Source organism: Trachypithecus francoisi, unplaced genomic scaffold, assembly GCF_009764315.1.
Source record: "Trachypithecus francoisi isolate TF-2019V2 unplaced genomic scaffold, Tfra_2.0 Lachesis_group9, whole genome shotgun sequence".
Lineage (NCBI taxonomy): Eukaryota > Metazoa > Chordata > Mammalia > Primates > Cercopithecidae > Trachypithecus > Trachypithecus francoisi.
In genome coordinates, this window is record NW_022681474.1 from 44,346,712 (window position 1) to 44,633,329 (window position 286,618).

At 46.4% G+C, this 286,618-nt stretch overlaps 3 protein-coding genes across 13 annotated transcripts in view; all 3 read left to right on the forward strand.

Annotated features, from left to right (window-relative positions):
* Positions 1–524, forward strand: part of PRXL2A (peroxiredoxin like 2A) — a 339,130-nt gene extending 338,606 nt beyond the window's left edge. For all 5 annotated transcript variants that reach the window (XM_033208940.1, XM_033208939.1, XM_033208941.1 and 2 more), the window contains exon 6: positions 1–524. This exon is cut by the window's left edge and continues 4,631 nt beyond it. The gene's annotated coding sequence lies outside the window, so the exon portion shown is untranslated.
* Positions 525–19,939: 19,415 nt separating this feature from the next.
* Positions 19,940–87,087, forward strand: TSPAN14 (tetraspanin 14). 4 transcript variants are annotated; one of them, XM_033209291.1, is made up of 10 exons: positions 19,969–20,062; positions 38,339–38,378; positions 53,896–53,993; positions 69,296–69,346; positions 71,787–71,933; positions 73,549–73,719; positions 76,771–76,896; positions 78,491–78,535; positions 80,667–80,786; positions 82,427–87,087. In XM_033209291.1, exons 2-10 carry the CDS (start codon positions 38,339–38,341, stop codon positions 82,496–82,498), a joined length of 870 nt encoding a protein of 289 aa, XP_033065182.1. In that variant the 5' UTR covers positions 19,969–20,062; the 3' UTR covers positions 82,499–87,087. The 4 variants fall into 4 exon arrangements, with proteins under 4 accessions (XP_033065183.1, XP_033065186.1, XP_033065182.1 ...); XM_033209292.1 differs by lacking the exon at positions 38,339–38,378 and having other exon boundaries at positions 19,940–20,062; XM_033209293.1 differs by lacking the exons at positions 19,969–20,062; positions 38,339–38,378 and adding an exon at positions 25,066–25,183.
* Positions 87,088–99,011: 11,924 nt separating this feature from the next.
* SH2D4B (SH2 domain containing 4B) lies at positions 99,012–215,365 on the forward strand. 4 transcript variants are annotated; one of them, XM_033209287.1, is made up of 8 exons: positions 107,546–108,446; positions 134,535–134,697; positions 135,812–135,959; positions 152,012–152,159; positions 169,933–170,149; positions 176,461–176,588; positions 202,728–202,948; positions 212,798–215,359. In XM_033209287.1, the coding sequence occupies exons 1-8, from the start codon at positions 108,386–108,388 to the stop codon at positions 212,888–212,890; spliced, it is 1,179 nt and encodes a 392-aa protein (XP_033065178.1). In that variant the 5' UTR covers positions 107,546–108,385; the 3' UTR covers positions 212,891–215,359. The 4 variants fall into 4 exon arrangements, with proteins under 4 accessions (XP_033065181.1, XP_033065178.1, XP_033065180.1 ...); XM_033209289.1 differs by having other exon boundaries at positions 134,538–134,697; XM_033209288.1 differs by having other exon boundaries at positions 107,548–108,446; positions 176,464–176,588.
* The last annotated feature ends 71,253 nt before the right edge of the window (positions 215,366–286,618 follow it).

Consider the following 286,618-nt stretch of genomic DNA (forward strand, 5'->3'; position numbering starts at 1 on the left):
AGAAGCAGCCCCAGAAGCAAAAGTTTCTCTCTGACCTTCTCCTGCCCTCTTGTTTCTGGCCTCTCATTCTCCCCCAAGGCTACTCATAGAAACTAGAATCCCTGTTCCCTAAGGCAGGTCAGCAGAAACCAGAACTGGTTTTACCCAAAGCCAGTCATAAAACCTAAAAACGGTCCTCTCACTCCCCACTCCCCTTTCTGTGTAAAAACTGGTCAGAAAGAAATGATCTGACCTACTTTGTTTGACTCTCATACCCATTCCAGAGAGGGTCCCATCCCACGTCCAGAAGGAAGGAATGCTGCGCAGAGAGGCCAAGAAGAATCTAGACAGGCCTTGCTGGGTTTCCCCTCTCAGTCTATTACTATTAGATCCTACCCTTCTTGTCCAATCGTATTTCTACACAGTCCATAATCTGTTGAACCTAAACATAGAAACGAACAATTCCCCTGTATCTTGGGGTCTTCATTCTGAAGGCTCACATACAATTATGATCGAATAAATTTGTTTGCGTTTTCTCCTGTTAATTTGCCTCTTGTCAGTGATTTTTTCAGCAAGTCTTCAGAGGGTGAAGGGCGAGTTTTTCATTGGCCCTGGCAGTGGCAAAGGTCACAGATGGTGTAGACATGGGTGCATAGGGAATCCCCAGCTGGAGGAATTTTCAAGGCAGAGATTTGGATAGTAAAGCATGACTAGGGGAGTACAGGGAGGGGTCTAGTCTGTTTTGTTTACCTGGTTCTATGTCCTCTCCCCCAATATGCAGATTTCTCAAAAGCAATGCCTGTTCTCTCTTTCCCAGAGCAAGGCATACCATTGCAGTGTAGGGGAGTGGAGGGCAGGGAAGGTGAGCAATGGGGAAGAGGCTGTAGGGGTTGTGAGAATAGAGGGTGGATGCAGTCAGGGCAGACTGAAGTTTCTCCCCAGTGCTGGCTGCCCTCCCTCCATTCTGGATTGCCAGTGCCCCATGGGGCAAGCAAGAAGGTGTGTATTGGCTGGGCGCGGTGGCTCAAGCCTGTAATCCCAGCACTTTGGGAGGCCGAGACGGGCGGATCAAGAGGTCAGGAGATCGAGACCATCCTGGCTAATACGGTGAAACCCTGTCTCTACTTAAAAATACAAAAAACTAGCCGGGCGACGAGGCGGGCGCCTGTAGTCCCAGCTACTCGGGAGGCTGAGGCAGGAGAATGGCGTAAACCCAGGAGGCGGAGCTTGCAGTGAGCTGAGATCCGGCCACTGCACTCCAGCCTGGGTGGCAGAGCAAGACTCCGTCTCAAAAAAAAAAAAAAAAAAAAAAAAAAAAAAAAAGAAGGTGTGTATTTGTCAGTTTATGTTTGGGAGGGGAGGGGAAAGAAAGTTGACTTGTTCTCATTTAACCCTTCACATCCTTTCTACACTTAAAGGAGAACTTATTTGTCATTTTGTTTTGAAGACAGTTACAATTGAGGATGATAGTGGATTAGATCCCTGGATTAGGGAGGTGTGGGGAGGTCCTTTCAAGGACATGCTTCTTCCAGCTGTACCTGGTCACCTTTCTGTATTATATAATGATGGTCAAGGTCAGCCCACACACTAGTTAGCAATAGAGGATAGAGACAATTCTAAATTTTACTGGGAGTGATGGGAATTCATTTAGAGGGTTTTTAGAAGAGTGACATGTTCTGATTTGTATTATTCTGGCTGCTTCAAGATAATAGATTTTAGAGGATCAAAGGTGGCAGCAGGGAGCCCATTTGGGAGGCTGTTGCAATGATCCAGGCAAGAGATAACGGTGGTGGCAACCAGGTGGGAGCACAGAAGATAGAAGTGTCATGATGGGTATATTTGAAGGCAGAGCTAAGAGGATTCTTGAACTATTGGATGTAGGATGTGACAGAAAGAGGAGCTAAGAAGATTCTTGAACTATTTGGATATAGGATGTAAGAAAAAGAGGAGTCAAGGTTACCGTCCCGATTTTTCTCCTGGACAACTAACTGCTCATGAATTTTTGATCATTTTACAGCAGAAAATGATGGGGTAGTGGAAGGTTTTACTGTGCTATAATAGTTACAATGGACCGGGCACAGTGGCTCACACCTGTAATCCCAGCACTTTGGGAGGCCGAGGTGGGTGGATCACAAGGTCAGGAGATTGAGACCATCCTGGCTAACAGTGAAACCCCGTCTCTACTAAAAATACAAAAAATTAGCCAGGCATGGTGGCGGGCGCCTGTAGTCCCAGCTACTCGGGAGGCTGAGGCAGGAAAATGGCATGAACCCAGGAGGCGGAGCTTGCAGTGAGCCCAGATGGCGCCACTACACTCTAGCCTGGGCGACAGAGCTAGACTCCATCTCAAAAAAAAAAAAAAAAAAAAAAAAGTTACAATGAACGAACTAGAAGTATAAGTATCAACTTGGATGCACTGAAACAATGCTAAGGAAAAAAGCTTCAGAATGTACATACAGTAGGATACAATTTACATAAATGTGTAAGGCTTGCAAAGAGTATTGTGTAAGCTCCATATATAGATGGTAAAAGTGTAAAGACAAATACAGAATAATTACAGTCAGGGTTGAGCCCCATCTGCGAGGTTCACACTAAAACAAAACAAAACACAAACCAAAAAAACCACGCCATTGCTCAGTCCAGATCCTAGTCCGGTTAAACCAGAATCTCTGGGGATGGATCCAGGCATCAGTATTTTGTAGAGCTCCCTAGGGGATTGTAGTATGTAGGCAAGGTGGAAGACCACTGCCTTACATTGACAAACAATTGTGAAATCTTTAAGAAGCAGAGGAATTTTCCCCTTTCATGCCGAGTCTTGGTCTGTGTCTGTTCTGAAGTTAGTTAAGAGACACCCGTGCCCTAATTTCCATGATGTTCAGCCAGGAAACATGAATAAAGTCTCTCAAGAGGCAGCTGAGCCCAGAACATGGTCTTCCAGTATCAGTTCCTGCTAAAGGGAACTCCTTGGGAAAATGGTTGATTGCAGGGTTGGGGCAGAAAATGTACAAGATGAGCCTGTAACATCTTGTACCAGATACCAGGCAAGCTCTCAATCACTACTAAGGGCTTGTATAAAGGACAGACTCAGGAGACAACTCTCACTTGTCAAAGATGGGACTCTTTGAGCATCAGTAAGAATAATGGCAATGAATTAAAACACATCAGATGTTTAAATCAATGAGTTCATAATGATCCTTTAAAAAAAAGAAAATCTCTGGATGATGCTAAAAAAGCAACTCATTTTGAAACCTGGTAAAGACAAACATTTTTCCTGCCTTTGTTACTTGAAAGTAACCAAAGAGTTGATGACAGGAGTTTCTCATTGCAGAAGCACTCGTTAAGGCCCAGGTCCAGCCATAATTAGAGTGAGAGTTGCTAAGGGGTGGCCAATGGGAGATACCTGAGTCCCCGAAAATGCCTCTCTGAGTCTGTCCACAGGGCAGCTCCTTGCAGAGCTTTGTTCCAGCAGAAGATGCCTCTAATTGCACTCTTCATATAACAGGATGTGCTGGTCCCACTTGTTACACTAAATGCTTCCCAGCACAGTCTGAGTCAGTCAAAAATCTTGATCTTGGGGCTGGGCGTGGTGGCTCATGCCTGTAATACCATCACTCTGGGAGGCCGAGGCAGGAGGATCACTTGAGGCCAAGAGTCCGAGACCAGCCTGGCCAACATGATGAAACCTTGTCTCTACTAAAAATACAAAAATTAGCCGGGCGTGGTGGTGCGCACCTATAGTCCCAGCTACTCAGGAGGCTGAGGTAGGAGAATCGCTTGAATCCAGGAGGTGGAGGTTGCAGTGAGCTGGGATCGTGCCACTGCACTCTAGCCTGGCCAACAGAGCGAGACTCTATCTCAAGACAAAAACAAACACAAAAGAAACAAATATTGGAAAGGATGTGGAGAAAAGGGAACCTTTACGCACTGTTGGCAGGAATGTAAATTAGTACAGCCATTATGGAAAGCAGTATAGAGTTCTTTAATGTAGAGTTCTTACATGATCCAGCAATCCCACTACTGGGTATTTATCCAAAGGAACTGAAACCAGTATGTTGAAGAGATACCTGCATGCTCACGTTCTTTGCAGCGCATTATTCACAATAGCCAAGATGTGGAATCAAGATAAGTATACATCAGTGGATGAACGGATAAAGAAAATGTGTTATATGTACACAATGGAGTACTTCTCAGCACATGTAGTTCCAGCTACCCAGGAGGCTGAGATGGGAGGACTGCTGGAGCCCAAGAGTTTGAGACCAGCTTGGGCAACATAGCCACACCCCATCTTTAAAAAATAATAAAATAAGGAAATTCTGTTATTTGTGACAACATGGATGAACCTGGAGGCCATACGTTGAGATCGTGCAGTATGTGTCTTTCTGTGCCTGGCTGGCTTCACTTATTTGTGGATTTTTTCTTTTCTTTTCTTTTCTTTTCAAAAATTGAACCTGTAGGCCAGGTGTGGTGGCCCACGCCTGTAATCCCAGCACTTTGGGAGGCTGAGGCGGGGGGATCACTTGAGGTCAGGAGTTCGAGACCAGCCTGACCAACATGGTGAAACCCCATCTCTTTTGTATTTTTGTACTAAAAATGCAAATATTAGCCAGGCTTGGTGGTGGGCACCTGTAATCCCAGCTACTTGGGAGGTTGAGGTGGGAGAATTGCTTGAACCTGGGAGGTAGAAGTTGCAGTGAGCCAAGACCGCACCATTGCACTCCAGCCTGGGTGACAGAGTGAGGCTCCATCTCAAACAAACAAACAAACACCCATAAAAGCAGAAAGCAGAATGCTAATGGATGGTGAAATCCTGCACATTGGATGGGCTGGGGGTGCCACTGGATATCACCCTTGGGAATGAGATGCACCATTGGGCCAGCAGCCTAAAACTGTACACCAGGCTGACTAGGGAGCCTGCCAGGAGGTGCAACTGACTCTGGGTTTATGTTCTTTATGAGCTCTTTGGTATCTACCTAGGAGTCAGTGCTCATAAAAGAATGATAAGAAATCTGTCCCTGACCGTGGCAGATACTGCCTCCTTCACTGCCACTGTCTTGGCAGCCCTGCAGACATCCCTCATTTCCCTTGGGAAGATTGTTTTACATACCAATATTGCTCTAGACTTTCTTTGGGAGGAGTGTGTGCAATTGTTAACACCTCCTGCCCTACCTGGATAAGCACATCAGGTTTCATAGAAACACAAGTAGGCCGGGTGCGGTGTGTGGGGAAAAGAAAGAGCGTGCTGACGCTCTCCCCACCATTACCCTATAGTCCTGCCACATCCCCCTCTCCGAGATGGTAGAGATAGTGATCAATAAATACTGAGGGAACCCAAAGACCAGTGCTGGGTGCGGGTCCTCCAGATGCTGAGCGCCGGTCCCCTGGGCCCACTGTTCTTTCTCTATACTTTGTCTCTGTGTCTTATTTCTTTTTTGTTGTTGTTGTTGTTTTTGAGATGGAGTCTTGCTCAGTGGCCCAGGCTGGAGTGCAGTGGCTGGATCTCAGCTCACTGCAAGTTCCGCCTCCTGGGTTTACGCCATTCTCCTGCCTCAGCCTCCCAAGTAGCTGGGACTACAGGCGCCCACCACCTCGCCCGGCTAGTTTTTTGTATTTTTTAGTAGAGCCGGGGTTTCACCGTGTTAGCCAGGATGGTCTCAATCTCCTGACCTTGTGATCCACCCTTCTCGGCCTCCCAAAGTGCTGGGATTACAGGCTTGAGCCACTGCGCCCAGCCTGTGTCTTATTTCTTTTCTCAGTCTCTCGTCTCACCTGACGAGAAACACTCGCAGGTGTGGAGGGGCTGGCCCCCTTCAGCATTGGCTCACACCTGTAATCCTAGCACTTTGGGAGGCCGAGGTGGGTGGATTACCCTAGGTCAGGAGGTTGAGACCAACCTGGCCAACATGGTGAAACCCCATCTCTACTAGAAATACAAAAATTAGCCAGGCATGGTGGCAGGTGCCTGTAATCCCAGCTATTCAGGAGGCTGAGGCAGGAGAATTGCTTGAACCCCGGGAGGTGGAGGTTACAGTGAGCAGTGAGCCAAGATCGCGCCATTGCACTCCAGCCTGGGCGACAAGAGTGAAACTCCATCTCAAAAAGAAAAGAAAAGAAAAGAAAAGAAACACAAGTAGAAGAAATTTAGAAGCAGACCCACACAAGCAGAAGAAATTTAGGAGCAGGCCCACTGGCTGCAGACAGTGGGGCCACCTGAAGGATCCTTCTTTGACTTCCTTAGCAACTTCTTAACTAGATCACTGGGTCTTAACTGGGTCCAAGGCTAGGTCATGCTGTAGGCAGCCCTGGTTATTCTGCAGTGGTGGGGGTCCTCCTGGGCCTCGTGAAATGGATTCTGGCTATGGCTCGATGTTGCACTGAAATTGTGTCAGTTAAGGTGTTGACATCGAACTAATGAGACAAACTTCAGACTCCAAATCCAGGGAGGTTGGTGGGATATGTAATTGACCAGCTTTGCTAAGGGGGATATCTGGGTTTTGGATGGACTACAGGGCAGTTCTCCAGATGGCCTTGGACTGACCCAGTTCTCCCAGCTTTCTCACTGTAGTTCTCAAGAATAATTATAGAATGTGCTGGGAATGCAATAGCCTGAGGTTAGGAGGAACTGGCCAGAGCAGCCTGGGCTCATTCCTGTCCCCGTTCCTATCCCCGCTATAAAAGAATACCCTTCAGGCTGGGCGAGGGGGCTCACACCTGTAATCCCAGCACTTTGGGAGGCCAAGGGGCAGATCACCTGAGGTCAAGAATTCAAGACTAGCTGGCCAACATGGCAAAACCCTGTCTCTACTAAAAATACAAAAATTAGCCAAGTGTGGTGGCACACACCTGTAATCCCAGCTACTTGGGAAGCTGAGGCAGGATAATCACTTTAACCCAGGTGGTAGAAGCTGCAGTGAACTAAGATTGTGCCACTGTGCTCCAGCCTGGGCGACAAAGAAAGACTCCTCAAAAAACAAAACAAAACAAAACAAAAGATGACGACGAAGAAGAAAGAATGGATTTGGGGGAAAAAAAAACAAAAACCAACAGTGTCTGCCATAATATATTTATGAGAAAATACATGAAAACTTGTAATAGTATTTGCTCTAGGAACAGGATATTGGTGATTGGGGACATAAAGGAGAATGTCCCTTTTAATACCCTTTTGAACTTTTATAATCTGTTCCATATGAATATATTAACTAATCACACACTTTTTTTTTTTTTTAAGACAGAGTCTCGCTCTGTCATCCAGGCTGGAGTGCAGTGGCCAGATCTCAGCTCACTGCAAGCTCCGCCTCCCGGGTTTACGCCATTCTCCTTCCTCAGCCTCCCGAGTAGTTGGGACTACAGGCGCCTGCCACCTCGCCCAGCTAGTTTTTTGTATTTTTTAGTAGAGACGGGGTTTCACTGTGTTAGCCAGGATGGTCTCGATCTTCTGACCTCGTGATCTGCCTGTCTTGGCTTCCCAAAGTGCTGGGATTACAGGCTTGAGCCACCGCACCCAGCCAATCACACACTTTTTTTTTTTTTTTTTTTGAGACGGAGTCTCGCTCTGTCGCCCAGGCTGGAGTGCAGTGGCCGGATCTCAGCTCACTGCAAGCTCCGCCTCCCGGGTTCACGCCATTCTCCTGCCTCAGCCTCCCGAGTAGCTGGGACTACAGGCGCCCACCACCTCGCCCGGCTAGTTTTTTTGTATTTTTTAGTAGAGACGGGGTTTCACCGTGTTAGTCAGGATGGTCTCGATCTCCTGACCTCGTGATCCGCCCGTCTCGGCCTCCCAAAGTGCTGGGATTACAGGCTTGAGCCACCGCGCCCGGCCCAATCACACACTTTTAACAGAGTAATAAAAATGCACCATACCGTGTGCTTGGTAAACCTCCCTAGCTAGTTCACTGACAAGAAGTTTTTGTGCCCTCACCCTTAGCCCCTCAGGGTTATTTGTGTTGTGAAACTCAGGCCATATAGAACTGTAAGAAATCCATTTGATTCAAGGAGCACAGGAAGTATCATGGACCTGCATGTGCAGGAGCCTGGAAAGGGACACAAATCCGGCTAAGTGTCCTGGGGGGTGCCAATCTTCCTGAGCCAGTGAACCCAGCTGGTACTGGCCCTCCCTTGTGCCCTTCATGACTGTGCTAGGCTTCCTCAGGGGGAGAGAAGCCCAGTTCTGCTGCTAGGTTATCACCCAGAACTGCTTATACACAGAGGCAGGAGGAGGGTAGATGCCTCTGGCCAGGAGGGGCTGGGGTGTGGATCCTGGGGGCCAAAGCACAGCCAGCTTCTGGGAAAGCAGGTGCTGCTTGAAGCAGGAAGTCTAAAGTCTCTGCAATGCAGAGCTCTGGGCTTCCCTTATCGGACTCTCATCTTTCCCCAGCCTTCATGACTCAAGAGAGCCAAATTTATGAACCTCGTCATTCTTCCGTTGACGATAATTTTTAGAAAGTAGATTTTTCTTGAACATTTAAACATTAAATGTAATCAGTTACACTCTTCCCAACTGTAATGACTCAGTCTCATAAATGTTTCAAACGCCTTTAAAAATTGACAAATAATAACATAATCATTACAAAACTGGATCTGTATATGCATACTAAAACCAGTTACAAATGCTAATATGTGGCTCTAAATTTGCTTATTATTTGCAGTCAGCAGCCTTAGCAACAAGTGGCAAGACATTATGTGGCCAGATGTTGCTGTCCCATCCTGGGGACCTCAGAGTTGGCCATGCCACACCTTCCATTGGAGGCACCCAGACTTTCCATGGTCTGCACCACAAACTCCGATCCTGGGCACATCGACTGGACCAGGGGTGGACCCTGGATCCTAACTCAGGCCTCTGTGAACTAGCCAGGGACCTGTAAAACCTGTACAGAGTTTTTCCCCAGAAGGGGCGCAGATGGTGACAGCTGACCAGCAGAAGGCAGGGAGGAGCCCTGAGGGGAAGCTGGCCAGAAGTTGCTGGCACAATGGAGATAAATGAGATACCAATGTCTCAGCAAGAATGAAGAGTGGGTGACGTGGAGGCAGTACTAGATCCTGACCTCTGCTGGCCAATTCTCCTAAGGGCCCGGCTGCGAGGTTGTGCTGGGTGGCTTCTACTTCCTGCGCTCAGACAGGCAAAGGAAAAGAAGAACTCAAAAGCTGTTCTGAGCCAAAGTGATGGCATATGCCAAGTGCACAGGAAATGGAAGCTGGTCCAGAAATGTGTATGCAAGAAGTGAGGGGAGCAGGACTGAGTGGAGGGCGACATTGAGCTGTGAGGCCTCAACTGATCCCACAGGAGCTCTGAGTTGGGATCACCCAGCAGTTGCCCCGAAATGAGACAAGGGAGTTTTGTAACTCCCACCCATCACTCATTTAGTGGGCACAGGCTGCACCCTGCACCAGGGATGGGGGTGGGGCAGAGCCCTGGGCAGGGCAGCTTCCTTCTGCCAGGGGCAATTCCAAGTGAATGATCTAATCTAACACAGTGGGTCCTGAAGTGTGGTCTAGGTGGTCACAAACCAGAGGTGACAGGCTAGGTCACTGTGTGTGAGGCAGGCTTGTGATCAGAATATGGTTGGAGCAGCCCACTCAGAGGCCAGACCTGGTTAATCCCTGTAGAACATGGGAAGGAGCTGGTGTTCATGAAATGAACCTCTAAGGTTTGCAGGAGGAGGACTGATGGGATCAGATTTTCTTTCTAGTGTGAGGGAGGGGGAACTGGAGCTCAGGAGAGGGATCTGGCCATAAAGATGGGTGGGGCCAGTGCACAGAGGATTCTAAAGACACAGGAGTGGCACAGAGGGCAGAGAGCCTGTGGGGATGAGAGGGGGAAGAAAGAGGTGTTAGATGTTCCCAGCATCTGGGAAAAGTAGCATTTGCCGGGAATGGGGAGCAGGATCTGCAGATACTGAGGAGGAGCTGGGGGCAGGACATGTGGTTGTGAAGGAGAGCCAAGGGCTCCAGGAAAGAGAGAATCAGCAGTGCCAGACAAGGACTGAAAAGCCCTCCCTTCCTGCCCCAGCACACACACACACACACACACACACACACACCACCCACCCACCCACACCCGCCTGCGCGCGCGCACACACACGTGGTTTAATAAACTTGGAGTTTCCTCAGACTGCCTCTAGGTGGCAGTGTGTGCACGCAGCATCAGCTGCTGGGCAGCCCTCCCCAGGGACTACCAGATTGTCCCATGGAACCAACTAAAAGTCCCCAGAGCTGTGACAGGGACAGGGAAAGGTACCTGTGATGTTTGCAGCATCCATCTGTGCTCTACTCTGTGTCAGATGAGTCTAGGTATGCCTCTCTCCTCTACTTTATAGTGGTAGGGGGAACTTTCAGTGGCTCTCCTACCAGGGTCTGTGTCTAGAGGTCCCAGGACCTTAGCAGACCCTCAAATCTCTGGGTGTGAGATTGAGACAGACTGGGGACTCAGGTGTGATCATAAAGCTGACAGTCCTGCTTCTACCACTTATCAGCTAGGTGATTCCCTCTGAGCCCCCTTTCCACATTTATGTTACTAAGTCAGAGCTTTGTGAAGGTCAATTTGCATGAGATTATTCCAGAAGTAACACTCTGTGCTGTCAAGTGGCTTTGACATCTGCATAGATCCCATAGTTCCCTGGGCAGACATGAGCAGCTCTCTGCCCTGAGTGGACCTAGCTTTCAGGGGCAGAGTTGGGACTTAGCTCAGGCAGTCCGATTCCTGGTATTATACTTGCTCTTAACATCTAGGATCTGCTCCCTCCCTTGATGCCTTATTTGGTCACATCTGGGGTTTTCTTCTTTGGCAAAACTTTCTTCTCCCATGTGGAGTCATTACAGTGTGGTTGACACACAGGGCTGAAAGGCCCATGGGATATCACCTATTAAACAACCTTTCTTTCTCTGCCACCTTCAGTTTATGACATGGGCAACTGAGGGCAGAGAGACGATGGGACTCCTTGTCATCACCATCTGCTTAGACAGTCTTAGATGCCATCATTAAAGGGTGTTCCACTGTGTCTTGTCCTCACACATGGGCTCCTATCACAAATCTTAGTCCTAACTGTTTGTAGGGGACACCACTGGCAGGCAGACATCCCATGGCTGAGGCTATAGATGCAAATAAGAGTAGGAGCCTCCTAGAAGTTTGCAGGTTCCTTAAGATAGATTGTTCTGGAATAAAAAGGCCAAGTATTGAATGACAGGCCAAGAAATAAATTTCCTTTCTGTTCTCTTTTCCCCAAGGCTCCTTGACCTCTTTCGTCAAGAAAGGCAACACCAGTGCAAAACTGAGCTTGAAGTAGAAGTTCTACCAAATTGTTGGCGCTTAGCTCATTGCCATTGCCTACACTTCAAGTCCTGCCATATACTGATGGAGTGACCCATCTTCCCACTATCCTCTTGGTCCTGACCTCCTCACCCTCAGGGCCATTGGCTTCTCCATTTCTTCCATCTCGATCACCTGGTCCCATGAATACACACCTTTGTCTGACCACAGTCTTGTGCACCATATCTCCCTTCTTCACGTGCTGAGGGCTCTCCAGCCCCAGCCTCATCTTCTTTCCCCCTATCTACTAGCCCCTCCAGCTGTCACTTCTCTCCCCTAGTAGCCAAGACTAAGGATACAACACCTCAACTGCTTTATCTCCAACCTTCTTGAATCCTTTGCACCATTGTTTTTCTATCATGCTCTCCTGGCAAACCTCAAATTTTGATCAATCCTGCTGCTGTCTGTGCTCTCTGCACTTGCACTTACCCCAGCTGCTGAGTACTGATGAAAAAGGTCATGTAATCTGAGATGTGTGTCACTCTCACTCTGGGTCTCCATTTGCAGCTGGGCTTGCAACCCTTCCCTAAACATTCCTGCTTGCCCATGCTCAGAGGTGTTTCTCGTTCTCTCCTAGGTTTCTCTGAAATCCTTGGATCCCACCCAACACCCACTTACCTTCAGCAGGTGCCCATTCTGTCTACTTCCAGAGAAAGCGGACCTCTTCCCTCAGGAAGCCCCACCAAACCCACAAACATCTGAATCCTCACCCAGCTTGTCTTCCTGCCTCCTGTCTCTGTGAAGGTCCTGCTGTCCTCCAGTTTGGTTCTCTCCTCTTGTTCTGAACACCAATCCTTCCCACCTTCTCTAGCAAGCATTTTCTCTCTTCCTTCAGACTTTCCTATCTCCCCTCTTCTCTTGCCTTCTCCCTTCATCATTTAAACATATTTGAGTCTCTCCTTTTTCTTGTTATTTTCTTTTTTTTTTTTTTTTTTTTTTTTTGAGGCGGAGTCTCGCTCTGTCGCCCGACTGGAGTGCAGTGGCCGGATCTCAGCTCACTGCAAGCTCCGCCTCCCGGGTTCCCGCCATTCTCCTGCCTCAGCCTCCCGAGTAGCTGGGACTACAGGCGCCCGCCACCTCGCCCGGCTAGTTTTTGTATTTTTAGTAGAGACGGGGTTTCACCGTGTTAGCCAGGATGGTCTCAATCTCCTGACCTCGTGATCCGCCTGTTTCGGCCTCCCAAAGTGCTGGGATTACAGGCTTGAGCCACCGCGCCCGGCCGTTATTTTCTTTTAATAGAAACAGGGTTTCACTGTGTTGCCCAGGCTCACCTGGAACTCCTGGGCTGAAGCGATTCTCCCACCTGGGCCTCCCAAAGTGCTGGTATTACAAGCATGAGCCATTGTGCCTGGCCCAAGTCTCTCCTTTCTTAAACAAACACCCTCCTGCAACTGCTTATCCTCATCGTCTTCCAGCTAACAACCTCTAATTTTCCATTTGCTGTTCAGCCCACTATTAACTGTCTTTGACCCAATTCTCCACTGAAACAGTTCTCTGAAGCTATCAACCCCATGGTTGCTCTTCAGCCTTGTTTCACTGGCCCTCTGCAGCCCTGGAAACTGGGACCACTCCCCTCTTCTTGAAACACTTGTTGCCCCTGGGCTTCCCTCCATTTCACCCTCTTGGTTTTCCTCCTACCTCACTGGACAGTCTCCCTCAGTCTCTTTGGTCCCTCTGCTCTCTGATTTTCCAAAGATTCTGTCCTTGGTCCTTTTCTCATCTCCCCATCCCAAAGTAATCTTCTCTACTGTGATGGTTTCAATTATCACATGCTGCTTCCTCAATATCGATTCTCCCTTCTTTCTTTAAAGCAGGAGTTAATTTTTTAGACATTTCCCAGCCTCCTTTGGAGTTAGGGTTTGTCATGTGACTGCACTCAGCGAGTGAGGCATAAGCAGTAGTCTGGGGATTTCTGGGTAAGTTATAGGTGTTGCTCCTTCATTCTTTTTGCTCTTTCTTCTGTCTGGAATGTGGGTGGGAAGCTGGAGCTGGGGCAGCCATTGTATGACCACAAGCCAACTCTGCTCTGTTTGAAGAGAGCCAGACACACCAACATAGAGGAGCTGGGACCTGATGACATTGTAGGGCTGCTGACCAGCCTTGCTCTGCTTAGCTTTAGATTTCTTGTTGTGTCAGTTTTTTCCTACAACTACAGCAAGAAAGCCGAATGTAGTTAAGGCAATATAGTTGTGTTGCTGTTTTCTTTCTCTCCCCTCCCTCCCTCCCTCCCTCTTTTCCCTCCTTTCCCTCTTTCTTTTTCCCTTCTCTCTCTGTTTTCTTTCTTTCTTTTTTCCTAAAGAGACGGGGTCTTACTATGTTGCACAGATTGGTCTCAAACTCCTGGGCTCAAGTGATCCTCCTGCCTCAGCCTTTCAAAGTGTTGGGATTACAGATGTGAGCCACTGCACCTGGCCTTGGGTTATTGTTAGAAAAGCTAAACACAATTTCAAATGGATACAACTCCCAAATTGATAACTTCTGCTTAGCTGTCTCTCTTAACTCCATACAGCAAATTGCACCTCTCCACTCTACCCGGGAACACTTCAAATGGAAGAGGTCTAAGTCATCACCTCTCACCAAACATATTATACATCCACACAGGGTCTCTTGTGTTCCTTCTCAGTGAATAGCGCCACTGCCCATGCAGCCAGAATATGACGTCTCTTTATTCCTTATTCTCCCATGCAATTAGTCACTTCTCAGTTCTAGCTCTTAAATATATCTTGATTATATTTCCTCATCATTTCCTTCCTAACCATTTTTTATTCCAATCTTGCTCCCTCCCACCTTCCCTTCCCACTGCAGCCTTAGGGATCTTTCTAAAGCACAGATGTAACAATGTCACTATTCTGCCTAGGGCCTAAGGAATACTTAGTATACAAGACTGCTAAAAATGATGATGTTGGCCTTGCACACACCACTCCCCCTTCTTCTGCATAGGGCCTTGTCCTACTGATCGCAGTCATGGGCATCTGACCCAGACCTAGTCCAATTATGGTCTCTCATCTCCCTCACCATACTAGTTGTGTAAGAGTTTGTTTGGCTCTCTCAAGCCACTCCATGTTGCTGTAAGAATGGGTCCAGGAGTGAATATGAGACCAGAGCTGACCCAGTTAGGATCCTTTTCTTTTTCTTTTTTTTTTTTTGAGATGGAGTCTTCCTCTGTCGCCCAGGCTGGAGTGCAATGGCACAATCTCAGCTCACTGCAACCTCCATCTCCCTGTCCAAGTGCTATTCTCTCACCTCTGCCGCCTGAGTAGCTGGGACTACAGGCATGCACCACCACACCCAGCTAATTTTCCTACTTTTAGTAGAGATGGGGTTTCACCATGTTGGCCACGCTGGTCTCAAACTCCTGACCTCAAGTGATCCACCCGCTTTGGCCTCCCAAAGTGCTGGGATTATAGCGTGAGCCACCATGCCCGGCTGATCCTTTCCTGAGATTTGCTCATACCGACTTAGAGTGTAGACTTACTCAGTCACATACTTGACATGGCAAACTCTGACAACTATGAGAAACGGAGGGTGGGGGGCCCTGGTCTGGGATGCTGTCAGGATCAGCCCCCAGTTTTCAGTGTCACTCTGGTTTCAAGTTCTTCTTTCAATTCTATGAGAGATCTGAGGCTCCTTCCAGTATCTCCCCTTTGATGACCTAAGCTAGTCTGAGTGGGGTTCTCATTTCTAACCAAAATGTCCCAACTAATCCTTGGTAGTCTGGTCCTAATAAGACATCTTTCCCTGGTAACAGAGTTCTTTACAGCTTACCCGGTATTTTTCGAAGTTTTACAAACTTTATCTCTTTGGATTTTTATTACAAGCTTGTGAGGTGGGTTTTAGTATTACCTTGACTTTACAGATAAGAACAGCAGGGCTCAGGGATGTAGAGTGGTTTGCTCAAGATCAAGATGCTGAGAACTAGGAGAGCTTGGACACCAACTCCCTCTTCTGTTCAATCTCACCCTGACCTGCCCACTGCCCTGTAAACACACACAGAAGCTGCAGAGTGCAGCACTGGGGACCGACACAAGAGGGCTATGGAAGAAGTCAGGGGAAGACAAAGGGCAAGCTCTTCCACTTAAAATTTTATCTGTGCCAGCTTCAGGTCCGGAAAAAGAAGCAAAACTTGCAGCTTCTTTCTTTTCCTCCTTCCTGTACTGTTTTTTGTTCCCACAATCCGTACGTTAGGCTTGCAGTCTGCACTACAATTCAGTTATATGCTTGGCAATTATGGTTCTAGGTGCTAGCCAGGAAAGTAAACCACTGGTTACAATACAACCCTTTTATGAGTTGGGGCTGTCTATATTGACTTCTTTTTATTTTTTAATAAAGGAGAATGCAATAGACCTGTTTTGCAGTTTGACTCTCTGAGGCTCTCTCAAGTCACTCCATGTTGCTGTAAGAATGGGTCAGATAGGCTGGGCGTGGTGGCTCACGCCTGTAATCCCAACACTTTGGGAGGCCAACGTGGGCAGATCACGAGGTCAGGAGTTCAAGACCAGCCTGGCCAACACAGTGAAACCCCATCTCTAGTAAAAATACAAAAATTAGCTGGGTGTGGTGGCACGTGCCCATAGTCCCATGAATCCAGGAGGCAGAGGTTGCAGTGAGCCCACGCCATTGCACTCCAGCCTGGGTGACAGAGTGAGACTCCATCTCAAAAGAAAAAAAAAAAACAGAATGGGTGAGATAAAGCTTTCTGGGTCTCTGCTGCAGCTGGGAATGGCAGGTGAGTGTCAGATGTGACTGGGGCATGGTGGGGATGGCCATGCTGGCTTTGTGGGTACTCCCACCACACTTTTCATAGCCTGCAGCAGTGTGGCCAACTGTTCCAGAAAGGACACATCTCCCAGACGCTGCTCGGGCCAGCAAGATCTCCAAAACCACTCAGTCCATGGCTTGCAAAGCTGGCTTCCCCATCTCCTTCCTCCTTGTTCTAGCTCATGACCTCCTGCACATCCAGGATTAAGCAGAAATCACCAGGTGTGAGTAATCATCTTCCCAATCCCAGCCTTTACTAGAAACCTCCTCTTGGCCTCCACACTACTCTCCTTAAAAATGGTGGAGGTGTCCCTCTGTAGGAGGTGACCCTCATTAGTGCCCATATCCTATCTCCTTTCATCTGCTCTTCCTATCATGGCCCCTGCCTTCTTCTTAGATCATTCCTATCACTGTGCAAGCCTGCTTCAGTGACTCCCATATTTTAACGAACCCCTTTATGCTAACAAATGTTAGAAATAGATATGGCTACATGTGCCATAAAATAGAGGATTAAACAAGACAGAAATGTCCTTCTCCCATAAAGTCAAGAGGTAGGTAGTCCAAATGTGTGCTGGCTCCCTACACATTAGGATCCACATTTATTCTCACTTCTACTAACATCCTCAACACTTTGGCTTCCACTTAAGATCCAATATGGACGCTTGAGCTCCAGCTATCAATATATCCTACCAGGCAGGAAAGAGTAAAGCACATGACTTCCCTTTAAAGCCAGTTTTATGGCCGGGCGCGGTGGCTCAAGCCTGTAATCCCAGCACTTTGGGAGGCCGAGACGGGCGGATCACGAGGTCAGGAGATCGAGACCATCCTGGCTAACACGGTGAAACCCCATCTCTACTAAAAAATACAAAAAACTAGCCGGGCGAGGTGGCGGGCGCCTGTAGTCCCACCTACTCGGGAGGCTGAGGCAGGAGAATGGCGTAAACCCGGGAGGCGGAGCTTGCAGTGAGCTGAGGTCCGGCCACTGCACTCCAGCCTGGGTGACAGAGCGAGACTCCGTCTCAAAAAAAAAAAAAAAAATTAAAAAAAAAAAAATAAAGCCAGTTTTGAATTTGCACATGGACTCCTACACTTACTTCCTATTAGGTGGAATGAAGTGTAGCTGCAAGTGAGGCTGAGAAACTTGCCTTTATTCTGGGAAGCCATGTGGCCAGACAGAATTGGAAATTCTATCACGAAGGGAAGAGAGAATTACTACTAGGGGCATCTAGCAATCTCTACCAAAGCATCCTATGCTTCCATATCCTTTCTAGATCCCTCCCAGTTCTCCATTCCCTGTTACACAAGTTGTGCAAACATGGTAGTTCTACCACAGCCTGGCTTCTACTACTCCAGGAACACTGCCCTTATCATGTTCACCAACTGCCTTCATGTTGCCAGAGCCAACAGGCGTCAGTCCTCATCTTATCTGATCTCTAAGCTGTATCTAAGAAAGCTGACAACTGCTTTCTGGAAACATTTTCTCAGTCTCTAGGATACAGCGCTCTCCTGATTCTCCTTCTGCCCCCCCAGCCTCTTTTTCAGTCTTCTTGCCTGCTTTGGTTCCCCTGGGTCCCTCCTGAACTCTCTTCTCTTCTGCATCTACCGCCTCACCCTGTGTGTCCTTCTCAGATCCCATGACCTTGAGCATCTTTATGCTGATGCATCCCAAAGCCCCTTTCCAGCCCTGGCCTCTCTTCTGAGCTCCTAGTGATGAGATAACTCCATTGGATCTCTAACAGGCATCTTAAGCTCCATGTGGCTTGAACAGAATTCCTGATGTAACTCCCTGAGATGTGGTTGCTGCTTTTTGATCCAATAAATGAAGCACTTTTCTTCCTTTATTGTAATAAATAAGTAAGTAAGTAAGTTCACCCACTTACTCCAGCCAGAAACTTGAGTTATCTTTGGTTTCTCCATTTCCTGCCCCCATGTCCTTCCTATCAATGTGTCCTGTTAAGTCCAAAATAGCAACTCTCAACTACTCATCTTAGCATGACCACCACTTTGGTTCAAACCACCATCATCTTTGGCCTGGATTGTGGCAAGCCTAATTGGCTCCCTGCTTTTATTTTTGCCTGACACCCACACACAGCCTTAAATCAGAACATGTTAGTCTTCTGCATAAAATCCTTTCAAGGCTCAACAAAGTCTCCATTCTTTGACACAGCCCACAGGCCCTGCATGCTCTGGCCCCCGCCCACCTTCCCACTCCATCCTGGGCCTCTTCCCCTAGGCTTGAAACTTCAGCTACACTGATTTTCTTTCAGCTCCTTGACCCATGCAGAACTTACCCTGAAAAGGCACCTACTGCTCTCAGCGAGGAATGTCTCTGCCCAACTTTTCCCAAGGCTAACTCCTCACTCTTGACTTCAAATTCAGCATCACCTCCTCACTTTTCCTGACTGCTTCATCTTAGGTAGTTTTTATTCTCTATTCTAGCCCCTTGTTTTTGTCCCAGCCTTTTACTTCAACTTGTGATTATGTATTTGTCTTCTCCACTAAAAATTAACTTTATCCGGCAAAAGGCCTCGGCTGTGTTGTTCACTGACGTATTCCACCATGCACACAGGGCCTGGCATATATCAGGCACTCAATCAAGCGTTCACTATCTGCTGAATGAATGGACAGGTTCCCAGGGAGGTTCCTGAGCTGCCTGGGGTGTCACAGACAGGTTGCATCCCCCTTAATTAAACAAACAAAATTAGCCAGGCACAGTGGCTCATGACTGTAATTCCAGCACTCTGGGAGGCAGAGGTGGAAGGATTGCTTGAGCCCAGGAATTTGAGACCATCACTGGCAACATAGCAAGATCTCATGTCTACAAAAAAATAAAAGTATTAGCTAGGCGTGGTGGCCTGCACCTGTGCTCCCAGCTACTTGGGAAGCTGAGGCGGGAGGTGGAGGCTGCAGTGAGCCACGGCCATGCCACTGCACTCCAACCTGGGTGATAAAACGATACCTTTGCTCAAAAAACAAAAAACCCAAACAAACCTGGGAATGGACTGAACAGTCTCCATTTCAAGATTTCCTCCTTCTATTGGAAATGCTTGTACTGGCATGTGGCAACCAGTCTTAGCCCAGTTTTAATAGATCCCTGTTTGGTGTTACCCAACAGAGCAGACCACTCGGCCCTCAGCCACCGAATAAGTTTAAGAAATAGAGTGTGGCATGCTTCATTCTACAGGTAGGGAGGCTGAGGCTGGGGAGCCACCCCTAGCTGTCCCTGGAAATCCCTCTACCCTACAAGAATCGTCCCAGCCATCTCTTTAGCGTAAAGGTGAGGAACAAATCTCAGCCACGATCCAAAGAAAGCTTGGTATTTTTAGCACCAAGGCCAGAAGGAGCGTGTCCTTACTTCTCGGTTTACAAAGAAATAAAAACCATTTCCCCTTCCATCTTTTGAAGACTACCCCCGCCCCCAGGCTCCAAAGCCGGGCAGGAACGCCTCTTATCTCCACCACAGCCATTTGCCTAATCCTTCGCCCGCTCTCCACGGTCATCCCGTGTATCCCTCGAGACGCCGCCTCCCACAGCTCGTGCTTCTCCCAGGTTCGGCTCTGACAAGGCCAGAGCCGCGTCTGCGCAGCGCAACGGCTCAGAGAGCTCCCGGCGGCCACGGGCCAGGCCCGGCCTGCGCCGCACATCCACAGGGAGGGCGCGGAACCTGGCCGCCCCGAGCCTCCGGCACCGCCCAGAGCGGGACAAAGGGGCGGGCCGGCGACCCGGCCTCGCGGTCCCCGGTGCCGCGCGGGCCGGGAGGCGGGGCGTGGTGGGGGAGGGGCGAGCCGGCGGGGGCGGGGCGGGGCAAAGGCGGGCCCAGGCGCGCGGGGCCGCACCGGGCGGCGCAGGGAAGCGGCGCCCCTTCCTCGGCAGCCGGCAGGCGCCGCGCCTCCGGCCCCGCCCCTCTGCGCCCCGCCCCCGCCGCTCGGACGGCCCGAGTCGCGCCCTCCCGCCCCGCGCCGCCGAACTTGCTCTAACTTCCTCGGCCGAGCCGGGCCGCGCCGCCGCTGCCGCCGCCGCGCGCGGGTGAGTAGAGCGCGGAGACTCGGCTGGGGCGTCGGGGCCTGCCCCCTTCTTTGTCTGAGGCCGACTTCCCCGAGCGTCCTTCGGAGGCGAAGGCTGCTCCCCAGGTCCCTGCTTGGCCCCTCAGCCTCCCTCCCCGCCTGCCCGGGAGCGGCCCCACGGGCGGTGCTGGCTTTGTCTGCCAGGATCGCTCGCTAGAGGTTGGAGGCCTCGACCGGGACCCGGCTGAGCCGAACTCCGGCGCCCGGCGGACGGGAGCCGCGGCGGTCCCGGGGCCGGCACTCCCGGTTCGGTACCCCTCGCCCCATCCGCGCACCCCGGCGAGTGCGCGCCCGGGCCGGGCGGGGTGAGGGCGACGGGAAGTCTGGACGGCCGCTGCCGCTCGGAGCTCTGCTTCTCATCCCCAGCAGCGAGCTCTGGGATGGGCGCCCCTTTCGGCTCAGCCACCCACCCTCGGTCCCCCGGAGCTCGGGTCCGGGGTGGGGGTGGGCGTAGGCCGGGGCGGGCCACCCTTTTCCCCTGCCCCGCCGTGGTCGTGGTCAGTGTCCCACGCCGCCGTGGGTCCCACTCTGCCCGGCTTGGGTTTGGGGCGGCCGGAGTTTGAGTAGGCGGTGACCCAGCTTCTCCGCGTTAGTCGTGTGGAGTTGTGTTTGGGAGCAAAGCCTGACCCCTTGACCTAGCCGGAGTTCTGGTAGAGTGAGGTTTGTGGCTGCGGAGTGTGCTGGTCTCCGGCCGCTGCTGCTTCTCCTCCACCCCCAGGGGTGGGGTGCTGGTGGGTAGGAAGTGCCTGTGTGAGGGTGTGTGGAGAGACTTTGGCCCTCGGACCGCTGCAACACTTGTGTTGGGGACTTAAGGTTGATCTCCGGCGAGAAGCGGTCTGTGCTAGGGGGAGTCGGGGGAAATTGTGGGCCCGGGTACTGTCCTGGTGCTGGGCGCGGAGCGGTGGTGAGTGCGGCGGTGTCACACACACTCCTTGGGTGTCCTGGCGCGGCTATCCAGGAGGTCAGGCGGTCTTGAGCGGCAGTGCAGAGCATAGTATTGGAACCTCTGCAGGTATGCTCCTGGCAGTGGTCTGCTCTCCAGGGGATCTTCCTCCCTTCCGAGAGGGGGTTGTTCTTGGGCTACTGAGAGAGTGGCCTGCCAAATCCTCAAAAGTAGCCTTCCCCTCGCCCCTTGACCTTGAAGTCTAGAAGCAGTTAGTGCCTGCTGAGTGCTCTGGCTACCCTTCTGAATTTGTGAAGGGAAACCTGGGGACAGGCTATCGGAGCAGCCCTATGTCCTTGCCACATGTAAGCCAGCCAAGTGGTTGATGGGGTCGGCCTTCCAGGGATCTTCCTGAGCCCTGACACCCCCAAAATGAAGCCCAGACTCCACCATCATAGCCCTGTATGCCTTTCTATCCCCTTAGCTGCCGGTGTGATCGTAGCCTCAAATTGTTGGGCTCAAGAGATCCCCCCACCTCAGCCTCCCAAAGCACAGGGATTACAGGTGTGAGCCACCACATGCAGTGTGATCCCATCCCACCCCGATCCCTAACGTTATAGTGACAGGCCCTGGAAACCCAGGGCCACCAGATGTGTTTTCCCTTTCCTTCTCATTGTGTTGCACCCCAACTTCAGTTGGAGACTTTCTGGGTATGTCCATCCCCGCATCTCTGAACTCCACTGCTTGGACCACCTAATGTCATCCTCAGTTTACTTAACAAAGCATGGTTGAGATTTCTGTGGGGTTCGAGGCATTGTTGCAGGCACTATTCCAAGTCTGGAAAGTCCCTCACCAGCTGTAAACTTGGTGTGGTCTTAGAACCCAGGCTGGCCATGGCATAGGTGCTCAGTAGTGTTTATTGATCTAAGCTTGATCTCAGCACAGCAGGATCATTCAGGGAGATGGGGGTTTGAGTCCATGGGTGCTTCTGAAGGTTTGTGGCTGCCCCAGGAAGAAAGGGCATGGAGCTGCAGAATGGTTGGCTGCCCAGGGAAGTGTCCCCCTTCACCAGCTGGGCAGCTGTGCTAGTCTCTGAGGACTGGTGAGGGTCCTTCCCATGTGGGAAGTGACAGGATGAAGTGGGAGAGGAGATGGCCCTGCCCTGAAGGTTGTGGTGGCAGTGAAGTTCCCTGGGTTCTGGAACTATTTCCTGAGGCCACACTCTAGGCCACCATGTGCTCAGGAATTTGACCCATTTAAGTTCAACTGAGGTAGAATTCCTTTTGGCAGTGCCTGTAAAGTGGCATTGTGCCAGGCCTGGGAAAACTTTGCTGGTTTAAAATCTAGTGAAGGACAAGATTATAGCAGTTATGTGGAAGGTTTCATAGTGATATTAATAGTGAGTTTATTGAGACTTACACCCTAGAAGCTTGACTTGTAATAACTCATTTAATCCTTGAAAACAACTGTGATGGCCGGGTGCAATGACTCGTGCCTGTAATCCCAGCACTTTGGCAGGCCTCGGTGGGTGGATCACCTGAGATGAGGAGTTCGAGACCAGCCTGACCAACATGGTGAAACCCTGTCTCTACGAAAAATACAAAATTAGCTGGGCGTGGTGGCACATGCCTGTAATCCCAGCTACTTGGGAGGCTGAGGCAGCAGAATTGCTTGAATCTGGGAGGTGGAGGTTGCAGTGAGCCAAGATTGCGCCATTGCACTCCAGTCTGGGCAATAAGAGCGAAACTCCATCTCAAAAAAAAAAAAAAAAAAGAAAGAAAGAAAAAACAAAACAACCATGATGTCAACAGCTCCATTTTACAGATGAGGAAACTGTGGTCCCGAGAGGTCACAGAGTAACTTGCTTGAGGTCTCAATATGAGCTGGCTTTTCTCATTTATTTCTTTTTTTTTGATATGGAGTCTCACTCTATCGGCCAGGCTGGAGTGCAGTTGTGTGATCTTGGCTCACTGCAACCTCCGCCTTCTGGGTTCAAGTGATTCTCCTGCCTCAGCCTCCCACGTAGCTGGGACTACAGGTGTGTGCCACCACACCCAGCTAATTTTTGTATTTTTAGTAGAGATGGGGTTTCACCATGTTGGCCAGGCTGATCTCGAACTCCTGACCTCAAGTAATCCGCCTCCCTCGGCCTCCCAAAGTGCTGGGATTACAGGCGTGAGCCACCATGCCTGGCCAGGTTTTCTCATTTCTAATTTAGACAATACGTTTCTCTCAGAGGTGATTAAAATAGATTCATATACTGAACAAGCCTGGCCCACAGTGGAACTAATGAGTGTTTTCCGTGAAGGTGCCCTTGTGTCCTCGCCTCTGAACACATCTCATCTGTCAGCACAGCCTGGGCACATAGCAGGTACCCCGGAACCCCTGCTGATTGGTGATGTAGCTTCTGTCTCCCTCAGGCCAGGGAATGGGAAGACCAACACTGCCACATGCAGAAGATTGGTGAGTCACTGCCTGTGTCTGTCTGGATAGATCACGGTTTGCTGTGGTAACAGCAATCCCCAAGTCTCAAAGGCTTAAAGCAACAGAAGTTTATTTCTTGTTCACACTGCATATTCATTTATCTTCTTTATGTTGTCCTCACTGGGGGGACCCATAGTGATTAGTGGGAACACTCCTGATGGCGTGGACAGAGGGACAGAGAGCGTGATGATCCCTGTTTCCTGCCACTGAGTCCTGGTGGCCTTTAAGATGCCTATGGGAAGGGGATTAGGCTCCTGCTGCCTGTCCCGGTCCTGCCTTGTCAGTCCTTGGACATTTTGCATGTTCCATCCCCTACCTGGATGTGGCCTGTAGGGGCAGCCACCTTTCCTAGAAGCAGAAGCAGGTAGTGCTACCCAGGCAGGCCTGGTCCTCCGCACGTTTGTGGGACTCAGGGATTGAGCTTGCAGCCGTAGGGGTATGGAAAGCAGTGGTGGTGAGGTGACTGAAGGTGGACTCCCATTGGGGATGGGATTGAGTGTGGGGCTAGATCCCTGGTCTGTAGAAGGGAGTAGCAACCCTCTATTCGTTGCGTTTTCCCCCTCAGGCCACCTTAGCAGGATTTTAAGGAGTCATTCACACTGTGGCCCTTGATTTTGTGCCTGGTCACCTGCTTGGTCTCTGGTGATTTCCCTCGGGGCTAGCAGACACTGTTGGAGGTGGTAAGGCCTCAGGTTCTTCCGCCTCATGATTAACTCACTCTCCTTAGTGAGGCATATTTCCACCTCTTCCAGGGCCTCCGTTTTTCTGCTAGTGGAGTGAGAGGTGGTGGTGGTCTCCAGCAGTGGTCCCACTCTTGGCCGGCCATCAGAGTACCCAGGTTGCTGCGTAGAATGAAGTTTTGATAGCCCTTGGTCTAGGTGAATGCCTGGGTTTCAGTTTGCTTATCTTCCATTATAGCAGTGTCCTCTCTTAACTGTGAATCAGGGAGGTTATTCATAGCATCTTCACATCCATTTTCTCCCTTAACTGCGTATGCTTTTGGTTTAGACAGGGCAAGTGAAAGCGCAGGCCCTGGCGGGGAGGCAGTGTCCAGTGCCTCTGCGGATTAAACGTGGAGATGTGAAGTTGAATAACCCTGTCCAGCTTGCAGAGTGAACAGTGGTGAGGCAAGCTTTCAAGTTGCATCTACTTTCTAGTTGAGTGACCTACACAAGTCTTTTTTTTTTTTCTTCCTGGAAAAAAAAAAGTTGTCTAATTTTCTCATCTGTAAAGTGAGAAGAATCAAGGCTGCCTTTCCTGTCTCACCGGGTTGCGGTGAAGCATGAGTACACTGAGAAACAAGATCCAAAGCCCCTGAGTTAGGCCTGACACTGGTGTGAGACAGCTGCCATCTCTGGTGGCACTCGGCAAGTGCTCACCAGCAGCTGATTCTGGAAGCCCCACTTCCTCCACTCTTGGGCTTGGTGGGGTTGGGTAGGGTTGGGTGGGGCTGTGGTTTTCTTTTAGGAGGCAGCAGGCCAGGCCTGGCGACCAGAGCTTAAGTGGGCCTGGGCAGGCTGGGATTGAAACTCTTCACCCCTTGCGGTCTGTTCTGCCTCCCAACTGAGCAGTCAGGGAGAAGGCCTAGAGCCTGTGCCTTTCAGCTAGATAGCTGGAGGAACTGGCTCCTCCCTCCTTAGGCTGTGCTGGCCTGAGCTGGGAGCCTGAGAGCTGGGGCAGTTGTCTCTAAAGTGGCTTCTGGGATTCTGGTAAGAGGTGAGCTCCTGGTGCTGCCTCAGAGTCTTTGTGGTTTCCTGGCATTAGGGAGAGCTGGAGTTGGGCTGTCCTGCATGGATAAGGTTTGGGGAGGGGCCGGAACAAGGGGCTAGTGAATCTTCTCTGGGTTTTTCCTGCCTGACTATGCGTCCCAGCTGTTGGGGCTTGTGCTCCTATACACTCCACGGCCTTGAGAGGAGTTCGTAGCCGTAACATCCAGGAGAGAGGCCCCAGAGCAGTGGAAGGAAATGTGTCTCTCCCGAATCTCTTTTGTTTGTACCCCGAGGTCTGAGTGGTGATCCTGGGGATGCTGTGGGACTCTCAGCAGTAGGAATGTGTCTGTCCCCAATCTAGGTGTCTGCCAGCTGTGCTCAGGGTCCTCTCCTGTGTCCCTGGGCCAGGCAGACAGGGTCTTTTTCTGGGGCTTGGTAGGGGAGGTCAGCCACAGCCCCAGACCAAGTAGTTTACACACCCTGAGTGAGGGGTGGGAGCAGTGGGTCCAGGAAGACTTAGGGAGCTGGTTAAAGAAAAACTTATTCTGACGCTTGTTAAACTGGTAAGGTAGTCTGTATTTACGACTTGCAGTAGGTGTAAGGATTATGGCAATGGGATTTTGCAGTAGGGGAGAGAGAGTGGGCCAACTTCAAATACAACAAAGAAAAGTGGGAACTTACAGCCAAGGAGCGGAGCGTGGGGCCTCCTGAACATTTCTAAGAGGGTAGGGAAATTTTTACTAAACTTAGCTAACTGAATTCTTGTTGCAGGCAGGCCAGGGTGATCAGGTTTTACCTGGGAGATAGCAGAAGATGAGAAATACGATCAGATATACAGGGTGATTAGATATTGAGGGTGGGGGATTCTGGTTAACAGGATTTTTGCTAAAACTAGGCTCTGAGAGAATGGAGCTAGGAGCCCTAGGTCAGGACCAGGTGAGCAGAGGGCTCAGAGAAATGAGGTTTGGTCAGGGACAGAATCTCTGTCAGTATCCCGTGGCTGGCAGTGTCCTGTCCATTCTTCTTGCACTGGCCTGTCCCTCAGGAGACAGGTGTGAGTGGTCCTGAGCTGGGGCCAGTGCAAGAATAGGGGACAGATTTCTCTCCTTGTAGGTGTTCCTTCTTGTGTCACTCTCTTTTTTTCCAGAAACCTTGGTCCTTTTCAGCATCTGCTGGCCCCTTGCCCCTTGGCTCCCTTACTCTTGGCCTGCTGGATTTCCCCTCTGCACCCAGGAAATCGCATGGACCTGGGTCCTCATTTCCCTACAACCCACCAATTTTGCTGCTTGTAACAGCTATCCCCCGCTAGTCTTCTGTTGCCAAATCTGTTGGCTGTCAGACCACAGCCATTTTATTCTGGACTACTCCTTTTTTTTTTTTGCCCCTAAAACTGAGCTCTTGCTGCAATTTGTGTTTCCTGTTCTCCCTGTCCTGGACAAACCAGTCTGACAACTTTGTGGTTCTCTCTCCCGCCTCCATCAGCCTGGGGATTGACTGTCCCATTTGTTTGAGCTGGGCAGAGGGAGGTGCTGTGGGGGATCTCTTCCTCTTGCCTGGACTGCACACTTCCTGGGGCCTTCTAGCCAGAGCTCCTGGGAGCTTCACCAGCTTCCTTCTGTCTGAGGCCTTCAGGTCCCTGCATCCAGCCTACCTTGTTCCTCCTTCATGAGTGAGGCTCCTCCTTTTCTCTCTGGCCCTCCTCTCTGCTTGATCAGACTCTGCCTCTCTTGAGGGCCGGCTCCCTCCAGCCTCCCCTGCACAGGTGACCCTGTTTGGCCTGCCTCCTTTTCTTGAGGCTGATCTTGTCTCAACAGTCAGCTTTTCAGGAACCAGGCTCTTGCTGTAATAAGGAAAACCTGTCAGCTGTGGATGGGGCCTTCCCTCCTTCGCAGAGGCTCTGTGGCCAGCTTCCACCCTTGCAGCGGAACAGTAGTGGTGACTGAACCCTGCTCTCTGCAGCCATCCTGCCTGCCACAGTCATTGTGTTTTGTTACTCTAGTAGCTTCCTGTAAAATACAAGTGATAAACGCGGATAGGTTTTTGAGGGGGGCATGCCAAAATCAGAGTTGGTGGTAGTGGTGGGGGATTCATTCCCAAGGGCTCTGGGATGCTAAGTGTGTAAGCAAAGAGGAGCAAGTGGCATGTGCCCAGGATGGGGTGGGGTGGGCAGGTTTAGTTGAGGGCTCCTCTGGCGTAGGGTAGCCCTGACACTCCCCTCCATGGCATGATCGATGAGGTGGCAAAGGCAGGTGCCAGGATTTGGTGTGTTGAGGATTAGTGCCTGGGGTGGGCTCTGCTCACTCCTGCAGAAAGACAGAGAGGAGCTGGTCTTGGTTTCACAGAGGATTGTACGATTACAGGCAAGACCTGCTGAGGGCTTACACTGAGCCACAGAGAGGAGCAGAATGAGATATGAGGGCTTCAAGTGCCAGTGTGATTCTCACTGTTGTGAGATCTCATTTGTGCCTTTTTTTTTTTTCTTGAGACAGGGTCTCACTCTGTTGCCCAGGCTGGAGTGCAGTGCCCTATCACAACTGCAGCTTCCACCTTCCTGGCTCAAGTGATCCTCCTGCCTCCGCCTCCTGAGTAACAGGGACCACAGGCTTGCAATACCACACCCAGCTAATTTTAAAAATTTTTTTGTAGAGATTGGATCTTGCTATGTTGCCTAGGCTGGTGTCAAACTCCTGGGCACTTCATTTGTGCTTCTTAATTCAGGGGCTACTTGTTGAACATATTTAGCAGTCTTCAGAAAGCATCTTATTCTGTAAGGGGAACCAAATATACCCATTCCCCTTCTCTGGCCTTCTTTCCCTGTGGTCTGGGCAGTCTTTGAGCTTGAGGTCATTAGGAGGTGTTGATTTCTGTCTGCTCTGGTGGCCTCTAGGGGGTGGCAGTGGGGTGGGATGGGATGTGATGGGATGGGATGTGATGGGGTGGGGTGAGGTGGGGGAGTTATTCTATATAGATAGAGTTCTGTTTGTGAACCACTCCCTGCCATCCACATCTCTCACTCAAATGGTCTGGCCGGTCCAGGTTCTAATGGTCATTGTGTCATTCCCCTCAGCAGCAGGAAAGGCTGGAATGGTTTTTGTATTGTTCCTTAGGGGGAAAAATCACTTGGAGGAAGTATATCAGTGCTTCTGAGTGCAGAGTATTTATTGACACGTCAGTTAAAGGAAGCTTTTAAACAACATATATGTATCCCTTTAGTGAGGAATAAATCTACAAGTGCATCTCACAGCTCCATTTTGCAGCTTCCGTTTCCTGGAAGGTACATGGAGTTTAGTGGTTAGGGAATGGGGTTTTGAGCTGGGATTTTGGAGAAACTGTTTTTAGCCTATCCTTGGAGTTGGGCCAGGCCTAGAAATCTGTTGAAATAGCTTTCTTTAGTTGCTGAAACTGGGATGTTGTTCGTAGCACTAGGACCTCGAGCTCCACTGATGAGTGGGGAGGGCTCAGAGAAGGGTCTCTGTGGAGGCCTGGGATGCCTGGGTTTCAGCCCCCTCTCCTGCATCGCGTACATTGCCTGGACCTTAGGGTCTTACAGTTTTATCACGAAGTGGGCTTGGCAGCAGATGGTCCGGTTTCTTTTGTGCCTTTGTCAGAATCTGCTCTTGCTCTTCTTAGGAAAACTTTCTATTTCGGGACTTGAGGTGGAGTCTTAAGTGAGTTGGTGAGTCTTTATTCCTCAGGCTGCTACTGCCTGACCCCCTCCTTCCCCTTGATTCCTTTCCCCTCCCTGTTAACTCTGCCTTGGTCTAGGGAAACACCAGAAGCTGCCTGCAGACAGCTACAGGTAAAATTGTGTGTCTAGCCACAAACTTTAGATGTTTTAAATATTAATTTAGGTTTAACATTTTTATTTACAAAAATGTATACATGATGAAAAACACATAACAAAGATACACAGTGAAAACTCCTATTTCTATCCCTGATCCCTTCAGTTCTACTCCTCTGAGGCCCCTGTCACCAGATGTTCAGTGCCTAGTCAAGCGTGTCTGTATTCCTCTCTTGTTTATTACCCCAGTGGTAAACTAATTATGCTGTTTTGCACTTCCTGATTTTTACTCTAAAAATTTATCCCAGGATTGTTCCATTTTAGCACACATAGTTTAGTCCATTCTTTTTAACAGCAGTGCATGATTCTGCTGTACAGTGAATGATGACTCACTTTACCAGCCCCCTATTGATGGATTTTGAGGTTTCTTTCAGTATTTTGTTTCTATAGGCTAAGCTGCAGGAGTGTCTCATGCATGCTCTAGGTCTGTAGTGGAAATGACTAGATGCGGAGTTACTGCATTAGGTGTGTAAAAGGAAAAGAAACATGCGGCTTTGCTTCCGAAAGGGGGAATGAAAGTTTACGAAGTTTTATTTTGGAGGGATCTTGGCCTTCTACAGAGACAAGAACTGGAGAAACTACTGGAAAGGCATGAGGGGTGCCAGCGTGTTGGTTCCCACCCAGGTCCGTCTTTGGTTCAGTTCAGGCCAGCCTGTCTCCATGAGCTCCATATTTACAGCCCTTGGCTGGCCCTGTGGGTCATGCTGCCTGTACCCCCAAAAGTGTGAGGAGTCAGCCAGAGCGAGCTGGGGTGTAGTGGGGGAGCAGGCTTCTCATAGTGGGTTCCAGTGGCCTCAGGACTTTGCAGGACCTGTGTAGGGTGCGAAGGGGGAGCCTTGGTTGCAACAAGCTGGAGCTGGCGTCAGCTTTTAGAGGAACAGATTTTCCCGCAGTGTCAGGGGTTGGTGTGAGGATCGGCCCCCTGCTCTGGTCTCCCTTGGCCTTTCGTTGCTCTGCAGACCTCCCTGTTCAGGCCGCGTTGGGCCTGATTGCCACCCTGTGATTTTAAAAGCCTGTGTAAAGGGCACCTGGTGAAAATAATAGATGGGTTTTGTGTTTTGAGCAGGCGCTTCCTTTCAGAACAGAAACGGGGTATGGTTCTTCCTGGGATGAGTGGGGAGGAGGAACAGTCGTGAGGGCATGTTGGAGGCGCCCACTCTGTGTTGGGAGCTCCCTGGTTGTTTCCCTGTGTGGCTCTCACTGCCCCATGCCAGGGCAGGGTGGGAAGCAGGGCGATTTTAGGGCTGGCTGGCAGATAGTCCTCCTAAGTAGACCCTGACCTGGTGGGTTTGAGATCTGTGTCCCTGCCATGGCTCTCCCACCCTTCTAGTCAGAGAACTTCTCACCATTGCAGTTACATGTAGTCCCTGTGAGAACGCCAGAGCTTCCCACGTGCAGCTGGTTGTCTGGGCCTGGGTCCTTGGTAGCACAGAGGTTTCTATTGTGGCCTGGTGGCAGTGCGGGCTGACCTGTGGGGTTGAGGAGGCGGGACCTGGGGCCTCACAGTGGAGCTATTCAGGGGCTCTGCCCTGGTTCCTGCTGCTTCCCATTGTAGGTTTTTTTTGGAGGGTGGGGTGGGAGGGGACTAGAAAAGGAGGCGAGGGGGAGAGGGAGTGGTCAGTGCAGCTATTGTTGCTGGTAGCAGGAGCCCATTATGCTTAATAGAGGTCTATTTGCAGAGAGCCTTGAGCCACTCCAAGGCCCATGAAGTGTTCTCAGATTCTAGTTTCTGCCTCTGTCAAGATCCCCCTTCGCCCTTCTCAGGTCACTGTGCTTGCCTGGAACACCTCTAGGTAAGAGTTCTGAGCAGCTGGGCAAGGAGCAGGAGTGGCCGGTGCCAGGCTTGTCGGCCACCTGCCCACTGCTTTGGGGAGTGAGTTCTGCCCAGTCTTCCTGGCCCAGCTGTGCCCTTGGGTGGGGGCCAGGCACGTGCCTGGGTTGCTGTTAGTCTCCCAGGCCCCCCACTTTCTTTGTGCCTCAGTGCTCAGCCCAGTGTCCCCTGTTCCTCACGCGAGCACTCAGCTGCTGAAAAGCCTGTGTGCTGGCAGCTCAGTCTGCAGCCGCCCCCGCTGCAGGAGCCACAGCCATTTTCCTTTGTTCTGCCATCTCCGGGCTCTTGAATCTCAGGCTGGCAGCGGGCAGCAGACAGCCAGCACTCAGCGCCGGCGGAGTGGGAACCCTTGTGACATGAATCTGCCCACTGAGCCAAAGGCATGGCAGCCCCCTGACTGCACCCCTGATTCCTCTGGCTGTACCTCTATCTCCCGGCCATGCTGAGAGAAGCACAGAGTCTCCCCTCTTACTGGATCACAAAGATAGTGACACCTACAGTGGGAACAGAGAGAGGTCTCACCTGTTTTGGGCCACCGAGGGTGCACACTAAAGAGAGAGCGAGTTAGCCTCCAGGTCTTCGGCAGAAAAAGCCACTCCGAGACACAAAGGATGCTCGTTCTTAATCTCCTGGTCCTTGTTGAAAATAGAGGCAGGATTGGTTGAGAATATTTTTTATTTTGTTCTCTATGGTTGTGAGGACTTTTCTCTAACTGAGGGGAACTGTCCCCTGCTCCTTCATATCTGAATCTCTCCTTTCTCTCCCTGACCACTTTTTGGTGGGCACAATGAGCATTCTCTCTGAGGGTACAATTTTAGCTCTGTGTGGGGTTGCAGGCGGGGTGAAGGCCACTGTCACCCACTGTCTGACTTCTCTATCTGAGGTGTGCCCGCCCCAACCCATACTGTCTCCTTTCTAAACCACAGCCAGAATCTGTAAGGCACCTGCCTTTGAAATAGAGTTGTTTTGTATAGAACTCATAACTCCCACTAGTTTTCATGTGTTTAGCGTTTTATCTCACCCTTTCAAAACCCATCCTGGGTCTTATTTGATTCTCTTATCAGCCAAGTCTTACAAATCAGGAAGCAAGCCTCAGCCCCAGATAGGGTTGCACCTTGGAGTGTCCTCATTTTATTTTATTTTTTGACATGGAATCTTGCTCTGTTGCCCAGGCTGGAGTGCAGTGGCATGAGTATGGTTTAGTGTATCCCTGGCCTCCCAGGCTCAAGTGATTTTCCTGCCTCAACTTTCCCAGTAGCTGAGACCACAGGCACGTACCACCATGCGCGGCTAATTTTTAAAAATTTTTCGTAGAGACAGGCTCTTGCTATGTTGCCTTGGCTGTTCTCGAACTCTTCATCTGGGTTCAAGCTGTCCACCTCAGACTCCTGAAGCACTAGGATTATAGGTGTGAGTCACAGCACCCAGCCCTTATTTTAGCAAATGTTGTAGCACCTACAGGACTCAAAGCAAAAAGTGCTGGTGCTCACCGTGAAAGGCGTTGAGACACAGATGCCACTTAGAGGGGGTGGCGTATGTTAACAGAAAAACCAAAGTCTCTAAAATATTTTGAAGAGGTTTATTCCAATCCAGTGAGTGTCTGTGGCCCGGGAAAAGCACAGTAGTCTCAAGAGGTCCAGGGAAAGGGTGCCTGAGGCTGTCGGATTACAGTTTTGTTTTATACATTTTAAGGAGGCAAAAGTTACAGGCAAAGGCATAAGTCAGTATATGGAAGATATGCATTGGTTAAGCCCAGAAAGGTGGGATATCGTGAAACGGGCTTACAGGTCATAGGTGCGTTCAGAGATTTTTTTTTTTTTTTTTTTTTTTTTTTGTAGACGGAGTCTCGCTCTGTCGCCCAGGCTGGAGTGTAGTGGCCAAATCTTCAGCTCACTGCAATCTCTGCCTCCCGGGTTCATGCCATTCTCCTGCCTCAGCCTCCCCAGCAGCTGGGACTACAGATGCCCGCCACCTCGCTTGGCTAGTTTTTTGTATTTTTAGTAGAGACGGGGTTTCACCATGTTAGCCAGGATGGCCTCGATCTCCTGACCTTGTGATCCGCCCACCTCGGCCTCCCAAAGTGCTGGGATTACAGGCTTGAGCCACTGCGCCCGGCGGAGATTCTTTAGTTTGCAATTAGTTAAAGGAGTAAAGCTTTGTCCAAAAACTTAGAGTCAGCAGAAAGGACTGGTAAATAAGGAAGTCCATTAACCAATACACTGGGTTACAGCAGTGGGGTGAGTGACTCAACCCTTGTCTGGCATGGCCTTTGATCCTCTTTATATTTCGATATCTTATTGTCACAAAGAGTCTTGTTTCTTAGTCTTAATGATCTCTATTTTAATATTAATGATGGTCAGTTGTTGTGTCTAAATCCCAAAATGGAGGAGGTATGTAATGAGGCCTTTCCAACCTCCCTTCTCGTTGTGGCCAAGAGCCGTTTTTCAGGTTTCTCTGGGGTCCTCGTGGCCAAGAGGGTCTGTTTAGTTGGTTATGGGGCTTAGAATTTTATTTTTAGTTTACAGGTTGTTGGACCCAAACAAGACTGGGAAAGTCACGATTGAGGCAGCTCAGTATATTCTTTCTGGGAAAAACACATGACTGTAGAAGCTGGGGTTTGAATTTTGGCTTACTGGGTGACCTTGGCGGGTCACTTCCTGGGGTGCAGATTCTGACTGGAAAATGGACGTGTTGCTTAGAGGAACTCCGGGAACATTTTAGCTGTAACCCTTGGAGTTCTGTGAATCTAACTCCAAAATGGTTGGTCACAACCTGGAATCTCTCTTGCCAACTCAGGATCCTTTGGAAGAAAATGTCATCAGATGGAATGAACAAAGGGCCCCTCTTTTCCTGGGCGTTTCTTCCTCAGGTTCTTGATCGGTGGTGATGATCACCTCAAAAGATGCCCGTAGTTTTCAAATGGAAACCGATCCACCCGGAGCCCAAACACACACTCCCAGTTCTCAGGTGCTGAGTGTGGCCCCTGGAGCTCACTGATGAGTAGTCTTACCTTGGACCTTGCCTTGGCTTTTCTTGGAAATGGCACATTACTTTTGTTTCTTAGTGTAGCCCCTCTCTTGTGAAGTGGAATCCAGGGAGAGGGAAGTAAAGCTTTTAATTTTACCTCTTGCCAAAGTGAGGCCAAGCTCTTAAATGTAAAAACAAACTTGTTAAAAGTAAAAACGAAAACAATATCCCCATGCCTCTTTGGGGGTGGAGACTCGGTTTAAATTTTGCCTCTATTTTGTTAACAGGTTCTAGGAGACAAAATGTTCTTTTCCTGGTAACCTTTCAGGCTGTGTTTCTGGCCCTTTATCTGCCTTTCCTGGCCCAGCCTCCATCCTCTGGGCCCGCCAGCCCTAATGAGCACTGCGTGCCAGGCCCCCCTGTGCCTGCTGCCCGTCTGACTTCCTCCCATTGTCTTCAGGGTACAGCCTGTGTCACTACTGCTGTAGGCTGTGTTTCTGCTGGGCACGACATAGGAGGGCGGTAGTCTTGGAAGAGGCAGGTCTCTATCATTTGGTTAGAGTAGCTTTTACAGCTGAGAAATGGGAATAAAAATAATCTGTGAGAATCCAGTGGGATGCACCAAAATCCCGAGCAAATCCCAAAATTAAAGCATTCCTCCAGGGAAGCTGATTGCATCCTCGCAAATCAAGCACAATAAAGATGGGTAGGCTTTCTTCCCATGACTTGCTTGAATGGTTGTTTTCCTTCTGTGTGTCAGTGTTACATCCTTACTATTCAAAGTGCCATCCACAGACCTGCTGATAGGCAGGGTGGGCATCACCTGGGAGCTTACTGAGCTATAGAACCTTGGGGGCCTCCATCCAGATCAGCTGAATCAGAATTTGCATTGTTAACAAGGTGACCCAAGTAATTCGAATGCTTTTTAAATTTTTATTTTTTATTTTTTGTGAGATAGGGTCTGACTCTGCACTCAGTGGTACAATTAAGGCTCGCTACAACCTTGACCTCCTGGATTCAAGCAGTCCGCCAAAGTGCTGGGATTACAGGCCCAAGCCACCGTGCCTGGCCTGAATGCACTTTCATGTTTGAGAAGCATAGCTTCAGCCAGCCGCACTGTCATGCTTGCGCCTTTGCTTTGTTGGTCTGTTTCGTGGTTTTGCAGTCTTTACCCGCTTGCTTTCCTGAAAGTTGCCGACTTTAAACAGGTTCACCAACCTTGGCTCTGCAGTCCTTCCCCTCTGGGTGTGCAGTGTACAGCAGTTATTCCTCGGTGCTGGCGATGTCTTGGGAATGGAGCTAGATCGAGAAAGCCCCCGTGGCCCACAGCCCTGCTGTCGAGGTTATCTTTGGGGCGTGGGGGTGGGGGTGGGGGATAACTGGAGCCCTCCTGGGTGAAAGGGCAGCCCTAAGCCACCCTGGCCATCTGGTGCCACTTGCCCCGCCCGGTTCCAGCTGGAGAACAGGATCAGAATCAGGTCGTAAATGTTTGCTTTTGGAAGAAACACAAAGCATTTTCTATAAAGATGTTTTGGTGTATGTTGAAGATAAATAAATAGCCCAGAAGAGGGACTGTAAATTTGTATTTTATAGTAGTTTTGCAGCAGAAAACAGTTTGAGGTGGCTCTCCTGATTTCACTGTACTGCCTGCACAACCCCTGCATTCTGGCGAAGGTTGGGGCTTTGTGGGGAAGAGCTTGCGTCCCTGGGAATGAGACCCTGACTCCTGCTCAGCTACCCAAGGGGCCCCCTGCCTTTCTAGCTCTGTTTTAGGGGATGATCTGCTTTCTCCTGACTCTTGATTTCCTCTCAGCCTTTTCCAGTAGTTTCTCACCATTGATTTGCAGTTTAAAAAATTCTGCCCCCGCTTCCTCCTCTCTTTTGACATTCACAAGGCACACTTAGTTTTATTTTTCCCCACTTGGCTTCACTTTTCATCGCTTCTTTGGAAAGGATTTTTGTTTGTTTGTTTTGTTTTAGCTCTGTAAATCTTTTTCCCCCGGGCTGGGGGAGGCAGGCCTGGGGTGGGCTGGAAAGTGTCCCATCCTGGACTCAGAAATTTACCAGTTTGCCATCCTTTGAGGTGGGGTTTTTGTCTTAAAACACAGTACGGTTGTCCCTTGGTGTCCTGTCTCCAAGGGAGATTGGTTTTAGCCCCCGCACTTAGTAGTATTTGCATATAACCTATGTACTTCCTCCCATATACTTTAAATCATCTCTAGATTACTTATAATAACTCATACAGTGTAAATGCAATGTAAGTATTATATAATTTAAAGCATTTGTACTTTTTCTTTTTTTCTTTTTGAGACAGAGTCTTGCTCTGTTGCCCAGGCTGGTGAGCAATGGCGCATTCTCAGCTCACTGCAACCTCTGCCTTCCAGATTCAAGCAATTCTCTTGTCTCAGCTTCCTGAGTAGCTGAGACTATAGGCGTGCGCCACCAGGCCCAGCTAATTTTTCTGTTTTTATTAGAGACGGGGTTTCACTTAGGTGATGTTGAACATTAGGTTGGTGTTGAACTTCTGACCTCAGGTGATCCACTCACCTCGGCCTCCCAAAGTGTTGGGATTACAGGTATGAACCGCTGTGCCCAGCCTTTCCTGAATATTTTTGATCCTGGTTACTTGAATCTGTGGATGTGGAACCTGTGGATATATGGAAGACTGACAGTATATTCTAGCTGACTGTGCAATTTTGTATACAAAGATTTTTAAGCATCTTACAGCCATCATCTTTATGCCTTTCAGGCATGGAAACATAGAGAACGAGGAATAAATATAATTCTAAACTCTCTTATGTAGTGTCTTTGTGACCTGTACAAAGAGAACACTTCAAATCTACATTAGGCATGTAGGTCAAATCCCTGCAGCCTACTGGAACAGCTCCTGTAACAGCTTTTAAAGACCCAGTTATTGGAGCAAAGTTTATTTCTCCCCAGGAACGGGCCACTCATCATTTGGAAAATGTGGTGTTCAGGAGTGGTTCCCTCCCTGACGGTGTCAGCCCTGCAAGGATGACCAGGCTGGTTTTGTCTTGGTATCATCATGCAGGTCCCAGCCTGGAGCTGGGGATACACTGAAGGCTCTGTTAATCATCTTCATTGGAGGGTCAGTCTCAGGGTGAGAGAGTTGCCTGCTGCCAGGTTGGGTTGTAGTGTGTTCCTCCCTATCTTCAGGCACAGCTCTCGATCCCAAACTGGGGAGCTTCTAAATGTGCTGCCCTCAACTAGTACACATTTAAAACAGCTGCTCTAGGGAGCATTTCCTGACCAGCTTGTCACCACCACCACCACCACCACCACCACCTCCTCCTCCTCCTCCTCTCTGCCCTCCAGCACCTATTTGACTGCATTTAGTGAAGGGAGTCATATTCTGAGTCCCCTGAGTCAGGCACAGGTCCCACTCTGAGTTGGAGTTGGTCTCCACGGCCTCATTCTGGGTGTCTTGCATGCAGCAGTGCCCTGAACATGTAGAAACAAGTCTTCAGGTGCTTGTCTCCCACAGCAAAAGCCTTTTCACCCCATGGGCTTGGCAAGCGAGCCTGTGCACTGATGGATTGCTGGGTGGGTTGCTTCAACCTTGCTGATCTAGGGAGGCCACAGGGCCCAGCCCAGTCCTCCTGAAGTCTGGAGGCACAGCACCTTGGCATGGGTTCTTGTTCACGTTGGGAATACTAGTGTAGATTGGGCCCAGACTCCACATTTGTTTGCAACTGGGTGAGGAAGAGGCTCTGATGTGCTCTTACCAGGGGCATGTAAAAGGATGCTGTGTATAGACATTTCTTGTAGACTTAGATTTTCAGAAACAGGCCTGTCATGATGATCAGGGTATGGGGCACGTGCACCAAGCTTGCCTTGGCCTGGCATCCTCCCGTGAGTGGGCAGCTTCACCTTCAATGGCAGAGGGAAGTAGGTGGTGGGGACATCAACTTGGAAGCCAAGGTGCCAGGCCTCCTTTTGCCCAGCCATTTGAGAAGTGGGGGTAGGGTGGTTGGCAGGTGTGGGTGACCAGGCCCTGCCTCACCTGGGTGGGCAGGTGTTGCCCTGAGGCTGCTGGTGCAGTTGAATGAGCTGCCTGATGAATCATTCTGAAAATCTCTAATGGGTGCTGGGTGTGGTTGCTCATGCCTGTGGTCCCAGCACTTTGAGAGCCCGAGGCAGTAGGATGGCTTAAGCAGGAGTTTGAGACCAGCCTGGGCAACATAGGGAGACCCCATCTCCCTATGTAGCTGGGACTGCAGGTGTGCAATGAGGAGGGAAGATCACTTGAACCCAGAAGGTCAAGGCTGCAGTGAGCCGTGACGGTGCCACTGCACTCCAGCCTGGGTCACAGAGTGAAACTCTGTCTCAAAAACGTAAAAGTGAAAATCTCCAGTGGGGCCCAAGGCCTGAATGTGTTTTTTGCTTTTTTTTTTTTTTTTTTTTAAAGAAGGACCACAAACTCTGTGTTTGAGTTACTTGATGCCAGTTATTTTGTAGAATCTCCCTTAATTTAAGTTTGTTTGTTGTTTCCTCATGGTTAGATGCAAGATTTGCAGTTTTGTCAGAAATACTGGAGAAATGGTGAGTCCTGGGTACACCCCCTTGGGAGGCACATGATGTGGGTCTGAGTCATTACCGGTGATACTAACAATGATCACTTGCTTATGGTGATGTCTGCTGGGTTTCTCTCCTCTAGCTTACTGTTTTGTTCTTTTGTGAGTGTCCTGTGGGGAGATACTTTGAGACTATGCAAATACAGTATGCTATTTCACATCAAACTCATCACTGGTTTTAGGACCCGTTGCAGATTCTTGGCATAGTCGGTTGTTTCTGTCATGGGTGTTGAATGCGATGATTTAATTCCATGATTCCTCCTACATTTCTCATTTAACTATACGGAACTGCTGTAGCTATGTATCATTGTGCTACACAGAACTTTTCCTTCTCTCCTGTTTGTTTATCTCTGTGTGTGTATTAGAATGGGCTCATGAATTCTTATTTTATTCAATGAGTTAAAATCCATTGTTATTATTGTTTATTTTGCCACTCAGATTGTTCCAGATTTGGCCAGTGGGGGCTTTTTCAAGCTGCTGTGAATGACAGCTCTTCAAAACATGCATTTCCAGGCCTATTACAGTTCTGTTGAACTAGTCGCCATAGGATTCTGGAGGCAGCTGCTTGAGCCATTCTGCTGCCCTGTGGAGCGTGGCATCAGCTGCACCAGGCCCGTGGTTTTTAGTGTGCACCTTGTGAAGTCTCCCTTTCCCCAGCCACCTGAAGATAAAAGTGTCCTGCTCTGCCTGCCTCTATGTTGGGTTTCTGGGTCAGAGTTTCTTTGAACAAAGCCTCCTGTAGCTTAAAAAATAATAAAAATAGTAAGCTTGGAAGTCACTGGACTAGGTGACCTCCATTCCAGGCCCAGTGCTTTTCCTGCTGAGGCCTCCCCTGACCCACATCCACCCACTCTGCTGCTTTCCTGGTGACAGCACTGAGGTAGACAGAGGCCTCCTCTCACCAGGTTAATGAGGAGGCCCCTCGGTGTCCTGAAACTCAGCAGGTTTTGGGTTGTGGGGTTTTGGTGGTGGAAATTCATAGTGCTTCAGTCGCTAATATCAGGGATTTTACAGGATGCCAGGCACTGAGATCCTCAGGCCCATTGGAGAGCCCAGTGGAGCTCAGGGCTGGGGCCCAGCCTCTCCTGCGCCTCCGCGTGGAGGCCGTCCAGAGCTGGCGGTCAGGGGCTTGATGACCTTGGAAGCCGGAGGCCCACCTTCACCACACTGTGCCAGGGTAGTGTTTGTCACCCTGTGATAAAGTAGGGGATCCAGCCCCCCCGACATTGTGCAGCTGTGTAGTGACTTCCCACAGTAAAGAGTCAAACTTCTTCACCCCAGTGAGTGGTTGCTGCCACCATGGTGGTTTTTTTTTTAATTACTTTTTTTTTCTCTTTTGATATAATCCATAGGTTCACATGCCACGGTGTCTGATTTTGCAGTGTTTCTGGTGGCCCCTGGGTGTGGTGTTTGGGTTAATGAGGGAATGGATCAGGGATGTACATGGACAGTTCTGGCTCTAAGGGGTGAGTCAGAGAGAGCCGAGCCCCTCCTTCCACCCTCAGAGGGTGAGATTCCTGTGGGCAGCTGAGCAGCCTGTCCTGGCCTGCCTTAGTGATTCTCTTTCCTACTGGGGCCCATTCCCTTTCATATTCGCCTGCCTCCTCCTAGGCTTCTCTCCCTGGGCCTGCCTGTTCCTTTGGCCTGTGAATGTTCCCCAGCACCTAGTGGGCTCTAGAGACCCCCTTCTCAGATGGTAGGAATGTCCAGGCCCCAGGTGCTACTGGAGGTGCAGCAGGAACTCCACCTTCCTTGGGGGATGTGGCTGCCCTTCCCTGGGATGGGCCTGTGATCAGGTCAGAGGCCAGTTCTGGGAGCCTCAAAGGCCAAGTGGTGTTGAAGGATTGGCTTCAGAGAATGAGAGGGAAGGGGATAGCAAGGATAATTTGGGGGCATGGGGTATAGCTCAGGATATGGGTGGTGGGTGTTGTCATTGTCAGTTGGGTCCTTAGGAAAAAGAGGGGCCAGAGGAGGGGTGGGGTTAGAGGTAGAGAGCTGGGTAAGAGACCTTCAGACCTTCCCTGTGAGGTCATGAGGAACGACCTGTGCCCTCAGGAGGGGAAGGGAGAGGAGTGAAGGGGAGGGGAGGGGAGGTATTGGAGCGGGAGGAGTTTAGGAAAGCTCCTGAGTGTCTGGGTGGGTGAAGGCTTAGGGATTCCAGGTGGGGCCCCTTGGTCCATGCTCTGTCTGGTATTTGTGCCTGGTGCTTGTGTGGAAAGATGCAGATCTCTGGAACCGTCAGCAGAGTAGTGTTGGAGGGTTGTGAGGCATGTGATTATCCCATAGGAGGGGCAGACACTCCAGGGACGTCACTCCAGGGAAGCCTGGGGAACTCGCAGTGCCTCTGTGCAGGGTCAGGCCACATGGTTTGGGCCTGGCTTTCCCAACACTCAGTTCACTTTTCTCCACTGTCGTGTCATCCGGCTTCCTTCCTTTGGGGCTTCTCTCCCCTCTTCCTCCCTCATGACCTTTTATTTATATATAAAAAATGAGCCTATTGTCTCAGAGCTTCTCAAATTTTCATCTTATTCAGGATCTTAGTGAAATGCAGATTGAAGGGAATTGAGATTTCACATTTTCAGCAAGCTCCTGAAATGGGCATCATCCAAAGAGGGCAAGGCAGAATCAGGGGATGCTAAAGAACTGGAGGTAGAAGGAGACCCTGTTGGAGGGATGCAGGCGGCCATCCTCCCCGTCTGAAGGTCCCTGTGGGAGGAGCCAGGGGCCTGACTCCTTTGGGTATGGGGCTGCCAAGCACTGGCCGGAGTTTAATCTGGATCCAAGGCTCACAAACAGCTGGTTCTTGAGGGAGTTGTGTTGCAGTGATGTTTGATAGAGCTAATCTGGCAATAGGAGAGATAATGAGCTTTTCTGTAAATCTAAAAGTTTTGGGCTGAGCATGATGGCTCATGCTTATAATCCCAGCACTTTGGGAGACTGCAGAGGGAGGATCTCTTGAGCCAGGGGTTTGAGACTAGCCTGGGCAACATAGTGAAACCCTATTTCTACAAAAAAATTAAAAATTAACTTGGTGTGGTGGTATACACCTGTGGTCCCAGCTACTTGGGAGGCTGACGTGGGAGGACCATGCGAAGCTGGGAATTAAAGACCCTGTCTCTAAAAAGAGAAAAAAAGTTTTAAGTTAAAGGTCCACTCTGTTCCGAGTTGATGTTCTTTTTCTGCCCCCTTTCCCCATCCTTTTTTTTGTTGTTGTTGTTGAGACAGTGTCTCGCTCTGTCACCCAGGCTGGAGTGCAGTGGCGCGATTTCAGCTCACTGCAACTTCTGCCTCCTAGGTTCGAGCAGTTCTCTGCCTCAGCCTCCCAAGTAGCTGAGATTACAGGCGCCTGCCAGCACACCCGGCTAATTTTTGTATTTTCATAGAGACAGGGTTTCACCATCTTGGCCAGGCCGGTCTTGGACTCCTGACCTTGTGATTCACCTGCCTCGGCCTCCCAAAGTGCTGGGATTACAGGCGTGAGCCATGGTGCCCGACCTCCCCATCCTTTTTATACAGTCATCCCTCCATTGTCCAAGGGTGTTTGGTTCCAGGCCACACCTCCTCCACGATGCCAAAATCCATAGATGCTCAAGTTCTTAATATGAAATGGTGTAGTATTTGCATATAACCTTCACACATTCTTTCCTAAACTTTAAACCATCTCCAGATTACTTGAAAATATCTAATACAGTGTGAAAGCTGGCTGGGTGTGGGGGCTCACGCTTATAATACAAGCATGTTGGGAGGCTGAGACAGGTGGATTGCTTGAGCCCGGGGGTTCGAGTCCAGCCTGGGCAACATAGTGAGACCCCGTCTCTTCAAAAAATGTAAAAATCAGCTGGGCATGGTAACACACTCCTATAGTCCCAGCTGCTTGAGAGGCTGAGACAGGATTGCTTGAGCCTGGGAGGTCTAGGCTGCAGTGAGCCAAGTTTGTACCATTGCACTCGAGCCTAGGCGACAGAGCAAGACCCTGTCTCAAAAACAAAAGTAAATGCTGTGGAAATAGTTGTTTACGGTATTTTTTTTTTTTTTTGAGACGGAGTCTCAGTCTGTTGCCCAGGCTATAGTGCAGTGGCGTGATACCGGCTCACTGCAAGCTCTGCCTCCCAGATTCACGCCATTCTCCTGCCTCAGCCTCCCGAGTGGCTGGGACTACAGGCACCTGCCACCACACCTGGCTAATTTTTTGTGCTTTTAGTAGAGACGGGGTTTCACCATGTTAGCCAGGATGGTCTCCATCTCCTGAGCCCGTGATCCACCTGCTTTGGCCTCCCAAAGTGCTGGGATTGCAGGCGGTTTTACTCTATTTTTTACTTGTATCTTTTTTTTTTCCCCCAAATATTTTTCATTCCCAGTTGGCTGAATCCATGGATACAGAACTGTGGTTGCAGAAGGCTGCCTGTATTAAATCTCACAATTTCTGTAGGTCAGAGGTCCAAGCCCAGCATAGCTCAACTTATTCCCTCCTTAGGGTCTCACAAAGCCCAAATCAAATTGTTGGCAGGGCTGTGCTCCTCTCTGGAGGCTCTAGGAAGAATCCACTTCCAGGCTCATTCAGGCTTTCAGCAGAGTGCAGTTTCTTGCTACAGTAGGACTGAGTCCTTGCTGACTATCAGCCAAGGCTACTCTTAGCCTTTAGAGCCCCTCACTGGTCCTTGCATGTGGCCCCTCTACTCAGATCCAGCAACAGTGCATCAAATCCTGTTGCTGCTTCTCTGCTTTCCTCTTCTGCCCTCAGCTGGGAGGAAGCTGTGCTTTTAAGGGCTCATGTAATTACATTGGATTGCTCAGATGATGCCCCTATGTTAAGATCAGTTGATTAGTAACCTTAATTACATGTGCCAAGTCTCTTTTGCCCTTTCTTTTGTGTAATAATAGACTATACTTCCTGATTTTTTCACTTTGCTAAATAAAAAGGTGGCAATTAAAAATACTTTGAAATCTTCCTAGAGGTCTTCTGAGTACAAAATAGTGGTCTGAGTAGACACATCTGATTTTGCTTTCTCCTAAAACCCCACATAAGATAAAGGGAGTTGTAAAAAAGAAATCAATGCATGAGGACAGGGAGAATGAGAAATGAAACAACAGCAAGAAAAATTTTGCAAGCAAAGAGTACATGAATGATTCGGTTTATAATGTAGGAGTGGAAGGCATGAGACTTTTTGGTGGGGGGAGGGGAACATGGGCATCAGAGTTTGCTGAGTACAAGAATAGTTTGAAAGCAGCTGATGCAGTTATATCCTTCGATCCCTTTCCTTCCACCATGATGCTGGGTGTTGGCCTCTCCGACTTTAGCTGCCTGTTGCACATTTCTGCAGAAGGAAAAACCAAGGGCCTAGGAGCCTCCAGGTATTCTTGGGAGTTAATATAGAGACCACCTCCATTCTCTAGCCTTCTAACCCCTTTTAGCTTCTAGAACATTGACAGCCAGGCCCTTACAGATGAAAAGGGTCCTCACTGTGGAATCTAACCAGCCCAAGATGGGAAAACAATACAAATGATGCTCACAGCAAGGATTTCCCAGCAAATGACCCAACCAGATCATCCTAGACAGAAACTTAGCTGCCCAGGGACTCAGAGCTTCCAGTTAGTTCCTGAGTCATTCACTCTTAGTCATGAGGACTGCCAGGGATTACTAGATGGCTAAAGAAAGTGCCTAATGGAGGAAAGCAAAACAAATGAGAAAAAGCAATTTGAAAGGAAGTCTATTTAGAGGAAAGAACATTTTGAAAAAAATTTTTATATCCATGAAATAAGAACAGGATACAATAAAAAGGAACAGTTAGAAAACAAAGTTATCTGAAAATTAAAAAAAAATAAGGGCAGAGTAAAAATATCAGTAGTAGTATTAGAAAATAAAGTTCAGGGAGTCTTTCAGAAAATAGAGCAAACAGATGAGGAGATGAATAATAAGTAAGGCAGAAAAGTTAAGAAAATTAAAGCATCATCCAGGCTTCCCACATCAATTGATGGGAGCTAACCGAAAGGGAAAACAGAAGAATGCAAGTGGCAAAATCATTGAGGAAGATATTGCCTGAAATAGGTTATTAGCTTCTCTATGGAGGGGCCTATGGAATGTTGAGCCAAGTAGATGAAGGCAGACCCAAACTAGTACCTTCAAATGTCAATATGCTTGGGAGAAAGGGGTGATACACAAGTTACACAGAGAAAGAAACAGATCATGTAAGGAGATTAGAAATCTGAGTGGTTTGGGGCTTCTCGATACATCTGAATATAGGAGGTGGGAGAGTGATGCCTTCATCATGCTCAATGAAATTGATCCCCAGCCTGGAACTCTGCACACAGCCAAACTCATTCAAGAGTGAAGGTATCCTGTAATCCCAGCACTTTGGGAGGCCGAGGCAGTCGGATCACTTGAGACCAGGAGAGTTCGAGACCAGCCTGGCCACCGTGGCAAAACCCTGTCTCCATTAAGAATGTAAAAATTGGCCGGGCGCGGTGGCTCAAGCCTGTAACCCAGCACTTTGGGAGGCCGAGACGGGCGGATCACGAGGTCAGGAGATCGAGACCATCCTGGCGAACACTGTGAAACCCCGTCTCTACTAAAAAATACAAAAAAAACTAGCCGGGCGAGGTGGCGGGCGTCTGTAGTCCCAGCTACTCCGGAGGCTGAGGCAGGAGAATGGCGTGAACCCGGGAGTCGGAGCTTGCAGTGAGCTGAGATCCGGCCACTGCACTCCAGCCCCGGCGACAGAGCAAGACTCCGTCTCAAAAAAAAAAAAAAAAAGAATGTAAAAATTAACTGGGCGTGGTGGTGCATGCCTGTATCCCAGCTACTCCAGAGGCTGAGGCAGGAGAATCTCTGGAACCCAGAGGGCAGAGGTTTCAGTGAGCTGAGGTTGCACCAGGGCACTCTAGGCAGGGTGAAGGAGTAAGACTCTGTCTCAAAAAAAAAAAAAAAAAAAAAAAATGAAGGTAGAATAAAAATGTTTCAGACATACTGGATGTGAAAAACTTGGCTTTCGCATTGAAGGATTTCTCCATGAAGGTGAACAAAGACCGATCTTCTTTAGGGTGTATCCCAAAAGATGTAAAGGGAATTCTGTGCATTGGTCCAGATGGAAGGACCTCCGAAGGCCCCAGGAGGATTTCTTTTTGAAGAAGAAATACGAATAAAACATCAGATGTGAAAAAACTCACTGAGAGTAGATTTAGACAACTGATATCAAATTTTCAGTTAAATATTGATAAATTCATAGAAAATTAAGCAAAACAAGAAGTTGTACGGGAAAAGAAATGAAATCATGTGTTATCTTGCTCACTCTGATAGCTCACATGGTCATAATAAGATCAGCTATGAAAATTACTCCAGCCAGCACTGCAGTTTAATCAGTGGAGAGATTGGAAAGGACAAGTGTGAGGGGTAGCTTGCAGGGAGAGGGATTTGTGGGGAGTAAAGGGTTAAGTCTTCCTCTTCCAAGGTAGAAAGTGGAATGCTAAAACTGAAAAGTTGGGGAATAATACAAAATGGCGCGATCTCGGCTCACTGCAACCTCCGTCTCCCGGGTTCAAGCGATTCTCCTGCCTCAGCCTCCCAATTAGCTGGGATTACAGGTATGGGCCACCACGCCTGGCTAATTTTTTTTTTGACACGGAGTCTCGCTGTGTCGCCCAAACTGGAGTGCAGTGGCACAATATTGACTCACTGCAAACTCCGCCTCTTGGGTTCACGTCATTCTCCTGCCTCAGTCTCCCGAGTAACTGGGACTACAGGCACCCGCCACCATGCCCGGATAATTTTTTGTATTTTTAGTAGAGATGGGGTTTCACCATGTTAGCCAGGATGGCCTCAATCTCCTGACCTCGTGATCTGCCTGCCTCGACCTCCCAAAGTGCTGGGATTACAGGCATGAGCCACTGTGCCCAGCCGGCTAATTTTGTATTTTTAGTAGAGACAGGGTTTCTCCATGTTGGTCAGGATGATCTTGAACTCCTGACCTTAGGTGATCCGCCCGCCTCAGCCTCCCAAAGTGCTGGGATTACAGGCATGAGCCACCGCGCCCAGCCTATATGCAGACATTTCTAAGAGATATTTGGGTGTAAACATCAAGAGTCAGCTAGAAGTTGGAAGTGTCACCTAGAAAGGGAAAACCTGACCTAAGGGCTGGGATCTGCTATTTTCTCAACACGGTTTTTACAGTAGTTGATTCTTAGATTATGTGCAGTTATGATTTTGAAAAATGAAAAGAAAACTACAATGCACAGCATGTGATGGAGGACATATTTCACAAAACTCATTTTAATTTTTTTGAGGTGGAGTCTCGCTCTGTGGCTTAGGCTAGAGTGCACTGGCACAATCTTGGCTCACTGCAACCTCTGCTTCCCAAGTTCAAGCAATTCTCCTGCCTCAGCCTCCCGAGTAGCTGGGATTACAGGCGCCCATCCCCACACCCAGCTAATTTTCTGTATTCTTAGTAGAAACAGGGTTTCGTTATGTTGGCTAGGCTGGTCTCAAACTCCTGACCTCCAGTGATCCGCCTGCCTCAGCCTCCCAGAGTGCTGGGATTATAGGCGTGAGCCACTGCGCCCGGCCTCCACAGAACTCATTTTAGTTGTGCATGTGAGTGTGTGTGTGCACTGGATTGACTTTTGTTAAATGTATTTCTTTGTGTGGGTCATGATAAGATTTGAAAACTCTTGTTTAGTGGTTTCTCATTGTCAGTTCACTTTTCTTTTCCTTTTTTTTTTTGAGATGGAGTTTTCGCTCTTGTTGCCCAGACTGGAGTGCAATGGCACGATCTTGGCTTACTGCAATCCCCGCCTCTCTGGTTCAAGTGATTCTCCTGCCCAGCTTCCTGAGTAGCTGGTATTACAGGCGTGAGCCACCACGCCTGGCTAATTTTGTATTTTTAGTAGAGATGGGGTTTCACCATGTTGGTCAGGCTGGTCTCGAACTCCTGACCTCAGGTGATCCATCTGCCTCAGCGTCCCAAAATGCTGGGATTAATAGGCGTGAGCCACTGCTCCCAGCCAACCGGTTCACTTTTCATAATTCTGAATTGTTGAGATATTTTACAGTTGAGAATGTGCTACTTTTTTAATTTAAAGAAGGGCAGGAGGTAGGAATGTTACAGGTGAGTACAACACTGAAGCCGAGCCCTGTTTATAATGACTGCCAGCCTTATCACATTGTAGCCAGCATTCTCCTCCCCAGCAGGGGCACCCCCCAATCAGCAGTGACCCCATTTTCATTTATAATACAAAAGTAGTAATGGTAAGTGTGACGCTGGAAACCTTTTTGGAAAATCACTTGTAAGTCCACCACCACTCCATGCAGCCATTTTCATGCTCTTAACGTTCCACTGTGGCCTTTAAGCACATGCTTACAAATTGTCCCATAATTGCAAACCATCAGGTTCATGTTTCACTTAATGCATATTCTTTTTCTGGACGCAAATTCTTAGTCATGATTAAGGGTGTGACCTTTTTTTTTTTGGTGGTAAATGTTACCATGTTGCTACCAAATGGTAGTAACACCGTTTCGTCTGCTACTAGCAAGGAATAAATGTTTTGCCACAATAGTAGTGGCAATTTTGTTAAATTAAAAAGTGTAAAGTAGGCCGGGTGTGGTGGCTCACGCCTATAATCCCAGCACTTTGGGAGGCTGAGATGGGCAGATCACCCAAGGTCAGGAGTTCGAGATCAGCCTGGCCAACATGGCGAAACCCCTGTCTCTACTAAAAATACAAAAGTTAGTTGGACACGGTGGCGGTCACCTGTAATCTCAGCTACTCAGTGGGCTGAGGCAGGAGAATCACTTGAACCCGGGAGGCGGAGGTTGCAGTGAGCCGAGATCGCGCCATTGCACTCCAGCCTGGGAAACGAGCGAAACTCCATCTCAAAAAATAAAAAAAAAGTATAAAATAGGCCAGGCATGGTGACTCACGCCTGTAATCTCAGCACTTTGGAAGGCCGAGGTGGGTGGATCGCTTTGAGCTCAAGAGTTCAGGAACAGCCGGGCAATATGACGAAACCCCTACGAAAAATAAAAAAATTAGCCGGGCCTGGTGGCATGCGCCTGTGGTCCCAGCTACTCCAGAGGCTGAGGCTGGAGAACCACTTGAACCAGGGAGGTGGAGGTTGCAGTGAGCTGTGATTGCGCCATTGCACTCCAGCTTGGGCAACAGAGCAGGACTCGTTTCAAAAAAAAAAAAAAAAGTGTGAAACAGTATGTCTGGATTGTCTTTAAGTTTTATTTCTCGTGATATTGAATATTTTTCCTTTTTTTTTTTTTTATTTTTATTTTAAAAAGACTGGGTCTTGCTCCGTCATCCAGACTGGAGTGCAGTGGTGTGATCACTGTTCATCACAGCCTTGACCTCCTGGGCTCAAGCTATCCTACCTCAGCCTCCCAAGTAGCTGGGACTTCAGACACCACACCCAGCTAATTTTTGTACTTTTTGTAGAGATGGTGTTTGGCCATGTTGCGCAGGCTTATTTTTCCATTGGTTATATTATTCTTCCCTTTGTTATGTTATTCTTTCCTTTGTGTATGATGTTCATATCCTTTGTTCATTTGTATACAACGGGAGTCTTTTTGAAGTATGAGTCTCTCTATAGGTTGCAGATATTTACTCTGTCGTAATTTTTTCAGCTGCAGATACCATTTGTGTTTCCGTTTTTATTGTTACTTTTAATCATGGGGATTTTTTAGACTTGTTATCTGTTCAGGCTTGGTAGTGTTGTGCTTTAAATTGTTTTTTCCTGTTGCCTCAAAGTTGAAGGAGGGTAAAATAGAATTGAAAACCCTGTTCTCTGGGTGTGGTGTTTGCGTGCATGTGCGTATGCCCTTTAAATCTGTAAATTGTTATTTGCTTATTATTTAACTCCCCTCAAGTTGCTAACCAGTTATCTCACCACTGTTAAACAATTCTCCCTCTGCCCCATTTTGAAAAGTTGGTATTTTAATAAACACGTGGCTCCTTCCTGCCACACTGATGCTTTATTTTCTATCACGTTCTTAGAGTTGAGACAGTTTGAGATCTTAATTTTTTTTTCTATGCACACAAAATAGCTTTTGGAGATTCTTCCTCTGCTGGAATGGTACTTCACATTTGTGAAAAGTTTACCCATCTCTACTTTTAGGAAGATTCTTAGTCGTGCGTGTGTGTCTGTGTGTGTGTGTGTGTGGTGTGTGTGTGTGTGTGTAAGATAAATGGTGTTAGTGTTCATTGTGGATGCGTCTGCTCATAGAGGGCTAACTTCTGCCTTCCTTCAGTATGATGTGGTTTAGCAAATGAGGTGAGATGCTAGGGACCATGGTCATTTCGGGAATCATTTCGGGTCAGATCTGGGTTCTAGTTTCAGCACTACTGCCTTATCAGCCTTCCTGCATTTTTGCGTAAATGCACTAGTAGCTCCTTTGGTGGCTCAGGAATGCTCAGTCCTTTTTTCCTCCCTTGGGGTTCTGAAGCCTCCGAGCCACACCTGTTGTGCAGCTCCATCATTACCCCTCCACAGACAGAAGGCCACCATAGGAGTGTAGGAGGATGTGGCTTAGGCTGGAGTCCAAATGAGTCTCCCATTTACCTCCCTCAGCTTAAACTGTGTGGAGACCAGGATCTGCCAGCCCCATGGAGGGTCAGGACCTGCTTTTCAACCTGCTGACCAACAGAGCAGAGAGGGACAGAGTGAGAGGTGCCTTCCCTCCCTCTCCCGAGGTTAGGTGGGTGGCAGGGGTGGGGGAGGGGGGTGAAGGAAAACTGAAATGTTTCCTTGCAACAGTTCTTGCCATAGTTTCCTCTTCTGTGGGCTGAGGATGGGGGAAAAAGTGTCACTGGGACAGCCCCACCTCTAGACCTCATGGGGTTATCCTGGGTTGTACAAAAATGGCCAAAAGGGGTATAATGCTGGTGGTGCATGTGCTCTGGGTTGTAAGTGGCACGTGTATCAGGATACGTTGTCTGAGTGTGGCACGCCTCTTCTTGGATGAGAGGGGGTTTCTTCCTAGTTATTCCGCAGTGTGGCCCTGGCTAGTGTAGTTCCGAGTGTTGATGTTACCAGGGAGGGAGTGAGGGCTTGGAGTTTAGGGTGTGGCTATGAGAGTCTCTGACGGGTGTAGGTGTGGACCCCAGCATCTGAAAGCAGAATTGTTTCCTGGTTGGTCATGAGTGTTGGGTAGAAGATGAAGCAGCAGATGGTCAGGGAAGCCAGGCACTCCATGGAGAATCCTTGCTCCAAAGTACTGGCCTCCCTGCCAGCTGCATCCCCTTGAAATGTTCCCTGTAGCCTTTCCATATTCTATGCACTTAATGGTTGCGAGCTACAGGAGACCAGGGACCATCAGGTTGAGATTCCCAGTGTTGCCACAGGACAGTCATTTTGCGAAGGCCCCGGGCAGGGGAGCAGAGGTGAGCCACCAACACAGACACGTTTGCTAATGAACTGGTTTCTTTGTGGAGCTTTCATCAAGAAGGAAGGGGGAAGTTTGGCTTTTCTTTTTTTTTTTTTTTTTTGAGACGGAGTCTGGCTCTGTCACCCAAGCTGGAGTGCACTGGCCAGATCTCAGCTCACTGCAAGCTCCGCCTCCTGGGTTCACACCATTCTCCTGCCTCAGCCTCCCGAGTAGCTGGGACTACAGGCGCCTGCCACCTCGCCCGGCTAGTTTTTTGTATTTTTTAGTAGAGACGGGGTTTCACCGTGTTAGCCAGGATGGTCTCGATCTCCTGACCTTGTGATCCACCCGCCTCGGCCTCCCAAAGTGCTGGGATTACAGGCTTGAGCCACCGCGCCCGGCCGAAGTTTGGCTTTTCTTACTGCTTCCGGAGAGTTCTTTACAGGGTTGGGTTAAATGAGGTCAAAGGAGCACTCTCTAGGATCCCAAGGCATTCGATTCCATGCCTGACCAGCCCTCCTCAGTTCCTGAGGCCCAGCTCCCTGGAGGGCACAGCCTTCTACTTTCCAGGCTCCTCTGGGAATCACGAGAAAGAGGGGGGGCAGGATTGTCTTGTCCATAAAAAGGAACAGAGTTTCTACTGCTTAGAACATTTTTCTGCCTCATAGGGTGTTTCCAGCTGAATTGACAGTTCTCTGTGATAAATATACTTGAGTTTTAGGTTAAAAGTTTTTTTTCATTCTATATGCATTAATCCAGTCATGGATTTATAGTTGAGTAGCCCAACCCTCCCCTGAAGGGGGAAAAAAGAACGATTAAAAAAGCCAAACCATTGACTGGGTGTGGTGGCTCGTGTAGGTAATCTCAGCAATTTGGGAGGCCCTGGAGGGAGGATTGCTTGAGGCCAGGAGTTTGAGACTAGCCTGGGCAACATAGCATAGTGAGACTGCTATCTCCACCTACACAAAACATTAGCAAACCAACCCAGTGCTGTGGGGCCCTGTAATCTGAAACAAACTGGTGAATGTTAGCTATAGCTACCATTAAGTTAGTTGCCTACAAGGAGCCCCTCTCTGTGAATCCGTGTGCTGCATCATAGCTCACAGGCCCATCTACCTTTGTAAGATCCCCAAGGGGACTGCTGCAGCCCTCGGTGCCTAAGCTGATACCTGATCTGCTGGGCATGGGTCTGCTGGCATGTCAGTATCGCGGTGGGGGCGGGGGTGGGGGACTTGTCAGAAATGCAGATTCAGGGCTCCAACGCAGACTTCCTTACCAGAACCTTGTGTTGGGGGCTGGGATCTGTATTTAGAATAAGTGATTCCGATGCTGCCAGCCAGGCCCCTCATGCCAGTGACATTAGGGGTAGGTCACTAAGAGCCCCACTTTAGTTGAGGATCCTGAGGTCCCGAGAGAGCAGGGACTTGGATGGGCTGAGGTCATGTTGCTGAAGGAAGGTGCCTGTGTCTCTACCTGAGAGCTCCTTTTCTCCCTGCAGCCACTCTGTGTGGCCCAGACAGTGTTTAGGCCTCGTGTGTGGCCTTGTGTCCTGTAGAGTCCTTGGGCAGCAGGTGGTTGTGTTCACACACTCATTCTTGGAGGCACGTTTTGTGGACATGCTATTCTGCTGGTGGGGCGGTGGTAGGGTGGGAGGTGGGGATGGGGCAGCTGGGTAGTGGTCTGCCTGTTGTTCTTCCCTGCTGGTTCCTGAGGTCATACAGAAGGAGGGGCCGGTGGATGAGTGGTGGTGTCTAGGCTGTGCCTGTCGATTCCACACCGTGGGAGAGGTGGAGCGGTCACAGGTTCCGTTTCCAGAGGAGTGTGGTTTCATGTCCCTTCTTGGCACTTCTTTCTGAGAACATTGCAGAGCAGCAGCCAGCCGGCCGTGGCAGCCTCACAGGAAGGGGTTTTGCAAGTAGCCACCACGTGGAAGCTGGTTTCTCACTGGCGGATGTGGGTGGGTCTCCTCCTCACCTCTAGGGTGGCCTTGTCTGCTTTCGCCTTGTGCTGTGTTACTCTCCTCACCTGGGAAGCTGAGGGTTGAGCAGGGGGCTGGCATGGGACCACTGCCCTGCGGGCCTCTGATCCTGTTCCTACCTGTCCACTTGAGGCACTCCCTCCTTTCCCACTGTTCAGCCATTGCACTGGGGGGAGGGGACCGTGGAGGACTTAGGGGTCCACCTGGATTGCCACTGGGGTTCAAAAAGGAAAGCAGTAAAGGTAGCCCAGGCCCTCAGCAAAGTCCCTCAGAAATAGAACCCTACTGCGGTAGATCTCTGAGGTTGCTTTGGGGGTTAGATACAGATAAAAATCAGTGGCCCCACCCTTCACTCTGTAGTTCACAGGGTCTTCCCACGTAGGCTGTGTAGTCCAAGTTTCATGACAGCCCTGGAGGACAAAACTATGGCTATGGTCTGGGTTGAGGTGGGGGGGCAGGGTGCGGGTGACAGGGGAGGGAGGGAGCAGGGGGATGGCTGCTGGCTCCAGTGGCCTTCCTCACCTCTGAGGGCTGAGCTTCAGAGGTTCTCAGAAGATGCTGCATGAATGAATATGGAGCCCTCATCTTGGCTTTTCTTCACTGGGCACAGTTGGATCATGTCCAGACCTGCCTGCACGTTCATCTCCCAAATGTGGCTCTTTGTGGTCAAGCCCCTGTTTCTTCTGTTGGCTCTGGTGGGTGGAAAGAACGTGGACTGTGAAGTCCCCTGTCCTTGGTTCCAATCCTGGGCTGTCACTGCTCTCTTGTCCTTGGGCAAGTCATGTGATCTTTCTGAATGGTTTCCTAAACCATGAAGTGAAAAAAAATCAATTCCCAGTCAAGAGGTGATGAGATCAATATTTGGGAAGACTCCAAGCAGAATTCTTGGTACTTAAAAGACACTTAAAAAGCATCTTTCTTCCTTCTTTCAAAAATGTCCCTTATCCTTTCGTTTGTGTTTTGGAGAGCTGATTCAGCCTGAGTTTTGCATTACCTATACCTGGCCTTGGTAGTAGGCCTCTGCTTGGACCGGTAAAGGGTCGTGAGGGAAATGATCGGGAGCTTTCTGGAATCTGCCTGTGAGCAGGTTTTGGGGAGAGGTTTTAAACGCTGAGCCTGTCATCTCACTAGTCACACATCTCTCCGCAGATTCTGCTTCTCAGAAGATGCACTATTATAGATACTCTAACGCCAAGGTCAGCTGCTGGTACAAGTACCTCCTTTTCAGCTACAACATCATCTTCTGGGTAAGTGGATGAGAGTGACCACATTCCCTTGGTTAGTCCTTTATTCAGTAAATTATGGTTTTCCACACTCTTAATATGCGAGACACTATGTAAAGCTCTGGGATAAGGTGGTGGGCAGGGTCAATGACCCCTACCCTCATAGAACCAGTTGCAACTGTGGGGATGGGGGAAGGCCAAAGGCCGAGGTGATTGAAAGCCAGAGTAAGGCCAACCCAGCCTTGGGGGTTCAGGAAGCCTTGGGACTCTGACCCAGATGCCTGTCTGTCTCTCTCACCTCCCCCTGTTCCAATCCTGGGAGTGCCCCAATGAGACATCAGCAGCAATGTACTTTGTGTGCATCTGACTATGAGCCAGACCCTGTTTTAGGTTCTGGGAGGTGATAGCAGACAAGGGCAATAAAGTGCTATTCTTGTAGTGCTTATGTGTAACCAAGAGCCATGTTAGCCTCCTGAACAGCAGGACAGTGAGGGAGATGCTCCTTAGCTAGGGTGGCCAGGGAAAGGCATTCTGTGGAGGTGACTTGTGGGCTGAAAACTGAGTACTAATGAAGAGGTGGCCAGGCAGGGATCTGGGGAAGAATGCTCCAGACAGACAGAATGGCAGCTGCAAAAGGCCTGAGGCAGGAATGAGCTTTGTGTGTGCAAAGGACAAACAGAAGGCCATGTGGCTGGAGCTGAGTAAGTGGGAGAAGGGACACAGGTAGGGACAGAGGCATGCAGGAGCCGGGTCACAAAGGATCACACGGGTCTCAATAAATAGTTGGAATTATTTTTTACTGCTTTAAATAATTATTGGAAGCCTTGTAAGTTGGGTGGTGTGATCTGATTTTGGAGTGACAGGAGAGTCACTCTGCAGAATGACCAGGTTCTGAGATGGGATTTGGGATAGAAGGGGGGTACATTTAAATTATCTCTTAGCCAGCCTCAGGGAGATACCATTTCCTTTGTTGTTGACTGTCCTGGAGATGGAAGTCTTGGCCAGCCACCATCAGAGGAAGGGCTGGACCAGATGAGAGCGTGGAAAATGAGTGTGTTGACTGAGAAGAGGAGAGGTCTGAATATTGAGCCCTACGATGCTAGAGGTTGGGTCGAGGAAGCTAACCCACTCCCAAGTTAGCTGAGAGCGAGTAGTCCGAGGTAAAGGGAAGACCAGGAGATTGTGTGTTGTAGAAGCCTTTAAAGTAGAAAGGCACAGTCAACCATGGTGCAGGGAGGCGAAGAAGGATGAGGACATAACATTGGTAATGGCTTAGACAAAGTGAAGGTTGTTGATGAACTTGATGAGACCACTGTGTGCTCTGGGTAGCGGATCGGGGTGGGTGGATAGAAACCCAGCTGGAGTTGGCTGAGGAGCCAATGGGAAGTAAAGAAGTGAAGGGAATGACTCTTGACAGTTCTTCCAAGGATGCTTGCCTTAAAGAGGAGAAGAAAAGTTGGACACTGGCTGGAGATGGTCAGGGGGTTAAGGGAGTTATAGCATGTGTTTATTGCCAGTGAGATTGGTCCAGGGAGAGGCAGACATTGATTCTGTGCAGGAGGGCCTGTGGACATGATCATGCACAGAGGCTTTTAAAACCATTAAACATAGTTTATGAATATCTGTGTGGGTGTAGGTGGAGAAAGGAGGACAGAATGAGTGGCCATGATGTCATATTTTGCTTCTACTGCAGATTTGGCATCTTCTATTGGGACTGGAACTCTTGAAAACAAGGCAGGCTTACTAAGTCTTCTCAGCTTTGCAAGCTTGATTTTACAGCCTCATCTCCTGGTGATTTATCTTAGTGTGTTTGGGGATTTTCTGTCCTAGAGAAATAAGGTGGGATTCAATGGCTTGGTCTTTTAGCCCACATCTTTTCCTGTGTTCTGATAACTTTGCACCAGCAACCACATCATTGTTCCTGAAATAGGGCATTGCTGGATATTTGATGTGGTGCCTCTGGGTCCCTCTTAATGTGGGAGTCCATGCTCCATCCTTATGATGTGTGGCTTCTCAGAGCAGCATTGTTCCCTGTCTGGAGAGCCCCTTGGCCTTAACTGGTGTTCCCCCTCCACCATCCTGCACCCCCAGCCAAGTATATGGTGGAGGGTCACTGGGCTAGGCAGGCGGTCTGACACTTGGACACTTGGACGCCCAGTTGTTCCCCTCTGTGGGTGTGCTGCTTGGCTTTGTGCCTCAACCTCCGACTCTCATCTTAATTTCTGCAGCTAGAGCAACACTCTCCCACTACTGCTGTAGCTGAGGGCCCTGGTGTCTTCATTTCTTCAGAGGGTTTCAGGAGAGAGTTTTTGACACCAGGGAGCTCTACTAACTTGCCTGGTAACACATTTGCCGCACTATATTCCAGTAGTGGAGCGCATGAATCCAGCATGGTAGTAAGTCTGCTTGGTGGTTGAAGGGTGCTGCGGTGTTTTCCGCCTTTTGCAGATTTGGCAATGTGTGTGTTGAAAGTTAATAATTTTTCAGTTAGTGTGTGTTGGGGCAGAACAGGAAGGAACAAACAGGAACAGCCAGGAAGACCAAGCATGAGAGAGCTTGGTTGGGAAATAAGAATGGGAGGCCAAGTGCCTTGCTTAGGGGGAAGCTGCTGGACCCTCCCCACTGGGTTCCTGGTAGTGATGTGTAGTCTTCATTTGCACTGGAGCTGGCAGTGTGGGGTGAGGCCTGACACTGGGGCGCACGGCCCTCTGGGAAGCTCATGGTGTAGCAGGAGTGTGCCGGGCTGGCTCTGGGCACCAGGGTCTCCCTGAGCTGAGTGACCTGGCTAAGCTTCAGTGTTTTCCTTGTGACGTAGCACTCTCAGCTGCTTAGTGTCTGCCTCAGGTTGCTGAAAATGTATAAAGTGGAATGCCCAAGCCTTTACCTCTTCAGATAAGTTTTCTTTTTTTAAAATGGAGAAAATATAGAAGTAGAATAATAAAATGAGCTCAATGTTCCCACCATCTAGCTTATTTGGTTTGTATCTCCCTGCCCAACCCTTTGGATTATTTTGAAGCAAAGCCCAGGTAGATGATTTTGCACAGTGTTTTTATTTGTATTTTGTTTAATGAATTAACAGTGAGCAGTGGTGCGGAAGGATTGCACATGCTGATGGTGGACACTGGGCTCAGCAGGCAAGTTTCAACGTGCAGAAGGCAGCTTGTGGCTTCTGTGACCAATTCTAGGCGTTGGAACAAATATGATGTTTTATTTAGTAGTTTGCCCTCACTTAGAATTATTTTCATAGGCTGGGCGCGATGGCTCACGCCTGTAATCCCAGCGCTTTGGGAGGCTGAGGCGGGCGGACTATGAGGTCAGGAGATCGAGACCATCCTGGCTACGGTGAAATCCCGTCTCTACTAAAAATACAAAAAATTAGCCGGACGTGGTGGCGGGCTCCTGTAGTCCCAGCTACTCAGGAGGCTGAGGCAGGAGAATCGCGTGAACCCAGGAGGCAGAGCTTGCAGTGAGCCAAGATCATGCCACTGCACTCCAGCCTGGGCGACAGAGTGAGACTCTGTCTCAAAAAAAAAAAAAATTTTTTTTCACAATAGCATTCTTTATAGATAAATACCCTTTGGTCGCTAATAGATTTTTTTTTTTAAGCTCTCTGACTTCGGGGCCAAGATTTCCCAGGGATTGTTAAAACCTGCTTGGGGTAAGAAATGTGGTTGCCACTGAAGTTTGCGTGTCTGTTCTGAACCTCTTGGTTTACAGGATGAGAATGGAATGGGCTTCATGAGGTTCTTATCACAAGGATGTTAGGGAAAATATGCTTCTATGCAACATAGCTTTTTGAGAGCGCTAGTGCTTTTTACTTATTAAAAAAATCATTCTTTGGTTGTGCTAGACCTGTTTTTAGTGCAAAATCTCACTTTGACTTAGGAAATGCAAATCAAAACCACAATGAGATACCACTTCACACCCATTGGGATGGCTATTATTTTAAAAAATGGAAAATGACAGATGTTGAGGATGTGGAGAAATTGAAAGCTTTGTGCATTGTTAGTGAAAATGTAAAATGGTGCAATTGCTATGGTAAACAGTATGGTAGTTCCACAAAAGTTAAAAATAAAGTTACCGTATGATCCAACAATTCCACTTCTGGGTATAACAAATAGAGCTGAAAGCAGGATCTCGAAGAGATATTTGTACACCCATGTGCACATTCATAGCAGCATTATTTACAGTTGCCAGAAGGTCGAAACAACCCAAGTATCCATCGATGATTGAGTGAATAAACAAAATGTGATATTATACAGATGTGAAAGAGCTTTAAAAGGAAGGCCGTTCTGTCACATGCTACAGCATGGGTAAACCTTGAGGACATTGTGCTGAGTGAGATAAGCTAGACGCAAAAAGACAAATACTGTATGATTCCACTTATATGAGGTGCCCACAGTAGTCAGAATCATAGAGACAGGAAGTAGAATGTTGGTTGCTAGGAGCCTGGGAAGGGAAGATTGGGGAGTTGTTGGTTAATGGGTACAGAAGATCTCACTTTGACGTGCAGAGGAAGGGAAGCTGGGAGAGGCGTACACTGGAGGAGTGGCATCTGGCCCTTTGTCTTTGCTCATTTGTACCCCCCCACTGGTTCCACAAAGCATTTGGGGTTTTCTAAGTTTGCCGAGTGAATCCTCTAGAGGGATGATTCGGATGATGTCTGCAACTCCAGGGCTGGTTTCCAACACAAGCATTGCTTTAATCTGCATGCTGAGGTTGGATGAAGTCCTTGCCTGGATCTGCTTCAGAGATGGATTAAAAGTGAAGAACTGAAACCCCTTCTAAGCAGACTGTAGGCCTTTGTTACACAGGAGAGTCCTTTGCTTATCTGTAGTTTAAAAAATTTTTTTTTAAATGACATTCTGCCATTGGCTTTCTCAGTGACTTGGGTCTATTTGAGCTTACCCTTTTAAAAATGTGTGAATTCGCCTCTGTGCAGCCTGTTTCTGAGTGAGATGAGATCCATGGACATCTGTGCTCTATGACCAGCATGGCTTGAGGCCTCTTCCTTCAGAGTCACAGATGCCTCCTGTGAGTAGGGCGAACATGTAATCTATGGTTCAACTTTTGAGAGTAAGAGAGAGTTTGTTGAGAATGTTCCTGGAACAACAGGTGTACGCCAGGCCTGTCCTGTGCAAATCTGGGCATGTGGCCACCCTGCACAAGAAAGAGAAGACAAGCCCAAGGTGGAAAGATCAGCTCTCTTTCCTTACCCTTGTGTAGGGCATCTTTGCAGGCAGGGTCTTATTCTCTTCATCCGACCTTTATTATGCTCCTCTTTATAGAGGACTTGCCAATTCACAGGATAGTCTGCTGTTCTGGGCTCTTCTGACTGATGGAGAATTGCCCTTATTTGAGCTGAACTCTGTGCCTTTGATATCAGACACCAAGGCCTGTTCCCTAGATCTTCAGGCAGATGATTTCTTCATTTCCATCTCAGTGATGCAGTCAAAAGGGAAAAGTCTAGTGTTTTAATAATGTATATAGTGTATTTTTGTTTTCACTGCTGAGAAGATGTCCTTTTTTCTCTTCAAGTAGTATTTAATCAACTTTTGTAATTGCATGGAAATTCATAAATGCTAAACAAGGCATCCCAGGTTTACTGCATTTCTTCTTCCATGCCCCAGTGTCCTGTCTGCAGGCACACAGTTTCATATCCTGTGAGTAGAGTAGTATCCTTGCAATCTTGAGATATGCATTTTCACAGCACCATCTACTAATATAAAACATTCCAGGTTGCAACATTATCTTTCCAACCATATTTTTAGAAATTCCCATATTGGACATTTAGGTTGTTTCCAATTTTTTTGCTATCCCAGATAAGGATGCAATGATTAGTTTATGTAATACACATTCTTTCCTTTAGGGAAGGGAGGGAAATTATTCGCTGAGATAGATCCCCAGGAGTGAGATTAAATGGGTCACAAGGTGTGTACATTGTTTTAACCTGCCTGACATACAGTCAGAATCACATCCCCAGAACGACTGCCCCAATTCATAGGAAATTGACCGTCTTTTGGCACAGGGTGTGTGTGTGTGTGTGTGTGTGTGTGTGTGTGGTGTGTGTGTGTGTGTGTTTCTGCATTTAGGCTTGCCAAGGCAGAGGACGGGGATTGCTTAATCAGAAACTCCACTAGAACTTAAAGAATGGCCAGTGGTGCTGATGCCTGCATGGATGGCCTCAGCCCCCAATTTTCCCAACTTAGGCAAGTGTGAGGCTGGGACCACCAGTTGGGATTACTGAGGAAGGGATGTTCAAGGTGCTCTGAGATTATTGTCTGGCACACAGGACTGTTAAATGCTTACACATACTTTCAAGTCTTAAGTACCTTGGTGTACTTGTATAACTCTGCCTCCTTGGCTGGTAAATAATCAGCGTGGCACAGTCTACAGGAGTGATTTTTCTTGTTTGTACTTTTTTTCTTTAATGGAAATCCTTTTTATAATGATCACTTCTATTGATGTCTGATTTAGATGGAATAACATTTATTCATTTTAACTGTACAGTTCAATCTCAACTGTACATGCCACATAATCACCATCATCACAATGAAGATATAAAACATTCCCATCACCCCAGAAACTTTCCTTGTGCCCCTACAGTCATGCCCACCCCACCCCACCCCTTTCCTGGGTGATGGTTGTTCTGCCTCCTGTTACTATAAATTAAACTCTTCGGTATCTGACTTTTTTTAGTTAGGTGGTAGTATCTCTATTGGTTTTCTCTTTTTAATTACTTTAAAAAAATCTTTTGAAATTATTTTTTATTTTTTAATTGTTCAGCATACATAACAGAAAATTTGTCATTGAAACTATTTTAAGTGTATAGTTCGTTAGCATTAAGTACATTCACATTCACCTTAATTGCTGTTCTTATTTTGATTATTTCTTCCTTTCTACTTTGGGATCATTTTGCTTTTCCTTAGCTACTTAAACTGGAAGAGTAGATCACTGATTTTTAGATCTTTTTTTCCTAATATAAATACTTGAAGTTGTACATTTTCTGCATCCCACACATTTTGATATGTTTTCACTTGATTTGGTAAAAATACTTTGTGTCTCCTCCCACCTCCAGGCTGACTTCTGGAGTTTCTCCTTTTATTCTGGATCGTAGCAATTTTATACGTGCTGGTATAGTTGTCTTTGTGTTTATTCTGTTTGGGGTTCATTGGCCTTTGAGATTTGTGGGTTTATAGTTTTCATCAGATTTGGAATATTTTAGCCATTATGTTTTCAAATGTGCACCCTTTTTCTCCCCTTCCCTATCCCATTTCCCTAGGACATTGTTTAGGTCACAGAGGCTCGGTTTACTTTTTTATTTTGTTGAGCATTTTACCCCTCCCCTTTAGTTTCTGTGGCTTTGTCTTCGGCTTTATTGATCTTTTCTTCTGTAGTGTCTCACTGGCTGTTAAACCCATCTAGTGAAGTCTTCATTTCTAGTATTATAGTTTCTATTTTTAGTAGTTACATTTAGGTCTTTTTTATGTCTCCAATTTCTTTCCTTATCATATTTATATTTTCCTTTAAATCCCTGAACATATTTGCAATACTTGTTTTGAAGTTGTTGCAATTTCATATTCTCTGTTATACTTGTGTCTTCTATTTACTGAATTTTTTCTCTTGTAGCTCACTTGTTTCCTTTTCTTGCCTGTCTAGTAACTTTTGATTGGATGTTAGTTACAGTTTTTCCACTAAGTATTCTTCCCTAGCAGTATGAGGTTTTTTGTGTCTGACATCTCTCATTTAATACCATATGTGAGATTCATTTATGCAGTTGTACATAGTTGTAGATCATTTATTCTTGTTGTGTAATATTCTGTTGTGGGGATATATCATTTGTGTTATTTACAGTTTTAGGCTATTAAGACCTATTACAGTGATATAAAAACATACCAGTGTTGGAGACCTGAGTATAGGGTATCCCAGGCTTTGTGTGGCTGAGCAGGAGGAAATCCCGTCTTTCCTCTCCAGGTCCAGATGGTTTTAGTGTGATAGTTTAGAGCTGAGCTTTGCAGACTATGGCTTGCAGGCCAAACCTGGCCTTCCGCCTGTTTTTACACATACAATTTTATTGGAACACAGCCACACCCATTCATTTACGTATTATCTATGGCTGCTTTCCCATTATAACAGCAGAGTTGAGTAATTGCTACGGGGATCATCCAGCACACAAAGCTGAAAATATTTACTATTTGGCCCTTTACAAAAATGCTGACCACTGCTTTAGTATCTTGGTTTTCTACCCACTGTTAATCACTGTGAACTGTACCAAAGTTAGGGTGGGGGTTTCTTCTCTCCTGGGGGTACTGCCTGTCACCTCCCTTGAATGACTGTGTTCCCTCCGCCTTCCTTCCTTTCAAGGGCCTTGACACAGGTTCCTGGGCGGGGCTCAGTGGGGGTCAACTCCCTGTTATCTGGCAACACAGAGACAGCTGTGGAAGCTGCCCCTGGAGCCCTCTGCGCAGTCCTTCCCCACAATGGGGCCCTCGCATGGGTTCTCTGGCTCTGCTGGGAGGGCACATGTTGTTGCCTTTTCTCAGAACCACCCTTCTGGCAGGAGGAAAAGTTGGGGTGTGATAGCTGTGTGACCCCGTGCAAGGTACCTCCTGCTCTGGGCTTTGTTTCCCTGTGTCGTAAGGAAGCCAAATCCTAGCATCCCTTCTGGCTCCCAGACCTTCTGAACTCCCACTGACAAGTGGCTTGGTTCAGACTTTCAACACAGGACGATTAACTGCAACTCCTCCCTTGGCCCACTGGGCTCTCAGGGCCAGGTTGGGTCTGGGGTCTGCACCCTCTGGTCCTTTTTGGCCTCAAGTTCAATTGAATCATCAGCATTTCAAGTGGCCACAAGTATTGCTGTTGTTTCCTGAATGCCTCAGGCCTGGATTTGGGATTTCCTATTCTGGAGAGTGCCAGGACCCTGGGGTTTCCATCTGGTGTAATTTATAATGGCAAAGCTTAGCCAGTGGGAGTGCATGTGCATGGGTCCTTGGAGGTCATCCGTCTCCTGCTGCTGCTTATTTTGCTGATCGGTAGACTGAGACCCAGGAGAGGGATGGCTTCCTCGAGGCCCTGACTCTGTAAGTTAGGAACAAAGCTGAGACTCAGTCCTGGCTTCCTCCGCTCCCTGGTGTTTTCTTTCCATCATCCTTTCCTACCTCACTCGAAAAGCCTGCAGAAGGCCCTGTTTCCCTAAGCTGTGCTTCACTTTTGTCTCCAGAAGCCCAGTTATACAGGTGCCCTTGGAAAGGAGGACTTTGTCTTAGGACGGAGGCTGGTGCTGGAAGTAATTGGGGAGTGGGGTACAGAACACCAGCGTCACAAGAAGGAGACGCGGTATCTTCAGGACAGCAGATGCTTGTGTCATATCCTCGAACGCCCCCCACGTCTCTGCTCTGCCTGCCCTGCAGGAGGGCATGGCCACCTTGAGACTGGCTCTGTGCCTGGAGTAAGCATGTCACGTAGGATCTTCTTTTAATCTTTACAACCTTCCTGTGACCTAGGAAAGATCATTCCTGTTTTGTAGAGAGCATAGGCTCAGAAAAGGTATCGGACTCGCATGAGGCCCTGTCACTAGGCAGCTGTAAACAGAGACTGGACCTAGGGCCGGCTTTGTTCAGGGGAAGAGGCTCTGTGAATGTCAGCCTGAGTCAGCGCATGGATTGTGCAAGACCCAGAGGCCAGCAGGGCAGAGCCAGAGAGCATCGCCTGCTGCTGGTGGTTCGCCTTGATCTTGCTGAAGAAAGGCCTCTGGGGCCTGCAGGAGTTGCCAAGTACTTTAATACATGCTTAAATCTTGCAAGGAGCCAAGGCCATTAAATCATGGGTGAGAGGCTGCCTTTGACCTGCTTGGAGCTGCATCTTTCTCCTCCAGTTCAGCAGGGCCTGGCTGGGTGTCACTTCCTTTGTGACTTGATTGTGCTTGGGTAAAGTACCATGTGCTTGCTCATGTGGTAAGTGGATTTCTTGTGTCTGGACTCTGGCTGGACCAGCCCAGAGTGCCCCAGGAGGACCTCCTGCCTTTGGCAGGGGCATTTTCCTAAGGTGAAAGGTCAATATTTAATCTTTGCAGTGACCCACAAAGAGGCCCTGCTGCCTTGTCCACCTGCCCTGGTTGGGACACAAGTGGTCTCACCACCTGACAGTGTGGATCATTTGGCTTTAGAGCTGCACAACCCCAAAGCCCCCCTATGGAATTACTACATCCCCGGGCCCTTGTGTGAGTGCCCCTGTGTGGAAGGCAGCTGCTCTGTGGGTGGTAAGATAATGTGTTGCTAGGGTCAGAGGCATCCAGGTTTGGTTCTTAAGTCTGCCACCAGCTAGCCATGTGACCTTGGGCAAAGGACCAAATTGCTCTACATTTGAGCTTTCCCATCTGAAAAATGAGGGTAATTGAGCCAGTGTTATGGGATGTGGAGGGATAGCCTTAGGTCCATTAAGTGTTTAATGCAGTGCACAGCTCCCAGGAAAGGGCAGCTATTCACAGTGACCATAGCAGTCTAGGAGCTCGCTGGTCCAGCAAACAGAAGGCTGGCCTCCCCTCAAGCTGGGCCAGAGCTGGGCTCCGTTCTTCAGTAGGTAATTCAGTTAGGTCATAGGAGGGAGACAAAGAAGGTCACTTGAGGCTAGAGGATACTCAGCTGAACCCTCACTCCCAGAAGATTGGCAGCCAGGGCTCATAGCGGTCAGGGCTCACCCAGCCTGGCCCCACAGACCATCTGCTGCAGAGTTCCAGGGAAGGGTACCATGGGGTGAAGCGGGCCAGTGACCCGGTTCATTCATGGGACTGTTATGTGAGCTCTCAGGCAGGTCACTTCCCCTGTCTGGTCCTCCCTCAATCTCCTAGTCTCTGAAACCAGATTTGTTGGTACTCAGAGTTCCTGCCCTGGGTCACTGTTTGTTGAACCCATGATCTGACATGTGATCCCCAAGTTCCTGTCTTTCCGGTGTGAGTTAACTTTAGTTCTTCCTTTAAGACAGAATGGAAAACAACACGAAGCCTTACTCTTTTTTTTTTTTTTTTTTGAGACGGAGTTTTGCTCTTGTTGCCCAGGCTGGAGTGCAATGGCGCCATCTTGGCTCACCGCAACCTCCACCTCCTGGGTTCAAGTGATTCTCATGCCTCAGCCTCCCGAGTAGCTGGGATTACAGGCATGCATCACTACGCTCAACTAATTTTGTATTTTTAGTAGAGATAGGGTTTCTCCATGTTGGTGAGGCCGGTCTCAAACTCCTGACCTTAGGTGATCCACCCACCTCAGCCTCCCAAAGTGCTGGGATTACGGGTGTGAGCCACCATGCCTGGCCAAGCCCTTATTCTTAGAGCTGAGAGAAAGAGAACTGCACGCAGTGGTAGGGAGCTGGCTTCCCCAGCAAACAGAGTCAGCCAGGGCTTTCCCTGGGGGCCTTGAGAAGATCAGCAAGTGAAGGAGGGTATGGTCTCTGGGCCATATGCAGAGCGGTAAGTGGCCCTGTGTTTGGGGAAGGGGCAATTGCAGCAGAGGTGAGCAGGAGTGGGCCTACCTTTGCATGGGCACTGTGCCCCTGAGGGTGGGGATATGAACAGCTCTTGAGGTCATGGGTCTTTTTTGAGAACTTGTGCAGAACAAAATTCCTTTTGTGAAACCAGTCACCTTTTCCTATTGTATCTATTTAGTCACCTGGGAGAGCAATTAATGTAGCACTTCAGCATGAATTCACAGAAACCTGTTAATATAGATGGAACTGAGGCCCCCTTTTTTTTGTCTTTTTTTTTTGGGAGACCTGGTCTTACTCTGTCACCACCCAGGCTGGGGTGCAGTGGTGCAATCTCAGCTTACTGCAGCCTTGACCTCCCAAGTTCAAGCAGTCCTCCCACCTTGGTCTCCCTGGTAACTGGGAATACAGGCATGTGACACCACACCCAACTAGTTTTTAAAAAACTTTCTGTTTGTTTGTTTTAAGAGATGGGGTCTTGCCGTGTTGCCCAGGCTGGTCTTGAACTCCTGGGCTCAAGCAATCCTCCTGCCTCAGCCTCCCAAATTGCTATGAGCTACTGTTCTCAGCCTGAGGCTGGTATTAATGTGGGAAACGATACACTTAGAAGTCAGACTTAGTAGTCAAGGTGAGAGAAGGGGTGAGCTGTGAAGTGCAGTGGGGAGGAGAGAGGGGAGCTCCAGCAGTGGTTTTGTTGAGTGTCTTTAAGGCAGACTTTTCTCACCTGTCCCATGTGGCACCAGGGGATGAGTGGACTGTCTTGGAAAGTGGTTAGGCAGGGGCTGGAATGTCTGTTGGGAATGCTGGATGGGGCATCGGCCTCTGGGCTTGTTCTACTCTGACCGTAGGCGAATGCCCCTATATAGAGCTTGGCCCATGGAACTGGGCCAGGCTGAGTTTTTCTTAGCCCACATTTGCTCAAAATGCTTTTGGATCGAATCACACCCAAAAGTGCGCCTAGGGGTAACTAGAAGGACCCAGGCAAGCACTGTCCTGGTCTTGGGTCCTGGGGAGTCACTGATGCCTACTCTGCGCCTACTGTGGGCCAAGCCCTCCTCGTTGTTGGGCTGCAACTCTGAACAAAACAGATAATATCTCTGGCCTTAGAAGGGCTTAGCTGGGGAGACACAATAGAGAGACAGGCCCTGTGGTCTGGGATCAGTGCCACAAAGAAAATCAACAGAGGAGGTCACACGTGGGAAATGGGAAGCAGTTCCACGAAGGGTGGTAAAAGGAGGCCTTGAACGCAGCGAGGGAGGAGTCAGGAATGGATATGGAGGAAGAGCATTCCAGGCTGAGGGAAGAATGTCCAGGCTCTGAGGCAGGGGTGATTTTGATGACTTCAAGAAACAGAAGGAATGTCAGGGTGGCCCGGGGAGTGGGTTGGAGGTGGGAAGGAGATGCCTTGGGAGGTATACGCAAAGCCTGGCTGCAGAGGCCCTTGGGGGCCATGGGAGAGAGCGTGCATTTTCTTCTAGGTCTGCGTGGGAAGTCACTGCAGAGTTTCGAGGAGGGGAGTTCCCAGCTCTGTATTTTTTTGAAGGACCGGTCTCGTTGCTTGGACCAGTGAGGACTGGGATCCAGACCCGAATGGGTTGAGCCGGGGCAGGTGGGAGCAGAGACTCTGGAGAAAAGCTGGTTGAATGCACCGTGTATTTGGAGGCAGAACCAGCAGAGGGTCCTCTGGGTTGAGTGTGGAGCAAAAGAGGAAGAAGGCACCAAGCCTAGGGTCTGGGTTTTCTCTCTTGCACTTGCTGGTTGGGAAGGTGGTGCTACTGAATGAGACGGAGAAGAGTTGCATGAGTTGGGTTGGGGTCGGGGGACCAAGGCTGCGTAGTGGGGCAGAATAAGAGTGAAATATCATTAGCTGTCTTTGGAGGACAAGTAAACTAGACATTAGGGTATTTGACCGGGGGCATGGCCAGGACTGGACATCTGGGTATGTCGGTCAGCAGTGTTTAGATGGTATTTAAGCCTTGTGAATTATGAGATCATTGAGAGGGCTCAGGGCAGGGTGAAGGAGCTAGGACTGTGAGTGACGCCCACCAGTGTCTAGAGGGGTCTGAAGGAGAAGGAGGAGTAGCAGGGAGGAAGGCAGTCGGCATATGCTTGGGGTCCCCGAAGCAGAGTGTGTCAGTGGAGTGCTCGGAGGAGGAGAGAATGACCAGCTGTGACCACTGAGGTCAGATACCACAAGGAAAAGTCTTGGCCTCCAGCTTTGGCAAGAGGGAGGCAGGTGACTGGGGGCCTTGAATAAGATGGGTGGGGATGGAGCTTGCAGAATTCGGCAGGTGGTGACCAGTCGCCTGCAGGCTCGCTCGGCATGCCAGTGTAAGACACCTGGGGAGGGAAACGAAGCGGTCATGCATTCCATCAGGAAAACCCTTCCTAGCTAGTCAGTTCATGGGGAGGACCGAGGGCTAGGGATGAGCCCAGGGAGCTCTGCCCCCTTGGCTTGGTGCTGTATCTAGTACTTGAGATAGTATCTGGCACTCGGGATGTACTCCGTGAATATTTGTTGAATGAATGAGTGAGGAGTGAATGAATGAACTGAGACTTGTGATTCAGCCCTTCTCCCCACTGCCTGGCACTTTGGTTTTGGCCCTCCCTGGGCCTCAATGCCTCTGCTTTTGTAAAGTGGAGGGATTAGTTCTTGGTGGGGCTTCTTCACTTAGCGTTCACAGACCACTGTGGGAGCCAGCAGTGGGAAGCTGTGAACCCTCTAAAATTTCATACAAAATACTGGGCATTTGTGCATTTTCTGAAAGTGATCTGTGATCCAGAAGAGGTTGGATCACAGATTACTTTCAGGGTTGGGTAAGACTTCCTGGGGTTTTCCTTGAGCCCTTTCTTTCCATTCTAGCCCCTGGGGCTAGTTATTGAGTAAAATAGGCAGAAGTGGCTCAAGGCTTGAGATCACTGGTAGTCATAGAGAAGCGTGGTCCTGTTATTTATCGTGAGATGGTGATAAATGGCAGTGAAATGGCAGTGTGGTGTAAAGTAGTCACAGAAAAATAGGAGGCAGCTTTATTAGCAGAGCCCATGTTGTGTTTTGTTCTATGTGGAAAAGCCCTCCCTGGTTTAGGAACCTGTGTCATGTATTTGGGAGGGCCCCTTTTTGTTGTGGTGCACATATAGGGTCCTGCAGGTGGGAAGTTAGGCTTGGGGGTGCTTCTCCTCTGGGGTGAGCTTATTGCTTAGAGCAGGCCTATTTTCTCTAGCTAAAAACCCAGGCTTTCCTGAGCACCGGTGCACCCCCCTGCTTGGTGTAGATACAGTGGGGAGGAGGATCAGCCCTGGCCTGGGCGTCTGGATAGCTGCTTATCTGTGCCTGGAGTCTTGTCTCCAGGGCTAGAGAGCTGGGGTGTGTGGCAGAGATCCTGGGCTCTGTTTCCCCCCCATCCTTACCGTGTAGTGGTGCCCGGTCCTATGCAGCCTCATCGTGCATTGGGAACCTCTGAGGGGACCTGGGCTAGCCCTCCCAAGGGGTGATGTCTTCGTATATACCAGATAGTGCACTGAAATGAGTTCAGGGTTGCAAAAAGAGGAAGAAACGGCACAGCCTGGTATCTGTGACCCATAGTCTCTCCAGGGTGGAGTCTGCTGTGAGATCTTTTCCTCTTCCCTCCCTGGGGCATAGGGTCATCTGAGGTTGAAGGAGTTTGTCCAGACATTCAGGAAGGTAGGTTCAGGTTATCTGTCATCTGCAGGGCCTGAGGGGCTATGTGGGATGTGAGCTAGGAGCATGCCCTGCCTGGCAGTGTGGACTTTGCTCTGTGAAGCATGTTCGCAGTGTTGGTTTCCATCCTAACTTCCTTCCCTCTCTCTCTTTCCTCTGCCCCACTTAGTTGGCTGGAGTTGTCTTCCTTGGAGTCGGGCTGTGGGCATGGAGCGAAAAGGTAGGTGTAACTATCACAGGCCACTGAGCTTCAGGCAGCCAAAACCAGATTCGTTGGACTTCATTTTCCCTCCTCCAATCTGTTCCCTGACAACAAGCATTTCTTGTGTAGTGTCAAGATGTGTAGTTGCTAATCTTTACACGCACAAACTCTTGCTACTCTGCCCACATGATAATGTTAGCTGCTGGAGGCATGGGCTGGGCTGGGCTGACTGGGTTTTGAGCCCTGTGGATGTGGAGAGCTCAGCTCTTGTCTGCAGCTGTGCCCAGAGCAGGCTTGGGGCAACCCAACTTCCTGACCCTGTCTGTGCCTCAGGGAGCAAGCGAGCAGGTCCCTGAACACAGGCATGCTTATTGTTGAAGCCCTTGTCCTCCAGGATGAGAAAGAGCAGGGAGCAGGGCTGGGTGGCGTGCCCCCAGGGTGCCCTGTGGGACAGGGGTGGGCCTTTAAGCACCTCTGGGCCTCCTTGCCCAACCTCAGGAGGAGAGGGGAGGAGTGGAGACCTGGCATCTACTGTCTGGAAGGACATGGGGCAGTTGCAGCTCCAGGAAGGGGATGAGACTGGATATGGGCAGGGTGGGGCTGTGCTGCTGCTTATTGCCCCGTGGCAGGGGTGCTATGGAGGCGGTGAGGGCTGAAAAGGGCCAGGGAGGGAAGGGGGAAAGGGAGGGAAGCAGTAAGGTGGAGCAGGCCTGGCCGGAAATAGCCAGGACTGAAGTTTCCTCTAGCATCTTGGGCCCAGGCCTTTTTCCTTCAGTGGAACATCGCTTTGCTTCCAGCAGGAGGAGGCAGAAGAACGTAGGTCTGCAGGCTTTTCCTGCCATGGTCTTACGAACAGGATAAGGCCCACCTTCCGGTTTGGGCAACTTCCAAGTGGCCTGTGAACCCCCGAAAGGGCAAGAGCTGGGGTGCGATGTCCTTGTGCCCCTGTGACCCAGAAGGAGGTTCAATCTGTGCCTCACAGCACCATCGTGTGGCTGCCCCTGGGACTGCAGCCACCTAACCGGGTGTGGCCCTGAGTGTGGAGCAAATCTGTCGATTTAAAATAATTAAAAAGGCCAGAACCTAGTTTAGAGAGAGTTTATTCAAGCACACATGTTGAGGACAGGGCTACCCAGGAAGCACAAATTCCAAAGAATGGAAGTCAGCCTTCCTGTTTGAAGTGTAGGAGCTTGGGATCATTTATGTAGACAAAGCCAGACAGAGGCTCTGTTGCCCAGACCGATTCAGCACAGTGACTGAATCTTGGCTCACTGCAACCTCCGCCTCCCGGGTTCAAGAGATTCTTGTGCCTCACCCTCCCGAATAGCTGAGATTACAGGCATGTGCCACCATGCCTGGCTAATTTTTGTATCTTTTAGTAGAGATCGGGTTTTGCCATGTTGGCCAGGCAGGTCTTGAACTCCTGGCCTCAAGTGATCTGCCCTCGTTGGCCTCCCAGAGTGCTGAGATTACAGACGTGAGCCGCCATGCCCAGACACCTATGTATGTCTTGATGCTTAGTCACAATGTTCTGATTAGTTGAGGCGGTCTTTTTCTTTCAGGAAAGGTATGTTTAACATTCCACACTGAAGATGTAATTGTCCCTGGGTCTTAGATGATATCTGATCTGAGTTAGTAAAGAACAATGAAAGAGGCAGTTAAACTGTAACAGAGATCAGTGACTGGAAGGGGGGCTGTGGTCTCTCCAGTCCCTTAGTTCAACCATCATCTAAGAAACAGAATTGCAAACACGCTACATGACTCAATCTCCAGGGCTCAGCTTTCCCCTTGGCATTTTACAAACCCTACGGAACTGCTCTGCCCATTATGTGACTGTGTTTATATTTATATTTAAATTGAAATTGAATATAAATGAAAATTCCGTCCTTCTGTCTCATTAGCCACATTTCAAGTGCTCCGTAACGCCTGTGGCCAGAGAGTGGGGGTGTAGTCTAAAACACCTCCATTGGTGTAGAAACTTCTATGGACAGCACTGCTTTGGCCTGCCCTTGGGCGTGTTTTTCACAAGAGTGTTCATATTGAGGCTGTTTTCATCTCAGAAGAGTAGTGTTCCTCATTAATTAGGTGCCAAATTAGGGGACTAACAAGGTTAGCCACCAGGGTGACCAGTTTGACCACAGGCCACAGAGCCCCATTTCCCTCCAGGCCTGGAATAGACACCCCACAGGCTGCAAAAGAAGCCTGGTGGCCGCCTAGGAGGAACTCACAGCATAGGTGGAGGCCAGGAACACTTTCTGGGACCTGAGGTGGGCAAGGATCTGCTGGTCAGAGGGGCCCCTAAGGGCATGGATGGGGCCGGACTCTGGCCTGGCTGTTAACAAGAGAACTGAGCCTGGGGAGACAAGTCCCTGTTTTCAGTACCACCTGCACCCCCCAGGGCGGCATCCTTGACTCCCCTTCCGGGCCGATGCTGCCCTGCTTTCTCTGTCTCTTTCAGGGTGTGCTGTCCGACCTCACCAAAGTGACCCGGATGCATGGAATCGACCCCGTGGTGCTGGTCCTGATGGTGGGCGTGGTGATGTTCACCCTGGGGTTCGCCGGCTGTGTGGGGGCTCTGCGGGAGAATATCTGCCTGCTCAACTTTGTGAGTGGCCACAGAGACAAGAGTGGGATAGGATGGAATGGGGTGCAGGCTCTGCTGGGCAGGATCATATGTTACCTGGTCAGAGCAGGTGGCAGCTCTTAGGAGCTTCCCCCAGGCCCCTGCCTGGGGGCAGGAGGCAGCCCTTTGCACCCTACTGTCTAGAGAAGCTGGTTCCTCTCGACAGGAGAATTAGGTGCCCTCTGGTTTTTAGCCCTTGGTGGGAGGAGCCAGCTGCCTGTAGGCCAGCTCTACTCCCTGCTCCTTTGCCTTTTATCTTCTTTCAGAAGTTTTAAAAGAATTGTTTGTCTGCTACTGTCCTTTGCCCTTCCTGGCTAAGATCAAAAGATGTTGCAAGTAACCTTAAATCATTTCCCTTCTCCAAGGATGTGTGAGTGTATTGGATATACAAGTCAGAATCCCAAATTTCCTGGCAGAACTGCAGATTACTAAGAGTTTAGTTTTATATTTAGATACCAATTCATTTTTAGATATATTCAGTTAAATAATACCTGGTGGGGAAAACACATTATCATATTTTGCATTGTATTGTTTGTTGACTTGATTAAATCAAGCTTTCTCTTTCCTGGACATAATTTTAAAAGCAAAGCTATGGGCTTTTTTTTTTTTTCCCCTAACTTTTTCTCTGGAAAACAACAACAACAACAACAACTGTGTTTAGCATCTTGCTTTTATGTGAACAGAGATTACGTTTTGGCAGGCCTCATGTGCGTGTGTGTTTCCTTTTTCTTACTTTGAAAGATTACTCCAAATTTGCTGGTTGTGGCAAGCTGCTTAGTGTCTTGTATGGCCAGTGATAATGTCTGTGAGAGCACAGACTGCAGGCTGGGAGTCTGCCCTGATGGGATATGGACTTGTGGCTGCACTGGCCCCTTGCAGAATGCCACCACTCCTTGTGGCCAGGGGCAGCCGAGAGCTTCTGGAGGGGTCTTTATGCAGCTGATGATCATATACTTTCATGCAGAGTTGGTACAGATAACATTGGCACTTCCAGAATTGTAAAGAGCCCTGCGGGGAACTCACATGTCCTGCATGAACTATGTGACCTCAGGCAAGCTATGTACCTAGTGACATAGCCATAGTTTTCTCATCCATAAAGTGAGGTGACAGATATGTAGGCACTCAATGGGTTTGTGTGTGTAGGGGGAGTCGTCAGATAGTGTCTTGGGCACAGTGTCTGTCCTAAAGGAGCCGATACCCCAGGATGCTGCCCTGGAGGGTCCAGGTGGAACTGCTGGGGTAGGGCAGCCATTCGTTCGTGTGATAGGGTTTCCTCCTTGTCCAGGGAGGAGGGCTGCTTCATAGCAAATGATTGACACATTGGCTTGGAGTTTTCTCACACTTTTTTACCATGTGACTGTTAACAGCAATGCAGTGACATGGGTAGGGATAAATAACCCCTTTTTACGGATGAAGCGAAGTTGCCCAGAGTCACCCAGCTAACCAAGTGTGGGATTCTCGGGGCCCCGGTGTGGGACTCTCAGGTGCACAGTCCACGTTCTGCCAAGGATGGTGGTTCCGGGTCAGGTGGGGTTATGTGTGTGGGGGTGCAGGCTGGTGGGGTGGTGACTCCTGCTCCCGTCCCCTTCCCCTGCAGTTCTGTGGCACCATCGTGCTCATCTTCTTCCTGGAGCTGGCTGTGGCGGTGCTGGCCTTCCTGTTCCAGGACTGGGTGAGGGACCGATTCCGGGAGTTCTTCGAGAGCAACATCAAGTCCTACCGGGACGATATCGACCTGCAGAACCTCATCGACTCCCTTCAGAAAGCTGTAAGCACCTCCCCATCGGGCCCCTGATAGAGCATGCACCCCCCTGTGGCCTGCTGTGCTACCCGGAGCTGCGGCTAGCAGGGGCACCAGGCCTTCTCTCTGTGGGTTTTCTGCCTGCAGCTTGGCAGACAGCAGGGAGGCCGTGGAACAGGCCACCCTGCCTCTGGTCTGTTCCACTTTGCCAACTTGTGGTTGCCTGGTGGGCCAGCGCTTTCCCGTTGGGACTGGACAGGCAAATCCAGCTGCACCCAAGAACACCCACCCCCATATGCCTGGCCCTCCTCTTTCGGCCCCAGCTCTTTCCAGTCCTGCCCAATAGCCACACCAGCTGCAATCCTCCTTAGGCGCTGCATACTGTAAGGCATAGCTTCTTCCCTACAGCTCATGACTCACCGTCTGAGGCTGTTCCTATCCCCTTCCTCCCCGGGACCTTTTCCCCTTCCTTTTTAAGAAGCCAGGGCTGCCTGGAGGAAGCTTTGTCAGATCTAGCAGAATGTCACCTCCCTGGAATATGTGCCCAGGGGTTTGTCTAAGCAGTCCCAGGCTGTGGCCTTTACTCCATCTGGTCTCCATCCATCTTATCCCTCTCATGTGTGGCTGCACCTGGAGGCTTGGAACACAGCTGTCCCAGCCACCTGGGGAGGAACCCACTCCTTGGCCATGTCAGCCTGTGCAATGCAAGGCTCTTGTTTGATCTGTGTGCTGACGGAAAGCCCAGCTTCCTTAAGAACTTTTCATATGGAACACTTTGCTTTTGAGAAGAAAATAAATCAGAAACCATTAAAAATCTATGATTCACTCTCATTATTAACCAAAACTTGTTCACCTTTATTTCATGTATTATGGGATCCAGCAAAACCCATTTATGGTACCAAAGACCCTGTCTGTATTGTTATTACTAATGTGTATTAGTCTGTGAAAGTCACCAAATCCCAGCCATGTTTTGATACCTCTCCTTTCTTTTCTGTTTAGTGCCACCATCCTTTTTTCATTTTCACATACTCTTGGCTTGCTGGTGTCAGCATGCTAGGTTGTGGTTCGTCCCTGCATTGCCTTAAAAACATAGTTTTCTCCATTGACTTCTTTTTCTTTTAAAAGTAAAACTTCTGCCCGGGCGTGGTGGCTCATGCCTGCAATCCCAGCACTTTGGGAGGCTGAGGCGGGTGGATCACGAGGTCAGGAGATCGAGACCATTCTGGCTAACACGGTGAAACCCCATCTCTACTAAAAAATACAAAAAACTAGCCGGGCGAGGTGGCGGGCGCCTGTAGTCCCAGCTACTTGGGAGGCTGAGGCAGGAGAATGGCGTGAACGTGGGAGGCGGAGCTGGTAGTGAGCTGAAATCACACCACTGCACTCTAGCTTGGGCGACAGAGCGAGACTCTGTCTCAAAAAAATAAATAAATAAAATAAATGATAATAATAAAAAAAAACTTCCCAGGAGAGGGATTCAGTAAATTACACAGCTTCCTTGGAATGAAATTTCGGGTAATCACTAAAGCAAGTGGAACAGTGGAGGTGTGGGGGAGATGATTTTACCTGAGAAGTAAGCAAAACAAAACAACCAGAAATCGCTGTTATCATTTGTTGTGATTATTGCCATAACCATGTCAGCTGTAAGGGCAAATGCGAAAAAGTTTTTTAGGGGAAGAGACACTGTCAACTTCACAATGATGCTTTCAGTGTTTGGTTTTGACAAAGTTTTTAGTCAAATAAGGATTTTCTTTGTAGCCACACTAGATGATAGGAAGGGGAGGGCAGAGGCCCCAGGTGTGGGGCAGAGCTTTGATTGTGTTACCTTTCACCCTCATTGGACCTCTTTTCTGAGGAGCAGACACTTAGCAGCTATTTTTTTTTTTTTTTGAGACGGAGTCTCGCTCTGTCGCCCAGGCTGGAGTGCAGTGGTCGGATCTCAGCTCACTGCAAGCTCCGCCATTCTCCTGCCTCAGCCTCCAGAGTAGCTGGGACTACAGGCGCCCGCCACCTCGCCTGGCTAGTTTTTTGCATTTTTTAGTATAGACGGGGTTTCACCGTGTTAGCCAGGATGGTCTCGATCTCCTGACCTCGTGATCCGCCCGTCTTGGCCTCCCAAAGTGCTGGGATTACAGGCTTGAGCCACCGTGCTCGGCCAGCAGCTGTTTTTTGTAAAGGGGTGAAAAGGGGAATTCGCTTGCAAGTTTCTCAGGGAGGAGAACACTGCATACTAGGAAGTGTTCTCTTGTGGCAAGTAAAGGACCACACCAAGGTGCCGAGGGGGCCTTAAAGGAGAGAGGCCACTCTCCCATCCTCTGAGGAGACTGGGAGGAGGAGTCTTCTTTGAGGAGGCTGGGAAGAAGGGCAAGCTCCCTGCTAAGGAGGACTTGGACTGGGTATGTTGTGCCTGGCAGTGGGGTCAGAGGGCTCCACTGAGCCAGCGATGTGGGTTAGACAGAGGAGGCACTGTGGCCAGGAGATACCTTCACTGCCATTTCCCTTTTATTTGTTTTTATTATTTTCTTTAACACATCAAAAGAGCAGGTTCTCTCTCTCTCTCTCTCTTTCCTTTTTTATCCTCCCTCCCTCCTTTCTTTTTTCTTTTCTTTTCTTTCTTTCATTTCTTTCTCTTTCTCTCCCCCTTTTTCTCCTTTCCTCTCTTTCTCTCTTTTCTTTCCCTCCCTCCCCTCCCCTCCCTCCCTCCCTCCCCTCCCCCCTCCCTCCCTCCTTCCTCCTTCCTTCCTTCCTTCCTGATGGGCGGGGGGGGCGGGGGTGCAGTCTTGCTGTGTTGCCCAGATTTATTTCCAGCTCCTGGGCTCAAACCATCCTCCCATCTCAACCTCCCGAGTCGCTGAGGTTATGGGCCTGGGCTACAGGCCAGCTATTTTCTTCTCAAAGGGCTGCCTGTGTTGCCAGCTTAGCATCTCTGCACATGGAGGGGTAGCGGGGCGGGCCCTGGTTTCTCTGCATGGTAGATGCCAGCAGACTTAGCCTGGCATCACCATGAATGTTGCCCTATGCTGGGCAGCCATGGCCCTGTCTTGGAGCCCCTAACAGTTCTGGCTTTTGTGGTTGCAGAACCAGTGCTGTGGCGCATATGGCCCTGAAGACTGGGATCTCAACGTCTACTTCAATTGCAGCGGTGCCAGCTACAGCCGAGAGAAGTGCGGGGTCCCCTTCTCCTGCTGCGTGCCAGATCCTGCGGTGAGTTGGCTTGTGCTGGGACACAGGGAGCCCGCCCTTCCTGAAGCCCAGCAGCTTTCCTGACTCCTCCAGTGCTCTGGGGTACTTTTCTCTCATGGACGTCTGAGGAGTGGGTGTGCTCTCTCCACACCCTCCACAAGGCTGCCCAGCTCCGAAATCCGATGTGTGTACATTCTAGGAACACTGCTTGCATGACCCACCCTGGCCTTGGTGTTCTGGGTGAGGCAGGAGAAAACAGTATTATTTCCCCGGGCTCAAGCAATTCTCTGGCCTCAATTTCCCAAGTAGATAGGACCACAGGCTTGAGCACCACTCCTGGCTAATTTTTGTATTTTTTGTAGAGATGGGGTTTCACCATGTTGCCCAGACTGGTCTTCAACTCCTGGGCTCAAGGCGATCTGCCCATCTTTTTTTTTTTTTTGAGACGGAGTCTGGCTCTGTCTCCCAGGCTGGAGTGCAGTGGCCGGATCTCAGCTCACTGCAAGCTCCGCCCCCCAGGTTTATGCCATTCTCTTGCCTCAGCCTCCCGAGTAGCTGGGACTGCAGGCGCCCGCCACCTCGCCCAGCTAGTTTTTTTGTATTTTTAGTAGAGACGGGGTTTCACCGTGTTAGCCAGGATGGTTTCGATCTCCTGACCTCGTGATCCACCCTTCTCGGCCTCCCAAAGTGCTGGGATTACAGGCTTGAGCCACCGCGCCCGGCCGCGATCTGCCCATCTTAGCCTCCCAAAGTGCTGGGATTACAGGTGTGGGCCACTGCACCTGTCATGTCCTTTCTATACCTATTTGCATTCCCAATCCAAGGCCAACGTCCTTGGGTTCCAGAAGCTGTGTTGTTGGGGTGACCCGTGAAGGAGCTGTGAATTTTGCCTGAGCTGAGCCTGAGTAGAACTGGGCATGGGCATGTTGCCAGCTCTTGGTGCAGTTATGTAAAGCCTGGTCCTGGGTTATGGGCTTTGAGAAGGCAGAGCATCACCACGATTAATATGGGCAAGTTCTGCAGCTCAGGAGAGGCTCAGATTTGCTGAAACTGCACAGCTCTTCTGAGGTCTCCGCTGCGACTGTGAAATGTACCAGTCTCGTAAGTGTTGGTTTTAGCATGTATAATTCTTACCTCCAAGTATAGGTGTTACCTCCTAGCAAACTGTGGCCCCCAGGCCAAATCTGGCCTGTTATTTTTCCATGACCTGTGAGCTAAGAATGCTTTCAGATGTTTTTAAATGGTTGGAAATAAATCAAAAGAAGAATAATATTTTGGGGCACATGAAAATTATATGAAATTCAAATTTCAGTGTCCATGAAGTTTTCTTGAAATACAGCCATTCCTGTTTGTTTACAGATTGTCAGTGCCGGCTCTCATGCAACAAAAGCAGAATTGAGTATGTGTCTGAAATATTCACTGTCTAGCCCTTCACAGAGAAAGTTTGCCACTCTGTCCTGGCCTGAAGGATTAGTTGGTGGCGTGATTGAAGGATATGAGCTGTAATGGAATTTGCACAAATGTTTGCTAGTGTTTGGTCATGTCTTTTCTAGAGCCTCTTACCATTAGGTTCTTGAGACACCAAAAGCAGCTAATTTTTCTACTTTTCTTGCAGCAAAAAGTTGTGAACACACAGTGTGGATATGATGTCAGGATTCAGGTGAGAGCTCTAGTGTATACAACTTGAAGAGTTCTTTAGGTTTCATTCCCTATGGTTCAACATCCTGATTTAGCACAAGTGCAAATTGAAGTGGGGAAAATCGGGGCCGTGAAGCTCCTGATGCCACCTAAGCTGAGCATGGGCACAGGGTCACACATACCGCTTCCTGAGCTGGCGGCAGGACCCCTGGGAGCAGTAATGGTGATTCCAAGCCTTGTGAGCCGCAGTCCCAACAACTAGGAGTTGCTGCATTTAAAGAGGTGGGATGGAAGTTTTGAGGGACAAAGACTGCATTTTTAGGAGGCTCCTTGGCATCCCAGAAGATGTCTCTCGTTAAGGGGACAGCTGCAGGAGTGTATGTGCCTTGGTCTGGCCTCTGTGTGGAGGCAGTGCTGACAAAGAGGGAGGCAGGCCTGGGGCAGGGGTGAGGCTCTGTCCTCCAGGACTTCCTTTAGGCTGTAGGGAGTGTGCTCTTGGATGCAAAGAGAAGCAAGACCCTACCCCACTCCAGTCCTTGTTCTAGTGGTTTTTGGTGATATGAATGACTGCTGTTCTAAAAGGGAGGAGTCTCGAGGAATCTGCAGAGACCCCTCCTGTTAACCGTGCATACGAGGGATGTGTCCCTACAGCCTGGGCAACTGTCCTTCTTTAGGGATCTGCATTTTACAGGGAGAAACTTCTGTAAACGGAATGTTTGTGTTTCCCCAAATTCACATATTGGAACTTAAGCCCCAATGTGATGGTATTAAGAGGTGGGGTCTTAGGGAGGGGATTGGGTCATGAGGGCAGAGTCCTTATGAGTGGGATGAGTGCCCTTATGAAAGAGGCCCAGAGAGCTTATTTGTCACTCCACTGTGTGAAGACACAGTGAAAGGGTACCATCCCTGAACCAGAAAGTGGGCCCTCATCCAACACCAAATTTGCCAGTGCCCTGATCTTGAACTTTCCAGCCCCCAGGACTGTGAGAAATAAATTTCTGTTGTTTATAAGCCACATAATCGATAGTATTTTATTATAGTTACCTGAATGGACTAAGATAAGAACCTGTATCAACATCAGCTTCCCTAATTATGAGTTGTTTTGCCACTTACATTAATTTGCAAAGGCTGCTGTCACAACATACCACAAACAGAAATTTAAGCTACAGCAGACATTTATTTTCTTACAGTTTGGAGGCTAGACGTCCAAAATCAAGGTGCTGGCAAGATGGGTGCCTTTAGAGAGCTGTGATGGAAGGGTCTGTTCCAGGCTTCTCTCCTGGCTGCAGGTGGCTGTCCTCTCCCTGTGTCCTCATGTGGGCTCCCCTCTGTGCATGTCTGTGTCCTGATCTCCTCTTCTTAGCATGATGCTCTTCATATTGGATTAGGGGGCACCCTGATGGCCTCATTGTAGCGTAATTACCTCTGTAAAGAGCCCGTCTCCAAATACAATCACGTTCTGAGGTCCTGGGGGTTAGGACTTCAGTGTATAGATTTTGAGGACACAGTTTAGCCCCTAACACCTCTAAAGTTAGGGACTAATGCTCCATTGTGTTGCCATGGAGGAGGCTGATAGGTGTGAGGGGGCTGGGGCCGATTGCCCTGTGTGGGGTGGGCAGGGCTGGGGTGTGTGCTGGGATGGTTACTGATACCCCACCGGGGTCAGCACTGGAGGGAGCCGGTTGGCTGGTGACTGTTGCCTGCTGGCTCTGTCTCCTGGAGCCGAGCTTACCAGTGGGATGCCCGCTCTGAGAAGCACCCTTCTTCTCTTTTTAGGAGACTCTAGACCCCCTTTTCCAGGTTTCTCTCCCTTTAAAGGCACATCCTTCTCCAAGCCTTCAAGTCCCTTCTCTTTCTCCAGATGTGGACACTGGGGAAGGGAATCTTGAGAAAGTTGGTCTTGAAATCTCTGGAGACCTGAAGGGAAACAGCCAGGGAGCCTTTGGTCAGACAGGTGGTGCGATGGCACGGTGCCCAGCGAGGGGCAGAGGCTGGGAGGAGCTGACGAGCATCTCCTGGAGAGTCCTTGCCTGCCTCCTGGATCCCTCGTTCCCACCCTGCTTTGCACCGCTCCTTGCCGGAGTTTGCTAGGGGATCAGGGTGGGGACATTGTGCGTGCCAAAGGCTCAGGCCCCTGTGGTGTTCCCCTGCAGCTGAAGAGCAAGTGGGACGAGTCCATCTTCACGAAAGGCTGCATCCAGGCGCTGGAGAGCTGGCTCCCGCGGAACATTTACATTGTGGCTGGCATCTTCATCGCCATCTCGCTGCTGCAGGTGTGTCCCGGGAGCCTGTAGGATTGGCAGGTGGCCTTTTTTCATGTGAGGTTGGGCCCTTAACATAGAGTGCATGGGTCCAGCTTGGGTATGGTATTAAGGGATTTGCAGAATAAAAAAAGGGATTCAACTGGCTGTCCAGTGCTGAGAGAGTGTATGTGTGTAAACGTATTGGGGAGGAGAATGGTGGCTTCCATAAATGCTACCGATAGGGGCGCCCTCTGGGCGGGGGCAGGCTGGGAGGGGCTTGTGGCCCTGCACAGGTCCTAATGGCAGCCCTCTCCAGAGGGCCCGGTGGGCTGCAGAAGGGTCACTGCCTGTCTGGAGGTGGGTCAGGAGTGTGCTCGGGGTGAGCCATCAAGTGCTGCAGATGGGGAGGCTAAACTCTTGGTCACCTGGGGCCTGAGGGTGGCCTGAGGGTCAGGGTGTGCACTCGCCCCGGGACCTCTCCTCCTGTCTCTGGTCCCTAGGCTGGGATTGTCAGGTATCTTCCCTGTCCATGAGACATCCTCTGAGGCCAGCTGCCATTTGTGGCATCCTTTCCCCTCCCAGGCTGTGCTTGTTCATTTGAACCAGGTTTCACATGTGGGAGGATGTTGGTGGCTGAGCGGGCAGTGAGGCTTGGAGTGACTGGGCTGGTCAGTGACTGCCAGGAGAAGAAGTGGCAGAGAAAGTCAAGAATTCAGTGATCAGAGAAACCAGGAGTCTTTCCAGTGCTGTTCAGGGCTTCCAAGAAGCTGCAGCTTCTGGGTCCACTGATGCAGTTCTTGTGTGGAAAATAACACCATTTATAAAGTGTTTGACTCTGTTCTTGCCTTGAAGAGGGTGACTGAGGTGGACCCAGGGCCACCAGCCACCCACACATGCCTTCCTCCTTCAAGGAAGACTAAGAAATAGGAGGAAGCAACTGGAAAAGGAAAGAAAAAAGTTATTTGCAAAATGGGCAAGGGAAGAATCATACTTCAGAAGGACTGACTAGTCAAATTAGAACCACACAAGAATTTAAAGGGAAAAAAAAGCCATTTCCAGAGGTCACGAAGTTCATGTTCGTCTGTTCACGTTAGAAGAACATCAGTCTTCTCTCACGATTTCCCACTCACCAAGATTGGGATGAACCTTCAGACATTAGCACAGCTGAAATTGGGGGTGGCCTTGGTCTTTTTGTGGAATCGACGTTTACGGGAAACACTCAAGATTTATTATTTTGGGAATCAGAAACAGTCAGGGTGACCCTGTTATTTTTAGTTTAACCCAGGGACAGGCGTGTCCTGCCCCATGGCTTGTGACGCACTTAATCACGTTGGAGGCAGGGCAGAGTGTCTCTTTTGCTTGTGCTGCCTGTGGTTTGCCTCTTCTAGGCTCTGGGGATGTAACAGACTAGACCCCAGAACCCCTTTTTGCGGGAGGAGTAGCTGTGCTGTGCCACTGGCTCCACGGTGCTATCTCTGCATCCTCAGTTGCAGCGGGAGAGGGTGAGGAGAGACGTGCAGTGGAAGCTCCCAACCTCACCTTCCGTCCTCAGTTGCAGCAGGGGCATGAGGAGAGGCGTGCAGTGGGAGCTCCCAACCTCACCTTCCGCTCCCTGCCCTCTGCCTTTGGGCCCCAGCAATGGTCACTGACTCTGCTGGTGTTGGTTTCAGATATTTGGCATCTTCCTGGCAAGGACCCTGATCTCGGACATCGAGGCAGTGAAGGCCGGCCATCATTTCTAAGGAGCAGAGTTGAGGGAGCCGAGCTGAGCCACACCGGGAAGCTAGAGCCTTTCTCTGCCGTCAGCCCTAAGTCCAGAGGGAGAGGAGCCGACACCCCCAGAGCCAGCTCCCCATCTTCAGCCTCAGCGTGACGTGACCTCTCTGCTTCTGCTTGCTGGTGCTGAAGACCAAGGGGCCCCCTTGTTACCTGTTCAGACTTGTGACTGTATCCCTCTGGAGTCTATCCAGAGACAGAGAATGTGTCTTTATGTGGGAGTGGTGACTGAAAGACAGAGAGGGCTCCTGTGGCTGCCAGGAGGGATTGACTCAGTCCCCCTGCAGCTCAAGCACGTCTGCAGGACACCCTGGTCCCCTCTCCACTGGCATCCAGACTTCTGCTTTCGGTCAGCCACATCTGTGGGTGGGCCGTGGGTAGAGGGACCCACAGGCATGGACAAGGCATCTCTCTCCATCAAGCCAAGCAGCACGGGGGCCTGCCCGTAACTGGGTAGGCAGATGTGGCTCCGCTGGGCCTCTGAGTGCCAGCGCAGTCTGCGGGGGCATGCACACATCAGGGGTGGTTTGCAGGATCCTCAGCCATGTTCAAGTGAAGTAAGCCTGAGCCAGTGCGTGGACTGGTGCCACGGGAGTGCCTTGTCCACTGCCCCCCTGTGTCCACCAGCTGTTCTCCCGGTGCCAGAACTGCCTCTGGTCTTGACAGCATTAAGCCCTGATGGCGCCGGTGGGGTGGTGGGCATGGTTCTTCACTGAGAGCCGGCTCTCCTTTTCTTAAAGTGTGTAAATAGTTTATTTATAGGGGTAAGAATGTTCTCACACCATTTCACTTCCTCTTCCTCTCCTCCAGCATTCTCCTCTGAGCAGCCTTACATAGTGTCCACGGCTGGAGCCAACCCTTTTGAGTCCCCTCGAGTGTCTTAAGAACCAGCCCACAACAGCCTCTCCTTCCCCTCCACATACTGCAGCCTCCCTCCATGTATCCCACATACAAGCACTCCCCCACTCCCCAGCGTGGCCTCACTGTCTTCTGGTCTTGGTGCTACTGAAATTGTCACCCAGAACTTGAATCCTGACCCTCCCCACTGCAAGCCCAGGGAGCCCCAGCTCAAGACGGCTAGCCTGAAACAGTTGGCCAGGGCTCCTCTTGTGGCCGCATACCCAGGGCTGGCTGACCTGCCATTTGCTTCTCTCTGGAGATAGCTGTTCTGCAACCACGCCCCATGCCGAGCCACAACCCCAGGCTGCAGCTGCTCAGAAGGTCTGGGCGTTTTGTTTCTGGTGACCGGATGTCGGTGGTCACTGGTCCACCCTTCCTGTCAGGGCTTTTCTGGGGCCTGCTCTTGGAAATGAAGTCTTCTTAAGTACTGAATAATTCCCCTGGGGATAGCTGGGGCATTTGTCTAGCTGGGCTACTTTCTAACGCTTTGCCATAGCTCGGACCACTTCTCGTCGTTCAGGGATCGAGTGCAACCTTCAGTTACTTGCTGGAGTGTACATTCTAGTGTGGTGTATACTGGTGGCTGTTTGTTGATGATGATATTATCTTTTTTTTCCTGGTTTTTTTGTTTGTTTGTTTTTTACAATTCTCTGTAGACTAGGAGAAGAAGAATGCTTGTGTTTTTCGGAAGTATGAGGCTTCTCTTTGACTGCCAAACTCTTTTATGGAATATATCTTTGTATTAATGCTGTTGTTTTGGTCGTTTTTGTTTGGGGTCACTATCAAGATGTTGCTAAGCATCTCAGTGGTAAACGCAGCTGCCAGAGGAACCAAGGGCTAGGGTATGTAGACCTTACAGAAGGGTGGATGGTAGAGGCAGCCCATCATCAGCACAATCTGACTTACATTTCATTGAGTGCATTTTTTTTTTTTTTTTAAGATTCTGTGTGGCAGCACTTTCAGTCTAGAGGAAACATTGTTTTAGGTTATTTCTGTCCACCCCTGGGCGATACTATTTATTGATCCAGGGAAAAGAGCTTAGGGACACTGAGTCGAAGTGGGGACACGGGATTGAAGCCTGGGCACTGCCGCTGCACGAGCTGTGTGTCCTGGGTGTGCCGGCCTCTCTGAAGGGGGTTGGTGGTGGTGGCTGCCTCACTAGATGCCTCTGATCCAGCCTTCCCTGGGGGAGTGGGTGGCCGCAGACCCTCCCTGCCAGAGCTCCTGGAAGGCTCCTGCAGGCCTGACCCATCTATTCCTGTAGACCTGGTTCAGGATGAAGTCTCGGTGTGACTTGCAGAGTTGGGTTTGTCTTTCAACTATAGACCCTTCTGGCCGTTCTCAGCCGTATCATGGGACTCTGAATAGTTGGATGAGGAATGGAAAGAAAGCAAGGATGAGAGCCGGGCACTGGCAGTCTCCACCCAGCATCGGCTCTCTGCACAGAGGTACAGGGTAGGCCTCCTGTGCACTCCCCACTCAGCACAGGCCTGTCCTGAATCCCCGTCTTCCCTGGTTGGAGGCCAGCTGTGGCATTGGCACCCTCTCCTCACCCCACCATGCACATGCTCACTTGAAAGCTTTGGGGTCCTTCCTGTACCCCCTCCTCAACCCTGGCCCACCCCCTCAGGATCTTGTCACGTTATTTTTCCTGTCCCTTCTTCCTGTCGCTGGCCTTCCTTTCCTCATCCTAAAAACTTGCCTAGGCCCTATGGCTCCCTCCTTTCTTTCCCAGGCAGCTTCTTATCTGGGCTGTCTGTACCCCTTCCTTTCCACCACCCACCATGCCCCACGTAGCTGAAAGCTGCTTATCCCAGTTGTCAACCCTGGCCTTCGGCCTCTAGCACCAGACACTGCACCTCCTGAACGTCCTCTGCTTCTCTGCTTCAGAGGCCCGGGCTCGCGAGTTCTCTGGCCTCTCCCATCCGTCTGCTCAGGACTCTGCTGCAGCTGTCCTCACCGGCCTCCAGGGAATCCCACTTCCCACAGGGCAGGGCTGTGGGCTGGGCTGAAAAACCATCTGCATGGTCCACAAGAAGCCTGGCACTGGGTTTCCTCATGAATAACAGTGAAAATTAATGGATGCAGAACCTTCCTGGAACATGGAATTTCTCTGGGAGATTCCATGCAGAGGCCACTGGGGAGGTGACGGGCACGCATGTGAGTGTAGGTGGCTGCAGTGTTGGAAGGCTCCCAGCAGAGCAGAGAGGGTCTCAGTCTCATCAGGGAACCCACCTGATGGCTTCTCAGCCAGCAGTCTCAGAGGAACATAGACTGCAGAGAATGGAGGGAGGCAGCAGTGGCCCCGGCACCTGAGGCATCCTGCTGTCATGGGAAGGTCTCTGCCCAAATGTCAGATGCATCAGCCTGTCACCCACTGATCCAGAGCTTTCAGCTGTGCTGGTTGGCGGGTGTGGGGTGGAGTGCTGAATGACCTTCATGGGTGGGCCTTTCCAGCTCTAGGGTTATATGTGTGTTTGTCCACAGTTTTTAGGTTGTATGTCTGGGACTATGGGAACCTGACCCCATGATGGATCTTGGTAGAGACACTTCCCTGTGTCTGTCATCGTGCCCAGGAGAATGCTGCAGGTGACCACCTGCAACCCTGTTCTCATTCATCTGGATGCCCTCCAGAAATCTGGGGATCCATACGCCTCTAAAGGTCCTTATCAAGTTGGCGAGGCTTGGCCATTCCTGTTCAAGCCTGCATTAAAGGCACGATCACCATCCTGGCTAACACGGTGAAACCCTGTTTCTACTAAAAAGACAAAAAATTAGCTGGGCTTAGTGGCGGGCACCTATAGACCTATAGTCCCAGCTACTTGGGAGACTGAGACAGGAGAATGGTGTGAACCGGGAGGTAGAGCTTGCAGTAAGCCGAGATCGTGCCACTGCACTCCAGCCTGGGTGACAGAGCGAGACTCCGTCTTAAAAAGAAAAGGCATGTCCATTCTCAAATGCTTTTGACGTCTCCAGGGTGCCTCAGGACAACACGAAGTGGACATTGTAGAACTTGGGGCTACTGTGTTACTTTGGAAGAAAAAGTTAAGGGTACTTTTAAGTAGATACTGTTTTGATGAAATTGCCAACTTCAGGGAGCCCAGCTTTGGAGAAGGAGGACGAGGATTCCTTACAAGGGTCCAAAACAATTCTTTCTTCACTCGGCTTTCTTTCTGTGCTCTGCATCTTATATTCCAGCAGGGGCTTCCAATGCGTGGTTTAATAACTACCAGAACTGGCCGGGTGCAGTGACTGATGCCTGTAATCCCAGCACTTTGGGAGGCTGAGGCAGGCAGATCACTTGAGGCCAGGAGTTCGAGACCAGCCTGAACAACATGGTGACATCCAGTTTCTGCTAAAAATACAAAAATTAGTCAGGTGTGGTGGTGTGCACCTGTAGTCCCAGCTGCTTGGGAGGCTGAGGCAGGAGAATCGCCTGAACCTGGGAGGCAGAGGTTGCAGGGAGCCAAGATCGAGCCACTGCATTCCAGCCTGGGTGACAGAGGAGACTTCATCTCAAAAAATTAAAAAAAAAAAAAAAACTACCAGAATAAATTATCACCTTGGACTATAATTTTGACACCTCAAACAACTTTTAAACTAGTCTTTTTAAAAAGTACACTTAAATAAAAATCTAAACATAGGAGAATGTAAAGTGAAAAGTGAAAGTATGTCTTCTGTTCCCCAGAGGTAACTAGTATTAGGAATCCTTCCTGAAAATATCCATCCATATACTTGGGTCATCACACCCATGGAATCATTTTACATAGTATTTTATAAATGTTACTTAATATACTGATCCACAGTGCGTTTTCACGGTCACGCCATCAGTTGTAGGAGTGTGCCAAGAGCAGATGGGCCTTGCCTTTGTACCAGAGGAGTCCATTTACAGTCGCAGGTAATAGAAAACCCAATTCAAACTGGCCTAAACAATGAGGGGAGGTTTTGGCTCCCGAAACTGGAAAGTCCAAAGGTGGGGTGAGTTTCAGGGTTGAGTTGATCCAAGTGGCTCAGTGACGTCAGCAGGATCTTGTTTCCTTTTCTCTCTGCTCTGCCTTCCACAGCGTCCCCTTCATCTATGGTGGAGGGAAGGAGTCTACTACAGAAAACCCCGAGCCTCCCCGTGATGGGGGTGGTGTGGTGGTGAAGCCAGCAAGGGAAGGGACCCCCGCTTCCTCGTGCTTCATCATCCCACTGAAACCATGTGGCTGTGAAATGCAGCATCCTCCAGGAGGGGGACGAAGGCTGGGGATGCTGTCAACTGTTGCCATCGCACTTCTGTAGATGGACATTAGAGTTGTTTGCAGGGTTTTGCACTTACAAGGACTTAGAAGAAAAAAGTACAGTGTTTTGTTATTGGAATTACTTCTTATGGTGTATAAGAAAAAAACATGTTTTTAGAGGAGTTCTGGGAGGTGGGATCGCATTTTAATGAGTAGGTGCTCAGGGCTGGGGTGTGCCTGTTGCTGCCTGACCATTGCTGGTGTGTGTGGGTGTAGGGTGGCAAAACCTCCTACCCTGTGAGGTGGTTTCAAGGATTAAATGAGTTGAGATGGATAAAGCATCTAACAAAGATCCACATTATTTAGTATGCATCCCCTGAATTATTGCTCACATAATTTTAATGATTGGGGGATTTTATCTGTGGCTGCCAGTCCCTATGAAAAAGCTGCCTGGGTCGCATGTCAGACAGCTTAGACTGAACCATGCTGAAATGAAACAGTCCACTTCCCTGTCCCTTTAGGAACAAGGCTTCGAGGTCTGCGGCAAGCCTCAGCAGGCATTTAGAGTTCAAGGTCTGTTCGCTTTCTTTGCCATAGAGGCGGGGAGGCAAGCTAGGGGGTTGCTTCTTGCCTGGAGCGCAGATCCTACCAGAAACCAGCACAGCCGAAGTTGCCCAGGAGCCCCCAGAAGCAGCAGAGTGGCCATCACCAGCCAAGGGGCAAGTAGGCCACAGAGGCCTGGGGCCCAGGAGGGATGGTCCACAGGGAGAAAGGGCATTATTGTGAACATCAATGCTGGGGATAATGCGCTCTGAAGACAGCAGGACATCATGTTTGGATGGTTGGTGGACCCTATCTGGACCCACTCATAAAGAGAACAGAGGCCCTGGGATGTGCTGGGATTACCTGAGGCCTCAGAGTGGGACTGGGTGCTCCTCCACACCTCCTACAAGGGAGGGTGTCCGTCTTCGTGAGGATAGCTCGGCAGGGCTGGGAACCTGGGGGTGGTGCTGGGGGACATGTGTGAGACTAGCGTGTGTGGGCCTTGCTCGGCTTGCCCTGGTGCCCTGAGAAAAACCAGGTATTTGAAAATACACACGGACTGCTGGAAGGTCAGGAAATCCAGGGTTTTGTTCTGAGGCAGTGGAAGTGTTACTGCGAGCCTGTGTTGTCCTCTCTCCTCGCTCCCCCTGCAGCCATTTCAGTCACACTGCCTTTGCACGGAACCCAGGGTTGCAGGCCGCGTGTGTAGATGCTGATTTAGGCCCAAGTACTCAGCTGTCAGCAGGAAGGACCATAGTGTTTTCTTCTAGTTTTCGATTTGTACTTGTTCTCTTTTAAAGTCAGAGCTGTGATCCAATATGGGAAGACGTGAAGTGGCCTCTAGGAGGGACTGAGCACCCTGTCCTTGGAGGTATGCAAGCCCAGGCTACACCCTTCCTGTCTGGGATGATATGGCTGGGGGTGGGCTTTGTGCTGCATGGATCATGGCAAGCCTTTCCATCTCTGAGAGGTAGTAGTCCTTCCTGTGCCTTCTGTTAAAGATAATTTTTTTTAAAAAGGCATGACTCATAAATATTACATGTACATATGCCAAATATTTTATTTAACTCAGTAATTGAGAGTGCTGCTAAGATTAACAGCCAATTCAAAAGAGAAATCACAATGAACCATAAATCTATATGGAGTAAAGGAATGTTGAAACTGGCTGGATTTTTTTTGTGGAGGAGAAAGGTCAATTGAACCTCATTCGTATATATTATGCACATCCATAGACAAGAATTATTTTGCATTAACTCTACAACTTAGTTGTAAAAATCGCTCAAAGGCAATGAAAGTCTAGAATCAGATAACTGCAAGGATGCGCCGTAAGCAATGCATAGTTTTCCTTTTTCTTTTCTTTTTTTTTGAGACAGAGTTTCCCTCTTGTCACCCAGGCTGGAGTGCAGTGGTGCAATCTTGGCTCACTACAACCTCTGCCTCCCGGGTTCAAGTGATTTTCCTGACTCAGCCTCCCAAGTAGCTGGGATTACAGGCACATGCCACCACGCCTGGCTAATTTTTGTATTTTTAGTAGATACAGGTTTTCACTGTGTTGGCTGGGTTTGTCTCGTACTCCTGACCTCGTGAGCCAGCTGCCTTAGCCTCCCAAAGTGTTGGGATTACAGGCATCAGCCACCATGCCCGGCCCCAATGCATAGTTTTCCACTGAAGACAACCAGAATCTCTGTTTCTTTTTCCAAATTTCCTTCCAACACTTGTCCATCCAGCAGAGCCATTTTTAAAATAGGATGCAGGCAGAAATTTAAAGGAGTCAGTATCTCATGGTGAAAAGTGAATCCTGAGGGGCCAGAGCATCCGCCAGGTGCCCTAGGTAAGGGCCAGCCACTCTGGGAGGCAGCCCAGGGCACTCGCTGTCCTCTCAGTAGTAAATGGATCACTCAGGCCATGTCTGCTACCCAGAGAGCCTGAGTGTCCTCAAATGCTTGTTAGCTCTGCCTCTCCATCCACTCCTGCAGACACCTCAGGGGCTGCATCCAAAACCGCTGAACTTTGCTTCTCTTTCTCCAACCCCTAATTCCACCCACACCCAAAACTGCCCTGCTGCCTGTTCCCATCTCAGCTGAGAGCACTGCCATCCACTCTGTGGCCAGATCGGGGAATGTATGTATCACCTGGGCTCTGAGGATGACATCAGCGCCTCTAAGTCAACAGAATGTCGGGTCTGTTCTAAAAGTCTCATCTGACAAGGAGATCTTTAAGGCTTTACTCCCTGGGATAACCATCATGATGGATTTCAGTGTCATTCTGTCTTTTTCTTCAGAATGACTCCTGGGACTCACCTTGTTTGCAACATGTGCATTCAAGTATCTTTTCAACATAACTGTGTTCTTGTGTTTACTTCCCTTCTCTGTGAATCTCAGTGATTCCTGGAAGCTGTGGTTGGTGGGGGAGGGGGTGGGAGGACTTTGGTAGTATGAAAAGAGAACCTGCAATGAATGTTCTAAGAAACTGGGGTGTTGGGGTCCTCCATCCCCTGGCTAGTAAACTCTCCACGCCTTCCTCTTTGCAACACAATCCTCATAACTGGAAAAGGTGTGCATTTAAAATGTGTGATTGTAGTCTGAGTTTTTTTTTCCCTGTACAATTCCCCGTTCCCCCCTGCAAGCCTGTACCAGGAGAGGTGTCAGCTGCCTTGGAGGCGGTGAGACGTGGGTGTTCACTGTGGCCCTCAGGGGTGAGGCTGGCACTGGGGCATCTGGGGCCAGAAGTCCTCTTTTAGTCCCAAGTCTCTGCCACTGAAGTGCATCAGTGAGAGGTCCTCATAGAAAATCTACTGTGGGCACAAAGCTGCCAGGCTGATGGGGGTGGCGAGCAAACGAACACCCTTTTCCCCTTTTACATCAGAGGAAACAGACTCAGACTAAGGAACTTGCTTGCTGCCAGACAGCTGGGAGGTGGCAGAGCCAGGCTTACAGCCCAGGGTTTCCACTCTAGGAACTCTTTTCCCTCCTTCTGATGACACTAACTCGCAGGCCATGATCAGTGAGCAACGATGTGGGCAGGCACTGACGAGGCACAGCAGGAAGGCAGCACAGTGCCCATGATGGGCAGGAACTGGGTACCATTTCCTCAGCAAAATGGGATAGTAACTCCCACACTGCAGCTACGCGCTTGGGCAGTGGTTCACAAGGCCAGCAGCCACAGCATCACCCCAGACCAGCAGCAGCTGCAGCATTACCCCCAGCACTTGTTAAAAATGCAAATTCAGGCCAGGTGCGGTCGTTCGCGCCTGTAATCCCAGTACTTTGGGGAGCCAAGGCGGGTGGGTCACCTGAGGTCAGGAGTTTGAGACCAGCCTGGCCAATGTAGTGAAACCCTGTCTTTACTAAAAATACACAAAATTTACCCGGGCATGATGGTGGGCGCCTGTAATCCCAGCTACTCGGGAGATCGAAGCAGGAGTATCACTTGAACACAGGAGGCAGAGGTTGCAGTGAGCCGAGATTGCATCTGGAGTGTAATACTCTAGCCTAGGCGACAAGAGCGGAAACTCTATCTCAATAAATAAATAAATAAAAATGCAAATTATATGCCCCTTCCTTCAGGCCTGTGGGACCAGAAACTGGGGTGGGGCCCAACAAACTGTTTTAACCAGCCCTTGGTTGGTTACAGAAGGATGGAGCCAGAATAGACTAACCACTAGAACAAACATCACCTACACTTGGGAGGCTTTGAAAAATGTTTATTTAGCCGGGCGCGGTGGCTCACACCTGTAATCCCAACACTTTGGGAGGCCAAGGTGGGCGGATCATGAGGTCGGGAGATCAAGACCAGCCTGGCTAACACAGTGAAACCCCGTCTCTACTAGAAATACAAAAAATTACCTGGGGTTAGTGGCAGGAGCCTGTAGTCCCAGCTACTCTGGAGGCTGAGGCAGGAGAATTTCTTGAACCCAGGAGGTGGAGCTTGCAGTGAGCCGAGATTGCACCACTGCACTCCAGCCTGGGTGACAGAGTGAGACTCCATCTCAAAAAAAAAAAAAAGAAAAAGAAAAATGTTAATTTTTTTGCTCATGCCACAGTCTCTGGTAGTTGCTGGGAACTAGGGTGGGGAATTCTCTGCTCCACACAGTCTTTCATGAACCCAGGCTCCTTTCCTGTTGTGGGTCCAGCCTCCTGTAGCTGTTGGAGGCATCTCTAGTCAGCTGGTGGTTGGGGAAGAGGTGAGGATCAGGGAGGGAGGATGGGAGTACCCCGCTTGTGCTCACATTCTGCTGGCCAGAACTCACAAGCCACCTGAAATGACACAAAGGTCTAGCTGTGTGTAGGAGAAAGAAGAGAGTACACATATTGGAAGACAGCAGTGGTCTGTGCCCCAGGTCCCATGGTTTAGGGAAGTGAACCTTGGCACTGGATTTCCTGGCTGTCTAAATCTCCCTTTATAGGGAACTTAGGGCCCAGTCTGTGGTGGGTGGATTTGCCTGGTTCACAGCCTCTGCTCAACCTTCTTTCTGCTCCACAGGACAGCCTGGAGATGGTGGGCTCCTTATCACACTGGGTGGGGATGTAGGCTCCACGGGGTCAGAGATATGTGTGCTCTATGTTCAGATTAAGGGACAGATGGCACATGAATTCCTTCAGTGCCCTCCACATTTGGTCACTAGGGAGGGGTAGGCTGAGCAGTAGCTCTTGGGTCTGTAGCAGTGTGACCCTGGAAGGATTGTCCAGCTGAAAACAAGAGCCTGGGGTGTGGGGAGGGGAGGAGGGATGGGGGTGGGAGGGCAGGGGCTACTCAGGGTTCCATGAGACCTGGGTTTAAGTCCTGGATCCATCATTAGCAGCTATGTGAACTTGTGCCTCTTTCCTCAAATATGAACTTGAGATAATGAAATTACCTTCCTCACAATACTGTTCTAAGAACTGAATGAGGAAAGGTTTACAATTCGGTCCTGGTTGTTCCACTGGGGAGGGAACAGAGATTGGGGGCACAGGGCTCCCCTGGCCTGGGGGAGTCTGGCTCACTCAAGTTCTCAGCCACTTGCAGGGCAAGGACCCTGCTTCTCTTGCTCCGGGTCCGAGTGGTCTCAAGCCCAGTGGGCAGGGCCTGTGGTGTGGATGGACTCGTCTGCAGTGAGTGAGGCAGCAGGCAGAGCTGGCAGGCTGTGTGGTCTTTAGTGGGTACCGGGAGACCCCAGAGGGCCTTGTGGGAGGCTGTCCACAGCGTGAGCCAGTTTGCCATCTGGGGTCCTGGAGTTTCCTCCTGCCCTTTGAGTTAAAAAAGAGTCAGTCCTGGGCTGAGACTTAATTGTTCTAGTGCTGAGTGACCACTGTCAGCAGCTTCTCACAGGGAGGTGCGGAACAAGGGGGCCTGGAGCCCCGCATCTCTCTAATGGAGCCTATGTCCAACAAGGAGGTGGATGGCTGGATTCGGGGCCCTGGGAGGACGTCATGTGGGAAGCAGACCTCAGGAAGGGCCTTCAGTGATGGTGTGGCCCAAGATTCTCACCTCCTTAGTCTCCGGTCCTGTCCATCTCCGCAGCATCCTAGGCAAGAGAAGTGGAGAAACACTCAAGTCACTGGGGTGGTTAGGACACACTGGTGGCCATTGTTTAAAACCTTACCTAAAACAAGGTTAAGCAAAAGGAGTTTACAGGCTCTCATAGATGGGAAGGATGTGTGAGGGTCACTTACTGAGAGGAACCAGGGTTGCGGCTGCTGGAAGGAGCCTCACCACTGCTAGTGTGCTTTCCTCCCCATCGTCAGCATCTCTGCTTCTCTCTGCATGCCGGCAGCTCTCTCTTAGGGCACGCAGACCTCTCCCCTGCAGGGAAACATGACTGCCAGCAGCCCCGAGTTAGCGACTATCATAGAAACCCAGTGTATTTCTCTCTTGTTTATCGTTCTGAGACCTGAGTCACAGGCCTCTCCAGCACTCAAGACTTTTTCTTTTCTCTGTTTTTTGAGACAGATTATCACTCTGTCCCCCAGGCTGGAGTGCAGTGGCCCGATCTTGGGTGCAAGTGATTCTCCTGCCTCAGCCTCCCGAGTAGCTGGGACTACAGGTGCCTGCCACCACATCCAGCTAATTTTTGTATTTTTAGTAGAGATGGAGTTTCACTATGTTGGCCAGGCTGGTCACGAACTCCTGACCTCCCGGCCGCCTAGGCCTCCCAAAGTGCTGGGATTACAGGCATGAGCCACCACGCCTGGCCAAGAATTTTTCTTTTAAACCTGGAGTACAGAGATGCTCTCTAGTCAGACAGAAGCAGCCACCACAGCCCACTCCCTCAGCCAGTATTACTTTGACTCACTAAGTTAGTGAGGAACCAGGCCCCAGATTAAGAAGCAGAACTTGCTGAGCGCGGTGGCTCAAGCCTGTAATCCCAGCACTTTGGGAGGCCAAGACGGGCGGATCACGAGGTCAGGAGATCGAGACCATCCTGGCTAACACGGTGAAACCCCGTCTCTACTAAAAAATACAAAAAACTAGCCGGGCGTGGTGACGGGCGCCTGTAGTCCCAGCTACTCGGGAGGCTGAGGCAGGAGAATAGCATGAACCCGGGAGGCGGAGCTTGCAATGAGCTGAGATCCGGCCACTGCACTCCAGCCTGGGTGACAGAGCGAGACTCTGTCTCAAAAAAAAAAAAAAAAAAAAAAAAAAGAAGCAGAACTCACACTGTCACCTACTGTGCGCCTGGCTGGCTCATGCATACCTTGTCTGTCTAATGTGAACCAAAGCCCTGTGGCGCACCCTGCTGGTTACCCCGAGTGGTTACCCCCGCACAGAGGTAGAAAGGGAGTCATGGGAGGGAGGACTTTCCTGGGAGGTCTCTGGGCTGGCAAGTTGGGTGACACAGGTCCGGTTGGCTGCAACCCTGGGCTCTGCTGTTGTAATCATGAATGTGTGTGTGTGTACAGTTGTTTACAATGTCAGTGTGGGTGTGCTTGTTTGTTAGAGACACATGCCACTGATCCCATGGTGAGGAAAATCCCAAGCCCTCCCCATGATTTTTGCCAGTGTCTGGGGACTCCTGCTCCTGGCAACCCATGTGTCCCCAACTCCTGTGTCCTTTAGGGACCTCTGTTGAGCCCTGCCTCTATTCTGGCAGAATTAGAGAAAATTCGTTAAAAAAAATAAAGTTTAAATTCATTTTTAAAAGTAATAAAAAAATCTCACAGCACGAGTTTTGATGAGATTTGGGGCAAGGTGGTCCACAAGCTTGGGTTGTATGGCCACCTCCCCCTCTTCTTCCCCTGTTGTCTCTGCAGCTCAGAAACCCCAATTTCCTGGCCTGTGTTATGCAGAGGAACTGAGCTCACCCCACACAGCTTCATCTCCAAACCTAGCAAGGATCCTGCCCAGATCTGGAGCACCACCTTTTAATAGAACTTACTTTCTCTCCTTAGATAGCAGTGGGGGTGGAACGATTCTTTTTCCTGATGCAGATATGTAAAACTGGGACATTGCTACACATAATATTTTAAACCTGTCTTCCCTCTTACCAACGAACACGTCACTAGCACCATCTAGGCCAATACATTTCTCAACATCAATTCAGTGGCTGTATTACATGTTATCCTACGGATGTGCTCTCGTTTATAATCTAAACCCCTTTTATTGAACACATCAGTTACTCTGAAATTTTCAGTGTTATGATGGATGTTGCAGTAATTATTCTTATGTATGCACAGAACCCCCAGAGGACATGACTACTGAAGGGTGTGCTGGCAGGATCACCGGTGAGGATCTAGCAAATTGTCCCAGCTTCATTGACTGAGCTTTCACCCTCTCTGCACTACTTTGAACTGCCATTTTGATCATATAATAATGATTTAGTAGAGCTCTTTTTTGGTTCAACCTACCTGTTCTTGTATCAGAACTAAAATGTTTAATTTTATAAATTTGAACAGTGGCACAATATAGAGTTCACTATTCCTCAATATTTTCAAGGCTGCTTCTTACCTGTTCATTCTTTTGGTTAACTTGGGAATCATTTTGTCAAGTCTCTCTCTACTTCCCAATTTCCTTTCAGTTTTGGCTCGAAATGATATTCAATGTATACATTAACTTGAGTTACATTTTGCTGCATAATACTGAGTTACATTTTGAGTATTATGTATTACTCATAATACATATTGAGTTACATTTTGCTGTATAATACATTATCCCCAAGTTTAACACCTTAAAGCAGCACATATATATCTCATACCCTTCTGAGGGTCAGGAATCTAGGAGCAGCTTAGCTGGGTGACTGTGGCTCTGGGTCTCTCACGAGGCTACAGTGAAACTGCTGGCCAGGGCTGGAGGATCCCTTCCAACCTCACTCCATGACTGTTGGTGGGAGGCTTCAGTTCTCCACCTGGCTCTCACAATATAATTTCCCCCAGAGTGAGTTATCAGACAGTGTGTGCAACCAGTCATCTATCTGTTAGGACATGTCACTTCTGGCATGTTCGACTGGCCACTCAGCCCAACCCTAATACATGCGAGAGTGACTATGCAAGCGTATGAGTTCCAGGAGGAGAGCATCATTGGAACCATATTGGAGACTGGCTAATACACAGATTAATGGCACATCTGACAATACGGGGTCTTTCTGAGTGTCAGTGTGGTGTGTTCCTGTATGAACTTAATTCTATTAAACTTAATTAAATTCTAGGTATGCTCTCAGCGAAGATTTTTACTTTTGTTCATTACAGGTCCCCACACTGTTAAATTCATTCCAAATTAAAGGATCTTTTCTTTTTTTCACATCGCATTTTCTAAGTAATTGTTGCACTCATATAGGAGATGCTGTTGATTTTGACACCCATAATTTTTCAGTGGAGACAAGGCAGACACTGCTCCAGACTCTCACCTGCTATCACCGATCCTTACGTGTGGCTGTGCCAGGCTCAGCTGCGCTGAGATGATGGAGCTGTCTGGCCATCATTGGGCATATGGACTTCAGATTTGAAAGGATTTTATGTAGAAGCAGAGTGCCTGATATGACTCTCTGGGACCCCCATTTCTGCCCTCCTTGGCTCCCACTGGCAAGGCTGACTCAGTTCCTATCACCTTCTCCTGGACTTTGGCCAGAGTCCACTGGCTGTTCCCCCTGCCTCCCCCCCTCTCCACACCAGTGCCCTCTCCACACCAGTGCCAGAGCTGCTTCCAAGAGATGCCTCAAAGCCCGCTTCCAGCTCAGGAACCCCAGGGGACATGGATGGCTTCTCCATTGCCACTTCCTAGCCTTCCTGGCATAGGCAGGTCTGGTTTGCCTGCAGGTCCCTCTCTGGGGTGGGTCCCTGCTCCATAGATGCTGAGCCTCCAGAAGTCCATTCTTTTATACCACATTTGAAAACCTTTGAAATGCATTATAGTTCAGTCATATGAATTATGTGAGTATATCCTACTCATTGTATAAAACAACACAGAATTGTCTAAAGTGTCATCTTTCTCCCCATTCCAAGAAGGAGCTAAGAAGCAATGCTAAACAATTAGGAGTGTGATCTTCCGTATTCTTCCCTTTGTCTCCACAAAAGCAATCAGACATACAGAATTTTAAAAATTACCCTGTGCACAGTATTCTGCATGGCGTCTTTTCATTTTATCAACGGTGGTCACTTCCCTCGCCAAAACAGACAGTCGACTTCATTGTGACAGGAGTAGAGCTCCATGCTGGGCAACCCACCCCCACAGAGGGACACTCAGGTGGTTTCCAGTCACTTGCACAACACTGTTGGGTGCGTGGGCCTCCAGGGCCCGGAAGAAACTGCGTTCGCGTGCAACATTAAACACGCCACATGGGCTGATGAAAAATGAAAGCAAAATAAGAACAGTTGAAAGACGGCAGAAAACCTGTGTGACTACTCCGTGGCTCCCCTGCCTGGTTTCCAGCCGCGGACTCTTGCTCTTCGGCGCGACCCCTGCTCCTGGGGTCCTCTGGGGTCCTCCCGCACCCAGGCCCCACACACTCGGGTTGCGAAGCCGAGTGCCTCCCCGTGCGGCCGCCAGGGGGCGCCCCAGGCCGGGCCGAGCGCCGCCCCCGCCCAGGAGAATTGACAGGCGCGCGGGCGCCGAAGCTGGTCTTTCCAGAAACCGCACCCCGGCCACTCCCGGGCTGCCATCCGCGGCCCGGTCACGCTCACGTCTCCGCGATTCGGTGTCTCTTGGCCTCCTGCCCCACTGACCTGGGAGTGCCAGGAATCACCCCGCCCCCAGCGAGGTCCCCTCTGTTGCACAAAATGGGCGCTAGCTGGGGTCATTCTAGTCCGGCCGCCTCACCCTCCCCAGGGTCCTCCAGGGTGGCACCATCACCATTCTCGCCCGCCTCCAGCCGGCCCCTTCCTGCTGCTCCCTACAGCGTTGTCCCTGCCCCGTGCCCTCTTGTGGTGGTAGGCATCTTGCGGCCCGGGAAAGACAGAAAGAAGCTGCCCGCAGGAGCCCAGACCCCGGGAGCCTTCCTCCCCTTGTCTCCTCTCTGGACTTGGGGGTCCCCCGCCAGCCACGGCGAGAGCGAGAAAGATAATAGCTGGGCGGAGGCTGGGGAAGACCCGCCGTGTCAGAAACTGAAGGGAGCCAGGACTCCCGGTGGGGGAGTGGGTGCAAGCCCTGAGGTGGGAGAGGAGGGCGGATGGGAGTTCAGGACCACAGCTCTGCAGGGGACAGGCGAGTCCTGTGGCGGCTCTAGGAAGGTCTGGGTCACACTGGGACCAGCCAGCTGGACCTGGGTGGAGAGCGGTGGGGCGCCTGACTCTACTCCTGTGACCTGGACATTGCCCAGCTGAGCAGGAGCTTTGACCCTGTGGGCTTACAGCTCATCTGAACCTGCTTAGTCCTTCTTCCTGTTGTGTTAACCTTGCAGAGGGGGAAGAGTGCCAACTCTCCACCCCTCTTCCATCACTCCTGGGTACCTGATCCACCTTCCACCCTCATGGGTAAGGAAGGGGACAGGAAGGTCACCAATCCAAGCCACAGTGCCAAATCCTGTTGGTTCGTTTGTTTTCCCCTGGTTGGGGTATGTTTTCAAACCATCAACAGATTCATAGTTGCTGGTGGATGTCAAATTTCAAAATAGGGGAGTCCCAATACGGTGACTTGTCCATTAGGAAGTCATAGGCAAGTCACTTACTTTCTCTGAGTTTCAATATCCTTGTCCCAATAAAAGGGCATCTGTGATTAGCTCTGAGCACATATTTAGGGTGAGCTTTCACCCTAAAGATCTCAGCAACAGCAGCTTCTACTCACCTTCAAACACCAAAGAGAGGGTGGTTTCCCTCCCAGCAGAAGTCCTCCCAGCAGAAGTCAACATCCCGCCCTTCCAGTGTGCTTCTGATCAAGGCACAGAGAAGAGCCAGTTTCATCTTCTTTCTTTTTGGTCAACTCCAGACATCTGCAACAAACAAGAAGATTAACAACAACCATTAAAATTGGCCCCTGGAGAGTTTATCTGTCAGCGCACGCATGGCTGCAGGATCTCATTATAGGCCAAAGGGAAAGGATGTCTGCTTCCTTTCTGTCCTGGAATTCCGTGATAAAATCCCCTCCAGTTGTCTCTACTGATTCCATTTTGTTTTCTTTCTTGGCTATAACACAGATAGGAGGAAAAATCTTTCCTCCCTCAAGGCAGAGTTTTAAACGCATCACCTCAGAATGCCAAATGTTCTGGAAAGGAAGAAAGTTGGCAGCGAAGGAACCCGCAGAGAGAGGGACTGAGAGGGCTGAAGGGCCCAGCAGCTCCTGGCAGGCTCCTCTGGTCTCTGTTTGAAATTGGCTGAAAAGACATGGAATTTAGTAGGCAAATGTGCCTCCTTCTCCTCCTCTTATCTGCAGAGGAGAGATCGGTTCCCAGCTGGCCGGGGCAGTGTCATTGATACAGCTGGTGTCATTGTTACCTTCCACTAACAGATCACTTGACACCTACCAGCTCAGGCACGGCTCGGACTGGGCATTTCCTGGCTGAGCTGGAGGCTTGGGCCCTCCCCATTGTCCCAGAACCCTAGGTGAGGCCAAGACATGGGCTCTGCTGGGATGCCATGCTTGGTGACCCAGCAGAAGGACTAGATTGCTCCTGGTGGGTGCTCCCCCTTGCAGAGTCCCAGCTGCCCCTTTGGGTCCTGTTGCCTGGCCTCTTTTGCTGTCCTGGGTAGAGGAGATGAGTTTGTCGCTGGCTGCAAGCTGAGGCCAACTGACACTGCTGCACAGAGAAGGGGCACCAAGAGTGGCCTCGGATTGAGGAGCCTGTAGTGCAGAGCAGCCCCTGGGGCCTTCCGCCTGGCCCTGCTTCCCTGGCCGGCTGCCCTTCTGGTGAGTGCATCCCAGGTGGCATCATGCTGCAGCAGATCCTGCACGACATGTACATCGACCCTGAGCTCCTCGCCGAGCTCAGTGATGTGCAGAAGCACATCCTCTTCTACAAGATGCGGGAGGAGCAGCTGAGGCGCTGGAAGGAGCGGGAGACTTGGGAGTCCCTGGCCCAGGACAAGGGTCTCAGGCCTACGAAGACCAAGCGAGGTACGTGGCTGGGAGTCATGGAGGGATGGGCCACCAGTCCCCCAGGAGGTAGAAAAATTAGCAGGGCCAGGCTGTGCCCTTCTTCAAGATGGGCACTGGGGTGATGAGGCCTGGGGGCTTGAAACCCTTGTCCTGTGGGCATCAGGTCCCATGAGCCTGTGCTTTTGTCTTTTGGCCAGCAACTTAGGGCTTCGAGGCTGCTGCGGAGGCTGCCCAGGGGCCCTTATTGGGGTGGGGGAGTTGGGACTTGCTTTGTCTTGTTGTGGAAGGCCCGAGTTCTGGGAAGACACCACTGAGACTTCAGATTGTGCTCAGACGTGGTTGGCAATGGTAGGGTGAATGAGGGCATATTTGTGATCCTTGCCATTGGTTCTGGGCCAGGGTGTGGTATAGACATGCAGTTCCTCTCTCCTTGGCAGGCATGGCAAACCAGTTCTCAGCTAGGGCCCCATCTGTGGACTGTGCCTCTCCCTCCAGGTCCTCCGGCTGGAGGATGCTGTGGGATGTCCCTGGAGTCCCACTGGGCGTCTGGAGAGAGGGCGTCAGGGAACATCCTACACAGTGAATGACCATCCCCAAATGGTCGTGGCAACTGCAGATGAGAAGCAAGGGCCTAGCCTACATTTCAAGAGTTTTGTATGCAAAGTCTTGTCCCAGTCAATCCTATGGACTGGTACACCTGGGGGTGAAGGAAGTCATTTGGGACCCCTGGGCCAGAAACTGGCAGGCCACTGAGGCTTGGCTTGGCACAGGACTCAATCCTGCTGGGGATGGTAGTTTCTGTGGATGCTGCATGCACTTTACAGTTTGCAAGGCTTCGCCTTTTGAAGTTTTCAATCCAGGACAAAGTCCTGTTTCAGGGCTGAGCACACAGCTCCCTTGGTGATCTGGCTCCTCTCAATGCCAGACTCACTGCTGGCCATTCCCCACCAGGTACCACAGGCCATGCTCGCACCATCTGGACATGCTTGCGCTTGTCTCTGGTCTTTCACGTGAGTGGCTCTTAGTGTTGGGAATGTCCTGCCTTCGTCCACCTGACAGACTCCATCAGGACTGGCCCCCTGCCCTGGAATATTCACGGATGCTCTTGCATAGGGCAGTACTTGCTCCTCTGTAGCTGCCTGGCATGTAGGACCCACCCTGCCCTGGCACTTGCCACCCTGTCATTGTCATTCCTCATCTGCTTGCCTGCTCTCCAATAGGCTCAAAGGCACTGGCGTGTGAGGCCTTACTCCACTCTGTCTTCCTCCCCTGGGCCCAGCACAGAGCTGGCACACGGTGTTAAAGACACAGCAGGACCCTGCCGGGGAGGTTGGGTCAGAGCTGTGACTTGGCTGCAGGTGGCTGGTGCCAAGGCTGGGGCCTTCCAGGCTGGGCTGCGCTGGCAGCTGCATCACTAACTGGTGGAATGACAAGCCACCTTGCCAGCCCCACCCGGCCTGAGCCCTGGGGACTTGCGTTGCCTGCATGATGACTCTTCTGGGAGGGAGACAGATGCCTAAAATTTTAACTGCAAAAATATTTGTACAGAGATTTGTCACACATTGACATCTACATTTTCATGTATAAATTATACATTAAACTCATCTGAGTTTCTGGTGCAGAAGATCCTTTTTCTGGTAATTAATTTTCTGATTTATAAAGAATGGAAAAGCAGGGAAGCACGCTGAGGAATGTGTGTATCCCAGGTCAGGATCCCACTCGGATCCCGGCTGTCTGCTTTGGTCCTGCCTTCTAGAACTGTCTGGGCATGCCACTGCGGAGCCTGGGGGCTGGCCCCGCCCAGGAGCCTGAAGAGCTTTCAGCTGCAGGGTCCAGGATGTACAAGATCTGCTTCATGTCCTGGGGTTGTGATGAAGGGTGGTAACAGTCTGTGAGCTTTACATTGACTGGGTGCCTGCCTAGCCCTTGCTGCTCCCATATCCCTGCAGGGTGGCAGGGCAAGCTCCCTGATTTCATTTCAGTTAAGGAAGGTGAGGCTCAGAGAAGTGATGCGCTACATCCAAGGTCACCCAGCTGCTACATCTCATGACTTGGACCTGGGGTCTGGTGACTGATTTTTTTTCCATTCATTCACTTCCAATCTCGGGACTCCAATTAAACAAATGAGCTGTGTACACATTCACTTGTTCACTCATTCACTAATTCATTCACTTATCCAGCATTACTATGTGCTGACTTCTGTGAATGGGACAGTGCTTGTCCTGGAGACAGTGGGTAGATGGATCATAGGGAACACAGCCGACTCGAGTGCCAAGGGTGAGGCTTGGTGCAAAGCAGCCGTGCCGTGTCCCAGGGCGGGAAGTGTGTGGGGACGGGCTCCACAGAGGAATCTTCTCTTCCTTCCCTTGATGTTGCCGGAGGACTCAGAAGGTTTTCCGGATGCTTGTGAGACCCCAATCCCCAGCTGATGTCCGGGCTCTTGACACTGTCTTGAGAAAGAACTCAGGAATGAGTCAGAATGATAGGAAGGGCAAGAAACTGTTAGTGAGAAGCGAAAGTACACATTTGAAAGAGAAGTGCGGGCGTGCTCATGAGAATGCATGAGAATGCTCATGCTGCTCACGCCCAGCAGAGTCTGGGTTTCTAATTTTATGGGCGTTTCGTTAATTAGGGGATGGAACAATTATTAGGTGTTCTGGAAGAGGAGGAGATTTCAGGGAACCCTTTGGGTTACTGTCTCCTTTCTCCCTTCCTTGGGTTTGCCCAGAAGAGCCATGGACAAGTCACCCTGAGTGGGATTTCAGCCGTTTTTGCTCTCTTCCGTTCGGTTTTCTGCTCTCTTGTTGTTTCTTTGTCTTGTTCTTGGTTTCGCTGTTGTTTGGGTTTTCCATGCTCCTGTGACCACCCAGTGCTATTCTTGTCTCACTCACAGGCACCCTCTTTCCTGGTCCCCTCCCCACACATTTGTTCTGAAGGAAGCACCTGCTGTGGCCCTGCTGAGCTGTTTGCCGGCCCCTTGGGATCCCTGAGCACAACCTGGCTGAGTCCTGGTCAGCCTAGAGTGACACCGGGCCTCCTCTGGGCCATCGTCCCCAGTGCTCTAAAGCCTCCCTTCTCCCCTCTTTTCTGGGAATGTTCCTCGCTCCTGGCAAGCCTGGCTTTGCCATCCATTGGGCTCAAGTAACACTCCCCGTGGCCCTACAGACAGGCAGGCAGGACAAGGTGTGCCTTGTGCCCGAGGACCTCACAGCCCCGGAGTTGTGCCTGGTAAGGGCGCCAGTAAACGCTGGTGATGTGCATCATTCTCGTTTACAGAACCTAGGAGGTTTTCTTGATTCTGGGATCCACATTTGGAACCCACAGAAGTAAGCTGGGACTGAGAGGTGGACTGTGAAAAGTAGGAAGGAGACGAGACGAGGGCGTGGCTGGACATGTCACTCCTCTGAGCACATGGCATTTCTTTTCTGTTTTCACTATATGCTTTGGCAAGAACCCTCTGATGTTCTATACTGTTGTGGATGGTGTGGACCCCTCAGCTTGGTAGGTTTTTAAAAATCTAACATCATGTTTATTGCTCTATTGCATTTCTGACAAAGTTTGTTGTCCAGTATGTTGAGTACATTAAGACTCAGAGAAGGCATATTATCACATTATGTCCCAGCCAGACTTAAGTCAAACCCCTCTAGCATGGCCACGACCTGTGCAATCTCATCCTCTCCTCATTCTGCGTGGCTACTGCAGGAACGCACACCCTGTGTTAGGAATTATGAATTTCACAATCCTGTGGACTCCTCTCTGCTTACTCAGTCATCCTAGGTTCTTGGGGCCAGAGCTGGATGTGACCTGGGGACACATGACTCAGGACACATGTCCACATTACTGACCAAGGAAGCTTCCCTGTTTGGACCTGTCAGTTCTATCTTTTTTTTTTTTTTGTTTAGACGGAGTCTTGCTCTGTTGCCCAGGCTGGAGTGCAGTGGTGCGATCTTGGCTCACTGCTACCTCTGCCTCCCAGGTTCAAGAGATTCTCCTGTCTCAGTCTCCCAAGTAGCTGGGATTACAGGTGCCCACAACCACACCCAGCTAATTTTTGCCTTTAGTAGACACATGATTTCATCATGTTGGCCAGGCTGGTCTTAAATCCTTGATCTCAGGTGATCCACCCTCCTGGGCCTCCCAAAATGCTGAAATTACAGGCACGAGCCACTGTGCCTGGCCCTGTCAGTTTTATCTTGATTGACAGTTTCTGCCACTGTTAAATTGGTTCCTCTGTGGCCGCCTCCTCATCCTTCTGGATGCTTTTGCCTGGGAGCCAGACATCTTTCCCTCCTACTCTTCCCACTCTCCTGTTTGTGAACCAAGTCTGCACACTCAGGAAGCTGCTTCTTTCCTTTGGGTTTCCTACCAGGCAGCCAGCTTTCCTATGCCTGCTCCCTGGCTTGCCCTCATTCCAGCCAGTGGAGTGCTCTGAGCCCAGTGGGGCTCCAGCCTCCACTGCCTCCGTTCTCCACAGCTGGGCTCATGATGTGCTCCCAGATACAGTCCTGACCTGGGGCCTAAAGGGCTCACCCTCTTTAGCATCCTCTTTATTCCTCAGCATCAAGTCACTCCCACTGCCCTCATGGGAGGTGTGTGACACAGTCCTTCTCACTGGGCATCTGGCTTCCCTGTTTCCTGGGCCCATCTGGTAACCACAGCAACCTTGCCTGCTGGGCTTGGGTTCTCCTGGCCTCCATGTGTCCTCGTCCCAGGCATGGAAGTCCCGACCTTGCATGCCAGCCCTGCTTAGACCCCTGCACGGAGCCCTGCACCTGCCTGCCAGCATTCCCATGGTGGCCTTGATCTCAGTGCAGTCCCTGCCTCAAGCTCATCCCTATATTTCCTTCCCACAGCAGCCGCAGACCGTTGGACACACGAGTTAGCTCACTTGTCCCCCTGCCTCGGTGGCTTTCATGGCACTCATGAAAGGCACAGGTCTTTGCTGGCACCTGCCCACCTCTTCAAGCTAATTTCCACCATGTGCATCCCACTGCGTGGAATGCTGTTTCCCCAGATCCTCATGAGGCTCTTCTGGGTCATTATTCATCTCTCGGTTGAATGCAGAGTTCTTCACTGGCCACCCACTCTCAATGAGCCGCATCCCAATCTCTCTCTTTGAATACCTGCCTACTTTTCTTCCTAGCACTTAGCATGTCTGCAAGTGTCTTTGAAAAATTATGGTAAAATACACATAACATGAAATTTACCATTTTAGCCATTTAAAGTGTGTAATCCAGTGACATTTAGTACATTCAGAATGTTGTCCAGCTATCACCACTGTCTAGTTCCAGAACATTTTTCTCACTTCAAAAACAAACCCCATAGCCATGAATGGTCATTTCCTATCCCCTCCTCTGCTCAGGCCCTGGCCACCACTGATCTGCTTTCTGTCTCTAAGAATTTATCTCTTCCTCCTCTTCCTTCTCCTTCTCTTTCTTCTTCTTGTTCCTCTCCTTCTTCTCCTTCTTTTGCTCCTCCTCCTCCTCTCCTCTTTCTCTTACTTTCTCCCCTCTTTCTTCTTCTCCTTTTTCTCCTCCTCTCCCTTTTTTTCTTCTCATTTTTCTCCTCCCTCTCTTCTCCCTTTTCTTCTTCCTCTCCTCCTTTCTTTTCTCCTCCACTTCTCCCTTTCTTCTTCTTCCTCCTCTTGCTCCACGTATCTGTTTGCTTGTTTACAGTCCGTCTCCTCCATTAGCCTGAAAGTGCCATGAGACCATGGATATTGCTTGCATTGTTCAGTTTCTATCCCAGCATCGAGAACAAGGCCTGGGGCAGAGTTGGAGTGTGCCTGGGTGAGTAGCGGCTAAGGTGCTTACATGTGTGCTGTGACAGGGGTTTGACTGGGGACACAGATGCTAAAGGATTGCTTTTTTGAGTGAAAGGCTGTGTGCTGCGCATTGTGACCCCTCTACCCCACTACACATCAAAAATCCTCTCTAAAAGTAGAGAAATCAGAATATATGTGTGCTTTGGGATTTGTTGTAGAGGCTGATATATAATAATATATGTATAAGTAATGACAAATCTGCCACCTTTTCACTTTTACTTATCACTCATTCCATTTTCTTTTTCTTTTTTCTTTTCTTTTTTTAAAAAGAAATTTTAAAAAGAAATATTTTTTAAAAAGAAATATATATATATTTTTTCATTTTTCTTGAGACAAGATCTTGCTGTGTCATCCAGGCTGCAGTGCAGTGACACAATCTCAGCTCACTGCAACCTCTGCTTCCCAGGTTCAAGTAATCCTCACACCTCAGCCTCCCGAGTAGCTGGGACTACAGGCATGTGCCACCATGCACGGCTAATTTTTGTGTTTTTTGTAGAGATAGGGTTCCAGCATGTTGCCTAGACTGCTGTCAAACTCCTGGGCTCAAGCAATCCACCAGCCTGGGCCTCCTAAAGTGCTGGGATTATAGGCGTGAGCTACTGCGCTGGCTACTCATTCAATTTACATTTCTTGTTTTAGGATTTGAACTTGGATTTTAGCCTGACCAATGCTCCTTTTTTTCTTTGCATTTACTTGGTGCGTATTTGCCTGTATCTCCCACCACAGCCTTTTGATGCCATTTTGTTTTAGGAGACTCTCTTGGAAAATGTATATTAGATAGCATACGGTATTTTAAAACTTACTTTTGTAAATGTATTCAAGCCCATTATCTTTATCAGGAATGAAACATGATCTACTGAAGATGAGAAACATAAGCCTATTTTTATATTCTTCCCCATGATTTTGTTGGTGTAATCAAGGATGGTAAATCAGGTTTTAGTTGATTTTGTTTACATTATGTATTTCATCTCTTAAGATTTATTTTTTATGCTCATAGTAGAGGTTTTATAATGAAATCCCAATAACAATAGTTATTTGGATGTTAACTCCACTTTGTCTGATTTTGTTGCTCCCTATATGTTTTCTCTCTGAGGGGCAGTGATAAATGCTTTATTTCCCCTTTGCCCCACTGTACAAGTGATTTGTCCAATCAAGCAGTGCACCCCTCACTGTTGGGATTCTTAGCACATTACACTGAAGTCACTAAACACCATGAGCAATTCTTGCTTAAAGCTGCCTTGCACCCCATCCCTATTCTTGCTGTCATAATATGTTCTCGGGACACCATTGATTTTTGCATGCTGATTTTCCTCAACCTCCTTCTTCAGCTTTTTTTGTTAGTTCCAACAGCTTTTTGGTTGATTCCCTTGGACTATCTAGGGAGCCATGCTGCACAGGAACACTGGAAAGTCAGTGGAGCACATGCCCTGGATATCTGGACCGTAGCTCTTTGTAGCTGTTGTTCACAACCCCTTTCCTGGACACTGGGGACAGTGATTCTAGGACAGCGCTGGGCGGGGGGAGGAAGGGGTTAGGGAGGTGACTGACAGAATCTCCTCCCTGGTGTCTCTTAGTGATGTTTGTTTACCATTAGTGCCCCATTTCTTTTGTTAAGAAAACATTTCCTGTCACCATGCAAATATTCAAGGAACAATTCTCTGGAGGAAATACTTGATCACGTGTGTATAAGGAGAGAAAATTAGGTGTCTAGAGGTGAGGGACGGTGTCCAGAGCCCTATGGAGGACACTAATTATTTCCAGGAAGACAAGAAGTAAGAAGCCTCTTGTGCCATGAGAGTTGGGAAGGTGGGGCTGAGTGTGGGTCTGAGGGACCAGTTAGGGCAGCAGGTGGTGAATGAGATATTGCCAGTTTCTGAAGGGGAGCCCCAAAATCAAACAAGAAGAAAATCATTAGAAGTGGATTTATGGTGACATGGGGCCGTCCACCTGACTCCAGAGAGATGTCCTATCACCTGTCACCTGTAGGTAGGTACCCCTTGAAGCTCGAGGGGGGCATTTGGAAGGCAAGCAGACCCTGACACTCTTCCAGACTTCCCACCCAAGGGATGCTCCCTTAGCTCATTTTGTGAGGGATTCTACGGTAGGAAATAGTGTCATGGATCATTTTTCTTTTTTCTTAGACAGAGTCTCGCTCTGTCGCCCAGGCTGGAGTGCACTGATGTGATCTCAGCTCACTGCAACCTCTGCCTCCCAGGTTCAAGTGATTCTCCTGCCTCAGCCTCCTCATAGCTGAGATTAAGGTGCACGCCACCAAGCCCAGCTGATTTTTGTATTTTTAGCAGAGATGGAGTTTCACTATGTTGCCCAGGCTGGTCTCAAACTCCTGACCTCACGTAATCCGCCCACCTCGGCCTCCCAAAGTGCTGGGATTACAGGTGTGAGCCACTGGCCTCATTTGTCCACCCTTGGGTGGGCTTGATGCTGCTTTCAAAATGCCTGTAGCATGGTGGATGGATCCAGGCAACTCAATTTCATCTTGATTCCACTGGGGTGGCTTTGGAAAGTCACCCATGCAATGAGAATAACAACTCTTTCCCAACAGTTTTTGGGAGAATTAAAAATGCTTCTTCAACAAGGGGGCAGCTTCTGCCACCGTGTAGGCATCTAAGAGCCAGGTTGTGCTCGTCTCCTTCCTTTCTTGGCTCTGCTGGCAGATCCCCTTGGAATTAGTCTGGGCCTCTTCCTGAGTGCTCCATCACTTGCCCTAGCCTGTGGGACCAGCCACATCTCTGCCTAGCCAAACTCAGTTTTTCTGGAGTCTCAGCAACGGGGGGTGACTTAGGAAGTGAGGTCTTTCCTGTGAGTCTCAGATCATCAACCCTTGTGTACTTTACAAATGTACTTTTACTTTTTAGGATATATTGGAAGAAATTCAGTTTTTCCAATGAAGGGTCACTCTTGATTCTTGGGATGCTAATAAGCTTTTCAGATGAATGACGTAAAGATGAGGCATCATGGTGGGTGCAGGAAGAGCCCACGGAGAATTGCTGTGATCTGCTGGTAACTGTCGGCACAGCCTGTGGCCTGGGACTCTCTGATTGTGATTGTGTGGCTAAACACAGGGCTCCCTCCTGAGCCAGCCGGTGGAACAAAGGCTAGGGATCTCTGAGAGCTGTGATGGGACTTGGTGTGTGTGTGTGTGTGTGTGTGTGTGTGTGTGTGAGTTCGGCTTGTGTTCTGCTGGCATTTGGGGCATGGAGAGGGATGCTGGGGCCAGACCTTTCTGTTCCATTTGCCTGAACCATGAGATCCAGTATGGCCCTGCCGTGCAGTGGGTGCCCCACCCAGGTTTGTGGCCTTGACATTGGTGGGGCCTCACTTTCTGGCTCCCAGCCTCCTGTTCTGCCTCCAGATAGCAGCCAGAAAGGTGAGACAGCTGCATAGATGAGTGAGCTCCTCAGGGGTGTAGTCTCAGCATCCCCCTTGGAGCTCAGACCCTTCATCTGTAATGGGCACGGGCTTTACTGAAACCAGCTCCCTCCAGGGGAGGTTGTGGGGATTGAGTGAGCCATGTGCAAAGTGCCTGAAGTCCACCCGGCGTGCACAGCACCTGCCGAGGGCTTCTGGTTCCTTCGCAGCCTGTCACCTTGCTCTTGTTTCCTTTCTGCCTTCCTCAGGCCCAGCAGTGAGGTTCTTAGTGACGCAGCTCCACCTGCAAAGGCTGCCAGGGCCCACCGCTCCCCGTCTTTAACACCAGTGCTTTCTGAAGCTGCAGAACCTCAACTTACCAGGTGGGCAGTGAGAGGAGCCAGAGCAGAGACTGCTGTGAGCAGGCATGGAGTCACCCGTAGTCACCGGTGGCGACGGCACTTGGCACCTGGCAGGCTTGGGCATCCCTGGGGGTGAGGATGGTTTTTGTGGCTGTAGAGAAAGATTAATATGTGGAGCCCTTAGTTGTCAGCTTTGAGTAATTTGTGTCCACAAGGAAAGAACTTGCAGCCTTAGTCAGCTAAGGGCTTTTGGTGGGGAGCTGGGGGGCAGAGGGGACCCTGGAAGCTAAGGAGGATGGGTCGGGTGGCAGAGCAAGACGTAAAGGCAGCTGCATGCTGTAATATGAAGGCGAACTCCTCCAGATGGAGGGCCTGTCAGGCCTGTGCTAGGCCCTTTAAGGGCCTCAGCTTATCTTACCCCTCAGTGACCTGGAAGATGCACCCCTATGCATTTCATAAAACCTAAGAGTGCTTGATTGAAAGATGCACCATTGGCTGGGCACGGTGGCTCACACCTGTAATCCCAGCACTTTGGGAGGCTGAGGCGGGCGGATCACGAGGTCAGGAGATCGAGACCATCCTGGCTAACACAGTGAAACCCCGCCTCTACTAAAAATACAAAAAAATTAGCCGGGTGTGGTGGTGGGCTCCTGTAGTCCCATCTACTTGGGAGGCTGAGGCAGGAGAATGGTGTGAACCTGGGAGGTGGAGCTTGCAGTGAGCCGAGATTGCACCACTGTACTCCAGCCTGGGCAACATAGCCGGGCGCGTTGGCGGGCGCCTGTAGTCCCAGCTACTTGGGAGGCTGAGGCAGGAGAATGGCGGGAACCCGGGAGGCGGAGCTTGCAGTGAGCTGAGATCCAGCCACTGCACTCCAGCCTGGGCGACAGAGCGAGACTCCGTCTCAAAAAAAAAAAAAAAAAAAAAAAAAAAGAAAAAAAGAAAAAAAGAAAGAATAAAGCACAACAAGGAAAAGAAAAAGTAAAAGAAACATGACTTGATTTTTATTTCATTTCATTTTATTTTATTTTATTTGAGGCAGAGTCTCACTCTGTCACCCAGGCTGGAGTGCAGTGGCACGATTTTGGCTCACTGTAAGCTCTGCCTCCCAGGCTCACGTCATTCTCCTGCCTCAGCCTCCCGAGTAGCTGAGACTACAGGTGCCCACCATTACGCCCGGCTAATATTTTTTGTATTTTTAGTAGACAGGGGGTTTCACCGTGTTAGCTAGGATGGTCTCCATCTCCTAACCTCATGATCCACCTGCCTCAGCCTCCCAAAGTGCTGGGATTGCAGGTGTGAGCCACCGCTCCTGGCCAACATGACTTGATTTTTTAAAATCTTAATAACAGATGCCAAACTTAAAAAAAGAATGAAATTGGATTTAAATAGAAAAATATTTGCAACATACATAACAGGCAAAGAATTAGTGTCCAGAAAACATAATGAAGTGCTCCAGTAGCCATGTTAATGAGGACCCAGGAAAGAGATTCTTTCCCACACTTCAAGGGGTGAGACACACAGCAAGTGCCTGTCCCTTTCCACTGCTTCTGCAGGTTCCCGAAGAGCTTGGGTAGATGAGGATGGGGTGGCAGTGTCTTAGTCCAGGCTACTATAAGACATTATCACACACTGAGTAGTTTAAACAACAAACGCTTCTCACAGCCCTGGACTCTGGATATCTGAGGTCAGGGAGCCAGCATGGTCAGGGGTCTGGTGAGAGCCCTCTTCCTGGATGTGGATGGCTGACTTCTCCTGTATCCTTACATGGTGGAAAGAAAGTGTGCTAGCTCTCTGGCCTCTTCTTATAAAGGCACTAATCCCATTCATGAAAGTTCCATTCTGTTGACCTAATTACCTCTTGCCCTAATTACCTCCCAAAGGCCATACCTCCTAATGCCATTACATTGGGACTAGGGTTTCAATGTGTGAATTGCAGGGGTACACAGACATTCAGACTTTCAGACCATTGTTAGCAGAGGCTCATGCCCAGGGTCACACAGCTGGTCAGTGATCAGTGGACCAGTAGGGAGCCTGAGTTTCGGTGCAGTTTCCCTTTCCTTCGCTTCTCCCAGCTGCTGCCAAAAGCCCAGGGACTGTTTGAACAGGACTGACTTTTGCTCCACTTTGCATGGAGGGAGGTGCCTCTCCTGCACTGTTTCAGGGCTCCAGCTGGGGGATGTTGACCTGAGCTACCCTGGCTTCCTCCCTCTTCCCTGGGATTCTTTTCTGTCCCCTCATTTCAGGATGCTAATGCTGTCCCCTCCCTGCTTCCCCATCTCTGCACCTCCCTGCTTCCACTTTCAGCCTGGAGGACAGCAGGGGCAGCTCCTGAGAAAGGCCACCAGTTGCTTATCTTGGCACTCCCTGTAACTCAAACCCCAGCTCTCACTCCAGCTCAGAGGAGCTGGGTGGAAGCCGGTTGTAGACTACCTGTCCCTCTGCTATCTCTCAGAGTGGCTAACATTACTGCTTTCCAGGTTTTTCTCACCCAAGAGTCAGCAAAGCTTCCTATGGTTTTCTCGTTTGGAAACAGATTTTGCCTTAGATGTTGGGGTCTAAATTCTTTGGGTTCGTTTTCATGTGTATTTACCCCATGTCCTGTTAGAATTACATAATCCTAGGCTTTAGGTATTATTTATTTATTTTTTGAGACGGAGTTTTACTCTTGCTGCCCAGGCTGGAGTACAATGGCACAATCTTGGCTCACTGCAACCTCTATCTCTCAGATTAAAGTGATTTTCCTGCTTCAGCCTTCCGAGTAGCTGGGCTTACAGGTGCTCGCCACCATACCTGGCTAATTTTTTGTATTTTTAGTAGAGTCAGGGTTTCACCCTGTTGGCCAGGCTAGTCTTGAACTCCTTACCTCAGGTGATCCACCCACCATGACCTCCCAAAGTGTTGGGATTACAGGTGTGAGCCACCACGCCTGGCAGGCATCATTTATTTCTATCCTATTATTTCACTGGTGTGCTTTTTTTCTGGGCACCATGGTAGGGTTCTCATTCTCAAACTCTGAGATGCTAAAGATTTAGGATGTCCTGTGCCTGTCCCCAGGACATGTACAGCTACCTCATTTTACAGATTAAGTGATTTGGATCTCAGAGCTTTTAAGGAACAGGACTGAGAGCAGGGTCTGGGCTCCTTAGTGACACATTGATTCTGCTATGTCTCTGTATTGAATGAACTGCGGACAGGGAGTAGGGGTTGGAGGTGGGGCATTGTGGATTTCCCAGTGATAGTTACAGCAAGTCCTACTACACGTGGGGCATCAAGGCCCCGGTGAGAGCTGTTCTTGGATTTGTTGTTGTTCCAGCAAGAGAGGGTCCAGTCTTCATAGGAGGTGTGGCCTTGAGCTGGGGTGGGGTAGGGGGGTGCCATTCCACAGTTACAAGGTTGGAGGGCATGATGGTGGTGGCTTAGTGTGACCAGTCCCATGTTTGTGTTGCTCATACACAGCAAGGGCAGTGCTGAATACAACATCAAACAGCCTGGCACTATTGGCAGCAGCCCCTGTGCCCACAGAGTGCTAGGCTTTTGCCTTCTTTGTGCCAGAGGCATGTATGACGGTAAGAGTGTCTGGGTTCCAAATTTGGCTACCGACTTTCTAACTGGCTGGTTCCCACTTATTAATTTGACTTTGGTAAGATACTTACGACTCTCTGAGCCTCAGATTCCTCTTGCCTAAACTGGAGATGATGATGGTAAGTTCTGCATCCCAGATTTGCGAGGAAGACGAAATGATGGTCCCAGTGAAGCAGGGTATGTTGTAAGTACTTGATAAACATTAGCAGAGCACATTCCTCCTGTGCTTAGTGGAGTTCTAGAAGAACTTTTCCAGAAGACTGAAGTTCCAGAAGATTAAAGTTTACAGCTTAGAACCGAAGGCATTTGTGTTAAGAGAACACATTGCTGTTGGGCAGCCACTTCCTCGCAGGATTCTCTGGTCATTAAGTATGATATTAACTGTAGGTTTTCACAGATGCATTTATCAGCGTGAGGAACTACCCTCTATTTCTAGTTTGCTGAGAATCTTTACTAGGAATGGATATTGAATTTGTCAAATGTTTTTCTGTAACTATTGAGATGATCATATTTTTTTCTTTTTCAGTCTGCTGATAGGATTATTTGGATTGATTTTTGAACGTTGAACCAACCTTAAATTCCTGTGATAAAATCATATATGGTCATGACGCTTTATCCATTTTATATATTTCTGAATTTAATTTGTTAATACTTTATTAAGATTTTAAAAAATCTGTGTGATCGATATTGTTCTGTACTTTTCTTGAAATATATTTAGTTTAATATCAGGGTTATGTCAACCTGAAGAAATATGTTGGAACATATTCTCTCCTCTTCCATTTTCTGAGTTTGTATACATTTGATATTACTTCTTCCTTAAATGTTTGATGGAATGTACCAGTAATGTCTTTCATTGTGGGCAGATTTTAACATATAAATTCAAGTTCTTTAGTGCACATAGAACTATTCAGGGAGTATGTTTCTTCTTTCGTGAACTGTTGTATATTTTGCATCTTTCAAATAATTTGCTCTTGTTATCTAAGTTATCAACTTATTGACATAAAGTTGCTCATAAAATTCCCTTGTCTGTAGGATCTTTCGTGATGACCTCTCTTTCATGCCTAAAAGTTGTGTCTTCTCTCTTACTATGTTGATCGGTCTGCTGAGAAAATGTTCAGTTTCACTAATGGCTTCAAAAACTAATTTTCATTTGTTTTACTGTGGTTCTTTTTGTTTCTCTGTTTTCCATTTTATCAGTTTCTACCATTATCTTTTTTATTTCTTTCTTACTTTTACTTTTGGATTTAATTTGTTCTTATTTTCAAGTTTATTAGTGTGGAAGCTTAGACCACTGATTTGAAACATTTCTTTCTGAATATAAGCATTTGATGCTATAAATGTCAGAGCCCTGCTTTAACTACATCACATGAAATTTACATGTTATTTAAAATATTTCTTCAATTAAAATATTTCATAATTCACCTTGTGATTTTTTAAAAATCCATGGGCTACTTAGAATTGTGTTGTTTAGTTTCTGAATGTTTGAAAGAGATTTTTTCAAGTATCTTTTTGTCATTGATTTCTACATTGATTCCACTGTGGTCAGAGAACATAATACACATGATTTCAAATATTTTATGCTTGTTGATTTTTTTTTCAATAGCTGAGAATCCTATCTATCTTGGTGAATGTTCTGTATGTACTTGAAAGAGAAAGTGTTCGGCTGTCATGTGAAGTGTTCCGTAAATGTCAATTAAATTGGTTGATAACGCTGTTTAGATCTTCTGTAGCTTAATTTTTCCTACTTATCCTATTAATCACCAGAAGAAACTTTTTTTAAAAAAGCAGCTTTATTGAGATGTAATTAATATGCCATATAATAATCATGCATTTATTTATTTATTTATTGAGACAGAGTCTCACTTTGTCACCCAGACTAGAGTGCAGTGGTTCAGTCTTGGGTTACTGCAACCTCCATCTTCTGGGCTCAAGTGATTCTCCTACCTCAGCCTTTCAATTGCTGGGACTGCAGGTGGGTACCACCACACACCCAGCTAATTTTTTTTGTTTGTTTTTTGGTAGCGACAGGGATTTGCCATGTGGTCAAGGCTGGTCTTGAACTCCTGGGCTCGAGCAATCTGTCCAACTTGGCTCCCCAAAGTGCTAGGATTACAGGTGTGAGCTGCTGCACCTAGCCTTAAGTCATGGACTGAAAGCATACAATTTAACACTTTTTATTATGTTCATAGATGTGTGCAACCATTTGTTGCTTGTACTTTTACTGTCATATTTAAGAGACCCTTGTTTCTGAGGTCATGAAGGTCTAACCTTAGCATGAAGATTTATGCTTATATCTATATATTTTCAAAGTTATTAAGGTAGAGTAGCACATAATATTCTTTTATAATCACTTGTTTTTTTATATTGTCTTTTAATTTCTCATGGTATATATTTTTGTTTTATTTAATTTTTACTTAGGTATGCCAGGCAGTTTCTTATTTTATTACATTTTCCAAAGAACAAATGTTTAGTTGTATTTATACTATATATGCTTTGTATTTTACTAATCTTAGCTTTTGTCTTCATTTGTTTCTTCTTCCTACTCTCTTTTATCTTATTTTATTGTTCTTTTTCTAATATCTTAGATTAAAAATTAGTCTATTCACATTATATCTTTTTTACAATGCTTTTAAAATTTCTCATTATAAAACATTTGAATGAACAGGCACAATAGAAAATAGTATTATAAATATCCATGGGCCCATAGTATATTTATCAAATGTTAACGTTAGTGCCTTGTTTTTATTTAAACAATTCAGATTCAGTGGAGAGCTACTTTGGTGCCTTTCTACAATCTTGCTCCCCATCTCTTATGCAATCTTTGTTGCAAATTCAATGTTTTGAATTTCTTACTGTAATATAGACTTTGTCCATAAGTAATATGTTGCTTAATTGTTATATAAATGGCATTATATGATTGTACTATGATAACCTGAATTTAATTTTGTGGTTCTGCATTTTTTTCTTTTTCGAGACAGGGTCTCACTCTGTTACCCAGGCTGTAGTGTAGTGGTATGATCATGGCTCACTGTAGCCTCGACCTCCTGGGCTCAAAGGATCCTGCTGCCTAAGCCTCCTGAGTAGTTGGAACTACAGGCATGCACCACCACGTCTGGCTAGTTTTTCTACATTTTGCAGGAATGGGGTCTCACTGTGTTCCTAGGCTGATCTCAAACTCCTGGGCTCAAGTCATCCTCCCACCTTTGCTCCCCCAAAGTGGTTCTGCATTTTCAAAAGAGTTGTAACTATGTTGTTGAAACCGATTTTCTTGCTATATAGTACTGTATTTTTAAAAATATACCTTTTTTTTTTTTTTTTTTTGAGACAGAGTTTGGCTCTGTCACCCAGGCTGGAGTGCAATGATGCCATCTCAGCTCACTGCAAGCTCCACCTCCCAGGTTCACGCCATTCTCCTGCCTCCGCCTCCCAAGTAGCTGGGACTACAGGCGCCTGCCCGGCTAATTTTTTGTATTTTTAGTAGAGATGGGGTTTCACCATGTTAGCCAGGATGGTCTCGATCTTCTGACCTTGTGATCCACCCACCTCAGCCTCCCAAAGTGCTGGGATTACAGGAGGGAGCCACTGCCCCTGGCCCAAAAATATACCATTTTAAAAATTGTATTTAATACCACAATGTAGTATTTATTTGAAGTCATTGCAAGCAACCGTAAATAGACTGGTACACTCAAAGTCATCACTTTAGCTCAGGTTTTCTATTTTTAAAAAATTTTTTAAAAATTAAAATTTTTACCCTAAGTTCTGGGATACATGTGCAGAACATGCAGGTTTGTTACATAGGTATACATGTGCCATGGTGGTTTGCTGCATCTATCAACCCGTTATCTATGTGTTAAGTCCTGAGTACATTAGGTATTTTTCCTAATGCTCTCCCTCCCCTTGCCCCCTACCCAAAATATACCATGGATTTTTTTTAAAGAGATATATTTGTAAAAGAGATGTAACTATATTGTTCAAACCTACTTTCTTGCTATATAGTACTATATTTAAAAAAAATATACCATGCTTTATTTTTCTGTTTTTACTTGTTGGATATTTATCTAGTTTCCAGTTTTTTATATTTTGAACAGTGTATTTATCAACCTTCTTATTCAGGCTTCTCTAGGCAAATTTGTAAGAGTCATTAAATTATTCACCTAAAACTGCTATTCCTTAGTAATAATTAAAAGCATTTTCAACTCTACTAGATATGGCCAAATATTTCCAAAGTGGTTTTATCAGTACCCTCCCTTATCAGCAGTTTGTAAGAATTAGTGTTGCTCTAGATCTTCTGTAACACTTAGGACCATCAGACTTACTCATTCTTTCCAATCTTCTAGGAGTGTGTACACTTGTTTTAATATGCGTATCTTTAATTAGTGGTGACATTAAGTATCTTTTAACGTATTAACTATGTTTTCTTTTCTGTGATGCTTGCTTATATCAATAATCTGACAGGAATGTGTTATGCTGCAAACAACAGAAAATCGAATCACCAGGGATTTCCATAAGTAGGATTGTTTTCCCCAACCTAGAAAAAGAATCTGGAAATAGACAGACCTGGGCCAGCTTAGTGGTTCTATGATGTTAATATCTCTGGCTCTTCTTTCATGATCTTCTGATTGGCTTAGCATTTTGGGTCTGCAGTGGCTATCGTGCTTCCTGACATCACATCTTCTCTTTGGTATGAAGATGAGGAAAAAGAAAGGCTGGGTGGTGTCGATATCAGGAGAGCAAAAAGTTTCCCACAACTCCCTGGTAACCTTCTATTTACATTCATTGGCCACCCTTATCTGGCTGACTGAGAAAATTAGAATTTTAACCAGGCATATTGCCGTCTTGATTAAACTCAGAGTACCAGTAGCAAGGAGGCAGTGGAGGGAGGGGTAACAGGTAGGTAACTAACAGCATTTGCCACAATATCTGTTGCGCCTTTTTTTTTTTTTTTTCAGACAGAGTCTTGCACTGTCGTCCAGGCTGGAGTGCAGTGGCGGGATCTCAGCTCACTGCAAGCTAAGCCTCCCGAGTTCACGCCATTCTCCTAACTCAGCCTTCGGAGTAGCTGGGACTACCAGCGCCCGCCACCATGCCCAGCTAATTTTTTTGTATTTTTAGTAGAGACGGGTTTTCACTGTGTTCGCCAGGATGGTCTCAATCTTCTGACCTCATGATCCGCCTGCCTTGGCCTCCCAAAGTGCTGGGATTACAGGCGTGAGTCACCGTGCCCGGCTGCAGCTTTTTTAAGTTTTTAATTTATTTTTTATTTTTTTAAATAAGGCTATTCGTTTTTCAATTGATGTATAGGAATTATTTATTTATTCTCAGATTTTTTTTTTTTTTTTTTGAGACAGAGTCTCGTTTGGTCACCCAGGCTGGGGTACAATGGCATGATTATAGCCCACTGCAGTCTTGAACTCCTGAGCTCAAGCCATTCTCCAGCCTCAGCCTTCCAAGTAGCTGGGACTACAGGTGCACACCGCCACATCTGGCTAATTTTTTTTACTTTTTGTAGAGACAGGGGGTCTTGCTTTGTGACCCAGGCTCGTCTCAAACTCCTGGCTTTGAGCAATTCTCCTGCCTTAGCCTCTCAAAATGCTGGAATTATAGGCCTGAACCACCGTTCCTGGCCAAGTTTACTTTTTATTTTTATTTTTTATTTTTGGATTTTGTAAGAAAATTAAGTTCCGATACACTGGCAGTGATTCTCAAAGTGTTGTTCATGAATTCCTGGGGTCTGTGACGCTTTTCCTGGAGGTCTTCAAGGTCAACATTATTTTCACAATAACACTACGAGGTTATTTACTTACCTTTTTTGTTTTTTTACATTTGTACTAATAATGGAAAATCAATAGTGAGTGACTCTTTGGTGGTAGTCATTGTATTTTTCACCATCACACACTCACAATAAGATCAATGATGGTTTCACTCCTTGGTGAAACAGTAAATTTCGTATTGTGTGACAAAATGGGAAGTATGCATGAACCGTTTCTGTGGCAAACTGACGTACGATGAGTGTCTTGAGAAAAGCACATGTGATTGTTCAAGTTACTTGCTGAATTAGCCTCTTTATTTGTGGAATACCATTTTTACTTGAAGGAACACTGACAGACGAGCTATACATGTTTTTTTCAGACTTGGGTTTTTGAAAATAAAGTGAATCTGTCACTTCAAGGAAAACAACTGATAGAATTCATGCCAATGATAAAAATTCAGCTTTAAAGCAAAAATTAAAGTTTTTGAAAACTTGTGTCTGCCACAATGGGCTTATTAGTTTCCAAATACACAATGACTTTTCTTATAAGATTCATGGTGATATTTACAAATGTGACTTTTCAGATGTTGCAAAATAAAATAAGTCAGTGTTTGGAAGATCTGCTTGACTCAGTGAACCAATATTCTCTGAAGAACCAATGAGTAATGTTGCAAAATTATGCATGGGTAAAAGATTCATTCAAAATGAAAAATAAACTAATGGATTTTCAACTTATTTTGCTTTTTAAATATTAAACTTTTTATTTTGAATTAACTTTAGACTTACAGAAGAGTTGCAAAGTAGTTCAAAGAATTCCCATATACTCAGCTTCCTTTTATGGTAACACATTATGTCACTAAGGTACCCTGATCAAACTAAGAAATTAACATGGCTAATAAATATTAATACAATAAAATACAATAAATTCATTGATATGGTTTCAGATACCGCATTGCAACTAACATTTAAGAAATTACTACTTGTTTGAGTTTTAATGTAGTATCAGAGATTATCTGAAAAAATGATTAATTCCCTTTTCTTTTTTCCAACTACATAACTGGATGAAGTCCAATTTTTCAAAATATACTTCAACCAAAATTACATTTTGCAACAGACTGAATGCAGGAGCAGATATGAGTAGTCCACCTGTGTTCTATCAAGCTGGGCATTGAATAGATTTGCAAAAATGTAAAGCAAGGCCACTCTTCCAATTACACACACACACACACACACACACGTAAATTCCAAAATCTCCTAATCCCCCTCCCTGCCCACAGCCCCCATCCCCTAGTAACAACTAAAAAATTCCACATGTGAGATAGTGGTATTTGTCTTTCTGTGCCTGGCTCATTTCACTTAACATAATATCCTCCAGGTTCATCCATGTTGTTGCAAATGACAGAATTACCTTCTAAGGCTGAATAATACTCCACTGTGTACAAGTAAGACCTCACTTAACATCACTGATAGATTCTTGGAAACTGTGACTTAAGTGAAATGATGAATAACAAAATCAATTTTTTCTCATGAACTTTTTAACAAAATGACATTGAACGAAATGACATTATTTAAAAGACTGGCTTTTTGTTGTTCTGCTTACAGTTGCAGTTTCCAAGAACCTATCAATGACATTACATGAGGACTTACTGAATATGTGCCACATTTTCTCTATTTATCTGTTTATAATCACTTAGGTTGATTCCATATCTTGGCTGTTGTGCATAATGCTGCAGTGAACATGGGAGTTCAGATAACTCTTCAGCATACGGATTTCATTTCCTCTGGATATTTATCTTGTAGTGGGATCACTGGATCTTAGGATGCTTCTATTTGTAATTTTTTTCAGGAAACTTCATACTATTTTCCACAATAGCTGTACAATTTATGCTCCCACCAAGAGTGTAAAAGGCTCCCTTTTCTCAACATCCTCTTCCACATTTGTTACCTTTCATCTTTTTGATCATAGCCATTCTTACAGGTATGAGGTGATACCTCAATGTGGTTTTAATTTGCATTTCTCTGATGACCTGTGATGCTGAACATTTTTTCATATACCTGTTGACTATTTGTATGCCTTCCTTTGAGAAATATCTATTCTAGTCTTTTGCCCATTTTAAAAAATTGGGTTATTTGTTTTCTTCTGTTGAGTTGTTAGAGTCCTTGTATATTTTGGATGTTAACCCTTTATCAGATGTATGGTTCGCACATATTTTCTTCCATTCTGTAGAGTATCTCTTTACTCTGTTAATTGTTTCCTTGACTGTGCAGAAGCTTTGTAGTTTGACATTATCCCATTTGTCTATTTTTGCTGTTGTTGCATGTGCTTTTGGGTTTATATCCAAAAAATAATTGCCCAGATCGATGCCATGGTGTTTTTACCCTGTTTTTCAATTACATATTTGTTTTAGAATGCATCATTATTTTTCATTAAATATTATGCAGTATATGTTAATATATGATGATTTACCATTATTTGAAATAAATAAATATTTAAAATTTTCTCAGTTTTAATTAGGGGAAATATTGATAGATATAATCCACAACAACAGAAGCTCTTTGTGATACTTAGTATTTTTAAAGAGTGTACAGGGGCTCTAAGAGCTAATTATTTGATAACTCTTGTCCTAAAGGATGCATTATATGTGCTGAGTTAACTCTTCCACAAGGCATATAGGTTGGTACTATCTATATATCATCCTTAGGAAAATTGAGAAAAGTCATCATTCAAATTATGTTTCACAGGGCTTATTTCTCTTACAGAACCCCAGTCGAGAAAAATTGTACTGGATTTCCATATGCTGGTACATATAAAATATGTTGAACTGCAATTACTAGCTAAGCCCTCTATAGATGTTAGCTGTTATTATTAGTTTTATTAATAGTTGTGATCATTTGATGGTTACAGGTATTTAAATGTTTTCTCTCATTTGGTGTTTTGATTTTTTAAAAAATTTATTTTATTATACTTTATGTCCTAGGGTACATGTGCAAAATGTGCAGATTTGTTACATATGTATACACGTGCCATGTTGGTGTGCTGCACCCATTAACTTGTCATTTACATTATGTATATCTCCTAATGCTGTCCTTCCCCCTCCCTCCACCCCACAACAAGCCCCGGTGTGTGATGTTCCCCTTCCTGTGTCCAAATGATCTCATTGTTCAGTTCCCACCTATGAGTGAGAACATGCGGTATTTGGTTTTCTGTTCTTGCGATAGTTTGCTGAGAATGATGGTTTCCAGCTTCATCCATGTCCCTACAAAGGACACGAACTCATCCTTTTTTATGGCTGCATAGTATTGCATGGTGTATATGTGCCACATTTTCTTAATCTGGTCTGTCATTGATGGACATTTGGGTTAGTTCCAAGTCTTTGCTATTGTGAATAGTGCTGCAATAAACATACGTGTGCGTGTGTCTTTATAGCAGCATGATTTATAATCCTTTGGGTATATACCCAGTAGTGGGATGGCTGGGTCAAATGGTATTTCTAGTTCTAGATCCTTGAGGAATCGCCACACTGTCTTCCACAATGGTTGAACTAGTTTACAGTCCCACCAACAGTGTAAAAGTGTTCCTATTTCTCCACATCCTCTCCAGCACCTGTTGTGTCCTGAATTTTTAATGATTGCCATTCTAACTGGTGTGAGATGGTATCTCATTGTGGTTTTGATTTGCATTTCTCTGATGGCGAGTGATGATGAGCATTTTTCATGTGTCTGTTGTCTGCATAAATGTCTTCTTTTGAGAAATGTCTGTTCATATCCTTTGCCCACTTTTTGATGGGGTTGTTTGTTTTTTTCTTGTAAATTTGTTTGAGTTCTTTGTAGGTTCTGGATATTAGCCCTTTGACAGATGAGTAAATTGCAAAAATTTTCTCCCATTCTGTAGGTTGCCTGTTCACTCTGATGGTACTTTCTTTTGCTGTGCAGAAGCTCTTTAGTTTAATTAGATCCCATTTGTCTATTTTGGCTTTTGTTGCCGTTGCTTTTGGTGCTTTAGACATGAAGTCCTTGCCCATGCCTATGTCCTGAATGGTATTGCCTAAGTTTTCTTCTAGGGTTTTTATGGTTTTAGGTCTAACATTTAAGTCTCTAATCCATCTTGAATTAATTTTTGTGTAAGGAGTAAGGAAGGGATCCAATTTCAGCTTTCTACTTATGGCCAGCCGGTTTTCCCAGCACCATTTATTAAATAGGGAATCCTTTCCCCATTTCTTGTTTTTGTCAGGTTTGTCAAAGATCAGATGGCTGTAGATGTGTAGTAGTATTTCTGAGGGCTCTGTTCTATTCCATTGGTTTATATCTCTGTTTTGGTACCAGTATCATGCCGTTTTGGTTACTGCAACCATGTAGTATAGTTTGAGATCCAGCTTTGTTCTTTTGACTTAGGATTGTTTTGGCAATGCGGGCTCTTTTTTGGTTCCATATGAACTTTAAAGTAGTTTTTTCCAATTCTGTGAAGAAAGTCACTGGTAGCTTGATGGGGATGGCATTGAATCTATAAATTACCTTAGGCAGTATGGCCATTTTCACAATATTGATTCTTCCTATCCATAAGCATGGAATATTCTTCCATTTGTTTGTGTCCTCTTTTATTTCATTGAGCAGTGGTTTGTAGTTCTCCTTGAAGAGGTCCTTCACATCCCTCATAAGTTGGATTCCTAGGTATTTTATTCTCTTTGAAGCAATTGTGAATGGAAGTTCATTCATGATTTGGCTCTCTGTTTTTCTGTTATTGGTGTATAAGAATGCTCGTGATTTTTGCACATTGATTTTGTATCCTGAGACTTTGTGAAGTTGCTTATCAGCTTGAGGAGATTTTGGGCTGAGATGATGGGGTTTTCTAAATAGACAATCATGTCATCTGCAAACAGGGACAATTTCACTACTTCTTTTCCTAATTGAATACCCTTGATTTCTTTCTCTTGCCTGATTGCCCTGGCCAGAACTTCCAACACTATGTTGACTAGGAGTGGTGAGAGAGGGCATCCTTGTCTTGTGCCAGTTTTTAAGGGGAATACTTCGTTTTTGCCCATTCAGTATGATATTGGCTGTGGGTTTGTCATAAATAGTTCTTATTATTTTGAGATACGTTCCATCAATACCGAATTTATTGAGAATTTTTAGCATGAAGGTGGTTGAATTTTGTCAAAGGCCTTTTCTGCGTCTATTGAGATAATCATGTGGGTTTTGTCTTTGGTTCTGTTTATATGCTGGATTATGTTTATTGATTTGCGTATGTTGAACCAGCCTTGCATCCCAGGGATGAAGCCCACTTGATCATGGTGGATAAGCTTTTTGATATGCTGCTGGATTCGGTTTGCCAGTATTTTATTGAGGATTTTTGCATCGATGTTCATCAGGGATATTGGTGTAAAATTCTCTTTTTTTGTTGTGTCTCTGCCAGCCTTTGGTATTAGGATGATGTTGGCCTCATAAAATGAGTTAGGGAGGATTCCCTCTTTTTCTATTGATTGCAATAGTTTCAGAAGGAATGGTACCAGCTCCTCCTTGTACCTCTGGTAGAATTCAGCTGTGAATCCATCTGGTCCTGGACTTTTTTTGGTTGGTAGGCTATTAATTATTGCCTCAATTTCAGAGCCTGTTATTGGTCTATTCAGGGATGCAACTTCTTCCTGTTTTAGTCTTGGGAGAGTGTATGTGTCCAGGAATTTATCCCTTTCTTTTAGGTTTTCTAGCTTATTTGCGTAGAGGTGTTTATAGTATGCTCTGATGGTAGTTTGTATTTCTGTGGGGTCGGTGGTGATGTCCCCTTTATCATTTTTTATTGCGTCTATTTGATTCTTCTGTCTTTTCTTCTCTATTAGTCTTGCTAGTGGTCTGTCAATTTTGTTGATCTTCTCTAAAAACCAGCTCCTGGATTCATTGATTTTTTGAAGGGTTTTTTGTGTCTCTATCTCCTTCAGTTCTGCTCTGATCTTAGTTATTTCTTGCCTTCTGCTAGCTTTTGAATGTGTTTGCTCTTGCTTCTCTAGTTCTTTTAGTTGTGATGTTAGGGTGTCAATTTCAGATCTTTCCTGCTTTCTCTTGTGGGCATTTAGTGCTATAAATTTCCCTCTACACACTGTTTTAAATGTGTCTGGTATGTTGTATCTTTGTTCTCATTGGTTTCAAGGAACATCTTTATTTCTGCCTTCATTTCGTTATGTACCCAGTAGTCATTCAGGAGCAGGTTGTTCAGTTTCCATGTAATTGAGCGGTTTTGATTGAGTTTCTTAGTCCTGAGTTCTAGTTTGATTGCACTGTGGTCTGAGAGACAGTTTGTTATAATTTCTGTTCTTTGACATTTGCTGAGGAGTGCTTTACTTCCAACTACGTGGTCAATTTTGGAGTAAGTTCGATGTGGTGCTGAGAAGAATGTATATTCTGTTGATTTGGGTGGAGAGTTCTGTAGATGTCTATTAGGTCTGCTTGGTGCAGAGTTGAGTTCAATTCCTGGATATCCTTGTTAACTTTCTGTCTCATTGATCCATCTAATGTTGACAGTGGGGTGTTAAAGTCTCCCATTATTATTGTGTGGGAGTCTAAGTCTCTTTGTAAGTCTCTAAGGACTTGCTTTATGAATCTGGGTGCTCCTGTATTGGGTGCATATATATTTAGGATAGTTAGCTCTTCTTGTTGAATTGATCCCTTTACCATTATGTAATGGCCTTCTTTGTCTCTTTTGATCTTTGTTGGTTTAAAGTCTGTTTTATCAGAGACTAGGATTGCAACCCCTGCCTTTCTTTGTTTTCCATTTGCTTGGTAGATCTTCCTCCATCCCTTTATTTTGCGCCTATGTGTGTCTCTGCACGTGAGATGGGTCTCCTGAATACAGCAAACTGATGGGTCTTGACTCTATCCAATTTGCCAGTCTGTGTCTTTTAACTGGACCACTTAGCCCATTTACATTTAAGGTTAATATTGTTATGTTTGAATTTGATCCTGTCATTATGATGTTAGCTGGTTATTTTGCTGATTAGTTGGTGCAGTTTCTTCCTAGCATCGATAATCTTTACATTTTAGCATGTTTTTGCAATGATTGGTACCGGTTGTTCCTTTCCACATTTAGTGCTTCCTTCAGGAGCTCTTGTAGGGCAGGCCTGGTGGTGACAAAATCTCTCAGCATTTGCTTGTCTGTAAAGGATTCTATTTCTCCTTCACTTATGAAGCTTAGTTTGTCTGGATATGAAATTCTGCGTTGAAAATTCTTTTCTTTAAGAATGTTGAATATTGGCCCCCACTGTCTTCTGGTTTGTAATTTTTCTGCTGAGAGATCTGCTGTTAGTCTGATGGGTTTCCCTTTGTGGGTAACCTGACCTTTCTCTGTGGCTGCCCTTAACATTTTTTCCTTTATTTCAACTTTGGTGAATCTGACAATTATGTGTCTTGGAATTGCTCTTCTCGAGGATTATCTTTGTGGCGTCCTCTGTATTTCCTGAATTTGAATGTTGGCCTGCCTTGCTAGGTTGGGGAAGTTCTCCTGGATAATATCCTGCAGAGTGTTTTCCAACTTGGTTCCATTCTTCCCATCACTTTCAGGTACACCAATCAGATGTAGATTTGGTCTTTTCACATAATCCCATATTTCTTGGAGGCTTTGTTCATTTCTTTTTACTCCTTTTTCTCTAAGCTTTTCTTCTCACTTCATTTCTTTCCTTTGATTTTCAGTCTCTGATACTCTTTCTTCCAGTTGATCGAGTTGATTACTGAAGCTTGTGCATTTGTCACGTAGTGCTCATGTCATGGTTTTCGTCTCTGTCAGGTCGTTTATGGACTTCTTTGCATTGTTTATTCTAGTTATCCATTCATCAAATCTTTTTTCAAGGTTTTTAGTTTCTTTGCGCTGGGTTAATTGTTCCTCGTTTAGCTCTGAGAAGTTTGATCGACTGAAGCCTTCTTCTCTTAACTCATCAAAGTCATTCTCCATCCAGCTTTGTTCCATTGCTGGCGAGAAGCTGCGTTCCTTTGGAGGGGGAGAGGCGCTCTGATTTTTTGAATTTTGAGCTTTTCTGCACTGCTTTTTCCCCATCTTTGTGGTTTTATCTACCTTTGGTCTTTGATGATGGTGATGTACAGATGGGATTTTGGTGTGGATGTCCTTTCTGTTTGTTAGTTTTCTTTCTAACAGTCAGGGCCCTCAGCTGCAGGTCTGTTGGAGTTTGCTTGAGATCCACTCTAGTTAGGCTACTCCCAGTTAGGCTCTCCCAGTTAGGCTACTCGGGGATCAGGGACCCACTTGAGCAGGCAGCCTGTCCGTTCTCAGATCTCACCTCTGTTGCTGGGAGAATCACTACTCTCTTCAAAGCTGTCAGATGGGGACATTTACATCTGCAGAGGTTTCTGCTGCTTTTTGTTTAGCTATGCCCTGTCCCCAGAGGTGGAGTCTACAGAGGGAGGCAGGCCTCCTTGCGCCATGGTGGGCTCCACCTGGTTCAGAATTCCTGGCAGCTTTGTTTACCTACTTAAGCTTCAGCAATGGCGGGCGCCCCTCTCCCAGCCTTGCTGCTGCCTTGCAGTTAGATCTCAGACTGCTGTGCTAGCAATGAGGGAGGCTCTGTGGGCGTGGGACCCTCTGAGCCAGGCATGGGATATAATCTCCTGGTGTGCCATTTGCTAAGACCCTTGGTAAAGCTCAGTGTTAGGTTGGGAGTGACCCGGTTTTCCAGGTGTTGTGTGTCGTGGTTTCCCTTGGCTAGGAAAAGTAATTCTCTTCCCCCTTGCACTTCCCGGGTGAGGTGATGCCTCGCCCTGCTTCAGCTCTCACTCACTGGGCTGCACCCACTGTCCTGCACCGACTGTCTGGCATGCCCCAGTGAGATGAACCTGGTACCTCAGTTGGAAATGCAGAAATCAACCGTCTTCTGTGTCACTCACGCTGGGAGCTGGAGGCTGGAGCTGTTCCTATTCAGCTATCTTGGTGCCCCTCCCTTGGTGTTTTGATTTTTAATTGTCTTTATGATGTGTTTTTTGTGTGTAGAAATTTTAAACTTTAATCTGTATTCAAATTTATCAACATTGTATCTTGCAGCTTATTCTTTTTATGTCTTATAGAACAAATTCTTCCCTTCCCCAAAGTTATAATGATATGCTTTTGTATCTTTCTCTAAATGTTTTCATGTTTCCAAGTCTTCTTTTTCACAGGCTTAGGAAACCCCTCATGTCAGGATCACCAGTGACCTCCATGTTGCTGAATCCAGTGTCCAATTCTCAGCCCTTACCTCATCTACCCATTAGCTGCACTTGCAAGTTTCCTTTCTTCTTGCTTCCTGAAATTGTTTCTACACCTGGCTTGGGATACTGCACTCACAGTTTGTTCTCCTGCCTCACAGGCCGCCTCTCTCTCCAGATCTCCTTTGGGTCTTCCTCCTCTTTAAGTATTGGAGTGTCTCTCCTGGGACAATGTCCTTGGGCATCTTCTGTTTTCTACCACTTCTCACTGTCTAGCTGATTCCATCCATTTCCTTGGCTTTAAATATCATCTGTACACTGATGACTCAAAAAGTTTATTTCTTAGTCTCATCCTTTCCCCTGAATCCTATTTTATTCAACTGCCTGTTGAATGTCTAATAAGAATGTCAAACTTAATTTGGCCAAAACAGGATATTGATATCTCCAGCCTCTTTTTCCCATGTTCTCCATTTCAGTAACATAACCATTAATTTTGTGTCTTACACCAAAAACATTCGTTCTGTTGTTAAAAAGAAAACTTCAGCTGAATTAAATTAAAGGAATTTAATTGAGGAATGAATGATTTGCCAATTTGGCAGCACTCAGAATCACAGCAAATATAGAGAGACTCCAGGGATGTCTCGTGGTCAGACCAAATTTATAGACAAAAAAAGGGAAATTGGAAGTGAGGTGCAGAAACAGGTGGATTGGTCACAGGTTGGCGTTTGCCTTCTTTGAGCACAGTTTGAACACTCAGCAGTCTATGAGTGGCTGAAGTATGGGTGCTGGGATTGGCCATGACTCCCCTGTTGTTACAGGCTCATACTCTTAAGTTAGGGTTTCAATCTTGTATACCTGTTAAGTTAGGTTATGGTTCGTCCACAAGGACTCAAATAGAGAGCAACAGAGTCCTTCTCAGACCATTTTTAGTTCACTTTCACACTATCTAACTATATTTTTGTACCCATTAACCAGCCCCATTACCCTTCCCAGCCTCTGGTAACCATCATTCTATCCTCTATCTCCATGAAGAACTTTATTTCTTTTCCTTTTTTTTTTTTTTTCTTTTAAAGAGACATGTTCTTGCCCTCTTACCCAGGCTGGAGTGAGTGCAGTGGTGCAATTACAGCTCACTGCAGTCTCCAGCTCCTGGGCTCAAGGCATCTTCCTGCTTCACTCTCCCTACTAGCTGGGACTAGAGGCATGCACTACCACGCCCAACTGAAGAACTTTATTTCTTAAAGTTCCTTATTTTTCTCAGATGACAAGAAATCTGGAGATGAGATGTGCTGCAATGGGTAATATTAGTTTAGCTGCTCGATAAGATCACCAAGTATCCCTTCCCTTCTATCTTTTGCCTCCCCATCCTTAGCATGTTGCTTTTATCCTCAGGGATACTTGGTGATCTTGCAAAAGTTTTCCAGGGGCTCCAGGAACCATTGCTTCATTACTGGCAGGAAGAAGAAGGTGGGGTAAAAGAGTGAAGAGTGGGCCAGGCGCGGTGGCTCATGCCTGTAATCCTAGCACTTTGGGAGGCCGAGGCGGGTGGATCATGATGTCAAGAGATCAAGACCATCCTGGCTAACACGGTGAAACCCTGTGTTTACTAAAAATACAAAAAAATTAGCCCAGCCTGGTAGTGGCGCCTGTAGTCTCAGCTGCTCGGGAGGCTGAGGCAGGAGAATGGTGTGAACCCGGGAAGCAGAGCTTGCAGTAAGCCAAGATCATGCCACTGTACTCCAGCCTGGGCGACAGAGCCAGACTCCGTCTCAAAAAAAAAACAAAAACAAACAAACAAAAAGAGTGAAGAGTGAAGAGGTTTCTCCTAAGTCTTATCCATTTGTTTGCAGAAGAAGAACCCTTCACTGGAACATCTGCCTATATCTTCTTTGTCAGAAATGGGGACATCTTGTCACTCATAGATGAATCACTTGCCAATGAGAATAATATTACCTGATGGGATTAGATCAAAAAAAATTTTTTTTTTTTTTGAGATGGAGTCTCACTCTATCGTCCAAGCCGGAGTGCAGTGGCATGATCTTGGCTCACTGCAACCTCTGCCTCCTAGGTTGAAGCGATTCTCCCATCTCAGCCTCCCAAGTAGCTGGGATTACAGGCATGCACCACCATGCCCAGCTAATTTTTGTAGTTTTAGTAGAGATGGGGTTTCATCATATTGGCCAAGCTGGTCTCGAACTCCTGACCTCAGGTGATCTGCCCACTTTGGCCTCCCAAAGTGCTGGGTTTACAGGCGTGAGCCACTGTGCCCTGCCAGATCAATTGTTATTTGTCCTTTGAGGCTGGGGTCAAAACTCACCTTTCCTAAAAGAGCGGGGGATCTCTGCTGCTCCCTGAACCACTTGGGGTTCTGTGGTGAGGCAAGCGTGGAGGGTGGGTAGTTAATTGGCAGTATCTGCTGTAATAGCTACTCATTTTTTGTTGCTTTATCTTTTCCCCTTGCTTAGCAGGATTGGTAATCCTCTTATCATTTGTTTTTACCCACTATTAATTTGAAAGTTTTATAATTCTAAGTAGTGATTACCTCTCTGTTTCTATCAGTCACAATTAAATCGCTGTTTCTTTACTACCATATTGCTTGTAACATACTTAAAAATAGCAATGTACTCCTATATATATCTGGAGAATAACTGCTGCCATGCGCATATAGAAAAACCTGAAATTTCAGTAGATTAATATGATGAGGGTTTATTATTTAACTATTTCACGGTTTGATGTAGGTTGGGTATTTCTTCCGTGTGACTTGCTTTCAAACATTGGCTCATGGATCAGGCTGCTTTTTTCCTTGAAATTCCACCATTTATTTCCAGCTGGGTGGACAAGAGTGAGAATGTGGAAAAGGCACACCAGCTGCTAACTGTCTTAGCCTGAAAATGGCACAACAAATCCCTTCCCTGACATTCCGTAGACTAGAATTCAATCACATGGCCCCACAGAACTGAAGGGAAGCTGAGGAATGTAGTCAGTCATCTGTGGGCTGAGGAAGAGACATGGGGTGGTGGACATTGCATTGTCACTGTCCTAAATTGTCATTCTGGCCATCCACACATTTCATTCTTCTCCTGCATCTAAAATACACTCACCACCTCTTACAGGGGACGCCTTCAGGTCCCAGCGAGTCACTGCATCCAGCTCAAAGTTCACTGTCTTTGGGGTTCTGCACTCGTCTCCATCAGGTCTGAATGTGTTGAGGAGACATCATTTAAACACCTGTCACCCCTAAGGAACTGTACACAGTGCTGGAGCAGGGTCAGAATACCCACTAAGGAAATGCCACCTGGAGAAGTGGAGAACGTGAAAGTCACAGTCTCCAGTCTATAGCATTTCTGAAGTCCTACAGGTCAGGACCATGAAGTTTCCCTGCCTTGCAGTGAAGATAACTCCTTGAGTGAACATTGACTCCAGCCTGGATGAGGCTTTTTGTCTATAATTCCCCTTGGCCTCCTCTGAAGTGAGTGTTGAGGATCACACCCTCTAGACCAGTGAAGCCTTTGCAACTTGCCTGCTGGTCATCAGACTTGGATGCCCAAGGGCCATTTAAGACATGACCAACCAAAGATTTTTTAATCCAGGCTCAAAAACTTAGGTGGCTTCTGTTTGCTTCCATGTCCCAGTAACGGCATCTAAAATTCTTTTCTAGACATATTTCTCAACTTGACGTTCTTCCTTTGCCCCTTCACCTTTGTGCCTCTCAGTTTCACCTGGAGGACATCTTCCTTGAAGCTTTTTCTAAAAATAAGTGTGAGAGATCACACTTTTTTGTTTTTTGTTTTTTGTTTTTTTTTTGAGACAGAGTCTCGCTCTGTCGCCCAGGCTGGAGTGCAGTGGTGCAATGAGAGATCACATTCTTAATGTGGCTGTGTCAGTCTGGTTTCTCTGAGGAGCAGAGACAGGATGGGATTAATCATGCAAGGTTTTATTAAGGGAAATGTCTGGAAGAGAAAAAGGGCAGGGAGCTGGAGGAGGCTGAAGGAGTCATTGCAAGCTTGACCTTGAGCGAAGGAGAGGGCAAGGGACAGTGGGTGGAGGTGTTATAGGCAGTTGTGCAGTCCAGGGAAAGCGGTCTTTCGGCAAGGAGATGGGCGTCTCCTGGGAATGAGCCTGGCATCTTCAATAAAAGGCTGAGCAGCCTCTGGGAAGCAGGGCCTTGGGCAAACACAAGGGCACGGGAGTTGCGGGGCTTGGTCAGTGATGCTCCCTGTGGTTGAAGGTGGATGGAGCACATCCTCGTGGTCACCACAAGAACTTCACAGAGCCTGACCTGCAGGTACTGTGTGTCCTTCATCACTTGATTCACTTTAGAATTTTCCTGTGCTCTGTCATGCAAAACCTTTAAAAATCCCATCTCTTGCAATGTGGGTCCTGCTATATGATGAGATGCTTTTTCCAATCCTACAACATCTCAAATTTCTGTATTTGCTCTATTCCCTTTTCATTTCAGCTTGCAAAGCACTCAGTTCTTTCTTGAATTCGTTTCTTTCTCTTAACATCTTGCCAAACACAGTCACTAGCAACCAACACTTATTCCTCATGTTCTATTTTTCAACCTCCTCCCTTAGAATGAAAAGTTCAGAAAGCATGGCGTCTGCCTTTTAAGTTACAGTGTCTAGCTTTTTAACTGAATGTTTTGCTGCTGCATAACATGGATCTCTAGCCTGTTAAATATCACTCACCACCCAACTGCTAAGGCAGTAACACAGTTTATATTTCTGTTTCCGCAGCACCCTGCTTCTGGGATATATTTTCGTTTTAGTCCTGTAATCAGTGGAATCTGCTGCAATAGGCAAACTGAGAAATCGCAGTGGCTGAATTTAACACATGCTTATTTCTTGCTAGTGTTACAGTCTCTTGTGGGCCAGGGAGACTCAGGGCCCCAGGGTGCGTCATCTCACTCCACCACCTGATTCCTTGTTTCTAGCCAGTGGACATGAAGGAGAGAGTGCAGAGCGGGCCCACTATCTCCTAACTGCCTTGGCCAGGGAGTGACACAAGTTTCTTCCTTCAGAGAGTGCTGCAATGTCCCTTGATGTTCTTGTAGCAAAGTCCAAAGCTTGTACTGCTCACAACACACAGCCAATAAGTTGAGAGACAAGGTGTGGGGCAAGGAAAGCAACTTTATTTCGGAGACCCAGCAAACCGAGAAGATGGCAACTAGTGTCCTAAAGAACCTCCTAAGCTAATATGAATTTTGGATTTCTTTTATGTTAAGGGAAGGGGGAAGAGGTGGGGGGTTGAGATGGAAGGGTGAGTAATGACTATGGACATCTGGGTGGCAGCAGTAAACTTCTTTGTCCTTAATCAGGTCACAATGCTCCTATAAATTTTTAACATGACATTGTTACTTGTGTGTACACTCTCTTTGTCTCCTGAGGGCTTCGTTTTGGGGAGGGGCTATTATCATCCATGCTTTAAACTATACACTAAATTCCTCCCATTGTTAGCTCGGCCTATGTGCGGAGGTAAGCAAAAGCAGTTAACCTAAAAGATATCACTGCCGGGGCCGGGAGGTTAGGAGTAAATTGGAGCTAGTCATCCTCGGCCTCCTTTTCACTGTACATTCTCTCTGCTGGAGATAGAAAGAGAGCTCAGTCTTAGACGCCCACCCCTGCAGGCTGGTGTGGCTGTTGCATTTCTCTCTAGAGGAATAGGGAGTGGAGATGGTTGTGGACCTGCCAGCAGGCCAGTGTCTCACTGGCATTCTTTTTGTAGATGACAGTGTTCTGTAGCATGATGTGATGGTTGTGTACCACTTGGCAGCTTAGGTCATTCCTTACTGATTGGAAATCAAACCTGTTTCTTCTTCCTTCTATTGTGAAGCAGCGAGTGACAAGCACATCCAATGGCTCCTAGGGGCAGATGGCGAGGTCTGGGTCTGGATCATGGGAGAAGGCCCTGGTGACAAGCCCTACGAAGCGATCTCTGAGGAGCTGATTGCAGAGAGGGCACGGCTGCAGGCACAGAGGGAAGCTGAGGAGCTCTGGTGAGGGGTGCTATGGGGTGTTGGGTGGGGCCTGGGCATAGAAGCTATGCTTAGCCCCATACACGGCTAATTCTTGTATTTTAGTAGAGACAGAGTTTCATCATGTTGGCCAGGCTGGTCTCAAACTCCTGACCTCAGGTGATCCACCCGCCTCGGCCTCCCAAAGTGCTGGGATTACAGGCGTGAGCCACCACGCCTGGCCTTAATGATGGTATTTTAATTGAGAAATTCTAAAATCATGTAAACAACACTGAAAACTATAGAAAATAAAGAACAATTCACACCCACCCCCCCAAGGTAACCACAGTGAATGTTTAGTTAATACATGCTTTGTAAATTGTTCTATTCACACCTTGACAAATTGAATTATAGATCCAAAATGCAACTTAAGATTACTATATGGTACAGGTATTTATTATCTGATATGAGAAACCTAACTTATTGGTCTTATTGATGGACATTTGGATTGTTCACCATTTTTTATATTATAAAAATCCTCTGACAAGCATCTTTTACATGCATCTTTGTTTTATTTACTTATAAATTTATTATTTATTTATCATTTTGTTTTGTTTTTTTGAGACAGGGTCTCACTTTGTTTCCCAGGCTGGAGTGCAGTGTCATGATCAAGGCTCACTGCAACCTTGATCTCCTGGGCTCAAGTGATCCTCCCTCCTCAGCCTCTTGAGTATCTGGGACACAGGTGCATGCCACCAGACATGGCTAATTTTTAAAATTTTTAGTAGAGATGGTGTCTCACTATGTTGCCCAGGCTGGGCTTGAACTGGCTTCAAGTGATCCTCATGCCACTGCCTCCCAAAATGTTGGGATTACAGGCACGCACTACCATGCCTGATGTACATGCATCCTTGTACACTTGAGTGAGTGTAGAAAATCTAGGAAACGGGGTTTCTAGCATAGTTTTCCTGGCTTCCAGAACAATTGTGCTGATTTACACTCCCATGCTTGAGACTGCCTGTTTCTCCCCATCTTTGCCAACATTGAATTCTGATAGACCAAGGAAAAATTGCTCATTGTTTTCATTTCAAGTTCTATTGTCATGTGGCCCTTCAGTTTTTCACACAAGCTTATACCTGTGGTGCTCTCTTGGTAGGAGACAGAAGGAGGCAGAGATCACCAAGAAGTTCCGGGATGCTCTGGCCAACGAGAAAGCCCGGATCTTGGCGGAGAAGTGGAAAGTGGAGATGGAAGACCGCAAGGCGGCCAAAGTCTTGGAGGAACGCATCCAGGAGGAATTCAAGGTGGGCCAGTGCATAGGGCCCCTGTGTGCGGCCAACTGATTAGCCCTGAGATCACTGGGACTGGCCTCTGGTTTGGATCAATCCTTGGCCATTGGTTGGTACTGGGTGTTTTATGAGAATAGAAATCTGTCATGTCTGAGCAGGAAGGACCTTGACACACCATTTGGGCCAATCCACTTCTTATTTTACAGATGAGGAAACTGAGGGTCAGACAGAAGAGACTTGGCCAAGTTCACAGGTAGTAGTGGTTAGGGATAGAGTCAGGATCAGAACTGGGGACTTTTGCATCCCAAGCCACTGGTCCAGAAATGAGGCCTTGTTCGTAATATTCAGGTAATAACAACACTCTTCTGGAAATATTTATGAGGATTCAAGGAGATGATATAGTCACATTTTGTGGTCTAGGATAAGGAGTTATTGGTCTATTGACAGGTGCTGGTTAGAGCAAATAGTAGGTTTTCTGGTAACATTGAGTTTTTTTGTTTTTTTTTGAGACGGAGTCTCGTTCTGTCACCCAGGCTGGAGTGCAGTGGCCCGGTCTCCACTCACAGCACTGCAAGCTCCGCCTACCAGGTTCACGCCATTCTCCCACCTCAGCCTCCCCAGTAGCTGGGACTATAGGCGCCTGCCATCACACCCAGCTAATTTTTTGTATTTTTAGTAGAGACGGGGTTTCACTGTGTTAGCCAGGATGGTCTCGATCTCCTGACCTCATGATCCACCCACCTCAGCCTCCCAAAGTGCTTGATTACAGGTGTGAGCCACCACACCCCGGTCAACATTGAGTTTTTTAATGGAGGTCTAGAGTCATCCTAGGGACATGACCTTATACTGCTAGAAGCCATGGCCAGAGTTTGATGGAGTTGTTACCTGTGTGCAGAGAGTCATGCAGTTGTCAATATACTCATTGCATTTTCCCATTTAAAAAATTTTAAAACTTTGTTTTGCCCCCATACTAATTAGATAGTGAGGACATTGGCCTTTTCTTTCTTTCTCTTCTTTTTTTTTTTGTGACGGAGTCTTGCTTTGTTGCCCAGGCTGGAGTGCAATGGCACAATCTTGGCTCACTGCAACCTCTGCCTCCCGGTTTCAAGTGATTCTTCTGCCTCAGCCTCCCAAGTAACTGGGAGCACAGGCGTGTGCCACCATGCCCGGCTAATTTTTGTATTTTTAGTAGAGACAGGATTTCACCAGGTTGGCCAGGCTGTTCTCAAACTCCTGACCTTGTGATCTGCCTGCCTCAGCCTCCCAAAGTGCTGGGATTACAGGCATGAGCCACCATGCCTGGCCAACGTTGGCCTTTTCAAATCATGTATGTTGCAAATATTTTCATCAGTGTGTTTTTTTCTTAAATTTGGTTTCAGTATTTTCAGATGTACATAGGATTAAACTTTTAATTGGCTAAATCTATCAGTCTAGTTTTTTTTTTCATTATTTGCTTCATGCTTAGAAGGATCTGTGACATCACAAGCTTTTAAAAATCTACATTGTTTATATATCTTTCCTGATTTTATTTCTCTCCAACTAGTTTTCCTTCACTTTGGAGGGTGTTGTAATAGAGGGCTCTTACTTTATTTTCTTCCAAATGGTGAGCCAGTAGTTCCCATATTATTTGTTATGTAATCTGTCTTTTCCCTTCTCATTTGAGTTGCTGCCTTGATTGGATTCTTACTTTTTACTTACTTGTGGGCCTTTTTGTGGATTTTTCTTCTCTGATTTATTATTCCTGAGCCAGACTTAATTGTTTAATTATTGTAGCTTTAAAATAAATTTTAACATCTGTTAAGGTAAGAACCCTACCATTACTCTTCATTTCCAAAATGTCCTTGGCTAATCTCACCCATTTTTTTTTTTTCTGCCAGGGAAACTTGAATTACTTTGTCATTATCTCCCACCCTCTTAACAACAAAGACCTCGGTGACTTTCATTAGAATTGCATCAATTTATAGCTGTCTTTGTGAAAAATGGACACTTTTACACTACTGAATCATTGAATCTTCTTGTTCAGAAGTATGATATGTTATTCAAAGCTTCTTTTTGTCTTTGCTAATTTTTAAAAACACCTTTAAAGGTGCTGACCATCTAATCCCAAACTTTTTCAATAACTTTTATCTATATACCTATATGCTTCTACTTTTTGGACCTTGGTAAAATTTATTTTCTTTAAATGCTATTTTTCTTTGAGATAGGGTCTCACTCTGTTGCCCAGGCTGGAGTGCAGTGGCACAATCTCAGCTCACTGTAACCCCTGTCTGGGCTCAAGTGATCCTCTCACCTCAGTCTCCCAAGTAGCTGGAACTGCAGGCATGCACCATCATCACACTCAACTATTTTTTGTATTTTTTGTAGAGACAGGATTTCACCATGTTGCCCAGCTGGTCTTGAACTCCTGAGCTCAAGCCAACCACCTACCTTGGCCTCCCAAAGTGCTGGGATTATAGGTGTGAGCCATCATGCCTAGCTATACATTTCTTTTTTAGTTAAACTTTAGGTTTAATATTTGTTGTTGCTATTGTGAATGAGATTGTACCCATTATTTTTAAACCGATTGCACTTGCTAGTTATATATTTGGATCCACAGCCTGTGGTTGAGACCCTCAGTGAACCTGAGAGTCTGGCCAGATGGCCCTAGTGATCCACCATGAGTGTTATTATTCTCTTTGTTTTATTTTCCCATGAGTTGTAAATTTTTTAGCAGATTTTCCTGAGTTTTTATTATTAATTAATTAATTAATTAATTTGTTTGAGATGGAGTTTCTCTCTTGTCACCCAGGCTAGAGTACGGTGGTGCAATCTCGGCTTGCTGCAACCTCCACCTCCCAGGTTCAAGTGATTCTCCTGCCTCAGCCTCTCAAGTAGCTGGGATTGCAGGCACCCACCACCACGCCCAGTTAATTTTTGTATCTTTAGTAGAGATGGGCTTTCACCATGTTGGTCAGGCTGGTCTCGAACTCCAGACCCCAAATGATCCACCTACCTTGGCCTCCCAAAGTGCTGGGATTACAGGCATGAGCCACCGAGCTTGACCTCCTGTGAGTTTTTTAAATGGAGTATAATGTGGAAAACAGTATTTGGAAACAGTATGTACCCTCCACACATTTTATTTTTTTAAAATTTCAAACATGAAGAAAAGTTGAAAGAAAAAACAAAATGAATACTCACATATTCTCCGTTTACATTCACCAATATTAACATTTTAACACATTTGCCTCCTCTCTCGGGCAAGTGTGGTAAAATGTTAATAATTAGTGAATTTAAATGGAGAATATTTATCTACTCACACTCATATACACTTTGTTGTTGCTATTGTTTTACTAAACAATTTTAATGGAAGTCATGGATGATGATACTCTAACCCAGGGGTTGGCAAACTATTTTCTGTAAAGGCCCAGATAGTAAATATTTTAGGCTTTGGGAGCCAGCTGTCTCTGTCACACAACTACTCAACTCTGCTGTTGTAGCACAATAGCAGCTACCGACAATATAGAAACAAAAGGATATGGGCTGGGCACGGTGGCTCACACCTGGGCTCACACCTGTAATCCCAGCACTTTGGGAGGCTGAGGCGGGTGGATCACTTGAGGTCAGGAGTTGACATGGTGAAACTACTAAAAATACAAAATACTAAAAATACAAAAATTAGCCAGGCCTGTAATCCCAGCTACTCATGAGGCTGAGGCAGGAGAATCGCTTGAACCCGGGAAGCAGAGGTTGCAGTGAGTGGAGACTGAGCCACTGCACTCCAGCCCTGGGAGCCTTAGTTTGCAGATTCCTGATCAAAACCTAAGAAGTTCAGCATGCATCTCCTATGAAGAAGGACATTTTCCTCCACAGCCACAAAAGTCATTATCACACTTATTGAAGTGAACAATAACTCCATGATAGTGTTTCAAATCCAGCCCACAGTGGAGAGATACTTCGTTTATGTTGCTGGGTTTTGCATATGATTATTTAAGTCTGCTGGGGAAGAAAAGCAATTATTTTTATCTCTTTCCTAACCATGAGAGCACCTGCTCTAATTTCTGGCCTTCCTCTTCCCCAGATGGGGGCTGAGCTCCAAATACTGGAAGAGTGGCTCTGTGGAGCTGGAGTCCTGGGGCTCAGCTCACGAGGAGATCATGAAGGGATTAAGGTATGAGTGGAGGTTTTCTGCTCAGTGGTCTCCTTGAGAACCTGAGAGACAGAGTGGGTGAGAAATTGTGGGATGTTCTATGCTGGGGCTCATGAAGGATCACTAGGGCCATGTGGCCAGACTCTCAGGTTCACTGAGGGTCTCAACCATAGGCTGTGGATGTTATTGCCAAGGAAGGTTATGACTGTTATGTTTGTTTTGGTTCAAATATTAATTTGCTAAATGTGAATGTTTAAACTTTATTAGAAATAGTGATCCTGATTTGGTATGTCTTCATTTTGAAGAGCCTCAGAAATGCCTTGGAGAGGCTCATTAGGGCAGTGTTAGCAACAATTGAACAAGCACTGTGCAGTTGAATCGTCCAGGTTCATGAGCAGAGGTATTTTCTGTTCGCTCTGCCTGTAAGTGCACTGCCCTTTTGCAGTGTGGAACTCTTCATCACAGGAAATAGGTAAGCCTAGGCTGAAACATGATCTGAAAGGTTTCTGTGGTAGGTTAAGTGGGATGTGTGGCAAATTGTTTGCCCCTCCTCCCTTTGAGAGGTGGGATCCAGTCCCCCTCCCCTTTTGGCTGCGCCAGCCTTATGACTAGCTGTGATGTGTAGAATGCAGTAGTAATGACTGATACAACTTTTTTATTTTTTAATCCGAGATGGAGTCTCACTCTGTTGCCCAGGCTGGAGTGCAGTGGCATGATCTCGGCTCACTGAAACCTCTGCCTCCTGGGTTCAAGTGATTCTCCTGCTTCAGCCTCCCAGGTCGCCGTGATTACAGGTGCACACTCACACACCAGCTATTTTTTGTATTTTTAGTAGAGACAGGTTTCACCATGTCAGCCAAGTTGGTCTCAAACTCCTGACCTCAAGTGATCTGCCTGCCTCAGCCTCCCAAAGATTTGGGATTATAGGCATGAGCCACTGCGCCCGGACTGATATAACTTTTGAGGAAAGACTATAAGAGAGCTGCAGTTTCTACTTTTCCCTCTCTTGTGATGCTCACTTTTGGAAGCTGTCCTATAAGAATCCCTACTACCCTAGACTACATAATGTAGGGAAACCCAAGCTAGCCATGCAGAGAGGAAGAGGCTACATGGAGGGGCACTGATGCACCAGACACATGAGCGAAGCCTTGGTTCTGCCAGCCCATTCCAGTGAATGACCCCAACCAAGTGATTGACCTCAACTGATACCACATGGTGCAGAAGAACCATCCAACCAAGCCCTTCCTGAATTATTAACCTGCAGAATCATACACAAATAAATGGTAGTTGTTTTAGACCACTGAATTTTCTTTTTTTTTGAGACGGAGTTTCACTCTGTCACCCAGGCTGGAGTGCAGTGATGCAATCTTGGCTCACTGCAAGCTCCACCTCCCGGGATCATGCCATTCTCCTGCCTCAGCCTCTCGAGTAGCTGGGACTACAGGTGCCTGCCACCATGCCTGGCTAATTTTTTTTTTTTTTGAGACTGAGTCTTGCTTTGTTGCCCAGGCTGGAGTGCAGTGGCGCAATCTCCGCTCACTGCAGACACTCTGCCTCCCGGGGTTCATGCCATTCTCCTGCCTAAGCCTCCTGAGTAGCTGGGGACTACAGGCACCTGCCACCATGCCCGGCTAATTTTTTGTATTTTTAGTAGAGATGGGATTTCACCGTGTTAGCCAGGATAGTCTTGATCTGTCTGCCTCAGCCTCCCAAAGTGCTGAGATTACAGGCGTGAGTCACCATGCCCGGCCTTAGACCACTGAATTTTCTGGTATTTGTTATTCAGCAGTAGACAACCAAAAACAGCTTCACCAAGCAATTTATGCATGGGTTAGAGATTGGCTTAGATAACCAACCTTCCTTCCCTCCTACCTTCCTCCCTCCTTTCCTTCCTTCCTTCCTTTTTTTTTTCCACATAGAGTCCGACTCTGTCACCCTGGCCAGAGTGCAGTGATGCAATCTCAGCTCACTGCAACCTCCGTCTCTTGGACTCAAGCCATCCTTCCACTTCAGCCTCCCAAGTAGCTGGGACTACAGGCATGCACCACCATGCCTGGCTAATTTTTGTAATTTTTGTAGCGATGGGGTTTCACCATGTTGCCCAGGCTCATCTGGAATTTCTGAGCTCAAGCAGTCCACCCATCTCAACTTCCCAAAGTGAGATTTTTATTGTGTCTTTCAACAGTAAGGTTCTAACATTCTGAGTTTTGCTTGTAGGAATATACCAACAACCTTCATTTAATACTTTCTTTTTTCCTGAGAATGTAAGGGGAGGCTGTTTGCTGTGGGGGAGGAGGGGAGAAATAAACTACAGGCTCTCAAAAGCTTGCAGGGTGCCAGGGGAGAGAGAGACAACTCCATGAGCAACGCTTAGTCCCAACCACACCCCGGGGGGTATAATGGAGGGCAAAGGAGTAACTTTAGAGGTCTGGGCATGAGCAAGCACAAGAGACAGAAAGGAGAGCTGTAGAATGATGAACGGTCTGCTGGAGGGAGAGATAAAAATTTCATGATGGATGGAGCCAGACATAAGCCTGGAAAGGAGGTAGGGTGTGGAGCTCTTAAATGCTACTTTAAGGGGGTGGACTTTACTCTGTGGGCAAAGCAAGATCTTGATACAAAGAAGGGTGTGGTCAGATCAAGTTTTAGGAGCACAACTGATGGCAATGATGTGATTCAAGTGATGAGTTTTCAGGCAAGGAGACTAGTTAGGAGATTTTTGCAATGGTCAAGGCCAATGAGCGAGGGTCTGGACAAAATCTATGACAATGAGGAAGGAGAGAAAGGGATGGATATAGCAAAATGGTGGTGGTGAAATCAATAGGGCTTGGCATCAATTAGATGTTGGGATGAGGGAAAGCAAAGAGCAAAGGCATCCAAGTCCCAGGCTGGGAGATGGGGAGATGGCAGTACCCTCCCACCATGGGGAGCTTCCTGCAAAACCATGAGGTTTGCAGGAAGGAGAAAGTGCTTAGACTGGCTCCACTGAGGGATTTTTACCCCACAGAGAAGGGAGATAGGTGGAGGCTTGAGGAGAGGTGACAGCTTGGGTGAGAAGCTGGGTGATGGAGAGAGATGGGCTGGGCTCACTTTCGGCAGCTCATGTTGAGGATGTAGGCAGGTTCTGCTACTTCTCCAGGTCATGGAAAAGGTAATAATGACAACTGCATTCTGAAAATGGAAAAAAAAATCCCGGAATCTTTGTATTGGGTTACACAGGGAACTCTGAAGATGGAGACAGCTGGAAACCAGTTTTTAAAAACCATTCTGCTGTGGCTGGTGCCATTTGAATGTAATTTACGTGCGTATAAAAGTGTTCCTTTAGAACAAAGGAGATCCTGAGGCCAGATAAAATTTGCATTTATTTCCCCCATGCTTTCTTAACTCCTAAAATTGCTTCTGGACATTTCTCCTTCTGTTCAAGACCACAGCACAGGGCTCAATAAACATCCTGTGCTCTCCTTCCACCCGGGGTCCTGTGACCTTCCTTCTCTGCTTGCAATCTCCCTCCCTCCTCCCACCCCTACCTCTTCCCAGTTTTATTCTTAAGGAACAGATGTGGTTGATACTGTTCAGTTGTTTATTTTTTTTTCCATTTTCTATTCAAGGCCACGCTCTTTTTTTTTTCTCCTTTAAGTTTGCAGTTCATTTTGGCCACTTAATGAACTCCTATACAACTTTAGAATCGATTACTGCTTTATTTCCAATAAGATTAAAAGTGGTGGGAAAATTTTCTTTTTTTTCTTTTTTTTTCTTTTTTTTTTGAGGCGGAGTCTCGCTCTGTCACCCAGACTGGAGTGCAGTGGCGCAATCTCTGCTCACTGCAAGCTCCGCCTCCCGGGTTCACGCCATTCTCCTGCCTCAGCCTCCCGAGTAGCTGGGACTACAGGCGCCCGCCACCTCGCCCGGCTAGTTTTTTTTTTTTTTTGTATTTTTAGTAGAGATGGGGTTTCACCATGTTAGCCAGGATGGTCTCGATCTCCTGACCTCGTGATCCGCCCATCTCGGCCTCCCAAAGTACTGGGATTACAGGCTTGAGCCACCGCGCCCGGCCGGGAAAATTTTCTACTGCTCAATTTTCTCTTGTAAAGTTTAAACTTTACCAAAACGTCTCCAGGCAAGGCTGATGCCAACAAAACAACACGATGTGGTATACCCAGTCCCTCCTGGGGATCATCACAAATGCTGTCTTCTCTTTACCTGATTGATAACTCATGCACTTGTCTGGTCAGCATTTATGGAGCACCTAATATCTGCTATGTCCTGTGCTGTGAGCTGGCAATGGAGGAATGAACAGCATAGGCTTGGTTCTGCCTATGATAACACTGTGGTGTTATTGGGGCCAGACTAACAACAAAATGAGGAGGCCTTTATCACCTGAAAAATGATGAGGTTCATAAATTTGGAAAGGGGAGCTTTACTTCTCATAAAGGGCTGCAGCCTGCAGGTGGCTATTCAGAGAGGCTGGGAAGCACAGCTTCTGGTCAGAAGCTGGTAGCAGGCACTTTGAGGCAGGGAAGAATGAGACAGGAGTTTATGCTGACCAGGTTAGCTGAGTCTACATATTACAATTAGGCCCTATACATCGAAAGGCAAAGCAGAGGGCATGAAGACCCTTAGGGTGCATCCTCTGTAGACTGGCCAGAACCACTCTGGTTGGTGGTCTCTTATCAGGAAGGAAGGCTGGTCAGTTGTGTCAAAACCATGAAAAGGGAGGGGCAGCATCAGGCTGTTGGTTGAGATCAGTCTTTCAAAAGAGCTGGTTTCTGTTTAATCCTTAGGGAAGAAAGCCTAATGGGTGGTTACAGAGGCAAGTCTGACCTCCTCTCCCATCATGGCTGTGAACTCAATTTTTAAAGTTTCTCGGGGGTCCCCTTGGCCAAGAAAAGGTCTGTTCAGTTGCTTAGGGGGCTTGGGATTTGTAAAATTTTTTTCATCTTCCAGAAAAGGCATTTGTCTTGATGACATTTTCCACAGGACTGTGGCAGACCCTGGCCTCTGTGGGTTCCTGCGGTGTGCTGTTACTGATGGGTTATGAAGAGAATGGAGATTGAATAAGCTGGACAGCTCAGAGGGCTTTGGGCAGCCAGAGCAAGGCGATTAATTCCTAGGGAGAAGGGGAGTGTTTTCATATCTGGCCTTCTGGCTGCCAAACCTCAGAAAAATGGACTTTTCTTTCAGTGGTATCCAATGGGTCAGAGAATTCTGACAGTTGCAACAACAATGAGAATTTTTAGGCAATTTCAGCTTTGAGCGTTATTTTAGCAAGACCACATGTAATGCTGTTTATTTGTAGTTGCAAAATGTTTTCCTTTGTCATCCCCATCCTTGTGAAGAGCTTGCCTTTATCACAGTAAATGACCAGTCATTTTCCTCTGAGATGGGCGGTTGCTGTAGGCCTCTGGTTCCCTGGGTGGTGTCCTACTCTCCAGGTGAAGAAGAACTGATTGAATGTGGCCCTACCATTTAACTTGCTGCTTCCTGTTAGTCACAGCCAGTTGAAGTAGGACCATTGCATTGTAATCTGAGGTAGCTAAGGGCCACTTATCTGCCATATAGCAGTCATACACTTTTCCACTGTATGCCAGTCATTTCCTGGGCTCCTATCTGCTTGTTATGGGCTGAGTTATGTCCCCGCTAAAATCCGTATGTTGAAGTCCTAATGCCTGGGACCTCAGAATGTAACTATATTTGGAGGTAAGGTATGTACACAGGTAATTAAGTTAAAATGAGATTGAGTGGGTTAGACCCTACTCCAATATGACTGCTGTCCTTCTAAAAAGGGAGATTTGGACACAGACGGGCACACACTCAGAGGGAAGGCTGTGAGTGACGCAGCAAGAAGGCAGCCAGCCAAGGAAAAGGTCCTCAGCATGAAGCCAACCCTGCCACACCTTGACTTTGGATTGTAGCTGCCATGATTGAGGAAACAGAGTTCTGTCGTTTTTAAGCCCCCTCAATCTGTGGTACTTCGTTATGGCGGCCTGAGCAAATGGATACGTTCCTTATCTGCACAAGGCAGTGGCAGCACGCAGTTGACGTCCCTCTGGCTCTGACAGGCCTTGACTGTATTTTCTCTGAGACCTGCTTCTGCCTGGAAGACCCCAGTGGGTCAAGGGGGGGTCCTTTGGTATATTTCAATGGATCAACAAGCAGATAAAAAGAGATAACTGTGCATTTTTACTCCGTTGTTTTAAAAATGACAAGATTTTTGTTCCTTCTGACATGACATAGACTGGGGACTTTTCTCCAATTCAATGATTAATTTTTTAATGCTAAAAATAGACAAAATTCTGACTTCCTTATGACCCACTCTCTAAGAGCTGGGAATTAAGGGCTAAAGAAGGTAAGTGACTTCTTCTAATTGTTCACCGAATACTTTTTCATGTTTTTTCCGGGCTCCCACCTCCCTCCCTCTGGCCAGAAGAAGAGGGAAAGTTGAAAGGGAAACATTGGGGTGTTGGGGTATCAGGCAGAGTAAAGGGAACAGGAGGGAAATGGGGAGATTAAGGGGAGGTGTGAACTCTGAATGGTGGGACCTGCAGCCAGGGTTGCCCCTAGGGTGTACAGAGCTGGCAAATATTTCCCTTTGCAGTCTTTGTTTATATTAAAAATCTGAGTCACATAAAACCAGCCTTTTAGCACTATTCTGGTGACCCAATCTCATGTGATCCTGTGCTAAAAATACTGTGCTGGCCAGCAGGATTCATCTGTTTGCTAGGCCACCCTTCTGGAACCAGGACCCCCACACTGGGGCCCAGGATGACTTCATAAATAGGAATCCTGGAGTTCTTTGGGACATCTGCTCGATCCCTTGATAAGGGAGATGATCAGAGAGCACCCTGAAGGAAAGAAACAGGGAGTCAGGCTCATGTAGAACCTATCCTGGGCCTAGGGCACTTTAGCTGGACACCACCACCTGCCCTTAGCATTCCTGGGGGTCTGACTGTTTCTGGCCAGTCCTGAGGGGAGACTTGAGGAGGAAATTTACAAGAAGGTGCTTTAAAGCATGGGTTTTTGTGAAGCATGGGGCTTAGGCCAGGAGCCCTGCTTGCTGCGGGCAGTCCTGCTTGCTGCGGGCAGTCCTGCCTGTAGCCTGCTCCCCTCCAATTCCTGGAATGCTGCGGATGATACCACCCAGGAAGGACAGAGGAGAAGACACTGAATAATCTCAGAGAAGGGGCCTCTAGATACTTCCATCTGAGAGTGCAACATGGCTGGTTCCTCCTCCAATTGCCCTAGAGCAAAGTCCTCCTCTCAGTGAAGCCTGGAGCATGCTCTCTGAGTTTCCTATTCAGATATTTACTTCTCTCTTGAATATGAATAGTCAGGGAACATCAGACAGCTGAGGAAAACCTTTCACATGTATGACAGGCACCAAGTCACACAAACTTAACCACACGCGCACACAGAGGAAACAGACCGAAATCAGAGTACGTGGGGAAAAAAAGCTCTAAAATCCTCAGAGAAATGAGTTATCGCATTCATAAAACAAGTGCAAGATGCAATGAAGAGAAAAGAACAACCTAAGAATAGGAATGAGAGCTTGGAAATTACACATGTGATAGCTGAAATAAAAAACTCAGTAGAAGGTTTGGAAGATAATGTCAATGAAATCAACCAGGAAGTAGAACAAAAAAGACAGCAGATGGAGCCGGACACAGTGGCTCACGCCTGTAATCCCAGCACTTTAGGAGGCTGAGGCGGGCGGATCATTTGAGTTCAGGAGTTCGAGACCAGCCTGGCCAATGTGGTGAAACCCCGTCTCCCTAAAAATACAAAAATTAGCCAGGTGTGGTGTCATGTTCCTATAATTCCAGCTACTCGGGAGGTTAAGGCATGAGAATTGCTTGAACCTGGGAGGTGGAGGTTACAGTGAGCCAAAATTGTGCCACTGCACTCCAGCCTGGGCGACAGTGAGACTCCGTCTCAAAAAAAGAAGGAAAAGAAAAAGACAACAGATGGAAAGCAAGAGAGGAAAACGATAAGGCAGTTAGAAGATCAACTCAAGAAGACCATTATTTGACAAATAGGAGCTCTATAAGGAAAAACAAGAAATGAGAAGAGAAGAAATTATCAAAGAAATCCTAAGCAAAGATGAATTAGACTGGACTGGAAAGATAAGAAGCTACAGACTGAAAGTACCCCCAAGTGTCCAACACAATCGGTGCAAGAAAATCCACACCAAGGCACATCATATTAAAAAGTTCAGAACGTCGGTGTTAAAGAGACCCCAGGGGCTTCCAGAGAGAAAAATAAATGCCTTGTGCAGAAGAATGAGAATCAGAGTGGTAGTTCTGGATGATAGAAGACAAAGAAGTCTTTAAAATTCTGCAGGAAAATTATTTTTAATCAAATTCTGTGCTTAGCTAAATTGGCAGTTACATGTAAATGTGGCATATAGACATTTTCAGACAAGACTCAGAAAGTGTCTCCATGCATTCTTAGCTGAGAAGTGTTAAATGTTGCTGCAAAATGGCAGAGTGTTCAAGAAAGAAACAGGGGCTTCAACTCAAGGAAGGTTGAGAGGTGTGTCATTGGTGGGTGGATGGAGAGGAGGCTTAGGTGGTAACCAGTGCAGATGGGAGAAGAAAAGATGGCACCCGGGGTGGTGTGTCCCTTGGAAAAATAACTTTTGTATTGTCTGTTATAAGAAAAAGCACTTGTTTAAACACAGAGAATGACTTACTACATCTGGGAAAAATTTGGGAAAATTCAGTATTCAGCTTCGAGATATATTAACCCAGGAAAAACCAGAAAAAAGGACTGGAAAGAAAAGGCTTCCATACCTAGCATATTTTACTGAATTTAAGTTACCATTAATAGCAAAACATATCATTATTTAAGAGGAAAAAATTGTTGCTTATTAAAAAGCAAGCTGTAAGTTGTAAAACACATCCAAATTTCAGAGATGTTACAAAGTTAAAAAAATGTACTTTTTGGAATTGATGAACATAGCATGCTATTTGGCTTTGCAGCAAACTATTTTGATGCTGATTATTGATTTAACCACAAATTATGAGGCAAATTTATTGTGAGGCTGAGGAGAGAAAAAGTATGGAGTATGGGTGTTCACCTGTGGGAAATGTAAGTGCTAAATATGCATGTGCCAAAAAAGAAAGGCAAGATTTAACATCTAGATTGATAAATTGATAAATCAAGGATTAGCAGCATTAATCAGACATATGGACGTAACCCAACAAAGGAACAGCTAACATAGTTGAAAATGGTGGCCTCCAGGCATTGGTTTAAGGTTGGTTGGATTGGGTTCTGGTGAAGTTATTTAGAGACAGCTGATTTTCATTAGCAGCCTGTGGTCCATAATGCACATTTAGCACATACATATTACTTCGATGTAAACAAAGGTAGAAGAAAATACACACAGACACAACCTTTTTAGAGCTCAGGAGTGGGACAGAAATGGGAGATTTAGGGCGCCCAAATCTATTCTCTCTTTAAGATACTTTATCCAGACTTAAGGTTAAGACATAATCATACTCTGCTTCACTGGCTTTCAGGAAGAGACCAGGTGCCCCTCACCGTGTCCTTCCTCCCTCTTCCTCCAAAATGAAAGTACACCTAAGGATGGCACGGAGTCCTCTTTTTCTTTCTTTCTTTCTTTCTTTTTTTTTTTTTTTACAAGATGGAGTCTCGCACTGTCACCCAGGCTGGAGTGCAATGGTGCGATCTCAGCTCACTGCAACCTCCACCTCTCGGGTTCAAGCGATTCTCCTGCCTCAGCCTCCTGAGTAGCTCAGATTACAGGTGCATGCCACCATGCCCGGCTAATTTTTGTATTTTTGTATTTTTTGTATTTTTGTGTTTCTTAGTAGAGACGGGGTTTCACCATGTTGGCCAGCTGGTCTCAAACTCCTGACCTCAGTTGCTCTGCCCGCCTTGGCCTCCCAAAGTGCTGGGGTTACAGGCGTGAGCCACCACGCCCAGCTAGGATGGCACAGAGTCCTCTTACCTCTGCAGTAAGATGTGGAGTTAACACATTGTTCCACATTTCTCTCCCTTCCCTTCCCCTTCCCCTTCCCCTTTCCCTTCTCTCTCTCTCTCTCTCTTTCTTTCTTTTTTTCTTTCCTTCCTTCCGTCTCTCTTTCTCTCTCTCTCTCTCCTTCCTTCCTTCCTTTCTTTCGTTCCTTCTTTCCTTCTTTCTTCCTTCCTTCCTTTCTTTCCTTTCTTCCTTCCTTCCTTCCTTTCCTTCCTTTCCTTCCTTCCCAGGCTGGAGTGCAGTGGCACGATTTCGGCTCACTGCAACCTCTGCCTCCTGGGTTCAAGCCATTCTTGTGCCTCCTGAGTTGACTGGGTCTTGTTTTTTTGTTTGTTTGTTTTTTTGAGATGGAGTTTTGCTCTTGTTGCTCAGGCTGGAGTTCAATGGTACGATCTCAGCTCACCGCAACCTCCTCCTCCTGGGTTCAAGCGATTCTCCCACCTCAGCCTCCCTAGTAGCTGGGATTACAAGCAAGCGCCACTACACCCGGCTAATTTTGTATTTTTAGTAGAGATGGGGTTTCTCCATGTTGGTCAGGCTGGTCTCGAACTCCTGACCTCAGGTGATCTGCCCGCCTCGGCCTCCCAAAGTGCTGGGATTACAGGCATGAGCCACCGCGCTCAGTCTTTTTTTTTTTCTTTTTTAACTTTTATTTTAGATTCCAGAGGTGCATGTGCAGGTTTGTTACAATGGTATGTTGTGTGATGCTGAAGTATGGGTTATGATTGAACCCATGACCCAGGTAGTGAGCATAGTACCCAATAGGCACTTTTTCAGTCATTCCCTGTCTCCCTCTCTCCCACTTAGAGTCCCCAGTGTCTGTCATTTCCATCTTTATGTCCATGAGTACCCAGTGTTTAGCTTCTCATTAAGTGAGAACATGCAGTGTTTGGTTTTCTGTTTCTGTGTTCTTTCACTTACTATAACGGCCTCCAGATGCATCTATGTTACTGCAGAGGATGTGACTTCATTCTGTTTCATGGCTGTGTAGTATTCTGTGGCATTCCACCTGTTTCAACCCATTTTCTCCTCACCACCACCTTGTCAGTTAGGTGGCATGATCACCACTACTTTATTACTAAAACAACAGGGTTCCATCCAGGTCCTGCTGCTTGCGGCACAGAAAGTCAATCACCTAGATGATGAGTATTGCCCAGGAAGAAGGCTTTAATCAGGTGCTGCAGCACAGGAAATGGGAGCTCAGCCTCAAATCCATCTCTGTCAGCCGGGCGCGGTGACTCACGCCTGTATCCCAGCACTTTGGAGGCCGAGGCGGGCGGATCACAAGGTCAGGAGATCGAGACCATGGTGAAACCCCGTCTCTACTAAAAAAAATACAAAAAAATTAGCCGGGCGCGGTTGCGGGCGCCTGTAGTCCCAGCTACTCAGGAGGCTGAGGCAGGAGAATGGCGTGAACCCGGGAGGCGGAGCTTGCAGTGAGCCGAGATCCGGCCACAGCACTCCAGCCTGGCGGCAGAGCGAGACTCCGCCTCAAAAAAAAAAAAAAAAAAAAAAATCCATCTCTGTCTCCCTAACTGAGTAAAACTAGGGGTTTATGTAGCAGGTAAGAAATGTAACAATGTGTATGAAAACAGGAACTAGGGAGGAGCTAGGAAGCAATCATCTCATTGTGGGGTCAGGCATCTCATAGTCTGGTTGTGGTGATCTAGTGAGTTTCAGTAATTTGATACTTTTTGAGAGGCCTGAGGGATCCTTTCCTGAGGAAGCAATTCAAATAAAACAAATAGAATTTATGTGTTTATCCAAAACAACTGTCTGTGGGACTACTGGGTAATTTCAATTTCATACATGTAGGGACTGAGGCTGGAGAGGCCACTGCAGCACTCTCAGCCTCACCCACTGCAGAATCCCAGAGGTATTTCTTTCTTGTTTTTCTGAAATTTTGTGGTCATCTCATGTTGTTCTGTCCCCATGACATTTCAGAGGAAAGAGGAAGAGGAGAGGAAGCGAGGAGAAGAGCAGATTCGCCTCCAGGAAGAGCAGAGGGCAAAGGAGCTCTACTGGACCCTGAAGCAGGCTCAGCTGCATTGCCAAGCCAGTGAGAAAGAGGAGCGAGAGTGGGAAGAACAGTGTGAGTAGAGCTTGTGCCTCAGGCAGGGAGACCAGTCGTGCCTCCCCACCCACCTCCTCCCACTGCTGATTTGCTCAGTCGTCATTTCTGTTCACTCAGCCACCCCATCAGCCTTTACTCGGGCCCAGCTGTGTGCTCAGTCCTGCTAAGAATTTAGAGGGTAAGTTAGGCTTCATCCTTGAAGAGCTTACCTGCCTGATGGGGATATTTCTTTTTTTGTTGTTGTTGTTCTTTTTTGAGACAGAGTCTTGCCCTGTCACCCAGGCTGGAGTGCAATGGTGGGATCTTGGCTCACTGCAACTTCCGCCTCCCAGGTTCAAGTGATTCTCTTGCCTCAGCCTCCCGAGTAGCTGGGATTCCAGGCACCCGCCACTATGCCCAGCTAATTTTCGTATTTTTAGCAGAGACGGAGTTTCACCATTCTCTACTGGTGACCAGGCTGATCTCAAACTCCTGACCTCAGGTGATCTACCCACCTTGGCCCTGGCTACTCGGGAGGCTGAGGTGGGAGGATTGCTTGAGCCCAGGAGGTCAAGGCTGCAGTGAGCCATGATTGTGCCACAGCACTGCAGCCTGGGTAACAAGGTGTGACCTTGTCTCATATTCTACCTTTACTGATGAATCACAGTCCTCATCCCGTAGAAACTCATCAAGAAGAGCAGCAGACAGATACATAGACTAAGGGCTTGGAGGGAGGATGTGGCACAAACAACGTGGTTGTCCTAGTGGGTCTCCAGAAGGGGTGTCATGAAGTGAGGGTTGCCGGTGATACAGGAATAAATAAGTCAAAAAGACTGGGAAGGGGACTTAGGTGGAGGCTCCAGCATGGGCAAAGGCTTGGTGACAAAGGAACATGTCATGCCTAGGAAGTGTGGGGTGGTGAGAGTTTGGGGAGTGTCAGGTTGGTAAGAAGTTAGGTGGGAAAGGGGAGGTGGAGCTAAGTTTGGAGGGCGGTGCTTACGTGCCTGGGAGTTGTTTTATTTGGGTATGGTAAGACATGCAGGCCCAGAAATGAGGCTTGTATAGGAAGATGTTTTTACTCACAGGTCCCTAGAGACAGGAGACATGGCAGGCCATGCAGGGCCACATGGGGAAGCCCCAGGGTGGGTCAGGAGGCAGAGGGAGTAGGGGAAAACATGGGCAAAAACATGGGCAAGAGTGTTTATTGTGATTTCCTGGGGAAGGGTAAGGAGAGGCAGGCTAGGCAGGCCTAGGATTGGCCAGTGTAAATAACTAAAGTGAGCTCTTAGGTGTAGGGGCTATCTCTAGTTTTGCATCATTTGGCTGTGGGGTGATTAAGGCAGGGAGACAGTGGCTCAGAATGTGAAAGCCCAACAAGGGAGGTAGTTGTGGGATGGGCTTCCGATTGAATGGTTTGCATATGAAGGTGCACTTGCAGGCAAGCCCTTTACTGTCCCTAGGAATTGGCTATTCCTGGGAGGGGCAATCTCTCCAGAATCAAAAAGTCCTCAGATGTCAAAAAATCAGAAAATACAGAAAATGAAAAGGCATGATTAATACACGTGGACAGTGGGAAATTTCCAAAGGCGAGTGACATGATCTGGCAGGGTTTTGGGAAGAGAGCAAGGAGGCTGTTGTGATGGTACACTTGAGTGATGATTGCAACTGGGGCCATATGGGGAGAGCAGAGATGTGGGGTGTCTTCTACTGGCCAGCCTTCTGGTCCTATCTTATGCCAGATTCATTAAATAGACTTGAAAATGGAGATACAGCTTAGATACCATAAAATTTAGCCTTTTAAAGTGCACAATTTAGTGGTTTTTAGTATGCTCAAAAAGTTGTGCAATCATTGCCAGTATCTAATTCCAGAATATTTCTATCACTTCAAAAAGAAACTCTGTATTGATTAGCAGTTATTCCTCCCCCCACCATATCCCTGGAAGTTACTCATCAATTTCTGTCTCTAGATTTGCCTATGATGGACATTTTATATAAATAGCATCCTACATTATGTGGCTTTTGATGTCTGACTTCACTTAGCGCAATGTTTTCAAGGTCCATTCATGTTATAGCAGATATCATTCCTTCCTTCCGTTTTATGGTTAATAATATTCTAATGTACGCATATACCACATTGTTGTTCATCCACTTAACAGTCGATGAACATTTGAGTTGTTTTCACTTTTTGGCTATTTTGAATAATGTTGCTATGAACATTTGTGTACAAGTTTTTGTGTGAACATATATTTTCAGTTCTCTTGAGTATTACCTATATGCCTAGGAGTGGAATTTCTGGGTCATATGGTATCTTAGTCTTCTATTTCTATAAATGAGTATCTGAGACTGAGTGACTTACAAAGAAAATAAATTTATTTCTTATGGTTCTGGAGGCTGGGAAGTCCGAGGTTGAGGGGCTACATCTGGTAAGGGCCTTCTTGCTAGTGGCAACTCTTCAGAGTCCTGAGGCAGTGGAGGGCATCACATGAAGATGGAAGGTACACTAACAGCCGAACTGGCTTTTTTTTTTTTTTCCGAGTCAGAGTTTTGCTCTGTTGCCCAGACTGGAGTGCAGTGGCGTGATCTCAACTCACTGCAACCTCTCTCTCCCAGGCTCAAGCGATTCTCCTGCCTCAGCCTCCCTAGTAGCTGGGATTACAGGTGGGTGCCACCACACCTGGCTAATTTATGTAATTTTAGTAGAGACAGGATTTCATCATGTTGGTCAGGCTGATCTGGAACTCCAGACCTCAGGTGATCCACCTGCCTCAGCCTCCCTAAAGTGCTGGGATTACAGGTGTAAGCCACCATGCCTGGCCCAAACCGGCTTTTATACAGGCCTGCTCTCTTGATAGCTAACCAACTCCCATGATAACCCATTAACCCAGTAATACATTAATCCATGAAAGGATTAATCCATTCTTGAAGGCAGAGTCCTCATGATCCAATCATCTCTTAAAGGTCTCACCTGTTAACTGCCACACTGTTTTCCAAAGTGACTGCACCATTTTATATCCTTACCAGCAATGTATGAGGGATCTAATTCCTCGGCATCCTTGGCAACCCTTGTAATCTTTCATGTTTTTTATTATGAAAGCCTTCCTAGCGTGTGTGAAGTGACATCTCATTGTGGTGGTTTTGATTTGCATTTCCCTAATGACTAATGATGTTGAACATTTAAAAAATGTGCTTTATGGCTGTTTATATATCATCTTTGGAGAAATGTCTATTCTAATTCTTTACCCATTTTTGAATTTTTGTTGTTGAGTTGCAAGAGTTCATTGTATATTTTGGATATTAATTTCTTATCAGAGATAGATATGGTTTACAAATATTTTCTCCTATTTTTTGGGTTGTCTTTTCACTTTCTTGATAATCCTTTGAAGCACAAAAAATTTTAATTTTGATGAAGTTCAATTTATCCATTTTTTTGGTTGTTTATGATTTGTGCCTTATCTAAGAAACCATTGCCTAATCCAAGGAAGGTCACACTGGCTTACACCTCTCTTTGTTCTAAGACATTTATAGTTCTAGCCCTTACATTTAGGTCTTTGATCCATTTTGAGTTAATTTTTGTGTGAGGTAGGGTTCCTACTTAATTTTATTTCATATGGCCATCCAAGTTGTCCAAGCACCATTTGTTGAAAATACTATTCTTTCTCCATTGGATGGTATTGGAATTCTTGTTGAAAATCAATTCACCAAAAATATGTCTGTTTCTGTACTCTCTGTCTCTCTCTCTCTTTTTTTTTTTTTTTTTTTTGAGACGGGGTCTCACTCTGTCACCCAGGCTGGAGTACAGTAGTGTGATCTCAGCTCACTGTAACCTCTGCCCCATGGGCTCAAATGTCTATCCTCCCACTTCAGCCTCCTGAGTAGCTGGACCACAGGCATGCACCACCACGCCTGGGGTTTTTTTTTTTTTTTTTTTCCTATTTTTATTAGAGATAGGGTCTTGCCATGTTGCCCAGTCTGGTCTCAAACTCCTGAGCTCAAGCAATCTGTCTGCCTTGGCCTCTCTAAGTACTGGTATTACAGGCGTCAGCCACCGTGCCTGGCCTGTTTCTGTCCTCTCAATTCTGTTCCATTGATTTATATGTCTGTTTCTTATGCCAGTATGACATAGTCTTGATTACTGTAGCTTTGTTGTACATTTTGAAATTGGGCAGTATGAGACCTCCGTGTTTGTTCTTCTTTTTCATGATTATTTTGGTTATTCTGAGTCCTTTATATTTCCATTTCCATTTTAGAATCAGCTTGTCAATTGTTGCAATAAAGGTAGCTGGAATTTTGATAGTGATTACATTAAATCTGTAGACCAATTTGGAGAATATTGCCATCTTAACAATATGCAGTCTTCCAATTCATGATCACAGAATGTCTTTCCATTTATCCAAGTCTTTAAAAATCTATTTATTTATTTATTTATTTTGAGACCGACTCTTTCTTTGTCACGCAGGCTGGAGTCCAGTGCTGCAATCTCAGCTCACTGCAAGCTCTGCCTCCTGGGTTCCGGCCATTCTCCTGCCTCAGCCTCCCGAGTAGCTGGGACTACAGGCGCCCACCACCACGTCCAGTTAATTTTTTTGCATTTTTAGTAGAGACTGGGTTTCACTGTGTTAGCCAGGATGGTCTCGATCTCCTGACCTCATGATCTGCCCGCCTCGGCCTCCCAAAGTGCTGGGATTACAGGCGTGAGCCACCATGCCCAGTGTAAAAATCGTTTTCAATAATATTTTATGATTTTCAGTGTAGCAGCCTTGCCCTTGTTTTGCTAAGTTTATTCCTAATTGCATATTCTTTCTGATGCTATTGTAAATAGAATAGTTTTCTTAGTTTCATTCTTGGGTTGTTTATTGCTAGTGCATAGAAATGCAATTGACTTTTGTATGTTGATCTTGTATTCTGTAACCTTACTAACCTTGTTTATTAGCTGGAATGTATATTTTTATGTATTCCTTATGATTTTCTACATACAGGATAATTTCATGTGCAGATAGAGATAGTTCTTCCTTTCCAGTTTGGATTCTTTTTATTTTGTTTTCTTACCTAATTGCTCTGGCTAGTGACTTGTTTTGGCATATGTGTGAAATCAATTTGCCAATCTTCACCTGGTTGGTATCCTCTGAGTTGATGGCTGGGATGGGGATTACGCAATGCGCCTTGAGGATTTGCCTTTAGGCAGGTAGAGCACTGCTGGTTGATTGTAAGTAAGTGTTTTTGTAGTGTTGGACAGTGGAGGAGGGGATTTAGGAAATTATATAAGGCTTTGGGTCCTATATGTAAAGAATTATGTATGTCTGTTAGAATGGTATGGAGTTGTGTTTCAGGAATAACTAGTTTGTTATTATATAAATCCAGTCACCCGTAGCTAGTTTGGCTGTTGGATTTTGTAATAGCTTAGCCTTTTCTTCCTGAGTGTAATTAGGGGCATACTGGGGGGAGAGAAAACAGGCGGAAGGAGGCTTAGGGGTGGAAAATCCGGCGGCTGACTTGGCAGTGATGTCAGCGAAATTGTTGCCGGCTGCTACCAGGTTAGATGAAGTTTGGTGCCCTTTACAATGTATAATGGCTACCTTGGAAGGTGCCGACAGTGCATCTAGTAGTTTGAGTATTTGGTTTTGTTAATAATAGGGGTACCGCCGGTGGTTAAAAACCCTCTCTCTCTCCAGATAACTGAATGAGTGTGTGCGATTAGAAAAGCATATTTAGAATCTGTGTATATGTTTGCTGTTTTTCCTTTTGATAGTAGGAGTGCCTTGGTTAGTGCAGTGAGTTCTGCCTGCTGTGATGTGGTCCCTTGTGGTAGGGGTTTTGCCTCCAAAACTGTGGAAGAGGTAACTACTGCATATCCTGCCTGTCTGTTTCCTTGAGGGTTGATAAAGGAGCTGCCATCCACAAATAGGGTTAGTTGTGCATTCTGAAGGGGCTGGTCATGCAAGTGTAGGTGGCTGGGGGGCTGGGCCTCCAGAACCTCAGGACAAGAATGTTTAGTATGGAGTGGTTTAAGAGAGCCTGGCAGTAAAGTGGCTGGATTTTCTTCTGGATTTTGTATAATTTCTTTTAATTTGTTAAAATTTACAGTTTTGTTTGAGGCTGTTTGCATACCAGCCAACAAACACTGAACCATTATGTCTCGCCTACGGCGCCCAGGCTGGTTTGCTTGGTAGTTCCAGTCTGGGTCTGCCGAGGGGACTGCTTGCTCCCCTAGTGGGATGGTGGCATCAGTTAAATGTAGTTGGTTGGCGTGCTGCCTGGCGGCCGCTAGGATGCGCTCTTGCTCCTCAGGGTTAGGGTGGAGGTTAGGATAACCTGGAGGTCATGCCAAGTTAAGTCATAAGCCTGACAAAGATACCTAAATTCCTTTATGTAAACGGTGGGATTAGCTGAGAAATCCCCTAAACGCTTTTCAATTTTGGAAAGATCGGCCAATGAAAAAGGGACATGTACTCTGACTACCCCCTCCGCCCCAGCCACCTCTCGCAAAGGTGCTAACACTGTAGGAGGTGTGGGGCAGGAGTGGAGGCATCAGCAGGGCACTTAGAGCGGGTGTGTGCAGAGACAGGAGACTCAAGACAGCCAGTTGGGTGCCCCGAAGGAAGCACGGGACTGAGTGGATTACTAGTAGGTAAGGAAGAGGAAGGAGGAGTCCGGGCGGAGGGAGGAGAAGTATAGGGCGGAAGTGAGGGAAACCCTAGATCCTCCGGCTGAACAGAAAGGAATGAAGACTCCTCTTTTTCGGGTTCCTGTGAGCCGGCGTCCTTGGCTAGCATAACTTGGGCCGAAGAGCACCGGCTACACAGGTCGGGACGAGAGCGTAAGGCCCAAAAGCCTTGTATGTACGTAATTTCAGACCACTTGCCTAACCGCTGGCAGAAATTGCTGAGGTCGGTCAGAACATTGCGATCTAGGGTGCCCTCCGGTGGCCACTGAGACTGATTGTCTAGTTTGTATCGGGGCCACGCCACAGTGGAAAGGAAAATTAACCGCTTCCTCCTAAGGTCTTGTTCAAGCTGTAAGGTTTTTAAATTGGCTAGGAGGCACCCCAAGGGAGTGCTCTTTGGAATTTGGACTGGGGGTTTCCCATTTGTTTCCTCTTTACCGACAACAATGGACCCAATGGACATGGGAATGGATCCCTGCCTGGCTTCAAAGCGTCCTTTGGAACCAGCAGAGACAGACGAGAGGCTCTTGAAGCCTAAGTGGAGATTACCTTCAGGCGGACGTCTCCGTCCTGAACGGGTCTCCCGAGCCACTTGGTGGCTCCAAATGGACCCCGGACCTGCGCAGGATTTCTGGCCGAGGGAGGTAAAGAGGAGACAAGGGCACTTACCCCAGAGAGGCCGTGAGAGTGAGGGAAGCGGGTCTCAGGTCCTGGTCCGTCTGTGGCGTGGAGCGAGGAGGAGGAGGAGGCTCCCCAGGCCCTGGGGGCCCCGAGGAGGGGTCTCCTCCCGGGTTTCGGCACCAACTGACTGTTTTTTTCTAAGACCACCAGAGCGGGCGCAAAGGAACCAGCGACTAGGCAAGGGTAGGAGCAAAACTGCAAGTTTATTTTGGTCACCTAGCTTCAGGGGAAGAAGGTGGGTAAGGAGAGGTCTGTTGGCCTCCGGCAAATGAGGCCCCCAGAGTTCTCCGTGCTGCTCTCGGACGGAGTTCCGGCAATCCCGACCGCAGTGGGGAGCTGGGAAGTCCGCGCGTGGCACTGGTCCGCAGCGGCTTTTCTGGGAGTGGGAGGGCGATAGGCGGGGCACGGGCGTGTCCGGGGGCGTTCCGCAGGTGCGACCAGGTAAATCTTGGTCTCTTCAGATTGACGTCACCTGGCGCATGCCCAGTTGGTCTGCACCTTCCCGGGCGTCGGCTGCATTTTCGCGCGCGCGCGGGAAAAGTTGGAGGGGGGGGGGGGATGAAGAACCCGGAAGTGCACCATCTTGCCTCCGCTCATCCAAACAGCTAGAACTTCCAATACTATGTTGAATGGAAGTGGCAAAAGGCACCCCTCTCTTGTTTCTGATCTTAGAAGTAAATTTTTAGTCTTTCATTATTTTGTTTTGTTTTGTTTTTTTTTGAGACAAGATCTCACTTTGTCACTCAGGCTGGAGTGCAGTGGCATTATCTTAGCTCAGTGCAGCCTCAACTGCCTGGGCTCAAGTGATCCTCCTACCTCAGTCTCCTGAGTAGCTGGAACTATAGATGCACACCACCACATCTGGCTAATGTTTATATTTTTTTAGTGACGGGGGTTTGCCATGTTGCCCAGGCTGGTCTTAAACTCCTGAGCTCAAGAAGTCTGTCCACCTCGACCTCCCAAAGTTCTGGGATTACAGATGTTAGCCACCATTTAATATGATGTTAGCTGTGGGTTTTCATACAGAACCTTGGGTTGAGGGAGTTCTATGCTTTCTTAGATTGTTGGGTGTTTTCATGATGAAAGGTGTTGGATTTTGTCAAATGCTTGTTCTGCATCTGTTGAGATGATCATATGTTTTTTGTTCTTTATTCTATTAACATGGTGCATGCCATGTCTGAGTTTCATATACTGAGCTAGTCTCACATTCCTGGGATAAATCCCACTTCTTTATAGCATATAATCCTGTTTATATGTTGCTAGATTCCATTTGCTACTATTTTGTTGAGGATTTTTGCATCTGTATTCATAAGGGATATTGGTCTGCAGTTTTATTTTCTTTGATGTTTTTGTCTGGTTGTGGTATCAGGGTAATACTAGCACAAGCTGGAAAGCGCAAGTTGGAAAGCACAAGTTGGAAAATGTTCATTCCTCTTCTATTTCTCATGATGAACTTGTAAAGAGGAATCAATTTTCCTTGAAACATTTAGTATAACTCACTAGTGAAGACATCTTAGGCCTCGGGTTTCTTTGTGGGAAATTTTTTAAATTACGAATTTAGTCTCTTCACTTGTTATGAACCTTTTTCTCTTGAATAAATGCTTCTTGAATTCCTGTAAGCCTTTGGTTAATTTCTAACAATCTGAGAAAGTTGGTTCTGAGGATTTTCCAGTGTTTTCATTGTTTTATGGCGGAGAGGATTTTCAGAGGTCCTTAATTCACCTTTTCCGCTGATACATTTTTAAGTTGACATATAATTAATTTGGTGCCAGTCCTAAAACACCCAGAACTTCTGGGACAAATTTGGGGCCATAACTGGGCAGTTGGGAAGGTGGATGGGTGGAAAGTATTTAATTTTGTGTTGAATCTTTTTTTTATTCCAAGTGACCTAGTATGTAATCAAATGCTGGAAAAGGAATAAACCAAACAGAATCTAAAAAAAAATTAAAATTTAAAATTTAATTTTTATTTTGTACAATTTTTGCACCATGAGGCAGTTGCAAGTTTTAAGACACCAGTGTTCCTTTTGCTTCTCAGCATTGATGTCCTCAGTCAGATTTTCCTAGGTTTCTTGGGCCCTGGCAGACAGAAGGCTGTGTGCCCAGGCCCAGAGCAGAGATTATCCTGTATGCAGATGTCTCAGAGTAGCAATGCCAGCACAGTGCAGTGCAAACTTCATCTCTCAACCAGGCCTTCTGTTTCTCTCTCCTAGGGACTTACTGTTGTATTTACAAAAGAGCTTGAAAACTGGGCTGTCTTTGCTCTCCAAGCTCCCTTATGGCCGCTGTTTTCACACATGTTTATGCTGAAGCCCATCGGGTAAGGAAGGTGCGAGCAGCTGGCTCGGGTGAGGAGAGTGAGGGGCCCATGGTCCCTGGCCCCCTGAATCCTCCCTGCATCCTGTGGCTTCAGGGACCCCTCTGTGAAACCCTTTGGGCTGTGTGTAATATATTTTCAACACTATTGCCCTGGCCTAGTGGCTGCCTTTAGCTTGAGAATTTTTTTTTCTATTAGGGACAGTTCCCTTCCTATCTGAGTGACCGATGCACTCAGAAGCTCTTTGAATCAATGAAAGCCTAAGAGATTGTGCTATCCACATAGAGCCAAATCTCAGGCCCACCCCAGCAGTGTAAGTGGGGGCCAGACTCCTCTGTCCTCTCCTCCTGGAGCACCAGAGTGGCGAGTCCACCCAGTTCTTCAATTTCTGCTTAATAGCGTGTTCAGGGAGTAGTACTGTCGTTGGTTTGTGGGAGGTGGAAAATGATTGGTTCCCTCTATTTGGAACAAGAATGGAATCACACTATGGAATGCATGTGTATGCAGTTGAAATTACAGTGGGATTTTGCTTTTAAGTCTCAATTCCTTTTACTTGGGTATTGGCGTGCCCTTGGGCTGGAGAGCGAAATGTGGGTGGGGTCTGTTTGTATTCAGGACCATGCCTCCTTTTCTCTGTTGACCACTTCCAGCCTTGGGACCTGTTTCACTGTTACTTCTTCCTTTCAGAGTTAAAATTATACAAATGCAACATTGTGGTCAAAGCTCATTTTTTATCTGGGGCAGGCTCCTAGGCGATGCTTCAGGGGCATATGCTCAGGAGAGAATGTTCCCCTTGCTCGTTGATAACGACTAGGCAGCTGTTGTTGAACTGTTTCATGCCCATTCACACATAGGTTGGAGTTGTTTTAAGAATTGCCAAATATTGCTAAAGACTGTGCCCTCACTAAATTCATCTGAATGCCCCAAACCCTGAGAGTTCACAAAGCCCTAGGACATTCATTCTCATGAGCCAGGAACAGCCTCACAGCAGAGCATTGGCATTCCTATTGTATTGATAAGGAAATTCAGGCTCAGACTCAGTAGGGAGGTCGGGGCATCAGGCACAAATGAAGGTTTTTCTTTTTCCTTACTTTTGGCCTAGTGTTCTGGCCTGCTGGTTAGGTATCTTGAAAAGCAGCCTGTAGGAGGAATGTCTTTAGTCATCGGCCTCACAGGCCTCCAGTGGTCCATGCACAGGAAGTTCCTCATGGGTTCCGTGCTGTGGAAGTCTCTTAAACATACTGCTGGGCATTCCCAGGACTGCCGAGGGGTGGCTGAGGTTGCCGGAACACTAAGCAGACATTACATTCTATAACAAGTTTGTTTGAAATGACAGAATAAAGGCAGATGGAGGCTCTATCTTTACTGAAGCTCAGTGCTGGTGGTAGCTCAACATTGATCTTACTCACCGAACGTTTCCCAGCAATGCTTCCTCCTGCCGCTTGGGGGATATGCTTGTCATTTGCACCCAGTAAGACTGAGGAGCAAAAGTATAGCTTGGCCTTGGGTATCCTTGGGTTCTGCATCTGCAGATTCACTCAACCTCTGACAGCAAATATTTGGAAAAAGCCAAAAATAACATGACAATAAAAACAAGAACAAAAATACAGTATAGAAACTATTTACATAGCATTCATATTGTATTAAGTATGATAAGTAATCCAGAGCTGATTTAAAGTATATGGGAGGGTGTGCATAGGCTACACGCAAACACTACACCATTTTATAAAAGGGGCTCGAGCACTCACAAATTTTGGTATTCATGACAGATGGGGAGTGGAGGAGGGGTTTCCTTGAACCAATCCCCTGAGGATGCCGAGGGACAACTGTACATCAGCTGAGCTCCTACTGTATGCCAACCATTGTGTTAGACATATTTCCTCCCCTCAGAAATCTCAGCCTGGAAGAAGAGGCTTACATGCCCGAGTTACAGTTCAATAGGTAGATGTGCCAACATAGGTTTGTATAAAATACATGGGGAGGCTGGGCACAATGACTCATGCCTGTAATGCCACGACTTTGGGAGGTTGAGGCAGGCAGATCACCTGAGGTCAGGAGTTGGAGACCAGCCTGGCCAACATGGTGAAACTCCATCTGTACTAAAAATACAAAAATTAGCCAGGGGTGGCTGTGTGCACTTGCAATCCCAGCTACTCGGGAGGCTGAGGCAGGAGAATTGCTTGAGCCCGGGAGGTGGAGGCTGCGGTGAGCTGAGATTGTGCCATCGTACCCCAACCTGGGCAACAGAGTGAGACTCCATCTCAAAAATAAAATAAAATAAAATAAAATAAAATACATGGGGAGAGAGTGAATCCCTTTCAGAAGGGAGAGCATTTGGAAAGGCTCTGCAGAGGAAATGGCATTTGGTTCAGAGAAAATGGGTGGGCAAAGAAGGTGGGACAGGGTGTCATAGCAGAGCAAAGCAAGGTCATTGTGTGCATAGGTCATGGTATGTGTTGCAGTGTGGTGGCAGCCTGGGGTTCCAGTGATGAAAAATGAGGCTAGAAAGATAAGATAAGAAAGTTAAAAAAGAATTCATTCATTTAAATTCGGGACAAAAGAAGAGGCAGATGGAAAGAGGAGGCAGAGCAAAGGTTTATACTGACAAAAAACCATGAACCATTACAAAGTGGTCACCAGAGGCTATTGCAGTGTGTGGGAAGGAGCACTGGACTGGGAGTCCTGTCCTAGCTCTGCCCACTTACTAGTGTGACCTTGAGCAAACTCTTGCTCAGTTGCTCAGTTTCCTCATTTGTAAAATGGGGTTAATCATGTTGAGCTGAGGCCTTTTGGGAGGGTGAAATGAGAGAGAGGAAATAACGGTGCTTTCTAAGTTGTAAACGTCTGTGTTCATGAAGTGCTCTTCTTTTTTAGCTACACGATGGGATGGAAAGTTAAGAGCGGGGCTGGTTTCCCATTAGGGATGGAGAATGGAAATTGTCTGGCCCAGGAGCTGCTTGATTGCTCATTAATGTTCTGTGTGGCAACTGAAAATGGGAAAGCCTCTGAAAAACAAAGAAGATGTGATAATTCAGGCCCCGTGGTTTTAGTTCCTCATCTTAGCCTTTCTTAAAGAATGATGAGTTAAACTCCAGAGCCTGTCATTCAAATCCAACAAACCCATTCTGCACTCAATTAATTTAATATGAAAGATATAAGTGGGCCATTAATCTATGGGGGAGCAGCAGTTTTTGATAAAACACCCAAATTAAATTCTCCAAGTTAGAAAAAAAGGAAATTATCCCATTTAGTATCACTTGAATACCGTTCGTTATTCAGTTCAACAGAGAATTCAGTCAGTTATTCAGCAGAGCTCTGGCTTCTGAGACTCTGAATACATCAGGCAGAGAAATTCATTTCATAGTTTTTCAACTGTGAACTTGTAGGAGTGTGGAGTTAGATAACATCTAGCTGCCCAGAGATTTAGAGATGAGCTAGCCTGACTTGAGAAATGATATTATTTGTGAAAACTGGACATTTATCATTGCTGTAGTTACTAGGTTAGAAATGTAAGCAGGATTTTGGAGTCATCAGAGGGACTTGTGTTCACCTCTGGCTCCTTGACCTGTGTCATTCTGGTTGTGGCCTTTAACCAACAATCTGCACGCTGGTTGTCTCACTTCTTGCCAGGTTGTTGACAGAGCGCAGTGGGAAATGTGGGCTCAGGCCCAGCTTGGGGTCCAGTGATGTGGGTTCCATTCCCTTTTCTCTTAGAGTGTGCACCAGAGTCGGGGTCAGTGATACTAAACTGCTGTAGGCTTGAGATGGGTAGAGCCGGAAGGGGCTTGTAGGGGTAGAGTCTGGACTGGGAGTGGAGTGGGCACAGCAGAATTTTGGGCTGGGAGGACAGCTGAAGAAGAAGACAGACGAAAGGCTTTCTCTATCCCTTGATGGGATGGGACATTGTGCAGTTTCTCCTTGGACATAACTGGCTTGAAGCGCTCCTTAAACTCTAGGTGGCACATATTTTTGGTATTATAACTCGGAATAATGCTAGCCTGAGCGCCCATGTGCCCGATTCGTGTCCTGCTTAGGGTCATCTTTCCTCTTGAATTGCTCAGGAATCCCTGGGGGCTTTATGGTTCCCCAAGCTGAGTCATTATAACATTCATAGGGGTGTGAAGTGCTCTGGTCTTAAGGAACTCCTGCAGTGGCGCCTGGAGGCCACAGGGGGTCACTGTTGGCAGCCATCAGGCGTGGCTCAGCAGGGTTCAGGACCACAGGAGTGGTTGGCTGCCGACCTCAGAAGCCTCAGATAAGGGTTGAGAGAGCCCTTTCTCTAGGCCCAAGTTTAGCTGTGGTCGAACTTTGCTTACCTCATCTTGAGTCCCAAGCCCATTCTTCCACCAAGGGACCATGGCTCCAGCAGGCCGAGTCACAAAAGGCCTGTGTGATTTCCTTCAGCATCTCGGCTGCCTGTTTTCCCTCCCCGGGGTCAGAAGCTTTTCCTACTCATACTTGTTTTTTCCATTCTCTGACAGGAGCCCCTGACTCCACACATCCCCTCCGCTCTCACATCACTTCCCCACCTCCACCCAGGGACGGACTCTTTCTAAAGGCGCCATTTCAGCCTCTTTATCTCACAGCAAACACGACAATAACAGATAATATTTAATAAACCTAGCCCATGCCAGGGCTTTTCAAGCCTGCTATGTACTGTCCCATTTACGTCTCAAAGCAACTCAGTCAGGCCCCCACTTCATAGGCAAGGAAAGAAGGTGTAGATGAGGTAATTCAGGTTGCCCAAGATCACACGGAGCAGAATTTAAATACATGCACATTCACATACAATTCAAATCTTTACTGATGTCTTCCCCCATATTATAGGATTATTCATTAATTTTCAGGGATATCGTTCTATTCACACAAGGGATTACTACAAATTAATGTTGCTTTGAAGCATGGAGTTTCTCTGCAGGATGTAACCGGGTCATCTGAATTCTATAGGACACTGAGCTTTTTCCGTCTGGGCAGGGGAGTAGGGTGGGCCTGAGATCTCTGAGCTGACCCGGTTGGTCTGAGTTGGTGAACACAGCTGCACAGAGGCAGGTTTGTAGCTTGGTGGGAGTGTGGCGGAGCTACAGTGCAGAATGATGTGGGTGTGTGTGTTTGTGTGTGCTGGGGAAGGAGCCCACTGAGCTGAGAAAGTAAGGAAAGTAGGCAGGGCACTTCTCAGGGTCTTACCTGGCAGGCCAAGGTGTTTGTATTTTATTCTCTGTGCAGCGGGAGCCACTGAAGGCTTTTGAGGAAGCAAGTGGTAAGATTACAGCTGGGCTTTAGGAGAATGGGTTTAGTCTTTGTGTGACAAATGGCTCAGGGCCCCACCTGTCTGAATTCCAAAAACCCAGCTCCCTAGTCTGCATATAATTTCCTTCTGCAACCTGCCTGCCTGTCTGTCACTGAATGTCACTGTCTCTCAGGGGCTGTAATCTCCCAAAAGTCATGGTCCTTGTAGGGCACGAGCTTCTAGTTTTTAGTTTGCAGTCAAATGTCTGCAAAGGCCATCCCGGGGCATCCTGACCTTGTTGGAGCCTTTCGTCACAATACAAGGCAGGTATCATGGTGTTCTTAGGGTCTGGAACTTACAGACCTCCCTTTTGAGTTTCAGAAGCCACAACATATGGATGTCTTCTCAGGGCCACTTGGCAGACACAAGACCCTTCCTTGAAGAACACAAGAAGATGGAAGGCCAGAGGGAGGGATGTCTTGGAGTCTTGCAACATAAGGAGTGACAAACCACTGAAACCTCAGTTTTCTCTCTGGAATGGCCTCTTCCCTTTTCTTTCACTGGAAAACTCTTATTGATCTTCCCACACCCAGTCAAATTATTTCCTGTGATGACTGCTGGCTCCCTAGCAGCATGTGAGGCTGCTGCTGCCCCTAAACTTTGAGAGTACTTCATTGGTCTCTTTTTTAAATGATGCTCACTACTTTCCTCATTATGCTAGAGATATTTGTTGGTCTTATTTTCCCAGCTTGCCTCTGAGTGCCTTGAAAGAAGGATTTCCTTCTCTATTATCTCTGTATCCAACTCAGGACCTAGTGCAGCGCTAAATACTTAATTGAGTTCCATCAGTCATACAAAAATATGTATCGCCTGCCGACCGTGTTCTTGGCACTAGAATACAGCAATGAATAGACCAAAGCAAACTCTCCACCTGCCCTTGTGGAGTTCACAGCCTAGTGGATATTCTGCATGGGACACCCATGGGGCCACTTCCATAAATACCTTCTGAGGGACAGACTTCATGCTGCCTTCCTCAGATCTGGGAGATGTTCTGTTCCCAGAAAGCGTTCTTTGACAACTTGTGAAGTAGAAATGCTTTCTTTCAGGAACAGGGCAACTGACCTTTATCCTGCGAATACTAACAGCGCAGTTCTTGGTAGGTGCTTGCTATGCATGTGTTGAGTGGCATTGGAGTAGAAACAGACTAAGATTTTACTCTGAGAAGAGAAGGTGACCCACCGGCGCTGGGGCATTAGCCTGGTACAATTAGAAGAACAAAGCCAGCAAGAGTTTTTTTTTTTTTGTAAAATAGTTGGATTTTAGAGGCAGATAGGGGCCTGCCAAGATGCAATGAGACTACAAAGTAATTGGTTTTAATTCCAGAATTTGCCTCTAATGGGTTTTGTTCCCTTTTCCGCATTTTCCTGGTCCCAGACCTCCCTTTTGAGATTTAGAAGCACAGGTATCTTTTCAAGGCCACTTGACTGAGACAGGACCCTTCTTTGAGGAGCACAAAAAGATGGAAGAGGTCGTGCCTGGTGGTTCACTCTTATAACCCCAGTACTTTGGGAAGGCCGAGGTGGGAGGATTGCTTTAGCACAAGAGTTCAAGACCAGGCTGGGTAATATAGTGAAGCCCTGTCTCTACAAAAAATTTAAAAAATTAGCTGGGCATGGTGGCGCACACCTGTAGTCTCAGCTACTCAGGAGGCTGAGGTGGGAGGATTGCTTGAGCCTAGGAGGTCGAGGTTGCAGTGAGCTGTGATCGCAGCACTGCACTCCAGCCTGGGTGACAGAACGAGACCTTATCTCAAGAAAATGAATATATATACATATATTAATATATGTATATGTGAATACAGAGGGCTAGAGAGCTGGGTGTCTTGGAGTCTTGTAAGCTGTTGGTGTTATCAAAAGATCCTTTTCCCCCTCCCCGCCCATACATACACTCACCTACCAGCTGTCAAGGTCATAGGAAACCAAGAAAGGGCTCCAGAACTGGGACACTAGTGTTTCCAACAACTCATCTTGCAGTAGGAGGAAGGATGGTTCCTGGCCTGGCCCACTTACCCAGTTGGGCAAATTGCTGTCCTTCCTTGGGCCTCAGTTTCCACATGAATAACGTGAGGAGGTTGGGCCAGATGGTCTTTAAATGCTTCTTTGTTTTTTAGTAGGAAAGAGCTCTGGTGTCAGATACACAGGGTTTTAAATCAAAGGTAGCTGCTTGAGTGATGGGGCCATGGGGTGGAAAGAACTGTGTGGGTTTTAGAGCCGGGCACACCTGGGTTTCTGTCCAGGTTCTGCTCCTTATTAGCTGATTTACTTTGGGCAAGTTACTTAACCTCTCAGAGGCTGGTTTCCTCACCCACAAAGTAGAAATAGTCATGTGCCCTCCCTGGGTGGTTGGGGGAAGTCCCTTAGATAATGCAGGGAAGGCACCAAACCCAGGGCTTGGCACTGTCAATGAGGGTGACGGTGGTGGTGTCTGGAGATGCTGGCCACTTTGACAGGTGAGCTGAGTGGGCAGAGGATTTGAGGAGCTGCTCTGAGCAGGACACTCCCAGGAAGAAATACATAGGGAGATGGAAATTTCCACTCCAAAGTGGCTTGGCCATTCTGGAATGGCGTCACAGGAACAACTAGACAACCCTAAACTGTCAGGGTATCTTTACCTCTGTAGGGACAGGCTTGCCCTAGGGCTGCTGCTAGGGTCGGGCGGGGCCTGCCTGTCATTCTGGGTTCTGAGCTTCTTGGCAGCCAGGTGAATCCTGAGGTTCTTGGACTGTTAGGTTGGTGCAAAAGTCATCGCGATTTTTTGCCACTACATTGCAATTACTTTTGCACCAACCGAATACATCCTGTCCCAGCTGGCGCAGTGCACTGCCTGGGCTGCGGATCTGGGCTAACGCGCTGTCTTCCTGTTTCCAGTGCGCCGGTCAAAGGCGGCTGATGAGGAGAGGAGCCGCCGAGCCCAGCGCGCCCGAGACGAGTACCGACGCCACTCGCTCCGTGCTATCCAGAAGGGCACGGTCGCCGGCCTCAGCTCCATGTTCCGGGAGCTCGGCCAGAGCCATGAGCAGGAGGCAAGACTCGACCACCACCTCCCCGGCCCGGGTCCGCCACAGCCCCTCGCCCTGCCGGTCAGGTGGGTCGAGGCTCCGCGTTGGCGTGGTTGGGGCAAGGGCCTTGGATTAGGGCATGGGACACTGGGGTCCCAGTCCCAGTTCTGCCCCAGATTTGCTGTGTAGTTTGGGGCTAGCATTTCCCCCTCTGGACCTCAGCCCTAGTCTGGGGTAGCTGGGGTAGGAGAGGGAGGAGAGGTGGGAGTTGGAGATTTGTAATAACTTTGGAGTTCTGGGAGCTTTGACCTTTTTTTTTTCTTTTTTGAGACCGAGTCTTGCTCTGTCGCCCAGGCTGGAGTGCAGTGGCGCGATCTCGGCCCACTGCAAGCTCCGCCTCCCAGGTTCACGCCATTCTCCTGCCTCAGCCTACCGAGTAGCTGGGACTACAGGCGCCTGCCACCACGCCCGGCTAATTTTTTTGTATTTTTTGGTGGAGACAGGGTTTCACCGTGTTAACTGGGATGGTCTCGATCTCCTGACCTCGTGATCCGCCCGCCTCGGCCTCCCAAAGTACTGGGATTACAGGCCTGAGCCATCGCGCCCCTACGAGCTTTGACCTTTTTAAGGTCAAGGATTCTTTTGAGAATCTGAAGAAAGCTGTGTACCTTCTTCCCCCTCAAATTTGCGATATAAAGACCTAGAATGTTTGCATACAATTTGAGACTCTAAGGGCCCCAGGCTAAGAACTTGTAATGAGCCCTCAGATGGGTGAAGCATGGCCGGGCAGCCTGGACACAGGGCTTGAGGACTCTGAGTCCCAGGCAAGCCGGTTTTTCTCTAATTGGAATAGTACGTTTGCAGTTTAGCATGGTTGGATGCAGGCGGGTCCTCACACACATTTGTGTCCCCTAAGGGTTTGCAAGGGCACTTAGATGACTGTCCGAAATTGCCAGGACCAAAGGTTGAGAGGTTGCTGGGAGCCTCTCTTTCTTCTACCCGCCCCCACCTTAGGCCAGCCCCAAGGTTTGGCCTCTCTCAGCTTGGGTGCTCCCGTGCCCAGATCATTGCTGAACAACCACTGTCCCCAGGAGGGCCAGAGGCTGGGTGGTGAGCACCTGCCGGCTCCCTTAACCTCAGGTAATCTGCAGAAGAGTCCAGTCACCCCCAGATAATGAAGGGGTGTCTGAGTTTTGCTTTAATTGGGGTTTGGGATTACTCATAACTTTATTCTCCCTCTGCCTACAGTGTAGGGACAGTTGATGATGTCTTCATTTCTTCCCTCTCACGTTCTCACCCTTTCCTTTCTTGTCAACTATAAGATTCCCAAACCAGAAGTTTTAAAAAGGTGTACTGAGAAATGGCTGACTCCCTCTCTCCCTCCATCTACTCTGTTCCCCCGTCTTCCAGAGGTCACTACTGTTCTTAGTTTTTTATGTATCCGCTCACTTTATTTTTGCAATTACCATCATGAAAGGCCTTATTCCTTCTTTTTTTTTTTTTCTTTTGCAGAAACATTGGCATTTTATGCGTGGAGTTCTATACTTTGATTGCTTTCCCTCATTTAACAAGTTTTTAGAAGGCTTTTCATATCAATTCTTACATTATCTATTTGTTTTTTTTTTTTTTACAGGTGCATAGTATTCTCCTGCACAGTGTATTGTAAATTATCTTTTTATTGTGTTGTCTTTTCCTTATTGATATCTAATAACTTCTTACATATTAGGGAAGAGGATTCTTTTGTCTGTGATAAACATTTTTTCTCAGTTTGGCACTTATTTTTTGATTTTCATGATGAAATTTTTTTGTCATGCAGGAATTCTTGATTGTTACAAGGTCAAATTTTCTTGTATGTTTTCTTTTTTTTGTTTTTTTGAGATAGAGTCTCACTGGAGACTCTTGTGAGTCACTGGAGACTCACTCTCACTCTGTCTCCCAGACTGGAGTGCAATGGCACCATCTTGGGTCACTGCAACCTCTGCCTACCAGGTTCAAGCAATTCTTCTGCCTCAGCCTCCTGAGTAGCTGGGATTACAGGCACGCACCACCATGCTCAGCTAATTTTTGTATTTTTAGTAGAGACAGGGTTTCACCATATTGGTCAGGCTGGTCTCAAACTCCTGACCTCAGGTGACCCACCTGCCTTGGCCTCCCAAAGTGCTGGGATTATAGGTGTGAGCCACTGCTCCTGGCCTCTTTTATATTTTCTAAATTTGAGGGCATAGTTAGAAAAGCCTTCTCCCCACGTATGCTTTTTAAAACAAACCTAGAAATTTTCCCTCAGGCCCATTTGATGGAGCCACATGGACCATGGTGCAGCCTGGCTCTGGGCTGGCTGTGTGCAGCCAATAGGGGAGCAGTGGCCTCACTCCCGAGTGAGCCTGAAAGGGGGCAAGCAGCTGTGCACACAGGGCAGCAGGCCCAGGCAGTGAGAAGGCCCTCCTACCAGCCTGTCTCCTGTGGCGGCCCATGGGATGGGTCCCTATGGCCTCACTGCTCTCACCTCTCTGGTGCCTGCCAGCATACCTTGTCTGTCTGTGCTGAGGGCAGAAGCGTGCGGCTGATGGGAGGAGAGGTTCAGGAGTGAGGCTTTGGGCCAAGTGGCCTCCTAGAATACACATCTAGTATTTATATGCTTTTTTTGTTTTGAGTTTTGAGTATTTATTATCCTTATTTTAATAAAATTTATTTAATTGTATATTTATTAGATTTAAATTTTTTTAAACAAAATTTGAGACCGAGTCTTGCTCTGTCACCTAGGCTGGAGTGCAGTGGTGGTCCGATCCTGGCTCACTGCAATCTCTGCCTCCCAGGTTCAAGTGATTCTCCTGCGTCAGCCTCCCTAGTAGCTGGGATTACAGGTGCGCACCATCACACCTGGCTAATTTTTTGTATTTTTAGTAGAGACAGGGTTTGACCATGTTGACCAGGCTGGTCTCGAACTCCTGACCTCAGGTGATCTGCCCACCTTAGCCTTCCAAAGTGCTGGGATTACAGGCATGAGTCACTGTGCCTGGCCTATTACATTTAACTTTTAATGATGGCTATGTTTAACTGGCTTAGAAAATTCCTGAAAATTTAGCAGTCAGCTCTTGTGGACCAGTACACAAGCTGCTCACATATCTTTTTACCCAGGCCCTACTCTTTACTGCTGGTATGACTTTGGCTAGTAATTTCACTGCTAGAATCTATGCTAAGGAAATTATCTGCAAATTGGAAAAAGTGCAAAGATGATTATCATAGCATTATTAATAATGGCAAAAAGTCAGAAGCAATGTAATTGTTTAAAGTGAATTTTGGTTAAGTCAATTCATTGGAATGTTTTGTGGAACTGAAAGTGACTTCTTTGAAGGCTTTGTAATGGGAAAATGCCATAGATTAGCTGAAAAAGAAAAAAGAAGAAGTGCAAACTATCTAATTTATATAGAATGATCAAAATGTTAAGGTATATAAATGTAGCATTTATGTTCTGGAGGAGTCAGATTCCCTGCTTAGAAACGAATTCAAATCGACTGCTTAGAAACAGAGGGACAAGAGTGTGTGAATTTATTTTTTGTTGTTTTTTTTTTTTTTTTTTTTGAGGCGGAGTCTCGCTCTGTCGCCCGGACTGGAGTGCAGTGGCCGGATCTCAGCTCACTGCAAGCTCCGCCTTCCAGGTTTCCGCCATTCTCCTGCCTCAGCCTCCCGAGTAGCTGGGACTACAGGCGCCCGCCACCTCGCCCGGCTAGTTTTTGTATTTTTAGTAGAGACGGGGTTTCACCGTATTAGCCAGGATGGTCTCGATCTCCTGACCTCGTGATCCGCCCGTCTCGGCCTCCCAAAGTGCTGGGATTACAGGCTTGAGCCACCGCGCCCGGCCTTTTGTTGTTATATATAACTTCCTATTGCCTTCTAAGGAAAGCGAGTCCTAGAAACTGGAGGAGTTTTTCCCCACCGAGCACAGCTATTTTTTGGGGGATGCAAATGTGGAGGAAGAGGCTGGGTGAAGCAGGCTGCTCTACACTGCTTAATGAAGAAGAAAGACATCTGAGCTTACTGAGAAGGAAGAGTGTGAGGACTGGGAACATAGGCCCGTTGGCTATAGGGCTGTAGGGGGTAAAGGAAAGTCCAGAGTGGCAGTGAGTGGGAAAACAGGGTGTGGAGGCCAACTCTACCGATGACGGCTGTAAGCTGTGCAATGTAACCTCACCCTCTGTCCTTCTGACATCTTTCCTCAAATCTATAGTGTCTGCTACTGTGTGTGTGCATGCGTGTACATGTGTGAGTGTATTCAGTTTAGGGCGAGTAAAGAAATGCCCTGTGGATTTATTCTGGGCTTGTAAGGAGGTACGCTGAGCACAGTGTCAAAGTGTGGGTACAGGGCAAATATGGAGACCACATGAGAGGACAGCTGACATTGATTTTATAAAAAACAAGGATAACCGTGAATTCTAAATGCCAGTACTATTAGGTAGATAACAACAACAAAATAAGAATTTACCAGGCTCCTGTCACTCAGTTGAAAATGGCGAAGAGGCTGTGGTTGTTCAAGGTGGGCTGTTGCCTTGTTCCTCAGATGCTGTATTATTATTATTATTATTATTATTATATATTTTTTGAGACGGAGTCTCGCTCTGTCGCCCAGGCTGGAGTGCAGTGGCCGGATCTCAGCTCACTGCAAGCTCCGCCTCCTGGGTTTACGCCATTCTCTCGCCTCAGCCTCCCGAGTAGCTAGGACTACAGGGGCCCGCCATCTCGCCCGGCTAATTTTTTTTTTTTTGTATTTTTTTTTTTAGTAGAGACGGGGTTTCACCGTGTTAGCCAGGATGGTCTCAATCTCCTGACCTCGTGATCTGCCCGTCTCGGCCTCCCAAAGTGCTGGGATTACAGACTTGAGCCACCGCGCCCGGCCTATTATTATTATTATTATTATTTTGAGACAGAGTCTCACTCTGTTGCCCAGGCTGGAGTGCAGTGGCACGATCTCAGCTCACTGCCTCCTGGGTTCAAGCGATTCTCCTGCTTCAGCCTCTTGAGTAGCTGGGATTACAGGTGTCTCCCACCACGCCCAGCTAATTTTTGTATTTTTAGTAGAGATGGGGTTTCCCCACAACTCCTGCGCTTTTGTAAGGCAGCACCAGGACAGTGAACAGAGAGAGAAACCGGAGAACCTCAATTTGCTCTGGAAATGGCTGAGATTTCCTGCCCAGAAAATAAAAAGTATGACACAGGAAACGGAGGCGTAAGGAAACAAAACAGCACATTGGTAACTACGGATGGAATGAGTAAGGGACTGAAGGCATGGAGGGCAGGAGGAGGAGGGGCATGGGAAGAGTTTAGACGAGGGAGTAGACCAGGCCAGACTGGTCTCGACCTCTCAAAGTGTTGAGGTTACAGATGTGAGCTACTGCGCCTGGCCCAGATGCTGTACTTTTGTGCCATGATTTCATGCACCGTGGTGTTACTGCATTGTACTTCACTGCATAGTTGTGGGTGCCTGTCACGTGTCGTGTGCTGCCAGCTCTTACTGTGCTTTCAGTGTAGCCCGAGTGCAGTGGGGTCTCACTTCGCCCAGTCTGTGTACGCATCTGGGAACCGCAGTCCAGACACGAAAACAATGACGATCTTGGCTCACCTGTGAGAAAACTTTAAAACGTATCTACTCACTCGTCTGAACTCTTCCCGTGCCCCTCCTCCTGCCTTCCATGCCTTCAGTCCCTCATCCATTCCATCCGTAGTAACCAATGTGCAGTTTTGTTTCCTTCTGCCCCCATTTCCTGTCATATACTTTCTATTTTCTAGGCAGGGAATCTCAGCCATTTCCAGAGCAAACTGAGGTTCTCGGTTTCTCTCTCTGTTCACTGTCCTGGTTGTGCCTTACAAAAGTGCAGGAGTTCTGGCAAAGGCAGACATCCCCTCAGAGGGCAGGGAGGGAGAGGTAAGGAGGGGATAAGACCCAGAATTCTTTCTGAGGGAGAGAAGGGGATGAGACACACTCAGTTACTTTCCATCAGGAGCCTCCTTCATCGATGCTGGTATTTATGCCCTGGCCATGCTGGAGGGAAAAATGCGCCTTTTCTTTCCCTCAGACACCCCCTCCTAGCCTCTTTTCATTCCCACCTGTGTGGCTGTTTTTGAAGCAATTGGTAACAGTTTTCTTTTAAATAAACAATAACAGGTGGTACATTATAATCTGTGAAATGCCTTCAAGTACTTGGGCTGTTTTAATCCTCTTTGTAGGCATGGATGTGGGCACCGTGCTTATTCATTCTCTCATGGCTCTCTCCTGCCCCTTTTTCCATCCCCCTTCCTCCTCCTCCTTTTACCTTCCTCTTTCCTTCCTTCCCCTCTTCTTTCCTCTCCCTCTGCCCTTTCTCCCTCCTTAAACTTCTGCCCTCCCCGCTTTCTTTCTCTTCAGCAGGACCTGGGAGCGCCCGCTACGCCCAGTCTCCAGAGATGTCATCGTCCGCTGGTTTAAGGAGGAGCAGCTGCCTCGCCGAGCTGGCTTCGAGAGGAACACCAAGTTCATCGCCCCCTGGTTCCATGGTAGGACCATTTTTCTGGGCCCTGTGCCAGATGATTTCCACATCTTTGCCTCTCTCTGGGGTTGGGGAGGGGTGCTGAAGGACTGTTACAATCAGGGGGCAGAGGACTTTATGCAATCTCCATTCTGCCCCCGATATCTCCCAGTGGGAGTCCAGGAGGCTGCAGGCCCCAGGGATGCTGAACGGGCACTCCCGACTCTTCTGGGAAGGGATGACCATGGCTCTTGCCCACTGCTGTCACCTCGCAGCCTCCGTAGCCATCAAGGGCTCCTCAGAGGCATCTTCTTTGTGGTCACAAGACAGTGAGCCCTGAGAGTTGCACGAGTTCCTGGTAGGCAGGACCCCTATCCCCGGATCCTGGCCACAGCCTGTCACACTATAGGCTCTGGATACATGCTTGTTGATTAGATGACAGATGGCTGAATGAAGAGGTCAGCATCACCTAAACACAGACTGTTAGGGCAGGGTGGCTCCCTGAAAGCCCCTCCTTGCCCACCTTGTTTCCAAAACTCTGGCCTTTTTTCTGTTCCTCAAACAAGCCGTTCCCTTTCCCGTCTCAGACCCTTTGTGCTTGCCGTGGCTCTACTCATGTTTTCTGTTATTCAGCAGCTCTTTGCACGGCTGACACATTCTCATTTTCCATCTCAAACGTCCCCTCCTCAGAAAGGCCTTTCCTGAACTCCTCACCTACAACAGCCTTCCCCAGTGTCCTTCAGCTCACCCTGCTCATTTCCTGGAGAGAGTGTGCCCAGTTGGTATTTATCAGATTTTCTTATTGTCTATCCTCCCACCTGAATGTGAGCCTGTGAGGTTAAGGACCTTGTTTGTTTTCCCCATCCCTGGCTTAGTAAGTATCCACGGGAAGAATGGATAAAGGTGGGAAGAAAATGTCTGGGTTGGGATTAGATCCCAGGCTTTCCAGTTCCAAAGAACAGCCCTTGCTTCTCTGCATTGAAAATCTAGAGCCACACATGTGAGGGTCAGGCTAGCCTTCCCAGCCGGTCTTAGGCTTGGTGAGGTCAGGGACCTATGTCTTAGGCATCTCTGTATTCAACCCTCACCCCTGCCTCTCACCCAGAGACCAAGTACAGAAATGCCTCCAAGACGAGCTCGCCACCTTCCCCTGTTGCCACTGCTGTTGAGCTCTCCAACCCAGTGAATAGCATCCATGTCACGTAGGTCAGATTGGATATGCCTCGGTCACAAATGCTTCTGAAGTCTCAGTGACCCCCACCAGTCAAGGTTTATTTCTTACTCATGTTACGTGCCCTTTGGGAGTTGGTTACAGACTTTAGTCTGGGCCTCAGCCTGAAGGAGCTGCCTCTATTGAAAATGCTGGTGGTCGGTTGGGTGCGGTGGCTCATGCCTGTAGTCCTAGCACTTTGGGAGGCTGAGGCGGGAGGATCACTTGAGGTCAGGAGTTCTTTTTTTTTTTTTTTTTTTTTTGAGGCGGAGTCTCGCTTTGTCGCCCGGACTGGAGTGCAGTGGCTGGATCTCAGCTCACTGCAAGCTCCGCCTGCCGGGTTTACGCCATTCTCCTGCCTCAGCCTCCCCAGTAGCTGGGACTACAGGCGCCCGCCACCTCGCCCGGCTAGTTTTTGTATTTTTAGTAGAGACGGGGTTTCACCGTGTTAGCCAGGATGGTCTCGATCTCCTGACCTCGTGATCTGCCCGTCTCGGCCTCCCAAAGTGCTGGGATTACAGGCTTGAGCCACCGCGCCCGGCCGAGGTCAGGAATTCTAAACCAGCCTGGGTAACGTGGTGAAACTTTGTCTCTACTAAAATAAAAAAAAAAAAAAAAAAAAAAAAAAAAAGGCCGAGCGCGGTGGCTCAAGGCTGTAATCCCAGCACTTTGGGAGGCCGAGGCAGGCGGATCACAAGGTCAGGAGATCGAGACCATCCTGGCTAACACGGTGAAACCCCGTCTGTACTAAAAAATACAAAAAACTAGCTGGGCGAGGTGGCGGGTGCCTGTAGTCCCAGCTACTCAGGAGGCTGAGGCAGGTGAATTGCTTGAATCTGAGAGGCAGAGGTTGCAGTGAGCTGAGATTGCAACATTGCACTCCAGCCTGGACAATAAGAGTGAGACTCTGTCTCAAAAAAAAAAAAAAAGGAAAAAAGAAAACGGTGATGATCTCTCGACAGAGGGAAATGAGAGACTTGGAGAACCACACATTGGCTCCTAAAGCTTTTGCAGGGCACTGACGTGAGGTTGTTGCTCACATTCCGTTAGCCAGAGCCAATGTGGCGTCCACGTTACAGTGGATAGTTTTGAAGGATAATCTAGTCTGTTGTGACCACCGTCCACTTTCAGACCTCTTTCTTCTCCCAGGTCACCACACATCTGGCAGAAGGTTGCACTGGCTCTTTAGGGCTCAGAGAGAAGACAGCACTCATGGCTGACTGAGCCATGTGTCCCTGGAGCTGGTGCTGAGGATTCTCTGCCTCTCCCTTCTGTCCCAGTTATGTGTCCCTGTAGCCCCCGTAGAGCTTCCATTTAAGTCACCACTGCTTTTTATTCAGACGTTACTGTGGTCACGGAAGTGCAGCACTGGCATCTTAGGGAACTGCGGAGTGTAACTCAGGAGTGGCACGTGGGTGAGGGTGGGCAGCTGTGCTTGGGTGCTCCAACTGCCTTTGGTAGCCAGTGGAGAAGGTACTGCCGAGGTGCTCAAATTTATTTTTAGCTTTGTTTTCTTCTTTGACTTTTTTTTTTAAGGTAACTTTTATGTTGTCACAGAACCAACAACAGTACCAAGATTTAAGTCTCATAATTTATGTAGCTAATTTCATGTTCTTCTGACAGTTCTACCATAAAGCGTGCAGAAAAGTTGCTGTTACACAGGCTGGAGCTATTTGGTGACAGAATTTTCATTGATCTGTGACAGAAGGAAAGAAAAAGGCTCACATATGGAGGGTGGCCAAGTAACTTTGCTTAGAAAGGATGGTGTCATATTCTAAGATTATATCCTTTCCTCAGTTTTAGTGTTAAAATGCCCTATCTTTTATGAATTGATGGTGATAGTAAGTCATGGTTAATTTTATATATTGCCTTTGCTTGAAAAAGCAAAAAGTTAGCAACCCAGGACCTCCCACACCCCTGCTTTTTTTTTTTTTTTCCCCCAACTTTACTCACTTGTAAAAATCCCAAAGTCTGGAACAGTGAGTGTGTTCCAGCTTCTCTTTCAGTATAGGAATTCCCTGATGGAGGGCTTAGAAGTTCCTCTGTACCAATTCTTACAGGGGCAGGTGGACTGCACCAGTTTAATTGTTAAGGAGTTTTTGCTGCGGGTTGGCAGGGGACCTGGCTCTCGCTGGGCTTGTTTGGGCGTCTCAGCTGGGGCATCTCTGTACCATGGAACTCTTACACTCTTCCTGGGACCGGTGGGTAGCTCAGGCGTGCTCTTCTCATGGTGACAGGACAGACATCAGAGAGCAATTGGAAGCATGCCAGGCTCTTGAGCCTTAGTCTTAGAGCCAGCACCTTGTCGCTTTGCCTTAATACCTCACAGAACTGAGGAATGGGAAAATATATTCTGTCTTTTTCTTACAAGGAACTGCAGAGTCCTATGTCAAAGGGTGTGGCAACAGGGAGAGAAGAAGAATTTGAGCCAATAATGTCATCTGTCAGAATCCCAATACAAATCTTTTCTTTCCTGGATAGAAGAGTCTTAGTTAATTTAGTTAGATTTCAGATGCAGGTTAAACATGACTACTCGGATGATTTCCTTCCCTTTCCTCAAACACGTGGATTTGTGCCAGTGTTATCCAAACAGCAAGTAGACAGAGAATCTGAAGATATGGGGTCCATTCTGGAACTTAGCAGCTCTGTGACCTTGGATGTGTCCTTTAAATTCCCCATCTGTGAAACTGGCGTTGTAACATCTGCTTCACAGGACACTTAGGAAGACTGAGCCAACAGGAGTGCTTTGTCCACCAAAAAAGCCACGCCAGTGTGTTTCCTGATGTTTCCTGGGGTCTGGGGTCAACCACTAGAGGCTCTACCTCCTTTGGGAAATCAGGTTTGGGGAAATGGGCTCAGAGGGCAGAGTGAGAGGGCACCGGAAACAGGCTTTTCTCTGGGACCACAGGGTCTAGGTAAAGTCTCCTGGGTTACAAAGAGTGATAGTAATTCCTTGTTTCTCCTTTGTTCATTGTTATGTTCCAGGAATTGTGAGAGCGATTTGTAGTTATAACTACTTGTGAGAAGTGCCAGTACATACAACCTTGGCTTTGGGGGAAAAAAATCTATTTTCGAAATTCGACATGTATCTAAAATTATTAAGAATGTTCTCTGTCAGAACATTGGCTCAGTCAGAACCCATTTCTCTTCCTGAGCTTTACTTCTACAAAAACAGTCACAATGTGGTCTATGATTTATTGTCTGGGCGACAACCTATTGGCTGCCTTGCTGCTTGCCCTTAGGGAGGCTTGGCACAGAATGGGACTACCCGGTGGGTGATGTCATTGGCATTGGTAAATTATCTCCATGTGACCCTGCTCAGGTGCTGGGAGTAGATCTCACGTGTGGCCTCACCTGGGCTTGGGTGGGCCTTTGGCTATCCTCTGTGGGGTGTTAGTGGCATGCTTCTTCGTGAGCAAGCACAAAGGGGAGACCCCACCTGGGAGGAGGCACTCCCTAGCCATGTAGACAGTTCAGGGATCCCAGCAGTGAGGGGCCGCTTTCCTGTGAGATGCGAGAGTTCCAAAGTAGAATGGACACTTCTTCCCACCTGCTTCCACTGCGACCTCAGAATCTATTCAGAGAAGAATGCTGAAGGTCACAGAGCTGCTAGGGTCTAGAACAGGCCCCACATCTTCAGACTCCTCCGGATTGCTGTTCGGATGACAGCACACAAACAAAACATTGCAGTGTTTGAGGGAAGGGAAGGAAATATAAATCACAGAAGTCATTTTAATGATTACTTCGGGAATGTTTATCTTGGAAAGGAGAAGCTGTGGGGAGGAATGGGTAGAGGAACAGAACCACCCCCTCAGTCTCTGGAGCTCTGTCTTGAGAAAGGGGGATTACTAAGAAGGTCAGAACTGGGCTCCAGGTGTGTGAGGGCTGTTTTTGTGTTGCTGTAAACAAATACCCGAGGCTGGGTAATTTGTAAAGAAAGGTGGTTTAATGGACTCACAGTTCTGCAGGCTGCACAGGAAGTAGCACCAGCATCTGCTTGGCTTCCGGGGAGGCCTCAGGGAGCTTTTACTCATGGCAGAAGGTGAAGCTGGAGCAGGCATGTCACGTGGTGAGAGTGGGAGGAAGGTGGGTAGTGGCAGGGGCCACACACTTTTAAACAACCGCATCTCATGAGAACTCACTCACTGTGGTCAGGACTGCACCAGGCCATGAGGAATCTGTCCCCATGACCCAAACATCTCTCAACAGGCCCCACCTCCAACACTGGGGATCATGTTTCAACGTGAGATTTGAGGGGGACAGATATCCAAACCATATCACTGGGGATGGATGGGGATTCTGAAGAAACACGTTTCACTTTAATAGAAGAAAGAACATTTTTGATGGCTGCAGCTTGCTATTGGGCACTCTTGATGGGGACTGCCCCCAGAATGGGGAGTGGAGGGCCTTTATACCCTCTGCTCCTGACCTCTGCCGTGCAGTGTGGTTCTGAGGGCAAACACTGCTGACATTGCTCCACGACTGCTGGCCCTGCCCCTGCCAAGCCACTGAAGTTTGCTCAGGTTGTCATGAACATTGGAAAGGTTGGCCAGGGCCTGGGGCTGGCCACAGGGTGGGTGCCTGGGAGTCTGTGGACTGCGGACTGAGGATGTTCACCCTGTGACTGTCGGACTTCACCTTGCTCATTTCTCTGTTGATGCTGTGTTCATGGTGTAGAAACTGAGGTGTAAGCAATGGTGATCCCCTCCTGGGTAACCCTCCTGGGAGCCCTGTGGATGAGGGGCAAACCCACTGGCTGTCCTGCAGGGAGGCAGCCCCCAGAGAGGTGGAAAGGACTGTGCCCTGGGAAGCAGCAGCTGAGTGGGAATGGAGTTGGGGGCTTGGCCCCTCTGACTGCATGCACTGGGAGGGAGGTCACCTTTCTGAGCTGCACGGAGCAGGAAGGGGTTGGACAGGCTGGCTGCTGCTGACCTTTGCCATCCTTGGGCATGATGCTGCCACGCAGTCCTGCATCCCATGGCACTGCCAATTACTGCATGATCTGGTCATGGTTAGCCGTTCACAGGTGACCCCACTGAGGACCAGAGAGCCTGAGAAACTATCCCACATTTGTCCAGCAGTCAGCAGGGGAGCTGGGATGTAAAACAGGGTTTCTGGCTCTTAGTTTTACCTATTCCATTCTGGCTGTCTCTTTGCATATACTGCCATCCAGGGATGGAAACTGGGACAGAAAAGTGCCCTCTCTGCATTTACAATCCCTTACTATATATTCGGTGAACTTGTTTTAGGCTTGGCCTGGGTTCTTTATTTTAAGTCTCACCTCCCCTCATTCCTGACCTTGGCAATCAGAGCTGGCACTGGTTTCCTGACCCAGCTTGAGGGAAAATCTGGGAATGCCCTGTTTGGTCTTTGGGATTGCTCCCAGGAACTAGAATTTCTGGAGCTAAGAGGGAGAGAGTGTGCCAGTCCAAACCCCTGTTCTTGGCTTCTAGGATTAGTGGGAAGACAGGAAATGCTGGTGAAGATTTGGAATCTCTTGAGAGGTGGGAGTTAAGATAGAGTTTTCAGGATCTTGGCAGTGTGGACTCAGGCACTAAAATTCACGTTTAGCAAAGAATTGCTGAAGAAAGCAGGAGTGGAGAAAATAAGAACACCCAGTACATAGTGGTGTTGTGAGGATTAAATATATCAACATTTTAAAGTGTTTAGAACATGGTGTCATGCAATAAATGCTTTGGTTTGTTCTATGGAATAGACAAACATGGTGGCACATCAGGAACCGAGGCACGTGCAAGGTCGTTCATCTCTTTATGGCGTGCAAAGTTATGTCACTACTAAAACTCAGAAATAAAGAAAAAGACCTGTGCACAAAAGAAAGATGACAGTGATTTAGCCTTCCAAAAAAAAGTGCAAGTCTGAATTTTCTTCTATTATGAGTATGATACCCATCTTGAAACATTTTTTAAAAGTCATTAGGTGTAACGCAGGGGCCATTTGGAAGGCTGGTTAGCATGTCACAATCCATCATGGCAAGCGACATTGCTAATTTTCCTCTCTTGGGCAGAATTTAGAATGGAAATTTTCTACCAACTCTGATCTCAAATGCAAAACTTTCTAGAGGAGAAAAAAAAGTAGGTCAGCTGACCCACTTTCCTGTTAAGTTCTTGCTTTAGCGGTTCTACCTAAAAAATAAAGGAATATTTTCCTTCCTTTTTTTTTCAAGTGTGCGCTGGCTATCTAGTCTCAAAAAGAGACTACAAAGAAGAATGAAACTATTTTTGCTTTAGGAAAGCATAGATACTAATGGCGTTCCTGAGATTTTAACCCTTTCCTATCAGCTGTCTGTAGTTCCAGTGTCCACTCTGCTTCCAAGCCCCGCATCCTGTATGGGGCTGTATCTGTCTGGTGCGTGAAAGTACCTTTTGGATCAGTGGCATCCCTGGGCAGAGGACATCTGACTTTTTACTTTTTGTCAGGTGTACATTCACTGGTATCTATGGGATGTGGTGGTTAGCCTCACCTGTGGGATCACATGAGCTTTTTGTGTTTTAACTAGCAATTTGGGAACACTTACTTTGCACTGGCATTGTGTCAAGTAAACCTTAAACATCCAGTATTTCACTTACTTCCCAAACAACTCTCTGGACTGGGTAACAATGGTAGCCATTATGTACATAGTGCTTACAGTATGCTGACACTCTTTTAAACATTTCTCATATGTTCATTTATTTAATCCTATGTGACATCACCATGCACTTGCTACTAGCATTAGCCCCATTTCACAAATGAGGAAGCTGAGGCACAGAGAGGTGAAGTCAGTTGCCCATGGTTATGTTTTTAGTAAGTGGGGGAGGTGGGATTCAAACCCAGGTGATCTGGGTTCAGAATCCATGCTCTTACCTGTGATGCAGTGCAGCCTTGCTACCATCTCACAGCTGAGGGGAAGGTTCAGTAGCTGCTCCAGGGCACACGGTGCTCTGGGGAATCAGTTTCTTTCTAGTCCAGGTGGTCTCCTTGAGGATGGAGAGGTGGCCATTTTCTTTAGGAGGTGTCCAGCTGTCTCTGGGCTATGGAGCCAACACTGCCCGGCCTTACTGCTAACCAGGAAAGTGTCTGCTCCTCCCGAGGCCGGTGCCACCCTCATAGAATTCCTGAAGAGTAGCATCTGAGTTCCCATACAGTCTGCAAAGTCCTTATGCAATAATGAGGGTAAAACAGGGAATGGTGTGTTTCAGATTGTTGAGTTACCTAGACAGGGGCAAGAGAAAGCAGACTCCCTGAGTAAAGGCATGTAGATAATTTGTTGATTATTACTGTCAAGCTTGTGTTGAGTGCAAAGTACAGGGTGTATGGTAATGAACAAAACTGATGCCTTCCCTACCCCCACGGAACTTACATTCACTTGTGAGAAACAACAACAAAAAATTCAAACTGATGTAACCTAAAAGGGAATTTTCAGCTCATAAGACGGAAAAACCTACAGATAGGTCTAGCTTCAGGCTTTGCTTGATCCAGGGAGCTTAGGCTTTTCAGCAACCAGCCTCTCCCCATCTCTCAGCTCTGTTTTCTATGTTGTTTTCATTCCCAAGCAATGCATCAGCCTGAGGTTGCATGCCTGCATTCTCCCTGGCTCAAATCCAGCAGAAGAAAGGGCCTGCCTCTCTCTCAATAGCCCCAGTACTAGTCCCAATAGTCTGCTTTGTTGGGTCTGGGTTGGTCACATGTTCACTTCTGGACCAATCACTGTGGTCAGGCAGGTGATCTGCCTTGATTAGCTAGCCCTGGGTCGTATGGTCATGCCTAGAGTAGGTAGGTGGAGAACACCCTATTGGAACTGCATAGACTGAGAGTATGTGGCTTCCTGAAAGGTCACAGTTCCCTTGCCAGAAGACAGCCACTGAATGATACTGGGCAGGCAAGACCAATCTATGTCCACCACAGAGGGAAAAATTACCTGGCTTCTGTTCTAGCGAAGCTGTCAGTCTAGTCAGTGAGACTGACATTAAACAATCATGCTATAAATTTATACATCCAATGGAGGTCAGTATTATACAAGATCTTGCTGTAGCCAGTTTCAGAAGTCATTTTACTGGGTGATACCATTCTCTCATGAACAGCAGCGTTGGTGATTAGAACCTGGAAGGTCAGCTTGGAGCAGACATTCATAGGCATGGATATTGCCTCTTGTGCATAAATATATCTGGGACCAAGAAGCTCGTCTAGTGAAACCCTTGTCTCAGCAGTTAGCCATGGTTAAATTTCATTTGGCATTATAAAAAAATGAAGGCATTTGAGCTCATTCATCATAATCTCTGTGGCTTTAGGACATTTTGAGATACTGTTGAGAATGAAGAGCTTAATAATTCCAGCCTCCTTAATGATATCGTCTGGAAAGTATAGCGGTAAGAAAGGAAAGTCACAAAAATGAATGAGAAATAGCTAAGTGGTAATGGAGGTGTTGTCAGCCATTGAGGTGTAGCTGCGGTGAAAGCTTTAAGAAATATGCACGTGAGATAAATTGAGATCCATAAAAAGTGAAACGTCATGGCTGGCCTGCTTGCGTTTCTTTCTTTTGAGGGTGAAGTCCTAACTGAGAAATAAAAAGAGCTCATTTGGTTACTCAGGTTCAATTCTGAGCTAATAACTTCAGGGAATGGAATGGAGGTGGAGGGGCTGGGGACAGAATTCCGGGTTGGCTTTGAGGATTTGCTAACTTACGGATTTATGGCTCTATTATTGCAGAGTGTTTTCTGAAAGTATGCTTACAATGCCTTTCCTTTCCCAGGGTGCTGCTGATTAGTGCTGATGGAGTAAATATTGTAATAGTGAACGTGAAGTTGTTGGCGCTATCTGAGAACATCTGTATGGAATCCAGGGAGACGAATAGGGGAGGTGTCAGGAAAGATGCACCGGGATTTGTGCTCAGGGCACAGTAAAAGAGGAGTTAGGCGCTGATGGCCCCACTGAGGTGGGGCCACTGGGGCTGCAGTGGCCTGCCTGTGATAGTCAGTGCTGGCACAGGAAGGGTGAAAGCCAGCCTGGACTTGTTTGTCAGGCCAGTGTTCCTCTGCTCTTCTGCATTCCCTGCCTTCTCATCTTTATTTACTGCAACCTGTAACCATGGGAGAGAGGGTAGCTACCCTGAAGGATCTCTGTCCCTGTGTCACAGCCCTGTCCTATTCTGTAGAGGCCCCACTGGGAGTGCTATGGTCAGTATGGCAGCCTCAGGTGCTTGGGCCCAGAGGCGCTTGGACACCTGCAGATGGGCCCAAATGCGTCTCTCCTGAAGTCTCCATCAAGGCCCCCAATCTAAATGCTGGGCTTCTGCCTCAGTTCCCTTAATTATAACTCTGTTCACTTCTGCCACTGACCCTTGGACTTTGTGGCTTAGGCCAAGGCCTGGCTGCAGCAGCCACTGTGGTCCTATCATCCATTATCCACCTGGTATTATTTCACTTAGTATGGCCAATAACTGTGGGTGATACTAATGCAATTCCATCTGACCACTTAAGAGAGGTTTACGTATTCAAGATCAGGCCATAGTGGCAGTGAGATGATTGGAAACTGCGTTGTTTGGCTTTAGCACCAGCTTTCAACAGGATAGTATACTTAATCTCTTAGTCCTTGGGAATGGATTTACCCAACCTGAAAAGACCCTGTCCTGGAGTCTGGGCACACTTCTGTTTTACAGATGTTTGCAGCCACTCCTTACCCTCCACATCAGGCTTCTTTGGGCGTTGCTTCTTGAACTGTGGTCAGCCTTAAAATCGGTCAGGGCTTAGAAGTGCTATCTTGGCTCATCCAAAACAGCAGTCTGCTGAGAGACTTCAGTAGGCTTTGTAGCAGGAGCAGGTTATACAAATCCACACCTTGCCCACACATTCTCCAGGACATCGTGCATGGAAGGCTGATATCGTTGGGCTCTGTGTTCCCACCCAAATCTCATGTTGAATTGTAATTCCCAGTGTTGGGAGAGGGACCTGGTAGAAGGTGATTGGATCATGGGGACGGTTCCCCCTTGCTGTTCTCATGATAATGAGTGAGTTCTCATGAGATCTGGTTGTTTAAAAATGTGTGGCACCTTCCTTTTCACTCTCTCCTGCTCCCATGTGAGATGTGCTTGCCTCCCCTTCACCCTTCCGCCATGGTTGTAAGTTTCTTGATGCCTCCAGCCATGAAAGTCTTGGAAAATGGCCATGCTTCCTGTACAGCCTGCGGAATTGTGAGTCAATTAAACCTCTTTTCTTCATAAGTTACCCATTCTCAGGCAGTCTTTATAGTAGTGCGAGAATGGATCCATACAAAGGCTCTGGATGTGGAATCTGGATGTGGGTTGTCCCTGAGGAGGACAGGTTGCTTACAGTCTAATAAGAGTACAAGCCTTGTGAATATGACTGACTTTAAAAAAAATGCTGCACCCCATCCCAGCTCTGCCATTTATTAGCTACGAGACCTTGGCGAGTAACCCAATCTCTCTCAGCCTGATTTTCCACTTTACAAAAATGGGGAGAATAAGAGTATCTATCTCAAAGGATTGTTATGAGGATCGAATGAGCTAGTGCTTATCACATTCTCAGCACAGTGGTTAACATAATGCTAGGATTCCATAAATGCTAGTTATTGGGTTGTAATTTTAATTACTCAGTGATTTATTCAACACTCTTTATTGAAGGTCTACATTCCAGACACTGTTCTAGACATGAAAATGTAGTAGGGGAAAAACCCACAAAATTCTTGTTCTCATAGATCCTATGTTTGCAAAATTTTGATAATTTTAAAATAAACTCTTATGGAAGCCATGTTTCTTGCATACATTATACCATACACTATGGTTTTCTTGTTCTACAACTTTTCTTTTTATTCAGTTGTCAATGTATTAAAGAGATTTCTGGTCATGTCCATGTAAGTGATTCTCAACAGGGTGACTGTGCTACCAGGGGACATTTGACAGTACCTGAGGGCACATTTGATTATCATAACCAGGACGTGCTTTTGGCATCTAGTGGGTAAAGGCCAGAAATGCTGCTAAACATCATGCAGTGCACAAGGCAGCCCCCGGGACAGGCAAAACGTCAGCAGTGTTGGGAAACTATGTCTGTATTTTTATCTACATCTCCTTCAGACTTAAATTTTTTTCTAGGAGGAAGTGCAACAGATGGAGCTTCTTATTTACTTGTTTTTATAAGTGATCTCATCTTGCTTTGTACCTACACTTCCTGTTGATGACTAAAAATAAATAACTTAAAATTTCCAATTAAAGATAACCCTATGTCTGGTGTAAGAGTCTCAGTTTAGCTGTGGTTTTCTAGCAAATATTCAATCATTTTGAGCTCAGCATCCTGCTTCTCCTTGCTTGATGGGTCTCTCCAATGTCATTTCCCTTCGTCAAATGTTGTCTGGGTACAGGGAAAGCTCACAGCTTTGGGAGAATGCCAAAGAAAGGCCCTGGTCAGTGGCTCATCTCTAAGCCCAGTCCTGTTTTAGCACATCTACTGCTGATGGTCCACAGCTGGTGGAAGGATGGTCTGTTCTCCAGTACAGTGGGGGTCTGAGGGTCCCCTTCTCTGCACTGATCATTCCCTAAACATTACCTGACCCTTCCTTGACTTCTCCTGGGGTCTCTTTGCTATATAGCTGGGATTACAGGCACGTACCACGAGGCCTGGCTCATTTTTGTATTTTTAGTAGAGATGGGGTTTCACCATGTTGGTCAGGCTGGTCTCAATCTCCTGACCTCGTAATCTGCCCACCTCAGCCTCCCAAAGTGCTGGGATCACAGGTGTGAGCCACTGCACCAGCCAAGTCTTGCCTCTTTTCTTGGTGGCCCTTTGGAGAGCTGGACCATTTTAATTATTTCTACCTCTTAAGAAGTCCTAAGTGCTGCGAGTTGAGTTTATTGGCCATCTCTCTCCTGCCCACACCTGTGGCTTATTATTGTCAGAAGACACAGGCTGTTCCTTATTAATTTACTTATTCTCCTTCATTTTCATTCCCTTTCCTCTGTAATAAGCAGCCATTCCGATAGGCTTCATGTGTATCCGTTGAAAGGGTTCTTACATATACATTGTGTATATATCACCCACAGGGAAGTTGTTCTGCTCCTTTCTTTTTCACATGATGATGCTGTATGTGATTTGACCTTGATGTTTTCTGTGGCTAATTTTTACATGAAATTAGTTTTCTTGAATTTTTCCAGTAAAACGAGGGCCAGGGAAGCATTTCTAACTCCATGGTGCTGCTGCTTCTGTTGTTTTTATGTGGTATTCACAAATAGGGCAGCTTGCTTTCTGGGGTCTCCAGGCTCTGTCCCTTCCCCATGGGTCTAAACTTTCTCTTTCTTTCCTCTATTTGCCTGTATTTTGCTCAATTTTGATTTCACTCACAGTGGTGGCAGGTGGCCCTGGGGGGTCTCATGGTGGGCCCCTTGCACTCACCCAGGGTTGGGGAGGGCAGAACTCTTCCAAGTTTTCGCAGCTACTCTCAGTTGGTCTCCTGCTTTCCAGTGAATTCTGTTGACTGCTCTTGGATCCATTAGCCACCCTTGTTGTTTTTTTTTTTTTTTTTTTTGAGACGGAGTCTCGCTCTGTCGCCCAGGCTGGAGTGCAGTGGCCGGATCTCAGCTCACTGCAAGCTCCGCCTCCCGGGTTTACGCCATTCTCTCGCCTCAGCCTCCCGAGTAGCTGGGACTACAGGCGCCCGCCATCTCGCCCGGCTAATTTTTTGTATTTTTTTAGTAGAGACGGTGTTTCACCGTGTTAGACAGGATGGTCTCGATCTCCTGACCTCGTGATCCGCCCGTCTCGGCCTCCCAAAGTGCTGGGATTACAGGCTTGAGCCACCGCGCCCGGCCTACCCTTGTTGTTTATTTCTTCTTTGTCCTGGGTAGACACTGGTATCATGAAGGTCTTGTGTTAGTGGTTTATTCCCACCACCATTATTATTTGGGGTTTTCTCAGCCCATTTGAGCTGTTATAGCAAAATACCTGAGACTGGATAATTTATTTTATTTATTTATTTTTGAGATGGAGTCTCACTCTGTCGCCCAGGTTGGAGTGCAGTGGCGTGATCTCATGTCACTGCAACCTCCATCTCCCGAGTTCAAGTGATTCTCCTGCCTCAGCCTCTCGAGTAGCTGGGATTACAGGCGTGTGCCACCACACCCAGCTAATTTTTGTATTTTTAGTAGAGACGGGTTTTTGCCATGTTGGCCAGGCTGGTCTCGAATTCCTGACCTCAGGAAATCCGCCTGCCTCAGCCTCCCAGAGTGCTGGGATTATAGGCGTGAGCCACCGCGCTGACTGGATACTTTATAAAGAACAGAAATTTATTGCCTTACAGTTCTGGAGGCTAGAAAGTCTAAGATCAAGGCATAGGCAGGTTTGGTATCTCTGAGGGCTCAGTCCCCACTTCAAAGATGGCACCTTGAATGCTGTGTTCCCTTACCACATAAAGGTAGAAGAGAATGAACCTCCTCCTTCATAAAGGGTCTAATTCCATCTATGAGGCCTGCACCCTCACCACTTAATCATCTCCTAAAGACCCCTTCTGTTAATACCATCGCATTGGTGATTAAATGTCAACATACGAATTTTGATGGACACAGACCATAGCAAGGCTCATGAGGATACCACATGACTAGTTTTGTTGTAAACCTAGTCCGTGGACTTTGGCTTTTGTTCTTTAGTTGCACTGCCTGATCTTATTTGGAGATTTGGAGAGATTTTAAAATGATGTTGCTGCCCCTGCAGACATCTTCGCAGAAGCTACTCCCCTTACCCCATACTTACCTATATTTACATGAATAGTGTGAGGTGCTTTAAATATCATTTGTGTTTCCTTTATCTCACTGAGCACCAGACAGTTAGATGCATGCTGTGTGTGGCTCTGTTATTTCCAACTGCTGCACAGTACTCCACTGGGTGTATCGGCCTAATTTCACTGATCTACTCCCCAAGTCATAGATACCCAGATTGCCTACAATTAATCATTGAGTTCCTTTCACGGGGTCCTTATGAACTTGTGCAGTGTCTTTCAGCAGTGGAGCTGTTGGGCTGGAGGGTGCATGTGCACTTTATTTAACTAGGCGGGGCTAATGGCTCTCTGGAAGGCTGATCTAGTTTCCACTCCTCCAGCCATATATGAGGGTTACTCTACCTGTATGCTCCATATCCCACACTAGAATGTGGTAGAACTCCTGATCCCTACCATTCCTCACTGGAACTTGGTGAGGCTGGGAATCATCACCATCCTTAGACCTCTCTACACATACCATTTCTGTTTAGCTGTGGCTACATTACGCAGGCACAGAGTAACTGATAGACTCTCCAACAGAAACTGGGGTACAGGACTTCCTGCTTTCAGCGACCTTCTCAGACTCTGGCGTGTGAGTTGCCGAAGAGGGATTAAGGACAGCTCCTCCAGTTCTTCTGTACCTCTTCCCAGCTGTAGTCTAGAAAAAGGTCTTTCCTTCTCTTTCCTGTCTGGCAGGGACTTTCACAGGACTTATCCTATATCCCCTCTAGAATAGGTCTATAAAACTCTATGTTCAGGTCTCCAAGTATTGCTCTGAATATAGAGGGAGTTTCTAGAATGTGAGAGTCACTTTTTATATCTCTGCCATTCCTGGCTTGCAAGACTACTGACTTTCTAGCCCAGAGTCTCAAATCTGGCTACATATTAGAATCAACTGAGAATATTTTCAACCATACCACTGCTTGATGTAGCCCAAATGAATTAACCAAACTCGCTCTAGGTGGGACCTGGGCATCAGCCAAGGCTGAGAACCATACTTCAGGGACACAAGACAGCCAGCATGGAAATTGAAAACTCATTAGTGACTCTGTTGTTGTTCTAGGTGGTAACCTGCCCTGCCTCCAAAGGACATTGACCAATTTTGAATGAATGCCATAGCAGTAATGTGTGAGAAACTGCAGACCAACAATATTAAATTATTTTTAATATTAACTATTGAATATTTACCATATATATACACATATGTGAAGGGCATAAATAAAGCTTAAGTGGGAATAGCACCAAATCCTAAATCACTCACTTGTGTGCTTCTCTCCATTGTAACCTTCTCTCTTTAACAGATATGATCCCTATGCTGAATATTTTGTCCATTATTTCTTTGCTTCATTTATTGCTATACAGTAATCTCCAAATGTTTAGCATTGTGAGCTTTTCAGCCTAATATAAATGGAGTCACAGTGTATTTATTTTTCAGTTATTTGCTTTTCTCATGCTTCATTGAAAACATTTTTTTTCTCCTTCCATTTTTCCACCTCTGTTATTTGGAGATTTTACCACTCTCAATGTCTGTCTTCCAGTAGTTAATTTAGACGATTTAATATGTACACTTAGCAGATTCTAAAGTTAATGTGGTTGTCCCTTGGTTTCTTTGGGGGATTGGTTCCAGGAACCCCTGTGGATACCAAGATATGCAGATGCTTAAGTTCTTTATGTAAAATGGCATAACATTTGCATATAGCATAGGTGCATCCTCCTACACTTTAAATTATTTATACATGACTTATAATACCTAATATGATGTAAATGCTATGTAAATAGTTGTTGTAATGTATTCTTTTTATTTGTATTTTTAAAATTGTTTTCTTGTTTTTTATTCATTTTTGGTTTTGAATTTTTTTTTGTTTTTTTTTGAGACAGAGTCTCACTCTGACACCCAGGCTGGAGTGCAGTGGTGTGATCTTGGCTCACTGCAATCTCCACCTCCTGGGTTCAAGCGATTCTCCTGTCTCAGTCTCCTGAGTAGCTGGGACAACAGGCCTGCACCACCATGCCTGGCTAATTTTTGTATTTTTTTTAGCAAAGATGGGGTTTCACCATGTTGGCCAGGCTGGTCTCAATCTCCTGACCTCAAGTGATCTGCCCACCTCAGCCTCCCAAAGTGATGGGATTACAGGTGGGAGCCACCATGCCCAGCCTGTTTTTGAGTATTTTTGATCTGCACTTGGTTGAATCTGCAGATGCAGAGCCCACAGAAAGGGAGGGCTGACTCTATATATCTTTACCCTCTCCCTAAACAGAATTTTGAAACTCCTACTCCCTACTGCTAAGATATCATCTAGTATTATGGTTCCATCTTTTTCAAAACCTCAAATTATCCATTATTATTATTGTTTTGTAAGTCAACTTTTTTAGATTGACTTACAGTATCTGTGCTCATCATTTGTTCTGGTATCTCAGATTTTCTATACAGGATAATTTTTTTTCTTCCTGAAGTACATCCTTTAGAATTTCCTTTAGAAATCAACCAGCTCAAATTATTTTCTGAAGTTTTTTTTTTTATTTTTTCCTTTTCTTTGAAAGGTAGTTTCATTAAACACAGTTATTTTTCTCTCAGCATACTGAAACTTTTATTCCATTGTTCTCTGGCTTTTATGGTTGCAACTGAGAAGTCTGCTGTAAGGCTAATTATTTATTCTTTGTAGTGATTTGCATTTTCTCTCTGGTTGACAAAAGAAGAATTGAATATCTTTGCCTAGTTTTATAGTATGTGTCTGTGATAATTGTTAACTATGCACTCTTAAAATATTGCCTCCTCTCTTCTCCTGTGGGGCTTGGATTCTACAGACTTTCCATTCCATCTGCCATGTGTCTTAACCTCCTGAGATTTAGATTAAGCTTCTCTCATGTTAGATTTATATAAATGCCCCATGGATGTGTCATTTCTGGTCTTCACTCTGACTCTTCACTCATCTTGTCCCTTCTTCTCCCTCACACCTCATTACCACTCCTCACTGCTTACACAGAATCTATCCGACCTTCAAGGCCCACCTCACATTCCCGTTCAGTGCCTCCACAGAGCCTTCCCTGATTTCTCAACCTCTTCCTTGTTTATTTCACAGCATTTACCATCCTTTGCATGAGACAACATGGTATAGAACAGAGAGAACACTGGACTTGGAGTCCGAGGACCTGTGTTCAAATCTGCCTCCACCACTCAATAGATTCTCTGTGACTATTAAGCTCTGTGATTTTGGGTGAATCTCTTCTTTTCCTGACGTTCAGTGTCCTCTGTTGTGAACTGGTGATGAGGGTTGGTAGGAAGACCAAAGGAGAAGGGTCACAGAGGCCCCAGATGGTGCCCAGTGCTGGCTGTGACATAAGCGTCTCACAGGAGCTTCAGTGTGTCCTTTTACCTCTATGCCTCAAAATGGAAGCCATTTCTGGGAGGGTAGGGGTCAGAGAGCCAGATATCAATGGTACACTGTGAAATGTAGCCACGAAGCAATTCTTAAGTGAGGAAGCCCTCACTGAGCTGAAATCCTTGGCTCTGAACCATAATCCTTAAATCCATATTCTACACTTGAACATTCTTGTGTCTTTCTTCTGTATAGGAAACATCAGTGGCTGTCCACTGCCTTCAGAATTAATCCTTTCAGTAGTATGGAGAACCCTTTGGAGCTTGACTGCTGTCTCTCCTACACCTCTGGCCACTGCCCAGCTCCCACCTAACCCCCTGCTCCAGCCACAAAGAGCCACGTGCTAATGACTTTTGCAATCTTCCCTCCTTGCCTTGCTCACTCTTGTCCCTTTCTGGACTCAGTCTAAACCATCACTTCTGCCCCTGGGCTCCAGAACTGGGTGGTGTGCCTCCCCTAGGTGCAGCCACAGTGCCTGATTCAACAGCTTACGTGGCCTTTACCACCATTGCTCACAGGTAGCCTTTTATGTTTATATTAAAAAATTCCCATCAGTCTTCATTTCTGTCCAGAGTCAGAGCTTCTGGAAGGCAAGAACTGTTTCTCATTCACTGCTGACTCCCAGGTGCCCAGCTTGGGGCCCGGCTTCTAGATGACACTTCATACATATTTATTAAAGGGAGGAAGGAGAAAAGGAAGAAAAGGAAGGAAGTGGGGAGAGAAAATGTTCCTGAAAACTATAGGAGAAACAATGTTTACCATTGTCTGGGAATGAGAACTGGCTCAGAATCAATCTTCAGTTGCATTCTCCAATATTCATTCTAAAATTGTCACCCTGGAGTGTTGGCTGGTTAGACTGCATCCCTTAGCCAGGCCCACTCATTAGTAGAGTGAGAAAGTTTCAAGGACTCTGACAGTATGCTAGCTCCCTAGCTGGAAGGGGTGAGGTGGGGCCCTCCCCTGTTTCCTCAGCCAGGAGGTTGTAGAGTGCTTAGAAGAAGCAGAGGTGGGTGATGATTCATGCTTATTTCCCAGACACTCTGCAGTTGGCTGAGAGGCAATCCAGGGGGAGAGAGAGATGAGAGGGTGATATGGTTTGGCTGTGTCCCCACCCAAATTTCATCTTGAATTGCCACGTGTTCAGGAGGGACCCAGTGGGAGGTAACTGAATAATGGAAGCAGGTCTTTCTTGTGCTATTCTCGTGATAGCAAATAAGTCTTACGAGATCTGACGGTATTACAAGGGGGAGGTTCCCTACAGAAGCTCCTCTCTTTGCCTGCTGCCGTCCACGTAAGATGTGAGTTCCTCCTTGCCTTCCGCCATGATTGTGAGGCCTCCCCAGCCATGTGGAACTGTAAGTTCGATACGCTTTTTTAGTTTGACTAGTCTCAGATATGTCTTTATCGGGGGTGTGAAAACGGACTCATACAGAGGGCAAAGTGAATGGGGAAGGAAAACATAGCTTCTCCTTGCAAGCATCCTACACTAATTCTCTTGAGGGGTTGGGTTTTCTGTGGAATGCTGTTTGCTATCCTGAACTATGAGGTTATATTACCTTTGGCTTTGTGCCAAATTGCAATTTTGATTTCTAGGCAAATGTGTTAGGCCATTCTTGCATTGCTATAAATAAATACTCGGCCGGGCATGGTGGCTCAAGCCTGTAATCCCAGCACTTTGGGAGGCTGAGGCAGGTGGATCATGAGGTCAGGAGTTTGAGACCAGCTTGACCAACATGGTGAAACTCCGTCTCTACAAAAAATACAAAAATTAGCCAGGCATGGTGGTGCACGCCTGTAATCTCAGCTACTCAGGAGCCTAAGGCAGGAGAATTGCTTGAACCTGGGAGGCGGAGGTTGCAGTGAGTCAAGATCGCGCCACTATACCCCAGCCTGGGTGATGGAGAGAGACTCTGTCTCAAAAAAAAAAAAACAAAAAAAAGAAATACCCAAGACTGAGTAATTTATTAATATATAGAAAAGAGTTTTAATAGGCTCCCAGTTCTATAGGCTGTACAGGAAGTATGGCCCTAGCATCAGCTTGGCTTCCAGTGAAGCCTCCGGAAGCTTCCAATCCATGGTGGAAGGCAAAGGAGAAGCCGGCATATCACATGGCGAGAGGGGGAGCAAGAGAGAGAGAGTGAGGGGGAAGATCCTACAGACTTTTAAACAACCAGATCTCACAAGAAGTCACTCACTATCCTGAGGATAGCATCAAGGGGATGGTGCTAAACCATTTATGAGAAATCATCTCCCACTAGCCCCACCTCCAACACTGCAGATTACAATTCAACATGAGATTTAGAGAGGACACACATCCAAACTATATCAGCAGTATCAAAGAGGAGGCAGAATTCACAGAGACCTGGGCAGTCTCCCAGAAATGGCCCGGCTAAGTTTATGGCACAGGCTGGGCCCCCCTAGGAGGAAGTCACCTTCAGCAGCCCATGTTTGAGAGAATTGACTGTGTGTGTGTCGGGTTGTGGGGCGCGGAGGACACAGCCTGACAGTCCTATGACCATTGCAGCTACCAGCACCAGGCAGTCTGCAACACTAACACATGTGTAGAATAGTTAGTGCATCCAGTGCAGCTAGTTATATTGTATTATTTATTTATTGTGATTTTTAAGCACTGTACTAAACATGTTCATGCATTAACTTATTAATTCTCAAACAGCCTTAAGATGTAGCTGTTATATCACTGCCACTTAATAGATGGGACATCAAACTTGGTTTCAGAGAGGTTGAAGTCACCTGCTCTTAAGACCACCCATGGAATAAGTCCCTGGGCTATGATTTGTGTCCGTGCTCTTGATCACTGTTCCAGAATCCCTGCCAATGTCCCAGGCATGGAGGATGTAAAGATGAGGTGTCTGTGTCTGTCAGGTCTTCCTTGAAGCAGAAGAGGAAGAGATTGATTGGAGGAAATGCCTGTGAAAGACAAAGAGGGGGAGGGTGTGGGAGAAGGTAGGGAGAGTCTTCAGAACATAGTACACATCTGACACCTGTGGAGGGAGAGAGGGAAGAAGGATGACTGGTGAGGGAGCCTGCTCCTGGAGTGCAGCTCAGAGAAAAATCTTGGCCAGGCTGATTGAGAGCCCCAGCGCAAAGACTGCCTGCTCGAGGAGTCCTGCTTTAGGTAGGAATGGTGGCTCTAGCACCCCTGTGCCCTGCCCTTGGCTGGAAGCACCCTGCGGAGAGCATGAACCCATGGAGGATCCTGAAGGGCATGATGCTGCTCCCAGCAACAGGTCTCTGTCTTGGAGGGAGGCCTGGGCAGCATGCTCCCCAGCTTTGAGCTGCTCACAGCCTATTTACTAATCTACTGTAAGGTTTTGGCAGGATGTTACAAAAACCCAAATATGGGATATCCAAGAGAATCTCCTGGGAGATAAAGGATTTCCTGGTCAGCTGAGCAGGCTGTACACTGAACAGGGGGACCTGAGGGGTGGGGATAGTTGGGGAGAGCAGAGGATTGATGTGCAGGCACCGCCTTTCTCAGTCAAGCTGTAAGCTTTGTGGGTTTGGCCCAGAGAGGCATGTTTTTCTAATTCAGTTACTCAGAAGGTCATCTTTTCCTAACTTGCACAAAGGTAGAGTGTAGGCTGCCCATAGCCCATGATTCTGGGGAGAGAAGAGGATGGGGCTTTCGGTGAGGAGTCAGGGTCAGCTGGAGTGTAGGGGGCTGGGATGTGGCCTCAGTCCAAAGTCGGCTTGTGGGGAGCAGCCGATACCAAACAGTGCGATGAGCCCAGAGGGGTAGGTTCAGGCGGGGCATAGAGCCTGCTGTCTGCTGTGCCTGAGCCTGGGCTCTGCTGGAAGTCGGGGGAAGCTGCTCAAGGGTTTTAGGTGGGTGAGACACATGACATCGTCACTTTGGTCATTTTGGCATGTTAAAAAGTCAAGTCTCCAAAATAACATGTGTTGGCAAGTGTTGGAGGAAAGAGACCCTTTGCACATTCTCTTAAAGTATGAAAATACTTAAAAATTAAAAATTAAAATAGAGGCCGGGTGCGGTGGCTCAAGCCTGTAATCCTAGCAGTTTGGGAGGCTGAGACGGGTGGATCACGAGGTCAGGAGATCGAGACCATCCTGGCTAACATGGTGAAACCCCGTCTGTACTAAAAAATACAAAAAACTAGCTGGGCGAGGTGGTGGGTGCCTGTAGTCCCAGCTACTCGGGAGGCTGAGGCAGGAGAATGGCGTGTACCTGGGAGGCGGAGCTTGCAGTGAGCCGAGATCCGGCCACTGCAGTCCAGCCTGGGCGACAGAGCGAGACTCTGTCTCAAAAAAAAAAAAAAAAAAAAATTAAAATAGAAGTACCCCATCATCTCAGCAACCCCATTACTGGATATTTATCCAAAGGATGTGAGATCAGTATGTCAAAGACATATCTATACTGCCATGTTGATTGAAGCATTATTCACAATAGCCAAGATAGGGAATCAAGGGAAGTATTTGTTTATTTATTTATTTATTTATTTTTGAAATAGGGCCTTACTCTGTTGTCCACTAAGTGGACATGTTCGTAGCTCACTGCAGCCTTGAATTCCCAGGCTCATGTGATTCTCTCACCTCAGCCTCCTGAGTAGCTGGGACCACAGGCATGTGCCACCATGCCCAGCTAATTTTTAAAATTTTTGTAGATTCAGGGCCTTGCTATGTTGCGCAGGCTGGTTTTTAATTCCTGGGCTCAAGCGATCCTCCCACCTTGGCCTCCTAAAGTGCTGGTATTATAGGCATGAACCACCACACCAGGCCCAACCTAAGTGTCTATTAATAGCTGAATGGGTAAAGAGATGTGGTATATGTGCACAATGGAATAGTATTTGGCCTTTAAAAAGAATGAAATCCTGTCATTTGTGACGACATGGATGAACCTAGAGGACATTATGCTAAGTGAAGTGAGTCAGGCACAGAAAGACAACTACCTCGGCCCGGTGTGGTGGCTCAAGCCTGTAATCCCAGCACTTTGGGAGGCCGAGACGGGCGGATCACGAGGTCAGGAGATCGAGACCATCCTGGCTAACATGGTGAAACCCCATCTCTACTAAAAAATACAAAAAACTAGCCGGGCAAGGTGGCAGGCGCCTGTAGTCCCAGCTTACTCGGGAGGCTGAGGCAGGAGAATGGTGTAAACCTGGGAGGCAGAGCTTGCAGTGAGCTGAGATCCGGCCACTACACTCCAGCCTGGGCGACAGAGCGAGACTCCGCCTCAAAAAAAAAGAAAGAAAGACAACTACCTCATGATCTCACTTATATGTGGAATCTAAAAACATTGAACTTCCAGAAGCAGAAAGTGGAATGGTGGTTACCAGGGGCTGGGAGAGGCAGGCACTGGGGAGATGTTGGTCAAAGGACATAAAACTTCATTTAGACAGAAGGAATAAGTTCAAGAGATCTATTGTACAGCATGGTAACTACAATTAATGATATATTGTATACTTGAAAATTGCCAAGACAGTTTTTGTTTGTTTGAGGCAGGATCTTGCTCTGTCACCCAATCTAGAGTGCAGTGGTATGATCACAGATCACTGCAGCCTTGAACTCCTGAGTGTAAATGGTCCTCTTGCCTCAGCCTCCCAAGTGGGTGTGCATCATCATGCCCAAATTATTTTTAAATTTTCTGTGGAGATGGTTGTCTCCACAAAAAGTGTGGAGACAACAACTATGACTATGTTGCCCAGGCTGGTCTTGAACACTGGGCTCAATTGATCTTCCACCTCGGTCTCCCAAAGTGCTGAGATTATAGGCGTGAGCCATTGTACCCAGCCAAGAGGGTAGATTTTTAAGTGTCTTCACCACAAAAAGTAAGTATGTGAGGTAATGCGTATGTTAATCTTAAGTAGATTGATTTAGCCATCCCACAGTGCATACATATATCAAAATGTCATGTATACCATAAATATGTACAATTTTTATTTATCAATGAGAAAGTAATAAACATTGCAATAAAGACACTCGTTTAAAAGAAAAAAAAGTTGAATTGTATTTAATTTGACTGTAGTCTTTCACCCTAGTAACACTCCCCTCCTCTCCAACCCTAGCCCTATCTGTGCCTCAGCTTGAGGTGCTTGGGGTGGGGATGAGGGTGACGTCTTCTGGTCCTTCTTCCTCAGAGGCCCTGGCCCTGCCTCTAGCTCCCCTTACTTATCTCCCTGCTGCAGCCTCTTTTAGGGCCCAGGTGTTCTGGTGTTGGGGCAGGGAGGTAGATGAAGGACAGTGCAGGGAGGTAGGTGAAGGAAGTTTTGAGGGATCCTGGAGTTTCCCTTTTGGTCCTCTTTTGGCTGTCACAGCTTTTCTGTATGAAGCCCCCAAGGCCTTTTGGAGGGCAGCACTGGGGTGCATCCTCCTTCTTGCATGGGGCACTGTTTATTTTTCAGGCACCCTGTGGCGACAGGGCTTCTCACTTCCCTCCTTCTCTTACTCTTCCTCCTTTTCTGCTTCTAGAGCTTGACTGGGAAGGGGTGGGTGGCTTAGATGCCTCTTGCTGTAAGTCCTGATCAAGGAGGAAATAGGTGACCCCTGATTGCACCAACTGTCTTTGAAGGGTAGATCATTTGGCAGTGTGGTTGCCTCTGTGTCCTCTGCCTTGGGCCCAAGGGAAGTCTCGAGTGTGCCCTGTGAGGCCAGAGATTGATGGGAGGGGAGCCTGACTGTGACTGGCTCGGGAGTGGCATTGGGTACTGGGGAGAAGTCACAGGTGTACAGAGCCTCTCAGGGTCGTGGAGATAGGCAGCTTGGCCACTCTATCCCCATGCCTATCACTGACAGTGTGGAAAGGGTAAGTCCATGGGTGAGCAAAGGGACAATGTGTTGCAATTCACCTCTCCTCCAGAATAACAGATGATAACAGGATTCAGCATCTCCACAGCTATTCTCCATGTATGAAATGAGTTTGAGTCCTTTATTCAACTTGAAAGTCATAACATACCTTTTAAGTATTTGGGTTATGATCATCTAAATGTCAAAGGACATTGGAGATGTTGAGGGCTTGGCTGAAAATTCCATAGCCAGGTTGGCAGAGGTCGGGGGTGGGCGTAACCCAGGTCTTCTGGCTTCCCCTCCTCTTCCCACCTACCTGCCTCTGGAACCTGCTCTACATCACCCCTCTTACATCACCCGATAACAGCAGCTCCCTCAGTGCATTTCAGGGGATTGCTACCAGCGTATCAACGACTCCAAGGCCAACTAGACTTCCAAACTGTGATGAAACCACATTGTGTAGGACTGCAAGTCCTTAGAAAGTTTTGATCTTTGAGCTGAAGTGAAGCTTGATTCTATACCCCTATTAAAAAACTTTTTGCCTGGTGTTCACAGGTATTTGGAAGAAGTCTTTTTACTTTTTAAGGGAAAACCCTGTTTTTAGGTGCTCATTTATGGTGCTAGAGAAATAAGTGAGTTAGTCATCAGCAGCCATTCTGGACTAGTCTTTAAAGCAGGCCTCTTAAGGCTTTTCACAAGCCTGTTGACTTATGTTTATAATCAATAATGCTATAATCACAGCTCACTACTAATTCGTTGCTTACCCAATTAATCCAAATCAGCATGGCTCAATGTGGAGGAAAGCACGCTTAATTCAGGTCCTAGTAGAAACTCTGCCCCCAGGCTCACGGCGGTGGTGCTGGGCCAAGATGCCCTCTCTTTGGAAGGAGGCATGTGCTTGGCCAGCCCTTGGGGCTGTTTCCTTCCTGGCACCCTGGACTGTGTGGATGGCATGTGCACCGAGCCCCAGGGTGAGGGGCAGGGAGGAGTGGAGGATCATGGGGAGGCAGTTGCAGAACCTGCTGTGTTTTTTTTTTGTTTTTTTGTTTTTCCTATTTTAAATCAGGAATAATTAGCCGAGAAGATGCAGAAGATCTCCTGGAGAACATGACTGAGGGAGCGTTCCTGGTCCGGGTCAGTGAGAAAATCTGGGGTTACACCCTCTCCTACCGCCTGCAGAAAGGGTTCAAGCACTTTCTTGTGGATGCCTCTGGAGATTTTTACAGCTTCCTGGGTGTGGACCCCAATCGCCATGCAACGCTCACGGATCTCATTGATTTCCATAAGGTATCCCCATAGGGATACTAATGCGGGCGGGTGGTGGGGGCGAAACTGGTGGAAACTCGAGCTGAAGAGAGAGCTAGAGCAAGAGAAGCAAGGCTGCTGGCTCTGGGCTGTGGGGCTGGAAGGTCTCAGAGATGTAGAGCAGTAGGGCAGAAGAGACCAGAGGTTGTTCCCGCCAGGCCCTAGGGCCCACTGTTCTGCTCTCTGCTGCACTCTCTGGGGCATGCGGGCACCTCTTACCCTGGTCCTCAGGCCTCTTCTCACCTTGGTTACCTGAGTGCTCCCTCCTATTAACACAAGGACTGGATGATCATCCCTTTCTCGAAGCCTGGGTCTCATCTCCAACTCATTCCCTAGAACGTCTCTCATGAAGACCTCCAAGCCAGGCCTTTAGCAGCTTCTGAGAGTTAGCAGAAGTGCAGTAGGCAACACTGTGATTAGAGAAGCTTTTCCAGTGGTGGAGTTACCGCGTCTCTTATTTGGACTCCAGCTTAACCACTTACTTAGTACATGTGTGACCTTTAGCCGGCACCTTAGGCTCACCAAGCATCAGTGTCCTAGCCAGTCAAATGGATGTAAATAATACTTTAGCTCAGACCCTGTGAACATTAAATGAAGTCAAGTACATAGCAGCACTTTGTGACTGTGAAGTGCTTATGGAAAGTGTTGTTTCTCAGCATTCTTTTTGTTATTTGTCCTCCCGCCGTGGACCCTATACTGGGAAGATGTTGTCTTCCAAGCAGTGTATATAGTAAGAAGCAACGTTTATGTTCGTGTGGCGGTTGGCATTATTAGTAACTGGGAGAAAGCCAGAGGTGGAATTCAGTGACCTGGAAGGGCAGGACGAAGGATTCCGAGGGGCAGAGTGGTGGTAGCTCAGGCGTCCGACATCTAACCAAGTTTTGCGGGTGTAGATAGTTTCACAGAATGACTTGACGGTCTCACTGGGGTTTTGCTATAATAGGGACTCTTAGGTTTGTATTGCTTTCTCTTCGTCTCTTCATGGAGGTCCCTAGAACTTCAGGGACAGCCCTGGACCTTATGAATAATACCCATGGAGAATCAACCATTCATAGATACTCGGGCACTGGGTGTGGAGTACTGCCTGGAAACTGGACTAACCAGGATCAAGGTCGATTTCTACGTGTTGGGAAGAGCCGTCTAACAAACAGAGGAAAGAGAAAGGGAGGGGATGTGAGGACATTGGCACGTTCTCTGTGTCAAGCACTGACCCTGTTGCTCTGCATCCATGCTCTTATTTAATCTTACCAATAGATCTGTGAGGGCGGCATCTTTTTATTTATTTATTGTATTTCTTATACTTTAAGTTTTAGGATACATGTGCAGAACATGCAGGTTTGTTACATAGGTATACATGTGCCATGTAGGTTTGCTGCACCCAATAACTCGTCATTTACATTAGGTATTTCTCCTAATGCTATCCCTACCCCTGCCCCCCACCCCACAACAGGCTCCGGTGTGTAAGGTTCCCCACCCTGTGTCCAAGTGTTCTCATTGTTCAGTTCCCACCTATGAGTGAGAACATGCGGTGTTTGGTTTTCTGTCCTTGTGATAGTTTGTTGAGAATGATGATTTCCAGCTTTATCCATATCCCTGCAAAGTAAATGAACTCATCCTTTTTTATGGTTGCATAGTATTCCATGGTGTATATGTGCCACATTTTCTTAATATAGTCTATCATTGATGTACATTTGGGTTGGTTCCAAGTCTTTGCTATTGTTGAATAGTGCTGCAATAAACATACATGTGCATGTGTCTTTATAGTAGCATGATTTATAGTTCTTTGGGTATATACCCAGTAATAGGATTGCTGGGTCAAATGGTATTTCTAGTTCTAGATCCCTGAGGAACTGCCACACTGTCTTCCACAATGGTTGAACTAGTTTACACTACCACCAATGGTGTAGAAGTGTTCCTATTTCTCCACATCCCCTCCAGCATCTGTTGTTTCCTGACTTTTTAGTGATCACCATTCTAACTGGTGTGAGATGGTATCTCATTGTGGTTTTGATTTGCATTTCTCTGATGACCAGTGATGATGAGCATTTTTTTCATGTGTCTGCTGGCCGAATAAATGTCTTCTTTTGAGAAGTGTCTGTTCATATCCTTTGCCCGCTTTTTGATGGGGTTGTTGTTTTCTTGTAAATTTGTTTAAGTTCTTTGTGGATTCTGGATATTAGCCATTTGTCAGATGGGTAGATTGCAAAATTTTTCTCCCATTTTGTAGGCTGTCTGTTAACTCTGATGGTAGCTTTTTTTTGCTATGCAGACGCTCTTTAGTTTAATTAGTTCCATTTGTCTATTTCGGCTTTTGTTGCCATTGCTTTTGGTGTTTTAGTTATGAAGTCCTTGCCCATGCCTATGTCCTGAATGGTTTTGCCTAGCTTTTCTTCTAGAGTTTTTATGGTTTTAGGTCTAATGTTTAAGTCTTTAATCCATCTTGAATTAATTTTTATGTAAGGTGTAAGGAAGGAATCCAGTTTTAGCTTTCTACATATGGCTAGCCAGTTTTCCCAGCACCATTTATTAAATAGGGAATCCTTTCCCCATTTCTTGTTTTTGTCAGGTTTGTCAAAGATCAGATAGTTGTAGATGTGTTGTGTTATTTCTGAGGACTTTGTTCTGTTCCGTTGGTCTATATCTCTGTTTTGGTACTAGTACCATGCTGTTTTGGTTACTGTAGCTTTGTAGTATAGTTTGAAGTCAGGTAGCGTGATGCTTCCAGCTTTGTTCTTTTGCTTAGGATTGTCTTGGCAATGCAGGCTCTTTTTTGGTTCCATATGAACTTTAAAGTAGTTTTTTCCAATTCTGTGAAGAAAGTCATTGGTAGCTTGATGGGGATGGCATTGAATCTATAAATTACCTTGGGCAGTCTGGCCATTTTCATGATATTGATTTTTCCTATCCATAAGCATGGAATGTTCTTCCATATGTGTCCTCTTTTATTTCGTTGAGCAGTGGTTTGTAGTCTCCTTGAAGAGGTCCTTCACATCCCTTGTAATTTGGATTCCTAGGTATTTTACTCTATTTGAAGCAATTGTGAATGAGAGTTCACTCATGATTTGGCTCTCTGTTTTGTCTGTTGTTGGTGTGTAGGAATGCTTGTGATTTTTGCACATTGATTTTGTATCCTGAGACTTTACTGAAGTTGCTTATCAACTTAAGGAGGTTTTGAGCTGAGACGATGGGGTTTTTTTCTAAATATACAATCATGTCATCTGCAAACAGGGACAATTTGACTTCCTCTTTTCCTAATTGAATACCCTTTATTTCTTTCTCTTGCCTGATTGCCCTGGCCAGAACTTCCAACACTGTTGAATAGGAGTGGTGAGAGAGGGCATCCCTGTCTTGTGCCAGTTTTCAAAGGGAATGCTTCCAGTTTTTGCCCATTCAGTATGATACTGGCTGTGGATTTGTCATAAATAGCTCTTATTATTTTGAGATATGTTTTATCAGTACCTAGTTTATTGAGAGTTTTCAGCATGAAGGGCTGCTGAATTTTGTCGAAGGCCTTTTCTGCATCTATTGAGATAATCATGTGGTTTTTGTCATTGGTTCTGTTTATGTGATGGATTACATCTATTGATTTACATATGTTGAACAAGCCTTGCATCCCAGGGATGAAGCCGACTTGATCATGGTGAATAAGCTTTTTGATGTGCTGCTGGATTCGGTTTGCCAGTATTTTATTGAGGATTTTTGCATCGATGTTCATCAGAAATATTAGTCTAAAATTCTCTTTTTTTGTTGTGTCTGTGCCAGGCTTTGGTATCAGGATGACGTTGGCCTCATAAAATGAGTTAGGGAGGATTCCCTCTTTTTTTGTTGATTGGAATAGTTTCAGAAGGAATGGTACCAGCTCCTCCTCTTTGTACCTCTGGTACAATTCGGCTGTTCATCCGTCTGGTCCTGAACTTTTTTTGGTTGGTAGGCTATTAATTATTGCCTCAACTTCAGAACCTGTTACTAGTCTATTCAGAGATTCAACTACTTCCTGGTTTAGTCTTGGGAGGGTGTATGTGTCCAGGAGTTTATCCATTTCTTCTAGGTTTTCTAGTTCATTTGCATAGAGGTGTTTATAGTATTCTCTAATGGTTGTTTGTGTTTCTGTGGGATCAGTGGTGATACCCCCTTTATCATTTTTTATTGCATCTATTTGATTCTTTTCTCTTTTCTTCTTTATTAGTCCTGCTAGTGGTCTATCGATTTTGTTGATCTTTTCAAAAAGCCAGCTCCTGGATTCATTGATTTTTTGAAGGGATTTTTGTGTCTCTATCTCCTTCAGTTCTGCTCTGATCTTAGTTATTTCTTGCCTTCTGCCAGCTTTAGAATTTGTTTGCTCTTGCTTCTCTAGTTCTTTTAGTTGTGATGTTAGGGTGTTGGTTTTAGATCTTTTCTGCTTTCTCTTGTGGGCATTTAGTGCTATAAATTTCCCTCTACACACTGCTTTAAATGTGTCCCAGAGATTCTGGTATGTTGTGTCTTTGTTCTCATTGGTTTCAGAGAACATCTTTATTTCTTCCTTCATTTCATTATTTACCCAGTAGTCATTCAGGAGCAGGTTGTTCAGTTTCCATGTAGTTGTGCAGTTTTGAGTGAGTTTCTTAGTCTTGAGTTCTAATTTGATTGCACTGTGGTCTGAGAGACAGTTTGTTGTGATTTCTGTTCTTTTATGTTTGCTGAGGAGTGCTTTACTTCCAACTATGTGATCAATTTTGGAATAAGTGCGACGTGCTGCTGAGAAGAATGTATATTCTGTTGATTTGGGGTGGAGAGTTCTGTAGATGTCTGTTAGGTCTGCTTGGTGCAGAGCTGAGTTCAAGTCCTGGATATCCTTGTTAACCTTCTGTCTTGTTGATCTGTCTAATGTTACAGTGGGGTGTTAAAGTCTCCCATTATTATTGTGTGGGAGCCTAAGTTCTTTGTAGATCTCTAAGGACTTGCCTTATCAATCTGCATGCTCCCATATTGGGTGCATATATATTTAGGATAGTTAGCTCTTCTTGTTGAATTGATCCCTTTACTATTATGTAATGGCCTTCTTCGTCTCTTTTGATCTTTGTTGGTTTAAAGTCTGTCTTATCAGAGACTAGGATTGCAACCCCTGCTTTTTTTTTTTTGCTTTCCATTTGCTTGGTAGATCTTCCTCCATCCCTTTATTTTGAGCCTATGTGCGTCTCTGCACATGAGATGGGTCTCCTGAATACAGCACGTGGATGGGTCTTGACTCTTTATCCAATTTGCCAGTCTGTGTCTTTTAATTGGGGCATTTAGCCCATTTACATTTAAGATTAATACTGTTATGTTTGAATTTGATCCTGTCATTATGATGTTTGCTGGTTATTTTGCTCGTTAGTTGATGAGTTTCTTCCTAGCATTGATGGTCTTTACAATTTGGCATGTTTTTGCAGTGACTGGTACCGGTTGTTCCTTTCCATGTTTAGTGCTTCCTTCAGGAGCTCTTGTAGGGCAGGCCTGGTGGTGACAAAATCTCTCAGCATTTGCTTGTCTGTAAAGGAGTTTATTTCTCCTTCACTTATGAAGCTTAGTTTGTCTGGATATGAGATTCTGGGTTGAAAATTCTTTTCTTTAAGAATGTTGAATATTGGTCCTCACTCTCTCCTGGCTTGTAGAGTTTCTGCTGAGAGATCCGCTATTAGTCTGATGGGCTTCCCTTTGTGGGTAATCTGACCTTTCTCTCTGGCTGCCCTTAAGATTTTTTCCTTCATTTCAGCCTTGGTGAATCTGACAATTATGTGTCTTGGGGTTGCTCTTCATGAGGAGTGTCTTTGTGGCATCCTTTGTATTTCCTGAATTTGAATGTTGGCCTGCCTTGCTAGGTTGGGGAAGTTCTCCTGGGTAATATCCTGCAGAGTGTTTTCCAACTTGGTTCCATTCTCCCCGTCACTTTCAGGTACACCAATCAAACGTAGATTTGGTCTTCTCATATAGTCCCATATTTCTTGGAGGCTCTGTTTCTTTTTACTCTTTTTTTCTCTAAACTTCTCTTCTCACTTTATTTCATTAATTTGATCTTCAATCACTGATACACTTTCTTCCACTTGATCAAACTGGCTATTGAAAGCTTGCACATGTGTCACATTGTTCTCCTGCCATGGGTCTCAGCTCCATCAGGTCATTTAAGGTTTTCTCTACACTATTTATTCTACTTAGCCATTCATCTAATCTTGTTTCAAGGTTTTTTGCTTCCTTGCTATGGGTTCAAACATCCTCCTTTAGCTTGGAGAAGTTTGTTATTACCGACCTTCTGAAGCCTACTTCTGTCAGATCGTCAAAATCATTGTCTGTCCAGCTTTGTTCTGTTGCTGGTAAGGGGCTGCAATCCTTTGGAGGAGAAGAAGTGCTCTGATTTTTAGAATTTTCAGCTTTTCTGCTCTGGTTTCTCCCCATCTTTGTGGTTTTATCTACCTTTGGTCTTTGATATTGGTGACCTACAGATGGGGTTTTGGTGTGGATGTCCTTTTTGTTGATGTTGATGCTATTCCTTTCTGTTTGTTAGTTTTTCTTCTGACAGTCGGGTCCCTCAGTTGCAGGTCTGTTGGAGTTTGCTGGAGGTCCACTCCAGATCCTGTTTACCTAAATATCACCAGCGGAGGCTGCAGCACAGCAAATATTGCAGAACAGCAAATATTGCAGAACAGTAAATATTGCTGTATGATCCTTCCTCTGGAAGCTTCATCCCAGAAGGGCACCCGCCTGTATGAGGTGTCAGTCGGCCCCTACTGGGAGGTGTCTTCCAGTTAGGCAACACGCGGGTCAGGGACCCACTTGAGGAAGCAGTCTGTCCATTCTCAGAGCTCAAACACCATGCTGGGAGAACCACTGCTCTCTTCAGAGCTGTCAGACAGGGACGTTTAAGTCTGCAGAAGTTTCTGCTGCCTTTTGTTCAGCTATGCCCTGCCCGCAGAGGTGGACTCTACAGAGGCAGCAGGCCTTGCTGAGCTGCAGGGGGCTCTGCCCAGCTCCAGCTTTTCCATCGCTTTGTTTACCTACTCAAGCCTCAGCAGTGGCAGATGCCTGAGGGAGGCATCTTAGCCCCATTCCACAGATTAGGAAACCAGGGCTAAGTTTTCATGGTTAGGACCAGGAGTTGAGCCTCAGACTGTTTGCCTCAAAAGAATGTACTTTTTCCACTAAACCACATTGTGTGCTTTTCCTGTATAATAGGAGCTGCTTTAGCAATGATGAGCTCCTTGTCCCTGGAAGTGTTTCAAGCAAAGGATAACTGCCCCTCACTCAGGACAGGTTCCAGAGAAAGGCTAAACCAGAGATGTCTGAAGATCTTTTTTTTTTTTTTTGAGGCAGAGTCTCGCTCTATCGCCCAGGCTGGAGTGCAGTGGCCAGATCTCGGCTCACTGCAAGCTCCGCCTCCCGGGTTTTATGCCATTCTCCTGCCTCAGCCTCCCGAGTAGCTGGGACTACAGGCGCCCGCCACCTCGCCCGGCTAGTTTTTTGTATTTTTTAGTAGAGACGGGGTTTCACTGTGTTAGCCAGGATGGTCTCGATCTCCTGACCTTGTGATCCGCCCGTCTCGGCCTCCCAAAGTGCTGGGATTACAGGCTTGAGCCACCGCGCCCGGCCTCTGAAGATCTTTATTCTCTTCCAAATCAAAACCTTTGAGACTCGCAATTTCATTTCTAACAGTAAGGAGAAATATCATTTATGCCAATGTGGAGATCTGGTGGCCAACGTCTACAAATTAAAATTTCAATTATACAATTAATTCATGATTACATTCTAAGAAAAATCAAGCACAATACAAAGTGAAATCCTCATTCATTTCAAATCTCTATCTCTGTCCTCCACTTTATCAGTTTGCCATGTATCTTATCTAAATATCTCCTGAGCAGTCACATAAAAACTTATGTACATAAGGAAATATATAGTTTTGTTATTTTTCACATAAGTTGTGTAGTCTTTTTTGAGACAAGGTCTTACTCTGTTGCTTAGGCTGGAGTGCAGTGGTGTGATCATAGCTCACTGTAACCCCAATATCCTGGGCTCAAGTGATCCTCCCACCTCAGCTTCCCTAGTAGCTGGGACTACAGGCATGCACCACCACACCCAGCCCGAGTTGCATATTTCCTTACATATAAATGAGTGACTTGATTTTTTAACATGCTTACTAAATAATTGAATGCAGTTTTAAAAAGCATGGTCCCTAAAATGAGGCTGCTGAGTTTTAAATTCTAACTTATGTGTTTGACTTTGGACTACTATTTAGCTTTTGCACCTTAGTTTCCATCTTAGTAAAGTGGGTTTAATAGTAGCACTCAACTCTTCAGGTCACTGTAAGGTTTTAATGAAACATCACCGTGTGAAGTGCTGAAACAATATATCTGACACTTGTAATTTCAGGACATGCTGACTGTCATTCAGATATTTCTATGAGCTCTTCCTATGTTAATCCGTATACCAAACCTTGTAAATGCTGTGTGGTATTCCATGGTATGGATGCATATTACAGTTTAATTACCCATTCTCCTTTTGATGGCCACTCTTATCTGGCTTCCGATTTTTTATGATCTTGAACAGTGCCGCAGAGACTTCCCTGTGTGTGTCACTATGGATACATGTGCAGTATTTCTCTGGGATGGGTCCTGGAACTGGAATTGCTGGAGAGAAGAGTATGCACATTTTAAGTAGGAAAGATCTGCCAGATTGCCCTCCAAAAGTGTGGCGCCAGTTCAGTCTCCTGCCAAAACTATGTGATGCTGTTTCCCTGCACTGCTGCCAACACTGGGGCCTATCAATCATTTCATTTTTCTCCATCAGATGGGCAGACACTGAATCTACTGTGGTTTAGTTTGCATTTGTCTGATTACCACTGATGCTGAGGATCTTTTCACACGTTTCATGGCCACTTGGATTTCTTCTGTGAGTCGTCCTTTCATATCCTTTGTCCATTTTTCTATTAGGATGTCTCTTTCTTTTTGATGTGACATTTCTCTCAGCTGCTGAATTGCTCTTTAGTTATGAGCATTCTGCTATTCAGTTTTTCTGAAATTTTTTCCTTTTAATTTAAATGGTCATGCTTTTGGTTTCCAGGTTCTTTAATTGGTTCTTTTTTTTTTTTTTTAATAATGCCCATTCTCGTTTCATGGATGACTTATTTCTTATTCCGCCGAGGAGAGATTAATGTACATCTCTTAAAGCCTCTTCTGTTTGCTTTATAGACTTGATATTTTCCTGGAAATCATTTCTGTTGTTGAGTTCAGCATCTTTCTTTTATGGTTATAATTTTGCTTAAATGCCTATAAATTTTAGGCTATGAAGCGATATTCCAACTTTGAATTTTCTGTCTATCATGAGTGAATATAGTTTTGTTTCCTCAAATCCAGTGTCTTCATGCTGTAGGGGTTGGAGCTGACTGTGAGTGGCTCATCTTTTGGGCATGGGACTGTCTGAACTTTTTGGGTCTCTTGGGGCTTCCAAGGAACTGTGTGCATTTCCTCATTCCCCGACGTGCTTGAGGCAAACACCTACTGGAGTCCCTCGACCCTTCCTCAACTTGCTGTAACTGGTGTCCCACATTGACTTCTCTGACAAGCCCCTCCTGCATGTCTTTTGTTTTTCAAGGATTCTTCAATATGTTTCACTTTGTCAATGGCATTCCTTTTTATTTTCCAGTACTTTTTATGAATTCATTTCTTTTCAAAGGCAGATTTTTTAAATGTCATTTCTAGCAATCTGAATGAGGGGAGACAGATGCATATTCTTAGTTTCTCTGTCTTGAACCACTCTCTCTCTCCGATAGATGTGTATTTCCCTGTCTGATGATAAATGGATTTTCCTTTTTTTCTCTTTTAGGAGGAAATTATCACTGTTTCAGGAGGAGAGTTACTTCAGGAACCCTGCGGACAGAGGGACAGCCCACCAGACTACCATCCATTGTTTGAATAATATTTTTTCCTTATCAATTGGATTCCTTTGGGCATCCTGTTTTGAACTGAGCTTAAGAACTTCTCAACTCAAATTCTATGGCCTTCTGGAAGATCCACCACTATCCAGAGGAAAAAGTAGATTAATATGTCTCAAGGGATATGACATCTATGGCATAGGGCTACTGGTCTCATCCCAGTGATCAGGACAGAAATTGCTAATAGCTCATGCAACTTTTTCATGAAGAGCTTAGCTATATGACCTTAGAAGACAAAGCCTGCTTGTCATGGCTTCCAGAAACTGAGCTTTTACAGTGCGTGGACCATGTTTTAATAATCCAAAATAATTCCAGTGCCGAACCCTAAATTTAACATATGGTAGACATTCAGTAAATGTTTGTTAATGAATGCACATCTTCTAAAAGTTTTCCAACACAAATTGGCAGTGGTTTCTCGTAAATTATTTCCTACTTGCCACTCTATAAAATCATGGCAATAATGGAAGATTATGAAGGATTTCTATGGAGGACATAAATGCTGCATCTTTCATAATCTCCATTATTACCCTTATTGATGTTATCATTGGAATTATCTAAGGCGAGCCCCAGTTTCCAGGGCAGCTGATTGACACTGTCCTGCCTGCCTTATTTAACCTCTTCTTTTGTCACTCTCCTCTATCTTTGAATCATATCTTGGCCCTGCTTTTGCAATGGTTTTATGTAATCCTACAGATGTCTTCAAGACCTGGGGTGAGTTATAAATGCACGAATGATTTTGAGAAATCTGGTGTGGCTCTGCTCTCTGGGATGTGGTCCTCTTTATGCAGGTAACTCCAATGATTAGCTCTGTCCTCATTGTCCTTTTAATTCCCTTGTCAACTTAATCTCAGTATGTTCCTTATATTAACAAGAAGACTCACCCAATAACTCCTCAATAACTCTCAGTGATGGTGTCTATTGGTGCATACTTGTGTTCCACAGTTATGGCCATATACACAGAGGTAGTATATGATGAAGAGAAGATTACAGTCTTTACAGTCAAGAAAACTTGGGTTCAGATCCTCACCCTGGAACTTATTAGCATTATAATGCTTGCAGCATTGTGTTTGGTGAGAGGGAAATAATGAAGGGACTCTAGGGATGCTAGGGAACAATTTACTTTACTTGGTGGCTGTATCAAACATCTCCTATGCCCCTCTTCTTCTCTTGCCTCCCCTGTTCCTTAGATTCTTGGTCACTTCTCTACCACAAGCCACCAGCACTGTAACCAGTTTTGCATGGGTTCTGCTCTTCCTCCCTATGTTGATCAGTGTCATGTGAGCATAAGCCAGTGGTAGCTTACCACATGTCCCGTCTCCCGTTGCTGCAGAGGCATAAGACAGAAGAGATAGGAAGTGAATGCCCCATGTGGTGAATCTGGGATGAATGGGAGTCACAGGCTGGTAGATCGCTTTTTCCCCCTTCTTCCTCCTATAGTAACTATTCTGAGAGGCATCTGTTTGAATGGTCTTTTAGAAGATAGTCCTGCAAGATTGGGCAACCAGTCACGATGAAACCATGTGGTGGCTGGATCAGTATGACACCCCCCTGCTCCTGTTTGTTCCTTCTTCTCTGCCTTGCCCTGCTGTCTCCTGTTGCTCTGGGATTGCACTTCTGAATGAAGTAGCAGCTTGTAAGCTTTTGCCACAGGCTCTGCCTTTTGGGGAATCCAGGATAAGAACCCATCATAGAGAAGTGTTCAATAATACCAATTTTGCAACTCAGCTCTGTGGCTTTCCCAGGTCTGCCTGTCTCACTGCATGCATAAAGTGAAATGATGGAAGGAACCTCCTTTCTGAACTCTTAACATGCCTTAATTGATTATCGTTAAAATTATCATTAAAATTGCCTTATTTCTATGGACTCAGACCAATGATGTTTTAGTTTTGGCTCTCTGATTTACCAGCTATGTGACTTTGTCCAAGTCATTTAACTTCAGTAAACCTCAGTATGACTGAAAAGGGAATTTTCTGTATGGCTGTCACTAAGTTTTTTTGCAGGTCAGTTAAATGATAAACATGAAAGCTCTGTCCAAATGAAAAAGGTATTTCTAACAACAACCACCACAACAACAACAATTTAGTGCTTAGCCATGATGTGTCGGGGGATATGATGTGATGATTTTCAAGGTGTTGGAAGAAACTTTTGTTCCAAGAACGAACAGCAGCTTTGAAAGCAGACCAAGATGGGTTAAGGCCCTGAATCCCTGGGCTGTTGTTCCTGTCACCCCTAATTAATATGTGAGAGACAACAGCTGGGTTTTCCATCCCTAACACATTTATTTCATTTTATTTGGGGCCTGCAATTTCTGCATGTCTCATATATTTTAGGTTTTACCTTTTTACCTGGCTTTAAAATAAATCCCTTGTAAGTTGTCCTGCAAATGAAATTACTGTCTGGAAAACTGCAATTTCATCTTGAGAGTTTTATTATGCTAATAAATGTCAAGATTCTCAAATAAAGGAATTGCCTTTTTTTTTCCCCCTGAGCCCTACAAATATAATAAAAAACAGTTGGTCAGCTCCAAGACTCAGCAAAGGAAAAATTTACAATCTATAACTAGAAAGAGAAGTTGTAAAAAAAACACTATGGGACTTAATGGAAAATAAATTTCAAGGAATGAAAGGGTAACTTGGGGTACAGATTTGGGGAGATCCTTGCGTGGCAGAAGTATTTCTAGGGACCATCTAAGGGGCATGAGCTGAGAGGTTATGGAGAGTGTTCCCCAAGAGGGGGACATGGGCTTGAAGACCAGGGAGCCTGGGGCATTTGTCCCCCTTTTGTCCCTTTGATCATTATTCTCAGGACTAAATTGTGATCCTAGATGAATTTCTGTATTTTTTGGACTACAGTTTCTTCTGTCAAATTAGGTCAACATTGCCTGTTTCAGAGGGTGGCTGTGAAAATAACAGAAGATTTTGTTACGGTAATGACAAATATTGTTTTAAGTCATGTGTGTGCGTGTGTGTGTGCGTATGTGTGCACGCATGTGTGAATTCTCACAGCCATGCTTAAGGGAGGAAATGCTATCATCTTTATCTTGTACATGGGGGAAACTGAGGCACAGAGAGGTTCAGAACATTGCCAAGGTAAGGTCACTTCCTTGGGAAGCACAGGGATTGACCGCAGTCATGTATCACCCTGAGTGGACCTTAAACTGCGTAAACAAACACATGATGGTTGTTGAAAATGTAGGTTCTCCTTCAGCGGATCTGGGATTGGGCATGAGGTTCTGTATTTCTGACAAGCTCCTGGGTGTTGCTGATGCTGCCAGACTATGGGTTACACTTGGAGAAGTCAGGCTTGAAAGCGGGAGTTGGCAAATTATAGCTACAGGCCAAATTCAGCCTGCTGCTCGTGTTTCTACAGCCTGAGAGATAAAAATGGTTTTTACATTTTTAAATGTTTGGAAAAAAGAAGAATATTTTATGACCTGTGAAAATTACATTAAATTCAAATTTCAGCTTCATAAATAAAGTTTTATTGGAATTCAGCCATACTTATTTGTTTACCTATTGTCTTTGGCCGCATATGGCCTGTAAGGCCTTAAATATTTACTTTCTGGCCCTTTACAGAAAAAATTTGCCAATTCCTGCTTTAAATTATGATGCATCTGTTAGGAATTACTTTGCTTTCTTTCGCTGCTTTATCTAAATCTGCTCTTTTAACACCATCGTTTATGCTTCAGAGAAATCTAAGTGAATGTATTACATTTTCTAGTAGTGTTCCATTTTAATTTTGAATCTCATCTCTAGAAAAAGGAGATTCTCTTCCTTGTGAAAGGATTCTAACCAAATGTAAGTGAGTAGTATCACAATTATGTAGATATTTAACATGGGCATATGATCATTTACCTTCTAGATTTATTATATTTCTTACACATAACTATGTATTTCTGTTTTGCCCTTCAGTGTGTGAGGTCCTGGAAATCAGGCAATGCCATATTTATCTGAGTATTTTAGGGTTGCTGGAATAGTTGATACGGATTTAAATCTGTTATGTGTTAGGAACAGACAGATTGTGCATATTTCAATGAGCCGTTTTAATCTTTAGGGGACCCGTATGATAGAAAAGTCCACGGTGAGAATTCTGGCAGTTTTGGGTTGGAATCTCGAATCTAGTACTGCTTTCAGTTGTTAAGACAAATAAACAAACAAGCAAACAACTAAATGAGATTGAGAAAGTGAAAAACAGCTCTGCTGACAGCTAGTCTGAGATGGGGTAACTGAGAATTAAAACACAAATCACATATTGCAAATCTGCTCTGTGACTTGCAAAACAGTTAAACCAAGCCAAGCCACAGCATACAGGAGAAAGTATCTAAACTCAAACATTAACCAGCACATGCAGACCCGTGTTTTTTAGAGAGGACATCAGACAAACTGATCTAACAGTCATTCCATGTGACTTTTTAAAAAAAATTGTAGTAAAATATACGTAACATAAAATTGACCATTTTAACCATTTTTAAGTATACGGTTCAGTGGCACTGAGTCCATTCACATTGTTACTCAACTGCCACCACTATCCATCCACAGAAAACTTTTCATCTTACAAAAACAAAACTCTGTACTCATTAAACATAACTCCCCATTCTCCCCTCCTCCAAGCCCCTGGCAATCACCATTCTACTTTCTGTCTCTACGAGTTTGGCTACTCTAGGTACCTCACGTAAGTGGAATAATACAGAATTCGTCTTTTTTGTGTCTGGTTTATTTCGCTTAGCATAATGTCTTCAAGATTCATCCATGTGTAGCATGCGTGCCTTTTTAAGGCTGAATAATATTCCATAGTATGTATACATCACGTTATTTATCCATTCATCTGTCAATGGACACTTGGATTGGTTCTGCCTTTTGGCTATTAGGAATACTGTGGCTGTGAACATGGGTGTACATCTCATGACTTTGGCGTTCTGTAGATAAAATTACTGACGGTTCCAGCAACTTCCTGGTTTCCAGATTCTGACCAATCCCTGCCAAGTACCTTTAACTCCAGCTCCCCAGTCTTAGTAAGTACACTTTCCTAACTTTCACCTTTTCATGTTCCACGATTCCTCTTGCATATGTGTTCTCTTGCTGCAACAAGTTAATAACCCTAAATTTGGCTGTGTGTGTACTGCTAGTAGGCTTTAGCTGATAGGTTTTAAGAAGACAGACATTATCTGTGAAGCATGCTGTCCATAAGAGACACTCAGTAAGACTCCATGCTTTCTCTTGGCCGACCATGATGGATAGCAGCTGTGAAATCCCTTCTGTGAGTGGAGTCTTCTGTCCATTTATATCCTCATCTCAAGATGAGCTCATGGTCTTGCTGGGCTTATGAGCTCATCTCAGGAGACTGAAGTGGCGTGAGGCGGTAGAGGCAGCGACAGACTCAATAATGGCTATGTCAGCTGCTCTTCTGAAGGGAACTTTCTTACCCTGGAGGCACCGAGTGTCAGAGGTCACTCAGTCATAGGTACCCCCTGGAGAGAAGCTGAGGAGGAGGAGGCTGGGGGAGAACTCATCCCCTGTAGAATGCGGAGGTTAGCAGAGCTTGTTCATAGCGCACCCATGACCCATTCGCCAAGAGGCCTCTGCTATTTGTGGACATTTCCTTCTGCTTCCCCACCCCCAGTTAGGAGTAGACAACAGAGTGTAGAAGGAAGAGTAATTCTTGGGGGTCATCAATATAAATCTGAATTTAAATGGCAGAGAAAGAAGGGAAGACCCTTCCAGGAAGAAGAAACAATTGGCATTAGCAAAGATCTGGAATCATGAAACTGTGTCTTTGCGTGTGTATGAATGTAGGCCTGAAATGGGCTTTTTTTAATTTTAATTTTTATTTTTTGAGACGGAGTGTCGCTCTACTGCCCAGGCTGGAGTACAGTGGTTATGACCTTGGGTCACTACAACCTCTGCCTCCTAGGTTCAAGCGATTCTCCTGCCTCAGCCCCCTGAGTAGCTGGGATTACAGGCTCCTGCCACCACACCTGGCTAACTTTTTGTATTTTTTAGTAGAGGTGGGGTTTCACCATGGTAGACAGGCTGGTCTCGAACTCCTGACCTGAAGTAATCTAACTGCCTTGGCCTCCCAAAGTGCTGGGATTACAGGTGTGAGCCACTGCGCCCGGCCTGAAATGGGCTTTTTATACACTATACTCTACCCATCCCTGATTGCAGAAACTAAACATTTGCACAACCAAATTCTTCATAAGTGAGACATTCTGTCCAGATTCTCAGCCAGGAGCCAAGGGTTTTGGATACTTCTGCAACCTATGGGGCAACAGCAGTTTGTACTAATAACTTGGTTATTGGCCAGAAATTTAGCCTAGACCTTCCGTAACTTGATTTGTTCCTCATCTGCCTTTCCCTGACTCTTTTAATCAATATTGTATGTTGTTAACTACCTTTTATGTCCTTATGCTCACAAGCCTCTGGTTAATTTCCCGCTTATTCTTACATCTTCATGGGTTTTTATATTTGGCTTATTCAGATTGGCTGCAATTATTGCTTTTCATTCTGTCATTAACAATTCTTTTTTTCTTGGGCAGCTGCTGGGCAATTTGATAAGGCGGGGGAACCCAGCCCCTTATGTTGGGCACATGTGTGCTTTTAGCCTCATATTTCTTTTTTTCTTTTTAAAATTTTTAAATATTTTTATATTTTAAAAACATATGCATTTTTATTTTTTTTGAGACAGGGTCTAGCTCTGTCACCCAGGCTGAGTGCAGTGGTGTGATCTCAGCTCACTGCAGCCTCGACCTCCCGGGCTTAAGTGATCCACCTCAGCCTCCTGAGTAGTTTAGACCATAGGTGTGCACCGCCACGACCCCTAATTTTTGTATTTTTTGTAGAGATGGGTTTCACCATGTTTGCCAGGCTGGGGTCAAACTCCTGAGTGAACACAAGCAATCTGCTTGCCTCGGCCTCCCAATGTGCTGGGATTACAGGCGTGAGCCACTGTGCCCGACCCAGCTTCATATTTCAACTGGTAGCTGGTTGTTGAATAGAACCACAGAAAGTTATTTGGGATGATTATGCCTCTTCCCTCATTTCTAGTTTTTAATTTATGGAAAGTTGGAAAAACTTATGGCAAAGAAAATAAACAGAACAACCAAAATATTATGCCACGATTTAAAAAATTAGTATTCTAATATATAACTAAATTCATTTAAAAAAATCTGTGAGCTAATAGCCCAGAGTCTTACTCTAGCACACTATTTTAGGAATTAATCAGACACCTCCCTGAGTCTACCTAACAAAATATAATTTTCTGTGAACAACTGAGCAATTTGTTCAAGAGGCATGGAATCCCTGAGCAAATGGGCCATTGGAAAACTAATTAATGATGCTCTGCGTTAGAATCATTCTTAATTTTATAAGCAGATACTAACTCATAGCTGAAACAGAAATGTAAAATCATTTTCAGAACAGCTTAACCTTTATTACTTAGTACCTACCAAGGGAGGAATGCTGTTTGTTAAAAGCATTTACCTGACACATATATAGAGACAATGAGGCCCAGGCTAGTGGATAGAACGCACATAGCTGTTAAAGAGAAAATGTCAGTATTCACAATGGAGATTTATGTTCCCAATTAAGCAATTCAATTATTGGTCTAAGGGAGGTACCATTACTCCAAACAATTTAAAAAGCCCGTGAACATTAATTTTTAACTAATTGTACTCAAAAGTACAATGGTGACTCAAAGAGGAGAAGTTAGAGACACATTTCATAGACCTTTGCAAGCTTCTCTTGTCACTGTTTCTTTTCTTCGGGTGGAATCATTCTTCGGTTCCACTGAATAGTAATTTGTCTTTTTCCACAGACCCCTGAGGATGGCTGGAAAGAGAAGATCCAGAGCTGCTGGTGTCCGTACTAGTTACAGCCCTTATAGGAAAGGGGGGAGCCTAAAAAAAGGGTCACTTAAGGAGGGTTCATTTAGAAAGTTGTGGTACAGGAGAGTCACAGTGGGAAACCTAGTGACCCAGGGCTTAGTAGCACCCCAGCCTTTACCCACCTGGCCCATAACAACAAAGGAGGAAACAGTTTAGATGAGAAGAGAGACGCACACAGAGCTGGCCATTTTGGAAGGGCAGGGCGGGACTGTGTCCAGGGACAAAGCCAGCCTGAGCCAACCTTGCAGTGAGGCAGCCAGGCAATAAATAAGTACCAAACCTCACCCTCTTCCTTCCTTCTAATCTCTGCTGGGCTCTCATTGGCTGAAGCAGCCTAAGGCCATAGGGTTAGGAACTCTTGGCATAATCTATACAGGTCAGCAGAGAAGGAAAAACAATACATCTTGTTGGCGGGCAGGGGACGGGGGTGGGGGGGCGAGCTTAGTCCTATGGTGATTCTGTAAGAAATGCAAAAATCCCCAGTTGTTCCTACTCACATACAACACACAGCACTGAACACTTGACCTCTCATCACCAAAAGGTGTGGGATATTTTTCCCCACCAACAACCAATTCTCCAGCAGACACTAGCTGGATATCCTATAATTTGATTCAATTCTGACACTGCCTGGAATTAGAGTCAGACTCTGCAGGTGAAGGGCTCAGCCCCACAATACTGCCTCCACTGCAGAGATGCCAGTCACAAGCCCTCAGGTTGTTGCCTGTACTTCAGACCAGCTGTAAATCAGGGTTTCCATGACACTCTCCTTGAGTTGAGCTCATAGACCTCAGGGAAACACTTCCTTACTAGTTTATCATAAACTACTTGATGAACAGCCAGATAGAAGAGATGCACAGAGTAAGATATGTGGGAGGGGGCATGGAGATTCCCTGCTTTCTTGGGTGCTCCACCCTCCAGGTACTTCCATGTGTTCATCACGCCAGGAGCTCTTTGAACCTTATCCTTTTGGATTTTTATGGAGGCTTCATTACATAGGCATGAATTGATTATATCATTGGCCATTGGTGACCAACTCGATATTTAACCCCTCTCCCTCCGCAGAGGTTGAGAGGTAGGACTGAAATTTCCAACCCTCTAATCACATGGTGGGTTCTGCTGGCAACCAGCCCCCATGCTGAGGCTATTCAGGAACCCACCAAGAATTAGAACAAAAGGTACTCCTATCATCCAGGAAATTACAAAGGTCTTTGGAGCTCTGTGTCAGGAACCCTCATCAGAGACCAAATATTGGATAAAAGATTCTTCCTAGCATCGCTGTCTACAAAGGTTTAGGAGCACTGTCTCAGGAACTGGGAGCAGAGACCAAATATATATTTCTCATTATAGCATAATATCACAGCGTCCCAACTTGTCTTGCCAAACTTGAGTACTCTCAGATACTCAAGAGGCTGTGTCTCTGCCTGTTCTCCTGTTTCATCCACCACAGTCACCTTTCCAGGTCTCCTCAGAACATCCGTTAATATGCCTCTTTCTCTTGCTTTTAAGGCAGAAGCCATAGCTCACACCAAACCTCCAGCATTTAAACTTTGCTGTGGAGTCTACGTGACCCCACCAGGAGGTGACCTTCACCTTTCCCTCCATACCTGGGGAGACAGACATGGCAGTGATCACTGGACCCTGGGATGACATGCTACCTCATCCATTATGACGCCCTTTGATATGTTGCTTTTTTTTTTTATTCATTAAACATTTATTAAGGAACTGCTTTTTATAAGGTTCTCTGCTAATCAAGCTGTAGGATAATAAAAGGTTTTTTTTTTACAATAAAATATGAATATATTTATTCAATAAACCATAATTAAGCACTAACAATGGGCAGGCACTCTAATTTGTGCCAGGGAAATTCACAGAAGAATGGTGCACAATCTTGGCCCTCAAGGGACTCACATATGGGCAGCAACCAGGAAACAGCTTAAATACACAGGCAGTGTCCTAGGGTAGTAGTCCCCATGGAAAGAGTTTTCCTTTAAATATTTTTCCTTTATTATTTTTATTTTTATTTTATTTTATTTTATTATTTTATTATTTTTATTTTTTTATTATACTTTAAGTTCTAGGGTACATGTGCATAACATGCAGGTTTGTTACATATGTATACTTGTGCCATGTTGGTGTGCTGCACCCATCAACTCGTCAGCACCCATCAATTCATCATTTATATCAGGTATAACTCCCAATGCAATCCCTCCCCCTTCCCCCTTCCCCATGATAGGCCCTGGTGTGTGATGTTCCCCTTCCCGAGTCCAAGTGACCTCATTGTTCAGTTCCCACCTATGAGTGAGAACATGCGGTGTTTGGTTTTCTGTTCTTGTGATAGTCTGCTAAGAATGATGGTTTCCAGCTGCATCCATGTCCCTACAAAGGACGCAAACTCATCCTTTTTTATGGCTGCATAGTATTCCATGGTGTATATGTGCCACATTTTCTTACCCAGTCTGTCACAGATGGACATTTGGGTTGATTCCAAGTCTTTGCTATTGTGAATAGTGCCGCAATAAACATACATGTGCATGTGTCTTTATAGCAGCATGATTTATAATCCTTTGGGTATATACCCAGTAGTGGGATGGCTGGGTCATATGGTACATCTAGTTCTAGATCCTTGAGGAATTGCCATACTATTTTCCATAATGGTTGAACTAGTTTACAATCCCACCAACAGTGTAAAAGTGTTCCTATTTCTCCACATTCTCTCCAACACCTGTTGTTTCCTGACTTTTTAATGATTGCCATTCTAACTGGTGTGAGATGGTATCTCATTGTGGTTTTGATTTGCATTTCTCTGATGGCGAGTGATGATGAGCATTTTTTCATGTGTCTGTTGGCTGTATGAATGTCTTTTGAGAAATGTCTGTTCATATCCTTTGCCAACTTTTTGATGGGGTTGTTTGTTTTTTTCTTGTATATTTGTTTGAGCCCTTTGTCAGGTGAGTAGATTGCAAAAATTTTCTCCCATTCTATAGGTTGCCTGTTCATTCTGACGGTAGTTTCTTTTGCTGTGCAGAAGCTCTTTAGTTTAATTAGATCCCATTTGTCAATTTTGGCTTTTGTTGCCGTTGTTTTTGGTGTTTTAGACATGAAGTCCTTGCCCATGCCTATGTCCTGAATGGTACTACCTAGGTTTTCTTCTAGGGTTTTTATGGTATTAGGTGTAACATTTAAGTCTCTAATCCATCTTGAATTAATCTTCGTATAAGGAGTAAGGAAAGGATCCAGTTTCAGCTTTCTACTTATGGCTAGCCAATTTTCCCAGCACCATTTATTAAATAGGAATCCTTTCCCCATTTCTTGTTTCTCTCAGGTTTGTCAAAGATCAGATGGCTGTAGACGTGTGGTATTATTTCTGAGGACTCTGTTCTGTTCCATTGGTCTATATCTCTGTTTTGGTACCAGTACCATGCTGTTTTGGTTACTGTAGCCTTGTAGTATAGTTTGAAGTCAGGTAGCGTGACGCCTCCAGCTTTGTCCTTTTGACTTAGGATTGTCTTGGCAATGCGGGCTCTTTTTTGGTTCCATGTGAACTTTAAAGCATTTTTTTCCAATTCTGTGAAGAAACTCATTGATAGCTTGATGGGGATGGCATTGAATCTATAAATAACCTTGGGCAGTATGGCCATTTTCACGATATTGATTCTTCCTATCCATGAGCATGGTATGTTCTTCCATTTGTTTGTGTCCTCTTTTATTTCACTGAGCAGTGGTTTGTAGTTCTCCTTGAAGAGGTCCTTTACATCCCTTGTAAGTTGGATTCCTAGGTATTTGATTCTCTTTGAAGCAATTGTGAATGGAAGTTCATTCCTGATTTGGCTCTCTGTTTGTCTGTTATTGGTGTATAAGAATGCTTGTGATTTTTGCACATTAATTTTGTATCCTGAGACTTTGCTGAAGTTGCTTATCAGCTTAAGGAGATTTTGGGCTGAGACGATGGGTTTTCCTAAATATACAATCATGTCATCTGCAAACAGGGACAATTTGACTTCTTCTTTTCCTAACTGGATACCCTTGATTTCTTTCTCTTGCCTGATTGCCCTAGCCAGAACTTCCAACACTGTGTTGAATAGGAGTGGTGAGAGAGGGCATCCCTGTCTTGTGCCAGTTTTCAAAGGGAATTTTTCCAGTTTTTGCCCATTCAGTATGATACTAGCTGTGGGTTTGTCATAAATAGCTCTTATTATTTTGAGGTACGTTCCATCAATACTGAATTTATTGAGCGTTTTTAGCATGAAGGGCTGTTGAATTTTGTCAAAAGCCTTTTCTGCATCTATTGAGATAATCATGTGGTTCTTGTCTTTGGTTCTGTTTATATGCTGGATTACGTTTATTGATTTGCGAATGTTGAACCAGCCTTGCATCCCAGGGATGAAGCCCACTTGATCATGGTGGATAAGCTTTTTGATGTCCTGCTGAATCCGGTTTGCCAGTATTTTATTGAGAATTTTTGCATCCATGTTCATCAGGGATATTGGTCTAAAATTCTCTTTTTTTGTTGTGTCTCTGCCAGCCTTTGGTATCAGGATGACGTTGGCCTCATAAAATGAGTTAGGGAGGATTCCCTCTTTTTCTATTGATTGGAATAGTTTCAGAAGGAATGGTACCAGCTCCTCCTTGTACCTCTGGTAGAATTCAGCTGTGAATCCATCTGGTCCTGGACTTTTTTTGGTTGATAGGCTATTAATTATTGTCTCAATTTCAGAGCCTGCTATTGATCTATTCAGGGATTCAACTTCTTCCTGGTTTAGTCTTGGAAGAGTGTAAGTGTCCAGGAAATTATCCATTTCTTCTAGATTTTCTAGTTTGTTTGTGTAGAGGTGTTTATAGTATTCTCTGATGGTAGTTTGTATTTCTGTGGGGTCGGTGGTGATATCCCCTTTATCATTTTTTATTGCGTCTATTTGATTCTTCTCTCTTTTCTTCTTTATTAGTCTTGCTAGCGGTCTGTCAATTTTGTTGATCTTTTCAAAAAACGAACTCCTGGATTCAGTGATTCTTTGGAGGGTTTTTTGTGTCTCTATCTCCTTCAGTTCTGCTCTGATCTTAGTTATTTCTTGCCTTCTGCTAGCTTTTGAATGTGTTTGCTCTTGCCTCTCTAGTTCTTTTAATTGTGATGTTACAGTATCCATTTTAGATCTTTCCAGCTTTCTCTTGTGGGCATTTAGTGCTATAAATTTCCCTCTACACACTGCTTTAAATGTGTCCCAGAGATTCTGGTATGTTGTGTCTTTGTTCTCATTGGTTTCAAAGAACATCTTTATTTCTTCCTTCATTTCTTTATGTACCCAGTAGTTATTCAGGAGCAGGTTGTTCAGTTTCCATGTAGTTGAGCGGTTTTGATTGAGTTTCTTAGTCCTGAGTTCTAGTTTGATTGCACTGTGGTCTGAGAGACAGTTTGTTATAATCTCTGTTCTTTTACATTTGCTGAGGAGTGCTTTACTTCCAATTATGTGGTCAATGTTGGAATAAGTGTGATGTGGTGCTGAGAAGAATGTATATTCTGTTGATTTGGGGTGGAGAGTTCTGTAGATGTCTATTAGGTCTGCTTGGTGCAGAGCTGAGTTCAATTCCTGGATATCCTTGTTAACTTTCTGTCTCGTTGATCTGTCTAATGTTGACAGTGGAGTGTTGAAGTCTCCCATTATTATTGTATGGGAGTCCAAGTCTCTTTGTAAGTCTCTAAGGACTTGCTTTATGAATCTGGGTGCTCCTGTATTGGGTGCATATATACTTAGGATAGTTAGCTCTTCCTGTTGAATTGATCCCTTTACCAGTATGTAATGGCCTTCTTTGTCTCTTTTGATCTTTGATGGTTTAAAGTCTGTTTTATCAGAGACTAGGATTGCAACCCCTGCTTTTTTTTGTTCTGCATTTGTTTGGTAGATTTGGTAGATCTTCCTCCATCCCTTTATTTTGAGCCTATGTATGTCTCTGCATGTGAGATGGGTCTCCTGAATACAGCAGACTGATGGGTCTTGACTCTTTGTCCAGTTTGCCAGTCTGTGTCTTTTAATTGGAGCATTTATTCCATTTACATTTAAAGTTAATATTGTTATGTGTGAACTTGATCCTGCCATTATGATATTAACTGGTTATTTTGCTCGTTAGTTGATGCAGTTTCTTCCTAGCCTCGATGGTCTTTACATTTTGGCATGTTTTTGCAATGGCTGGTACTGGTTGTTCCTTTCCATGTTTAGGGCTTCCTTCAGGGTCTCTTGTAAGGCAGGCCTGGTGGTGACAAAATCTCTAAGCATTTGCTTATCTGTAAAGGATTTTATTTCTCCTTCACTTATGAAACTTAGTTTGGCTGGATATGAAATTCTGGGTTGAAAATTCTTTTCTTTAAGAACATTGAATATTGGCCCCCACTCTCTTCTGGCTTGTAGAGTTTCTGCCGAGAGATCTGCTGTTAGTCTGATGGGCTTCCCTTTGTGGGTAACCCGACCTTTCTCTCTGGCTGCCCTTTTTTCCTTCATTTCAACTTTGGTGAATCTGGCAATTATATGTCTTGGAGTTGCTCTTCTCGAGGAGTATCTTTGTGGTGTTCTCTGTATTTCCTGAATTTGAATGTTGGCCTGCCCTACTAGATTGGGGAAGTTCTCCTGGATGATATCCTGAAGAGTGTTTTCCAAGTTGGTTCCATTTTCCCCCTCACTTTCAGGCACCCCAATCAGACGTAGATTTGGTCTTTTTACATAATCCCATACTTCTTGCAGGCTTTGTTCATTTCTTTTTCTTCTTTTTTCTTTTGGTTTCTCTTCTCGCTTCATTTCATTCATTTGATCCTCAATCGCTGATACTCTTTCTTCCAGTTGATCGAGTCAGTTACTGAAGCTTGTGCATTTGTCACGTATTTCTCGTGTCATGGTTTTCATCTCTTTCATTTCGTTTATGACCTTCTCTGCATTAATTAGTCTAGCTGTCAATTCTTCCACTCTTTTTTCAAGATTTTTAGTTTCTTTGCTCTGGGTACGTAATTCCTCCTTTAGCTCTGAGAATTTTGATGGACTGAAGCCTTCTTCTCTCATCTCGTCAAAGTCATTCTCTGACCAGCTTTGATCCGTTGCTGGCGATGGGCTGCGCTCCTTTGCAGGGGGAGATGCGCTCTTATTTTTTGAATTTCCAGCTTTTCTGCCCTGTTTTTTCCCCATCTTTGTGGTTTTATCTGCCTCTGGTCTTTGATGATGGTGAAGTACTGATGGGGTTTTGGTATAGGTGTCCTTCCTGTTTGATAGTTTTCCTTCTAACAGTCAGGACCCCCAGCTGTAGGTCTGTTGGAGATTGCTTGAGGTCCACATCAGACCCTGTTTGCCTGGGTATCAGCAGCAGAGGTTGCAAAAGATAGAATATTGCTGAACAGCGAATGTACCTGTCTGATTCTTACTTTGGAAGCTTCCTCTCAGGGGTGTACTCCACCCTGTGAGGTGTGGGGTGTCAGACTGCCCCTAGTGGGGGATGTCTCCCAGTTAGGCTACTCAGGGGTCAGGGATCCACTTGAGCAGGCAGTCTGTCCCTTCTCAGATCTCAACCTCTGTGTTGGGAGATCCACTGCTCTCTTCAAAGCTGTCAGACAGAGTCGTTTCCGTCTGCAAAGGCTTGTGCTGCTTTTTTTGTTGTTGTTGTTTAGCTGTGCCCTGTCCCCAGAGGTGGAGTCTACAGAGACAGGCAGGTTTCCTTGAGCTGCTGTGAGCTCCACCCAGTTCGAGCTTCCCAGTGGCTTTGTTTACCTACTTAAGCCTCAGCAATGGCGGGCGCCCCTCCCCCAGCCTCGTTGCTGCCTTGCAGTTAGATCGCAGACTGCTCTGTTAGCAATGAGGGAGGCTCCGTGGGCGTGGGACTCTCCCGGCCAGGTGTGGGATATATTCACCTGGTGTGCCCATTTGCTTAAAGCGCAGTATTGGGGTGGGAGTTACCCGATTTTCCAGGTGTTGTGTGTCTCAGTTCCCCTGGCTAGGAAAAGGGATTCCCTTCCCCCTTGCACTTCCCAGGTGAGGTGATGCCTCGCCCTGCTTCAGCTCTCGCTGGTCGGGCTGCAGCAGCTGACCAGCACCGATTGTCCGGCACTCCCTAGTGAGATGACCCCAGTACCTCAGTTGAAAATGCAGAAATCACCGGTCTTCTGTGTCGCTCGCGTTGGGAGTTGGAGACTGGAGCTGTTCCTATTCGGCCATCTTGCTCCAATAAAATCGATATGTTGCTTTTGATCCATTTCTTTGTATCCCACTTCGTTTCATTTTTAGCAATGAGTTCATTCTTGGTACATTTCTGTTCTAGCTGTGATCATTTGAATAGTCTCTAATTAAAGGTTGATTCCATTTCTTGCAGCTTCCTCCACTCTCCCTATGGAGTGAGTAGATTATTTCCTTTTTGGTGTCTCCAAAGACCAAGTAAACAACAGACTTTTGAGATTCCTCAGAAAAGGACATAATTGAAGTCAGCACACTCTGAGCTCTCTTGTCTTGGCCTCCCTAGTGGTTCTTTAACTGAACCTGTAGTTCAGGGTCACTGCCTGAGTCCATCCAGGCTGGAAGTTGGGTCTCTGCTGATAGGAGAACATGTAGACCTTGGATTTCACCTACCACAAAGCTCTGTCCAGTTTCTCCATATAGTTGTTTTATGGTTTCTGCAGAAGTGGAGATAGCCATTCAAAATGACTGTTGTCATTTCCTAACTGGTCAATTGGTGCATGAGATGAAGCTACTAAGGTGATTTCTGGCAAATTAGAAGGGAGAGGTGAAGTTTAACTATAGTTGGGGTTTCAGGCTGAGTCTGATATGGCCGCATTTGAACCTTTGCAGGAACGGAAGGATGGAACACAATCTCGCAAAGAGGTAAAAGATCTTCAGTTGTCTGCTTATGTCTGTGTAGCTGGTACATTGCAGGATTACATGCCAGGTGTGAACAGGAAGATCTAAAGCAGTTTCTAGTTGTACTCACATTAGAATAATTCAAACAAACAAACAAGTGTTCTGAGTCAAGAGATGCTGATACCATTGATGTGGGGTGGGCCTCTGCTTTGGTGTATTTTAAGGAAGTAGGGTGTCTATGTTTCCAAGGTTAAGTGCTCTCTTCTGTGAGGCACTGGATAGTGAGAATAGGGTGATGTCTTTGTGAGGATTATGGCATTTAGTCATTAAAACTATGGAAGCTGTGCAAAAAATGCAACTTCTATTTTTGAACCCTATTTATATCAATTTCCCATTTTGCTGAGAATGAAATTTGGTTATTTTAGGTTAACATCAGCAATTCGTTACCCCCTTGTCTTCCTAAGGTGGATTTACTGCACTGGGGGATTCACGACTTATCTTGGCATGTGATGGGGCTGACTAAGTGTCTTCCTTTCAGAAGATACTCTATCCTACTCACCATCCACTGATCCTTGGGTTCTGTCCTACTTCCCTGATGGACCCTGGCAGAGGTTTCCCCTCATAGCTCTCAGCCATAGGATTCACACAGTACCAGCCCATAGTCTCATCACAGCTTCACAACCCTCCAGGTATGCTCTCTTTCAAAGACATCCAGGAAAGGGCTTGTCTTCTTTCTGGACTGTCTCCATCCAGAGGTATGGGGACTGCCTTGGGAGAACAGGTACTTTGGGTACCTCCACGTGGGCTTCCCTCCTCTGCTTTGATGTGGGGGATGTGGGCGGGCTTGCTGTCTACCCTCAGAACCCCAGCCAAGCTGGGTGTGCATGCCCTTCTCAGGGCTCAGCCTGCAGGGCTCCAGGTGCAGGCTCCTTTTGGCACTGTACAGCAGGATATAACTATCTCGTTCTCTTCTCCAGTTCTTTTTCATTTGCCAACTTGGAGGGTCTCTTTCTAGCCCAAGAGTTGCAGTGGGCAAGGGTGAACTGGTTTCTTCTAATTTGTGGTCTTCTAAACAGGTCACTTACACTTGGACTACAGCCTTTGAACTTAAAGCCCAACTGTGCATTGGTAATTGTGAAGCTGGGCGATGTGTACTTGGGGGTTCATGACACTTATGTCTACTTGTGTATGTGTTAGAAATTTTCTATGGTTAAAAAAAAGATTTGAGAAAAATTTCAAAAAGGTAAGAATTTGATCCACAGGTTCTCTAGTTTCCTTGTAACAGCATTACTGATGCGTGCCTCATGTCTAGATTTCTGAATGGCGGAGGTCTTGGGCAAAAATTAGGAAGTATGCATGTGTCTGTGTTTGCATTTGTGTGTGTCTCTGTTTGATGCGTGCCTCATGTCTAGATTTCTGAATGGCGGAGGTCTTGGGCAAAAATTAGGAAGTATGCATGTGTCTGTGTTTGCATTTGTGTGTGTCTCTGTTTGTCTCCATGTCTGTGTGTCTCTGTGTGTGTCTATCTCTGTGTGTATCTATGTCTGTCTGCCTGTGTGTGTATATGTGTGTGTGTGCTGTGTGTATGTGTGCTTGTGTGCATATCTGTGGCTGTGTGTATATGTGTGTATGTGTGTGTCAGTGTGCCTGTGTGTCTGTGTATGTATCTGTGTCTGTGTATATCTGTGTGTCTGTGTATCTCTGTATGTGTTTGTGTATCTGTGTGTTTGTATATCTGTGTGTCTGTGTCTATTTGTGTATTTGTGTGTGTCTGTGTGTCTATCTGTGCCTGTGTGTGTGTCTGTGTGTTTCTGTGTGTTTGTGTATCTGTGCCTGTGTGTGTCTCTGTGTGTGTGTGTGTTCTTTGTGTATATCTCCATGTCTCTGTGTCAGTGTGTGTTCTTTGTGTGTATCTGTGTGTGCCCGTGTGTGTATCTGTGTTGGTGTGTCTGTGTGTTTGTGTGTGTATCTGTGTTGATGTGTGTGTATCGGTGTGTGTGTGTGTGTGTCTGTGCCTGTGTGTATGTCTGTGTGTCTTTATGTGTTTGTGTGTCTGTGTGTGTATATGTCTCTGTGTACGTGTGTGTCTCTGTATCTGTGTGTCTGCTGTGTGTTTCTCTGTATATCTGTGTGTGTCTCTGTATATCTGTGTGTGTCTGTGTGTGTTCTCTGTGTGTGTCTGTAACTCTGTGTGTTTCTGTGTGTGTCTGTGTGGGTGTTTCTGTATGTGTGCTGTGTCTGTGTCTGTGTGTGTGTATCTGTGTCTGTGTGTCTCTGTGTGTGTGTGTGTATCTGTGTCTGTGTATCTCTTTGTGTGTGTGTCTGTGTATGTGTATCTGTGTCTGTGTGTCTCTTTGTGTGTGTGTCTGTGTGTTTATGTCTGTGTGTCTCTGTGTGTGTGTCTGTGTCTGTGTGTCTGTGTACCTGTGTCTGTGTGTCTCTGTGTCTGCATGTCTGTGTCTGTGTGTGTCTGTGTGTCTCCGTGTGTGTGTGTGTCTGTGTGTCTCCGTGTGTGTGTGTGTCTGTGTGTCTCTGTATCTGTGTGTCTCCATGTGTGTGTGTCTGTGTGTCTCTGTGTGTGTGTCTGTGTGAGTGTCTCTGTATCTGTGTGTCTCCGTGTGTGTGTGTCTGTGTCTGTGTCTCTGTGTGCGTCTGTGTGTGTGTCTGTGTCTTTGTGAGCGTCTCCGTGTATATATGTGTCTAGTGTCTCTGTGTGTGTGCCTGTGTCTGTGTGTCTGTGTTTGAGTGTCTCTGTGTGTCTGTGTTCTGTGTGTGTCTGTGTGTGTCTCTGTGACTGTGTGTGTCTGTGTGAGTGTCTCTGTGTCTGTGTGTGTGTCTGTGTCTGTGTGTGTGTCTGTGTGTCTCTGTGTGTATATGTCTGTGTCATTGTGAGTGTCTCTGTGTCTGTGTGTGTCTGTGTCTGTGTGTGTCTCTGTATGTGTGTGTGTCTATGTGAGTGTCTCTGTGTGTTTGTGTGTTTCCATGAGTGTGTCTGTGTGAGTGACTCTGTGTGTGTGACTGTGTGTGTGTCCGTGTCTATGTGTGTCTCTGTATGTGTGTGTCTGTGACTGTGTGTCTGTGTCTGTGTGTGTGAGGGTCTCTGTGTCTGTGTGTCTGTTTGTCTCCGTGTGTGTGCGTGTGTCTGTGTGTGTCTATGTGAATGTCTCCCTGTGCGTGTCTGTGTGTCTGTCTGAGTGTCTCCATATGTGTCTCTGTGTCTGTGTGAGTCTGTGTGTGTGTCTTCGTGTGTGTGTGTCTGTGTGTCTCCATGTGTGAGTGTCTCTGTGTCTGTGTGTGTCTGTGTCTGAGTGTCTCCATATGTGTGTGTCTGTGTGTCTGTGTGTCTCCGTGTGTGTGTGTCTGTATCTGTGTGTGTGTGTGTGAGTCTCTCTGTGTCTGTGTCTGTGTGTCTCTGTTTCTGTGTCTGTCTCCGTGTGTGAGTGTCTCCATGTGTGTCTCTGTGTCTGTGTCTTGTGTCTGTGTGAGTGTCTCCGTGTGTGTGTGTCTGGAGATGCAGGGAGATGCTGATGTTGCAGTCCTGTCCGCAGGCCTCTGCTGCAGATTCTCTCTTGCTCCAGGGAAGTTAGTCTTTTGTTCTATCCAGGTCTTCACCTGAGCGGATGAGGCCTACCCATATGATGCAGGGTGATCTGTTTTACTCAAGGTCCATCTATTTAAATGTTAATCTCATCCAGAAACACCACAGAAACATCCAGAATCAATTTACACCACATATCTCGGTACCAGGGCCCAGCTGAGTTGACACCTACAATTCACCACTACAGCAGTCGTCAGCTCCAGAGGCCAAAGCCAGTGGTGAGCACCGAACTACAGACGGCATAACTGGTCATGGTGACCTACAGGAGGGCCTTGCTTGGTGGACCCCTCTCTTGGTGGTATGCCACACTCCTGGGGCCACTCTGTGTGCCTCAGACTGAAAGGACTCAGAACATTTTAGCATCCCCAAACAGATCTTTGCCAAATCACCCACTCTGCTTCTTCACTCTAAAATGGGAGTGGGAAATTGCCTCCGGCCTCTGTGCTTTCTCTGGGTTTGGCCAATTCCAAGGCACAGGACTAAAATTAGCCCTCCATCCAGAGGCTGCCTGGACGAATTCCTCTGGAGCTGTCCCTGAAGGCGCATCTGTCAGCGGCTTATGAGTCTGTCCAGTCCTGCCTTCCACTTGCTGGCAGGCACAGAGAAGTGAGCCACTGCAGCCACTCGCCCGTGTCCTTTGGGTGTTTTATGTGACTTCTGAAAGCCACTCGCATCAGCTCCAGCTCCAGGCCTGTTCCCAGAGGGATGGGAAGTTGTAGCGCTGCTGTGTCTGAGAAATCCAAAAGCGTGTTCACTGCTCTGGAGATGAGAGTTCATTGAGTAGGGACAGGAGACTCCACCAGATCCTTTCTAATCACAGGGAGCCTCTGACCTCGGAAACACTGGTCAGAACTTGTCAATAATGAAGAGAATATAAATCCAAGTAGGAATGCCCTTACCCTTGCCTGGTTTCCTGCTCTTTGGGTCTGTCACTGGTCTGATTGCTTCATTTTACACCCTGAAAACCATATGCCTCACCTAAGCAGCTTTTATTCACTTTTGGGACACTTTCTGGTGGCCTGCTAAGCTCCTGCCCAGTGCCGGGTGCTGGGAACATAGAGGCGAGTCAGACACACAGGCAGTGCTGGTGGGGTCTAGTGGGCTCACAGGAGCAGATAGCCTCATGGCTCTGCCCGGTCCCTAGGAGCCTGTTTTGCCCTTGCTGCTATTGACATGGCACGTTCAATAGCCCATGGCTGCTGCTTCTCTTCAGAGAACTGTTCTAGGGCAATTGGAGTCACTTTGCAAGGAGGTGTCTCAGAATTTATGTTTCCACCCTCCTCCAGCCCTGGCTGCCATGAAGACAGGCCATTCAGGTATGGGGTCTGGAAGCTCAGACACTTGCCCTGGATTGGGACAATGCTGAGGCATAGCTTACCCTCTTGAGTTCCCCTGGGGGGTCAGCCTGAAGACACTTTCTTCTTGAATTTTGCCTGAGATTATTCCCTGGCTTGGGTCCTCCTCTTCTGGTCCTGCCCACTTCCGCGCTCCCAGATCCCTCACCATCTTCCCTGGGAGAACGTCCTTCATAAATCACATGTGTGTGACGTGACTCCTCTCAAGGTCAGCTTTGGGGAGGTTTGTCCTGTGGCAGTCATAGAAACTTAGAAAAATACAAAAGCATGTGACTAAGTTTAGGAGTGCTGGGAGTACAGTTCAAGGACTTGTGTGTGTGTGACACACAGAGGACGGTGTGTCAGGGAAGGTTTGGTTCTACCATGATGCTCATGGAGCATTGCTGATGGTGGCAGCACAGGAGCAGGCTCAGCTGGCAGGGCCATGGCATTGGCAGTGCATACACTGATGGCTTCAGGTGCTTGGAGGTAGTGGCAGAGGGTTCATCCCTGGAGGGTTCTGCGCTAGTCTTGCTTGTGGTTCTGACTGTGCTTTTCTTCGTGCTGTCCACTTATCTAGCTGCTTCCTCTAACCTTTCCGGTAATACTGTTGAGTTCTTTCTCTGCCGTCCTCTTTCCATTGCAACAAAGAGCCCTGCCTAGTCCTCAAGTCACAAGTTTGGCAAGGATTGAGGGAGGGAGAATGTGAGTGGCATGTGAACAGGCACAGAGTTGTGAAAGGACACCCTCCTGGGGAGCTGCAGGAGTTTGGCATTACTGGGGATGGAGTCAGGGGTCAGCTGGAGAGGGCTGGCAGCCGGTGCAGAAGGATCGTCTGCCCTCTACTATGGAGATAGGACCTAGGTTGTTTAGTCACTCTTTGCTTCAAAATGTCATCCAGATGTGGACATAGGCCTTCAACACTTAGGGACCTAAACTCTTTGACTGTATAATACATTGCACTCTGTTTTATTTACAAATGGACATTTCTGTAACATCTGCTGCCTCTAACTTCCTGGATCCATGGATACAGAGCTAACAGTGGAGAAATGGTCTCCATTTATCTTAAATTCCAAGCTGTCTCACACAAGTGGAGCCAAGGGAAGGGGGATGATCATTGTCAAAGCACTTCACATTCTGTGTCTAATCTGGATGTGTTATCGTTATCATCTCACTTTATAGATGAGGAAACTGAGGCTCAAGTAGCTTGCCAAGCTTATTGAGGTTGCTCAGTTACAGAATATTGATGCTAGTCCTTCAGTTCCACAGCATTCAGTCTTTCCCTGTGTGCTCTTAGATGATTTAGCTGCAGGTTGTGTTTCATTGTCTGCATAGCACACGTGAATTACAGCTCACCTCCAGTGTGGTGACAAGGCATCAATCTTATTTCTTCTGTGTCTTTCTAGTTTGGATGTGAGAGAAGATGTGCATTCATCAGGGATGACTGAAACCACTGCTAAGGATTCAGCTCTAAACTGACTGTAACCCTTCGGGTTTGCAGCTAAAGAGGGGTCTAACCTTGGCAGCCAGGGACTAATAAATGAAACAATGACAACCGTAAGTTTGAGATGCTATGATTTACACTTTTGTGTAAATCAGTATCCATATCCAGTATCCACGGGCAGTGAGTTGCTGAAGCCGTGAACCTACTGGGAAAAATCCTCATGATGGTGACAGTCACCACTTAATGTCCACTACATGTCAGATACCACACGAGGCACTTTTATATGCTATCTATACAGTCCACACAGAAGTGCAGTGAGGTAGGTGGGGTCATGCCCATTTTACTATGTGGAATTCAAGGTTCAGTATATTTAAGTCCCTTGTCTGGAACCACACAGCTAGCAAGTGGAAAAATTGAGGTTCACATAATTTGGGCTGACTCCCAAGTCCATGCACTTCCATCTAGAATCTTGCTCCTCCAAGTCTTGTGCTTGGACCAGCAGCATTGCCTGGGGGCTTGTTAGAAATGCAGGATCCTAGACTCTTCCCTAGGCGTAGCTCACCAGAATCTGGATTTTCACCATATTCCCAGGTGATGTCTATGCACGTGAAATTTCAAGGCACCGTTCTGGGCTGCACAGCCTCAGCTTCGACCTTTCAGGATCTTGTGGATGGAATCCTGATTGCCATAGTCTCAACTGAGCCTGAACACAACGACTCTCATGGAACCTTTCCTTTGCCCTCCAGTGTGGAGAGTTGTCCCGTTTTAGTCACCTATCTTACCTAAGGATCTTCAACCGCTGGGGACTGGCCCCAAATCTCTCTATGTAAAAAGGAGCTGCCGCCAGGCCTGTGATACTCCGTTTGGCCAGCAGGAGGTATCCGCAGCATCTGCCGCGGCAGCCTCTTGAGCATCAGGAAGAAAGCTGGGAAGTTCAGCTTCTTGCCTGTAAGGAGGGTGGCGGTGGACGGATTAAGAACAACGCTGTGAAGGAAAAGTCTGGCTCTCAGTTTGCTCCGTGTGGAGCACCCGGCTTTGCAGAGCTGTGGTGCAGAGGTGGAGCGGAGCTTTTGTCAATGTGTGTGTTTCAGAGTAAGTGATGGATCTAATCCCTAGGAAAAGCCCATGCCCCTCTCTACCAGCTGCAAACCAGCCCTGGGAGGCAGGCGCGTGTGGTCAGGAGGCAGGGGCCTGGCTTCTAAATTTGGTTGTGCCAATAACTCACAGCGGGACTTTGGGACTTGGTTCTTTTTCTCAGCCCTGGTTCCCTGGGCTGTCTGAGAAATAAAGTGCGTAAGATCACCTCGAAGGTCTTTTCAAGCGGTAACAGCCTATGAAGTCATAATTCAAATGCCCTAGGAGAACACTCTGTACTTAAAAGAATTTTTTGTTGTTGTTGTTAAACTGTGCAAAGCTAATTATCACTCTTTAATTCGTCTATTGTATAATTTCCATTTTTTCTGTTTTCTTTTTTTTGGTGTAAAAGTGAACATTTATTTAAAATATGAAAAGAAAACACAAAACACAAATTGAACAAGCACCAAATACCACAAACATCCCCAAACCCAGAACGATGACATAATATTTTTTACAAAATAATTTCCTAACACATCTCTATAAGAACTTTCATCTTCCTACAGTTTTTCTTTTTCTTTTTTTTGGCTTCATATGCTGTAGTCATCTCTCCATATATTGCAGTTTTATAATATATTTCATACAAAAATTGAAGATAAGGTAACCTTTTCTCTAACAGAGTTGATAAACTTTTGTTTTATTTATTTATTTATTTTATTTATTTATTTATTTTTGAGACGGAGTCTCGCTCTGTCGCCCGGGCTGGAGTGCAGTGGCCAGATCTCAGCTCACTGCAAGCTCTGCCTCCCGGGTTCTCGCCATTCTCCTGCCTCAGCCTCCCGAGTAGCTGGGACTACAGGAGCCCACCACCTCGCCCAGCTAGTTTTTTGTATTTTTTAGTAGAGACGGGGTTTCACCGTGTTAGCCAGGATGGTCTCCATCTCCTGACCTCGTGATCCACCCGTCTCGGCCTCCCAAAGTGCTGGGGTTACAGGCTTGAGCCACCGCGCCCGGCCTAAACTTTTGTTTTATTATTGATCATTGTATGCGATTCTGAAGCCATACAACTTCAGATACTGACTACTCACTGTAGTGTTGCTACAGGATTGTATTTTTCAAACAGGAAATCTGAAAATTCATATTTCACCCAATTCCCATCAATAAAGAAAAAAATGGTGCATTTACAACTGAATACTCTGTGTTCTTGAATATATTCTTGAGAGTCGAGAACTTCCATTTTGACTAAATGCCAGTGAGAATTCCAGATTGTGGAATTAATTGTATATATTTGATGACTTAAAGACGTTTTCACAGATTTAACTTCTGGTTCTGTATATTCTAAGCCTTTTTTTCTCCTCCATTCCCATTTACTTCTGGTGCCAGGTACAGTGGGATACGTTCTTAAGGCGACAGAACTGGTGGTCCTGTACCTGCAGGCGAGGGTGTCAGGTGAGTCGCCTGGGGAGGAGTTCTGGAAACCATTCCCTCCACAGGCTTGCTCCTGCAAAGCTGTGCGCGGAACCAGTCCATCGTCACTGCTGAAGGATTTCTGCCTGCAGGGGGCAGTGCAGGCCATTGGCTGTGGCTGTGCCAGGCTTTGACATTTCCCAGGAAAGGCTGCAGAGGGATGGGTGACTGGAAAATCGTCTTTCACGTGTAAATTTTTTTAACCTCTCCTGAGCTGGTTCAAACCTCAGTGTCATTTCCCTCCTCTCTGATGTGTCCTTTGTTCCCATTCACTACTTTTCTTGCCACATTCTGAAAGTCTGGAACATTCCCAAAGTCCGCTTGGAACAGACATAGCTGCATCCTCTCACTTCAAACCACAAGTTGAGGATCAGCATCAGAAAAGGAAGCTAATGTTTTGTTTATTCTGTTCCTCTGGAGGATGTTCTCAGGTAGGTCTCCCTGCCTGTGAGTCTCCAAGTTTTTTTTTTTTTTTTTTTTTTTTGAGACAGGGTCTCACTGTTGCCCAGGCTGGAGTGCAGTGGTGCGATCTCGGCTCACTGCAGCCTCAGCTTCCTGGGCTCAGGTGATCCTCCCACCTCAGTCCCTCTGAGTAGCTGGGACTACCAAGTACATGCCACCATGCCCTGCTAACTTTTGTATTTCTTTTGGTAGAGATAGCCCAGGCTGGTCTCAAACTCCTGGGTTCAAGCAGTCTGCCCACCTCAGCCTCCCTAAGTACTGGGATTACAGGTGTGAGCCAACATACCTGGCCAGTTATCTAAGTTTTTATTTTATTTATTTTTTTAATTAAACCTCGTAAAAGGATGTAGTAAGCCAAACTCAGAATGAGGAAAAGTCTGTTAAAAAGGTAAACTGAGGCATAATACAATTTTTTTTTAGAGTTTATTTGAGCAAACAATGATTCATGAATTAGGCAGCTTCAAACCAGAAGTGGTTCTGGACAGCTCCACCGAGGGAGAGGCTTTCACAGGCACATGGAAGTAAAGCCGAGAAAATGTTTGATGGGTTAGTTAGACAGTTGCCTTATTTGGTCTATCCCACTGGAAAGTCCCTCGTAACAATTGTTAAGTTTTTTGGCTGTTTCTGATTCGTTGAGCTTCAGTTTTGTTTTTCTTTGACGTAGGCATTTACAAGAAGTAGCCCAAGTTAAGTTTTGCTTGTATTTGCAAATCAAACAAGGTTAAAGTCACTTATAAAGCCTAACTGGTTTTGTCTCTGCGGGGATTCTTCAGGCTTGGCCCCCATTTTAATTTACCTGAACAGCTTTATAGGACAAACGACTTCACTTTTTCATAAAAGAAATGGCATGGAAAAAAGAGGGTGAGGTGAGGCAGTAACTTTTAGGTGAAAAAAAACTTAAGAGACAGATCACTGAGTGCAATGTGTGGACATTGTTTGGATCCTGATTTAAACAAACCAACTATAAAATGGCCACCTGTAGGCCAGGCGCGGTGGCTCACGCCTGTAATCCCAGCACTTTGGGAGCCTGAGGCGGGTGGATCACGAGGTCAGGAGATTGAGACCATCCTGGCTAACATGGTAAAACCCTGTCTCTACTAAAAATACACAAAATTAGCCGGGCGTGGTGGTGGGCGCGGAGACTGAGGCAGGAGAATGCCGTGAACCTGGGAGGCGGAGCTTACAGCGAGCCGAGATTGCACCACTGCACTCCAGCCTGGGTGACAGAGTGAGACTCTGTCTCAAAAAAAAAAAACAAAAAAACCCACCTTTGAAACATGTAGGGGCATTTGTGCATGGTCTAAATATTAGTCGATACTGAGGAATTAAGATGGTTAAGTGTGATAATGTGATAGGTGATAGTTTGGGTTATGCTCCAGCAAATGGGTGTCACCCTGTACTCCCCTTTCTTAGCTGTAGGGGTTAGACAGGAAGGAGGCAGCAGATGCAAAACCCCAGAGATTAGGTGATAGGGACCTTAGTCGGGGTGATAGCAGGGTTACTGGGAAGGGGACGGACCATGAAACCATTTTTCTCTCTCCATCTTTCCCATCTTCTCTTCCTCATACAGTTACACATTTTCTTGCGCTTGGGCTTTCCATAATCTGTCACCCCTTTTCAGGAAGCCCTCCCTCATTCCTTCCTCTTCCTTCTTCCCTTAAGTCAGTCAGGACTCTGATCTTGCTGTCTGCACTGCAGCACACCCTGTCCATTCCCTTCCCTGAACACCCCCTGTATTCCCAGGCCATTGCTCACGGCTCAGCCCTGGGTCACGTGCTCATCTCCCCAGTCGGACAAAGGACTCTTTGAGGAAGGGCAGAGCTGGGTCTGATGTCAACTTCACCCCCTATATCCTGTGTGCTCAGAAAAAGTTCACTGATTGAGAGATCCACCAAGTTCACCAGGCAAACACAAGTTATCTTGGAATATGTCTTTTCTTTGATAGAGGGTGGCCCCAGCAGTGTCTGTGCCACCTGGAGGGGAATTTGGAGGCAGTGGGAGCACCAGGAGCAACCTGCAGAACCCCTGGAGGGTAATAAGTGACAAGGCTTTATTCATCTTGTCCCATCCCTGACCATGGTCCTTCAGAGAAGCTGCCTTGAATAATGAGGCAGGACTTTTGGCAAATGAGACCCTGGTGGGCTCCACTGCAGTGGCTGTCAACCCTGGCCACACGTTAGCACTATCTGGGAGGGCTTAAAACTCAAGTCTGATGGTGAGCTCTCTGTACCTCCTCCAGACTAATTAAAGACTAATTAAAACAATCTCTGGGGAGTGGGAGCACAGGCATCTCATATTTTCAAACCTGTTGAGATGAGAATGATTGTAGCTGAGGCTGAGAAGCACTGGGATGTGGGAATCTTTGCCCCACTACAGAGCTGGGATTTAATGGAGCCATTTACAAAGCTGCTGGCTGGTCCTTGTTGGCTGTGCCAACAGGGAGAACAAGCTCACAGTATTTTATTTCTATGTAATACAGTCAGTAGTCCCAACAGAAAGCAAGGGAAGGTTCATAAAGCCATATGCTTCAGGGAAAAACTGGAGTGTGGGACTTGCTGCCAAGAGGAGAAATTCAGAGGTATGGGATAGAGACCTGTTTGCAGAAGAAAGAGGGGCTGGACAAGTAGTTCAGAACATTCACATTCCTTGTTCTGGGATGGGATGAGCAAGGGGCAAGAATGTAGGAGGGAGGGAGCCTGAGGAAATATCACTACCCCTTGGAGTCACAGTACAAGGAAGAGCTCTTATGGCCCCGAGAGGATGGGGCTGCCTGGAGCCCAAGGTCCCAACCTATCACTTCCCAGGGAGGGTGAAAGTGTCCCTGTCCCTAGAGGTCCTCATGGAGGCCTCTGTATCATTGCCAGCCCTTGTCCAGAGGATGTGTCCTGTTGGGGGGAAGGCGTGGTGTGGCGTGGCTGGGAGCTGAGCAGGGCAGGTATAGGTGGCAGAGGGGCCATGGTAGAAGGAAAGAAGTACTAGCCAGCTCGGCCTCTCTCCCTCACAGCACCGCCCCGCTGTGTGACCACTGAGTGAGGAAAAGGTATGAAGTACTGACATGATGCTTAAGGCACAAAAAGTAACACATTTTTTATTCTTTCTAAATGATACACAAACTAGTCCTGAGATTCAGCTCCTGTGGAGGCAGGTCTGGTTGCTTCTGGTCCCTTCCTAAACAAGAACCCTGAGGCTCACAGGATCCACGTTGGCTCCCTATTTCCTTTCCTTGCTGTGCCTATTAAGGGCATGGCTTCCTCGAGAAGGCTGCCCTGAAGCCCCATGCAGCAGCCCTTTCCTCTGCCTGCAGCTCGGGCTAAAAAAGCTTTGTTTCCTTTGGGTGCCAGGCTGCCATTCCCATCTGAGACGTTGCCATCCTTGGAGTGTTGGGCCTGAGAGGGATTCTGGTTACAGCTGGAAGCAGAAACCCAAACCCTTCCCCTCCTGCAGCTGATCTGGAGGGACTGAAACAACATTTTCTTCAATCTGCAGCATTCAAAGCTGCAAACTCTTTGCCTTTGACCAGCTGTTCCTATGGGATTCACCTGGGGCACTTTAGGAACTGCTGACTGACTCTCACTTGTGGATTTCCTGATTTAATTGGTCTGGGTGCAGGCTGGGCATAGAGACTTAAAGTTCCAGGTGATTCTAATCTGCAGCCAAGGTTGCAAGCTGCTGCCAGTCCAATTCCTCTTCGTTAGGCATAGAGAAGTTTCACGGACCCAGCTGTCTGCAGAAAGCGAGTGGTGAACGTCAACACAGGATGCCAAGTCTCCCACCTGCACAGATCCAGTGTCTTTAAAAACCTGTGCAGGCTGAATACAGTGTCTAAAGGGTGGCCCTCAGTGACCAGGATGGCACCACTCACCTGGGTTTTTGAAAACAAAAGCTTACTCATATCTCATCTAGCAAGTAAGGGAAGCCCATGCCTTTGGGGCCAAAAGTTCTGGCTGTGAGGAGGAATAAAACACAGCTGTTTTGCATCAGGTTATAGTACATTTCTAACAAATCATTCTGCTATACTAGCCTACTTCTTTGTGCCCACCTTGAATGCCAGGTTCCATAAGGCCAGGGATAATGTCTATGAGTTTTCTGCTGTATCCCTACATTACAGGAGAGTCTGGCACTAGGCCAATTTTTGTCACAAGAACAGATGAATACCTGAATGGATGGATGGATAAATGGGTGGGTGGGTGGGTGGATGGGTTGATGGAAGAACGAATGGATGGATGGGTGGGTGGATACAGGTTGAGCATATGGATGGATGAACCAGAATCACTGCCTCCTGAGATGCTCTGGAAAAACAGCCTCTCACTCAGGCTTTGTAGTAGTTTGGTCTCACACAGCTATAAAGAACTACGCGAGACTGGGTAATTTATAAAGAAAAGAGGTTTAATTGACTCACAGTTCTGCATGGTTGGGGAGGCCTCAGGAAACTTACAATCATGGTGGAAGGCAAAGGGGAAGAAGCTTGTCTTACCGTGGTGGAGCAGGAGAGAGAGAGGGAGAGAGAAGGTGCCAAACACCTTCAAGCAACCAGATCTTGTGAGAACTCTATCATAAGACAGCACTAGGGTGATGATGCTAAACCCTTAGAAACCACCCCCATGATCCAATTACCTCCTACCAGGTTCCTCCCCCAGCACTGGGGATTACAGTCCAACGTGAGATTGGGGTGGGGACACAGAGCCAAACCATATCGGAGTTATTTTCAAAAGCCAGAATTGGCAAGGTACTCCTAAAAGCAGAGCAACACATCAGTTCAATTTTTAAAATGGTGAGAACCCCAGAGCCTAGGAAAGTTTCTTTTTAGCTATTCACGTGGTCACCATTTAAGATTTAGTGAGTAGCGACCACATTGGCCTCTCTATCTTATGATACACACTCCCCATGATGGGGAAGAGAAAGAAAGCACATTCTTAGGAAAGCCATCAACCTCACAGAGTGACCTTTCAGATACAATGATTTATAAGGGAAGAAAAAAACACTGCCATAAAAAGATCTCTTTCTTTCATTCTTTTCCAGCTACCTTTATTCCTAAAGGGAATATCTTTTGAGTTGCCTTTTATTCCATCACTGTATAGGCCTTCTCTCTGCCACTTGTATGGAAGGGAATCCCTCAGGGCTGAGATATTTCTGAGCAGGTTGGGGGTGATGGGAGGATTCGAGGTGGCTGTTGTCAATTCTTGTCCTGACCTGGTTTCATTCCAGCTGTTCCTAATTGGCATGCAGGGCCTACTGGCTTCTCCCGTCTGTCTCTTCCTAGTGAGTGAGTAGAAGGTAGGCCTTGCCCCTGATGTAGCCTCCCATCTTCCAGGGACATTGGATCCAGGCCTGTCTGCAGGACCGTGTCTTCAGTGGCTGCAGGTTCTTTGCTCACCTTATGGAAGCTTTCGGATCTTGACGTCAGGCCTTGAGGACAGAGGGGCAAAGAGGAATGCAGGCCATGGCCTTAATTTTGCTTTCTCTTTGTTTAGTAAGAACTCCTCAGTCAGCAGTTTGTTCTACTACCCTGATCAGCTTTCACCTCTGACCCTTGCCTGGGCAGGAACTGAGCCCACCAAACCCTGTTTTTAGACTTTGCCGTGAACGGTAAGCCCATCTCCTGGAGGGGAATCAGTGCTCTGTCCCCATTCCATGCAGCAAGTGCACGAGAAGATGGCTGAAGTGTGCTTAGTATCCAGCCTGCCTAAGAGGAGCCACTTAGCTGATGTGGCTCCTAACTCAACACAGACAGTGCTGCATGCTAGAACCAGAAAGGATCTGGTGAGCCAGCAAGGGGTATCTTTTTTTGAGGATGTGATCCTTCCTGGGGGAGTCCTGCTCCTGTCAGGTATGACATTCTAAGTACTTACAGATGATCTCCCAGAAACCAAGGGCCAAGACCAGACCTCTTGTTGGGCAAGGTTAAATTGTTTACTACACAACATCCAAATTGAGATGTCAAGTAGACTGTTGGGTATATGAGTCTGGAGTTCCATGGAAATGTCTGTGCTAGAACTAAAATGGTTGGGAGCCTTAGACATGAGGATATTATTGAAATCCAGGGGTAGGTAGAGGAGGTTTGAGGACAAAGCCTGGACACTGTACCATTTAGAAGAGGCATAGAGAGCCCAAGTCAGCCAAGCACAGTGAGTGGTAGCAGCCAGTGAGTTACGAGGAAACTAGACCCTTTCATGTCTTTGATATATATAGAGAGAGATCATTATGGTACAATACCAGAATGGTTAAAGGTATCAGACTTGTAAGTACCAGAGAGTTTGAAAAGATGAAATATTACTAGTGTTTAATGGAGCAACTTAATATGCATTAAGACCTATGCTTGCGTTGTGCACAAAACTTCAGCAGCCATCTACTCCTTTAAATTCTGCATTTTATAAAAATTACTAGCATTTAGTGAGTACTTAATATGAGTTAGGATTGGTGTTCACATTATTCACAAGACTTTATGAGGTATCTTTTCTACGAAATTCCCCATATTACAGAAAAGGCGTTAGTCTTAAGAGGGTAAAGTGACTGGCCCAAGGCCAAATGAGATTTGCTGTATGTCCATCTGACTCTAAAACCCTTTGGTTAAGGACTAGGCAACACTGCCTCTCTGGGGCACTACAGACTGAGGAAGGAATGAGAGGCCCTCAGAGGAGACAGAGAGCACTTTCTGTAGGGCTATTGGAAGCAGACGTAGAATGGCTCTATGCAGCAGCAGAAGTCAGCCCCAGGGCCATGTTGGAGCTACTGAGATGATTTCATTTGGCACAGGGAAGCCTTTCTGATACCTGTGGCTCTGTGGTTCACATGCAGGTAGTGGCATTCCTCACAGCAGTGTGTTCAGGGAGGCGTGGACAGTGTCTTCTTTCCATTTCACCCTGCTGCGCCTTGTGTGTGACAGGCTGCTACTGGTGGCCAAGCTCTTTTTCTGAGCTTCCCCCCCAGTTTTTTTCCATGCTTTCTGGGCCATTAAGTGTAATTCAAATACCACAATTCACTTACTTTTCTCACACCTTACCTCCAAGGTTTATTTCCCATACCTTCAATTTTCTTAAATGAAAATCAGCCAGTCAATAAGCTGCAGTTTAGTGCATGTCATGTGGCTGGTGCTATACAGGACTACACTGGGCACTTAATGTGTGTCAGGTACTGTGCTAGGCACATTCCAACAACCCAATGAGGTAGGGATTACGATTCCCATTTAAAGGTGGGGAAACCTCAGAAAGGTGAAGTTGCAGAGCTAGGATTCAAACTTCAGCCGGCCTGGCTCCAACTCCCATATATAATAACTATGACTTGACCGTGGTGTTACACTTCTTGAGGTTGTCCAGGCTCATGTGCAAGCTATCTTGTCAACCTTACTGGTTAATTAGAGGATTGCTGTGTTTCTCACCATAAGCCGTTAGCAGTAAATGAGTAAGTATTGAAGTTTTGGTGAAGGCTCAACATCAGAAAACTTAGCTGAGGAATAACGTGGTTCTTCCTTGAATATCAACTGTGGGCAATAGGGGCTGGACAGCCACCCACGTCCATAGCTGCCAGTATTTGTGCTGACCCAGCACTCAGGCAGGGCTCAGCCTGGGATGTGGGTGCGTGTGGTAGGGGAACAAGCACTGATTTCTACATAATTTGAGTCTTTAGCTTCATGCTGTTTTTTTGGCTAATGATACTTTGTCACTAAATCACTGTAGAGTTTGCAAAGTGCATCCTCCATAATCTTACGTGATCTTACACCTGGAAGCACACAAGGTAGGTGCTGTTTTTCCTGTTTCATAGGTGAGGAAACTAAGATCCAGGGAGGCTGAGCAAAATGCCCAAAATTACAGTCAATTAAGGCAGCACAGGGATTCCCATCTGCTTTCTGCTGCCTTTCCAATGACCTACATCTGCCTACCAGCACCTTGACTGTGGGCCCAGGGAGAGGAGTCCAACCGCCTTCCAGAGTTGGAGGGGTAAGTATTGGAGGAGAAAAAGAAAAAAGACAACAGCTATTGTATTTTTCTATGGGAAATGCTGTACAAAATTTGATTATCTCCAGATTCCAAGCCAAACATGGCAGCTGGGCTAGTACCCAATTCTTAGGCTTGCCCATGCATGGAGGAAAATGGGATATTGAAGACATATAAGGCATTATTGCTGCATTAATGAAGGAGCTCACAGTGATTGCACTGTGAAATTTACCTGGCAGCTCAGCAGGGAAATTGCAGCTAATTAATTTTGCCTGACTTTATGGAAGCCTCCTCATTTTTAATCCTCTCTCTGCTTTATGCCAGAATGTGAGTGAGGGGGATGTGGATGGAAATGTAATCTGTTACTTGCAAAGTAGCTTCTATGTGTGGCGGCCTGGCATTTACTCCATAGCCCACCCTGCGTTTTCCAGCATAGACATTCTCTTCTCATGGAGCCTGGGCAGAAAGAAAGAGGGTTTCATTCAATTTAGCAGAACTACAGAGGAATTGAAAATAAGGAATTCCGAGAAGGAAGGAGAAGGGGAGTTAAGAGGCTGGCAACTGTGACCCAGGAAATTGACCTATAAGAGGTGAGCTTAGACAAGGGCCCATGGAGTGATTATTATCGGGTGCTTGATAAGGCCTCAGGATTAGGGGTGACATCTGAAAATGATCTGTGGCTGTAAGGACGGAAAACAGCATCTGATCCAGGCAGGTCATTTAGATCTGAACTGAACCATGACTAACTATATCTAGATACTCTGGCTGGTGGAGGAACCCATATTAGGCCAATGTTGGGAATCCAGCCTGGGCTGCTGCACCTTCTTAGTCTTCAAGCTTAGGGAGTGGAGCAGCAAGGGTTCCTCCAGCTGTGACTACAAGTCCCCAAGGCATGCCAAAGCCCGTTTTGGGGAACCATAGAGAATGCTTTGCAGATCAAAACCAGGGGCCATCCCCAGGCCTAAGCCATTTTACAGAATTCTCTTTTCTTCTTTTGCTGGGCCCTGTGTTTTTTAGTGTTCCCACCAGTCATTCTGTTCCATAGCCTGGGTGAGTGGTACTGATATAGATATTTGTCACCTCCAAATCTCATGTTGAAATTTGATCCCCGGTGTTGGGGGTGGGCATGGCCAGAGGTGTTTGGGTCATGGGGGGTGGATCCCTCATAAACGACTTGATGCCATCCTAGGAATAATGAATAAGTTCTCTGTTAGTTCTCATGAGATCTGATTAAAAAGAGCCTGGCACTTCCTTCTCTCTGTTTCCACCTCTCACCAGATGATGTTCTCCCCTTTCCCTTCCACCATGTGGAAGTTTCCTGAAGCAGATGCCAGCACCGTGCTTCTTGTACAGCTTGCAGAGCCGTGAACCAAATAAATCTCTTTTCTTTATAAATTACCCAACCTTGGGTATGCCTTTATAGTAGTGCAAATGGACTAAGACAGATAAGAAGCAGGCTTCCCATGTGTCTCCATTCTTGCTGCCCTGGTCTCTGGTTTTGGCCCCCCTTAGGAATGATCTTCTCTAAGCATTTCTTCTAATCCCTCCCTCCCACCTCCACATTTCACAATTACCAGAGCCACAGGTCCCTGGAGCACTTGAGTGTCCCTGTGTGAGCAGCCAGTACTTTGCAGGAGAGAACTTTGGCAGGAACACTGTTCACATCTGCAGCACAGCAGAAAGGTTACTAACTTGGCTGAGGCTGGCCTTCAGCCATCTAGAGAAATGTGAAGGGGCATTAGCCTTCCTCTTCCCCTCCAGGGCCTCAGAGGTCAGGAGAAAGCATATCACCTCAGGGAGAACATTCTGAACTACAGGGCTCCCTGTGCATGAAGCTTCTGGCTACCCCAGGACAACCCTGAGGGAGGCCAAAGGTTTTTACCCATTGGTTTGAATCCATGGGTGCAGGTACTGGGTGGAAAGAAGGGGTATTCCAGGCACAGAGAAAGGCAGAGGCAGGAAGGAGCAGGACATATTTGGAGAAGTGGCTGGTGTGCAGAACACGAAGGGGGTCGTCAAGTAGATGAGTCTATATGGTTGGCAAGGGCAGCCACCAAGGCTGTGCTTCTTGACAAGGGACTTGGATTTAGAAGTACAAGAACCACTGAAGATTTTCTTTTTCCTTATTAGATTTTAAAAATGTAGTAACTTTTTATTTTACTTTTTAATTATATATTTTTAAGGTGTGCAACATGTTTCCACATAGTAAAATGGTTACTATAGTCAAACAAATCAATGTATTCATCATCTCACATAATTACCCTTTTTTTGGTATATGGCAAGAGCACCTAAAATCTGGTCTTTAAGCCAAAATCCTGACCACATTATAAGCTATAGAGTTGTCACGTTGCATGTTAGATCTCTACATGTGTTCATTCTACATGCCAATAACATTTTATTTAGGAGTAGTTTTTAGATTTACAGAAAAATTGCCAAGATAGAACAGAAAATCTCCATTTCCCCTGTGATATTGTGATCTGATTGGAAATATGTATAGGTATGCCTCAGTTTATTGCATTTCACTTTATCATGCTCTGCAAATATTGGTTTTTTTACAAATTGAAGGTTTGTGGCAACCCTGTGTCAAACAAGTATATCAGTGCCATTTTTCAACAGCATGAGTTCACTTTGTGTCTCTGTGTCACATTTGGTAATTCTTGCAATATTTCAAACTTCTCTTTTGTTATTATACTTGTTTTGGTGATCTGTGCCTAGTGATCTTTAATGTAACCATTTTAATTGTTTTGGGATGCCATGAGCCATGCCCATATAAGATGGTAAACTTAATCCATAAATGTTGTATGTGTTCTGACATTCACCTATCGGCCATTCCCCCAGCTCTTTCCTTCTCCCTAGGCCTCCCTTTCCTCCGAGAGGCCAGTGAATAATCCTACAGTGGCCTCTAAGTGTTCAAGTGAAATGAGGAGTTGGACAGCTCTCACTTTAAATCCAAAGCTAAAAATGATTAAGCTTAGTAAGGAGGGCTTGTCGAAAGCCAAGACAGCCTGAAAGCTAGGCCTCTTGCTCCAAACAGCCAAGTTGTAAATGCAAAGGAAAAGGTCTTGACGGGAATTAGAAGTGCTATTCCTGTAAACACACAAATGATAAGAAAGTGGAACAGGCTTATTGGTGATATGGAGAAAGTTTTGGTGATCTGAATAGAAGATCACGCCAGCCACAGCATTCTCTTAAGACAAAGCCTAATCCAGAGCAAAGCCCTGACCCTCTTCAATTCTATAAAGGCTGAGAGGTGAAGAAGCTACAGAAAAAGGATTCAAAGCTAGCAGAAGTTGGTTCATGAGGTTTAAGGAAAGAAGCCATCTCCATAACATAAAACACAAGATGAAGCAGCCAGTGCTGATGTACAGGCTGCAGCAAGTTATCCAGAAGACCTAGCTGAGATCATTGATGAAGGTGGCTACCTTTAACAGACTTTCAATGTCCAGAAAACAGCCTTCTACTGAAAGAAGATGCCATATAGGACTTTTATAACTAGAAAGAAGTCAGTGCCTGGCTTCAAAGCTTCAAAGGACAGGCTGACTCTTGTTAGAGGCTAGTGGAGCTTGTGACCTTAAGTTGAAGCCAGTGCTCATTTACCATTCTGAAAGTCCTAGGGGCCTTAAGAATTATGCTAGATCTACTCTGCCTGTGCTGTATCAATGGTACAACAAAGCCTGGATGACAGCACATCTGTTTATATGGCGTGGTTTACGCCATTTCAGGCCCACTATTGAGACCTACTGCTCAAAAACAAAAGATTTCTTTCAAAATATTGCTGCTCACTGACAATGCAAGTAGTTACCCAAGGGTTCTGATGGAGATATACAAGGAGATGAATGTTTGTGTTCATGCCTGCTAACACAACATGCATTCTGCAGCCCATGGGTCAAGATGTAATTTTGACTTTCAAGTCTTACTATTTAAGAAATGCATTTCATAAGGCTATTATCATTGCCATAGATGGTGATTCTTCTGATAGATCTGGGCAAAGTAACTTGAAAAACATCTAGAAAGAATTCACCATTCTAGATGCCATTTAGAACATTTGTGATTCGTGGGAAGAGGTTAAAATATCAACATCAACAGGAGTTTGGAACAAGTTGCTTCCATCTCTCATAGGTGACTTGGAGGGGTTCAAGACTTCAGTGGAGTAAGTCACTGCAGATGTGGAGGAAGTCACTGCAGATGTGGTGGAAACAGCAAGACAACTAGAATTAAAGTGGAATCTGGAGATGTGACTAAATTGCCACAAAACTTGAACACTTGAGGAGTTGCTTGTTTTGGATGGGCAAAGAAAGTGGTTTCCTGAGATGGAATCTCCTCCTGGTGAAGATGCTGTGAATATTGTTGAAATGATAACAAAGGATTTAGAATATAACATAAATGTAGTTGGTAAAGCAGCAGCAGGGTTTGAGAGAACTGACTCCAATTTTGAAAGTTCTACTCTGGGTAAAATGCTGTTAAACACATGCGCACATAGAAGGGAGCAACACACGCTGGGGCTTATCAGATGGTAGAGAGCTGGGGGAGGGAGAGGATCAGGAAAAATAACTAATAGGTACTAGTCTTAATACCTGGGTGACAAAATAATCTGTACAACAACCCCCATGACACAAGTTTACTTATCTAACAAACCTGCACACGTACCCCTTAACTTAAAAGTTAAAAAAATGGTGTTAAACAGCATCATATGCTACAGAGAAACTTATAATGAAGGGAAGAATCACTTGATGTTGCAAATTTCATTGTTGTTTTATTTTTAGAAATTGCCGCAGCCACCCCAGCCCTCAGCAACCACCTCACTAATGAGTCAGCAGCCATCAACATGGAGGTAAGACCCTCCACTGGCAAAAAGATTATGACTTGCTGAAGGCTCATTAGCATTTTTATCAATAAAAAAAAATGCATTATTATTATTTTTTTTTTTTGAGACAGTCTTGCTCTTGTTGCCCAGGCTGGAGTGCCATGGTGTGATCTCGGCCCACTGCAACCTCTACCTCCTGGGTTCAAGAGATTCTCTTGCCTCAGCCTCTTGAGTAACTGGGATTATAGGTGCGTGCCACCACACCTGGCTAATTTTTGTATTTTTAGTGGAGACGGGGTTTCACTATGTTGGTCAGGCTGGTCTCGAACTCCTTACCTTGTGGTCTACCTGCCTTGGCCTCTCAAAGTGCTGGGATTACAGGCATGAGCCACCGCGCCCGGCCAATACAATATTTTTAAACTAAGGTATTATAAACCAAAACAGTGTCTGAGATAGGTATCAATCAAATTAGAGGTTTATCTAGCAAAGTTTGAAGGCGTGCCTGGGAAAAAAAGACACAAGTTAACAGTAGGATCTGTGGCCTGTGCTTTTTCTAAAGAAGGTTTTGAGGACTTCAATGTTTTTTTTTTTTAATTTTTTTTTTAGACAAAATCTTGCTCTGTTGCCAGGCTGGAGTGCAGTGGTGTGATCTTGGCTAACTGCAACCTCCACCTCCCGGGTTCAAGTGATTCTCCTGCCTCAGCCTCTTGAGTAGCTGGGACTGCAGGCACGTGCCACCACATCCAGCTAAGTTTTGTATTTTTCGTAGAGACCGGGTTTCACCATGTTGTCCAGGATGGTCTTGATCTCTTGACCTCATGATCCACCCACCTCAGCCTCCCAAAGTGCTGGGATTACAGCATGAACCGAGGACTTCAATATTTAAAGGGGAAAGAGTGGCAGGAAGGAAAGGGGGGAATTAAAAAAAGGAGAGGTTAGGTAGTGAGGTAAGTGGCCACATTTTTGTGAGGCTTTGATTAGCACTCACTGAATCCACATGTTACATGTGAAAGGAGGGGGTGGAGGACCAGTCAATTTTGCATTTGTTTCAAACTCAGTAAATCTATATTTTACATAGGATAAAGTAAACAGAGTAGAGGAAGAAGTCAGATATGCTTTTGTCTCAGGATGGGAGGAGGAGTGATCTCTAGTGTTGTCTTTTTCATATTTGTGAAGATAAGCTGTTAATGTACATTGTCAGGGCGAGATTTGACAGAATTCTGTTTTTGGATCCAGATTTGGGGGCCCACAAAGAATCTCCTTGTGAGCAATTTGTGAGGGAGGCCACCTGGGAAGATAGGTGGCCTTCTTTTATCGCAGCTATCTGTTTAGGAACAAAAGGAGGGTAGTTTCTGCATGACTCAGTCCCCAAGCTTAACTTTTCCCTTTGGCATGCTGGGTTTGGGGTCCCAAGATTTTGTTTTTCTTTCAGTCTGCACTTTGACTTTTTTAGACATAATGCTATTGAATATTTTATAGACTACAGTATAGTATAAAAATAGGCTGGGCGTGGTGGCTCACGCCTGTAATCCCAGCACTTTGGGAGGTCAAGGTGGGCAGATCACCTGAGGTCGGAAGTTTGAGACCAGCATGGCCAGTATGGTGAAACCCCATCTCTACTAAAAATACAAAAAAATAGCTGGGCATGGTGGCAGGTGCCTATAATCCCAGCTACTTGGGAGACTGAGGCAGGAGAACTGCTTGAACCCGGGAGGTGGAGGTTGCAGTGAGCTGAGACTGTGCCACTGCACTCCAGCCTGGGTGTGACAGAGTGAGACTCCATCTCAAAACAAATAAAAAAATAAAAAATAAAAATAAAAATAACTTCTATATGCACTGGGAAACCAAAAACTATTTGTGACTCACTTAATTGTGATATTCACTTTATTGAGATAGTCTAGAATGGAACCCACAACATCTTTGAAGTATGCCTGTATTTGGTCTTCCTTCTGGGTTGCTGATAGAGCTTCTAAAACCCTTGGAATTTCCTGACTGAAGTGTGAGGAAGATTTTTTTGTTATTCATAATAAGCCCCATTCAAACATACCAGAGTCTATGCTAACGAGGTGACTCTTGGTGAGCCCAGAGGGACCTCAGGATGGGGCTGATTGCTAGAGGAAGCAACCATATGATTAGAAGGTTGGACCTTTCAGCCCCACTCCCCAACCTCTAGCGAGGGGCGAGGGACTGGAGGTTGGGTTTAATAACCAATGTTTAATCAATTATGCCTACACAATGAAATCTCCATCAAACTCCTAAAACATGCTGTTTGGAGAGTTTCTGGGTTGGTGAGCGCACTGAGGTGCTGGGAGGGTAGTACCTGGGAAGGGACTGGAAGCTCCACGCTCCTTCCCCCAGACCTTGCCCTATGCATCTCTTCCATTTAGCTGTTCTTGAGTTGTATAAACCAGTAATAGTAAGTAAACTGTCTTCCTGAGTTCTCTGAGCAATTCTAGCAAATTGTCCAAAATGAGGAGGGGGCTGTAGGAATGAACCCTCCCCCAACTTTACAGCTGGTTGGTCAACATGGGTGTACACCACCTATGACTTGCAATTGGCATCTGAAATGAGGGTAGTCTCATGGGACTGCTCCCCTAATCTGTGGAGTCTGCATTAACTTTGGGTAGATAGTATCAGAAATGAATTAAATTATAGGATAACCAGTTGGTATACAATGAGTTAGAGAATTGATTGGTGTGAGAAAAAGTTCGCACACTTGGTTTCAGAAGTGTTCTGTGGGTAGAAATTAATCATAGTAGTAGTAGTCCCAGACCCAGTTTCCCCTGTTATTAACATTTAATATGTTATACTGTATGTTTGGTATATTGATCATAATAAAGCACTATTGATTTATCATTAACTTCAGTTATTATTAGTAGCTGAAGTCCACACTTTATTCAGACTTCCTTAGTTTTTACCTAATGCCCCTTTTCTGTTCCAGGATCCCATCGGGGACACATATTACATTTACTCATCATGTCTCCTTAGGCTCCTCCTGGGTATGACAGTTCCTTAGGTTTCAAATAGGGCACTACATTGTCAGATTGGAGTTTTGGAAAACTGGGACTAGAGTGATGAAAGATGGGTGCCCTCTCACACAGGGGCCTCAGGGTATAAAGAATGACAGGTAGACTTGCTTGCTTCTGGGTCTGACTCATAGTTGGTGGGGCAGGAGTCAAGGGAGGTGGGCTGTGCTGCCCACTGGGGCAGGGCCACACTCTACCTTTTCCAGAAGCAATGTTAACAAATGTATTCCTTTTATCTAGATTTTATTAATGTATGAAATGACCTTTGCAAAAACTTTTGACAGTGTGAGAAATCCAGCACAGCAGAATCCATCTTGCATCTGACCTCATACACTATCCTTGCTCATTTCTTGATGTAGGCCAAGCTAACTATGGGAGGAACTTTATTTATAGTTTAACTTTAAAACAAAGATGATAATAGCCCCTTCCTGAAACTAACCCCCTCTTTGCTCAGGGACTGAAACCACCTTTGTAAAACTAACAAATTGGCTAGAAGGTTAGAATTATGATTCAGGATTTGTAACCTCCCCAATTGCTCCTATAGATAACATCAGGATTTTATTTTATTATTATTTTTGAAACGGAGTCTCGCTCTGTCGGCCAGGCTGGAGTGCAGTGGCGCGATCTCGGCTCACTGCAAGCTCCGCCTCCCGGGTTCACGCCATTCTCCTGCCTCAGCCTCCTGAGTACCTGGGACTACAGGCGCCCGCCACCGCGCCCGGCTAATTTTTTGTATTTTTTTAGTAGAGACGGGGTTTCACCATGGTCTCGATCTCCTGACCTTGTGATCCACCCGTCTCGGCCTCCCAAAGTGCTGGGATTACAGGCGTGAACCACCGTGCCCGGCCACATCAGTATTTTAAAACCTAAAACCGCTTGAGGTATCTTTCAGACCTTGCATTTTGATGGACCAGCTGGTGCCACCTGGACTAGTAACACATACCAAGAAACTAGGGGGTCTTGTGACTCCCATCCAGGAACTGATTCAGTGCAAGAAGATAGCTTCAATCACCAAGAAGATAGCTTTGATCCCCTGTGATTTTATCCCTGACCCAACCAATCAGCATTCCCCATTCTGCAGTCTTCTGCCTTCCAGACTATACTTGAAAAACCCTAGTCTCAGAGTTCTTAGGGAGGTGGATTTGAGATTTATCTCCCATCCTTCCACTTGGCTGGCTCTATGATAAGTATACTCTTTCTTTGGTGCAAAACCTGCTGTTCTTAGTGCACTGGCTTTCCTGGACAGCAGGCAGAAGGACCTGTTGGCCTGTAACATATGTAGTCGTTTTATCTGTGGTCATTTAATCCATTTTGTGTCTGTAGATATTTCCTACTTCACTCTTTAGTTTATTCATTTTAATCTTCTCTTTTTTTCTTGATTAGTCTTGTCAGAGTTCTATGTTGTTAATTTCCTCAAAGAACTAGCTATTCGTTTTATGTAATGTCTGTTTTTTCTAGTTATTGGTTTCATTTGTTTTTACTCTTATGTATATCATTTCTTCTTCATTCTTTTATTTTTTGTTATATCTTTTGCAACATCTTAAATTGAATACTTTCAGTGTCTTTTTATTTTGCTTGATAAATTTCTGAATATCTGAAAAGTTCTGCTTTAATTGTTCTCATAGATTTAGAAATGGAGTGTTTGTTACTGAGTTTTAAGTACTTATTAATTTCATTTTTGATTTTCTTAGCCCAAAAGTTATTTGTAATATGTAATCCTGTTTGCTGGTCATAGGATTTTTGACCTAACTTTTTGTTGGTAATTTCTTTTTCTTTCTTTCTTTCTTTCTTTCTTTCTTTCTTTCTTTTTTTTTAAATTGAGATGGAGTCTCGCTCTGTTGTTCAGGCTGGAGTGCAGTAGCGCAATCTTGGCTCACTACAACCTCTGTTGCCTGGGTTCAAGTGATTCTCATGCCTCAGCCTCCCAAGTAGCTGGGATTACAGGGACATGCCACCATGCCCGGCTAACTTTTTTTTTTTTATTTTTAGTAGAGACGGAGTTTTGCCGTGTTGGCCAGGCTGGTCTCAAACTCCTGACCTCAAGTGATCCACTTGCCTCGCCCTCCCAAAGTGCTGGGATTAACAGGCATGAGCTACTGCACCCGGCCCTTTGTTGGTAATTTCTAATGTCATTGTATTATGAGCAGAGAACATACTCTGTGTAATAATAAGTTCTTAAAATTATTGAGACTTCCTTTGTGGGCTAATATATGGTCATTTTTGGTGTATGTATAACATTTAATTAAAAATGCATATTCTATATTTACTGAGTATAGAATTATCTATATTCAGTAATTCCATTATTCAGATATTCTATATTTTTACTTTTTTCCTGCTTTATCCATTTCTGAGAGGGGGTATTACATTCTCCATATAATTGTTGATTTGTATGTTTCTTTCCATAGTCTGTCTGTTGTTTCTTTACATATATTGGAATTATATTGGAAAGTATGTAAATATTCATGGCTATATTTTCTTACTCTGCTATTCCTTTTGATCAACAGATAACATTTCTCAGTGTTTTGAATTTAAGTTTGTCAGATATTAAGATTGTTCCCTCAACTTTCTTTTGCTCCATATTTGCCTGGGGTATCTTTTCACGGTCTTTTATTTTTTAAGGTTTTCTCTTTTCTTTGGTTGCAAATTTCTCTATCTAAGACAACTACAGTATTGGTGAATATTGTTTTCTTTAATCCAGTGTGGGAGTCTCATTTTAAATTGGTAAGTCTAACCCTGTAGAAAAAAAAAAAAGTCAAGACCTTCCAAATTTATTATGCAAAAGGGAAAAGTTAAGCCCTGAAAACTAAGTGTGTAACATGGCTGTTTTTCTTCTTTGGCGCATGACCATTGCTTCCTGGCCTTTTGTTGAGATGTTATCCATTAATGAGATTCCCTCTTCTTTATTCAACCTAGACAAGGCATGACGTTGGGGATAGAGAATATTGTGATTGCTACTTCTTTAGAACAGAATGTAAGCACCCCCCTCAGAGAGAAATCAATAGTACCAATGAAATCTTACATCTCTTTGTTAGCTTTTGTATGGAAAATGTTGTAATTCTGTTTCACACCTTCGTTTTTGCCGGTATAAATGATCTTCATTTTTCCCCACACTGGGAGCACTGATCAGCATTCTTTGGTGTAGGTGTGTCCCCAGAAAGCTGTCCTCACATTTTGTACTTGAATAAACTCTTTTAACTGGATCCTGAGCCTTTTGATTATTTTAGATTAACAACCCATTTGAGTTTTTAAAATTATTACCATTAGATTAGAACTTATTTATTTCTGCCATTTTATGTCATATTTTCCATTTGTTGTGTGCATTTTTTCTTTTTACTGTTTTTCATTGGGTAGGTTGAGTTTTATTGTGCTGATGTAAAAGCCATATATTCTATTTTGCTCTTGTTGTGGTTTCTTTCTCTTGTCTGATTGAATTGGCTCTCATCTCCAGTGTGTGTGTTAGTGATAGTGGGCATCCTTGTATTATATCTGACTACAGCGCGAATGCCTCCAGACTTTCCCTGCTAAATATGATGTACACTGTGGAGAATGCACTCTTTATATTATCAGAGTTAAGGATAAAACTCATTTACCCCCGTTCCCACCTGGCTGAAATGCGTAAGGAGTTTAATAGTCATTTACTTTCATACTTAATCTTACTTGCCAGGCCTTCTGAATGAGCACAGATTTTCTTTTGCAGAAAGTGGTTTATCACATAATAACATTTGTAATAACATTAAATAAAATTGACATTTTATTAATATTAAACATTTGTGGCAGAGAGTTGTTTACCCTAATATTCATTTCCATTTAAAAACTGTAATTTTCACCAGGGTACACATGGCTGCATGAAATAAAGACTACACTTCCCATCTTCCCTTGTAGTTGGGTGAGGTCACATGATTAGATCCAGCCAATAGGATTAAGAGGCATTGTTGTATAATACATTTCAGATGCTTTGCTCCTTCCTCCTCCCCTCCCTTCCTTGCTGCTTATAATATGAATGTGACAGCTGGAGATTCATGTTGTATCATGAGCAGGAGGGTGGTCCCCTACAAATGTTGATAGATGATTCTGCAGATGCTATTCCAGCCCCATCCTGCTTACATTGAAACAAGAGAAACATAAACATCTATCTGGTTTAAGCCATTGTCATTTTGTGTCATGTTAGTTGCAGCTGAACTTAATCCTAACTAATGTAGTTAGGGTTTTGGGGTGTTGTTCATTTCTTATTGCTCAACATTTTATACTATGACTTTTTATGTTTTTATTTTGATTTAACATTTGGTCTGGGAAGCTAGTCTTTGGACTAGTCAGAATATGAGTTTGAATTTTAGTTTTGTCAGTTATGAGCACAAAACTAGGAATATTTTCTATCTTTTTGACTTAATTTCTTTATTTATAAATGGTTAATGGTATGATTGTTTTGAGATTAAATGTTTGTAGCAAGATACCTGTCATATAATAACAACTTGATGCATTTTTTTTTTTGCCATTTCTCTCTTTATGTACTCTCCATGTTAAGGAATCATTTCCTAACCCTACAGAATAATATTCCAAAAATATTTCCCATAAAAATGATTCTGTTTTGGCACTGAGTGACTTATACCATGATTTCTGCCCCATTCGATAGCTTATCTTGATCTTTTTGTTTTCCTATGAGCCTCAGGGTACCATGTCTCACTTGCTAATGCCAAGGGTAAGAGTTATTATAGCTCATGATCTATTGCCATTACATATCATTTTCAAGGAAGATAAAAAAATACATGCTCAAAGTCTTTAATAAGGGGGAAAGAATGAATTTCAAAAGTGTCCTGCAGTGAATTATTAGGTTGGTGCAAAAGTAATTGTGTTTTTGCCATTACTTTCAATGGCTGGTTTCAATAGTTTGGTTGAATTCAGTTCAGTTCATTTGGTGCGACCCATCCTCCAGCTATGTGTTGAAGAGAGCAAGGCCTATGCTCTCCAGTAGTTCTGTGAGATGTCATATGTTAAGTAAGTTTGCTGAAGGCTGTAAAACATCCAGAGGAAGGCTGAGTGCTACAGGGAGAATGGAGGTGTTAGTAAGTGTGTCAACATCAGACTGTACCCAAAGAGGAGTTTCAAGAGGAGTGGAGATTTTCTGGGTGGGTGACTGGAAATGAACTAGGTAGACCTGGGAAGGGACATTGAGATGGGAGGACAGCAGACACTGAGCAATACAGGTGTGAAACTGCAGGGCCTGCTTGGGTACCCAGGAGTGGCTCTGTATTGCCTGGTACAGTCAGCACAATGCCCACGGTGTGTGTGCAGTTCTAGATTGATTGAAAGCGATGGACAGAGGTAGAAGGTAGGGGGTTTTCAGAGAGGAAAGTCTAAATTATCTAACTACCACGGCAGCAGAGTTGAATGAGAATTGGATTGTGCAGGGGGAAACTACAGACAGGCAGACCAGCTAGAAGCTGCTACAATCATTTATGTGACAGATGATAAGGGCTGGAGTCAGGTGATGCCATCCAGGGATACAGGAAAGAGTGCATGTTTGAGACCTTAAGGAGACAAAATTGACAGCACTTGGCTCCTGATTGGATATGGGATTTCAGGGCTACCTCCCACTCTCTGGAGTGGGTGGCTTAATGAAAGATGAGGCCATCAATGAGGACACAGCATCCAGGAGGAAGGAGACAGTGAGGGAAGACAACGAGCTCCGTTTTGGACATGTTAAGAGGATGCTTCCTTTTCAGAACCCTTTTCCTCACTACTCAGATCTTGTCTTGATTTTTCATAGGGTCCTTCGTGAAACCAACTATCACTTACCTGCTGCTGTTGTGGGGGCATCCTAGCAGCTCGGTTTTAAACATTAGGTGCTTTAGGAGAAGTATTTCAAGTCTTAGAAGAAAGCCCAGAGCAGAGCCGCATGGGGGAAATGGCAGAGGATTTTAAGAAGGCAGATGCAATGCATTGAAATCCTGGCTGCTCAGATCCTAGGAAATTCACACAGCAAGAGCAAATGAGTCTCATCACACAGAACCTGAGGAAGCCCTGTGTTAGAGAAAGCATATAGGGACAGATAGAAGGAGAAAGCCATGGCTACAGCTCACACAGGAGAGAACTGAGAGATGCTGGGAGCACGGCCTGTGCCCATCCCTAAGACCAGGCCAACCCTGGGAGCAGCAGGAGTGATTTCTCCTTGGGAGCAGCCCGTGGGCACCATCCTTAGCCCAGGCACAATGACAGGGGGATTGACCACTCAGTGGAAAGAATGAGAGGTGGGAACATGAAGAGAAAGGCAAGGCAGTGCTTAGTGCCAGGGGGCATTCCTGTGCTCCCTAATGAGGCTCTGGCTCGCTGTCCCCACAGCCATCCTCACTGCACCATATGCTGACCTAAGGTTGGCCTCACCTGCCACTCTCATGCCAACTGAACAGACCCCCCTCTTGGCCAAAGGGATCCCAGAAAAATCGTAAAAACTGAGTTCCCAGCCATGATGGGACAGGAGGTCAGAGGTGCCTCATTATACCCCCTCCCAAAAGAACAACATGAATCTTAAAATAGAGATCATAAGGCTGACGCAATGGCCTCTTTGTGGCAATAAGATACCAAATTATAAACGGGACTTACAGGCATGCCAGGCAAGGATTAAGTCACACACCCCCGCATTTAAAGAATAACTACATTCTGACTGCCACAAGGGTTTTCTTTGTCTCTAGCAACTAACCAAGCACTAGCCTTGAGATAAGCAATGTTAAAGCAATTGTAGCTCAGCCACTGACAGATACTAACTGACCCCCATTCCATAAGCTGTTAACTACAGCTTTGATTGGACAAGAGACTGATTTTAGTAACTTTCTCCTGATATGAGACCACTGATCAAGGACTGGTTCTGGCCAGTTTACAGAAGCTGCACACTTGAGTGCCTTCGTGTCCCTTCTTCACCTTTTCACTTGTAGGGCCTAATTGTAATACATTTAAATGCTAAGCCTTCACCCCAAAGTGATCATGTGATGCATGTAACCTGCATGCTTGTTCAGTACACATGTATCAGGACCCTCATTGTGAATATTCACAGCTCCTTTTATAACCTATTAAATATGTATGCTTGGCCAACCTGTCTGGCATAAATTCCTACTGCACTCTCCCCCTTCTTGAAGTACCTGCTTCTGGGCCCTGCTGGAGGCTACACTTCCCAGCTGGTTGAGATGGCCACCCTGCAAGCTATAACTCTTTATAAGAAATAAAGTTGGCTGGGCACAGTGGCTCATGCATGTAATCCCAGCACTTTGGGAGGCCGAGGCGAGTGGATCACGAGGTCAGGAGATTGAGACCATCCTGGCTAACACTGTGAAACCCTGTCTCCACCAAAACTACAAAAAAAAAAAAAAAAAAAAAAAAATCCCCGCGTAGTCGCTGGCGCCTGTAGTCCCAGGCGCCTGGGACTACTTAGGAGGCGGAGGCAGGAGAATGGCGTGAACCCGGTAGGCGGAGCTTGCAGTGAGCCAAGATCGTGCCACTGCACCCCAGGCTGGGAGACAGAGCAAGACTCTGTCTCAATAAATAAATAAATAAATAAATTTATAAATTCTAAATTTATAAATTGCGTGATTTTTCAATTGATACTTCCCATGAGAAGGCAATCCTTTGGTAGGAAAGTAAGACTTCAGGAAGGAAAATCAAGAAAGTTTATTTCACTTCCTATTGGAAAAATTAGCTAAAGTCCTAATTTGTAGTGGGTGCCATTTGTGTTTTAATTAAGATTTTACATATGTGATTAATCAGTAGCCCTTTCAATTTCCGGCCAGACTCCTGGAATTTTGGCAATGTTAGGTGCATTTATGATGTGGAGGGGCAGTCATGCAGAGTCAAGATGTCTGTGTTTGGGCTAATACATTTGTCCACTTAAAAACATCTTTATTTTATTTTGTATTTTTTTTTAGTTTTTTTGAGATGGAGTCTTGTTCTGTTGCCCAGGCTGGAGTGCAGTGGCACCATCTTGGCTCACTGCAGCCTCGACTTTCTGGGCTCAGGTGATCCTCCAACCTCAGTTCTGCTAAGTAGCTGGGACCACAGATGTTTGCCACGAAGCCCTGCTAATTTTTGTATATGTATTTTTTTTTATAGAGATGGGGTTTCACCATATTGCCCAGGCTTGTCTCAAACTGCTGGGCTCAAGCAATCTAAGCAATCTGCCCGCCTTGGCTCCCCAAAGTGCTGGGGTTACAGGCGTGAGTCACTGTGCCCGGCCAAAACATTTTTTTCTAAAAATTAAAATAGTTCTGCTGGGAATTTATGTGACGTTACATAGGGACAGCACAGAACAACTACACACAGTGCTCTGTTCAGTTGGCCAGAAGTCTGAGAATTAAGCCACCCTTTGCTGCTCACTATTTACTTAGGAAGGTAATTTACTTATGAGGACTGCTTTAGCTCCAGTAGTTGAGGGCCAGTTTTCTAATGGCACAGTCATAGAATGTGATGTTTTCTACATGACAGGGAGATGTGGTGAGGGGCAGAAGCATGGGTCAGATAGACCTGAACTGGAATCCTGCCTCGGTCACTTATTTGCTGAGTGACCTTGGCACGTTACTTGACCTTCCTGTGTCTTGGTCACCTTGCTTACAAAGTGGAGGGGTAACATTTGCCTCGTGGGACCGCTGCAAGGATTATATGAGATAAAGGATGTAAAACACATAGTAGGTGCTCAATCAAGGTGATGTCACCCTCCAAGAGAGGCTATATTAGAAAAAGCACAGTGACTGGGAACAGAGGACCTGGACTCAAGTGCCGTGTCCAATCCTCCCAGCTCTGAGCAGCTCTGAACTCTTCTGAGTCTTGCTTGACTTATCTATGAAAGAGGGCTAATATAATTGTACTCTCTAATTACCTCTTGCAGATGCTATGAGGACCCCAACTCACAATATTGTTGAAAGTCCTGTATGAGCCACAAAGCCCTCTTAGTTATCAGGATAGAAGGATGTTTATGAATGGGCAAAAAGGAGAAGGAAAGATATGTGTTTGTATATAGAGGGTTTGTGTGGGGAAGACATTCATTCAATATTCAACAGATGTTTGTTAGTGTAGGCTTTAGCTGTGTCCACTGTAGGAGTTAGGACTGTGTGGAGATGGAATTTGACCCTGAAGTTGATTCAGTGGAGAACATTGGGATTCCTCTGAACACGAACTCATCAAGAAGGGAGATGACATCATGGCGCATATGCCTGGCTTCAAGCCAAAGCACCATTGTGGGAGAGGTGAGGTGGGATTCCCAGGGGACTGTCCTACACTCCAGACCCTTTTGACAGATGCCTGAGCCCTAAAGTAAGTGGGTCTAACTGGGCTATATATTTATGGTCTCCTGCAACCTAGCAGCAAATCTGACACTCTCAGTAACCAGACCCTCAGTAATTATTCTGAATGCCTAAATGTGTTGAGTGTGTCTCTGTGCGACACAGAAAAGGCCAGACACTGATATAGATTTGGGATTGGAGATGGCAGCAATTGAGCTGCAGTGCCTTTGGCATTGGGCTTCAGTGTCTAATGAGCAGCAACTGGACCTTGCTGGGCATTGGGTCATGGCTCTCACTTTATGAATAGGTAAAGTTGGTAGATATCGCCATGACAACTCTTGGAGGACAGGAAGCAAATCTCAGACATCTTAGTTGAGAGGGCTTGTTCTCAAAGCTCATGTGTGAAAAGGATTGACTGGAAGGAACTTCAGAGAGATCAAAGTTTCCATAGAATGAGTGAAGCACTTTCTGGATGGCCAGGCTGATGTGTTATAACATGTGTCCGAGGCATGTTGGAAAGAAACAAAGATAAAGGATGAATCATCTCAATTCCTAACACAGTTATAGTCTCATAGAGGAGGAGACATGTACATTCCTGATGAAGGATGGAAGGAAACAACTAGGTTCAGAAGAGAGGCCCAGAACAGGTGACATGAGTATTCAAAGGAGGATGAGATAGCATCTGGCTCAAGATATCAGTGAAGGGGTGGGCTTTGATCTGGGTATGGAGGGCTGGGCAAAACTGGGTGAGGGAGATGAGGCAGAAGGTCATTTGGACACCAGTTCTGGATCCCTAGAGGGAGAACCCAATTGCTCCCCCCATGCCATTTCTCCATGCTATTCTTCTCAACTGTGGCTATGAGGGAGGTGAGGTCCTGAAGGGAAGAGATGCCTGCAGGTGATGCCACTTCTTGTCCCTCTACTCAGTTCTTTAGAGAGACATCTCAGGTATACATCCCATCCTTGGGGCTATTCTAACAGGCTCTTTACACCTAGAAGCTGGTGATCTGGCTTCTACAGAGCCACCTAATTAATCTCCCAGAAGCATGACTCTACTAATGTTATGACCCTGCTCCAAAACCTTCAGTGATTCTCAGTTGACTCTGCAAAGTTTAAAAAAATGCCCCTGATGACAAGAATTTCTAAAATACCAGGACTCCTCCCCAGAGATTCCAAACCAGTGCATCTAGTTGGAGGCATAGTGATTGATTTCCTTAACAAGCACACCAGGTGATAACTAGCCTCAAGCATATTAGAGAAACCAATTATCCTGCAGAATACATTATAAAATCTTGAATTTAAGACTGGAGAATCCAGTAAAGTGGTCTGCAGATAAAGAAGAACAAATTGATATTTAGGGAGGGGCAAAAATTCAAGAGAGGGGAAAGTCTCACCAATTTTTCACTTTTCACTGGACATCTTGTGTTCTTATAATAAGTATTCTTTATTTGGCCTGAAAATACATAATCTTCTACAATGTGCAACTAAGAACTCATGACAAATAGAGGAAGGATGGCAAGAAGTCATCATTCTAGTGTGAGAGGCACGCAGACTGGCGAGTGCACTGTCACCTCCTATGACCCTGTCTCCTAGAGGGTAGTTTGGCTCTGACACCCAGTACCCTCTCCTCTTTCTTCCCTTTTCCCTCTTCACTCTGAACTTCAGCTTAAGGAATTTAGAGTTTATCTGATTGCAGAATCAACTTGATCTAGTTCAAACTCATGTTAGTTGCCTGAATCTCAAGTCCTTGTGTGTCTGTCATCTCTGTTTGGACTCTAGAAATGAAGGGGAACTCACTACTTCCAATTTTAAAGAGTTCCAGGCCGGGTGTGGTGGCTCATGCCTGTAATCCCAGCACTTCGAGAGGCCAAGGTGGGTGGATCACCTGAGGTCAGGAGTTGGAAACCAGTCTGGCCAACGTGGTGAAACCCCGTCTCTACTAAAAATGCAAAAGTTAGCTGGGCATGGTGGTGGGCACCTGTAATCCCAGCTACTTGGGAGGCTAAGGTAGGGGAATTGTTTGAACCCAGGAGATGGAATTTGCAGTGAGCCACGATCGTGCCACTGCACTCCAGCCTGGGTGACAAGAGCAAGACTTTGTCTCAAAAAAAAGAGTTCCAGTGCTTAAAACGCTGTTCTCTTATTCTTTTCCACTTAACCCAGCTCTGCCCTCTAAAATGACCCATGATACCTCCATTGTCTTTTCCACATTATTTTTCAGCAATCTGAGTTCAGATATAGTGTGTGTTTAGTCTTCTCTTCCGTAAACTTCTGGATATTTAATCACAATGCCTCACATTATTTTGAGTGAGCTCGACTTCCGGGTTGCTCTTCTTTGGGAATGCTCTAATTTGTCGGTTTTCCTCTTAAAGGAAACGTAGTTCTCCACATGAAGTCTGATCAGGAAAGAGAAGCATCTCTCTTTCTTTGGCACTGAAAGTTTGTTAAACTGTGTGTGTGTGTGTGTGTGTGTGTGTGTGTGTAGGTGCACATAATAGATCTATGTGACAGTGGTTAGTCAGTAAATCCTTTGATTTCACAGTTGGTGAATGGTGACTTTGCAGCAGGCATATCACAGTGCCCTTCCAGTCAGTCAGAACCTTTGACCCTTTTCGCAGGTGCTGCCGACAAGCCAGGTCTGCCAGCAAATGTGTTCAATGTCTACAGACACAGCTAGCTCTTTAGAGGGATATCATGGTGCTGAGTTTTCTTCTGGGAGATAGTTGTTAAGTCTGGAATTAGGACAATCTCAGGTTAGAAGTTTGGCTCCTGAGTTCTGGTCTTGGCTCTGCCATTGGCTTACACTGCGGCCTTGTCTCCACTTTCCTCTCCCTGGGCCTCAAGTGCTTCCTCCTCTATAACACAGGAGGCCAGGACTGTAATATTGGCTCCCAGCCAACCTCTGGTTTGGTCTATGCCGAAGGCAGATGTGTGCTTAGAAAAATGTATACCTTGTAATCCCAGCACTTTGGGAGGCCGAGGCGGGCGGATCACAACGTCAGGAAATCAAGACCATCCTGGCTAACATGGTGAAACCCCGTCTCTACTAAAACTTCAAAAAATTAGCCGGGTGTGGTGGCGGTGCCTGTAGTCCCAACTACTCGGGAGGCTGAGGCATGAGAATGGCGTGAACCCAGGAGGCGGAGCTTGCAGTGAGCCGAGATCGCACCACTGCACTCCAGCCTGGGCGACAGAGCGAGACTCTGACTCAAAAAAAAATGTATCCATGCCCCTAGTTTCCATTGCTAATGGGGAGAGGTGGGGAAAGGGATGCTTAGGAACCAAACCAGTTTCTAGTGAAGCCCCTGTTTCCTGCAGCTCTACCCCTGACGTGTACCAGGAACCTGCAAGGCAGAGGGATGAGGCAGAGTGGAAAGGCCTGGACTCCAGACACCAAACATGTGTCCCCTTTCCTCACCATTAGGCAGATGCTTGGGACTGGTTATCCTGGCCAGGCAGTTGAAGAAATCCTCCATCCCCTAACTCCCAAAGGAACTTAATGTCTGAGGAGAAGTTTCCTGAAATTGGAGGGAGAGCCCTTGGTCCCAGCAGCTCGGGGAGAAAGCTGGAGGGCAGAGAGCCAGACAGATCATATTTTGACCTAGTCTGGGTTCCTCCTTTTTGAAGTTCTAATGTTGCCAAAGGGGATTGGATTTCCTATCCTGGGACCTGGGTGAACCTGGACCTCCTGGGCAAGCCCAGGGTTAGGGCCAGATGAGCTTGGGCTGGGGCCAAGGCCAGCATGCACAGCATGCCCTGTGAGGCTGGAAGGACAGTGCCAGTCCTAAAATCCAAGGTGAGCCCATGGGACCAGAGATGGGGTTGAAGCTGGAGGTAGAGATGTAGGATGCCGGAAAGGACCATATGCTGAGCACTGGGCCCTCACCTGCCCCCAGTACCACAGGAGCATAGTTCTATGGCATGGGTGAGGCCAGTGGGTATAAGGCTGTAGTTTCTGGCTGGATAAATTGGGCACATGCAAAGTCTCAGGGTTAAACACAGGGGCTCCTAGTTTCCGCCAGCTTCAGACATCATTTGGCAATTCAGAAAATAGGCACCCATGACTTGCTGAGGCTGGCAATGGATCCACGGGGTAATGTTAGGGAGAGGCCCTGGGGAAGGAGCTTCAGGAATGCAGGGAGCTCTCTTGGAAGGACACTGTTCTCCACCTACCATCCTTCCCAGCCTCCACCCCCACCCTCTGCCCAGGGCCAATGATCTGTGGGATTTGTGGCACGTGCTGTCACCCTGGTGGAGGCGCAGATGGAGGGCTAGTCAAGCAGCACCGTTTATTTTTTGGAAGCAGCAGAACTGAAAACCTTGTGTCATTTTAACAAAGAAGAAATGAAACAGCAGGCAATTAGGCAGGAGTCTATCAATTAGTGAGCCAGAAAAATGCTTTGCAATATTTTGATGATTCAACACTGTCAAACAAAAACAAAATAAAAAAAAATAACCCCAAACACATACCAGAAAACCCACAGAAATTGTTAAATGATCACTTGGTTTAAATGCATTTAAAATACAAGGAAATGGAAAAAAGAACCATTTGGTAGAGAAGACAGAATTAACAAAATGTGATGAACACCCCATTTCTAAAAGGAGTATATTTGCCTGGGTTCCCCTCTCATACTCTCCTCTCAACCCTCCTTGACCAACAAATTATTGTGACCATCCATACTCCCCAGCCTGGAAAATGTATTGAGCCTTTCCTGGAGTTAGGCACAGATAAAGCAGGCAAGGCACCTTACTTCCCTCTTGGGCTCTGACACCGAGTGTCTCCCCAGCAGGTCATGAGGGCCAGCACCCTGGAAGTGTGTGAAATAAGTCTTTTTCAAGTCAGTAGATAAGGAAGTAGAGTGTGTCTTGCCATAATCTGGCCTTGGCGTTGAATCTCAGCTTTGACATTCACAAGAAATGGAAACCAGGGGAAGATAGACTAGATTTTAGAGGTTCTGTTTCCTCATTTGTCATCAGGGCAATGATTCCTATTTCACAAGGTCATTGCCAGGATTAAATAAGATAATATACAAAAAGTTGGTGATGCAGACCAGGTGCTAGACACTGCTGTTTCTCTTCCCTCCTTAGAGCTTCAGACTGAAGGTGACTGGCATCTCCAGGAGCATTTCCCATCTGACTTGCCATACAAGTGCACAATGGAGAGGGTCATTTGGCCACATGGTGACTTATGGCCTTGCTGGATATCTGGCCCTGGCAGATCTCCTGACAATAGCTCAAGTTGCTTTCTTTGGCAACACTTTCCTCATTTCTCCACAACCGATTTACTTTGAGAAGAAGCCTTTACAGGGAACTCAAGGCCTCTGTTACTATGATCTTTTTGTTCTCTCTGAGTGGAATGTGCATGTTGGTTTCTGCTTGCTTTGTATCTCTTCGTTGCCTCAAGTTCTTCAATTCTGGTGTACAAGAAAGATATTCAATGCAGTTTGTTAGAGTATGTATGTATGTATGTATTCATTCATTCATTCATTCTTCATTTTTGTATATCTATGTCTTGCTCACCAGACAGAGGCTAACGTGGCACGTTTGCAGGGATGGGATATGGAGGATGGGGTGGGGGAGGCCTTAGGGTGCTGGGGGTGCCCTCTGCTGGGACGATTGTCTACACCTGCAGTAAAGAGCAGCCCATGCCAAGTGTGGCTCCCTGACTCCAGTAGGAACAGGATGCCCTTTCAGAGGTGCCTTCCTGTGTCCAGGCCCTCAGCCTTGGAGCAGGTGGGTTGAGGCTGGCCTTGGAGACAGAACAGTTTTCTTCAGCCGAGTTGAGGAAGGGCCCAGGCTTCATTGGGTAAACCACATGTGTGTCTGAGTGTGAAGGCCATTCTGAGATGTGTGCTGAGGCTGGTCTGGCCCACCTCTGTGTGACAACCCTGTGACTATGATCATGAAAAATGTATTTATTCTCACATGCAGTACCCACTGTGCATACTTCCACATAACCACCTGCCCAGAGCCCCGCAACTGCAGAGCTGGTGAGCCACTAGTGGTCACTTCAACAGCACCATCGTGATACAAATGGGGAAACTGAGATCCAGAGCATGGAGTTCACAAGTCCAAGATCACTCCGAGAGCCGATGGCAGGGCCTCACAAGCCCCTGCTGCCCCCTCTCCCATCATACTCAGTCCTGCTCCCTGGACACGACCTCTCCCAATTCTCTGGCTATTTCTTCTCTTCATTTTTTGTTTCCCTGAATTACAGGTTTTGACTGCTGCTTCTTATTAGTTTTTGGCAATTATCTACTGACTTCTTGTCAGGTTGATGTGGACTCAGCTCACCTATTTCCTGCTCCCATCTCATTTCAGTCTCCTCATCCACCCAGGTCTTCTCGATTTAATTAAAAACATTGTTCACTGCGGGTCAAGTTGGTGCTATAATTGCATTTTCTTTCTTGTACATCTTTTTATTTTCCTAGAATTAAAAATTGCACATTGCTTTTTCATTTGCAGTTTCTGATGTGCCTGTTACTGTGTTTCCCTGCCATCAGATCTGTCATAACCTTGGCAGATGGGGTTTCCCAAACGGGGCGCTGCATTTTCAACCATGTCTTAGACCAGTTCTATTCCCAGGGTGTTCCGTCCTCGCCAGTCTGGTTGGAGGCACAAATGGAGTAACACTGCCAGGAGCCGTCTGCATGGCTTACACAGGCCTGGACCTCCCTCCTGGAGTTCCAGGGTGTCTCTCCCACGTGCTCACAAGCGCCTCTGCTTATGGCCATTTTCTGCTGTGTGGCTGCCTCTGCCAGAGCCTCCTGCTTCTCTGCTCCTTCCAGCTCTCACCAGGGGCTGTAGATTTCTGCCGGGTTCCCTGCTTAGTGCTCTGAGGGCGTCCTGATGCTGGCTGGCACTGCAGTGCACTGCAGCACGATGGGATGGATGCTGCCTCTGCTGCTGGCTCCCAGGACAATATGACACTGACACTGGGACTGGGCCTACCATTGCCCTGGATCGTAGGGACATTCCGTCAGTGGGTCAGGGTCAAGGCTTTCTCTTTGTGCTCCCACCAATGTTGTCCACGTCTCCACCATTCATTCACAGGGGTTTTACACTGGTCTGTGGCTGTTGGCTGCAGGATGGGTTTGATGAGGGCGTTGTCCTCCAGCACAGCTTCTGCTTGGTCCCTTTCCCTGGGCTCCCCAATCCTTTTGCATCCTGGTCTTTCTTCCTTTCCCCACTGCAAGGACTTTTCTCCTGCCTCACTTTCCTCTTCTGTCCCTGTCACCAAAATAAAAGCACCTGCTCTGGTAAAAACACATTGCAGGTCACGTTTTACCTAGGTCAGTATCTGTCTCTTGGAGTCTTGTTTCAGCTTGGGGTGGCCCAGGGCACCTGTGAGAAGGGAGAGGACGTACACAGAAAACAAATCCATTCATACCTGGAGTCTAACCTGCCTCCTCAGGACAAACATTGCTGCTGCCCACGCCTGGGTCTTTGCGTTTTTAAGGGAAAGGCTGCTGCTACCTGATTTAATTTTTGTTCCTTTTAGGAACTGGCAGGTTCCTGGGGCTGGCCTGAGGACAGATTCCTCAGTGCCTTTGTGATCACTCCTCTTGGGCCCCTGGGCACCGTCTCTGTTGCTGGGTCAAGCTTGTTCTGCCTGATTCCCTCTCTGCCAGCAGGAGCCCCTGTTCCTCTGTTCACTGTCTTTTCAGAATAGGTCTGGATGTAGCTTAGGCTCAAGCTGAGTGATAGGGTTTGGCTGTGTCCCCACCCAAAATCTCATCACAGGTCAAGGGCAGGACCAGGTGGAGGTAATTGAATCATGGGGGTGGTCTCCTCCATGCTGTTCTCATCTCACGAGAGTCTCACGCGATCTGATGGTTTTATAAGCATCTGGCATTTCCCCCGCTTGCCTTCATTCTGTCCTGCTGCCCTGTGGAGAAGGTGTCTGCTTCTCCTTTGCCTTCTGCCATGATTGTAAGTTTTCTGAGGCCTCTCCAGCAACACGGAACTGTGAGTCAGTTAAACCTCTTTTCTTTATAAATTACCCAGTCTCGGGTATTTCTTCATAGCAGTGTGAGAACAGACTAATACACTCAGAACTGGCACTCTTGATTTAAATGAGATATGATTTTGAATGATTTTGGTATGTTTTAATGACATTATACTATTTTCAGTACGAAATGTATTAAAACTGAAAATATGATTGATTTTATAAATCTTTGGTAAACTCTATAAATAAGTTCACATTTCAGAACTGACTCCCCCTGCCCCCTCCCTTCCTTCCTTCCTCTTTTTATCCTCTTAAAAAAAATTAATAGCATTTTGGTTCAGAGATATGGCCACTTCACCTGTAGAGGGACACATGCAGCACCCACCCCTGTTGTGGCTTGATAGATCAGCCCTCCCTCTCCAGCCAGGAATCCACTGCAGCTGTGGAGTCTCTGCTCTCTTTACCTCCAGAGAAGTTGCATCAAGCAGATGGATGGGCACTTTCCAGCTTTGGAGAAAATTCACTTCAGCAACCCCAGAGCAGTTTGAGAAACAAATGTTTCTGTTGTAAACATCTCACACAGTCATAAACTTCAGCCTCTTTTTAGAGCCCCAGAGAGACATGACCCTGCCCTTCCCTGACCCCTGCACTGTGGTTTATGAGTAGTTTTCTCTGCAAGGGGGAATTGGTGACTCTCTATCAAGGATGAAGAGAAGCAGAAATCCAAGCAGGTACCTTGCAGGGGCCTCAGGCAGATCCTGCCAGACTGTGCAATGTAGACAATTCAATTCCACTTGGTCCAATGACCAGCACTGTGCCTGGAACTGTGGTGAGAAGCCAGATGTGTGGGTTCCTGCCAGGCTCTGCCCTCTGTGAGTGTGAGTCTACATCCAGGCCCATGATTTTATTAATTATAAAATCATGCCTCCTGTCTGACCTCCATGTAAGGCTAAAGTCCTGTTTCATTGAGCAGCAATGGACTTTATTATACTAAGATGATAGATTAGTTTGCCAGGGCTGCCATAACAGAACACCACAGACTAGGTGGTTTAAACAACAGAAATTTATTTTCTCATGGTTCTGGAGACCGGAAGTCTGTGATCAGGATGTCAGCAGAGTTGGTTTCGCCTGGGGCTCCTCTCAGCCTGCAGAAGGCTGCCCTCTCCCTGTGTCCTCACATGGCCTGTTCTCTGTGCACACCCCCCTGGTGTCTCTGTGTGTGCTCACGTTTCCTCCTCTTTTAAGGCACTAGTCAGATTGGATTAGGGCACATCCTAATGGCCTCATTTTAACTTAATCACCTCTTTAAATGCCTCATCTCCACATATCCACATATTAAAACATGTGAAACATGAATTCAGCCCATAACATAAGAAAGATAGGCTTAGAGGGAACAAGGAGCAAAAAAGAGGAAAAAATAACATTTATTAAGTGAAATAGAATAGACCTGGGCATTTCAGGTATAACACCCATGGAGAAATAGGAAATGTGTTAAATATGTGAATATTATTGATTTTACTCCTCTGAGAGTTAATGTTATGAAGGAATTTGTTATTTTGCTGGGGCTTTGATTTGAGTCTTGCACTCTTTGAATCCCATGGGTAGGAGGGTTCAGGAACTGCCCAGAACCCTCATCTCAAAAGGGCTCAGTGCTTATGTACAGCCTGCACAGAGGAAATGGTATGTTCTAGTAACATCTGAGCGCTTGGGAACATCTACAGACACCCGGGGCCACCATGCTGCGAGCCCAGCACCTGTCTCCATCTAGGCAGGTGTGCAATAACCTAGGTCGGCGCTTTCTCCTGTTCATAACAGCCCTGCACCATCCTGATAGATGGGGAAACTGAGGCTCAAAGAGTTTAAAGAATTAGTGTCCCTAACCAAGGAGTGACATGAGGGTGACGTGGGAGAAGTCAGAGCCCTGAGAATCAGAACAAAGAGAAGTAATGCAGATAAATAAATGAACAATCCTGCTACTGATTGATCCTGTGCAATGTCCGGATGCGGAGACCAGTGCCTATGACACAAAATTTCTGTGGAAGGCGAAGATCTCCCCTTCCCGCTGGCCAGGGTCAGGGTTGGAGGAGCTGGAGGGGTTCCAGGGGAGGTGGCCTTAGGGAAGCCCAGGTCGCTGGTGCCGCCGCCAAGAGGAGACTTTCGCTCTGTCCAGCAGGTGGCGCCGCGCAGCCGCGTATCCGAGGACAGCAGGCTCAGGCTGGAAAAACCGTCTGCCCGAGGCTTCTTCCCAAATTGCATGTCCCCAGTAGGGGACTCTGCACTGCCAGGGCTCCTGTCCAGCACGGCATCTTCTCTCCGGGGCATTGAGAAAGAGGATGTTTGTTCTCACCTAGAAAACGGCCTCTACGCACACATCTGCTGGAGAGAATAAAGCTGCTGCATGGCCCTAGGCTTGCTGGCAGGCAGGGGTGGCTGGTGGGCAAGGCTGGGGCCAGCCAGAATGCTCTGCTCCCAAGAAGCCTGGAACTCTCCCTGGAACAGGGCGAAAGACCCCCCAGTAGCCAGAAAAGGAAGATTCTCCCTGGAAACCTGGCCTGTTCCCCACCAGCTGGTCAGTTTCATTTGCTCCAAAGCTGCCCCTGAGATGTGAAAGTCTTGGGATAAACCAATTAATTGTAAACATGCTCCTAAATATTTGTTTGGATTTGAATTGTTATGTCTAAGGTCTTTCCTGCCCTGATACTCATCCCTTTGTACAGTAGTATGTCAGACATAGTGTGGCAGTTGCAGGTACAGGGACTGGATCTGAATCCAGACACTTCTATGACTTGCTGTGTGATATGATGAGTTTTTTAACCTCTCTGTGCCTCAGAGCCCTCTTCAGTAAGATGAAGATGGTAACAATTCTAATCTCATGGGTTTACCGTGAGGATTAGCTTAATAAATATAAATCACTTAGGGACAGCGTCTGACAGGCAATTATTAGATCTAAGTGGTTGTTATTACCATCAGCTGGGCATACAGCAATTTTCTCAACTAGGTCACGTCACACTAATGCTGGGCATGCAGTAGGTTTCCAATAATGCCGAATGGGATTTAAATGGGAGAAAAGAGCTTCTAGCAGGGAGTGAGGAGTCGGGCAGCCTATATTGGTGGATGGAGGGCATCGACCAAGGGCCACAGGGATACCCATCCCCTTCCCAGAGAGATATCTACTCTTCAAGCCACCAGGCCTGAAACTCCAGGCAATTTGGAAGGATTGATGTGTGGAGGAGAAGAAAGAGATGTGAGTGCTCTGCCTTCAGCTGGGGATGCGAGTGGCAGACTGGGGTACCCATCGGGGTCCATGCATGGAAAATAGGAATAGAGTCCAGCTCCAAGGGAAGGACGGGCAGGAACCATGCCACCCAGGAGCACATCCAACCACCAGCCTGGATGGAAAACCAGGGACCAAAGGCCAGAGCTGGCCAGAAGTCAGGGCCCACATAGAGAGGGCAGGGAAAGAGGCTCAGCTGGACACTGAAGGCTCCAGTCCCCGTACTCGCCCCCGAACACCTGACGGACTTGGGAAGAGCCATGGACCAGGGCGGGGCTGACAGACACACTGTAGCAACCTCTCTGGGCTGCAGCTGCCACATAGGTAGGTGCCTCTTGGAGGCCCCATCTAAGGCCAAGGGTCACCCCTTTAATGGCTGGATCCTGAGCGGGGAGTAGGGAGGGGGTTGGCAGCCAGGCCAGCAGGTAGATGGATTGGGGCAGTGACTTTTTGTCAGCCAGCTTGGAAGTATTTCATCAATTTCACAACCAACATGTCTGTGTCCATGTGCCCGGCTGGGCCCCAGCCCTAGTCTTCTTCTCCACCCTGTAGTCACCTGATTTGCATTGGCCCGAGGGAGCCGAGAGGTGGGCAGCTGGGGAGGCTGGCACTGAATGACATCCGCATATTACTGCATTCCCACTGTGTTGGAATGTGTCTCCAGAATGAAGAGTGAGGAGCCCTGCACTAGACTGCCTGAATTTGAGTCATGATTCCACCACTCCAAGCTGTGTGACCTTGGACAAGTGACTTGCCTTCTCTGTGTCTCAAATTCCTGCTTCCTGTTTTCTAAACCGAAAACAAAATTAGTACGTTTCTCACAAGATGCTATGCGGATTAACTGAGCAATACGTGTAATACATTTCGAGTTATTTACACATAATATTTAGAGCTTTTCAAAAAGTAGTAACTTTTTTCATTAAGCACACGTTAATTTTGCATCATCTTCCAAACTACACAGTTCCTGGCCTTAAGGACACCTATGTATTTGGGAGGGAGCTGTGAACTCTGCCTCTGTGGAGTACGAGCAGGTGAACCCAGGGATCAGAGAGGGAAGGGGTTGACCCAGGCCACAAGAATGATCAGTGGCAGAACAAGGGAGGATCCAGGCCTCCTGAGGCATGTCAGAGTCTTTGTGGGTGTAGTGCTGTGATATGGTCAACCCACTTTCTTTTCTTCCCTTCCTCCCTCTAAGCTGATGCTTGGACACTGATCCCCAGGGATGAGGAAGAAATGACAGTGGAAATAGCCAGCAAGTCTTTATGGATTTATTTTCCAAGGTCTTAGCCTGAAGAGCAGGGATTTGAGGCAGACAAGATGAGCAACTGGGACAAACATGTAGGAAGGATTTCCCCTGAGACTAGAGGGATCTGAGGGGAAAGCGGGAGGGCTGTGTAGAACTTGGTTGTGGGCCAACACCAGCTGCCACTTGGTCCCCATGCCTGTGTTTTGTCATGAACTGCATTTCTGCAGGCCCAGCTCTCTCTGTGGCTATTTGTTGCTGCAGAGATTCAGGCCACGGAGGAGGCTTTTTGTCTGTACACCCTTAGCAATGAATGGCCACAGCAGCTGCCTGTTATAAACGCCTTCCTCTTTCCGAGTTGCTGGTGTGTGAAGGGTTTTATAGGTGGCCTTGCTTCAGATGGAAATAGAACAGCTCTGAAGTTGTTACCTATTACCTAGAAGTCATTTTCTGTAAAATTATTCCCTTTGTGGCACCATCAAGCTTGCACGCTAGTAGCTGTCGAGGGTTTGGACATTTAACCATCTCGTGTTCACATGGACGTGGGTTTCGCATGTGCCTCTGTGAGACCTCTGGCTAGTACCCATATGTGTTGGATCTTATGTGGCCTATTCTCATTATTGGTATTGTCATTAGACTTGAGGCTGTGTGAGGGGCCGGGGTCCCTGTGCAGTCACCTCAGGACCCAGAACTGACCTGAACAGAACTTCAGTCTTTCCTCCCGCAAGTTCATACATGACTATTTGTCACCCATAACTCAGCATGCATATTTTAACCAGTTCATTTTGGAATCCTTAAGAGGGAAAGAACATGACAGCACTGGACTGAACAGGAAACCAGGTCCCTGGTGGGATGGAGTGAGGGTGAGGGGTGAGGGTACACCAGGTCCCTGAGGAGCCTGGAGGGGAAGGGGGTAGGGCCACCAAAATCAGATTTCTTGGATTACACTGCAGAGGCGACTGAGGAGTCTCCCAGCACTTCGCAGGGAAGTAGGAAAAATCCAGGCTGTAAAACTTTCTTTCAAAACATTTTGTAGGTTACTTTCCTTCTCTGTTTGTTTTCGAGTGCATAACAGTGATCAGTGCCTTGCTCAACCTTCCTTTATGTGTCATCTTAGGACCAAGGTTGGCTGGGGGCTGGTGTGTCAGTTAACAGGCCACGTGCACACAGCTGCCTGCCTGGCGCTGGGCCTTGGGTAGCTCCATTCTCAAAGACTTTGGACAGAAGCCCTGCACAAAAGATGGTGCTGATGCCATTGGAATGGTCCTGCTGCCCGGTTACAGAAATGAGGTGGAGGAGGTATGGGGAGGAAAGATACTGTTAAGCCCCTGTTGGTTGCTACAGCAACATTCTGAAATGAATGGAGATCAGTTGCAACAGTCTAAATTTTATTTGCTTTTATTTTCTCTTCGGGAGTAGCATCAGGACTAAAAATAAGAACAGCAGAAACCCACTGCTGGGCTGTTTGGTGCAGCTCTGGTGGCTTCCCGACTCCGGAAGGTCCATGGCAGAGGACAGAGAAACGGGGGTCTTTCAAACCAGTGTGGTGAGAGACAGGATGGGAAAGAGCCGTGTGGAGCTGGTGGGGGCACCCCTGCCAAGCTAGTTAGCCTGTTTTGTAGCTTTGTAATTTGGCAGTCTGGTCCCTCCAAGGAAGGAAAAATCAATAGCGCTCTCCACACACACTCAACTTCTGACCACTTTAACTTCCATAAAGAGGCATCGAGGAATATCGAGTTAGAGGTGAGGCGCAGAATTTCTGCTGTGGTGGAGTTCTTGTGGGCCAGAAGGCGGCTCCTTCGCGGTAGCCTTTTAGCATTTGTTAGCTGCTGTTTCTTTCATTTCTTTTAATTTTTGAATATGCAAATTCCCCAGCATATACAGATGTAAGGAGAATAGTATTCTCTACACTGGAGCCAGTTCATTTAGGACGCTTGGAAAAAAATTTTGAAGACCAAAGTCTCTGCATTTAGGCAGAGAAAAAATACTCTGGCTTTGACGGAGTTATTTCTGACACACTGTGAGATCTCCTGGTTCATCCCAGTGCTACTGCACTAAAATCCCCAATTAGCCTTTAAAAAGAAGAAAGTCCTACGGCTTGCGACAACATGGATGAACCTGGAGGGCATTATGTTAAGTGAAATAAGCCAGACACAGAAAGACAAACACTGCATAATCTCACTTATATGTAGAATCTGAAATAGTCGAACTCATAGAGTCGGAGTAGAATGGTGGTTGGGAGGTGGGGAAAATGGAGAGATGTTGGTCAAAGAGTATGAACTTTCAGTTTTGCAAGATGAATAAATTCTGGAGATTTCATGTACTGCACGGAGACTGTAGTTCATAATACTGTATTGTATACCTGAAATTTACCAAGAGTATAGATCTTAAGTGTTCCGATCTTACCCACACACACGGTAACTATGTGAGGTGATGGACAAGTTAATTAGTTTGATTGTGGTAATTATTTCACAGTGGAGACGTGTATCAAAATATCAAGTTGTATATCTAAATAGACACAATTTTTATTTGCCAATTATACCTCAATAAAAACTCTAAAAAAACATGAAAAAGGGTCATCTATTTTACCACAATTAAAAGAAAAATCACCTCTTGAGAAAAGGCTACCTTGGGCAGAGGAGATAACAGGGCATAAGGAGGCCATGGTTGGAGGCTTGGACCCTGGTGACAGCTTGGAGTGGAGAGAGGTGGAGGAAGTTTTGAAATATTCTGAAGTCATTGCTGGCAGGATTTACTGGGAGATTAGATATAGTTTGTGATGAGATTTATATATAATATTAGAAGAATGATGTTATGTAACTAGCATGACCATTAAGATATAAATAATAATAACTATAGTATGAACCTATAATTTATTCAAATATTGAATCCCTCTCATTTTACCACACTCTGCATTTGGTTTTTAGACGGAATCTCGCTCTTTCTCCCAGACTAGAGTGAAATGGTGCAGTCTCAGCTCACTGCAACCTCCATCTCCTGGGTTCAAGCTATTCTCCTGCCTTAGCCTCCCGAGTAGCTGGGATTACAGGCATCCGCCACCATGCCCAGCTAATTTTTGTATTTTTAGTAGAGACGGGGTTTTGTCATGTTGGCCAGGCTGGTCTCTAACTCCTGACCTCAGGTGATCCACCTGCCTCGGCCTCCCAAAGTGCTGGGATTACAGGCATAAGCCACCGTGCCTGGCCTCACAGTCTGCATTTTACAAAATATTTTCTTTTGTATATCAGCTCACTGAGTCCTCAACCCCCCACCCCCACCCAGAAAAAGGTTACATAGTTGTTTGAACTTTCAACATGAGACAACTGAGGCTCAGAAAGATGACAGTTTCCCCAAGGCGACTTAAACTCTTTTGAATTCATTTTTGGGGATCTTGTTGCATGGCAGAGGTGATGGTCCGATGTGAAGCCTGAAGCTACATTTGCCTGTCATTGTCTTCCTGCAGTCTCCCCACTATAGCACCAGGGCTTTTGAACACAGCCTCTGTCTCACCGTCTTTGGACACAGTGCTCACAAGACTGTTATAAGTTTCCCTGCTCTCTTAACTCTCCCTGGTGCAATATTGGAGGGATCAGAAATGGTAACCATTATTAAAAAGTAAAAACAAACAAAAAAACAGATGGTGGTAAGGATGAGGAGGAAAGGGAACACTTATACATGGTTGGTGGGAATGTAAATTAGCACAATGTCTATGGAAAACAGTGTGGACATTTCTCACAGACCTGAAAATGGAACTACCATTTTGAGAGGTGAAGCCGCTGGGCTTCTGGGTCGGGTGGGGACTTGGAGATTTTCTGTCTAGCTAAAGGATTGTAAATGCACCAATCAGCGCTCTGTGTCTAGCCAAAAGTTTGTAAACACACCAATCAGCGTGCTGTGTCCAGCTAATCGGGTAGGGGACTTGGAGAACTTTTCTGTCTAGCTAAAGGTTTGTAAACACACCAATCAGCACGCTGTGAAAATGCACCAATCAGCGCTCTGTGTCAAGCTAAAGGTTTGTAAACACACCAATCAGTGCTCTGTGTCTAGCTAAAGGTCTGTAAATGCACTAATCAGCACTCTGTGAAATGGACCAATCAGCAGAATGTGGGTGGGGCCAGATAAGGGAATAAAAGCTGGCCACCGGCTTGAGCAGGCTCTGGTACCCTTCCATACTGTGGATGCTTTGTTCTTTTGCCCTTTGCAATAAATCTCACTGCTGCTCATGCTTTGGGTCTGTGTTACTTTTATGAGCTGTAACATTCACTGTGAAGGTCTGCAGCTTCACTCCTGAAGTCAGCGAGACCACAAACTCACTGGGAAGAATGAACAACTCTGGATGCCCCGCTTTTATGAGCCATAACCCTCACCACGAAGGTCTGCAGCTTCGCTCCTGAAGCCAGTGAGACCACGAACCCACTGGGAGGAATGAACAACTCTGGACGTGCCACCTTTAAGAGCTGTACCACTCACTGCGAAGGTCTGCAGCTTCACTCCTGAAGTCAGTGAGACCACGAACCCACCAGAAGGAATAAACTCTGGACACATCTGAACATCTGAAGGAACAAACACTCACCGTGTAACACTCACTGTGAGGGTCTGCGGCTTCATTCTTGAAGTCAGTGAGACCAAGAACCTTCCAATTCTGGACACAATTTGATCCTAAATCTCACTGCTGGGTATTTACCCAAAGGAAAAGAAATAATTATATCACAAAGACACTTGCACTCATATGTTTGTCATAGCTATATTCACAATAGCAAAGATATGGAATCAACTTAAGTGTCCATCAGTGGATGACTGAATAAGAAAAATGTGGTATATATACACCATGGAATACTACACAGCCATGAAAAAGAATGAAATCATCATGTCTTTTGCAGCAACATGGATGGAACTGGAGGCCATTATCTTAAGTGAAACAACTCAGTCAAATAACAATGTCCTCCCTTGTAAGTGGGCACTAAATAATGTGTACATGATATATAGACACATAGATTTACAGATATATATAAAGAAATAGCCACATAATGTTGGAGGGGGATAATTGAAACAAAATACACCATAAGTTGGTGAAGTGATAATTGTTGAAGGTGAGTAATGCGTTTATTGTACTATTCTCTTTACATTTGTATTGCCTGGGAAATTTCTGTATTCAAAAATTAAATGAAAAGAAATAGCAGCTAACAAGTTAGAAAATAAGAGAATGAGAAGAGAGAAGCTTTGTACCAGCAGCAAACCCTAGAAGAGGAAGAGGATGTCTTATTTTCAAATTAAGATTGTAGAGTTGATTATTATATAGAGTCAGACCTTCTAGTTTCTCAATCAAGACTGAGCTGTGTGATTTCGAATGACTTTATAATAGCCAGAAATGACCAGGAATATCCTGAGAATTTATCTTAGGGGCAGATGAAAAATTAGTCTCACTGGGCAAATTTAAAGGGTATTAGAGAATTTTAGCTAGGGGAAAGCAATAACTATTTTATATAGTGTGGTCTAGATTTAGATTTAGTGTGGATTCAAAACTTGCTACTATTCTCTATGAGCTACTACTTTTTTTTGTTGAGATGGAGTCTCACTCTGTCACTAGGCTGGAGTGTGGTGGTGTGTCTCGGCTCACTGCAGCCTCCGCCTCCTAGGTTTAAGCGATGCTCCTGCCTCAGCCTCCCAAGTAGCTGGGATTACAGGGACATGCCACCATGCCCGGCTAACTTTTTTTTTTAATTTTTAGTAGAGATGGGGTCTCACCGTGTTGGCCAGGATGGTCTCGATCTCCTGACCTTGCGATCCGCCCACCTTGACCTCCCGAAGTGCTGGGATTATAGGCATGAGCCACCACTCCCAACCTCTGCTAGCTACAACCTTCAGTAGTTGTGACCCATCTTACTTCTACCTCTTTGGGCTTCCATTTTCTCATCTGTACAACGTCTATGATGATGCCTGCAGAAGGTCATTGTGTTAGAGATGACACAAAATGCTTTGCATAACAAGTTGTAGATGCTATTGTTAATATGGTTGTTATTGTAGCAGTTATATAGCAATGGGAACAGTGTGAACAAATTCTTATTCATGTATGCTGCATGCACACATGCAGGCCCTGGGAGGAGCTTGGAGGATGTGAAGGACAGTCCATAGGAGGGAGGGAGAGAGTCCAAGATGCATCCCCCCTATTTATACGTTGTTACAATTACATGAAAAAAAAATACAGGGGTTTGGAGACAAAGTTTATCTGTGATTGTATCTTGTGAGCTGCGCCTATTCAACTAGCAGGTTACTCTTAAAGGACCAGCAATGAAACCCGGGAAATGTTAAGGGCCTGTGGTCATGTCTTTGGGCAGTGTCCCACGCAGCAGCTCAGGCAGTGGTGTGAGCAGTATCTGCAGCTCTGGGGAGGGTGAGGGAGGCTGAGTTCCTGTGGCTGTGAGGAGGAACAGCTTGGCCATGCCTGAGAAGAGAGAAGGCTCTCCCTCCGTTCATTATCCCCGCTGGGCAGCTACAGTTCTATTCTAACTGATGTATGGTCTTAGGGATGTCATGTGTTCTCTCAATCCTCAATTTCCTCATCCGTAAAGTGGGAGAAGAATGGAAGGATGTCGGTGGTGGTCTTCACAGTACAGCACAGCCCAGGCAAGCACAGCACAGAGCAACAAAACTGAACTTAAAGCTCTAAGATCTGTTTCCTGTGTCCTTGGTGAGGACACTTTTTTCTTACTTGAAATGGCAACAGATTCAACAGCTATGCATTGATTTGCACCCTCCCCCACCCCTGACATCCTGCCACCAGCAGAAACGATGATAAATATCAGATTATGCTGACCTAAGGAATGATTATATTTCTTATTCAGATGAAGTCTTTTCCCGTTGAATTTTATTAATAATGGGATTAGCAATGAAATAGCTCCATTGGACATTTTAATGTATTTTTTATGATAAAAGTGATAGAAACACATTGTGGAGAATTTTTAAAATGAGAAAGAGGAATGGGATAAGCAGAATGGGAAAGGGAGGAATGAACAGATGCAAATCACTCAAGAACACTTATATGCTTGACTCCTTCCTGTTTTATGTGGATTCTCATTTAATCTCCACATCCCTATGGAGAAATGCTGTTATCACCATTTTGCAGCTGAGAACACTGAGACACAGGTTAAGTCACTTGAATCACAGCTCTAGGCTGCCTGATTCACCACCAGCCAATACGGTTTACCAGATACTGCATTCTCATATCAGTTAGATTGAGTTCTGTCCTTTCATGCATCATTTGCAAGTTTGTAATTTTGATTTTGATTTCTTTTTAAATTTAGCCCAAGAGTTTTCTTAATTTTTAAGAATTCTATTTTTATGATATTTTTATTATTGATTTCTAATACAATTGAATCATGATTAGACTATAGCTTGTAAATATGAATTTTTGAATTTGACAGAGTTTTTTTGGCTGAAGATAGGATCAGTGTTGTAAAGGTTCTCAGCTATATGAAAAGAGTTCATTAATCATTTAAGCAATAAATGTTCATATCCTTACTCAAATCCTCATTCCTTTGGTCAACTTGAGCTATAAAATTTTAAAGAAGTATATTTATATTTTAAATTCAAGTTGCATCTTATTCAAATTGTATTGTATTTACAGGAGGTTTTGATCTGGTTTCTATGTCATTTGGTATAAAGTACATATGGCTGTTATAATCTCATCATGGATTGAATCTTGTATCACACCATCTATCCTGCTAAATGGTTTGGACTTTAAATTGAGATTTGCTGACATTGAGTTGATTGCTATTGTTTGTCATTTGCTTGCTTATTTTCATTTGGTGGTATTGTCGCCCCCATTTTCAGTGTTTGTCACTCTGCACGAGAGGTATTTCTTGTGAACAACAAAGAATATGGTGCTGTTATTTAATGCAGTCTAAGTGTCCACTTTTTGATCTAGAAATTCTGGATGACTTGGGATAGCCTTGATTTTATCGATTTCATTTCATTTTATTTAAAGTTTGCCATTTATTTTGTCTTACTGTTTCCTCTTTTTCCCAGTCTTTAAATCTGCTGGCTGGATAGAATTTATTTTTATTCTCCTATTCCCCTGTTTTTTTTTTTGAGAGGGAGTTTCGCTCTTGTTGCCCAGGCTGGAGTGCGATGGTGCGATATCGGCTCACTGTAAACTCCACCTCCCTAGGTTCAAGCGATTCTCCTGCCTCAGCCTCCCAAGTAGCTGGGATTATAGGCATGCGCCACCATGCCTGGCTAATTTTGTATTTTTAGTAGAGATGGGGTTTCTCCATGTTGGTCAGGCTGGTCTTGAACACCCGACCTCAGGTGATCTTCCCGCCTCAGCTTCCCAAAGTGTTGGGATTATGGGCATTAGCCACCATGCCTGGCCTATTCCCATTTTAATTGGGAAGTTCTGATATGCCTTTATGTTCTCTACTACTTTTTCTGTCACATATTCTAAAATAAATATTAATTTTCTTTCCCTCTAATGCTTTACTTTCCTACTCCTCCCCTTCACCTCCTACTTCTTTTCTCCAATAACTGGATTTATTTTAGTCACTTTAGTAATATAAAATTCATTTTATGTAACACTTCCCCATACCCTATGTATCCTTTAAGACCTTTCCTCAGAAAGGGGGCTGCCCTGACAGCTTGCTGCCTGTGAGAGCGTCCTCTTCTGTGACTCATAGAAATAGAGGGAAATGGAGGTCTATTCCTCAATTGCTATTTTTGTTGTTGTTGTTGTTGTTGGGAGAAAAGCTGAGGCAGGGTTTGCATGTCTGCTAGACTTGCTGGCTCCTTGCTTCTAGCACTCCCATTATCTCAAGTAGCCGTATGTTTCTCATTCACTTGATACACTGCTTCCTTTCAACCCCCACATCCTCACCACCTGTTTGTTTGAGCACCAATAAATAGCGCGGGCTCCCAGCGCTCGGGGCCTTTGCAGCCTCCACACTCGGAATGGCTCCCTGGTCCCACTTTCTCTCTCAAACTATCTTTTTTCTCATTCCTTTGACTCTGCCGGACTTCGTTGCCCTCATGACCTGGTGTTGAGTCTGATTACCCCAACATTTTTTTTTTTTTTTTTTTTTTGAGACAGAGTCTTGCTCTGTCACCCAGGCCAGAGTGCAGTGGCGTGCTGTTGGCTCACTACAACCTCCATCTCCCAAGTTCAAATGATTTTCCTACCTCAGCCTCCTGAGTAGCTGGGATTACAGGCATTTGCCACCACACCCAGCTAATTTCTGTATTTTTAGTGGAGATGGGGTTTCACCATATTGGTCAGGCTGGTCTCAAACTCCTGGCTAAAGTGATCCACCCACCTTGGCCTACCCCCAGAGTGCTGGGATTACAGGCTTGTGCCAACACGCCCAGCTAATTTTTGCATATTTAGTAGAGATAGGGTTTCACCATATTGGCCAGATTGGTCTCAAACTCCTGGCCTCAAGTGATCCGCCTGCCTTCCAAATTGCTGGGATTACAGACTTGTGCCAACATGCCCAGCTAATTTTTGTATTTTTATTAGAGACGGGATTTTGCCATGTTGGTTAGGCTGGTCTCAAACTCCTGACCTCAAGCAATCTGCCTGCCTTGGCCTCCCGAAGTGCTGGGATTACAGGTGTGAGTCACAGCTCTCGGCTGCACATTCTAGTTTAAATTCCACAATTGTTTAGTTTTAGTTCCATATTTAAATAGATTAATCACCACTAATCTTTTATCACAACTTTTCATACCTGGTTTTTAATTTTGATCATTTGTTGGGAATTGAATCCATTATCAGGTAGTTTTTACAAGAAGAACTCAGAGTGATATATATGCAAGATTTAGCATAATTCCAGGCAGTAATCATTGTTAAACGTTATTTAATAAAGAAGAATAATGTAATGATAATAGTCTTTCAGTTTTTGAGAATAGTTTACTTATTCATCTGCTCTTGAGTTGTTTTTCTTTTTAAATTGACGTTCCTTTGTTCCTCGCAGAATGAAATCACTACCTCCTCTTTTTCTCTGAAGGTATATTTACAGAAGCATTTCTTTTCTCATCTGCCTTTTTTTTTTGGTTTCTTTAGCTATGCAAAAGCTTTAATTGTATGTAATTACATCTGATGATCTATTCTTTGTGATTTCTTCTAAATTTACATACTTGATATTCAATTTTACAGTC

Excerpts from the sequence above, each read along its gene's own strand:
- TSPAN14 (XM_033209291.1), top strand. The coding sequence starts at position 38,339 with ATGCAAGATTTGCAGTTTTGTCAGAAATACTGGAGAAATG. Across the intron at positions 71,934-73,548 it reads ATATCTGCCTGCTCAACTTT|TTCTGTGGCACCATCGTGCT; the intron begins GTGAGTGGCCAC and ends CTTCCCCTGCAG. Across the intron at positions 80,787-82,426 it reads TCGCCATCTCGCTGCTGCAG|ATATTTGGCATCTTCCTGGC; the intron begins GTGTGTCCCGGG and ends TGTTGGTTTCAG.
- SH2D4B (XM_033209287.1), top strand. The coding sequence starts at position 108,386 with ATGGTGACATGGGGCCGTCCACCTGACTCCAGAGAGATGTCCTATCAC. Across the intron at positions 135,960-152,011 it reads GCATCCAGGAGGAATTCAAG|AGGAAAGAGGAAGAGGAGAG; the intron begins GTGGGCCAGTGC and ends ATGACATTTCAG. Across the intron at positions 176,589-202,727 it reads CATCGCCCCCTGGTTCCATG|GAATAATTAGCCGAGAAGAT; the intron begins GTAGGACCATTT and ends ATTTTAAATCAG.